Source organism: Podarcis raffonei, chromosome 17 (assembly GCF_027172205.1).
Source record: "Podarcis raffonei isolate rPodRaf1 chromosome 17, rPodRaf1.pri, whole genome shotgun sequence".
Taxonomy (NCBI): Eukaryota; Metazoa; Chordata; class Lepidosauria; order Squamata; family Lacertidae; genus Podarcis; species Podarcis raffonei.
In genome coordinates this window covers 36358442-36595908 of record NC_070618.1, presented here as the reverse complement: position 1 = coordinate 36595908, position 237467 = coordinate 36358442, and the positions used below count along the sequence as shown (strand labels likewise).

At 47.0% G+C, this 237467-nt stretch overlaps 7 protein-coding genes and 1 long non-coding RNA gene across 13 annotated transcripts; 3 read left to right on the top strand and 5 right to left on the bottom strand.

The window, feature by feature from the left end:
- The first annotated feature begins 7921 nt into the window (after positions 1–7921).
- On the top strand, positions 7922–13852 carry LOC128404830 (chemokine-like protein TAFA-1). 3 transcript variants are annotated; one of them, XM_053370796.1, is made up of 6 exons: positions 7928–8337; positions 10677–10874; positions 11481–11659; positions 12525–12665; positions 13264–13388; positions 13562–13852. In XM_053370796.1, the coding sequence occupies exons 3-6, from the start codon at positions 11512–11514 to the stop codon at positions 13577–13579; spliced, it is 432 nt and encodes a 143-aa protein (XP_053226771.1). In that variant the 5' UTR covers positions 7928–8337; positions 10677–10874; positions 11481–11511; the 3' UTR covers positions 13580–13852. The 3 variants fall into 3 exon arrangements, with proteins under 3 accessions (XP_053226770.1, XP_053226769.1, XP_053226771.1); XM_053370794.1 differs by lacking the exon at positions 13264–13388 and having other exon boundaries at positions 7924–8337; XM_053370795.1 differs by lacking the exons at positions 10677–10874; positions 13264–13388 and having other exon boundaries at positions 7922–8337.
- A 1057-nt stretch (positions 13853–14909) lies between these two features.
- On the bottom strand, positions 14910–25211 carry TIMM17B (translocase of inner mitochondrial membrane 17B). The gene is made up of 6 exons (XM_053370793.1): positions 25106–25211; positions 23875–23974; positions 17831–17894; positions 16452–16580; positions 16231–16341; positions 14910–15370 (listed from the first exon to the last, which is right to left on the bottom strand). Exons 1-6 carry the CDS (start codon positions 25129–25131, stop codon positions 15282–15284), a joined length of 519 nt encoding a protein of 172 aa, XP_053226768.1. The 5' UTR covers positions 25132–25211; the 3' UTR covers positions 14910–15281.
- Positions 25212–27789: 2578 nt separating this feature from the next.
- Positions 27790–33886, top strand: PQBP1 (polyglutamine binding protein 1). Of its 2 annotated transcripts, none has more exons than XM_053370574.1 (7): positions 27790–27914; positions 29200–29330; positions 29737–29848; positions 31249–31358; positions 32191–32304; positions 32465–32525; positions 33675–33886. In XM_053370574.1, the coding sequence occupies exons 2-7, from the start codon at positions 29264–29266 to the stop codon at positions 33829–33831; spliced, it is 621 nt and encodes a 206-aa protein (XP_053226549.1). In that variant the 5' UTR covers positions 27790–27914; positions 29200–29263; the 3' UTR covers positions 33832–33886. The 2 variants fall into 2 exon arrangements, with proteins under 2 accessions (XP_053226549.1, XP_053226550.1); XM_053370575.1 differs by lacking the exon at positions 27790–27914 and adding an exon at positions 28040–28061.
- Positions 33887–42909: 9023 nt separating this feature from the next.
- SLC35A2 (solute carrier family 35 member A2) lies at positions 42910–51319 on the bottom strand. The gene is made up of 4 exons (XM_053370572.1): positions 51188–51319; positions 48379–48561; positions 46912–47063; positions 42910–45563 (listed from the first exon to the last, which is right to left on the bottom strand). The coding sequence occupies exons 1-4, from the start codon at positions 51243–51245 to the stop codon at positions 44823–44825; spliced, it is 1134 nt and encodes a 377-aa protein (XP_053226547.1). The 5' UTR covers positions 51246–51319; the 3' UTR covers positions 42910–44822.
- An 8453-nt stretch (positions 51320–59772) lies between these two features.
- PIM2 (Pim-2 proto-oncogene, serine/threonine kinase) lies at positions 59773–67696 on the bottom strand. Its single transcript, XM_053371273.1, has 6 exons — positions 67481–67696; positions 63281–63387; positions 62649–62699; positions 62165–62537; positions 61261–61437; positions 59773–60400 (listed from the first exon to the last, which is right to left on the bottom strand). The coding sequence occupies exons 1-6, from the start codon at positions 67518–67520 to the stop codon at positions 60234–60236; spliced, it is 915 nt and encodes a 304-aa protein (XP_053227248.1). The 5' UTR covers positions 67521–67696; the 3' UTR covers positions 59773–60233.
- Positions 67697–78842: 11146 nt separating this feature from the next.
- OTUD5 (OTU deubiquitinase 5) lies at positions 78843–123893 on the bottom strand. 2 transcript variants are annotated; one of them, XM_053370266.1, is made up of 9 exons: positions 123769–123893; positions 112849–112939; positions 88985–89049; positions 87985–88141; positions 87700–87848; positions 84725–84910; positions 84327–84537; positions 82192–82305; positions 78843–80971 (listed from the first exon to the last, which is right to left on the bottom strand). In XM_053370266.1, exons 1-9 carry the CDS (start codon positions 123790–123792, stop codon positions 80850–80852), a joined length of 1119 nt encoding a protein of 372 aa, XP_053226241.1. In that variant the 5' UTR covers positions 123793–123893; the 3' UTR covers positions 78843–80849. The 2 variants fall into 2 exon arrangements, with proteins under 2 accessions (XP_053226241.1, XP_053226242.1); XM_053370267.1 differs by lacking the exon at positions 112849–112939 and having other exon boundaries at positions 123769–123875.
- A 620-nt stretch (positions 123894–124513) lies between these two features.
- LOC128404583 (uncharacterized) lies at positions 124514–133054 on the top strand. Its single transcript, XR_008328141.1, has 2 exons — positions 124514–125009; positions 131547–133054. It is a non-coding gene; the product is annotated as an uncharacterized LOC128404583 (long non-coding RNA).
- Positions 133055–133074: 20 nt separating this feature from the next.
- KCND1 (potassium voltage-gated channel subfamily D member 1) lies at positions 133075–206567 on the bottom strand. 2 transcript variants are annotated; one of them, XM_053370265.1, is made up of 7 exons: positions 206476–206567; positions 202725–204489; positions 149387–149549; positions 149178–149261; positions 147583–147678; positions 146056–146303; positions 133075–133670 (listed from the first exon to the last, which is right to left on the bottom strand). In XM_053370265.1, exons 2-7 carry the CDS (start codon positions 203837–203839, stop codon positions 133454–133456), a joined length of 1923 nt encoding a protein of 640 aa, XP_053226240.1. In that variant the 5' UTR covers positions 203840–204489; positions 206476–206567; the 3' UTR covers positions 133075–133453. The 2 variants fall into 2 exon arrangements, with proteins under 2 accessions (XP_053226240.1, XP_053226238.1); XM_053370263.1 differs by lacking the exon at positions 206476–206567 and adding an exon at positions 205565–205802.
- Between the last annotated feature and the right edge of the window lie 30900 nt (positions 206568–237467).

The window sequence follows — 237467 nt, the reverse complement described above, 5'->3', positions numbered from 1 at the left end:
GGCAAGGTGATGTCTCTACTTTTTAACTGCAACCCATAGAGATCTCCTATACGGGCTCTAGATACCCCATAAGCGTATTAGACCTATTTTTCTTACAAAATTGGAAGCCTCCCATGCCTTTCAGAAACAGCTCGGCGGGTAGTCATTCGCCAGGTGCAACATTATGGAGACCCTTCCAGCCAAGCGGTCTCTTATTTAAAGGCCTGCATTGCCTTCTCGCCGCCGGCTTCCGCCACTCTCGCCTCTCGCGCCGGGGTGGCTAATCGGGAACCGGAAATGATAGCTGCGCGAGGAACCATTCCACCTCTTTGGCCTGGATTCGGGAGGCGGCCGCGTTGCCTAGCAACCCATCCCCGACGCTTTGCTTTTAACCCTGTCATCACCCGGACAGAGCCAGCCCCTTAAAGCAGGGGTAGCTGGCTGGGTGCTGGGGTAGCGCGTGTCATTTTAGGGGGTGGCACTTAATTTTTTTGCAAATTTCCTCGGGGGGACGGGTCTTGAAAATACGTTTTTGGGTGTAAGAAATTAAAATCCGCTATTATTTTTGTGATTGGACAACATTTTGCTTGGCAAGCCTACGATTTGGGCACATAAACTGCATGGGGAAAACCAAATAATTTTACCTTCTGAAAATGTCCAGTAATGCTAAACAACAACAACAATAACAATAAATAATATAACTGAAATTACTTGGCAATCAGTTTTAATGATTTCTATGCAATTTTACACATCTTTTACTTACCAAGAGTTACCAGGAAAATGCCCATTACATAACCCTCCCCTTTTCTCTTCTCTATACATCTGTTGTGTGCCATATGTCCCCAGAATATACATGAAAATAAGTATATACTTATCCCAGTGTATAGTTTCACTTTAGCCTGTTAAAACAAGGAAGACCTGAGTTTCCCCATGGAACAATGCATTCTTGCCTCTTTGCATTGTGGGAAATCCTCCGTTATTCCCCTACCCCAGGCATAGACAAACTCCGGCCTTCCAGATGTTTGGGACTACAATTCCCACCATCCATAGCTAGCAGGACCAGTGGTCAGGGATGATGGGAATTGTAGTCCCAAACATCTGGAGGGCCGGAGTTTGTCTATGCCTGCCCTAGCCTGAGATCACTTGGGCAGCTAACCTATGGAGAAGTAACTGAATCTTTGTTTGCTCAGATGTTCTGCATAGAGCATGGGTAGGCAAACTAAGGCCCGGGGGCCAGATCCGGCCCAATCGCATTCTAAATGCGGCCCGCAGACGGTCTGGGAATCAGCATGCTTTTTCATGAGTAGAATGTGTCTTTTTATTTAAAACGCATCTCTGGGTTATTTGTGGGGCACAGGAATTCATTCATTCCCCCCCTCCACAAAATAGTCCGTCCCCCCAGAAGGTCTGAGGGACAGTGGACCGGCCCCCTGCTGAAAAAGTTTGCTGACTCCTGGCATAGAGGTTGCCTGATTGGCTTTCTGGTTGTCTTTATCAAATGCAAATGCTTTGTGTAAAACTGTGTCCGGAACCATGTGAAACTTGCTACATCTTTAGCAATGTCACACCTTGACTTGCCTGAGCCACTGTAACCCTGCCTTATGTGTGCTGTATTTCTGACGTTTGCAAAAGGCGATGTCCTTCTTCATGCCGAAAGGCAAACATTTAAAGAGAGTGTTTTTTCTTGTTTCTGGGTCCTTTGCCTCCTGACAAAAGGGGGGCGGCGAGGACTCTGTTGCAACAGATAATAAAAGATCAACTTTGCTTCCACTGGATTTCTGCCTCAGGCAGGTGGAAGAATACCTTGCCTGATTGTTACGGAAATTACGGGCGGGTGGGCACATCTTTAAAGTTACATATTACAAATATTATGCCTGAATGTATCCTTCCAACTTGACAGCTCAGGGAAGTTACCTAGCTTTAAAATAATATAAAATCATCTCCTTTCCCAGTTTCCTCCATTCCAAAGCTATTTTCCCCTTGAAAAAGGACTCCAGGAAGTTCCCAGAGGTGAAAATTGCTGGGCTCATTGTTAGCCAAAGGAAGCCAGATCTCATCACCTGACTCGCCTCAGGCTCCAGACATGCAAAGGAACTTCTATTGTACTTTTGGGTGGTGGGTACTTAAGACATATTTGTCTATGCTAATCTTATACCTGAGTCTTGCCCTGCCATGTCTGCTTATGCTAATCTTGTACCAAGGACTTGTCTGGACATGTTTGCCAAGGTTAACCCCTCCCCTTCGAACTGTATTCTGGGATGTGGTGGGAAAGTTTTAAAAGTCTTTGTCACCCCATCCTCGGGGTTCAAAATTTGCTCTTTGAACCTATTGCGCAATAAACTTTGGTCTACAGCTATTTGCTCCGGTTGGCTGGACTCCTTCCTTTATTCCGCAGGGACCCGCGGGCTCTGCCCGATGAGCTGGGTGACTGAGCAGCCTCGCACCTAGATTTTTCCTTAACACTGATGAAGTCTCTCCCCTCACCAGTGAGGGTCTGTGCAAGCAACAGTGCCCAAATGCTGGGCCAATGAACTCAGGTCAGCAGAGAACATCCGTAGCCTACCTTTCTGCAAAACCATGTCACACAAAACGACACCACAAAGCCTCCCACTTCACCAACCCTAATGGAACAGCCAGCAACAATTCTGGTTCTCTCCAGACGGGCATTCTGCTGCCACGACTGGCCAAACACCCAAGAGCTCTCTTTGCCTAGCAGAATCACAGCCGGGATGCCTGGAACAGAACAAGCTGTCTCTGTGCTCACAGCATTTCATTGCAAGCCAAAAGGGAGGAAATATACCCACAGGTCCTGCAGCCTGCCCCTCACAGCCTCGCATGGGTGTGGGGCTAAAGATTGAGTACTCAATGAGCACCCAGGTGACACCACTCCTTTCTCACCTGCTTACATACACCTGCTGTGCACCCCAGTCAGAGGACTACGTGCTCCTGCTGCTATCGCTCATCATTCTCCCTGCCTATCTCCTTTTGCTACTCACAGGCTGTTATCCCACAGGTAGAGACCCATCCTGCAGACTGTCTTAGGCTGATCACGAGTGAGGTCCACCCCACGGTGAGCAGCGTGACCAGGATGCTTCCAGCTGTTCTTCCAGCGTATCCGAATGCTGGCAAGCTTAAGTGGTCACATGGATCAGAAGTTGTTTGTTAATATTTTATTAGAAGAATTTCAGGTACAAAAGTAAAGTAATAAAAGAGGGGGAAAGGAGAGAGAAAGGGGGGGAGTGTGAAAAATTCTATACCTATGGAAGTTGACAACTGGACAACAAAAAGGGATTTGCTATGTGCCCTGTGGCCAAAAGATTGATATTCATTAATTGGAACAATAAAGATAGGATCCCCATTAATCAATGGATTGATGACATGACAGCACTTGCAACATATGAATAGATTAGTTATATAGACATAGACTTTTCTTTGGATATACTGATATTTGGAACGAGTTTATATAAAACACAGTAGGTTACTAATAATCATATATGTATTAGGACAATAATAATATCTATATATTTATGTAATAATGTCTAGCAATGTAACTGTGCATACTTACTCTATTTTTCACATAGATCAGAAGTTAAGGCTGGGAGAAAAATGCAGGACATTCCTGAAAATTACTTCTGAAAGCTTATAAACACCTCTTGTGTGGACACACACTAGAACAGACAAGTGTTGTACCCCTGGGAGACTGAGGAAGGGGCCGTAGCTTAGGGGTAGAGTGCATGGCCTGCCTAGACAAGACCCCAGCATGACCAGGCAGGGCTGGAATTGTCCCCTGTCTGCAACCCTGAAGAGCTGCTCCCAGCCAGCAGATGATACTGACTGAGCTGGACCAATGTTCTGTCTTGGTTTGAGGTAGCTTCCTATCTTCATATGAGCTGCATTAGCGAGGAATTAATCTGAGCATAATTTTCTCAGAGACGACAGCTGTTTTTGAAATCAGGAAGTGATCCTGCTGTACCTGTGAACATGTGCAACCAGAGATTCCTGTAACAACAGCTAGTAGGCAGTACAACTCCAACAGTTTGAGGTGGAAGTTTTGCTAAAAAACCTAAAAAACCCAGGTGTGTGACTGTTGTTATCCAGTGGAATGCAGTCTGTACATGCTCAGAGGTACGATGGCCATTATTCTTTCCTCACATGCTCAAAAACAGGGTCTGGAACAGGCATAGGCAAACTCCGGCCCTCCAGATGTTTGAGACTACAATTCCCATCATCCCTGACCACTGGTCCTGTTAACTAGGGGTGGTGGGAATTGTAGTCCGAAATATCTGGAGGGCCGGAGTTTGCCTATGCGTGTCTGGAAGAACCTAGCTCAAATGAAATCTTGGCTCAGACAAATCTGTTCCAGGGGGCCTTTTTAAAAGCCACAACACTTCTCTATTTCCGGCTCCTGCAACGGCAAGAGTGTGTGGTTCACAGCTGGTTTTCTTCGTGAGCCACACTTCACAAGGTCTCATTAAGCAAACAAACTGTGATTCCTTTTCATACCTGGCCTAATTAATAAACTGTGTGTTCCACTCCCAACCTGCTTTCTGCCACTGTTCTCACTTCAGAAATGAGGGGTCAGGAGCAAACTTGGATTTGAGTCCTTAAGAGGACTCGGCCCCACTCAGTCCCTCACGCCCTATTTTTGAATTGACGTCAGAGCCACAGCTGACAGTTATTATTTATATTGTACATGGCGTTTTTCAGCAGAAGAAAAGGAAAAGGGGGGGAAGAACGGCAAGGTCCTTGCCCTCAAAAGGTAATAATCTATGCAGGAAGAAGTCAGAGAAGAGGAGACGGGAAGAAATAACAGGATGGATATGAACAGGGCAGTTATGTGGAGGGACAGAGGTGGACTGGACCTGGGGAGGTGTCTGAATCTGTGGCCCTCCGGATATTGCTGCCCCATCTGGCTAGACTTTTGGCCATGTTGACTGGGGCTGATGGGAGTTGGAGTTCAACAACCTATGAAGGGCCACAGGTTTTGTACCCCTGGATTAAAGCAGAATAATAATAATAATAATAATAATAATAATAATAATAATAATAATAATTTATTTATACCCCACCCTTCCCGGTTCACAAACAGGACTCAGGGCGGCTAACAACAAATTTAAAACACTTTAAAACACTTAATTATAAAAGCAGCATAAAATACAGTATAAAAACATGAATAACAATAAAATTCAAAAATCAATTAGATAATCCCCAGGGCTAGCTGGCTGAATTGGTCCTACTTGGGCCAACGAGGAGGCCAGGGGAGAATTAACTGTGGGGTCTCAGAATGGGTAATCTTCATAAAAGGGGAGGGGGAGGGAAGAGAAGGGAAATAAAAGATCAGGCTGAATTCAAATTAAAGGCCAAGAAATGGGATCAAGGGGCAACCAATTAAGTTTCTCAAGTCTTTTGTAGCTGAAGGTGTCTTGACACCATAAAAATTGAATGCAAATAAGAAGCAATATGCATATTTTGCTGAGCCAACTTGACATTTAAAAAAATGATCTGTCTTACAGGCCCGACAGAAGGAGGTTAAATCCTGAAGGGCCCTAGTCTCATGGGACAGAGCATTCCACCAGGTCGGAGCCATCACTGAAAAGGCCCTGGCCCGAGTGGAGAACCTGTGGCTCTTCAGCTTTGTTGGACTCCCATCAGCCTCAGCCAGCATGACCAATGGTCAGGGATGATTAACAACAGCTACTACTTTATCCCCTGTTATTTACCAGCAAGTCTCAGGGTTGGCTGCAACAATTCAGAATTAAAAACAGTGGAAACAGTCACAGGAATAGGGCACGTCCTGAAAACACACATCTCGGGAGTCAAAGGCAAACGTGTGTGTCTTCAGAGAGCCAATGTGGTGTGGTGGTTAAGAGCAGTGGACTCGTAATCTGGTGAACCGGGTTCGCTTCCCTGCTCCTCCACACGCAGCTGCTGGGTGACCTTGGGCCAGTCACACTTCTTTGAAGTCTCTCAGCCCCACTCACCTCACAGAGTGTTTGTTGTGGGGGAGGAAGGGAAAGGAGAATGTGAGCCACTTTGAGACTCCTTCGGGTGGTGATAAAGCGGGATATCAAATCCAAACTACTCCTCCTCCTCCTCCTCCTCCTCCTCCTCCTCCTCCTCCTTCTTCAGTATCTGCTGAAAGCTGTGAAGGTACCAGACGCACCTCTGTGGGGAGGAAATTCCTCGACTTAGGAGCTGCCACAAAGAAAGCCCTCTCCCAGGCCACCACCCCAAACTTCTGAGGGTGGTGGGGACCCCTCTGCTGATCTTAACATCTGGGAGGGTCTGTAGAGAAGGAGGCGTTCTTTCATATATTTGGGGCCTAAGTCATTTAGAGCTTTAAGCACAAGCGTGAACACCTGGAATTAGGCCCAGAAACACATTGACAACCAACTCAGCTGTTTTAGAACAGGGGTTATATGTGGTCTAAAGGCAACTCCAGGCAGTAATCCAGCTGCTGCATTTTGGACCAGTTGATGTTCCCAAGTCATCTTCAAGGGCAGCCCCACATAGTGCAATAATCCAGGCTGGAAGTTTCCGGAGTGTGGAATACCATGGCCAGGTCACCTCTGCCCAAAAGGGGCTGTCGCTCATGTACCAGCTGCAGTTAGAAATAGGCACCCCTGGGTCTCAAGTGACAATGTTTAATCCAGGAGTACACTTCCCCCCCCCCGTCTTTGAACTTTCTCCTTCCAGGGGCGTACAATCCTGTCCAGAACGAGGCTGTCTTCCCACCTCCTGGACTTGAGAACTTGGAAAACCATTGTCTCTTCAAGATTTAGCTTGAACCCATCACTACCTCCAAGTACCTGTCTAGCGCCTCAGCCACCTCTCCTGATTTAGATGGAAAAGATAAGAGCTGGGTGTCATCTCTATATCGGTGGTACTTCACTCCAAAACGCCTGATGACAGCCCCCAGTGGCTTCATCTACATCAGCCTTCCTCAACCTGTGGGTCCCCAGATGTTGTTGAACTATAACTCCCATCACCCCTAGCTAGTAAGGCCAGAGCTCAGGGATGATGGGAGTTGTAGTCCAACAACATCTGGGGACCCACAGATTGAGAACCGCTGATCTAAATATTAAAACAGCATGGTGGAATCCTGCAGGACACCACTGGCAAGCTTTCAGCGTAACACACATTGGTCTCCTTTGGTGTTGCGCCTTTGGGGTCAACCCACCGCTTGACAACAGCAGACCTATCAATAATTTCTGCAACCTCCACCTCACCTAGTTGTCATTGGCCAGAAATTGCTTTTTGGGGAAAGGGATACTGATGAAAGTATGTGTGTGGAGGGGAAAGTATCAGGGATCAGATGAAACACCACTGCGGTGGCAGGGACTGGTTATGAAGTCTCAGGATGAGAGAGCAAAAGGATGTGGGGAATGGTGTATCATACATTTCACCAACATCCTGTACCTTAATGTCAAACCACATACAGCAGTCCCTGCAATCATATAGAACACATTCTTTTAACATATCAAGGGCATGCCGGATTATGTTTTAAAATAAAGGTTGGGCTTCAAGTGCTCATCATTGCAGACTACAAAAAACAAATCTAAACTTGAAAATGTGCACCACTGACTGACCCTGCAGCAGTGACATTGCTACAAGCACAGATCAGATGCCGTTCTGGTCAGTATTCAGACATGTTCCTTTACTGGCAGGGCCCTGAAAGAGCGTATGCCCTCGGATATTGAAGACCTGCAGAGCGATAGAAATCTGCAGTTGCATCCCTACAAAATATCCTCTTTTGTGACTCCAACGTTTAACAGTTCACTCCTAAAGTGAGAAGCAGTGAAGGCAAGAAAAAAAAAAGCTGGCAAAGTTCTATGCTGGGCTCATCGCCCAGTGAGAGTGGGGCTGGGTTGCCAAATCTGTAGGAGGCGGCCCTGTGTGGGTGTCTTAGGAAGGCTGTTTGGACAGAGAGTATAAGGGAGTGACAGTCTGGATCTCTCTTTCTATCACACATGCAAATCCGCGTACACAGATATCAGTCAAGCTCGGAAGCTGAAGAATAGTCAGATTCAGAAACTGAGACAGATACTGAGACATCTGCTGGGTTACAGAAGGAGTGCTGGGAGCCAGGACGTTTGGTTCTGTCCCCAGATCTGGATGGGAGAGCAGCTCAGTTGCTAGATCATAAGGGGGTTGTGATCAGGACAGATCAAAGCTGCAAGAACAGTTACTTTGGTTCCAGGACTTTGTGCTCAATGCCCACCTCCCACCACTCCACAGCAAACTGAGTACGGGAATAGATAGTCAGAACAAAGAGGAAGATGTGTCAGGGTTCAAGGTATCCCTCCATGGCTGGGAAAGAGAGGTGAGAAAACTTCAGAACCTAGGACAGAGTCACAGGTAAGGTTTGATTTGTGCTATATGAGAAATAGGGGTGTTATAAGTTGTGTGACTGGCTCGGAAAAATTGGATCAAGGGGCAACCAATTAGTTTCTCAAGTCTTTTGTAGCTGGAGGTGTCTTGGCACCATAAAAATTGAAGGCAAATAAGAAGCAATGTGCATATTTTGCTGAGCCAACTTGACATTTTAAAAAATGATCCAGAATTTCAAATGGAATTAAAATGCAACATTCTTTTACTATAATGCTGTTACAGTTGGTCTGAACCCAGATAAGCTCTTGAAAGTTTGTGTTTTAATAAGATAGCGTTTCATCTATCCCATGTGTCTCAGATCTTTTGCACTTGCTTCCTTCTTCACTAGACTGTGTCCATATTATGGGTATTGAGGTGGGTGAAAGGGTTAAACCCCAAGAAGACACACAGCTTCCTGCTTAGGGTTAAGGTTACTATTTCTCAGCCTAAACCTACTTCTCAGGGTTGTTGTACATGAATTGAGAGGACAAAACTATATTTAAGCACACTCTGAACCACTGGGATGAAGCAAGAAATAAATTGTTTATTTCACAATTCACATTGATGTCCCTGGTGCCTTACTGACCCAATGTTGTGCAGTGATTAGAATGCTGGACTGGGATTGGGGACCTGCAGGTTCAATCCTCACTCAGCCATGAAGTTCCCTGGGTGGTGATCTTGGGCCAGTCACTCTCTCTCTTAGCCAGCCTAGCTCTCAGGGGGTGTCTGTTCTGAAGTTAAAATGGAAAGGGAGAACGTTGCATGCCCCCTTGAGCTTTTCAGAGAAAAGGTGGGATATAGATGTCATTAAGTAAGAAGGCGCCTGGAATTAACTTACAGAGAAATATATTTCCTTTTAAAGATCCCTGTTCCATGGAGCTTACGATGAGCACTTCTACACGGGGTGAACTAAGAGTGGGAGAAGCGGAGGAGAAAAATGGGGGGAGCAAGAGCAACAGGGCATACATTTTCTCTCTTCAGAGCAGTTGCATATTACTTTAATGGCAACTAATTAGTCCCTGGTTAATTCTCATGCTGCAATTGCACCATGTCTACTTCCTGCAAGGAACTGCCATCCCACGATTCCTTGCCAACAGTAATGGAACATGGGAGGGTATCAGACTCTGTACAATAATTACTCTAATTGCCAGGACTGTTGCAGTTTATGGTAGGGACAATCCGACCGTCAGTCTTGCATGGCCTTTCTTTCTTTTATTCACATACCAATTGTTCATCAGTATGTTTTGGATTTACAAAGCCAGTGTGAAAGTTCCATCTCTCTCACGATTAAGTTCTGTAAATCTCGATCAAATTATCCTTAATATGCACAGTTGCTCAGATACTGTATTCATAAACAGAAAGGGGGAAAATAGTTTCAGTTAAAGTCGCAATCGGTGGTCATAGGTGCATAGCTACCTAAGTTTTACAGGGCAGTCTTGTGCATGTCTACTCAGAGTAAGCAATCCATGGGAGCTTACATCAAGGTAACTGTTTCTAAGATTGCATCTGCAGGTAGAAACCTGCCTTCTTGCTTAGGAAGGGTCTTAAGAACCTGAGAAGTGTTGAGATTACTGTATCAGGGACTGTATCAATCATTAATAGTGACAAGTGGAAATATACTGGCGCTCACTTCTTTGAGCAGGAAAGGCAGGTGTAGTGTTGTCTAGCCTCAACTATACAGTGGACAGCTCAAGAGTCAGAGCAAAGGAAGTTTGGCAACAATCCCTTTTGGTAAAATTGGTTTGCATTTGGCAGCATTCCAATAGTTGAAAGGGTGAAGTGCCATGATCTGCTGCAAAAACCTGGCCAGTGAGAGAGACTTTACCATGCCCAACAGCTGAATTCAGAGGAAGTGGAGCTAAACTGCCAAAGCACCAGTGCAAGGATTTGCTGGAAGACTTATGGAACAGCCACCACTAGGTTTGAAGTGAAAAAATTATGGCAGAGAATGGAATGCATTCTGACTCTCCCTAAAATCTAGTATTTTTGTGATTCTTCATGAGTATGCAGATAAGCCTCACCTTATCTGTCTCCATTATGCTGAAGGAATTCAAACATCACCATCCCTTTGGAAGACTCTAAGCATGGGAGATTTGCAGAGTGCAGCCTAGGAGTGTCCCAGGCTGCACTGAATTCACCTCTCGTGTATTTCTGCAACAAGACTGGAGCCTGTTGGAAGGAGAGCAATGATCTGGGGTTGTTGTTGTTTAATTATTGTTGGTCAGAAAATCATGAACCCACAATCTTGTATGATAAATGAGCATTATTTCCTACTGCATGGATACACTGTGTGCATGTGATCTATGTGTAATGTTTTCCTTACACAGGCGTGATATCTGTATAGGAATTAATGTGTGAGGAAAAAGCCCACAAAGATATCAGCCAGGGCAGTCTTCCTGAAGAGGCATTTGTGATTGCCTGGAGAAGGAGCAGCCAATCTTCCTTAGCCCACACAAAACAACATATATATATATATGTATATTGCACAAGTTGCAAACCACCGTGGGAATAATTCATTTTGAACGGTAGGTAATAAACTTCTTAAATGCAACATACAAAAAATGTGTGCATGGACAGGATAAGGCCCTCAATAGCTACAAGTTGTGATGGCTCTATACTCCCTCCGAGTCCCAGTCACTGGGGAATAATTGCAAAGAGGGCTATTGTACCCATCTCCTGCTTGTGCTACCCTCTGCCAAAAAAGGCCTCTGATTGGCCACAGGGTGCTGGACTAGCCACAGGGTGCTGGACTAGACTAGCACAGCTCATCTTTTGTCCTGCAACATAAGAAAAGCACAGAGCTATAGAAATATATTTGTTTTCCTTGGGGACAGGGGTCTCTCATGCCTATGTGACCATGGACTTCCCAAGAGCCCAAGACATTAATGACTTGTCTGCCAAACTTTCTGGAGAGCCAAATCAAACTTTTGGGAAAAAGCACATACTATATAGTCCACAAGGGGCAGCGCCACTTCAGAATGCAAGTGGGTGGAATTGTATGTTTGGATGTTCCCTGCACATTAAAAAAATTCTCTCCAACCCACAGAAAACTGGCTTAAGACAGAACCAGATGGGCCAAGGAAGAAACACTACTAACTGAACTGTTAAGAGGATCTCCTCTCTCCCCCCAGCCCCACTGCCCTCCTCTCCAGACCTACCACAATGTGCCCTTCTGCTCCAGTTATCGTCATGGCTTTTACCATCCTCCTGTGTCAAGGAACTTGTGCTCAGGAGTTCCCTATTCACACTCAACAGCATCATCACGACCAGTACTGGTACCAAACCACAGGAGATCAAGTCCCAGTGATCAGTGAGTCAATTCTCTTTTGGAGAAGGGGTTTTGGACATGCAAGAAGCAAAATGTACCCACTCCCTGTCTTGTGATTAGGAAGCTAGATTTGCGTCTTTGGCCTGTTTTCGGTTCCATCACATCTACTTGGAAAAGAGAGCCAAGCTATACATTAGAAGAAGAAGAGTTTGGATTTGATATCCCGCCTTTCACTCCCTTTAAGGAGTCTCAAAGCGGCTAACATTCTCCTTTCCCTTCCTCCCCCACAACAAACACTCTGTGAGGTGAGTGGGGCTGAGAGACTTCAGAGAAGTGTGACTAGACCAAGGTCACCCAGCAGCTGAATGTGGAGGAGCGGAGACACGAACCCGGTTCACCAGATTCTGAGTCTACCGCTCTTAACCACTATACCACACTGGCTCATTTTACCCATTTTACACCAATGTATTTTACTTGCTGAAGTCCCAATTATTTCATGCACGCACCATTACAACACCTGCATTTTCCCTGTACATTCTCAACTTTCAAAGTGTGGTTGAGCAAGACCTTCAGTTAGGAAGGCAAACCGTTGCTGGGGTCTTTGTGAGTCCCCCAGGCCAGAACAGTGCATGCTGAAACTCCGCACAAGGGCAGCACCACACAAAATATGGTATTGGAAGATTTCAGGCAGCCAACACTCATGATGTGATAGGGGCAGGCATTATAATATATATGTGACAGTCTAATGCCAATAAGGGAAACAACAAAACATGGGGGTTAGGAGCTGGGACTCTCACAGACCAAAGCTATAGCCAATGAGAAAGGAGTGTGCAGGACTTTGCTGTGGTTTCTCAAAGGGAGCTCTTGATGGCTCCCACCTCAGGTCTTTGTTTCCTCCCTGCTCCAGGTGGCGGCACCTGCAAGGTGATTGCTATCCGCCGCTGCTGTAACCGCAACCACATCGAGGAGAGGTCCCAAACCATCCAGTGCTCCTGTCTCCCGGGGAAAGTGGCTGGGACAACCCGTGGCAAACCTTCTTGTGTGGATAGTAAGTGCTTGGAGCCAAGGCTTCTTCCCACTTTCAGAAGGAGGGAACTCCAGGGGGACCAAGGCACATGCAAGGAACCCTGGGGCCTTGGAGAAGGGAGCGAATAGGAAAGTGACTGGAGGCAGGATGGGGAAGGACCATTGTCTTTTAACTGGAAAGAGGCCAGAATGTTGGAGGGAATGATGGTGAAGCGAGATGAAAGATGAAAGGGGAAGATGAAAGGGGTTGATCATTGCAGTCCCCTTTCTGAGAGGTGAAAGTAAGGGGAAATAAGAAACATTAGCTGTGTAGAGGATGCCTTGGGCAAAGTGCAAGGGAATGGATTGGTGAAAGTGGTAACCCAGCCCTTCAAGCCTATGGGATTTACTGCACTTTTTATAATGCAATCTGCCTTGAATCTTTGGGGCAGAGCAAGATGCAAACCTTAGAACAGCCAGGCAAGTCAATCTTTTTGGTCTGTGGCTCAGGAGGACGTTGGGAGGCTCACAGCTGCTCCTGACCTATAGCTTGCCTGTCCTAAAGCGTTTGCATGGATAGGAGAGGCTGCCCACTCTGGAACAAGCGGTGGCAGAGACAGATCCTTATTTCTACTCTGCAGCTTCCATTGTAACTGGAAAGTGGTGGTGTGACATGGAGCCCTGCCAGATTGAAGAGGAGTGCAAAGCGCTGCCTGACAATTCCGGCTGGATGTGCTCACTAGGAAACCGTGTCAAAACCACCAAGGTACTAGTCCCTTAACATTCCCCACAGGAGGTGAAGCCTACAAAGGGCAAATGTGTACCAAGCCTCCTTTTCCACTTCCCAGCTGCTACCCTGTCTTGCTTTCCATTTTGTTTTTTAAGCAGGTCCTGTGGATAAGGCCTCCATCTGACAAGTTGTCTTGTTTTCCCTTTCAGATCCACCCCAGGTATTGAGATCTGCAACGCCGAAGGATCCACCTCCCAAGCAAATACGACAGATACCTGGCAATGGCCAAAGGACTTTGCTACAAATGCTAGTAGGAAATACGATTCCTTGCACAGCCACAGGGCCAAATATCACAAAGGAAGCTGCACTGCTCAATTAGCTGTGATGGGGAAGAGCAAAAGGCCGGGGAGAGCAGGTCTGGTACCCAGATTGGGCTTTGGTGCCTTTTCCAACGGTTGCTGCCGTCCTTGGCTAGGAATGGAATCAAAGACCTTTTCGCCTTTATCTGTTTCCCTGGATTAATAGCAATGCAGCATGTCAGCTCAGACTCCTTCTGTACCTCCTCAATGCAACCTGCACAGTTAAATCCTCCCATCCTTTGCTCCCTTTTGGCAGATGTCTAATTAAACTCTCCGGGACAGAAGCCATTGAGCCAGTTTGTATTTACACCTGTAACAGATAATACATACCATCTTTCTTTGAAAAGATTTTAAAACACAAGGAAGCCAAAGAGAAGGAGATTTGCAGTCCGAAAAGTGTACTATAAAGAGGTCTGGTTTTATATGTAAAGATGCACTCACTTTTAATGAGCGTCATAGCAAATCACTGATATATATATATAAAATAGGGTTTTTTTCCCAACATGTTAGTAGGTTTTTGTATAAAAATGGAAGTGAATGGACCCAGCATTAAAAACGTCTAAAACGGCAATCACCATTCATTTTCAAGGATCAGAAATGTTTGGCTCAGATGTGGAGGGTTATGTCAACCTGGATCCCAGCAGAGCCTCAGATCCTTCTGCATCCCACAATTAAAAGGATAGTTTCTTTATGCTGGGTGGAAACTGCAGGCAGATCAAAAGCTCTGCAACCCTCTTTGGCCCTCCAACCTGTCTTCGTTCAGAACGTTAAAGATGCTGGAGACCAGTGCATCACATTATTGGGGCTAAAACTCGGCTCCAGGGCAGGCCAGCGCAACTGATCCACTAAGCTGAATGCGGTCCACCAACCATGTTACTCCTGCAGCCTTCTATGTCTTTTGACAACCCCACTGTTTCTGCAGCCTCAAGCAGGCAGCAAAAACAGAGGGATTAACTGAGCCCCTGATGTAGAAGAGGGAGTCTTATTTCGGGAGCCGTGGCTCTTGATACATTGGCACAGCTTTTCCTTGCTACCATCGCGCCCTGTTAACTGCACACAATACCTGGTAGAACAAGGCCCACACTGCTCTGCCGACAGTTTTCTTGCAAGCTAACCTTGGACGTGCTCTCCGACTACGGAGAAAGCAGGAAAAGCCCCACCACTCAAAAGCCAGGGAGAGACAGCCTTTCTAAAGTCCTTCGTCATGACCATTTAATTGTTTATAGACACATCCAGAAGCTACAGAGCTAAGAAACGTTGTCTCAGGATTCGTGTTCGCCGATCCCCCAGCACAGGCTCTGGCTCCCCCAGCACACATGGAAGGATTCCTGGGGCTCATCGTGCCCTCAACGCAAAAGCCCACCAGAGAGGTAGATATTACATGGTTCAAATATCGCTTAAGCCCCTGACCCCTTTCCCTCACTCCCTCCTTCCCAAAGAAAACTCTTGGAATGGCATTCCTTGAATGCTGGGGTTTGAGTGCTGCCGTGTGAATGTCTTGAGTAGCTTCAATGGGGAAATTCCTGCTCCAGTCCTACAAAAATAGACATCTCCTTGGACCCAAACAGTTTCATTGATAATGTCCATAGCCTGGATACCCTGGAGGTGGCGAGCCATCCTTAGGAGGGAGCTGGCTGGGATCTTCACCAAAGGGGTTGGCTGAGAAGACAAGAAAGGACAGTTAGAGATGTGTGTGCAATGATTCATGTTTTGCGCAGCCAAGGGCCACTATCTTTGGGGAGAGAAATCAATGGAGGCGGCTGAGGTGCAATCAGGAGGAGAGACGTGGGCAAGGGTGACTCATTAACAAAAAAGTGAAAAGTAAAACCCAACTCCTGCGGCAAGAATATGCAGAACAGGTTAGAATTTACACCTGTAAAAGGGACAAGGGAGGGTGTCAGACACCGTGGGAAAGGAGTGCAACTTCTGCAAGCATTTATAGAAGGAGCAGCAAAATGCCAATCGCAGCAAGTGGAGTGGCAGAAGGCTCTGTATTTTGCCAAGGGGGCGGTGGGACGACAAGCACTCGGGTGTATTGTAACACCACCCTGGTGTCAGGGGAGACCAAGCCAGGCACTGTCAGGGCTGGAGGCAAACTCTGCCCCCACAGCAACACTGCCTGTCACTTCCCTCCCCACACACCCACGTCTGCATGAGAGAGTGGCAGCCGCTCATCCAGGGGGGAGAATGTGCTCTGCATGCTCTCTCTCCCACACAGATGACACCAGGCTTTTGCCTTCTCTGGAATGGGTTCCAGAATTCACCTGGTTTACTGCGTCCCGCAGAACAGAGCTGCAAGTGGCTGAGAACTTAGCCTGCCCCAAACTATATAATCCCACTCCAGGAAGCCTGGTTGGGGAGCTGTTTTCTCTTAGAGTGCAGGTGTGATTGTTCAGTGGAACCCTGGGTAGGCTATGGGGCCGAAACCAAAGCGCAGAGAGGTCCTTTGGTTCCTAGTCCAAATCCATCCTTCTGGGGAAATCCAGAGTTCTGTTTCTTGCCGCCATGTTGGAACTTACGGTTCTGGAACTGCTGGGCCGTGTACCTCGTCAGCAAAATCCCGACACCTTCTATCAGGGCAAGCAAAATGCCTCCCATCATAGCCGAGCCGACCATGGCCAAGGGCCCACCTAAGGGGAAAGAACTCTCAGTCCCAACGCCCTGGCTCAGCCTTCAGCCACAGGAGGTTAAGGGGAAAGGTGGAGGCGCTGCAGTTTTAGGATCACTGGCCACCACTTACTGCGTGATGCTAACACAGCTCCCGTGAGCGCCCCGCTCGTGATGGAGTTCCAGGGATCCTCCTTGCCTCGCATCTTCACTAGGCCGCAGTCAATGGTGGAGAAGAGCCCGCCCCACACGGCAAAGCTGCCTGCGAGGAGGAACACAAGGAGAGCATGTGGAGGCACCAGCTGGACTCAGGGATGTTCATTTGTAACTGGCACCAAAAGGCATTAGAATTCTGTGCCAAGCAAAGCCAAATGCTTGGCTTACAAAATGTGCCCTGCGCACGTGATGAATTGGGCTGAGACAGGGTAGAACTCTGACAACACGCTGGCAAAGAACCAGGCGGCCTTACGGGGTCGGTGGGAGCACCAGGGATCGATGGGGAGAGTGACAGGCTTGGAGCTCCTGAAGAAGGGCCAAGAGCCACTCCAGGACACACAAGTTATATTCTCCCCACGAACAGATTGTTAAACTTATCTCCAAGGACTGTGAAAGGCAGAAACAATTTTTTGTTTTGATTGTGTAAAACACTGACTCATGGCTCGTTTGCCAGGCACTTGGAGAATCACACAGGTGGTAAGACACTTCCCATCTCCAAGATCACTGATGGTACCATCTCTGTGTCACGTTCAGAGAGGAAGGGTGTGAAGAGAGGCATTCTTAGTGGACGCCTCCCTTCTCTCAAGAAAAGTATGGCTCCACCTCCTGCTGAAGGACTTGCCCAAGTTGAACCTTGAGGCCACTTCAGAACCACCTCAATAACTACTGGCCCCCCCCTGCCTTTTCCAGCTCTAAGCTGAGCCAGAAAAGGGGGGGATTTAAGTTAAGGTTTATAATGGTGAAATGTCATTCTGTTTCACTAGGATTCATTTATTGAGTCACTTTAAGGCTACAATCCCAAACACACTTACCTAAAAGTAAGCCTCTCTGAATACATATGGTCTTGCTTTTGACCAAACCAATATGAGATTTAACTGTCAGCTTTGGGACTGGGCTATACAACTAACTCAATATGACAAAACAGCCTCCAAGCCAGCACTTCATACTCTACACATTCTTCTCTTTAATTCCTGCCTCCCTTGGCCAGCAGTTATAATATTTGATTTATATCACACTTTTCCTGAAACTTCCCCCTGGGGTGCCCCACTCCACACATTTTACGGTCATAGCGACCTTGTGAGGTGGTCCAAGGTCACATCCAGTGAACTTCAAGGCTGACTGGGGATTTGAACCGTGGTCTGACACTTTTACCCACAATACAGCACTGCTGGTTCTCCTTTAAAATAAACCAAATCCTGATCCACCTCACCCCACAATCTGTCTGATCCATCCTTTTATTTACAACACTGCCCACATCCCCACCAGCCAACCCAAGGATCAGGTCCCTTCCCTTACCTCCAATCTGTGGTGCTCTGACTCTGATAGCGTTAATGCTGCCTTTGAACCGATGCCTGACACCCTGGGAAAAAGGAGGAGAAACTACCTTAGTCAAAACTCACAATGGACTGCGGGAGAAAACCACACCCTGGAAAAAATGTTCAAGCGCAGGGTACAAGAGGCTGTAAGGGGAGCCAAGGCAGGACAATCTCCACATCTCAAGGAACACAGGCACATACAATTCTCAAACTCCAATGATACTGTGGAGCCAGAAGCCACAGGTCTCGATCCACGGAAGGCAGGTGGACTCAGGGTGTCTCTGCAACTGCCAGAAAAACAGGTTGTCTACCTGACCTCAGTTATCCAGTGGGATAATCTCAAGCATTAAACTCTAATCTATGAGAGCCAGACCATGGTGTGACACAATGTGGGGTGAGAATGGAAACGTCATACAAAACTATACCAAGGTCTGACACACAGAACTGCAAGGCAAACTTTGCAGGACAAAAATAGGAAGAGGAGGTACTCTTGTTTTGGAGACATCGAAGAGCAACAACATTTAAAATGCATGTAGTTTCTTTCAAGTGTTGAGATGGCATGTGCATTATGGCACTAATCATTTCAACAATGCTGTAAGGCCGGTCACTCCATTAACTCCATACTACAGATGTGACAGCTGAGTCTTACCTAAGATAGAACTGGGCAGACTTAAGGTTGGCATAATCTACTGTTCTGCTTAAAACAACAGCAACTGAGAATCCAAGGGGAAGGGGCTGGGGGCAAGAACAGATTTTGCCTGGCCAGTCAAAATGAAAATAACCCTGTTTAATCCCTCCTGTTAACAGAAAGCAATTACCAAACTTAGTCATTGAAACTCTTTCCAAGCACTTAGAGCAGGGGTCAGCAAACTTTTTCAGCAGGGGGGCGGTCCACTGTCTCAGACCTTGTGGGGGGCCAGACTATATTTTTTTTGGGGGGGGGAAATGAATGAATTCCTATGTCCCACAAATAACCAGAAATGCATTTTAAATAAAAGCACACATTCTATTCATGTAAAAACACGCTGATTCCCGGACCATCTGCGGGCCGGATTGAGAAGGCGATTGGGCCGGATCTGGCCCCCGGGCCTTAATTTGCCTACCCATGACTTAGAGTTAGGGCATAAATGCTCGAACCTGCATGTGAACAGGACAAAAAGGAGAATAACAGGCTCACAGATGCAAACCCCTTGATTGTAGCTCACATCAGAAGGAGCGAAGCACAAAACAGTAGCTCAGAAGGGCAGCATCAGTCACAATTACCTATAGATGACCAGAAGTCTCTAACCCCCATAAAATGCATGGAGATTCCTGCACAAATAACTGGTCAAAGGTAACTAATTAACAGCCACATTTGACACATAAGGAACATGGAGCCTGGCAGCAAAGTAAATAGCCTCAGTTTTAATCCCAGGTTGCCATTCTAAACACTTTTACCTGTAAGTCCCATTAAAATCAATGGGTAACCTGAGTAAGCAATCATAAGATCAGACTGTAAACACCCGGGCACATAACTCAATGTAGACTGTTTCTGTAATTAGCCCTTCATCCAGTTTGTCCCCAAAGTATCAATCTGGGAGATAAAACATGGTCCAAGAAGGAGCAGGCTTGGGGGCAAACTAGATGAGATCGTAGAAGACGGGGGACTGGACCTCCTGGTGTTCCCACAAAAAAAAAGTTAGAAACAAAACACAGGGCATCTCAGTGAAATCAGGGCTGCACCGGGAGAGTTTTTGAAAGATACCTTCCCTAATCTAGATCATCCACCAACAATGAAAGATGTTATTTGCCATGCAGAAGGAAACGTCCAGGTATCCTATTTGAAGTACAGTACAAAAGGACCAGCATTCCCAGCCCAGCTTGGAGCCGGGAAGGAACACAGGGGGCTTGTGCCAGTGTTGTGCTGAACTTTGGAAATGCTCAAGAGTGCTTCTGATGGTCTTCCAGGTGCCCCAAGCAAGACCCGGCCTCAAGGCCTCCATCTCCCACAACAGACAAAAACAGTCTCAAAACTGGACCGCTGAGTTTTCCTCTGAGCACTTACAGCCCGAAGACGGAGAGTGAATGCTCAAAACTGAGGAGACAGGCTTGACATACAAGCAGCAGGAGCACAAACTCTACACGCTTGACTCCCAGGCGACAGGGAGGAGGAAGTGGAGCGACACTTATTGAGATGGTGCCAAAAGTGGCAACGCCACCTGCTCAGAATAGAAATATGTTCTCCCTTGCTGCTGCCTACACAGCCATGAGCAATTTTCTGCCCAGAGATCAGTTCTGGAGCACAAGCCAGTTATAGACCTATAAGCCCAGCGGCCACTTTTGTGGAATCCTACACCTCAAGTTCTGCCCATGCATTTTCCTCAGCTGAGGGGAAAGGAGTATGGGGATTCAGGGATGCAGCAATCCTTGTTGGTGTGCCTCAGACCTGCCAACTGTGATGTGATACAGGCAACAACTGTTTTGAATGGGGGTTATGTACCTGACCCCCACCCGCCCAGCCCCCTTTTCTGACTACGGTGGTATCTTAGTTCTCAAACGCCTTGGTACTCAAACGCCTTGGTTCTCAAATGCTGAAAACCTGGAAGTAAGTGTTCCAGTTTTCGAACATTTTTCAGAAGCCGAACATCCGATGCGGCTGTCGGCTATTGTTTCCGGGGCGCCTGCACCAAGCAGAAGCTGCGCCTTGGTTATCGAACATTTCAGAAGTCAAACGGACTTCCGGAATGGATTAAGTTTGGCCCTTTTGTTTTTGCTATTTATTTTGCGTTTTTGTTTCTGAGGCTTTTTCAGTTAATTTGTTTTTACGACTGTGTGGAACCCAGTTCAGCTACTGATTGACTGTGCGGAAATGGATAAAAGCCCCCCATCAAAACAATGACTATCATCAGTGCAGGTAAGAAATTTTTTTTAAAAAATTTTTTATCATCTACAAGACTGTCTTATTTATGTTATAGTGCAGTACATTGATTATTGCTTTCATTTTATAGATCAGTGGTCTCATTAGATAGTATAATTCATGTTAAATTGCTGTTTTAGGGGTTGTTTTTAAAAGTCTGGAACAGATTCATCCGTTTTGCGTTGCTTTCTATGGGAAAGTGTGCCTTGGTTCTGGAACGCTTTGGTTTTGGAACGGACTTCCGGGACGGATTAAGTTTGAGAACCAAGGTACCACTGTACTTCTGGGTGTTGTGTGTGTTCACAGTCACACACATATTGAACGCACATAAAATGGTTGTTGCCTGTAAACCATTCCATCCCCACCCACTGTCTGCTCGATGAGCTCATGGCTCCATGAGTTTATTAAACTGAGTCTGAATCCTGGCAAGATGGAGGCTCTGGGCCCAAACAAACAGGTACATAACCTGGGGTGCCTCCTCTTGCTCTCAGTCACTGGGGGCAATGCTGTCCTCAGTGGCTAGCAGAGCTTTGTACCAGCTTCACCTGGTAAGACAGCTACGGTTTTCCTGGATCAGGATAGCTCAACCACAGTTGTCCATACACTGGTTGCCTCAAGGTTGGATTACCACAATGCACTTTATCTGGGCTCCAGATCTGGGAACTGCAGCTAGCATAGAACACATTGGCTAGGCTCCTTGTAGGGGCAACTCCAGCATCTAACTCCTTTTCAGTAGCATCTGTACTGGCTGCCAATCTGCTACCAGGCCACGTTCAAGGTCTGAGTAGTAACATCTAAGGTCCTATGTATACAATTCCCTCCGATTTCATATCAGACAGGTGCCCTCTCCACTGTCTTTTTGGTGCCTGCTCTTTCAACAAGCCTTTTAAGTGGAGAGCTTCATCCCAGGCTGCATCCGTACTGGAAATATTTCTAACTGTTAATATAGGTAGGATTTGTTTTTAAATGTTTGTATTGGTCTTATATATGGAGTTGTTTTTAATTCCTTGCACTTGTTTAATGGTGATATCCGTTGTCTTTGTTTTACAATTGTATATTTTGTTGTTGTAACCCACCCTAGGACCCTTGTGGTAAAAGGCAGGTAAGAAATCTAAATAAATAAATAAATAAATAAATAAATTGCAGAGCTTGGGACCAGGTCATATAAGAAACCATAGCTAGTAGGCCCTGCATTTTGCAGGAGCCCCTAAATTACCAAAGGCAGACATAGTAGGGTACATTTCTTACACCAGCTTAAGACCAGCTCAGGCAGGGGAGGCAGAGATATATATATATATGCTAACCTCTTCCAGCAGTCACTCCTGTGTTTAGGATTGTTGAATTAGACCTCACAGATTTAGCACACAGCTTGGAAGCTGGCTGTATGCTTGTTGTATGAGCAGTTTTAATATGTTGGATGCAATCACGCAAAGACTCTTGATACGGAAAATAAGGATACTAAGTTTATTATAGGAAATACATACTGCACAGTAAATAGTAAATAGTTCTAGCTAACGAAGTTAGAGATGCAAAGAACCATTCCTAGTCTTTGATATCTGCAGGAGAGAGAGAGAGAGAGATAGGAAAGGAAGATGTCTCCTCTCTCTCTGCTTCAGAGAGGAGAGAAAATTAGATCAGCAACCCCAAGTACCAGTCTAGCAATTTAGGGGAGGTCAGCACAGGTTAGGTTACCTGGTACCTCGGGTTAAGTACTTAATTCGTTCCGGAGGTCCGTTCTTAACCTGAAACTGTTCTTAACCTGAAGCACCACTTTAGCTAATGGGGCCTCCTGCTGCTGCCGCACCACCAGAGCACGATTTCTGTTCTCATCCTGAAGCAAAGTTCTTACCCTGAAGCACTATTTCTGGGTTAGCGGAGTCTGTAACCTGAAGTGTCTGTAACCTGAAGCGTCTGTAACCCGAGGTACCACTGTACAGGAAGGTTGAAGTTTCCTCTCTCAATCTAATTTCTCCAATACAAAACCCCATCAGCCTTAATATATGCTGAGTTGCATCCCAATACTTTCAGTAAGGATTGAACCATGAACCACTATTCTGTATTGGCTCTTTAGGGATACCCATTCTTGGCAGACAGTACACAGCAATCACCAACTCCCACTAAAGAAGCACACTTCTGAGGACAGCCAATCCACATTAACTTGTGCTCAGCAGAACCAGCTTGCGATTATTGGCATGCTGGAAGAGCCAGCCAGCAGCACAGCAAAATGATCACTAGCCATAAAATTTCTGGTTCTCATTGGCAACCAAAAATATTAGATCACTTATCATCTCAGGCAAGTGCATTATAGGATCACTGGCCTTCAAAGCCCCATACGTGTGCTAGGGGGAGTGGTGCAGGAAAAACAACTTACTCCTTAACTTAAAGAAAACAAAAAAGATTACTGTGGACTTTAGGAAATGTAAATTAAATATTCAGCCACTTATTATTGAGGGGAAGTGTGTGGAACAGGTCTCGGTGTTTCGATTTCTGGGAATGGAGTTGAGAGATGACCTAACCTGGGGAGAAAACAGCAAAGACCTGATGAAGAGAGCACAGGTGCCATAAGAAAGCTGCAGAGATAGTGCAGGATAGTGCGCACCCTGGAAATGATCTCTTTCAGCTTCTGCCTTCTGGAAGAAGGTACAGGGTTATAAAGACTAGGACTAGCCGCCTGAGAAACAGTTACTATCCAAATGCGATTTTGGTTTTAAATGCAGTGTAAGGTAGTCTCTATGGGAGTATATTGTATTTAATTATGGGGTATCAGAGTTTTTAGGGGGTTAACCAGGCTGGGATAGCTGGGATAGCAGGCTTGTTGGTTTTTGAATGTCTGGTGTAGATTTTTTCAATTTCGTTATTCTGTATGGGACAATGACAATAAAGATTATTGTATTGTAATATTTCGAAACCAGTTTGAAAACAAAAGCTGGGCTACTCACAAGCATACAATCTAATATACAAAGAAAGAGAGTGGAGGGGAAGGGAAAGGATAGGTAGGGAAATGTTTTAGGATTTGCAGGAGCCAATCTGGGCCAGGGTTCTTCATGAATCTATGTCTTCTGACCCCATCCATGTCCCTCACTTGCAGCTTGAAAGAAAGGGAAGGAGAAAAGAAGGTTGGGACTCACCACTGGAGCATTGCGGAAGCCTTTGACAGCCTGGAAGACACCTCCCCCAATCATCCCCATGGTGAAGGCGCCACCACAGTCATCTACAATTCGCCAGGGGCTGCCAAATGGAAAGAGAAGTGGAGTTAGTGGAGGCCCTGAAAGCCGCCCAAAAGTGAGAAAGAGATGACTTAGAAATGGTGCTAAGCAGCTGGGGGGACGGGCAATCTTAAGAGACCTTAAAGGTAAAGGTAAAGGGACCCCTGACCATTAGGTCCGGTCGTGGCCGACTCTGGGGTCGCGGCACTCATCTCGCTTTATTGACTGAGGAAGCCAGCGTGCAGCTTCCAGGTCATGTGGCCAGCATGACTGAGCCGCTTCTGGTGAACCAGAGCAGCGCACGGAAACACGGTTTACTTTCTCGCCGGAGTGGTACCTATTTATCTACTTGCACTTTGTAATTTATCTACTTTTTTTGTAAATGAGGTATGACTGCATAGGGGCTTGCACACCATTGTTCGGGGTTCTCCTCCCTCCTGCGTCTGCGTGTGGTGAGTTGGGACCCTGTTGCAACAGTTCATTTCCTTTAATAAAAATCAGGAAACAGTTTATTTCCTTTAATAATTAATAATCAGGCTGACTAGCCACTTTGCTTTCAATCTACTCTGCTTGGCCTCTGCTTCTTAGAGATATCTATACAGGTTCTAGATATCCCAGAGGTCAGCAAACTTTTTCAGCAGGGGGCCGATCCACTGTCCCTAAGACCTTGTGGGGGCCGGACTATATTTTGAAAAAAAATAATGAACTGATTCCTATGCCCCACAAACAACCCAGAGATGCATTTTAAATAAAAAGACACATTCTACTCATGTAAAAACACGCTGATTCCCAGACCGTCCGCGGGCCGGATTAAGAAGGCGATTGGGCCAGATCCGGCCCCCGGGCCTTAGGTTGCCTACCCATGAGATATCCCATAAGGGAATTGTAAGGAAAATACGTCTAACTCTTGTTGGGCTGCCCATAGCTGGGGCCGCGGAGCCCCCGGTGGAAGCCCTTCCTCAGCCACCGGGAGCCGCCGGCTTCCCTGCTCACCCGCCCCGACCTCGCAGGGCTGTTGTGCCGGTGCAGGAGGAGAGGGGCCGGAGGGAAAGGGGCGCGGGACGGACGTGCCCCCCACCCGCCACCGCCCCTCCCGGCTCAAGCTGGCCTCCCTGCCTCCGCTGAGCCCCCGCCAGCCCCAGCTCCCAGTTACCAGGGCTCCCGGGCATATTCCTCCATGGCTCGCGGCCGCAGGCTCCGCGGATCACGTGACAGGGGAGGAAGAAAACACGGGGACCGAGTCACCTGACAACCAACTATTGGCCAGCTTCAGTCACGTGAAGGGGGCTCTTCTGCTCTAGAGATAGGAAGGTTTAGAGAAAGCCTGCGTTCAGTACCGGCGAAAGAAGAGTGACAGAGGAAGGTGATGGACTTTGCGGAACTGGCGAAGCTGGCGGGAAAAATCCGAATCCAGCATGATCAAGTATTCCAAAAGGACTGGGGTGAAAGATTATTGTAAGCAATTAACATCCCTAGCAGGGTTGTCTGAAGACATGTAATGAGAAAATTTCTACCTTTCTATATTTATTTAAATTTTTAAGCCGTTCTGAAATGAGTGTAATTAGAAATGGAAAACGTATAAATTGCAATGCTATAAAGGTTAATTTCGAAAGTCATGAGGGGGGAGGGAAGGAAGTTGATAGGCTCTAAAGAGCCAGGTGGTGGATAATGATGATGTGAATGTATAATGTTAAATGGAAAATAAATTATATATATGAGAAAGCCTGCATTCCATTTAAAAAAAAATGATTTAGGTGCAACGTAACATCTCTTTATATATTGGAAGCTCTGTAGTATGTGTATATGTACCACTTATAAACACCATTTCCAACTCCTCTACCAACGGTGTCTCCAGAAAATTTTACACATCACTTGGGGAGTCAAGCGAACTAATGCCAGTGCACTGGAAGAAGCAAAGATCACCAGTGTCGAAGCAATGATTCTTCAACATCAAGTTCTTTGGACTGGTCATGTTGTGCGGATGCCCAATTATCATCTTCCAAAGCAGCCACTCTGTTCCAAACTTTAAAATGGAAAGCGTAATGCTGCTGCTCAACAAAAAAGGTTTAAAGACTCTCTCAAGGCAAATCTTTTAAAATGTAGTATAAACACTGACAATTGGGAAACACTGGCCTGCAAACGCTCCAGTTGGGGGACAGCCTTCACCAAGGACTTTGAAGATGCTCGAACTCAGGACGAGATGAACTAAGAGGAGGGCATGCTTGGCAAAACCTCATCATGATCAACTCCTATCCGGAAACCTATGTCCCCACTGTGGAAGGATGTATGGATTCTTACAGACTCACTGTTCCTTGTTCATGGAAGACAATCTTATTCGCCTACAAGTGATCGTCAAAGATGTATATGCACATGCATGAGTATATTTGTTGGCATCCTTGTCTCGCGAGGCAGTGGAGTGTGTCTTCGAAGGTAAAGTCAAACTGTTGGAGAGTTAGTGTCTGCTGTGGCCAGCACCATATTAAGGTTTGATGAGGCTCTAAGCTACTGAAGGCAATGGGGCCCTTTATATGTCCAGCTGTCCTTTGTCAACAACAAATTGTCGCTGTTTTTTGTGTTGACTATATGCTATATGGTAATTTATGGACCTAAGGGACGCAGGTGGCGCTGTGGGTAAAAGCCTCAGCGCCTAGGGCTTGCCGGTCGAAAGGTTGGCGGTTCGAATCCCTGCGGCGGGGTGCGCTCCCGCTGTTCGGTCCCAGCGCCTGCCAACCTAGCAGTTCGAAAGCATCCCTGGGTGCAAGTAGATAAATAGGGACCGCTTACTAGCGGGAAGGTAAACGGCGTTTCCGTGTGCGGCTCTGGCTCGCCAGAGCAGCGATGTCACGCTGGCCACGTGACCCGGAAGTGTCTCCGGACAGCGCTGGCCCCCGGCCTCTTAAGTGAGATGGGCGCACAACCCCAGAGTCTGTCAAGACTGGCCCGTACGGGCAGGGGTACCTTTACCTTTATATGCTATATGGTAATTTATGGACCTAATAGGTTTCCAAATCCATTTGCACATGTTGCCATGCAACCAGTCCATGCAGAATGTAGACATCCTATATATAGAAATGAGCAAGCCAGTGATATTTTAGGGAGCAGGCTAGCAGGCGGGGCCCATTACTTACATCATAGGAGCTTACACAACACAAAACACTGTTGCTGTATGTAGGTTTTATTTTATTTGTTTTTTATCTTATATTTTGGAAACGTACATTCAGTTTTTTCCCTTTACATTTTTTGGGGGCCCCCAAGAGAGTGGGGCCCTAAGCTATACAGTAGTTTGTTTAGCTTATATGTAAATCCAGCACTGGCTGTAGCTGTTAGAGACTGATATGGAGAGACATGTTTTCTTGCAAATGAAGGCCTCTGGTTGTTCTGCTGCAGGTGCAGGTGGGCCCAATTCAGATGCGTTTCTTCTCTATGCGCTCCTCCCAGCAGACATTCCTCCTCTAGTCCCTGCTCTGGGTGCACAACCTGACTGTCGGTCTGCAGGGGAGACGCGGCTCCACGTCACTTCAGAAGTGCCAAGAAACGCGATGGATGGCGGTGAACGACTCTTCATTACTGCCTCTATGGTCCTTCGCTACAATACCCGCGGCCAATCAAAGAGAAGGCGGGCTCTCTGGGGATTCACTCCCCCGCTCATTGGAGAAGCAAACCAAATCTCTGATTGATTGGCTAAAAGTAAGTCGAAAGTGGGTGGGCCCAGTTGGGATTCCTTTCTTGGGATTGGCCGGGGTGGGCTTTCCCCCTCCCCCCATCCCTGTTATTGCTCAAATCCTTTCAAGACGGGAAGGGACCCAGGCGGGCTATGCTTTCGTTATACGATGATTGGTCGAGGCGCGTCACGTGCTGGGGGCGGGAGATGAAAGAGAGTCTCGCTCGACCCGAAGGAAGACTGAGCCTCCCCGGCTTGCGTTGAGGCAGGTAGTGCCGAGAGGCGGGTTGGCTGCGCCGCGGTAGGTGGGAGATATATTGGGGGGGCCCCTGAGGGGAGGCCCTTTGCCGCGAGGGGGTCGCGGGGGGGGGCTGAGGGTCGAGCTGTCTCTCCCTGAGGCGGCGAATGGCGCCTCGCCTGCCATACCTTGCACGTAGAAAGCTAGCATGTAAGGCAACCAAGCTCGAACCCCCGTCCCTAATGTTTTCTAGGACGGTTAGTCGTGTTGCATCAGAAGCAGTGTGTGTGTGGTTATAGTGTGGTATATAAATTCAATTAATAAGAATAAGAATATATGGCGCCTTGAAGGTTGACACATTACAGACCACTGAGTATTTTACTGAACCCATGAAATATAGGTTTCTATATACTTGACAGGACACTTGTTGTTTGTCCTTGCCAGGATGCTAGATTTCTGCATGCAGGGAGCCTTCTCCCTGCCCACCACTTCCCTTGGCAGCGCCCATGCATTGTCTACAGTGGCACAGCTCAGATGTGAGTTTACCAGTTCGGTGAGCGCTAGGCCTCAGAAGTTACTGAGCTGCAGGCTTGATGCACTAATGAAACTTCAGCAAGAACTAGCCCCATGTATGATCATCTAACCTGGACCTTGCCAGCGTTTGTTATCCAAGGCCGCCCTCTGAGGAAAGTGTGGAGGGTGGTGATATGAGAACAGGCCTTCTCAGCAGTGGCTGCCTGCCTATGGGATGTACTCCCCAGGGAGGCAAGCCTGGCGCCATCACTATCTGTGTTTAGGCGTTGAGCAAAAGCGTTCTCGTTCAGCTAGGCTTAAGGGAATCAAGTGGTAATGGAAGTGATTAGGGTGCCTTTGGAGCTAAAGGGCAGGTTTAAATGCTTCAGATAAATCCCGGGATATCGCTGCTAAACTGGAGAGTGCAATGAGCTGAAGTTGTGTGCAGAAGGGTAAGAACCTATAGACAAAGGCAGACAGATAAGCATTGAATCTATTCAGTCAAACAACTTTCCCCAGGCCTCTGCTGCAGACTGCATCACGCCCTTTCCCTTTGCTCATACACACAAGTTCATGTTAGTTCCTAAACTGTCCATGAAGGTGTCACACTCATTGTGTGGTGCAGCAGTTGTCACCAAACTCCCAGGAATGGGAGTTGGCAATGCCATGAAAGCTTTTGTGTAGCTCTGTGTTGTCAGGAAAAGAATGTGGGAAGAAATGGAGTAGAAACTCTGGCAGGGAAGCTTACAGGTTATTCCTGGAATGTAGGAAGCAAGGAGGAGATACTCAAATGTCACAAAATGTAATGTGTTATTTTTTTCCCTTCTCTGCTTAGGAACAGGGAACTAGAGGAAAGGCTTGTCCACCTGCCTCAGCTTGAATAGTTCCTAAAGTTCCTAATGCCACTGCCAGTGGCTCTGCAGTCCCGCCTGGCAAGGCGAGGGCTCTTGAAGCATGTAGAGCCTGGTAAGTATAGAGGTATCCTTGGTTAGCTAGAGCAGGGGTCAGCAATATTTTTCAGCCGTGGGCCGCTCCACCATCCCTCAGACCATGTGGTGGACCGGACTATATTTTGGGGAGGGAAATGAATGAATTCCTATGCCCCACAAATAACCCAGAGATGCATTTTAAATAAAAGGACACATTCTACTCATGTAAAAACACGCTGATTCCCAGACCATCCGTGGGCCAGATTGAGAAGGCGATTGGGTTGCCTACCCCTGAGCTAGAGGATGCTTGTCTAGGCTTTGCATAAAGGAACAGAACAGAACAGTTCATCTCAAATAATCTGCCTCATGAGGCTTTACTACATCTTGACCACATATTTTTTCCAAGCCTAATCCCGTTTCCTTCGGCCCCTCTCTTCTGTCAGAGCCAGAGGAAGAAATTATCGCAGAAGATTATGATGACGACCACATCGATTATGAAGCTACCAGGATTGAGAACCTGCCACCAAACTGGTACAAAGTCATCGACCCTGCCTGGTAAGAGGTGTGGTGGGGAATCTCAGGTTCAGAGCTTGAATATGGCTCTCCGAGTCATGCCTCTGCCTCCCCAAGCTACACTCCTCCCCAGCCCTTCTTGCACTTATGCCTGTAATGTTGCCTCCTCCTTGCCTCTAGCCTGCCCACTACTGCTTACTACCCCAGGAAGGTTGTCAGTGAAAAATGTTCCCCACCTCTCGATAAGAGGATAGCATGTCTTCAGCAGCATTAGAAACAGATACGACAGCTAGGAGGCAAACAGTTCCTTAAGCCAAGGTTATGGGTGCAGCAACGGAATGTCCAGGCATGCTTTTTTATAACAAGAATACAAAGCTGAAAATGAATGAGCTGCAGCTAAAATATTATGTTCATTTTTCACATGGTCTAGTCCTTTCCCTGCCCGCCCCCCCCATACATTCTTAAGAGGGTGTCTTCTCCAGTCTTCAGAGAGTAGCTGGAAGTGGGGAGGCAGAAAAAGGTCCTCCTTTCCTTCCACTTTGCAGCTTTAATCTGAAATCTTAGGCACTCTTAAGTTCAGTACTGCGCCCAGAGCTCAGAAACTGCTTGCGCTAATGTGCCTAGAACAATGGGAGTTTCGAACTCCCAGCACTAGTCAAGCTGTTATATCCTACTAGACTTGTAATGGGGGTGTGAGGTTATAGTTAATAGTTCTCAATTATGGTTTCAGCTTTCAAGTGTGTGGTGGGAAAAATGTATCTGTTAATCTCATACTCATGATGACTTATTATTCATAAAATTTATATACTGCCCTTCACCAGTAGATCCCAGGGAGGTTCACAACATAAAAATACAAAATACATAATGAAGAAAAGAACAAAAAACAAACACAAACCTCCTCCCAAATAATAAATCAACAAATAAGTTACAAGCGAACAAACAGAAAGCACAACAGTGTCTGGGAGTCCCATTTACTGCAGAGTTATTGAAGCTACCGTATTTTTCGCCCTATAGGATGCACTTTTCCCCCTCCAAAAATGAAGGGGAAATGTGTGTGCGTCCTATGGGGTGAATGCAGGCTTTCGCTGAAGCCTGGAGAGCGAGAGGGGTCAGTGCATACCGACCCCTCTCGCTCTCCAGGCTTCAGGAAGCTCTGCGCAGCCCTCCGGAGCCCGGTGCGAAGTCTGAAGTGAGTGCCAGTGGCCTATGAAATCCTCAAGACAGGCATGAGGAGGCTGTTGGGATTGCAATTCTGATTAGCCCTCACGGCAAAGGTGGCTGGGGCTGATGGGAGTTGAAGCCTAGTAACATCTGGAGGGCAATAGGTTCCTCATCCCTATGAGGACAAAAACAAAGAGTAGGGTGGCTTACTCATGGTTTGGTAATGCAGGCATTGGCTATGAATGACAATGGATGAAACCATCTCCCGTCTTCTTTCATAGCGGCCTCCCTTACTATTGGAACGTAAAGACGGATCTGGTTTCGTGGCTGTCGCCCAATGATCCTAGCTCAGTGGTGACCAAAGCAGCTAAGAAACTGAAGAGCAATTTAGGTGAGGCTGCCTGCATTTGCTGTTGGATTACATGTGCTGATTTTGAATGATGTGGAAGTGCAGCTAAGGGGGGAAGGTTTGGGTCTAGCCTTGTGGAAGAGGAAGAAAAACTCTGGTCCTATGCAATCTGATGTTTGGTTGCTGGGGTTAATGCATGTCTGATATTGTCAAGCATATTTTACATTTCTTATCTGCGTTGAGCCATAGGGATATGGTGGACTGTAGTTGTGTTCTGTGTTGTAAGTCAAGCACTGCTAAGTGGTTTCTTTTTGTTTTCCAATGTATTTCTTATCAATTAAAAAATTGGTGTGACGGGAGCAAATTTTTATTCTGAAAGTGTGGCCCAGAGAAAAAAGTTTGAGAACCACCAAGTTAATCTCTGGACCAGCGGATAACACTTTATCTCTAAGTCGTGAAAAACTTCATCTGCTGATCTCTACACATTAAGTTGCAGTTAAAGACACAGGAGCAAGCCACACTGACTTTTGTGATCAGTTGGCAACTCCATAAATCTAGTGTCTAAGAGAGTGGGGGGAGAGGGGATTTCTGCTTTGATAGCAATGTGTTTTTGGAAGGCAGCTGATGAGGACTCTTAAGTGGATTTTGGAGCTCTGGACTGGTTTTGGGTAGCCTAGCTCAGCACATCCTGACTTAATCCACCTTCCAGAGATTTCTTAGATGTGGCAAATGACAATTTTCATACTTGCTGGAGAATTCTTGAAGCCCAGCAACAAATGCAGTTGTGACTTTACCATGTAAAAAATGTCCAGGTCTGAGCTGAGGGGAGGCTATATTTGAGTACTGTAATTCAAGCTTCATGCACCTCCCCCAGATGCCGAGGAGAAAATGGAGCACTCGTTGCACGAGAAGGTGGAGCGGGAAGAGCTGAAGGAGCGCCGCTTCCACAGACGGGAGGAGCTGGCCCCCTACCCCAAGAGCAAGAAGCGTAAGAGCCACTCCCCCCCCCCGTGGGACCCTGCCATCAGAAGGATTTCCCAAGGGCTTGAGGGAGGGCTTCTGGGATCCATTTGCCACTGGGGAAGGGGGAGCATGGGAAGTGTGGGCAGTGGCCAAACTCCTGCATTCCTCTTGTCTGTCCTCCACAGCAAGCCGGAAGGATGAAGAACTTGACCCCATGGACCCCAGCGCTTACTCAGATGCTCCCCGGTGAGTGTGCTGAGAATAGGAGGGTGGGGAGCTCGGCAATGCAGCTGCAGGAGATGCCCCTTAAGCTGGGCACAACAGCTGAACCCCTCCTTTCCCCCCCAAAGGTAGACTGGGGCACCACAGGCATGGACAGAGGTCTCTGGTTCACTGGCAGAGCTTGTGCTTTGCAAGCTGGAGGTCTTGGATTCAGCCTTCAGCACTAGGGCGTGTTGAAATGTTCAGCTATCAGATTCCAAAAGCGAAGGGTGCTAAAAAGCTGTAACATGACTTGGGAAGTCAAGCGGTATTTTGGCTAAATGAGTACCATTTAGTTTTCCTTGGTAAGTAAAATTGCAGCGAAATCATTAAAAAGAGCTTTCAGTGTTCACAAGCCTGTCCCCTCTGCACTGCCTGCTGCCTGTTGCACTCCTCTTAACCAGTGAGGAACCCTCCACCCCAGCCCAATGCTGTCTAAGAGCAATTGGACCACCACGGCAGACAAATCTTGGAGCATGAGAAACGGATGCTTTAAAGCACTAGTCCTAGAATAAGTACTTAAAATGTTGCCCTCAGAGGCAGAGTTGTGAAGCTTCCATCAGTTAATCACATTTGCAGAGTTTAACTTGGTTTTTGCATAATCTCACAATGAAGTTGTTCTAGCCGTGGGAAGGAACAAAAAAAGAGAACTTTACAGAGCAGTAAAAAACCCAATCCTGGAAAACCCTTTCCAGCCACTTCTTTGCCGTCTAAGGTTGTAGCAGCCATTGCCCATAAACCGAGAAGCATATTTTTTACTCATCAGGAGCTAGAAACTTACTTTTTAAAAGCTGTTTCTGGGAAGCCTAATTCTGTATCCAAAATTACTGATCTCCTGTAACATTGGGCAGTACACACATAAACCTGAATGTTGCTTCTGTACATTGTTCATAGAATTTTGAAAATGTGATGGTATTTTTAAGGTGTCTTCACTCATTTAGAGAGATTCAACTCCTTATCTTAAAGTGAAGTCTAGGAAATGAGAAGCAGGGGCACAGGTGTATTGCCATCCGAGCAGGGAAATTGAGGCAAAACAGGGGCTATGTGTCAGGGAAGCTATAACGGAGAACAAGCCGATTGTGAGGTGTGAGTGGCTGACATTGCTTCTGACATCCCTGCTCTTTCCCATTCTAGGGGAACCTGGTCCACTGGGCTGCCCAAACGAAACGAAGCCAAGACTGGCGCAGATACCACAGCAGCTGGCCCACTCTTCCAGCAGCGCCCCTACCCAAGCCCTGGCGCAGTTTTGCGCGCTAATGCGGAAGCTTCGCGGGCCAAGCAGCAGGACTGAGATGCTCATTCTTCCCTTCCCTAATGTATTTGATAATAAAGCTAGAGGAAAACAAGTGCCGCGAGTGGCTTTGCTGTGTATCGTAATAACGGAACTCGCTGTGCACCGGAGAGGCTCCATCCAGGGAGCTGGGGGAACATGCAGCCCTCCAAGCATTGGGAGTCCAGCTCTTGCCAGTGTGGTGTAGTGGTTAAAAGTGGTAGACTTGTAATCTGGTGAACCGGGTTCGCTTCCCCGCTCCTCCACATGCAGCTGCTGGGTGACCTTGGGCAAGTCACACTTCTCTGAAGTCTCTCAGCCCCACTCACCTCACAGAGTGTTTGTTGTGGGGGAGGAAGGGAAAGGAGATTGTTAGCCGCTTTGAGACTCCTTAGGGTAGTGATAAAGCGGGATATCAAATCCAAACTCTTTTTCGGTCAGCATGGCCAAATGCTGTCTGGGATGATGGGAGCTGTGGCCCAGCAATCTCTAGAAGGCTACAAGTTCCCAATCCCAGCTCTATGGCAATATCTGTCTCTCCTGTGTTGGGCCAGCAGGAGCAGTACTGCATTGCAAGTGAACACAGAAAGGATACTCTCCTGTTCTGCTGCACTCCTTCGCTGCTTTCTTGAGGCATTGGGTCCCCTGTGTCTGACTCAATTTCCTCTTGTAATGTTGGAAGTCTACAAAAAGCAGCTGTGATGTCATCAGGCCACAGGAGTGGCTTTCTATACCTGTAGGGAGCTATAGGTCTAGAAAGGTCTAGTTTACCTGTCCATAAGCCTTCTAAAGTTGCTGGTGTCTCTGCCATGCTTTTCTCACTGCTGTATATGAGCATCATGGGAACATTGTCCCATAAGGAAAAGAACTTCTGCCCTCTCCTCAAGCTGATCCTATCCTTTATGTTGGTCAGTAAGGGTTGGAGAACTCAAGGCAGCAGAGCCCAGCACCGAAATGTCTTCAGCCACACCATGTATCGCCTTGATGTGTTCCAGGTAGAAAATGTACATCACAAAAGCCATATCCATTTGCCCAGAGCCAGCAGCCATGGCATGGAGCAATTTGTAAATGACAACTCCACATCTAGCTTGTTTGCTTACAAATATGTATTAGTTTCTACAATATTAAAGAAGTGTTGGAAAAGCATTGTCAGTACTAAAAATATAATGTGTTTGCTCCAAGCGCAGATCTCTTTAAGCAATGATTTTCTCATAATACTGAGTTACACATGATGCTACAGTGCCACTCTGATGGAGGGGATGAACGAGGAATGTAGGTTCTACTTGGGCACCATCCCACCTGGTTTAGCAACAGCAAAAAATGAGGCACACATGAGGTGGCAACCTAAGCGAAATGGGTGGATAGGTGCCCTGCCCTCACATCAGCTTCTACTCTGTTCCCAGCCATGTAAACAGCCCAAGCATCTTTGCCCCTTTCCAACTCTCATGCCTCTGACCCACCAAGGCTGAATTTAACTCTGGCCAAACAATGTGCAGGCCATACTTTTAAATAATTGCTAAGCTGCAAAGAGCAGCCAAAATACGAGGACTGGAATTTGGACTTAGTGGGACTGTTTTGGCTTTTACTTTCCTGCAATGGGGTGAACAAAACAAAATAGGTTTGGGCACAAATTATAATCTGGCACTGTTCTTCAAAGAAAATGAATCCCCCAAGTGCAGCTGAATGCAACAAGTATTGGCATGTATGTGTAGGGCCGCCCCCCCAACAAACAGGATTCTGACCCAAAGCGTTCAGGTGCTCAGCTATTTAGTCGCAGGCCCTGGCTGCACTATAAATTTAACTCAGTATTATACCACTTTAAACAGACATTTCTTCCACAAGAGATTCCCAGGAAGTGTGGTTTGTTGAGGGTGCTAAGAGGTGTTAGGAGACCCCTCCCTCAATTCCCCTTGAAGCTACAATTCCCAGAGTTCCCTGGGAATAAGGATTGTCACACCACTGGGAATTGTAGTTCAGTGAGGGGGAACAGGCACCCTTAACAAGCTACAGTTCCCAGGATTCTTTGGGGAAGCCATGAGGACTTAAAGTGGTATGGTACATATTTAAATCTACAAAACAGAAGGGGCCACAAAGTGCATAGTAATGACATCTAATACATGCTTGCATGAACCTGTCCTTCACTGACTGTCAACTACTGATCTGGTGAACTGAGATCTGTGATAGCCATGACAATGGAAGACAGCTGTGCTGGTCCCTTGGCTGTGGTGAAGAATCCCCAATCACAGCGTGGTAGCAACATTATCAGGACCAATCAAAACATCACAAAGTTGTGAGCAAGCTTTTGAGTTCTCCAGAAAAAACTGCTGGGCTGGATGTTGAACAAACATCGGGGTAAGGCAGGGGATGCAAATGAGAGAGACCTGCTCTGGTTGCCCCAAACTGCAGTTTGTAAGATTCTTCATGCTGGAAAAGTTCTGTAAACACAACTGGCTCAGCCTCTCTAGGTAAAAGTTGGACTGGAAGATTCCCCCAGGGCTACTAAGATGTAGATGCAATAATGGCTGCTCCCCTCTTTTTCAAAGATTCATTTCATGAAGCAGCTACTCTGTGCAACTGTGATGGTTCAGTTACACATGGCAAATTGCTGCCTGATGTCACAAGCATCAAGCGTGAGCCGGGCCTAAAAGCAGCCTGTAGCCCTGCCAGCTGTTGGACTCCGACTCCCAACAGCCACAGCCAGCAACCGTCAGGAATGATGGGAGTTGTAGTCCCAAACCTCTGGAGGTCTTACAGGTTGGCAATAGGTGCCTGAAAGAAAAGCCACTGTCAATGGAAAGCACATAACATCACACATCCATGCTGATCTGATGCCAGGAAGAGCAGTCACCAAAGAGCTGCCATCGCCAGGGTGGTCCGACCATCCTTGTAAACACAACGAGGCTGTGAACTCGCCAGCTCCTTGGAAGCGTCAGGACGAAATCTAAAACCTGGACCTCTTCAGCCTGGGGAGATGCAGAGCTACTGAGGTCTTGCAAGTTGTTCCCTCTGGTGCATTAAGATCCTTTTTCTTTAGCCAAGATCCTGGAAGAAAGCATGAAAATATCATGGTTGAGCTAAAAGGATAATGGACACACACACCCTTGAGAGAAAATGGAAGTGTGCGCCACTCGTTCTTTGTTATACGCTCTTGAACAAACCGAAACAGACTCTGAGCTACACGTTGTTCTATAATCGTAAAGGCTGACACAGACCTTCCAAGTGTCCTTATTTCTGGACCGTTCCAGATTTACAGAAGCTATCCGGGTTTCTTATTTATCATGGAATAATCATAATCATAATTATAATAATTTATACCCTGCCCATCTGGCTGGGTTTCCCCAACCACTCTGGGCAGCTCATAATCAAGTGTTAAAAACAATACAGCATTAAATGTTAAAAACTTCCCTAAACAGGGCTGCCTTCAGATGTCTTTTAAAGATAGGATAGCTGCTTATTTCCTGCTTTTCCTTAGGACGTCCCTATTTTCATTGGAGAAATGTGGGAGGGTATGGAGCTATGCGGCCCTTGAGCGAAGGAGATAAGTAACCTTTAGAAGACATCTGAAGCCAGCCCTGTATAGGGAAGTCTGGTGTTTTTTTGTTATGTTTAATGCTTTATTATGTTTTTATGTATGTTGGAAGCTGCCTGGAGCGGCTGGGGCAACCCAGTCGGATAGGTGGGGTATTAATAATGATGATGATGATGATAATTGAATAGGACATTGTTGGAGGGTATGTTGACACTGAGTGCAGAATTCAGCACTCTCAGCATTGCAGCTTTCATTTAAAAAGTGTAGGGCTGACAATATGTGGGGACATTGTTGGTGACATTAAAATGCATCTGATCAAAGCACTGAGTGGGCCTACCAGTAGCCAGGGCCGGTGTTTTAACCCTTGGTTAATCTTATTCTATGGCATCAAGGGGGGGAAAGCAAAAAAAATAAAAATATTTCTGGGGTGTGTGTTTGTGTGTGTGACAGGGGCTTTGGGGGGTATGTGAAAGGACTTGTGTGCTTGGTATTGTGCTCACCGAATTCCCAGGCTTTGCATGTGCTCAGAAGTACCCTGTTCCTTCACTCAGATGTATGTCTGCCTGCCCATGAGCCACAATATTGCACTCGGCTCTGCTTGATAAGACCTCAAGGTTCTAGTAATAAAAACCAAAGTACTGAATATATCACCAGCCTGAAACCTGTCCAGCTCTGATCTGTGCCACAACTGCAACTTCCTCCGAAATTCTTTCACCTCCAGTTTAGCAGAGAAAGATGCTGAGCCACAGATTATGCAATCCAGGAAAGAAAACAACAGGGAAGGCAGGAAGGGTTGATAAGGGAAGTGGGCGGTTCTGAATACTCTCTACTGAAACAAACAAACAAACCCATTGCAACCTGTATACATTATGCGATTTAAGTTTAAATTAAGTTGTTAAAGGCACCTAGTGTGTTTTTAAAGCAGAGACAGATTAGATATACTAAACTAAAATGCCAGTTGAACGAAATGCGCAATTTTTGCATAATGCATTCCCTTCCGCTTCTAATTTCACATACCCATGTTCTCTTAATCTTTGGAGGTTCCAAAAACTAAAACCTTCCTTTCAAAAGGAGACAGCTGCAGTTCTTAGGACACTGGATTCTGCATCCGACCATTTCTGCACTTGCACACTGCAATTACAGAAACTGACAGAACGGACACGGCAGTGAGCGCTGGGAAACATTGGTAGCTATTTTGTACTGCAGCAAACCATTTCTAGGACTTGGGAGGGAGCTGCGTATACTCTGCTATAAATAAATAAATAAATAAATAAATAAATAAATAAATAAATAAATCATACACACCCACACCCAAACTAGGATATTTCAAATTCTGCACTCATAGGAATGTAGGAAATTGCCTTATACCAAGTCAGATAATTAATCCAACTCACTCACTCCTGTTTACACTGCATTTAAAGTTTAGTATCAAATGTGAACTGAGATCCATAGAGCAAATCACACAAAGGCTTAGGCCACACAAACAGCAGACAAGGCAGTAGCCGTAATTTCTAAGAACAGCATCTCCAAGGATCAGGCCAAAAGATTATCTGGTCCACCATCTCCCTTCCCTCAGCAGCCAATAAGATGCCTCTGGAAAGTCCATGAAGAGGAGATGGGCTTCCAGCACCTCTTCAGCTGCAACTGTTCTCCTGCAAGTGAAAGTCAGAGCCATGGTGGTATATAGACACCTACCTCTGGTTTGTAGCCAATTTATTGTTTTTAGATGGTAGTTCATTTTCCTTTGAGATTGTGAGGTGCCCCTGAGCTAAATATCTTTAATATGCGCCAGGTAGAATAAATATTCCCAGACTATGTTACTAAGAGAGAGAGATTGACTCATTGCAATCAATTATTTCTTTTTTAAAAAGTCCCTTCACATGCAAAACTTGGAACAGTAGGAGCTGCTTTCTACCAAGTCAGGCCATCCAAGTCTTGTCTGCTGTGGCTGGAACTGGCTCTCGCCCCCATCCACCCACCAGGTTCTCAGACAGGAATCTCTCAGCCTTACTTAGAACAGAAACACAGAATTGAAAGGGACCCCAAGGGTCAACTTTGCCAACCCCCCAATGCAGGAATCTCAACATGCAGTCTCCCATCCCATTTGAAACCACGTTGGACCCTGCTTAGCTTTCCAAATGTACTAGCAGCTTTATTGCTGTGTCTCTAGAATACAGGGACTGATAGCAGGCTCTTATGAGTGCATGCGCTCTTCTGCTAAGCTGGGGGAAGACTAGGCTACCAACTCGCTCTGACATTTTGTTTTCTGCGTGCAGGGAGGAACGTTCAGCCACACGACTCCCCAACTTGCAGTCTGAAATGGCACATGATGGGTGAAATTGCATGAGGAGTCCTGGGTGCCTTTTGCATTCAGCCCTGAGGGTTTGTGCCCTCTGGTGAAGGGACCAGAGCCTTCCGACCCGCTGCCCTGTGATCTCTGGGTTGGGTTCTCTCTAATAACATCCTGGCCAGCCTTTTCCAGGGACATTCCTTATAGCTACAACTAATCCAGAATGCGGCAGCTAGACTGGTGACTGGGAGCGGCCGCCGAGACCACATAACACTGGTCTTGAAAGACCTACATTGGCTCCCAGTACATTTCCAAGCACAATTCAAAGTGTTGGTGCTGACCTTTAAAGCCCTAAATGGCCTCGGTCCAGTATATCTGAAGGAGCGTCTCCACCCCCATCGTTCTAGCCAGACACTGAGGTCCAGCGCAGAGGGCCTTCTGGCAGTTCCCTCTCTGTAAGAAGCCAAGTTACAGGGAACCAGGCAGAGGGACTTCTCGGTGGTGGCACCCGCCCTGTGGAACGCCCTCCCACCAGATGTCAAAGAGAAGAACAACTACCAAACTTTTAGAAGACATCTGAAGGCAGCCCTGTTTAGGGAAGCTTTTAATGTTTGATGTATTACTGTATTTTAAAACTTGGTTGGAAACCGCCCAGAGTGGCTGGGGAAGCCCAGCCAGATGGGCGGGGTATAAATAATAAATTATTATTATTATATTATTATAGCTCAGCGATGTTCTGACATCCAGAAACCTCGCCTTCTCTACCTCACCAAACTCCACCCCACTTAAACATTGCTCAAGGTCCTTCTCCACCTGGTGGGGTCCTTTTACGTACCATGCCCTATCCTGCAACTGCTTACTCCATGGGGTGTGTTAGTAGGCTGACCATATCCACTTTGTTAGCTGAGAAGCAAGCGGGGCTTAGCAAAGTGTAGGAATGATCGCTGGGTGTGGAGCACACTCCCCCCCCCCCAGAGCTGTCTGAACATCTTGCCTTTTGCTCTCTTAGTAGTCTGACGTGCCCTGTCTGTGACCTTTGTCTCCTTCGTCATACATTGTGCAAGGGGAAAATGACACAATGGAAACAGGTGCCAAAATAACTTTGTACCACCCCTGGATCTCAGGATTGGAAGATGTGTAAAGGTCACAGTCCAAAATGTATCTGCCTGGTTTTGCATATTGTGCCAATAAAAGGAGCCTCAACAGAGCTAGCTGGCAGCTTGCTTGTGCACAGCTCACCTGCATTACCAACTCCTGCCTCATGTCCTTCACTTCAGCAGAGCACTCATTCCAGCTTCAGTGCACAGGGCTGGCACTACCGCTGGGCAGAGTTAGGCCGCTGGTTTCAGGTGTCATGAAAGCAGGGGAGAAACTAGGCATGATCTCACCCAGGTCAAAGACACAGTTTGGCACCCCCAGGCACAGGCTGAGAACCTTAATGGAGCAGCCTTTCTCAACCTTGGGTCCCCAGATGCTTTTGGCCTACAACTCCCATCATCCCTGACCACTGGTCCTGTGAGCTAGGGATCATGGGAGTTGTAGGCCAAAAACATCTGGGGACCCAAGGTTGAGAACCACTGCTCTGGAGGCTTCACCCAGGACAAAAAAACCCCCAACAGTTACCCAGCAGCTACAGCACTGCATGTTGTGATTGTATATTAAACTGCTACAGAGGGCAGTTTTCTGTCTCAGGTGTCAAAATAACTTGCCCCTTAATTGGGGGGGGTGTGTTCCTGTGGGGCTGTCCACTTGTCAAACACCTGATGATCACCTGGCACCTGTACAGCTTGAGATCAAACCAGAAATGATGCAGATCCCTTGATTTTGGCAGGAACTGCCAACCCAACTTCTGGCAGGGCGCCATGTCCTTTGCCACCAGGAGTCAAGCAGGTGGGAGAAGCTTTAGAGAAACATGTGGGTTCTCCATTCCTGATTTACTATCTGAGGAGGTTACAGAGCAAATAGAAGCAGCACCACAGCACCAAAGTCCTGCTTCCCATGGGCTTCTGGTTGGCCACCACCAAAACAGAAGGTTGGACTAGATTGGCCTTTGGCCTGATCCTGCAAAGCTCTTAGGCTCTTGTTCTACTAGGAACATAGAAAACTGCCTCATACCAAGTTAGGTCAACATGGCTTCTTGCTCAGTGAGGCAAGGGTCTTGCCCAGTCCTGCCTGGGAATGGCATTGGCGCTGGGACTGTCTGCATGCCAGCCATGTGCTATGGCCCTTTCGGCAATGAGATGTGTGTTGTAGGAGCATCAAGATGCATCCCAGAGAGTGAATTTCTAGAGAAGTGGGGAGGACTGAAATCTGAAGACTAGCATTTCATATTTATATACATATTTTTAAAAGACATCCCTAAATCTCTCTCCGGAAAACAATCCTTTATCAAGGACAGGTACCAGAAACCAGGGCCTCTCCCAGATAAAAAGGGGTGACTGGAGGCTACGCAAGTAGTTGGTGTGCAGACTATTTCTGGGACTGGGCACAGCTCTGCTATTTGCGCAAACTAAGCCAAACTCTGACACAGAGATATGGCACTACCTTATGGCTGTAATTTATCATGTTGTGTCCCTAGATTTTACTAAATAAAATGTCAGACCCCGAGCACTGAAATATTTAGCCAATTAGAAACATTTGTTTAAAGGGGTGTTCCAAATTTATCAGGCAGGTCTTTTAATTTAGAAAACCTAACTATTTAATAGAAGTAGTTCGAAAAACCAGGGCCCGATTAGAAGGTCCCAGATTAGAAGAGACATCTCCCCTTATTTTTCTTACACACAGGAGGAAAGGTCTCTTCTAAGATGAGGTCTACTGAGATATGTGCATGCATCATCTTAAATGAAAACGATGTCCTCTTCCAGAGCTATTTATTAAGAATGCAACCATATTTAGCTTTACTTGAGCAACCATGAATCCATTTAATCAGCAGGCAGACCCCTATTTCTTCCTAAACCCAGCTGTGGCTTTTGGTTGTGGCTACTTTATGTTGTCAGGGGAAAGCATCACGAACCCAAACAGCTTTTATTACTTTCCGTGTTCCAAGGCTAAATCCCTGCACTGAAAAAGGGTTGTTCTCCACATCCTGGCTCAAAATCAAGCCTTGACCCCTTGTCTACCTTAAGGCTGACCCAGAGCCCCAATCCAATGAAGATCCTCCCCCCCCCCGCACCCCAAATACCACCCCAAGCGCCTTCCAGTGTTAATAGGGTTAGACATGCAGTGAGTGAGGCAAAGGTCTGCCCTTTCCGAGGCTTCCTCAATCATTAAGCAATACGGCTAAATAAATACACTCTCTTTATTCATCTGTGGTTCATGTACATTGGCAAACGGTACAGGCTTTTTTTCTGTAAAAAAAGCAGGATTCATAGAAAATGATCAGCAATCTAAAAACCTTATATATATATATACACATACCATGTTACTTTTGATTATCTTCCCACCCCAACACAAAACCTGACTGATACGCCTGACGCCAAAAACCCCTTTCTAGGTTTAGTGACCCCCACAAAACATCGCTCCAGCCAGAACAGAATGCGTAAGGATTCTTATAAAGGCAGCTGCTCTCCCACCAACCCTCCATGAGCAGAGCTGGGGAAAGTGAGGCACCAAAATGGACACAGCTGCCACCACCCGAGTCCCCCAGTGCCCCCCGCTCCTCCATGGCTTAACCCTTCAGGCTCCAGTTTGCATAACTCTGTGATCCACCAAGCTGAGCACAGCCCACCAAACACGTATGACAGCTCATGAGGGGATCTACGACCTGCTTTGGCTGCTTGCCTGGAACCGTAAAACTAGCAGCCCTCAAATGCATGGCTGCACTACAGTCAGTGGGCCTTACACTGTGCAGGCTGCCGAGCTAGCGAGGAATCCTGGTTGCAATTTAGACCCACCCAATGTTCTACGCTGAAGGGTATGAAAGAATCTGAATGGTGCCGATTTTCAGCTTTCTGCCCCACCCCTAGTGGCAGCCATTGGATTCCAGAGTATCTGGCGTTCAAGTCTTGGGTTCCCAGGTACCTCCATTGAGCCACAGCATAAGGCAAGTGTTGATGAAGATTTCCCACCTCCCATCTGTGCAAGTCAGTCCTCTGTGCACTGTCAACAAGGGACATCCCTGTCCCATCACCCCCCACAACTGCTGCTACTTCAAGCATTAAATGAGACAAGCAGATTGCAGTTTGGTTCTGCAGTGTCTTCCACAGGAAAATCTTCATTAGTAAGTAGTGATTCATGCTCCCCCTCCATTTACCCAGTGATCCTCAAAGACTATAGACACTAAATACATGCTGAGGGCAGGAAATAATTAAGGTTGCCTAGAACCCAGCTCCAGTCCTGTAGTTCCAACTATCCACCCAGAGCTACAGAAAGAAGAGAACCAGGGCTCCTAGCAGCCCCCTCCCTCACTACTAACTTCCCATCCGGTTCCCCTCTCCTCTCAATTTTTCTCACTTCACAAACATACAAGTTCTGCCACTCTCACTCTCCCACAAGCACACACACTCAGAACGCTTCTCATTTAATTTTCATCTACTACAGTAGATTAACTTAACAGATTCCCAGTGGCCAGTGGTAAGCAAGCAAAATCCTACCACTTCAAAGGTGGCGTTTTTAAAAACGACACTAAAAAACCCAAAATAACCCAGAACATTTGTATGCTCCACAATGGCAGATGAGGTCTCCTTCCACCCTTCTCTGCTTATGCACAGCACGTGATCTCCACAGCAACATACACATCCCCTTCAGTGGCTGTCTGGGATCCTTCGTTCAGAGTGTTCATACAAAAATACACCTCTTTGTGAATTTGCTCCCTGCTGACCAAACAAGAGGGAGTTTTGTGGGTCTCAAGGCAAAGGACCCAGGTGATTCCAAAGCAGCTTTTGCCCTTCAGCTGCTTCTGTTGGTGGGGCAGGGATTGTCCCCAGACAGGCATAGTGGAGAAACAGACAGAACATTTAAGAGTCAGGGAGAAGCTGGAGAAGTTGAGTTGGCAATGGAAGAAGTGGGATGGGGGCGGCGTGGAAGAGAGTGGGTGAGTGGTCAGCACAAAGTTAGGGGGGGGCAGAAGAAGAGATGAGCACGAGGCAGGAGAGAATCAGAGGCGGGACAGGTTTAAATTGAAGGGGGAGGACAAGTGTTGTGGAAACTTCACAAGAAACCAAAAACAGGTATGGAGGATGTGCTCTTTTCTTCTCAATTGACCAACACTGACTTGGACAGGAAGCCATCTGTAGTCACAGAAGGAAGTTCCTTGCTCTGTGCTGCGTGGCCCTGATGCTCTGTAGCTGTCCCCGCTAAGGAGCGGCTGGCCAAAGGTCCCTTGGGCAAGCTGTATAGATAGACAGCCCCTATGACCAGCCCTGCTCCTAGAGCAAAGAGCAGGTTGAGGTGGAAGTCAAAGAGGTAGATGGAAGCCACAGTGGACACTACGATGGAGAAGGAGGTGGCAAAGCCCTTGAGGATGTTGTCAGCATATTTCACCACCACAGCCACCAGCAGGCCGCCAAAAGCTTGGTTCAGGATCACTCCCCACACAAGCGGGGTGTAGCCAAAGAAGAATCCACGCTCAGCCACGGCTGCCCCCTCTGTGGACCACAGCCCCAACAGCCCCAGCAAGGTTCCGAAGATGCCTAGTTGGACGTTACGTAGCCAGACGGAGGCTGCGCTGCCCTTGAGGATCTTTTCAAAATAGACTCCGGCAAAGCCAGATGAGAGGCATGATACCACCACGGCCACAAGCCCCACCATGTAGTTCTGTTGCATTCCCTGGCCTCCAGGGGGTGATCTGCCCCCTGCCTGCTGCTGCTCCACTTGGACAATGGCCACACCGACAAAAAGGAGCACAAGGGACAGCCACTGGAGACGGGACAGGCTCTTGCGGAGCATCAGCACAGAGAAGACAGCTGTGGTGAGGATCTTCAGTTGGTAGGTGACCTGAGAAAGGCAGTGCAGTTTAGTAGGCATCCCAACATGCCGTGCGATAGGAGAACGTCCAGCCAGGGAGGGACCAACAGCAAAGGCCCAACCCCTATTCTCTAGATAGGTTCACATTGTTACTAAAACAGAAAACGGCCTCCAATGCAGTACTGCAGTTTAGTGCCCCGATTCCGTTTCAGATCATACCCTGTTCTCCACATAACAAATTCAGCCAAGGTCTCAAACGGTGTGGCACTGGTTTAACCAGTTCACAATGAACTCACTTTAACCCCTGAAAGCCAATGAAGTGGTAGAGGCTCAGAATCACATACCCAGGAGTGTGCATACCGCAATTCCATGGAAGTAGAGACAGAGCGCATAAATACAAGCCTTTACGACTGTGGGAACAATGAGAAGAAGTGGGCGATACCTGCTAAGTTCTAAGAACCCAGAAGGACAGTTTGCTCTTTCCCCTAACAGAACCAGAATTATACAAAATAGTTTTGTTTGGTTTTGTTTTTTAATGAAGAATTTCCCACATTTATAAAAATGCTGAATTGGTTAATTGGCATAATTTAACCAGATGAAATAGGGATGCGGGTGGCGCTGTGGGTAAAACCTCAGCGCCTAGGACTTGCCGATCGTCAGGTCGGCGGTTCGAATCCCCGCGGCGGGGTGCGCTCCCATTGCTCGGTCCCAGCGCCTGCCAACCTAGCAGTTCGAAAGCACCTCCGGGTGCAAGTAGATAAATAGGGACCGCTTACTAGCGGGAAGGTAAACGGCGTTTCCGTGTGCTGCGCTGGCTCGCCAGATGCAGCTTGTCACGCTGGCCACGTGACCCGGAAGTGTCTGCGGACAGCGCTGGCCCCCGGCCTCTTAAGTGAGATGGGCACACAACCCTAGAGTCGGACACGACTGGCCCGTACGGGCAAGGGTACCTTTACCTTTAACCAGATGAAATAATCCTGCTTTTCTGCGCACAGAATATGCAGGGTTCCTCTGTCCACCAGAGAATAGAATAACTGCCAATGAACAGCTGTCTATGGCTCTCACCTAGTCTATGGATAGGGGTGTACTATTAACCAAGCCTTGGAAAATAAAACTATAGGTGTGGTCCCACACAGCAGCGGACATTTCTGGATGCCTCCACATGACTTCACTAAGACCTGCTGCAGGAGCTCTAAGGAATTATTGTAACACATCTCAGGATAGCCACCCCTCATGGCTTCATTCAACATTGTGGGGGTGGGAGGAACAGGATGTGCATATCTATATAAAGCGGGTGAATGAAAGTGAGTAGAGCACCCTCTTCAGAATAACCTGCAAGGGAGGACCTAAGACTTGGGTCCCAGAGCTGGTGTCTCACCTGGAAGGTGGCTGCAGGCAGGTTGGAGATGGCCACATATTGGAGGTTGTTTTGGAGGGTGTAAATGAGAGAAGGCACTGCGAGTTTGAGTGTGTCCATATACTGCACCACAATCGAGTCATACAAGGAAGCAGCAAACTGTTTCAGGTTACCTGGGAAAGGAGAGACAGACAAAGAGACCACTGTCTTGGTTGGAAATAAATGTTGTTGTTTTTAACAAGGTTCATTATTTGTAACTGACAAGGGATGGAAGAGACTGTAATGATGGCTCAGCAGAGCGCCCACCAAGCTCTCTCTTATGTGAGTCAACATACAAAAGGAATCCTTTACTTTCTAGTCTGAACAGCAACAGAGGCGTTGGCATTCCATGCACCTGCCTCATGGTGAGCACACAGTTATGAGAGCCAGTGTGGTGTAGTGGTTCAGAGCGGTGGACTCGTAATCTGGGGAACCGGGTTCACGTCTCCAGTCCTCCACATGCAGCTGCTGGGTGACCTTGGGCCAGTCACACTTCTTTGAAGTCTCTCAGCCCCACTCACCTCACAGAGTGTTTGTTGTGGGGGAGGAAGGGAAAGGAGATTGTTAGCCGCTTTGAGACTCCTGAAGGGGAGTGAAAGGCAGGATATCAAATCCAAACTCTTCTTCTTCTATGAGCCTAGTGCTACTATTCACCTGGCGGGGGGAAGAGTACAAAGTACTACTTTCCCAAGGCCTTGGCTGAGGTAGAAGCATCTGCTGAAGTTTATAATGGGCTGGATGGTAGAAATCCCTAGAAGTGAATGGGCCTGTGCAAGTTTGGCAGGTAGCAGCCTGGGCACCAATCCCTAGACTACAATGTGCAAAACGGAGTAGGCATTAGAGCATAAGAATTTACACAGCTGGTCATCCCATCTGATCTCAACATTTTGTCTACCAATAGAGGCTTCAGGGAAGTTCACAAGCGGACCCTGAAAGCAATAGCTAACACCCTATTGACAATCCCCTCAGGCAGCGTGAGATAATAGCCAGAGATCTTCCAACTAATCTCTTTATAAAGGAATTGATGCTAGTGGCTACCCCCGCATCTTAGAGCTATCAGTTCTGTAGGTTAATTATACAATGTGTGACTAATGACTTCCTTTTACTTCAAATCTAAGGCCTATTAATTTAAGTGGATGGTTGAATTTTTGTTTTTTGATAGAGGGGGAAAATAAGTGAGAGAGAGTGTGTGTGTAAATACTATCATGCATTTATATTTACAGCAATAGCATTATGGTCACAGAGCGCCAAGTCCAGAGGCAAGACAGAGCAAGGACAATTAAATTAAATAAATCACTGACAACAGGAGAGATTCAAGTTTTCCAAACTAGCCACTAGCCTTCACCAAAGCAAAAGCTCAATGATCCACCCAGCAAGAACACAGGCTAATGCGCTGGGAATGGAGGATTTCTGCAAGGTTTCCGTCTTCTGAGGCACAGTAGTTCCCACCTTTTTTCTGAATGAAGATGAGCAGCAGGCAGGTGACTCCCTTAAGGATTTCAGCCATAACCACAGCGGAAGTGGCAAAGAAGCGGTCCCCAGGCAGCGTGCGCACATAGCGGATACTGAGGATGAGGGAGGCATTCTGAACCACCAAGACAGCTAAGCTGATGTACTTCAACCGTCTGTTACCTGGGGGGGAAAAAGTAGGGATCAGCTCAGTATTACACCCTGCAGCGGAAAGCTGTGATAAGCAACTACCAAACCAAGGCTTGAACAACGGAGACACATGTTTGGGGAACCACACCTATTCCTATAACAAAGCTGGGGATGTCCAAGGAAGAACACAGAAAACCCCACACAATGAGAGCAACCTGAGTTCTCCAGGGCCGAGTCCATCAGTGACCACAGAGGCAGGCATGAGTAACTGGAAGCCCAAGGGTTACATCCAGACTGCCCAAGTTTTAGCAGACTCCCCACTGCAGTTGTCCACCCTGTGGCGACAACCCACTTTGGGAGATGGGGGAAAGGGAAGCCCTAGCCCACCAGCCTCCATCTCCTCAGAAAGTGATCCTCTCATACAACTAGTTGCTGACAAGAGCACTAAAGTCTTGGCACACTAAGCCCTTGTTTGAAACAAGCCGGGTACTGGCAAACATGAACTTAGTGTGGGTGCTTTCTATGTGGTAGGGGTGCAGGGGGGACTCCTTTATCAAACATTTAAACAAAACAGAGGGATGTATAAGGACGCCCCAGACTCGTGGAAATCCATGGAATAATGTCCTAAGGCAGCAATGTCCAACAGGTCATTCGCGATCGACAGGTTGATCACAGAATGATCACGGTTGATTGTGGGCTCCCTTTGGATTGGTGGATGTAAAAAGAATTGTGTTGGACCCCCCCACCATTATTGTTTTGTCCGTAAAATGGGTGGTCGTTACTGATAATAAACTAGTCGATTTTTTTTTAGCAGTTTATGTCTTTCCTCCCAAAAAAGCAGCTCAGCAAGTTTATCCTTCTCTTTAAAAAGCTTACCCAAAAACTCAACAACTTTGGTATCCATGCCCCCCACCCCCGTAAAAAAAGCTCAACAACTTTGCTTCCCGCCCCCCTCCAATGACAATGGGTAGATCACTGCCAGTTGTTTTATGCTGGAAGAAGATTGCAGCCTCTAGGGAGTTGGACGTGCCTCTCCTAAGACATCTAAGGTGGTAGAGAATGCGATGCATTAGGGGATGACTAACAAAAATGGTAAAGTAACACAGTGGTCTCAAGTTTTATAGTTGATGTTTTAACTTTTACTGTTGGTACTGAAGTTGATGTACTTTGTAAAGTTGGAAATAAATAAATAAATAAATAAATAGTGAAAAAAGGTAAATGTGAATTAAAATAAAGGGCCTGGAGATTTTTAGGATGAAGGCAAGTCCTGCATTTATGAGAGTTAATCGTTTCCTGCACCAACTGCTGCTGGAGGCTCACCTGATCACCTTGGCTGCTGGCATCAAAGGAGAATGGAATTACTACCATTGAGTATTAGATAAACTTCCTGGCTGAGCAAAATCCCACCCCTCTTGCAATACTTCACATCTACTAATCCAGGTCTCAGAGCTCCAGTGGCATGTGAAAGGTCAGGGTTTTCCACCCCCCTGTTCTGACGCACAAACCGGATCCTAGAGATCCGCCTGCCCTCTGCTTGGCTCAGCAAACAATATCTTGCACCTGCCATGGGAGACACGCGCAGACCTAGCAGGAAGTGAGGACAGGAAAATGGCACAGCCACAGCTTGCTGAACTACATTCCTATGAACAGCAAAGTGTAGCCACCTGATTCCTGAAAGAGAAAATCAAACAGCAAGAAGCCTAATACAAGCAATGGAAATAGTTACAATAAACAGCTGTGCAGGCATTCCCCATCTCAGTTCCTGGAGTCACCTATGACGTCCTAATAGGACTGCAGAACTAACTGTTAAGAATAACAGCCGTAAAGGAGTATAATGCAGGCTGGCTTTGTTCAGCAACCCACCTCCCACAGGGGATAGGCATGGCAATGATGACGACTTCCTACCGTTTATCCCCAAAATCTGGTAGTCAGAGGTATAATTCCTTTGAAAACGAAGGCGGAACTTTTACACATCATCAGTTACCACTTGGTAAGCCAGCCTTCCAGACCTTCTTTTTGCTAGTAGCTATTACCATTTCTATCCATTCTGATCACAAATCCTCCATCACACTAGAAACTGTTATCAAAATTGTGATGAAATACACTCTCCTGGCCCCCTAAGCTTCCCTTTAATATTTCTTTGAGCTCTCCCTCTCTCTTTTAAAGGGGGGATTTGTAGCGTAACATGGGGACAGACTTTCCTACAGGGATTCACACTTCCAGGATCTCCAACCGAAATGGCTAAAATACTCCTCCTCTGTGCACTAAAATTCACCCTCGACCAGTTGCAGAGAAGGACAGCATAGCATTCTTTCCTTGTTGCTCACCAGCAGCCGTGTGTGTTTGTGTGTATTATATATACATATATATGTATATATGTATATTAGGGCTAGCTCTCCCTCTCTCTCTGGCTAGCCCAGTATATGTCTCTCTCTCTCTCTCTCCTTATAGAAATACCAATGTCTCTCTCATATATACATACATATTCGTATTATCGGGAGAGGCATCTATATATCGAACTGTCTGTATGATACACGTAGAGAGAGACTACGTGTCTCAAAGGGACTCCTGCCCCCCCTTATCCGCCTGCCCTCCCGCAGCCCAGCCCCACGGCAGCTTGCGGGGCGTTGAGGCGAGGGGGATGCGGCGCAACTCTCACCTCCTGCGGCCACCGGGCTCCCGCCGCCGCTGCTCCCCGACCCCCCAGCCGCTGCCATGGTGGCAACCGCCGGGCAACCGAGTTCCCCCGCCGCAGCCGGCACTTCCGCATCCCAGCGTCCCGACGCACTTCCGCTTCCGAGGAGCGGGGCGGGTAGTGCAGAAAGGCCATAGAGAGGGGCTGCGAGGGAGCGGGCAGAGCGGCCCTTCTCCTTCCGGAGGACTCCGCGGCTGGAGGAAGGAGGCGGGACCGCCCGCTGAGAACCATAGAGTCATAAAACCATAGAGTTGGAAGGGACACCCGGGGGTCATCGAGTCTGACCTCCCGCACAGCTGGAATCTCAGCGAAAGCATCCCTGACCCAACATCTGATCAAAAACCTCCAAAGAAGGAGAGCCCACAGCCTCCCGAGTTCCAGATGTTTGATTCATAGCTGTCAACTTTTCCCTTTTCTTGCGAGGAATCCTATTCGGAATAAGGGAATTTCCTTTAAAAAAGGGAAACGTTGACAGCTATGGGTCAGAATCTCCTTTCTTGTAACTTGAAGCCATTGGTTCGGGTCCTGCCTTCCAGAGCGGGAGAAAACCAAAAAAAATATGGCATATAAACCTTGTGAAATAAAAGAATTGGGGGGGCCCTCCAGCTGTTTTCCCTTCCACTCCCCCAGTCCTGTTACCGCTTTCAACTTCGCAGTCCCCTTCCCATCACACACAAGACTGCATTTCCTTAAAAGCAAACAGAAAAATACAAGAAGGTCATCTATTCATTTATTTCACTGCATTTATTTCACCCCACCTTCCCCCACACCCAGAGCTCAAGGGCGCATGCGTGGTTCTCCCCCTTCTCATTTAACCCCCACAACAACCCTGCGAGGTAATTAGTCTGAGAGGCAGGGACTGGTCCACAGGGTCACACCCAGTAAGCTTCATGGACTGTTGTTGTTGTTTAGTCGTGTCCGACTCTTCATGACCGCCTGGACCAGAGCACAACAGGCACTCCTGTCTTCCACTGCCTCCCGCAGTTTGGTCAAACTCATGCTGGTAGCTTCAAGAACACCATCCAACCATCTCATCCTCTGTCGTCCCCTTCTCCTTGTGCCCTCCATCTTTCCCAATGTGATAGGAATTTTATGGTCTTAGATATATGGCAACATTCATAACCACACGTACATAGATCAGCACAGGAAAGCCAACCTGGAACCATTTTGATTCCTAGACTGAGCAAATGTTTCTCTGCATGGTCAAAATGGAAAAGCCTCCCCATTGTCTCTTCCTTCACAAATCCTGTCTTAATCTGTGTTTGAATAAGGGTGTGAGCCTTATCATTACAAAAGACTGCCCAGGCTCCCCAAGAAATCCAATCAAGTAACCTGCCAGACAGGAAATAAACAAAGCGACAGGAGAAAACAACATGCAAATGTTCTGTTTTAGACCGCCTTTTCTGAGGGGTGGTCTTAGGTTACACCCCTTCTGTGATGAATGCATAATGTTTCTAGGGGTGGTCTGGATCTAGAGGATGGGAATTTCAAAAGTCTTTACAAGCCCTTGCACAGCATTTTTTGGGGGTCCTCCTCCTTTCCTGCGAGTGAGGGGAGCACCATGTTGCAACAGATCAATAAAGATCAAGCTTACTAGCTGCTTTGCTTCTCAATATTCTCTGGTTGGCCTCTGTTATTTTCTCCTACCAATAGGGAACCTATGTAAGGACTCTATATGGGCTCTTGGATACCCCATAAGGGAAAAGGGCATATTTTTATTTACAACACCAACATCAGGGTCTTTTCCAGGGAGTCTTCTCTTATCATGAGGTGGCCAAAGTCTTGGAGCCTCAGCTTCAGGATCTGTCCTTCCAGTGAGCACTCAGGGCTGATTTCCTTCAGAATGGAGAGGTTTGATCTTCTTGCAGTCCATGGGACTCTCAAGAGTCTCCTCCAGCACCAGAATTCAAAAGCATCCATTCTTCGGCGATCAGCCTTCTTTATGGTCCAGCTCTCACTTCCATACATCACTACTGGGAAAATCATGGCTTTAATTATACAGACCTTTGTTGGCAAGGTGATGTCTCCTTTTTAAGATCCTGTCTAGGTTTGTCATTGCTTTTCTCCCAAGAAGCAGGCGTCTTTTAATTTCGTGTCACCATCTGCAGTGATCATGGAGCCCAAGAAAGTAAAATCTCTCACTGCCTCCATTTCTTCCCCTTCTATTTGCCAGGAGATGATGGGGGATTTAAACCCTGGCTCTCCCAAATCTTTTTTTAATATTGATATCTGTAGAAAAAACCTGCTCCTTTCCCTTATGGGGTACCCAAGAGCCCATATAGAGTCCTTTTGTAGGTTCTCTATTGGTAGGAGAGAATAACAGAGGCCAACCAGAGAATATTGACAAGCAAAGCAGCTAGTAAGCCTGATCTTTATTAACTGTTGCAACAGGGTGCTCACCCCACAAGCAGGAGAGAGGAAGAGGACCCTGAGCCATACTCGCAAGCCCTTATATGTATAGACATTTTAAATTGCCCGCCCTGGAGTTCAAGACCACCCCCCAGAAACATCATACATACATCACAGAAATCTGAGTGCTTTGTTTATCTCTTGTCTGGCAAGTTACCTGATTGCATTATCTGGGTTTTGGCCACTCTTTTGTTATTATAACTACTTAATTCCTGAATCTAGGTCACAGGTCACAGGCTCACACCCTCTTCATATCTTGAATGTGCCCTTAAGACAGGATTTGTGAGGACAGGATTTGTGAGGAAAGAGACAATGGGGAGGTTTCCCACTTTGACCTTGCAGAGAAGTATTTGAGGTCAATTTGTTCAGGACCTTTTCTGTGGGGTTTCAGACATGTGGTTTATGTATACAGTTATGAACATTTATTTATTATTATATATGACCTTAAAATTATTATAACAATATATAATATTTTTTATTAAATTTTCTGAATTACAATTTCAAATAAACATTTTACAAACTTTAAAGTATTCAATGACTTCCCTTCTTCTCTTTCCACGGTTCATTTTTCATATCCTATATCCCTGCATATTTTACTATAACCATTCAAATCAATTTTCCACTTTTACATCCATCAAGCATTACCAGTATTTACTCTGTTTAATTTATCCTCATGCTGCCAGTGTTTTCAGCTGTACACAGTTATTTTCCATATATTCAATAAATGTTTTCCAATCTTCTTCAGACCTATGTTCTTCTTGCTCTCTTATTCTATATGCTAAATCTGCAAATTGTGCATATTCTGTCAACTTAAGTTGCCAATCCTCTTTAGTTGGGTCCTTGCTCACTTTCCATTTTGGGGCTAAGAAAATTGGGTACGGTACATAAATAACCTTTTCTGACACCTGGGGATTTCAGTCTGGGTTATCCCCAGCAAAAAGAACTATGGTTTTTTTGGGAAAGTAATTTTAAACATTTTTTTCAGTTCATTATAGATCATTTCCCAATACTCTTTTAGCAAAGGCAAAAGTGCCAAATGCTTTGAATCTGCTCCAAAACACAATTCTTAGAAGCTAAGCTGGTGTGTACACTGCAGTTGAGGAATGGTAGCACGAGGTCAGAAGGATGTTGCTGTGGTTTAAGCAGCAGAGGGAAAACAGCTCTTAGAGGCAAGAATGCTTTCTTCAAAATATGGAAGTCTGGTCTAAATAAGCTTATACCAAGAACAAACTTACTTGGTTTGTAAGGTACTACTGGACAATTTTTTAATTTTTTTATATATTTCGACTGTGTCAGACCAACATGGCTACCTGCCTGAATCTGGTCTAAATAAGTAGAACAGAAAGGAATACAAACTTTGGAAAGAAATAAAAAAGATTCTGAGGAATACATTGCTAAAAACAATGGAACAGTGTACATCACATGGAGGATAAAGCAAGCTTGTTTTCTCCTGCTCCAGAGGGTAGGATGCAAACCAAGGTACAAGAAAGGGGATTCCAACTAAACATCAAGAATAACTTTCTGACAGTAAAAACAAAATTTTTTTTTCCTTCCAGTAGCACCTTAAAGACCAACTAAGTTAGTTCTTGGTATGAGCTTTCGTGTGCATGCACACTTCTTCAGATACACTTGAAACAGAAGTTGCCAGATCCCTCTATATAGTGAGAAGGTGGGGAGGGGTATTACTCAGAAGGGTGGTGGGAATGGGTGATTGGCAGATAGCTGTGATGAGCCTGTTGACAACTCTTAACGACTGCAATAGGTCTTACAGGAAAAAGCAAGGGGTGAGAAGGTGAAAAATGGCTTTGTCATGTATAATGAGATAAGAATCCAATGTCTTTGTTCAGACCAGGTCTCTCCATGGTTTTAAGTTTGGTAATGAGTTGCAATTCAGCAGCTTCTCTTTCCAGTCTATTTCTGAAATTCCTTTGTAGTAAAACAGCTACTTTGAGATCTTGTATAGAATGTCCTGGGAGATTGAAGTGTTCTCCTACTGGTTTCTCTGTCTTGTGATTCTTGATGTCCGATTTATGTCCGTTTATTCTTTGGCGTAAGGTTTGGCCTGTTTGTCCAATATAGAGAGCTGAAGGACACTGTTGGCATTTGATGGCATATACAATGTTAGACGATGAGCAATTAAATAGTCCCGAGATGGTATGTGTGATGTTGTTGGGGCCAGTAATGGTGTTGTCCGGGTGTATGTGGCAGCAAAGTTGGCATCTGGGTTTATTGCAGGCTCTGGTGCCAGTGTCCGTGTTACGTCTGGTTGTAGTATTATTGTGGGTTAGGAGTTGTTTAAGATTGGGTGGCTGTCTGTAGGCAATGAAAGGTCTTCCTCCCAGAGCTTGAGAAAGAGAACTATCATTGTCCAGGAGAGGTTGTAAATACCCCTCTACCCACCTTCTCCCCACCTTCTCACTATATAGAAGGATCTGGCAACTTCTGTTTCAGTGTATGTATCTGAAGAAGTGTGCATGCACACGAAAGCTCATACCAAGAACTAACTTAGTTGGTCTTTAAGGTGCTACTGGAAGGGGAAAAAAATTTTGTTTTGACTATGGCAGACCAACACGGCTACCTATCTGTTTCTGACAGTAAGAGCTGTTGGAAGGTGGAACAAGACTCCCTCTGGAGGCTGTGGACTCCCTCTCCTTCCTTGGAGGTTCTTAAGCATAGGTTGGGTGGCATGCTTTAGAATCACGACTCTATGATTCTAAGAAGTTATTTAAATACATTAATAGGGGACCAGCAAAGGAGGTGGGTGAACTCTTGGATGCCAATAACAACTACAGAATCTTATGATACCATACTTATAGCATATTCCTATGCATGACGTTGGGGAATGCATTGCAAATTTATGCAAGCTTCATTAAGTACAAACCCCCAAATCTGGGATCCCCTTGAATCTGGTGCCAAAGTTTTTGCAGCATAAAACCTATGTTTTGCAGCGCCCCAAAAATGGAGTAATTGATACATCAAACAGGGATTCATAGTTACCATCCAAAAACCAAACATCATCCAATTCACTCCAAACCGGTGCCAACGTTTGGCAACGTTGCAACGAAAACCCTGCATTTTGCAGCCACTCACAAATGAAGCAATAGACCATGGGTCGGCAAACTAAGGTCTGGGGGCCGGATGCGGCCCAATCGCTTTCTAAATCTGGCCTGCGGACAGTCCGGGAATCAGTGTGTTTTTACACGGGTGGCGCTGTGGGTAAAAGCCTCAGCGCCTAGGGCTTGCCGATCGAAAGGTCGGCGGTTCGAATCCCCGCGGCGGGGTGCGCTCCCGTTGCTCGGTCCCAGCGCCTGCCAACCTAGCAGTTCGAAAGCACCTCCGGGTGCAAGTAGATAAATAGGGACCACTTTCTAGCGGGAAGGTAAATGGCGTTTCCGTGTGCGGCTCTGGCTCGCCAGAGCAGCGATGTCATGCTGGCCACGTGACCCGGAAGTGTCTTCGGACAGCGCTGGCCCCTGGCCTCTTAAGTGAGATGGGCGCACAACCCCAGAGTCTGTCAAGACTGGCCCGTACGGGCAGGGGTACCTTTATCTTTACCTTTATGTGTGCTTTTATTTAAAATGCATCTCTGGGTTATTTGTGGGGCATAGGAATTCGTTCATTTCCTCCCCCAAAATATAGTCCAGCTCCCCAAAGGTCTTAGGGACAGTGGACTGGCCCCCTGGTGAAAAAGTTTGCTGACCCCTGCAATAGACCCTCAAACCAGGGAGTCCCAGGGTCACCCAAAACCCCAAAGTTTTCCGATTCACTCCAAACCAGTGCCAAAGTTTGGCAAAGGTTTGGCAGCGTTCTGCAGCAAAAACCCTGGGTTTTCCAGTGCACCAAAAACAGAGCAATGTTGGGTTTATGGGTGACCCTGTTTGACAGTCTATTGCTCCATTTGTGGGGTGCTGCAAAATGTGGGGGTTTTGCAGTAAAACTTTTGCCAAGGTTTGCCGCCAGTTTGGGGTCGATTGGACAATGTTGGGTTTTTGGGTGTTAACTACGACCCCCGGTTTGATGTATCAATTACTCCATTTGTGGAGTGATGCAAAACACAGGGATTTTGCTGCAAAACAACTGCAAAACTTTGGCACCGGTTTTAATGAGATACCAGATTTTTGGGTTCGTAGTTAAGACCCGGTGAACTCAATGGGGCTTACTTCAGAGTAGGCTTGTATAGGATTGTACTGCAATGTATATACTTCGGCATAAGCTTTCATGGACTAGAATCCACTTAAACAGGTTTAGGCTGACATTTGCTGAAATTTACACAGTGACTTTACTGTGCTGTGATGAGACATCAGTTTTTCCCCCAGTTAGTCCTCTCTGAACCTTCCTTAAACCTTGGGGTTTCTGCCGCCCAGTTCCCTTGTCCTGCTGCTCATTCCTAAGGGTTAGAACTTCCTACACAGGATGTTGCAACCGGAAAGGCGAGGGCAGGTACACAAAACAAGCACACAGGTGACAAGCGAATGGCGCAGGTCTTGTCAGGGTGTGGCCGGCAAATGTGTGCTTGGGCGGGCAAGCAAACAGTCAAGTGACGCTAGTATCAGTTGTGCGTCACATCCCAAACTTACATCCCTGAGGGCGGGATTTACAGGAACTTGCCTTGCTAATTTCATAAACAGGGTATTTTTTCCTGGCATTGGAATGTTCCTTTTCTAGCAAAAGGAGTGGCACTTCAGGAGAAGGCAGCAGCTGTTATGCATTCAGAAGGTGCCAGGTTCATTCCCCAATAGCAACCCCAGGTAGGGCTGCCTGAAAACCTCAACAGTGGCTGCCAGTCCGTGTAGACAATAATGAGCTAGATTGACAAATGGCCAATAATGTACAAAGGCAGCTTCCTATATCCCACTCATGTCAGCCCTGGGTCGAGTAGTGCAAGATTGTAATTTTTCTTAAACCCCAAAAGTATGAAGGGAAAGACAGGAGGAAATTGCTACCATACAAATGTTGGGAAGAGGTATGGAAGGGAATCTCTGAAATAATAATAGGTATCTGTTATTACACTTAATATGTGAATCACTTATAATTCTTCTACTGGCAGCTGCTTTTCTGACCATTTCATTTGCTCAAGAAAATGCAAATGTGAGTGCTCACTGGAAGGACAGATCCTGAAGCTGAGGCTCTAAGACTTTGGCCACCTCATGAGAAGAGAAGACTCCCTGGAAAAGACCCTGATGTTGGGAAAGATGGAGGGCACAAGGAGAAGGGGACGACAGACATGGTTGGACAGTGTTCTCAAAGCTACCAGCATGAGTTTGACCAAATTGCGGGAGGCAGTGGAAGACAGGAGTGCCTGGTGTGCTCTGGTCCAGGGGGTCACGAAGAGTCGGACACGACTAAATGACTAAACAACAACAAACATAGCAGATGTGCACCATAAACTCGCCATATGCTGGAGACATCGCATGACATCACGTCATGTCCATCGGTCAAATTTGGCCTGCAAGACCTTATAAAACTCTGGCCTGTATAGACCAAAATCTTCCCCCATCATCTCCACTTCATGCCAGCTTTGAGAGTTTGGATCAATAGGCTTCATTTTAATTAGGGTTGCCATATTTCAGGAAGTAAAATTCCGGACATAAAAGTTGTTGAGCTTTATTCACCTCCCCAAAAAGGCACTTCCTGCTTCTGTTGGTAAAATTCCAAACATTTTGCCAATTTCCCGAAATTCCCCCCAGGCGCTATTTTCGCCGCTTTAATCCCAGACATGTCTGGGAAATTCCAGATATATGGCAACCCTACATATTATTAATATATAGAAGTTTCAGGTGCTGTAATAGTGGAATATGGTTTTGGCTTATCAACCACCTTCTCAGTCTCCATTGTGAGGTCAGTTATAGAACAAGAAGACAAAGGAGTTTTGTCTCCAGAACAATTACGATACCTCAAAGTGACTAATGCAGTTATGGGGACAGTGCGCCGTTTGGGGGTTATGGTCCAACCCTGTTGGAATTGGGACAGGCACATTCAAGCCTTTGTTTTGCATTTGTGACATCTGAGTGTTAAATGTAGGATAGACTTTAGGGAGAGAAATCTAATATATGGTTTGACTTCCACATTACAGACGTTGCAAGCCTCCCATATGTAAATGCAGTCAGACAAAACAGCCCTTCACCTGAAATGAGCAAGGATTGACTTTTACAAAATAATTTTTATTAAATAGATTTCCATTCAGATTTCATTGAGTGAAATTTATCTGCAAACATTTCCTTTTTAAAAATTAGCACACACACACACACGATAGGGCAGCAAAAACCTACCCCAGAATCCTTTTCTTCCGAAAGGCTGAAAAATTGCAATACACAAGTATTTACATGTACAATTACGTCTGATTGCTGGGCAGGCCCAGAATTCAAACATCCTTTGGGCAGCTGAGAGGACTTTGAACTCCGAAATCTGAATTCTCTACCCAGTTGTGGCTCTAGACAAGAGGGAAACTCTTTAACACGCACACATACACACACCTGTAGAACCAGGTTAACTCTTTCTCAGCCAGTGACCAAGCCTGGCTGCCTGAGGTTCAGCGGTAGCAAATTAGCACCACCTCCCCATCGCAGAAGGGGAGGAGAGAAGAGAAGAGGTATTAAGTCTCTCAGCCGCTGCTGTTGCAAACTGTGGCCCGAGGGCTTGCTAGGCTCTGCAGTTCTTCAGGCTGAAGAAGAGGGTCAAGCTTTAGCCAGGAGTGCGACAGCACTTGTTCCAGCGTTGGCCGTTCAGAAGGTTCCAGAGATAAGCACCATCGGATTAGATCTTGGCAGTCTGGGAAAGTAGAAGAACCAACATTACAAGGATATACAGGAGCCTTGGCTTGCAAAGGCATTCCGCCACCCTGCGCCAGTTAGGCCTTTGTACACTGTAATCTGAATTTGAGATTGCAGGGATTCAATCCTAAGTGAAGGATTTACCAATTTGAGAAACTGAGGATGAAATTCCTTGTTTTAAAAGGTACACACCCACCCATCTCCCAAAGTCACTAGTCCTTAAGGCTGTGGATAGGTAGAAATGGGGTATAAACTTTTAAAAGGTAAAGGGACCCCTGGCCATTAGGTCCAGTCATGGCCGACTCTGGGGTTGTGGCGCTCATCTCGCTCTATAGGTTGAGGGAGCCGGCGTACAGCTTCCGGGTCATGTGGCCAGCATGACTAAGCCGCTTTTGGCAAACCAGAGCAGCACACGGAAACGCCGTTTACCTTCCCACCAGAGTGGTACCTATTTATCTACTTGCACTTTGACGTGCTTTTGAACTGCTAGGTTGGCAGGAGCTGGGACCGAGCAATGGGAGCTCACTCCATTGTGGGGATTCGAACCACCAACCTTCTGATTGGCAAGCCCTAGGCTCTGTGGTTTAACCCACAGTGCCACCCGTGTCCATATGAACTTTTAGGCACAAGGTAAAAATGAAGGAGATGGGGAATCTTGAACCGTTTAGGATTTTTTTTTCTTCCTACGTGGCTTACAAGAAAATCATATCAAGAGCCACCCAGGTCCTTCTCAAAGGGTAAATGGCCCTGTGGTTGAGAGGCCGGATCAGCACGAGTAGGGTAAATGTAAGAACCATTTCAAATTCAACTCCTTGTTGGGTTTATAACTATATCTCCTCAGTTTGCAGACACACTCACCAGCAGAGACAGGGGTGCGGAACTCCACAGTTGCAGCCAGAATCTCCTCGTCCCGTTCAAAAGGGATATCGCCACACACCATGTCATAAAGCAGGATCCCCAATGACCAGACCGTGGCTGGCAGGGCATGGTACTGCTGGGATTCCACCCACTCTGGTGGGCTGTACACACGGGTACCTGAGATGGTGAGAGAAGCCAACAGGTTACCAATCGTTCCAAGCCTAAGATACATTCATTTTTTAAAAAAACACCCCCTCTAAATATTGCATTTAAAACAACTTAAAAGACCACTTCTATAGAAATTAAAGCAGAAAAAAATAGAAAGAGTGTGTTTAAAAATAAAATAAACCCAGCAACGCCGATAGAACAACAAGGGATCAAGTAACAAATAAACAGAACCAGATTCTGAAAGACAATCTTGGCAATAATTTTGCCTAGTGAGCTTTGGCTGAACAAGACAGCCTTTGTCGGTTTCCTGAAACTCACCAGATTTAGTAAGACTGGCATTTCTAAGCCATAAAAACAGTGCCATGACTGAGAAGTCCCTGCTTTAGAGAAAGTGGGCTGTAAGGTGGACCCTTGCAGAAGGCCTACTGAGCAGATCTTCATGCAGGAGCTGGCTTTGTGGGTTTCTTAAACCTCCAATTACTGGGACTTCAAATAACTCATAACGAACAAGTAAACACCTCAAAGCAAGCTCAGAAGTTAGACACCCTGTGTTCTAGACCAGGATCCTAACCATCTCCAAGGGGATGAAAGTACCCTGGGAAGTAGAACTGAGAAGTAAATTCCCCTGTTTTGATATGGCCTCTCAGCAGTTGCAGCTCCCAGCTTTCCACTGCCAGAGCCCTTAGGTCTCACTTCCCTCCAAGGTGGAAAAACGTTCCAATGCCTTGACACTCACCATCAAACTCTGTGTAGGCAGAATCCCTCAGAAAAGCACCAGAACCAAAGTCAATCAGTTTGAGGTTGCCGGTGCGCAAATCCACCAGGATGTTCTCGTCCTTGATGTCCCGATGTACCACCCCCTTTTCGTGGCAGTGGCGAGCGGCTTCCACCACCTGGCGGAAGAACTGGCGGCAGAGTTTCTCAGGGAGGGGGCCCTGCTCAGTCACATAGTCAAAGAGATCCTGGCAGTTCTCAGGCCTCTCCAGGACGAGGAAAAAGCCTTCGGGGCCTTCATACCAGTCCAGGAGGCGAATCACGCCCCGGTGGCCAGATCCTGAGCACACGAGCTTCATCAGCGCCACTTCCAGAGGCACCATTGCCCCGTTAGGCTGCAAAAGGAAGACAAAGAATAAACTAAGTACAAGGAGTTCTGGAATAACTAAGGAGTCAACAGAATGTTGCTTCAGTACGGAAGGTGAACGCTTTTCGAACAAACTCACCAGCTCTGCCCAGTGTGAAACTTTATTCCTGGCAACATGCTTGATTGCAACCTATGGGAGAAAACACAAGAGAGATGAGAGCCTAAATCACACCACTTTTAAACCCCCTCCACCCACAGAGACTGAAGCAGGACTTTCACTATATCAGGACTGCAGACTTTCTCTTTTAGCAACATTCCTCGAACCTCTGGGTGGAATTCAACGTAACACTAAGGAGATTGTCTTAGCACAGGCATTTCTGCTGACCCAACAGAATGATATTCCCTTTCCTCCTCCCCACTCCGTGTTCTGGGGATCCCCCATTCACCAGGGCTCAGCAAGGTTTACCTTGCCTGGCCCGGTTCACTCCAGTGGAAATCACTCTGTGGGCCTGAGAATGAGCACCCGCGATTTCTGGCATCTGCGCAGATGCGATTTCTGGCACCATGGAAGCGAGTCCCCGTTCCGTGCTGGTTTAGCTGGGCAAGTGGGCAGTTCGGTTTGGGGGCCGGTTAAATGACCCCCATGGGCTGCTTGTGGCCCATGGGCCTTAGGTTGCTGACCCCTGCCATGCGCTGTTGCAAGCTCACACTTGCTGCTGCATCACGTGCGAAGTGCTCCTTCCAGCAGCCATTCCCATCACAAAGTCTCACCTGCAGTCCATCAGCAATCCTGTGTCCAGCGTAGACCATCCCAAAGCCGCCTTTGCCCAGCAAGCTGCCTTGCTTATATAGAGCTTCAAAGGATTCTTTGTCTTTACCTAGAGAGAAAAGAGTAGACGACAAAGTTACTGGGGCTGGATTCACACTGGGACGTTGCTGTAGCTGTTTCACCATGACAGCACTATGCTAGGCTTCTGTTCATTCTTGCTCCAACCAGTGCTCCAGATCCAGCAACAGTTCTGATGGCTCCTACAGTGGCACTGCCAGGGCAGGACTCTGGGGCAGACAGCAGGGCCCCGACTAAGCAGAAGGACCCTCAAATAAAACAGGGTCTGCTTACCACACCACTAAATTGGAGGGAGGAAAGTGAGGCCCACATGAGCATCTAGAGAAAGACTCCCTCCTGTCAATCCATTGAGGCCAGGGGCTAAAACGAATGCACTGCATCACTGCCTCCAAGAAGAATTTGAGTTCAAGAACACTGCAAATGGCTCCCAAATTCAGAGCGACTCCTCCAAACTTCTCAAGCAGAGGAGAAAGATAGACCCCCACCAGGGATGGGGCACCTGTGGCCCTGCAGGTGTTGCTGGACTCCAACTCCCATCATCCTCAGCCATTCGCTATACAGGTTGGGGTTGATGAGAGCTGTAGTCCAGCAACACCTGCAGGGCCACAGGTGCCCCCGTCTTGCAAGAAGTGAAGCTTTCCTAATTTCTGCATCTCCGGGCCTGAGAAAGGCTTGCCTGTCTATCTCCTGCCCGCTGTACAGCTGCTATGAAGAAAACGTAAGAGAAGATTGCTGGATCAGGTCCATGGCCTTCAAGTCCAACATGCTGCTCTCACAGTGCCCAAACAAATGCCTCTGGGAAACCTAAACACAAGAGCACTCTCCCCACTTGCAGTTTCCAGAAATTAAAGAAGAGCTCTGCCATTTATTTAACTGCATGAAAGGATTTTGGCATCCCTAACGTCAGACCGTTTGGTCCTAAAGGCACTGGAGTGAAGGGGTTAGGGAGGAAGTGAAGAAGATGGGCAGGCAGTAGCCAAATTTTCTGAGGCTTTAGATCAGGCATCCCCAACCTTTGGCCCTCCAGATGTTTTGGCCTACAACTCCCATGATCCCTAGCTAACAGGACCAGTGGTCAGGGATGATGGGAATTGTAGTCCAAAACATCTGGAGGGCCGAAAGTTGGGGGTGCCTGCTTTAGATCCTCACTTCTCATGCTTTAAACACAGGACAACTCAGTAAATGACAAAGCCGCCCAGAGCCTTGCATGTGACTCACAGGAAGGACAGCTGCTCTCCTGCCCATCAGAGACCGGCTTCCCCAGCCTGGCAGCTGGTGCAACTGGACTTCCTGGTTGACTGCCTCTTAGCCCAGCTTTAATACAAACAAGAAGTGGGAGGAAAGAGAGAGCGAGAGCTGCAGGCTAAGATCCTTGGGTGTGTTGTGGCCAACTCTTTTTTTATGAATGGAGGTTCCTTGCCTTGAAGTCAATGGGCAAAGTTTTTTTTCCAGGAAGGAGGTGCATGCAGCAATGGAGGAAGGCTGTCCCTGACCACATTTTGCTTGCTGCAAAACTATTACAGGAACAGTTTGCCAGAAGAGCCTGATGGATGAGGCCAATGGCAAATTAACTCCAGCATCTTGCTGTCAAGGTGGCCCGCCAGATGCTTGCCAGAAGCATGCAAGCAGGAGGAGCTGAGCACAACAGCGCTCCGCCTGCATTTTGCGCGCTTGGAATGCAAGAGGAGATGGAGGAGGCTTCCCATTACAAAGGGCTTAAAAGGCACAAGAGTCCCTTCAGGAAGCAAAGAATTAGCAACTCCAACTAGGTCACATTCAGCTGCGCTTCTTTCGCTTGAGGCAAAAGCCCATCCCGCAGATAGCATGAGAAAGGAGTTCGTTTGTTAGGCAGATGGGGCGAGGTGAGAATCCAGGATGTTTGCCTGATGATTCACCAATGGGAGGTAAAGGTTAGGAGGTTGTTTCTGGGAAATCCTCTGTTTTTGAATGAGTTATCAGGGGAGGAGATATCCCTCCAGGGGATGGAGGGGGGGGAGGCGTGTCTGAACCAGGGGAAAAGAAAGAGCAGTAGGCAATTTGGAAAAAGAGAGTTTCCATCTAGCTGGAGGTAATGCAACCTCTTTGCTGAACTCATGCTCTGCTCGCATGTGTTTGTAAATAAAGCAAGCATGACAAAGATGCCGCACATCTCATCTAACAGGAATCCAAACCAGCCACGGCTGCATACCGCGGAGTTTCTCACTGGCGTGGGAGAGCAGGGATGCTTAACGAGTTTGTGAACTGACTCGCCCTTTCTCGCGCGCACTTTATTCGGTGGGGGGCAGCAGAGAGTCGCCCTCGCCGCTTCCAGGCATTTCGCCACCCAGGCTGCTTCTCCGACCTTCCCTCTGCGTCGCCTGCCCGCTTTCCTTGTGCTGTGTGCACCAGGTTAGGGGGCACGCGAGGTAACCAGACGCCGCGGGAATAGCGGGTCCCTCTGCCTAAAACCATCGTGCAAAAGAAGGATCCTTGGGTTTTTCCAAGGAGAAAGGGAGGCAGAAAAGGGGCGCATCTGTGGAACATCACTTCATTTCTCCCCTCCCATAACTCCCATTTATTATAGAGATCATTATGTTGTAAATTGGAAGGGGCGTCGCGGGGTCATCTAGTCCAAGTGCAGGAATATTTTGCCCAACACGGGGCTCGAACTCACAACATTAAGAGTCTCATGCTCTCCCAACCGAGCTATTCCAGGCTTTAAGGCATTGCACACCCCTGTTTCCCCAGTGCCCAAACCCCAGAGTTGCCTTAGGCGCACCCCTAACCCCAAGGTCAGGTGGACAGCAACTGGGGGAAAGGGCTTTCCGAGGTGGCGCCCACCTTTCCAAGGAACCGGCAGCCCTGTCGGAAAAGGGCGTCGAGAGGAATGAAGAAAGGAGGGGCGACTGGCGAGGAAGTGAGAGGGAGACGGACGAAGAACCAGGGCGATCTGCAGCAGAGAAAGAAAGCAGGTCTCCGCTACTACCGAAGCTTTCTGCCAAGGAACCCAACAGGGCAAAGAGACAGAAGAGAAAAATGCATAGAGATGCGCCCTATCCTGCAGCCACGAGCGAGAAGGCGCATCTTGCAGAGTTTCCCCTTTTCCTCCGCCTTACACCCACTGCGGGCGACCAAGTTTAGGATGGGAATGGAGTGGTCAAGGAGATTATTATTAATTAACACCAACCACTTCACTGGCTCTGCTCCTGCGCCTTTGGAAGCGTCCCAGCACCCAAAACTTTAGCAGGGGGAGGGTGCAAGAAAGAAAAGTTGGATAGGATCCCGTGCGTTGAAAAAGCGCATGAACTCTTCACGCATTAAGTTTTGGGGAGCACACGGACAGGGAGATGAGAGACAATGTGGTGTGGCGGTTAGAGTGCTGCACTAAGCCCTGGGAGACCGGGGTTCAAACCCCCAGACTCGGTCACTAAACTCGCTGGGTGACCTTGGGTCACTGCCTCAGCGTAACGGACGTACTTCGCAGAGTTGTTGCGGGGATAGCAAGCAGGAGTGCCAACTTGGCCCCGCGACCGTGGCGCCGAAATTTGTGAGTGCCCAGCTCCTTAATGGGGAATTTTGGGGATGCTCGGGCACCCAGGGAGTTGACACTTATGGTAGCAAGTATGGGGAGAAGTTATGTACCTCGCTTTGAGCAGCTTCCAGGAAAGGCGGGATATCAATGTAATGAATGAATGAATGAATAAATAAACACACACACACATATACAACTAGTGCACCCACGCGAGGCACATGCTTGCCGCGTTCAGATACATTTACATTTCAACAGCCAAGGACTGAAATAAAAGTTCCTGGTACTTTATTTATCGCAACTGCTTTGCAGAGGTACTGGGTACTCCATTTACAATAGGTTTGGCAACGTTATATATGTGTGTGTGTACACACAGCATGTGTGGGGAAACCCAGCCAGTTGGGCGGGGTATAAATAATAAAATATTATTATAGTATGTCTCTGAACACGACAAGCCGGTGCCTCGTATGTGCGCCCTAGGTAAGCCGGGTCTGGGGGGCAAGCAGCTAGTCCTCATCGAGCAAATCCGCGCCTCCAAACCCGACCCCACTCGAAGAGGCGCGCGAGCCTTGGAGGAAACCTCCACCAGCTGGGGAGACGGGCGCGCACGCCTTACCTGCGGAACTCCAAGCGACTTCGCTCCGCTCCGGGACCATCGTCCCCAGCAGGGCTGCCTCGTCCGCGATCTCGAGCCCGGACCGATGCCCGCAGAGGCGCAGGCGGCTCAAGCGCGGCTCAGGCGGGCGCCCCGACGCTGCATAGTTGCTCCAAGTGCTGAGCGCGCTTCTCCAGTTCCGTTCCGAAGCCGACTAGCCGACAACTCCTCTCTGCGCTTTTACGCACCCGGCCTTTCAGGCGGCTCGGCTTATTTGCATCTCTCGCCGCGGCGGCCAATGAAAGGTCTCCCTTTGGCCCTCTATGCAAATGAGCCGACGCAACTGGAGGGGCGGGAAGTGGAGTGCGGAGCCGGGCTGGGCTTTTCCTTTCCACGCGCGACCGGGAAAGATCAACTTGAGCCGCATGGACGTGGCGAGGATCCAAGGAGGCGCGTGTGCCTGGCAGCCTTGACCCTCCTCTTGGCCTTGAAGTGGGTTGGCTCCCACCCAAAGCCCCTGTGCGCTCACGGAATGGGAGCCCGGGAGGGCTTCAGGCTTTTTCAGTTATTTCATAAAATTTATATCCTGCTTGATTGCTTAACCCCCCCCCGAAAAACCCTCAAAGCAGTTTGCATTGTGCTGCCTTGGGGGAAAATCTGCTTTGCTTTCTTCTTCTAGGAACTCCAAGATTTCCACCCAGAGCAGATGCCGAAGGCACACAGTTGGGATTAAAAAGCAAAGTGCCTCTGAGCATATGCTGAGCCTGGGAACTGGGTTTCCAGTTCCCAGAACTGATCTGTCCTTTCCTTTCGCGGACCAAAAGGGCCACAACAGGTTGGCTCATTTTGGGGAGGGGAGGAAGATATTTTGTTCTTCCTAATGTTAAACAACTGGGAGTCAGAAATCCTTCCCGATCCACTGTTGGTCACCCAGAGGTCGACAAGTAGATCCGTCTCCTTTCATTTCCTGCTCTGCAGATACAACGCTTTGTTAGAGCGTGGTGCTGACAACACCAAAGTTGCAGGTTCGATCCCCATAAGGGACAGCTGCATATTCCTGCATTGCAGGGGGTTGGACTAGATGACCCTCAGGGTCCCTTCCTGTGATTCTATGTGAAATGCGCTAAAAATTTATTTGGAAGTAAGGTAAAGGTAAAGGACCCCTGGACAGTTAAGTCCAGTCAAAGGCGGCTATGGGGTGCGATGCTCATCTTGCTTTCAGGCCGAGGGAGCTGGCGTTTGTCCACAGACAGCTTTCTGGGTCATGTGGCTAGCATGACTAAACTGCTTCTGGAGCAACGGAACACCATGACAGAAACCAGAGTGCACAGAAACACCATTTACCTTCCCACCGCAGCGGTACCTATTTATCTACTTACACTGGTGTGCTTTCGAACTGCTAGATTGGCAGAAGCTGGGACAGAGCAACAGGAGCTCACCCCATAGTGCAGATTTGAACTGCCGACCTTCTGATCAGCAAGCCCAAGAGGGCTGGTGGTTCAGACCACAGCGCCACCCGCTCCTACTTGGAAGTAAACCCTACTGGGACTTAATTCAAAAGAAATATACCTAAGAGTTGACTGCAGATTTAAATACACTGAACCCCACATTGAACATAGCGGAGTTTGCTTCTAAGTAAACTTGCATAGAATCATGCTGCACTGATGATTTGGGAACAATTTCCGCATAGCTGACTTGTCAATTAGACCTTGTTGATCACAAGGTCTGAGCTTTAATGGGTCTGAGCTCAATGGCTGCAAAGGACTATATATTACCAAGCTAGAGTAGATCTACTGAAATTAATGAATCTATAAAGGTAAAGGGACCCCTGACCGTTAGGTCCAGTTGCAGACGACTCTGGGGTTGCGGCTCTCATCTTAGTTTACTGGCCAAGGGAGCCGGCATACAGCTTCTGAGTCATGTGGCCAGCATGACTAAGCCGCTTCTGGCGAAACAGAGCAGCGCACGGAAATGCCGTTTACCTTCCCCCCAGAGCGGTACCTATTTATCTACTTGCAATTTGATGTGCTTTCAAACTGCTAGGTTGGCAGGAGCAGGGACCGAGCAATGGGAGCTCACCCCATTGCGGGGATTCGAACTGCCGACCTTCTGATCTGTAAGCCCTAGGCTCTGTGGTTTAGACCACACCACCACCCGCGTCCCACATGTACACCTATAATGAATCTATAGGTGTACTCTAAATAGGACTAACCCTGGATACAACCCTAAACCATTTTAAACAAATAATCTTTTTCTCCCCTCTCCTTAAAAAAGTATGAATGAATTAGGGGGCAATGGTTGCCAGTGTGGTGCCCCCAAATGTTGCTAGACTACAACTCCCATCATCCCTCACCATTGGTCAAGCTGGCTGGGGCTGATCAGAGTTGGAGTCCAGCAACATCTGGGGTGCACCATATTTGCTACCCCTGAATTAGGATACATAAATACTCCACGCTGCCCCTGTCTCTTTTGTCATTTTAAAACTGTGCATGTTGCACTACAGCTTGATGCATGTTTACCTGGGTTTGAGTTCCATGGACATCAGCGGAACTTCTTCCCTATGGGAGAGGACCGTTGTCCTCATATGCTGCTTGTGGGCTTCTTGGGGCATTTGACTGGGCACACTGGGAAAGAGGATTAGATAGGATTTTGGTCTGTTCCCAACGAGCTCTTAAAAAGCAAAGGCAGATTGCAGGTGTTTTGCACCACATCAACTACAACAGAAGACAAAATCCATCACAGTCCAGTAGAAGATGAGAATTTTGTCTGCAAAAGTTTGGTGTCTGCTGATTTCCTGAGAAAGGTGTGCTGAAAAAATGGAAAACAGTTTCTCTGTTAAAACTCCAGCATTTAATAGTGTATTTAATTTCAAGTTAGATCTGATTGTTAATTATTATTATTATTATTATTATTATTATTATTATTATTATTATTACTATTACTATTACTATTACTATTGAAGACTTTCAGCTTGACGCATCCAGAAATATGTAATACTCGGACAAAAAGAACAGGATGGGACAGAAGCAGCAGAGTGATGTTTGGTGTTTAGAGGACAAATGAATAACCAAGTTCACAGCTGCCTTGGGTTGTCAAGATGACTCAGGAGCAAAAAGGCTGTTGATGCTTTTGGTTAAAAATATAACAAAACCAAAATGGTTCTAGTAAAGGAGAATCTGTTGCCTGTCTGAAGTCCCATCATCACTGGTTCCAGGTTAAGCTGGCCTGGGTGGATGGGGTTTGAATTTGAAGGTTCCCGCTAGCTGTCCTACAGTAGACCAGATTTAACAGTTCAAAATGTGCAATGCAAGCCTACACGTTTACCCAAACCAGTCTCACTGTGTTAAAGGGGGTTTCTAAAGGGTATGTAAGTGCATAAAAGTGCAATCCCAATCCTATCTACTCAGAAGTAAGTCCCATTGAATTCACTGGGCTGTACTACCAGGTAAACTGAGTCAGGATTACAGCCTTACTATCTAAAGAAAAGCGTGTGGGAGACTTAGGGCTGTATCTAATGCCAGTCCTATTCAGAGTACTCTCATCGAAATCCAAGCAAACAATAAGGGATGCTAGAAGAGAATTTGAGGAGCTCATCTCCCTCTTCTGATCATTCCATCAGTGCAAACATTTGAATTCTCCCAATGTCCCCATTGACCAAGGACACTGCCTGTCTTTCTGTCAGTTTTCTCCTTGTTTGGACTTTTGAAGGAAATTTGAGGAGCGTCTTTTAATCATGTTGTTCATATTCATACTTCTGCTACAGATACAATTCTTTAAGGTTTCAGGATTGTAAAAAAGGTAAAGGGACCCCTAACCATTAGGTCCAGTCATGGCCGACTCTGGGGTTGTGGCGCTCATCTCGCTTCACTGGCCGAGAGAGCTGGTGTACAGCTTCCAGGTCATGTGGCCAGCATGACTAAGCTGCTTCTCACGGAAACGCCATTTACCTTCCCGCCGGAGCGGTACCTATTGATCTACTTGCACTTTGACGTGCTTTCGAACTGCTAGGTTGGCAGGGTTGTACCCAATGCTAATTCCACTTAGAGTAGACCCATTGAGATCAATGAACCCAAGTCATGTTCATTAAAAACATAAGAAGAGGCCTGTAGGATCAGACCAGAAGCCCACCTAGTTCAGCATCCTGTTTTCAGTTTTCGCTATGCACTGTGTGAAGAAGGACTTTGTTTTCTCTGTCCTGAATCTTCCAACATTTAGCTTCAATTGATGTCCATGAGTTCTAGGGCAATGAGGGAGAAAAACTTTATCCACTTTTTGTATGCTATAAATAATTTTACACACTTCTAGCATGTCCCCTCCTACTCACCTTTTCTTTAAACTAACAAGTCCCAAATGCTGCAACATTTCCTCATAGAAATGTCACACAAACCCCTTTTGGTTGCCGTTTTCTGGACCTTTTCCAACTCCACAATATCCTGTTTGATGTGAGGCAACCAGAACTGTACACTTAGTTCCAAATGAAGAGTTGTATAACAGCATTGTGACATCAGCAGCTTTCTTTTCAATTCACTTCCTAATTATTCCTAGCATAGATTTGTCTTTTTCAGAGCTGCTGCACACAGGGTTGACATCTTCATCGAGCTCAAGGTCTCGTTTCTGGTCAGTCACCAAGTTCAAATCCCATGAGCGTGTACATGAAATTAATAATTTTTGCCCCAACACCCACCCACTACTTTGCACTGAATTGCATTTGCCATTTTATGGCTTGTTCACTCAGTTTGGAAAGGTCCTTTTGCAGCTTGTCACAATCTCTTTTTGTTTAATTGACCCCGGTTTCATATCAGCAGCAAACTTGGCCACCACGCCGCTCACCCCTAAACCCTAAACCTAGTTCGTTTATGAACATATTGAAAAGCACAGGTCCCCATATACTGACCCTTGTGGGGCTCCACTTTCTGCAGTCCTCCTCCAGGAGAGCCAGTGTGATGTAGTGGTTAAGAGCAGTGGACTCGTAATCTGGTGAACCGGGTTCGCTTCCCCGCTCCTCCACATGCAGCTGCTGGGTTACCTTGGGCTAGTCACACTTCTCTGAAGTCTCTCAGCCCCACTCACCGCTTTGAGACTCCTTCAGGTAGTGATAAAGCGGGATATCAAATCCAAACTCCTCCTCCTCCTCTTCTTTATTTCTACTCTGCTTCCTGTTACTTAACCATTTTCTGACCCACAAGAGGATCTCGCCACAAGAGAATTCCTTGACAGCTGAGTTTACTCTGAAGTTTTGGGTGAGGTACTTCTTTGAAAGCTTCTTGAAAGTCCAGATACACTGTGTTAACTGGATTACCTCTGACACTCTCAAATAACTAATAGGTTAGTGAGACAGAACTTATCCTTGCAGAAGCCATGCTGGTTGTTTAGCAAGGCTTCTACTTCTATATGCTCATTTTATCTGTAAAAAACATTTTCCACCAGTTTTCCCAGGACAGATGTTAAGCTAACCAGCCTGTAATTTTCCAGACAATCGTATACCCAGTTTTCTGGAAGTAAGTCCCATAGATATGCACAGAAGGGTCATGCTGTTAGCTGGGATCCAACCAAGTGCATTGAGAGTAACCAGATGTCCCCGGTTTCCAGGGACAGTCCCCAGATTTGCAAATCTGCCCCCAAATTTGCAAATCTGTCCCCGGGAACGTGGCAGCGGCAGCCTCAGCAGCCTGGTAGCGCAGTTGGCTCTGGCCGGCTTCAGGAGCTGCTCACTGCCATGGTGCCCACCATATTTCCTCTCCGGAAGTCCCCAAATGATGTGTCTTGTGCGCAACCCATCACATGGGGACTTCCAGAGAGGAAAAATGGGCACCACGGCAGTGAGCAGCTCCTGAAGCTGGCCAGAGCCAACTGCGCTACCAGGCTGGCTTGGGGCTGCTGACTGCTGCTGCTGTCGCCACTGCTGAAAGGGAACCGGGGACATCCGGTGGTACAGATCTCCTGCCCCCCTTGTTTTGACTGATCGGGGGAGGCTCAGGAGTTGTGGGCGGGTGTTGCCCAGTTTTTTAAAAACTGCACATTTTTGTTTCACAGGGTGGGAAAGAAGGGCTTTGCACCTTGCCTGGCAGAGAAACCGCGTGCCTTGCGCCCCTTCTAGGCAACAGCCACCCACCCGTGACTCCCGAGCACCCCACAATCTGTCAAAACAAAGGGGGAAGGGGGCAGGAGATCGGGGAAGGCTCAGGAGTCATGGGAGGGTGGTGGGCTGTTGCCCAGTTTTTAAAAACTCTGCGCATTTATGTTTCACAGGGTGCAAAAGAAGGGCTTTGCACGTTTATACAATACAGTGGTACTTTGGGTTACATACGCTTCAAGTTACATACACTTCAGGTTACACACTCCACTAAGCCAGAAATAGTGCTTCAGGTTAAGAACTTTGCTTCAGGATGAGAACAGAAATCATGCTCCGGAGGCGCAGCAGCAGCTGGAGGCCCCATTAGCTAAAGTGGTGCTTCAGGTTAAGAACAGTTTCAGGTTAAGTATGGACCTCTGGAACGAATTAAGTACTTAACCCGAGGTACCACTGTATGCATGTTCATTTGGGCCCAGGGTATTTTGCCTCATCATCCCCACTACTGACTCCCTGCTGCTACTCAGCTTCAAAAATAAAAAATTGTCCCTGGATTCATTGAAAAAATCTGGTAAACATAGAGTAACTTTTGGTAGGAACCTATTCTCATGGGACCCTGCCTTACACCAAGTCCATCTAGCTCACTATTGTCTCCACTGGCTGGCTGTCACTCTCCAGGGTTTCAGGCACAGGGCCTTCCCATGGCTACCTGGAGATGTCAGGGGTTGAACTGGGACCTTCTACATGCAAAGCAGCTACCCTATCACTGCATTACAGCCCTTCCTCAGGCAACTGTTTTAGTGCACGGTGACAATTTCAGGGATCTTGGATGTGAAAATGAGGGCCTTGTGGACAAAAAGGAGTGTCCCCGTTCTCACCTGTGTGGTGTTGGAGGACAAAGCTTAAAATGATATTGAGGCACCAGCTGTATTACAGCATAAGATCTCATGAACTATATATCTGGAAGAGCCCATTCATAATGGGAGCAAGAGCGATAGTTGAAGGGGCGGTTGCTATATAGAGGAGATACAGTGGTACCTTGGGTTAAATACTTAATTCGTTCCGGAGGTCCGTACTTAACCTGAAACTGTTCTTAACCTGAAGCACCACTTTAGCTAATGGGGCCTCCTGCTGCTGCTGCGCTGCTGGAGCACGATTTCTGTTCTCATCCTGAAGCAAAGTTCTTAACCTGAAGCACTATTTCTGGGTTAGCCGAGTCTGTAACCTGAAGCGTATGTAACCTGAGGTACCACTGTACTGGGATTCAGTTAGGACTTGTGAGGAATTTGATGCATGAGACATTAGTCACCGGAGGAGCTAATCTGCTAATCTGAGCAAGGCATGTTTCAAAAGCAAATGCTAAAGTGTGCTCAGTGCGTGTGTTCACTAAGGGCTGGAAACTTGTGCATCTGGTTTGACCACTTGCATGCCCCGGCTGCACAGGAATGTCATCCCATTCCAAAGGATCCAGTCAGACTGGCTTTGAATCGGGACAGGACCAACGCAAAGTGCTGGTGGATTCCTTTCCATGCCTTTTCCTCATGCCTTCTGTCTCCACCCCAAGAAGCTGAGGTCAATGTTAACCTTTGGGACTCAATGCCATGGGAACCGTTTGTCCAGCAAATGTCAAAGAGCAGGAGGCTAGAATGGCAAATCTCTCCCCTTCTGCTTCTGTTGAAAGGAAATGTAGGCAACGTATACCTCTGAGCTGAGATTTCACAGGCCTGACCCAGACTCCTGTTCCTGTGGTTTCACAATGAGGGATTTCCTCCTATTTCTTCCTAACACTTTCAATCTTCACCATGAGCCTGTAGGCAATGCTCCAGCTTCCCTTCCAACCATTTTATCGATTATTCTTTTTGCCTGTTCATATAGTAGAGCAAGTCTTTAGTCTTCCGCCCAGTTTATCAACATAACCTGAATCTAGATGTTATCCCAAAGCTACCATGTTTTCATGAATAAGGAACGGAATTGGCCTATGGCCGCAGTTTTTGTGCAGACAGTGGGAAGACACAGCTCACACATTAGAGCAAGGGCACATAACCCTTTTCAGCCCAGGGGTCAAACTCCCTTCTGGGGTCTGCATGCAGAGCAAGAAATGTACCGGTAACTTTATCTTTGCAAGGTCTGCTGAATTCTATTCACACTCATGAGCCCCTCTGTCCTCCATTCCAACAAGCGAAAGGCATGATCAGACACACTTGTAAGACACGTTTCAGCCAGGTGAGGAAGGTGCGAAGGTGAGCTGCTGAGGCATGTGGCCCAAGCCAGAAAGAGAGGGAGGCTTGAAGGTGCACATTTGGCCATGGGCTTGCAGTTCCCCAGCTCTGCATTACCGATATGGACCCTAGGCTTTGGTTCAACATTCCCAGGCTGTCAGGTATTGATTCAATGAACTAGTCCCATCTGTGGAAACCTGTGCTAAGGCTACCACTAGTACAGTAGGGCTTCCCCCTTTACCACCTCCATTGGCTCTGGAGGGGGTTCAGCAGAACCCCCATGACAGCATCCAGGGGAAGGTGGGCAGATCATTCCACCAAGCAAGCGGAAACGCTTGCGCTGATGGAATAATCTGCTTAGCACTATGTTGATTTCCTTTGCTTTTTTAAGAACTAAAAATATGAAATTCCACATCAAGGTAATTCTAATTCTGCATACACCAAAAGATGGATTCTGCAGTCTGTATATATTATAGAAATTATTAATGGCAAAGGGATAAGGAGCTGTAAAGAGGAGGGCATCAACCCTACATCATTATCTGGGACAGAGCAACTGCATTAGGTTGCATTAAACCAGGGGTGGGAAACTTGTGGCCCTCAGGAAGTGGTTGGACTACAACACCCAGCAGCTCCAAGCAGCAGTCAGTGGTGAAGAATTCTGGGAACTGTAGTTCAACAATATATTGGGGGGTTTTTCAAATTTCCCACCCCTGCATTGAGCAGAGCAGCAGCCCAAGGGAGGAAGCCTGCCTGAGGGAGCAGATTAATGGTGTATTCAAGGGCAACAAATTTAAAGTTAAAATAAATGTGCTCAGCACCATTTGGCTGTGAGTCCTGGAATCTTAAGAGTTGGAAGAGACCACAAGGGTCATCTAGTCCAACCCCCTGAAATGCAGGAATCTCCAGCGTGGGAATTGAACCTACAAGCCTAAGAGTCTCATGCTCTACAGATGGAGCTATCCGATCTCCAAAGACCTGCTTCTTGCCTTGCAACCTGGTCTGCGGCCCTGACTCTCCAGCTACAAAAGCTGAGGTTTTTTTTGTTGCTGTTATTTATGTTATTTTATATTAGTTTTATGATGATTTACGTGGAAATTGCTCGATTTGGTTGTGTGCTTTTTTGTTTTAATTATTCTCTTTGACTACTTTTGTATTTCATGTTCTAAGCCACCTTGAGCATGGTTTTAACTATGGCTGATTTGCAGCTGATTGACCAAGACCCTGCCAGCTGATAATCCTTCTTTATCATAGCTGTACCATTGTGGAAGCCTGATCTACACATGCAGCAGAATGAAGTGGTAAAATCTTAATAGACTGTACCACCAAGGGGAGGGGGTTGCCATTTTTGATTGCTTCCTGCAAGTAAAGCAACTAAGACACTGGGAGAAAGGTTCTATCCCAGCATAAAGGTAAAGGTAAAGGGACCCCTGACCATTAGGTCCAGTCGTGAGATTCTGGGGTTGCGGCGCTCATCTCGCTTTATTGGCCGAGGGAGCCGGCGTACAGCTTCCGGGTCATGTGGCCAGCATGACTAAGCCGCTTCTGGCGAACCAGAGCAGCACACGGAAACACAGTTTACCTTCCCGCTGGAGCGGTACCTATTTATCTACTTGCACTTTGACGTGCTTTCTTTCGAACTGCTAGGTTGGCAGGAGCAGGGACCGAGTAACGGGAGCTCACCGCATCACAGGGATTCGAACCGCCGACCTTCTGATCGGCAAGTCCTAGGCTCTGTGGTTTAACCCACAGTGCCACCCGCGTCCCTATCTATCCCAGCATACTTCCCACTATACTAGTTTACAAAGCTCCCCCCTCCTTTAAATCACAGGAAAGCATTCCAATAATTGACAACTGATGGTCACGTCACCTTATTCTACTCCATGTGTGGACCAGGTCTAGTACATATCCTCAGCTTGTTCCAGCTCATATCTTACGGCAGGGAAAAACATTTGTAGCTGCTTTCTGCCTGCTCACTTACCTAAAACAGGATAAGCCTTGACTCTTCTCCTGACCAAACTTGGGTCTGCTCCCTTAGGCTTAGCCAATAGCACTTCCCCTATTCTGATGGCTGCACAAAGCACTTGCAAAAGCTCATTTAGCCATGGTTTGAGTAGCTATTTCAATTCAGGGAAGCAGGCTGCAATTGCTTACCAACTATTTCCCTCTGCCCAAATGGCAGCAAATATGAGGGCTGGTTATCAGCGGGTTGGTGACTGCTCCTTCAGGGCTGATGTTCCATGGTGCCAACGTAGCAACAATAGATAAGCTGGCACTGGCAATTACTTAAGGCATGGTGCCTGGCTACTCTTCCGCTTTCTAGAAAGCTGGTCTGTGATATGTAAGATATGAAAGCTGGTCTGTGATGTGTAAGCAATGAAACAATTAGTATAAAATAAAGGTTTTTCTCTGAATAGTCCCTGCTACCTGTTAGCCAGCCACAGTTGTACAGAGAAACATATACATCTCTTTGGATTGGAAATGCGATCAAATGCCCATTCCTGGCTGCCACGTGGCGCTTAAAAACCTGTTCTTCCCTACTGGTTGTAGGGCACCAACTGTAATGATGGGTCACTGACCCTTTCGGAGTCTTTCCAGGAGAAGAGCAGTAGATGGTGCATCAGGGATGAGAGGGCAAGTGAGGAATGAAGTCCAGCTCAAAAGAACAGATCAACCAGAGATATTGTGCTTATTTGTTCAACTGGTCTTTCCCCCCGTCTAATACAAAAGCTCAACTCTAACATACGAGACATAGCTTCACTGGATGACTGTTGTCTAAAACAGCCTTCAGTCATGGAACCCACCAGGCTCCTGAGAATCTCAGATTCCTTTTTTAAAATTAAGTTGCCAAAATGGAGATCCTGAAAGGTAAAAAGGGTGAATATAACATGGGGGCGGGGAGATAAAGGAACTCCTCCTTCAATCTTCTTCACAGCGCTCTACGTTTTCTAGTAAGTCTGACTATTACAGGCCTTGCCATCCCTTATGAGGCCTGGCTAAAGGAATGGTTACCAGTTAAGTAGCTTGTGTGTGTGTATCCTCCGCGCATTGCAGTGTATTGCAAATCTATTTGATTACTTTACTCGATCAAACAAGGCAATATTTACATGATTTATTCTGCTTATAACGATCTTGCAGAATTTGGCATTTCTGGTCAAGTAATTTTAATATCTAATTGGCAGTAAACCAGCACATGGAGTGGGACCAAGGGCACATCCAAGTGTGGCCCCTGTGCACCGTTCAGTTCGAAGAAGCTGATAACCAGTGGCTCCATCTACAAACTCTTGTGGGGGAATCATGGGAGCTGAGCATAAAGGGATCCCTGGAGAAGCAAGGAAAGGCGACCCATGAAAGGGTTTTGTAGGAACAAGAAAGCACATCAGAGGAAGAGGCTTGGATATTTTGCTTTGTTTTCATACTTCAAGTACATCCTCACCTGTTCCTGCTTCATTTTCTCATTCTGCACAGGGAAGTTAATCACCTCTCTCACAGGTGAAACACAAAGGGGTTTTTTTTGGGGGGGGAAGAGAGAAGTAGAGCATAGATCAATACTTTATTTCAGGCACCAAATACCACTTTGAAACCTGTCTTCCTAAAGCAGTAGACTACCTACCCACTTCCCTCCCACCCCTTTTCAAAGCTGCCACTCTGCAGCCTCAGAAAGCAATGCCAAGGGGGAAGGACCTTTAGCAAATCCCAGCCCTTCATGAATTTTGGACACAACACGAAGCTGCAGGAGTAGTTGAGTGCACTGGTGCTGTGCCCCTTGCATGAATGGGGAAGGCAGAAACGTTTGTTCACACCCAGGATTCGAGAATAAAAAATAAATGGCCACATTAGGTGGATTGTATAACCACAGCAGTAATTAGGAAGACACCACACTCAGAAGAGGCAAGATCTTTCTTTTCTAGGAGTTAATTGACCTTCAGGCCAGCCTGCCAACAGTCTAGGGTCCTCGTGGGACAGGTTCCCCTGCCATTTGCATGGGTCCCAACTGTGGGGTTCAAGGTCTACTTTCATCACAGGACAACCTGGGACCTTCCCAACATTGTAGAGTTGTCGCCTACAGCTTCTGAGCTTGTGCCAGAGTCCATTTTGTTACCAACACCTCCTTTCCACGATGCAGCTAAAGGCCTGGCCCATTCCTAGGAAGTGCTGACATGGAATGACAAGTGGTGTGTTCTCCAACCCCCCGTCCCTCCTCCCCCGCTGCTAGGCACAGGGAGAATAGAAGAGTCAGCAGCGGGAGAGGCCAAGAAAGCCAACAAGCAGAGCGTCAGGGAGACCACATGGCTGGGCAAAAAGTCGGGAACCTGTGGTGCACTCCCAGATGTCAGGGGCCACACGTGAACAAACAGGGACTGACACCCAAGTGGGAAAGAGAAGAGGGGCTGCCACGTGGAGCAAGAAAAAGCAGCCACGGAGGTGGTCCTCCTGTAGATGACCACAGCTGTTCCTCAGAGATGAAGGCGGAGTGATTTCAAATGGTTGCAGGTTTAGGGACCCACTCTACTGAAGACCCTTCCGTTAGAAGCCAGGATACTAGTGTTAAAAGGGGGCAGGTGAAAGAACCGTTAACACACTGCTTAGCCCCCCAACCCCCTTCATGCTTGAACATTATTATATCCCCAGCTCCCAAGGGTGAGGGAACCTGGTGGGCCCTGCAGTCACACTCTGCTTCCACAGAAGCAGCTGAGCTTCTCTCCGCTCTCCAAAACCCAACCGGAAGAGTCCACCTTCCCACCACCCTATAAGCAAACTGCAACCCTCCCATTCAAAAGTGGGGAGGTCTCACTTAGGATTGGATCATATATATAGATATATTCAATAATGAAGGAACGGCTGATGAAGGGGGAAGCCCAGCATGCCCCAGTTTGTGCGTGTTCCAGCTCCTTGCAGAGGAGGTCCAGTCCTTCTCTCGCTTCTCCCCCAAGCACATTGGAGGTTGGATGCAAAGAGCCAAAAATGACGGGGCAAAAGGGCAGCCGAAGGAGCTTTGATCAGCAGCAGCAGAGGAGGGGAGGGGTCCCAGGTATTATCATCCTTCCTGCCAAAACATGCACCTAAGGGGTGTCAGGCGAACACAGGAGATGCAAACGAGTTATCAACTTTTGTCTGAACCACTGTCTCTGTGCAGGGCACTCTTCTTCATGCTTTCCAAGTACTCCTGTTGTGACACCGCCAGCACCGAAGCCAAGATCTCGTCGTCATCCCAGTCGCTCAAGCCTGGCAGAAGACAAAGGGGTTGAAGCGGTCACAGGTGGAGTCATGGATCACTCGATTCCCGCCACTAACCCTTCTCCCACCACCTCTCTCACACAGCCGACCACTATGGCGCAGTTGACTGCGTCATAGTTCCATGTCCACCCCATCCTTTGCCACCACAGCCGCTGATGCTCCAGACCGGATGCTTTCACCTTAATGACCACAATAAGACTCCACAAGGAGTGGTGAAAAAATACTTCATTTCAATGCTCCAAGCATTCCTGTTTCAGAGTTAGCAGTTTTCAGTTTCTGGCACTCAACCTAGTTCATCTGAAAGCTCTCACCCCTTTTCATTTTTGTAAATCAAAATCTGAATTTTACACAATTTTGGAATTGCAAAATTTTTTTTTGCTGTTCTCACAGGGCTCTACTATCCATAATTCTTTTTATAGCACTTATTTTCCTCCTCCCCACCCACCCTACTGCCCACCATTTCCATAGCATGAAGTCAGGGAAGAATTAGGTGGGAAGACCACAAACGGAGGTACGTGATCTCAGTGGCGTAGCGTGGGGGGTGCAGGGGGGCTGGCCGCACTGGGCGCAACATCTGGGGGGGGGGCGCGCTCGCACTCACAGCTCTCTGCCCCAACCTGGCTCACTCAGGGTTAGGGGGCACAAATTACTTGCCTTGCCCCGGGTACTGACAACCCACGCTACGCCACTGCGTGATCGCCTCCTCCCCAAGAAACCAGCTGACTCCCAAGAGATTGTGCAAGGGCCAGGGAAAATGTGAGAGCTAGTTGCAGTATCTCATGAAAATCTTGGTAGCTTTGCCCTGAATCTTAGGCAATTTTCAGGGTTTTACTTTTTGAAATATGGCAACCCTGCTGAAAACTTCAAAATGAAAACAGATCTGAGGTGTGTTTCCAGCAGCCCAGAAACCCTCACTTAAAATAACTGCTCAAGCTGACTCCTCTTCTGTCATCTTCCCACAAGGCCTGGAATTTTTAGATTTGCTCAAGCTTAGAACAATGAATTTTGACCTATCTCCTCTCCATATAGACACTAAGCAGTTATATATATTGTGAAAAGCAGCCACTGAATGCAGGGTTCTGTACTGGAAAACTGAAGGAGTCTTCAGCTACGGCATCAGAATGCCTGAGAAGAAAATAAGGTTCTGAATGGCTAAAGAGCCACCTCTCCTTAACGCCTGAATGCTTGGCTCACGGGAGGGCACTTACCAAATGCTGTTGGTGACATCTGCTGCATTATTGCCCGACACTCCAGGGCTGGATACAACGATACTAAGGGAGGGGTTGCTCGGCCACCGCCTGCAGAAAGCTGGCTGCTTGTACCTGCAGATTGATGGTAGAATTATTTGCATGTAAAGGGGATGTTCATCTCCTAAGGGTCAATTATCAACACACTCTCCAACAATGCCCTGCCCCCTGGTATTCCTTTACAGGCAATTTAAACTGAACAAGTTTGCAGGTGTTTTCCTGTGATGGATAAAGGATTCTGAACCCTGACATGTATATTAGTCTGACCATATTCTGGCATAATTTACCTATTCTCAGGTTGCCCCTTGATAGAAACCAGAATACAGTGGTACCTCGGGTTAAGTACTTAATTCGTTCTGGAGGTCCGTTCTTAACCTGAAACTGTTCTTAACCTGAAGCACCACTTTAGCTAATGGGGCCACCTGCTGTTGCCACGCCGCCAGAGCCCGATTTCTGTTCATAACCTGAAGCACTATTTCTGGGTTAGTGGAGTGTGCAACCTGAAGCGTATGTAACCTGAAGCATATGTAACCCAGGGTACCACTGTATACATTGTGGGATGGCCAAAATATCAGTGTTTTTTATTTTATTTATTTTGTGTGTGTGGTTTTTTTTTATATATAAAAAATTATCTCTCTATCAAACTTTTTTGTATATAGCTGTATAGTAAAAATATCTGTGACTTACTGATGAATATTAGACAGAGATATGCACACACAGAGCCAAAAGATGAAGAAATCCACAGGCAGAACCTCTTGCATTATTTATTGGTAACTATCCTGTCCCCTTTTTAGGGCTGTGTGGATTCTGTTTGGCATACTAGACATCAATTCAACATCCTGCAACTCTCTGCAACAAAATGATCCAGGGAGTCACCCGAGGCAGAGGTCATTACCCTGCACTAGTGAGTCCTCTAAGTGACTGTGCCAGCCACTCTTTGGCCTCCTTTAGGCCTGAGAATAGAGGGGCCTCTGTGAGAACTCAAATCCCTCTCTGCTGTGAGAGAAATAGTAATCCAGAATTGCTAGTCATCATGATGGAGGGCTATTAACCCCTTGCTCTGCTGGCCTCACCACTTTTCTGTTCTAATAAACCACCTCCCCATACCTTAAGATCTTCCAAATCCAAAACTGACAGGAGGTGAAATCTGTGGGTGCATGAATGGGGAATCCCTCCCATTCTCCTGTGGCACCTCAGCAGTAAAACAGCCTTTCCAGGTAGGCCTATCTGACTTTCCAAGCTCACTACTAAGTGAAACCTTCCCTCTGCCTCTGGGATATTTAATTCTGTTGTGTTTAGCTTGCTTTAAGGATTTTCACTTCCAACCCTGCAGGATCACTGATGGCTTCCACCCCATTTACAGCTAGATCTTAATTGGTTGGAGAAACACTTTATGCCTGGCTTCTGCTGGATACGACTGTTATGTATTTTTATTTTACTTACTTCATTTATTTTAAGGGTTGTTTTTAAACACAGTCAGTGTGAACTTCCTCAAGCAATGCAACTGGAAAGGTGCTCCATTCCCCCCCCCAAAAAAAATTAAGGTAAGAAAAGCTTGTCCTTTCCTTGTCTTATCTTGTCCTTTCCCTCATTCCCCTCTTTGGCTTCTGGATAGCTAATCTCCCCTCTCCCCTATCCCTTCAAAATGGCAGTGAGGAAGCAGCTGTGGAGAAATATACCACAGTAGTGCATTATGGCAACTGCACCACAGCCCTTCTGCTCCCCCTTCTAGACTTACAAAGGAGATGCAGCTTCTACAGGACCACAGTGATTTGAAGCAGAACCGCACTATGAAGACTGGATCAAAACAGAACAGCACTATGGTGTCTACAGGTGTGGTGGAAGTGGCAAACTGCATGACAACCAGGAGGAGCTCAGAGAGACCTATGCGGCTTGCAGGTGTTACGTGTGCAAGAAGAATGTGCCTGACGCCTGGGGGAAAACTCGTTTGATCTGCACATGTCCCAAGTCACAACCAAGCTTGTCTCCCTGTGATGTAGTGGCCACCTCACCCAGCCCCTGCCATAGCTTAAGCCCTCTTGCTCCCCACCCGGAGGAGTCATTCCGCGCCCTGCTCTGACCCATGGGGCACTTACCAGGAGCACACGGCGAGGGGGGCTTTGTAAGTGCTAGAGCTGCAGTGCTCCCAGGGGAAGGTGGCTTGGCAGCATTCAGCTCATTGTGCAAGTCGGGGTGCTCTGGGGAAGACGCCGAACTGCGCTGGCGTGGAGAGCGGCCGCTCCATTCTTCCAAACCGCTGGCTGCAGCCGCCGTGGCGGAGCTGCAGGTAGCGCTGGCTTTGCAGGGCTGTGGAGAAGGGAAAAGGCAGAGATGCTATTCAGGGCCAACAATCTTGTTGCTCAGTTTCCCTGAGCCAGGCCAGCATTACAGCCAGTCTCAACAGAAGGGAAGACTCACTTCCCCACCTCTAGTGATCCCCAAGATGCCCCCAAACCCTCATTTCCCCTTCACACGTGGAGGAAATAAACCAAACCTGTCTGGCCTGCTTTTCCTGGTCACGCAGCCACTGCAAATAAGACTCCCTGGCAACCTGCTCCTCAATGGCCTCGTTGGTTGCTTCCCAGTCAGTTGCTCGCTTCTTATCTTCTAGCATTTGCTGCTCGATCCATGACTCCTCGGATGTCTTGATTGCATTCTTCATCAAGGACTGCTCCGCATACTACAGAGAGTGGAGGGAGTTCAGCAAGCCCACTGGAGTCCCAGGCTCAAACCCGCTGCCCAAGTTTGGTTGCATGTTTTAAACAGCAAAAGGAGATAAGCCCTCTCCGTCATGAAAACAACCACAGGGGCAACTGTACTTTAGCACAGTGCTAAGCAAGCCTCCTGAGGGACACGGGTGGCACTGTGGGTTAAACCACTGAGCCTAGGACTTGCCGATCAGAAGGTTGGCGGTTCAAATCCCCGTGACGGGGTGAGCTCCCGTTGCTTGGTCTCAGCTCCTGCCAACCTAGCAGTTCGAAAGCACATCAAAGTGCAAGTAGATAAATAGGTACCGCTCCGGTGGGAAGGTAAACGACGTTTCCGTGTGCTGCTCTGGTTCGCCAAAAGCGGCTTAGTCATGCTGGCCACATGACCCGGAAGCTGTACGCCGGCTCCCTCGGCCAATAAATCGAGATGAGCGCCGCAACCCCAGAGTCGGTCACGACTGGACCTAATGGTCAGGGGTTCCTTTACCTTTACGCAAGCCTCCTGCCAGCGCAAGGATTTCCGCTTGCACAGCAGGACTCCCTCCGCCCTTCCCCATTTGTTTTAGGAGGCACCCCCAAGCCTGCCAAGCAGATATGGGAAAGGTGTGGGAGAAATCCTTGGGCTGACAGGATGTGCTATGTGGATTCTGCCCACAATTGAAATAAAGAAATCTGGGTGAGAGTGGGAGGAACTTGCCCAAAGGTTGTCTTGGAAGAGCACATATCTATTCAATTTTCCCCTAGTAGATAAAGGAAAGGATGAGATTAATTCATCTTAAATGCGGCTGGACAAGCTGGGGGAGGAAACAGGTGATAGTCTCCTAGCAGCCATCAGATAGCCTTCTCCAGCCTCTTTGAGGTTGGCTTGGAAGTGGCTGGGGAAGGCATCCTACAGCTACTACCTCTTTACATGCTTCTTCACCCTGCTCTGCCAGAATCGCCACACGGCCACATCAGAAATGCGATGGTGATTGACAGGCCCAGCACTCTGGATGAAATGCCCCATCCTTCAGACGGGTGGGTTCATTCAGCCCCACCTCATTCACCAGATCAAGCTGAGCAATATCTGAGGCCTGGGGGAGAGGACCTCTAGCGCCTTCATCTGCCCCATTTGCCAACAGAAAGAGCCACATGGAGAGGAGAGCAGGAGGAGAAGCTGTGAGACAAGCGAGTGGTTGGTTGGGGGGCTGTACCTCCTGCTGCCTCCCTGCCAGCAGTGGCGCTACCACTCCCTCCCTGCACCATCATGCCTCCCCGCCCCACAGGTGAAGCCAGCACCCCTGCTGCCATCTCCTGCCCCTTGTGGCTAGTACCCAGCACTAGCCATGACTTGGGCACTCACTGCTGGTGGAGGCTTGCCACTTCCTGCTCCTTCACCCTGGCAGCTGCAGCGGCACACTCCAGGGGTGAGTAGAGGGGTGTGCTACCCTCAGGGGTTGAGGAGCAGGAGGCAGCAAGCAGCTGGTAATGGTGGACACCCAGCTGTGCTGAGTGCTGAGAACTAGGTGCCGGTGAGGGGCAGGAGGTGTGTGTGGGGGCTGCACTGGGGATTTTGTCTCTAGCAGCACAATGTCCCGGGCCACTCCTGGCACCATGGAATTTTCTTTTTTTTTAAATATATTTTTATTGATTTTTACATGAAATTTCCAAAAAAAACCATACAACATATTTTCTCATCTTATTCAGTGTTTTGGACTTCCATCAACCATATCTGAAGATTTTTCGATCTTTATCAATCTGCATTTCATTAATTTCACTATTACTTTTAATAGTCCTTCACTAATAGTTCTCTTCAAACTTTTCTCTGCAATATTTCACATAGTCCTCCTTACAAAACATCTTGCAATCCCACTAGCGTAATCTGTTGATTACAATTGCTTTTCAAATAGTTCACATATTTACTCCAGTCCTCTGAGAATCTCTGATCCTGCAGGTTTCGAATCCTTCCTGTCATCTTGTCTAATTCTGCATAGTCCAGGCACCATGGAATTTTCAAAGGGTAGCAGCTGAAACAGTCACTGTAGCAGCAGCAGCAGCAACAACTGGGAACTTCTCACTCACTTGCCTGGTTTGGCATGCAAGGCCATTTTTAAAGCCATGCCCTACCTGCTCTACACCTGGCACCAAACATAACACCAGGGGTGTGGCAGGTAAAAGAGGGCTTGCAGGCAGCACCAACCAGCCAGTTGCCAGTACCTGAGAACAGCCCTGTGCAAAGCCCCATGCCCAACACATAATATTATTCTATTATGTATTATTTTTTGCTTGTTCTCAGTAGCGTTGGAGCCCAGTTATTAGGCAGAAAATAAATACATGCTGGTCCCGCTTTCTGAACACAATGCATTCCCAGGAAATCATTTGTTAGGCAAGCATTTAAATTATTTCCTATGGGAATATTTCAAATTCATGATTTGTCCAATCTCCCTACATGGTTTCTTCCTGAAACAGCTGCAACCAATTAACAAAAGCAAGCAAATTTGGAAAGCAAGATTTTCTATTTATTTCAAATTCATGCAACACCACCAAGCTGAGTAGCTGACCTTTTATAAAAATAAAAATACACAGATCATACTGCAAGGTTACACGATCAGGCACACATCTTAGTCAATTGGATTTCTCCCTGTCCTCTCTTTATCCATCAAGCCTTACCTTGCCACATCCCAACCTTTCAACCCCCAGAGGACACCCTGGTAGTGAGGGATACTGAACTCCTCAGCTAAAGAGACCTCCCTTCCCCAGAACCCACCCAGGAAAGACTCACCCCTGGCTTGAAGGAGGGCAGCCCCAGTCCCACACCAATGGTAGCCTTGTTGGGGTTCACCACAGAGTTGTAATGTATGTTGCGGTGATAGCTCACTCGGATGGGCTCATCCTCGTTCTGATGGATGCCATGGAAAGTGTTGATGGGCTCTGGAAGGGAAAGATGGCAGCTCAGTGAGAGGTGTAGCATAATCCCTGCCCTTTGCTCTCAGTGAGAGGCTGGCATCCCCAGCCCATGGCTGGCATGGGCAAGAGTTAGGGGACAGGAAGTAGGAGCCATGCATACCTGTGCCATACTGGTAAACCTCCACAGGTCGATTGTACATCTCTGCCATAGCCTGCATCTCAATATGGTTGCCGTGACAGTTGTTTTTCCGCTTCCGGTTGATGTAAGTGGTGAAATCTTCTGTTACGTAATTGGAAAAGTAATCGGCATTCTTCATCTGCAATGTGAAAGGGCCTCAAGGTTAGAAGGACGGAGAAAGGCTCCCATTTGGGGCAAGAAACAGCATGGGGAGGTGGGAGAGCCTTTCCAGGAAAGGATTCTTGGCACAAACCCACTAGGAGAGCTGAACCTGCAGAGAACAAGGGGTCCCCATGCTGCATTAGAACTGTTTTGCTCAAGGCGGGTTCCACATATATGGGGCAGTGGTTGAACAACTTAATCATGTTGGGCCATTGGGCATAATGTGTAAAGTGGCTCCAACCATGGAACTGGGTCATTTAACACTATTACCCCAGTCACATGGAAGCTGTAAACACACGACACACACACACACACACACACACACACACACACACACACACACATGCAGCAGCAGCAGCTGCTTCAGTATAGTTGGGGTAATGCTTAAGAGTCCCCTCAGTGCCAACAGGATTCCACAAGGGAAGGGCCTGCCAAACACCATTCAAGCAATTTATGGATGGCTCCCTGAACTGCAAATTTGAGAGACACTGTGGAGATATACATATACATATGCGTGTGTATTTATCTGTATAATTTAGAGGTGGCTGGGAGAGGAGGAGAAAGAACAGTGGCTGTAGCATCAGTTGTACCATTTCAAAGGAGGGAAGGTATAATATTTTCATAGGAAGAATGTCCTTAGTGCCCAGAAGTAACAGCTGGAGAAGAAGCTAAAACCAGGGATTTAGACTGGCAAGACTCTGTTCTTTATTGGCTGCCTGTGTTCACAGAATATAGAATGCCTGCTACACACAGTCCTGAAGGTCAGGCTTAGAGGTGGAGAGAGAAGCCCACCCTCCTCTAGATTCCTGCCGCCACTCACCAAGTAGTCCATACAGTGCTTCCTGACCACTTCATGCATGTCTTGGTCACCATATACCTGGTCAGCTGCAAAAAGAAATGAGAGATCATCACTGACCCAACCCAACAATCGCTTACCTCATAAGCAGAAAAGAGAAGCAGGTTTGGAAGCACCTAGTTTTCCTTGCATGTAGCACAGCTTCATAACTGAAGTTGCTGATTTGCACCAAGTGAACCCAGATCAGTTTCTTATTCCTCCAGTACTCAGAAACTCTGGGATGGTCCCACTGAGTGCTGTCTTCAGCATTCCAAGGGAGGCGTGTGTGGCTTTCCTCTCGTCTGCAAGCTGTGCATCATGGTTCTCTTCCCCCACAGTACAACAAACCGAGCAGATGCAAGTGCTGAAGGTGGCCTTTCCCCCGACCCCCCAGCTCCAAACCCAAAGATAGCAATCAACATTTGGCTCCCAAGCTGCAGACACTTCTTGGGCACCCTTAAATCTTCTAGCTGGGGTTAGCTTCTTTAGTATTTCTCATTGCCTATTCTGATTTCTAGCCACCAAATGTGCCAGATGTAGAGTTGGCGAGAGCACCCTTTAATCCTCTTGCTTTGAAAGGCTTTCTTTTGGTCCTCCTTTTTTGTAGCCTTATACCATTTTGCTTGCTGTTGATTTATGGTAGTTTATTGCACTCTACTGAATATTTTGTTCTTTTCATACTGCTGTTTACTGCTGTTTTGGGCCTTTTGGCTAAAAAGCACAATATAATTAATTATAATTTGGAAGCATGTAACCCTGATATCATGTGCCACCCAGAGGGACCTGACTGATCACATATTTAGGGTCAGGAAAGAAAAACCTCCCCACAGGACAGATTTTGGTTAGTAGCTGAGGGTAAGGCTTGTGGCTGCAACACACCTACTCAGCCTGCAAGTACACTGTTACCTGAACTATGAGGACCTGCCCTCTTGACACAGAGAGGTCAGATGAGTTCTCAAGCAGAAGCCAAAACAAGGACTTCTGCTGGGTCAACAGGGCTATTCACACCCTTGCCTGCTCTTGCATCCATACCCACTCCCCTGGGGGGCTTAGGAGAACCATCAGAACAGCAGGGGGGGAGGGAGGTGTATGGGGATTGTTCCATGTGGGAAGCTGAAATGCTTTTGTTGATGGAACATTTAACATAGTGCTACCTTAAATTCCTCCCAGAGTCATTTATTCCATTAGAAAAGCATTTTAATGCTAGTTTATCTAGTTTACAGCTGGAAAAGTAGTGGGCCTATTATTTCTACTGTTTCTCTCTCCCCTGATTTTTTGTTTGGTGCTATTTCTGCAACACACACACACAGCTCGTTTCTGCACAGGCTGGGTCACCAAAAGCTTTAGTTGAGTAATCTAACAATTAAAACCGATTGAAACTGGGAGCCCCAGTTTCATTATTTGTCAGCTAATCCACAACAAGGCAGCTAATGAAACTGATCAGAGCCAGTACTGAAACTGACAGATGCGCTGAAAAGTAAGATCTTACAGATTTTTCAACATCACAAAAACTCGTTTGCAGATGTGCAACCATTTCCAGGGGCAAGTATAGAAAAACAACCAGCTGCCAGCTCTGGGAGCATCAGAGAAGCAAATGTTGCAGCAAAGTGGATTACCTTGGAAGGCAAAGTAGCTGAGGGGTGGTCGCAGATATCTGCAACCAATTACTGTAAAGTGCCAAAATCCCTTGCTATTTTGAGTTGCCTATATGGTCTCTACTTCAAAATACTGCTGTTAACTGAAAAGACGTTAGGATTCAATATGCAGAAACCACAGGGATCCCGAAGCAATACCATATTCAGACTCTACGAGATTCAAGGCTCAATTCTCATTAAGGCATAACAAACGGAAATCAGTAAGTTGGCTTCGCATGGTTCAAACTTATCCATGGCTCTGGGGCAGTCAGATCAAAAGAAAATAACGTAAGGGGCAGGAAGAAGAGGAGAAAACAGCCTCCTGAGTTTGGAAAGGACTGGGATGGGCCACGGTTCAGGAAGCAGCTGGGAGAGGGGTCAAGAAACGAGAAAACTTAGTGAAAAAGCAGTTTCAACAGCATTTGTGGCATGTATAGAGAATTCCAGTCATAATCAGGGGACTTGGTTTATAAAGCTCAGCAACAAAGAAATCCAGATGACTCTCCTGAGCTACATGCCATGTCCTGAATCTCCCACCCAGCCCAATCAACTTACACTGAGGGAGGCAGAGAGAAGAAGCTATCCTGGGATGCTTGTTAGCAGCCCTTACCTGGGAACAGTATTTTGGGGAGGCACATTCCCGATGTGGAGCCAGTGGTGGCAGAGACAGGAGAATGAGGCTCAGATCATCACCACACTCAAAGATGAGAGTAGAAGAGAAATGCCAGGAAGAAAAGAGACCTGTGACAACCACACAGGACCACAAGGTCAAGAGATAGCATATGGAAAAAAGTTTCTAAGCCCAAGAGTAGCAAGTGCTTTGAACATAGCGAAGCGTCTTGGGATGATGCCTCTGCTGCTTCTCCAAACACAGCAACTTTCTCCTGCTTCTCTTCTCTTCCACTTTCCTGCAATCATTCCCCCTCCCTCTTCCCCTTGCTTCCCCTTCCCATGCCTGCTTTTTTCCTACTTCTCCTCTCATATTCTGCCCTCTGAACCTTCCCTCCTGCCTCCACAGCTTGTTCGCAACCACTGCTACCACCTATGCTTCAGGAATTGGAAAGACGTTCTTGCACCCTCGGTGCATCAAACACTAGGGCTGCTCTTTTCTGGGCCAAACAGGAGCCACAAAGACTCCACAGGCCACCCATAAAACAAACAGCAACAATACCTCCAAGCCAAATAGGGTCCGTAAGAACTGTAGCCATAAGAGCTCCAGTGTGGGGAGTAAAATGGTGGCTGTTTTTGTATCACCATATCTTGGTGCCAGAGGTGACAAACTCCAGCAGCACCCTCCAAAACTATAATAAGACAACAGCACAAGCCCCATTCAAATCCTCTTGTGCCACTCCTATTCCTTCTGTGGATTGTGCACAAAGTACATTGTGCTCCAACAGTCAAATCCATTTGACTTGTGCCCAGCTGCCTTTAATGGCATCCCAATGCACCCGCTTCACCTTGCCTTGCGAGACATCCATATGATGGAACGGCAGTGGCCCTTAACCTTCTTAACCTTCCCAGTTAAGCAGTAGATTTGTAATGCTGAAAGCCTCTACTGCATGAAGAGAAGACCCATGCCTGCCTCAAGGCACCATGGAATTAGCAGGTCAGAAGAAGGTGGCTTGCCTTGTATGGCAGCCCTTGTATGTGCCCATGAACAGCAGGATGTTGAAAATGGCACATGGGACAGTGTAAAGGTGGGGACCCCAGCATCACTAAACAGTGTGCTAGTAATTTCATGGCATTTCCTACAACAGTGCAAGGGCTGAAGAGGTAGTTCCCTATCTGTACATGACAGCAATAGGACACTACCTTCCGAGGCTAATTTTCTAGGCCCCTCAAGGTAGCAGAAGGAAAGCAAGACAGATAGATGAGGACGGGGCAACAGCTTTTTGGCGGGCTGTGCAATGCATCAAGGGAGTATGTGACTCATCTCTAACCTCTATGTAAACAAGGATGTGGTTTCTGGTGTGGGGAAGTAGAGCTGGCAGTTCCAGCAAGTCACATGGGCATCGGCTTTTCTACGAAACTTCTGTTGTGGTCACCACCCCAAGCCCCATTTTTGTTGATGATCTGTGCACGTGCACAGAGGCCCACTCAGTAAAGACACAAACAGAAACAAAAGCCCTAGTCCACGCTCCAAAACATACCCCAGGAAGAATTAGGGCCACGGTAAAACTTTGGCAGGAAATGGGAGGCTACAGTTGCATACAGTTTTTTCCTCCGTTAAGGAAGCTTTGTGTTGCATGCTTATTGTGTTTGTTTTGTTTTAACTATTGCATTTTCAGTTTTTAGTACTATAAAGTGGAACCTCCCGTTACGTACTGCCCTCCTTACAAATACTTCGTGTTACGAGCTCCACTAACCCGGCAGTAGATGCCTCTTGTTGTGAACTTGGCCCTGGGATGCGAGCGGAAGTCGCACGCTGGCAGAGCGGGAGGCGCCATTAGAAAAAGTGTGCCTCACGTTAAGAACAGTTTTGGGTTACAAACGGACCTCCGGAACAAATTAAGTTCGTAACCGGAGGTACCAGTGGTACCTCGTGTTAAGTACTTAATTCATTCTGGAGGTCCGTTCTTAACCTGAAACTGTTCTTAACCTGAAGCACCACTTTAGCTAATGGGGCCTCCTGCTGCCACCGCACCGCCGGAGCCCAATTTCTGTTCTTAACCTGAAGTTCTTAACCTGAAGCACTATTTCTGGGTTAGCAGAGTGTGTAACCCGAAGCATATGTAACCTGAAGTGTATGTAACCCGAGGTACTACTGTACTCTGTTTTGTTTTTTGTGAGACACCTTGAGAACACCTGACTCCCAGTCTGTATTTCAGGCTGATCAATTGTTATTCTTAGAAAAAAGCTATAAAACATACGATGGCTTTCCACAGCCTCCTTCCTCAAGATCTGGAGGGAGAGTAAGGGTGACAGGAAACTTTTTTTCTTTTTAGTCTAACATTTCAGGGCCTGATGGTTACATCTTAAAAAGTAGGTAATAGCAAAATTGCTAAAGAGCAGAAACACAGAGACAAAAGCAGCCACATTTCATTTCATTGTTCAGCTTTTACATGACTTCTAAGAACACCTACTGAAATTATTCAAAAGCTGACATAAGACTGGGTGTTTGAGGGCAAACTTTCTGAGTTCACATACTATGTGAGGCACAAGTGGAACACAACACCAAGCACAACCACAAAGACAGGCAAACAAGGCTCGCTGTATGTATCTAAAATGTCTCTCTGACCCAGGGACTTGCCAGTAAAGCAAGACATGAGCATTGCTGAAACTCCTGGGTGATTATGCCTCATACAGTTTCAATCTCAAAGCAGTTCAAATTCACAGAATTTCCAAGGTATCGCTGCTGGTTAATAACTCACATAAAAGTGTCAACAATAACCTCAAAGCGTTTCTGTGACAAGTTCCAAACATGGTGCTTCTTTTCTGCTGCTTTTTTATAGGATGGGAAGTGGTTCTGCTGCAAAAGACCCTCTTCACTGGCAAGCCTGTAAGCCAGTGAATCTTGAACAGCTTATTCAGGACACCTGGCACCAGCAGTAAGCTTTGCATGGTGGGTCTTTGCTCTCATGCAAAATCAGCTGTCTCAGAGGTAAGCCCTCTGCCATTGGCCTGAGTAACCTGATGTCACAGCCAGTGATAATGAGCAACTGCAAGTCTGGGCAATTTTGCTTCAACCATTGGCCCAAGTTAAATATATTTATGCCAAATGATTTTGAAAGCTGGCTCACATCAGCGGAATGGTCTCTAAAAACAGTCAGCTTCCGTTTTAGAGGCATTACTACAATCACTTCCTCTGTATCTGCTGTTCAGAGGTGTGTTTCAGTGCTCCTGTAGCCAAAAAAGCACCACCGAGGCACAAGGCGCAGGTATCAGCCGGTCTGGGGAAACCCCAAAGGCAAAACAGAAAGATTTTACTGCAGGACTTGAACCACATTTGAAGATGGAAAGAGGCTGTAATATTTCCCCAGAATATTTCCCCACATAATTTTAAAATATTTCCAGTATTTTAAGTGTGATAGTGCATCTTTTAAATGTACGTAGGTGGGGTAAATCCCATCTAAGGTCCCGTGAATTGGGGGGGGGGTTAAATCTCATTATCTGAAGAGAAAGCTAAGAAAGAAAGAAAGAAAGAAAGAAAGAAAGAAAGAAAGAAAGAAAGAGGTGAGTGGGAGCATTTTGAAGAATACTTTAAAAAAGAGTGGTATTAAGGTTAGCTGGCAAGTGGGATAAGTCTATGAGCGGCAGTAGACAAGACAAAGGAATGGAAAAGGGAAATAATAGAGGGGAAAGGAAACATTAGAAAACTAAGAATATGAAATAGGATGCCAGTAGAAGATAAGCCGGGAAGTCTATATAAAACTAAGCTAAGATATGAATGGATGTAATATGTAAAAATAAGAAGATACCACCCCCACAAGTCCAACCCATGCCTTTTCATAACATATCCTCTGGTGTGGTGGTTGTCAATGCAGTGCCAGTGTGCCCTGCCCATCAGTAGGACACCTGCAAAAGGACTCAGTAAATGCACCCTCAAAAATTCACAATGAACAAGTGACTGTTTGCCCTCCTGCTCGATTTCTGTTTGGACTGGTTCAGCTTCTGAACAAATCCCCTTTAAGATGACCACATTTCGCTGGAGGCCAGGACTGGATACCTGCCCTGCATTCTGTTCTGAACAAGAAGAGAAGGGCAAAGAGCTTCTTTATGTGAGCAAGGAGGCCCAAAAAGGTTGCCAATGGCAACCCCTGCGGCAGTCTGCATCCATGGCTGGGGGAAGCAGCCACCATCTCCATCTGTATTAACCTCAAAACAGCAACAACGCTTTTTAATAGGTCTCCCTAAGGTAGTATATTGTAAGGGGCTGGACTAGACAAGCCTCACAGTCTCTTCCATTTCTGCAATTCTATGTAGGCACTCCCTTTTTCTTTAGCTCTGAGCTTCTGCGATTTGATATAGCAATGTTACGATAGAATGAGAACAGCTAGTGGCAGAATTTATAGCAAATTTATAGAAAATATGCTGACCATTTCCGTGAAAGTCTATAGAAAGGCAACTTAAGCGTTAACCACATTTTGTATCTTTTTCACACAGCAGAATTTCGCAATTGCCTTTCCTCCTCCCACAACCTTTACAGACCTATCCCCCCCCGTTTTTTTTTGTCTGATTTCAAGGTTACAAATTTTGCAACACCCAGCTAAGAATGACGTCGAATCCAGCAGATTTCTGCCAGTTTGCCTAGCGCAATGGTTTTCAAAACTTGTTCCAAGGAACCCTGGATTCCTTGGAAGCATATAAGCAGTTCCTCAGTGAGAAGATCAGTAAGGGTGGACATGCTCTACAAAGCAGCTTGATCACCATTTCAAATCCAATCACACCTCTTTCAAAGTTTTAGCACCAAAACACGGAGCTTCTTGGATCCTGGATGCTACTCCAAGCTAAGCAGACTTCAGACTTGCAGGTTCTACCTTGTTTTTTTTACTAGGTCCCCCAGATGGAGCCTGGTACAAAATATATGCCCTTAAAACTTAACAATTATGAGCCCATGACCCACAGGAATCTTCCTTCTCCTAACCCTTTGCATTATACATGGCCTAAGACTCAAAGACCTTGGTAATGCCCAATGGGATTTTTTGTTACACATTTTTCTTCGGTCAGCTAGCTCCCCTGCTATATACCACAATCTGCTTCTCCGAGACCCAACACATTTCAAAAGTGGTTTGCCTTATTGGAGAGGGGGCGGTTTTGCTTTGTTTCGAAAAACACAAATTTAAACTGCCTTGGACACATAGAACTCACTGCACACTTTTTTGCATCCTGGCTCTTGAATTCTGTGCTAAAAACCCACCAAGTTGGACAAATGCAGAAGTCTGAGAGTTCCACACGTTATCTTACCCTGAAAACCTGAGTTTGCAAGGAGTTTGTCACAAGTTAATACTCAGCAGTAAGGATTTCCTGTTTTTGTCAAAAAGTCATTGATTAAAAAAAAAATCCATCATGCTTTCCACTTGCACCCTGCTCCACCCACCAGTTCTGGCAGCTCCTGTTGCATGTTTTCCTTTGTTCGTGTGTATTCTTAAACACAGCCATGTTTCTGTTCCTCCTACAGCTGAGGAGAAAGGCTCATTCCAGAGAGAGTAAACGAAACCAAATCATGACAAGGAAACTGAAGAGCGGCCTTTGAAAAAAGAAATCAAAGGAAAATCATAGATTGTGCCCATGATCTCTTCTGCTACTGTAATGGCTTCAGGCCCATTTCCAGGACAAGAGGCCAGAGGTCATATGTGTGTGAGAGAAAAGTAGTTCCATGCTCTGGAAGACTCCAATCCATCACAGAAGATGGGGTGGGAAATGGGGTGGGCATGTTGAGTTATAGCTAATAGTTTTACTCAGAGTAAACCTACTGAACTCCTGCCAACCTAGCAGTTCAAAAGCACGTCAAAGTGCAAGTAGATAAATAGGTACCACTCCGGTGGGAAGGTAAACGGCATTTCTGTGCGCTGCTCTGGATCGCTAGAAGCGGCTTAGTTATGCTGGCCACATGACCTGGAAGCTGTACACCGGCTCCCTTGGCCAATACAGCGAGATGAGCGCTGCAACCTCAGAGTCGGTCACGACTGGACCTAATGGTCAGGGGTCCCTTTACCTTTTTAAACCTACTGAAATTAATGGACCTAACTCAGCCATGTTTATTAATTTATTCGGTCTACTCTGAGTAAAAATGTAGTTGACTACCAGCCCCAGAGAGCAAGTTTTAAAGTGACCAGGGCTCTGTTGAGATCTTCAGTAGAGCAGTGTCATGCATGAGTTGGGCTGAGCAGCTGCAGGTATCCACCTTCCCCCTCATTTCCCTACCAGCTTTCACCTTACAACTGGTTTCCCCCAGCATTTAGAAACTAACACCTTCTTGAGACTCTCTCTCCTTTTGAAAAACAAAGTGAGTCACCCAATCGAGTATGGAGGTCCTCAGACCCAGTCATGAAACGTTAGAATGGCGCCACACTGAAGAACAGCAGGGGGAAATCTGCACATATTTTGATAGAAACTGAAACTGTAGGTAACTTTTTAAAAAACCCAGTTCTTTGAAAGTGGAATTCCCAGTGGCATTTTCCACGCTCAAGTGCAAAGTGGCATTAGCCTCTTATAAAGGGCATTTATAAAAGCATTTATAAACCCCTTAATATTAAAAAAAAAACTATCTCTAAGCAATTCTACCTGTTTAACTGAACCTGCTGTTAGTCACCCTGAGCAACTCTGGAAGGGTGGGGCAGAACATTCTGGCAGGCAATGGGCTAAGTTGCAACTTAGACTTGGGGGCAATCACACTCCCCAATGGGCACAGCGTAATGTGAACAGGTGGTCTTTCGCCCCACTACAAGAATTTGGGTAAAGATACAGGTGGGCTTTTACTAACAGTGAGGTATTGGTGCTACTTTGACTATCATTATTTACAGCTAGTGCTGTGCAGCTTGAACCTCTGAGCTCAACAGTGTAAGTCACTTTAGGTTGGACAAGATAAGCAAATAGCAAATGTAATAAGTAACAACAACAACAAATAGCCAACTCCAAAGCACACATACAAGTTGATTTCCTGCTCTGGAATCAACCTTTTAAAGTTGTGCAGACCGCTGAATTGACTAAGCAGCTGAGTTATGGTTTTGGGTACATTGGCAACGCTGGCTTGCATTTTTGTTTGGAAAAAAACAACCCATGAGGAATATGTAACTAATACATACCTCATTTGTTTTACAGCATAAATTTGGCCAAGCCCAAGTAGTAACCTTACAGCTCGTCTGTTCCTTGCATAAACCCCACAAACACAAGGAAGATGGGTCAGGATACATGCTAGGCAGCATATAATGGAGAAACAGACAAAGGCAGTAACAGGACAAGGAAAGCCTGCTAGCAGAGCCTGGCATCACCCACTCATGGCAACCAAGTATGAGAGATTGTGCAGATTCACTGAAAGAGAGCCTATAGAGTTTAGCATTCCATTTTTCACAGTGGTCTGCCAGATGCCTCTGGGAAGTCTGCAAGCAGGACAGGAGGGCAAATAGTCCTCCTCTCCTGCTGTTGTTCCCCAGTCTGAACCTGGAGGCAGAATATGGCCATCATGACTAGTAGCCACTGATAGTCTTATCCTGAAACAGCTCCTTGGCTTTAAACATTTTCTTAAAGTCCAGAGTAAGTTTTCTGCCCTTGGTGTACCCCAACACCCAACTAAACTTGTTCCATGTATTAAATATGATGGCTCTTCATACTTTACCTCGGTAAACCCCATAGCAGTCCTGTGAGATAAAGACACTTACTGCCCCCATATTTCACAGACTGGAGGTGGGGTGAGGGAAGGTGTGACTAAGGAACTGCCGCAATTTTGTTACCTTGACATAAACACAAAGGGTTGCAGTCAATGCTCTGCCAGTGGAACTCTATTCGTGCGACAGGACTTCTCCTCCCCCTCCTGTGCACCCACAAAAAACTGAATGGTCCCCCAACCCTCTAGGGCTGACTGAGGCATACAGTGGAGGGGGAGAGGAGGGGAAAGTTTCATTCTGCAAGCAGAAGTCTCTTGTGCAAGTGGAACAGACACAGGAGCATTACATGATCTCCCTCAACAGTGTCAACCATCTGAAGGACCACCTTGCCATTAGGAGAGTAGAAGAGAAACAGCTTGGTGGGCTGCTACCCTTCAGCTGTCAGTGGTGGTCCCTCCTTCTGGGAGGGCCATCCTGCTTTGAGGGGAGTACAGTGGTACCTCGGGTTACACACGCTTCAGGTTACAGACTCTGCTAACCCAGAAATAGTACCTCAGGTTAAGAACTTTGCTTCAGGATGAGAACAGAAATTGTGCTGTGGTGGCGCGGCGGCAGCAGGAGGCCCCATTAGCTAAAGTGGTGCTTCTGGTTAAGAACAGTTTCAGACCTCCGGAATGAATTAAGTACTTAACCCAAGGTACCACTGTACTTAATTCATTCCAAAGGTCCATTCTTAACCTGAAACTTAACCTGCTGTTCATCTCCCAGTGGGACTCACCTCCCTCCTATCTCACCCCAGGGCTTCTATAGAACCATCTTATGATTACAGCTTTGTCTAAAGAAACATTACGTTTCCCCCCATTTTATTGCAACTTAAAATAACCAAAAAAACCAATGAGTTGTAGTCAGCCAAGTCCTACTGAAATCAATGAAATTGTGTCCATTAACTTCAGTGAATAGGGCGAGCATGGCATACCACCCAAAGCTTACTGGCGTAATCTTATGAAAACTGCTTTGGGGAGGGTCTGCTTGAAAAGTGGCATATAAATACCCTAAATAAATGGCCATAGTGAATCCACAATGGGGGTGAGGCTTCAGAGATCACTCTCTTAAATCACACTAGAACCTACAACTCCCCAGCTCTTGGTTCTGTGCCAGCACATCAACTTCCTCTTTTCATTTAATCTCATTTCCAAAGAAAGGACAAGAGAAACCACAGAGCCTGTTGTGAAGACTTTGCCTCTGGTTGGATGTTCCTTTTCGACAGGAAAAAAAGACGAGCGCAAGAGAAGGGTGGAAGTGATGGCAAAACTGTCAATGGAAACAGTCAAGTTAAATGAGAACACTTTGTACCGCAGCAATGGATGGATGCAAGAATATGACGGCATGTCCCATCCTGTTACTTGTTTCCAGCTGGAGCATCAAGAATACCTCTAGCATAACATTGGTGGTGCTGGCTTTCCAATTGTCCATCCTAAGGGAGACCTGAATGCCAAATGTGGAAGCCTCTCTTGTTATATTGTGAGATGCTCTGAGGACTCTTTAAGCAGGATATTATTTGCTTAATAAAATAAATAAGATTGAGAAGAGATTGTAGGAAGTATGGGGCTCAGGGATCCATCTTGGGACCATTCCACACATTGCATGGAGCCAAAACTAAATTATTTTTTTTAAAGAACATTTATAAACCACTCAGTATTTTGTGTGTGCGTGCATTTTTTTCTGGGGGAACTCAGGGGTACTCACTATTGGCACCTTTTGACCCACAAATATTAAAAATGTGGCACTTACTGTAACAACTCTATGCATGGTGAGTACTGGCACCTTATTTTCCTTAAAAAGCACTATATATATGTGTGTGTGCAATAAATACACAAGGACAATGAACTGCAGCCCATCATGACTCCCCAATGATAGTGCTGGTATGATAAATTGTTTTCAGCCATGCCACTGTGATCGTCATACTCTAAAGAGTACACTTAAAACAACTTAGGGCGCAATCCTCTGCACTCTTACATGAGAAGAGTCTCATTGTGCTCAAGTAGACATGTACAGATTTGCATTTCATCTATCCTTATATTTTGATTCTGCTTCTAAATCAGAAGTTTCACAAGACATACAGATATACACCTCAAAAAAATGTGATGTGCAAAATGGTTATAGGAGCACAGAAGTCCCCAGTTCTGAAGCAGTGTCAAAAACCCATTTGGGTTTTCAAGCAGACACTGGTAAGTACATATTCCAAGATTTTGCTGAATGCCTAAAGACGAAGCATGCCAGAAAATAAAAACCAAGGCCCGATCTAGACAGATCAAAGAAGCAACTCAGTTAAATGTGTTGTCAACTTCATATAGGGAAATCCCATTGGTGATAAATGGGACTCCACAGTGCCATCTGGTGTCAGTGTTATAATGCATATCAAGCGCTTTATCTTTACGAATGTAGCTGAGTCCCAAGATTCTCAGAAAGCCAACTACTGCGTCAGAATCCAGAATCTTTGTTAGTGTATGCTGATGATACGTTGAACATGAACAGTACAGAGCACATGAGGAGTAAACAGGCTCTGCCCAGATGAGCAGAGTGGACAGATAAGAAAGGGGAGAAGTAGCAAACACACTGACCTAAGCTATCCACCAGCGTTTTCTCAGAACAAAGTCCTAAACTCCACATCCAGGTTAATTCCTAACACATCCAAAGCAGAATTACATGGGACACAATGGGGAGGGCCAAGAGTGAGGGAAAAGCAAAGTTTAGGGGAACCAGAACTGAGAGTATGGGCACTGGCAAGAGTACAGACTCCAAGATATAGTGGCTAGCAACACAAAACAGATAACACTTATCTGGTGGGGGCAGAAAACACAATGGACTCAGAGGCTTCCGAGAATTCTGAACCCTCCTGTCCTTAGCACTGTGAAGATCCAACCACACACCATACTAAGGTGGGACAGGGGCCATGAAAGGCTGTTGTTTTACAGTACTAATTATGTGGAGACCAATACAATACAGTGGTACCTCGGGTTAAGAACTTAATTCGTTCTGGAGGTCCGTTCTTAACCTGAGGTACCACGTTAGCTAATGGGGCCTCCCGCTGCTGCCGCCGCCGCGCAATTTCTGTTCTCATCCTGAAGTAAAGATCTTAACCCAAGAACTATTTCTGGGTTAGCAGAGTCTGTAACCTGAAGCATCTATAACATGAAGCATCTGTAACCCGAAGTACCACTGTACTATTTTTTTGTGGAGTTTACAATACTAATTTTGTGGGCTGAGGTACTACACAAGACACAAAAAACTTCCTTACAAATAAATAAATGAAAATTGCAGGTTCTTTGCAGGCTGAAGTCTCATCCAATATATTACATTTCATCCTTGCATGATCCATTGACAGAACTGCAGGACCAAGAATATAGCTATCCCCATACAGTTACAGGGTACAGGGTGCCATCTTTGTGCAAACTGTATTGGCGCAATACAGTCAAGCCCAAGTCAGCATGGATTTTCATCCCCAAGGTGAAACTTGTACAGTGAGGAATAGCTGCCTAGTGCTAAGCTTAATGTGAACGAGTGACTATGTGAATGTACTGGTACACAGTGAGAAAATCACAACCACCTGGCTCTTCCTCTGCTGCTACTGAGTTACCAGGAGCCAAGCCACAGTCCAAAAATGGGTGTATGGCTTATCTTTCCCAAACAAACCACTAGGACAGTAAGACAAGAACAAACCTGGGCTTCAGCTCATGGGGCATGTTTGGAGAGAATGAGGTCCACTTGCACAATTTCCCTCCTATCCTCCTCCATGCCCCCTAAACCTGTTCTAGTGGGTCTACCGAACACACTGAATAGTTTTAGGGGGGTACAGTCATATCTCGTTTTGAAGTAGCTTTGGGATGAGTATTTTCAGGTTGCGCACTGTGGTGACCTGGAAGTAACAGAGCACATTACTTCTGGGTTTCGCCGCTTGCGCATGCGCAGTCAAAATGACGTCACACGCATGAGCAGAAGCGGCGAATCGCGACCCGCGCGGGTTGTGTTCACTTCAGGATGAGAACGGGGCTCTGGAATGGATCCCGTTTGCATCCAGAGGTACCACTGTATGGGGGAGAAGTCCCATTGCTCAGGCAAATCTTGTTCTGTGCATGCAACAACTTAGAGGAATCCCATAGCTTGTTTGGAATGAGGCAACGCATGAGCTCAGGTTCAGAGGCAATACTAAATTGAAGCCACGGCTTAGTTCACAGTAGCACAGAAGTAGCAGTGGAGAAGTGAAGTGGCAATGCTTTTCTCACTGTGCACCATCATATTTGCTCATCCACACTAAGTCATAATTTAAGCTCAGAATTACATGCAAAGCAGACCATTCTTTATTCAGTATTTCGTAGTAACCTTCAGAAACAAGAAGAGGGAAACAAGGAAGCATTACTGATGCAAATACAGATTTGGAAATTATGTAGAATGAACAGGATGACCTCAAGCACTACAAATAAGGAAACAAAGTTCAGTAGGACCAAGTGCAAGGCGGCAGAGTCAAGGGACTAAGGGCAAGTATTTTGTCTGGGGACAAAAAAAGGAGGAAGACAGATATTACAGGACATTTGTAATTCATAAGACAAGGAAGAGCTGCAGCAGTGGAATAGCTGCATATAGCAGCAAACACAATTCTCAGGTACACTAGGCAAAGTTTCCCTGGTAAATATAAGGTAATATTTAATTATAGTTTATGCAACACACTGGATTTTGCAATAGCATCCAGTATTGCTCACTTTGACTCACAAATTCATTCATTCATTCAAATCAAACCAAGTAGAAGGAAGGACAGCAAGAATGGCTGAAGAAAGAGAGAACTACACGCACATAACCAGGTGGGAGAAAGCCTGATCTTTTCAGTAAGAAAAGTAGATGGCAGGTCCCTCACATACCCCGCCCCCCATCCTAAATTGGTTTAGGGTCAGAGTGCAACAACTCTCCCGATTTATCATTATTATGCTGTGACTATCCAGGAGAAAAATTGGGTCATTGTGGAAAACTTTCTTAACTTTAGCACTGTATGCAAGATCAATGAAAAAGGAAGATCACTCACTATTGAGAATTATTACAAAAAAGATGGGGAGGACAAACAACAAGTGCCAAGGTGTTATAAAAAATTAATCCTATTATATGCCCTCATTTGGCACACTGCAATCCTCTGGTTACACCACTTACAAGAAGACATCACTAGGCCACAGAGGTTACAGAAGATGACAACTAAAATCATTGAGTGAAAGGTGGTGGCAAAACTTTCCTTTTGAAGAAAGGCTTAAGAGTTATTTAAGTTTACAGTACAAAAGTCAATGAATGACAAAGGCTTTGTAAAATTATGGATTGTGTGAAGAAGGAAGAAAAATAAATTACTTTCTTGATATATCAACATTCCTATATCCTTAATGGGAAGGCACTTGAAGGTTGCTGAACAGCACAAGCCAAAAGGGTCTTATTGTGCTCATGTCTGGTTTGTGGATTTCCCAGTGGCATTTTGTCGGTCACTGTGATAACAGCATGCTGGATTAGACGGGTCTTCAGTATGATGTACCAAGGTTTTTATGATGTTCTATGTTCTGGCATGGGCTCTGCTTCATCCAGATGTGATGGAGTTGTAATAATCACCATCATATTTATTACCTGTCCTTTACCAGAAGGCCCCAGGGCAGGTTAGAAAAATCTAAAATACAGCATTAAAAACAATTTAAAGCATGTGGCAGATGGGATGGGAAGCAATATGCAGCAGTATTGGCACACATGGATTAATCTGCTTTGGTGAAAATATCGGACTTGATTACTTTCAGATCTATTCCAGCACTGTGATTCTATGGATATTGCTAAATCAACGGCAGCAAAACCCCACTGGCTTCACTGCAAACTTAGTGCGATGAATCATGGCAAACACCAAGCTCATTTACACCTTTAAAGTGGATGCTAAATGGGATTTATGGGTGTGTACACATTCCTTTTGTCATTATACCACATTATTTTGCACAGTTCTCCCACCACCAACACTCACTCCTTGCACACATACAATACTGTCAAAAGTCAGTGGACTTCAAGCCAGCTCCAGGCCATTTATCACACAGCTCTACTTCTCTTTAAAATTCTGTGTCACAGGACAATTTGCAGAGTCATGTTTTCTCCAAGAGCTCTGGCCTGCTGAGTCAGTAAAGCAGGGTGTGTTAACACAAGGTTTCTGTGCCAAAGAAATGGGGTGTCTTATCTCTATCGGCAGCTGGAGGTGGAAGGTAAACCGCAAAACTTATGCTGACCCCTGCAGGGCATAGCTGAGCATAACTACCTACTTAGAAAGCAAATCATGCAAGAAAATTAGAAAAAAGCCTGAAGTAGAAACAAACTAGCCAGGAGTTTGAAAGTTAAGAGCTCCTTAGGTTCACACAAAATAGTCTGTGCTATTCCTGACAATTCCCTAATCTCTCATGTTCCATTCACAAGCTTCTTTTAAAACTCCTGCCTTTTTCAAAAGCTACTTGCCATGAAAGCACAAGTGTGGTGGGGTATGGAAGAGATGTGCTGTCCAAACCGTCATCCCCCCTAAAGGCTATACAGGCAGCACAGGAGATACCAGAACAATACAAGCATATTCAGCAACAATACCCACAATAGCATGATTTACTTCAGTGACCAAATGCGGATGGTTTTCTGGATTCCTAAACTTTTGGTCCAAAGATAATAATTTGCTGCAAGTTTAGCGGTTGCTGGAGGAAAAGATGCTGCATATTTCCACCAAGTGAAAAAGCGGGTGGCACTGTGGTCTAAACCACAGAGCCTAGGGCTTGCTGATCAGAAGGTTGGCGGTTCGAATCCCCGCGACGGGGTGAGCTCCCGTTGCTCGGTCCCAGCTCCTGCCTACCTAGCAGTTCGAAAACACGTCAAAGTGCAAGTAGATAAATAGGTACCGCTCCGGCGGGAAGGTAAATGGTGTTTCAGTGCGCTGCTCTGGTTCGCCAGAAGCGGCTTAGTTATGCTGGCCACATGACCCGGAAGCTCCCTCGGCCAATAAAGCGAGATGACCACCGCAACCCCAGAGTCGGTCACGACTGGACCTAATGGTCAGGGGTCCCTTTACCTTATGGTGTAGGACAAATCCAGAACAGCTGTGCTGAGACACCACATCCCACTTAAGGTGCAGGAAGACATTGTGAGAGGAAGAACTGCAAACATCCGTAAGTTTTAATTTACAAAACAGCGGCGGCAGCAGCAACTGAAAACCTGAATGCAGAAATGTAAACTATTTCATCTGTAACAGGAAGATTTGTATTGGAAGAATTCAAAGTAGTGCTAAGGAGACTGCTCTGTCAGTACAAGCATTTATGCTTGCCTGATGGAAGGTGGAGACCTTCATGCGCTTCTGGGGGTTCTCTCAAAGTTCAATCCAGCCCCAAATCAGCAAGCTCCCTAGGAATACTTTTTGGATGCAAATCTTTCCCATGTGGGCTCCCCACTTCATTGTGAGATGACCTTTTTTGTTTCTTGAAATGTCTTTGCTTCCACCTTCACAAAAGTTAAGAATGCTTCGGTTTCAATTTGAAAATCAACAGAATACATTTTTTTTTAAAAGTATCAGTTTCAAGATGACTCCCTTTAGACCTCATGTGAGTAGCAGAGGAGGTTTCACAAGTTCATTTGCAGTGCTGTAATCAATGTGGGAGGGGTCCATTACACAGGACCTTAATGTTCCCACTGTGTTCTCCAATGCCGGCTGGGTGATGAATATGTGGTCATGACCTGCTCAAACGGTCCTGGATTTTTTTGTTTGGGTCTAGAATTGTAGGGAAGATGGAGGTTCGTACAGTGCACCCTCTTCCCATCATTCCTAACCGCTGGCCTTGTCAGTTGGTGACAATGGGAGTTGGGAGTCCCACAAGATCTGTGTGGGAATGTTCTGGAGGGCCATAGGCTTTTCATTCCTGTTTTACAATTTACGTTAGCATAGTGCGTAAAAAGGGAAAGGACCCCTGGATGGTTAAGTCCAGTCAAATTCAAATACTGGGTGTGGCGCTCATCTCCACTTTCTGGCCGAGGGAGTCGGCGTTTGTCCGCAGACGGCTTTCCCGGGTCATGTGGCCAGCATGACTAAACCACTTCTGGAGCACCGCGACAAGAGCCAGAGTGCACAGAAACACTGTTTACCTTCCCAACGCAGCAGTACCTACTTATCTACTCGCACTGGCATGCTTTCAAACTGCTAGGTTAGCAGGTGCTGGAATAGAGCAACAGGAGCTCACCCCGCTGCACAGATTTTAGCTGCCAACCTTACAATCAGCAAGCCCAAGAGCTCAGTGGTTTAGACCACAGTGTCACCCACATCCCCTAGCACAGTAGACAAACTTATGGGGAATGAAGTAGTGCTCTAGTATCCACAGCGCACCCAGTAAATGGGTATTATTAATGTTTGAAGAATTACTACCCTTAAGACCAAGTAGGAATTAGCTCCCCCTCCCTGTCACACTGGTAATAGCTGGGGTGGTGGTGCTGACCCTTCTTTTGCAATACCCAACTTGGCTCACTTGCACAAATCACCTGGAGTTGTTTGAGTTTTTTATTTTTCACCCTGTCTCCTTTGGGGGATAATCCATAGCTCTAGGGCAGAGTGCATGCTCTGAATGGAAAAGTTCCAGGTTCAACCTGGGGCATCTCCAATTATAAAGGAAGTCAGGTAGCAGGAAGACCTCAGCTTGAGACTCTGGGAGCTGATTGACAGAGTAGATAACAGTGGCCAATGCAAACCAAACCAATAGCTTGATAGTAGAGAGTAGGTGGGTGAATGGGTGCCTTGGTCCTGTTTTGCGGCACAGCACTGAATTAATGGCCAGCTGACTCCTTCCAACACTACGGCTATAATATACAAACGTATGTCAACTGCCTGAAGGGTGCAACTGGTGTGGAACATGACAACTGACAAGTGCTCCTGAGCACCTGTTGCAGCAGCATCTGTTAAATCTGAATTTTCTAGCCTGGGGGTGGCTAACCTGCAGCCCTCCAGATGTTTTTGGACTACAACTCCCACAATCACTGCCCACAGGCTATGCTGGCTGTGCTGGAGAGCCCCTTCATACAAAATACAATTAGGAGGGTGGCATGGAGTGAAATATTCTTGCTAGTTGTTCCCCAGCTTTGGGATTACTCTCCCTATAAAGCAGTCTTCTTCCCCAACATGATGCCCTCCAGAGGTTATGAACATATTATTACTATTATTATGTTCCATAAACCATAAATACACTAATGATGCCATATATTTTTTGAAAAAATGTAAGGAGCAGGGCTCCAATTACTTGACATATTTCTCCTTGCTATTCATGGCGACAGGCACAATGTCTTCTAGGTACAGATGAGGTTTTACTGAGAAAACTCAGATCCATGAGCTGCAAAGTGGTCAGAGCCCTCACCACTGCTATCTAGCAGGAAATGTCTTCTGGAGTCTACTTCTTGTAAGAGAGGCTGGGTCAGTGTCATTTCTCGAAAGTGCATGTCAGCTGCGGGGAAGACACTGAAGTGTTTCCCCTCCACCAAAGAGGAGTCCCCAGAATAGAAATTTCTAATTTCCACAAGAGCTGTGCTATGAATTCCAAGAGGGTTGCTTCAGAAACCATTTCAGATTAAAAGGCGAAAGATTTATACGATCTGAAGAGAAACTAGAGAAAAATGGCTTCCAGGTGGAAAAGTCAAAGTTAGAAACAGAATTGTTAGAACCCAATACTAAGAATCTGTCAAGAATGTACAACTTGCTGTTGAAATGGAATACACAGGATGAAACAGTTAAATCAGCTATGATTAAATGGGCACAGGACATTGGCCATGACATTATGTTTGCTGACTGGGAACAGTTATGGACCACCGGTATAAAATTTACGGCATGTAATGCCTTAAGAGAGAATATTATGAAAATGATTTATAGGTGGTACATGACCCCAGTCAAGCTCGCAAAAATTTACCATTTGCCCAATAATAAATGTTGGAAATGTAATGAAACCGAAGGAACTTTCTATCACCTTTGGTGGACGTGCCCAAGGATTAAGGCCTTCTGGGAAATGATATACAATGAAATTAAGAAGGTGCTTAAGTGTACCTTTCATAAAAAACCAGAGGCTTTTCTCCTGGGCATAGTGGGCCAATTGGTGTCAAAGAAAGACAGGACGTTCTTTATGTATGCGACAACAGCAGCAAGAGTGTTACTAGCAAAGTACTGGAAGACACAAGAACTACCCACACTGGAAGAGTGGCAGACGAAGGTGATTGACTACATGGGATTAGCAGAGATGACGAGCAGAATCCGTGACCAAGGGAAAGAGACGGCGGAGGAAGATTGGAAGAAATTTAAACTTTATCTTAAAAATTCTTGTAAAATCATTGAGTGTTAAAATGTTTTGGGTAAGGCATAGCAGATTTGCAGCGATAAAGGATTGGATATGAGGAAAGAAAAGGGTTAAAGAAAGGAACTAACAAGTAACTAAGACCAGGGGTTGCTGGAAAAATTTAAAATAAGAATGCAGAAAAGGGAGGCATGGGGAAGTCGTTGAAATTGGGTTTATGAAAAAATTTTATGAAATTATACATGTTTATGTGTTTGTATGTCAGTGTTTGTTGTTTGTATTGTCTTTTATTATATGTTAAAAAACTAATAAAAATTTTATTAAAAAAAAAAAGAAACCATTTCAGATTAGTCTTAAGAATAGGAGATTCAATAATCCCCTTTTTGTAAACAGCACACTATCTGGGTATATGACCATTTATAGAGTAACACAGAACATGCGACACACTGCTGCCTGGATGAGCTTATTGCTTACATTTCAAGCGGAGGGATGGAGAAACCAAAAAGAAAGATGACAAGAACAAAGCTGTTAGCAGAAGAATGTACCGTATTTTTCCGTGTATAAGACAATGTTTATGCTATTTTTTTTTTAGTCAAAAATTGGGGCTCGTCTTATACAGGGATGATTAATGCACAGGGGTTAGGGCAGCCTGGGTTCAGGTTGTGACATGGGTGGCTCGGGATGGGTTCTGGCGCGAGTGGCCCAGACGGCCTGGGCTTAGTGGTGGCTGATCGGGGGGGGGGAGCTTGTGATCACCGAAAAAAACCTCAACAACTTTGCCCAACTTCCAGGACTGCCGCTGATGTTTAAATATACAGTACAGTGGTACCTTGGGTTACAGACGCTTCAGGTTACGCGATTTCGGGTTGCACGCTGCACCGAATCTGGAAGTACCGGAATGGGTTACTTCTGGGTTTCAGCGCTCGCACAGAAGCACTAAATCACGCAGAAGCACTAAGACGCAGCACTGCGGGTTGCGAATGTTGCGGGTTGCAAACGTGCCTCCCGCACATATCACATTCGCAACCTGAGGTTCCACTGTACTTTAAATGCTTACGAAAATACCAAAGTTGTTCTGTTTGACATTGAAAATATTGATTTCTTAATTTTGGGTTCAAAAAAATAGGGGTCGTCTTATGTACGGGGGCATCTTATACATGGAAAAATATGGCCTATAATGCAGTTGCATGTACTTAGGGTTAGTTTCTGAAGGGGGTGAGGATTAAGGGTAGAATTCAATGCTCTCTTCCAAACATTCCATCTGTGTAAGGATTGCAGCTTGCCAGATGGAACGTTTCCCCTCTCCTCTGAACTCACACTGTTCTGGGGGTACTCCTGACACCCCCACAAGCCAATTTCAGGGGGTGAGGAGGGAGAAGAGGGAGGAAAGCACCATTGCAAAAACAGAAGTCCTTGTTCAGGGCTCTTGCTGATGGGGCTCGTTAGGTGAATACCACTCTAAAGGTTTTAATGAATTGCTTTACAGAAAAGGTGGACTTTCAGGAGAGACCTGCAAGAGGAAGGTATTTTGTGATGGTGTTCCAGACACAAGGACCAACAAAAGGGAAAAGAGTAGCTTTGCTGAAAGGAGCAGGAGGCCTTCAGGCAATTGTGGGAGACAAGAGGTTGCGGAAAAGAGCATATTGTCCAACAAGGGTGGTGAATTATTTTGGCAGCAGAAATCTGGACAGAGGCAAGAGGAATAAGCTAAGACACAGGAAGGCCAGAGAGAGTTGCAAGCGCCAATAAGGAAGATGACCGGAGAATGAACTAGAGCTTTAGTCAAGAGGATGGAGATTGAGAAGTATAATTTTCACAATGCCGCCCCGGCAAAACTGATAAGGTTGGATGACAGATTGAATATGGGGTAGCAAATGTATATGGAGTAAGCCAATGCTTCTTGCCAAATCAACAGGATCAAGGGATAAAGAACAATCAATGAGAGGATAGCCTGGGAAGAAAGCTGAGAAGCTTAGTTTTGAACATACTGAGTTTGAGAGAGAGGTAGGACAATCAGATAGGCAGGATCAGAAGGAACAGGAAAGCTCTCAAGCGGAGACGTAGACCGAGGGGTCATGTTTTAAATGAGCCTTCCCCAGCCAGGTTCCTTCTAGAAGCTGTGGCGGTCGAGTAGGGCTGGGTTATATATCGATATATCATCCAAAACCAGTTTGAAGTCTCTATCATGATATCGGTTTCATAATTTTTGACCTGGTAATATATCACAAATCAGGGTGTGTGTGTGTGTGTGCGTGTGTGCGTGCAAAAATCACAATGTGGGAAAAACAATGAAGCCAGCCAATCCCTCTACATAGCTCCATCCTTAATTCAAACATTGTGATATATTGATATATTACAGTTTTTAGCAGGTGATATATCACAATGTTGAAAACCAGGTATCACCCAGCCCTACTCCCAAGGATGGTGGGAGGCGCAATCCAAACATCTGGAGGGCACCAACTTGGGAAAGGTTGCTTTAATTGGTGAATTTTTGATACTATATTTCAGCTTACTTGCTTCCAAAATTATTATTATTATTTTGCTGATGAAGAGCGAGCTTCAACTCAAAAGGCACTGGGACTACTGCTTCTGTAATATATTCAGTTTCGTACCTTATGACCATTACAACAGGTTGCATCCAACTAAGTCATACTCAAGAGTAGACCCACTGAAATCAGTGGATGTAAAATTAATCAAGACCATAAATTTTAATGGAGTGAATCAAATGCTGTTGATGCACAAGCAGAACTACTAGTGCTAAGAGACTCCAGCAAACTGCCCCTGCCCCGGGTCCTACGCTCACCCACAAAATCAGCTCTAAGGGGTTGGGACAGATTCTGCAGGTACACCAGGGAAAATGCCCCCCTGTGCAAGTGGAGGTTTGCTTGCGTAATGGTGGATTCCCCAATGGGTCAACTCTGACTGTAACTTAGCTTGCTACAACCCTACTTTTTATTTTCACTAATGGGCAACACCCTTTGATGTGTTATGCATGCAGTGATAAGAGAGCTCCTTTCTCCTCTTTGCCCAGTATTCATGAGACAGCACAAAAAGGAACATGCAAGGAAAAAATACTATAATGACACCAGTAACTCTGCCCTCACTGGTGCGTTCTTGGGTCCCAGTTCCACTTCCTGCCTCTGGCTAGTAGACTACCTCCTGCTCAGTCTGAAAATACTGTAAACTGAGATGGGGGAAAAATGAAGCAGGGAAAAGGAGTGTAAAGGGAGCAGCAACCAGGTCAAACAAATGGTAGCATCCTTGGGAGGCGGAGCAGTCTGCTTCCTGCCATCTTCAGCCATGAAGGTGCCAGTGGGTCCCCATGCCTGATCATCTTATGTCTACTGGACACTGGGATTTGTCCTCCCACTGCAGGCAACCCAATATTAGTCAACAAGTACTAAATATTACAACAAAGTCAATTATCAAATCTAAATACTGGTATCTGGTGTCAGATGTAAAATACTATACCCAATATTCTGCAAATATGCAATCTTAACATTTGCAGGAGGAGAACTTTTGAGGACGGGGATTTGTTTCAGCTCTAGTGCCGCCTGCTGTCCAATCTCTAAAAGGAAGACCCGTCAGCAGGCAGGACTTACCCACAGCCCGGAACAAGCAGGCCCCATCTTCCTTCATCTGTTTTATGATGAACCCTTTCTTCTCTCTCAGCGCCTTCTCGAACCTGTGTTCCTGCTGGTGACAGGAGGGGCAGATGTCAGCAAGTTAGACGGCAACCCCATCCCCCAAACCAGAAAGGGTGACATATCCTACTCTTTCTCCAGTTCCCCATATGGCAACCCAAACACGGGGCACCAGCTTTAAAATCCACAACTGGAACAGAAAGGGTTACCCCCATGCATGGCTCCACTGTGCCCCCTAGAGGCTGACCCATGCAAAGAGTTGGCCATTATTATAGCCCCTGGGCTTATCAATGGAGACACCATGGGATCCCAACAGTGATCCAACCATGGCAGTTTTAATGCAGGATGATACTGAACTTCCATGCCCACAACACGGTCATAGGAGAAGTCTCAGCAACTTCTGCAAGCTCATTTGGCACAAGGCTCTCATCCTGAGAAATATACATTTGGCAATATGTCCATAATATGTGCAAATGCTGTGTGTTTTAAGAGGAGCATTACAATATCATGTTTGAACAAAAATTTTTTTTCCTTCCAGTAGCACCTTAAAGACCAACTAAGTTAGTTCTTGGTATGAGCTTTCGTGTGCATGCACACGAAAGCTCATATCAAGAACTAACTTAGTTGGTCTTTAAGGTGCTACTGGAAGGAAAAAATTTTTTTGTTTTGACTATGGCAGACCAACACGGCTACCTTTCTGTAAATATCATGTTTGGTTACACAAATGCCCCTTCCACATTTCCATACTCAAGATGCCCCACACACCTATAATCCAATCTCAGCGCTCTTCACCAAAAATGCATTGACTACAAGAGTAAGGAAAATACATTATTTTAATATCTCACCCCAGTTTTGTTACTGTTTGCTTTGAAAATTAATAAAAATCCATTTAAAATCCTAAGGAGGGTCTTCCTCACAGTGCCAGACAGGAAGCAGTATTTGTGCAAACTGCTTCATTACTGAATCAAGATTAAAGATATTTAATTCCTTACTACAAAGCTTTACAGACTTGGCCTTACAGTACAAAAGTTGCAACTTTTACGATTACTCCTGAAGGAAGAATCTATGTCCCAAGATGGATTGAGCTGTAATAAATATTAAAAGCACTCTTTTCAGAACTAGTTTCTCTCTTTTTTGGCATTCTAGTAGGTCAGCTCTGACTGTATGTATGTATGTATGTATGTATGTATGTATGTATGTAAACAGAAGGCAAGCAGCTGCATTTAGCCAGGAGGGTAAATCTACAATTCTGCATTACGACCAATACTCCAAGAATGCTGGGCGAGAACTACTTATTTCAATGGGCTGGCTCAGGAGAAGACATCCCTTTGGACCACTGAATCTTAGAAGGCTTAATACTAATCTCCTTCAACAACTTACACTAGAATAGTTCAGAACTTGTCAGAACTTCCAAAGAAAAGTACACTTGTGTTTTCTGGCTCAAATGATTGTGCTGCCACCTTCTGGCAACAAGTGGACATGCATGCCCACAGGCTGCCAAGCTGTTCTTCCAGAGCTCCCCTTCTTAGCAAAGCTCAGCCTTCCTTGTCCCTGTTATCACATTTCTATACATAAATTGAATAACTGGTGTGAGGAGAACCATTAGATCTGTGGTATTTGGGGTTCTGGAAAAAGACAAGGAACATGTGCTGTGTGATGCTCTTTCCAAACATTTTGTACAGGGCAGACAATATACTTGGATCTGGATCAACTTGACAGGATCCAGAAAATCATAGAATCATAGAGTTGGAAGAGACCACAAGGGCCATCGAGTCCAACCCCCTGCCAAGCAGGAAACACCATCAGAGCACTCCTGACATATGGTTGTCAAGCCTCTGCTTAAAGACCTCCAAAGAAGGAGACTCCACCACACTCCTTGGCAGCAAATTGCACTGTCGAACAGCTCTTACTGTCAGGAAGTTCTTCCTAATGTTTAGGTGGAATCTTCTTTCCTGCAGTTTGGATCCATTGCTCCTTGTCCGCTTCTCTGGAGCAGCAGAAAACAACCTTTCTCCCTCCTCTATGTGACATCCTTTTATATATTTGAACATGGCTATCATATCACCCCTTAACCTCCTCTTCTCCAGGCTAAACATGCCCAGCTCCCTTAGCCGTTCCTCATAAGGCATCGTTTCCAGGCCTTTGACCATTTTGGTTGCCCTCCTCTGGACACGTTCCAGTTTGTCAGTGTCCTTCTTGAACTGTGGTGCCCAGAACTGGACACACTACTCCAGGTGAGGTCTGACCAGAGCAGAATACTGTGGCACTATTACTTCCCTTGATCTAGATGCTATACTCCTATTGATGCAGCCCAGAGCAAGGGAACAAAAAGGGCATCAAACACAACAAACTCCCCATGAATTTCACAGACAGGTAATGTAAAGCAGACAAGCATTTTCACCTCCTTATTACAATGGAGGCTGGAGAGAGTGTTTTGACTGAGACTGCTTGTGACGCTGTGGATGAGACTAATTTTGAGCTAAAATGTCCAAGCTCATAGCCTATTCTATTAACTGCTGCACTAGCAGTCCGGGTCTAACCCCCTCTCCCAACTCCACACACACACACCCCAACAACCTATACAATGCAAATCACAGTGAGCAGATTTATTAAACGATTCAAAAATATCTTTCAGGGCAACATTGTCTTGCATAAATAGAAAGCTGTTTAGATTGTTCCAGTACCCACAATGTATATCTTTTGGGGGTGGGGGCTACAAGAGCTTTAGCTCATTTTTCGTACCAACCACCACGCTGGAAATTTTCACAATGGCACTTTTATAACCAAGTGTTCAAAATTCGCCAGGCGCCAGGTGCATTTTGTACCTTGCTATCAGTCACTTGCGACCAAGTGAGGAAGTCTGGGCACTAGGATGGCGGCTGACGTCTCCATCTGGAGACACATCTCTGGGGATCCTTGGATCTTGCCTGTTTTCACACCCTAACAGCACATCCTTAAGAATTCTATGCATGATATTTTATTCTGCACAAGCAGAACAAATTTCAGGAACCAAAAAGTTGCATTGAAAAATACAACTTTCAAGCCATCTGGCCCCCAAATGGCAACTAGACGTTCCGTTCTGGCGACTGTAACCCCGGTTTAAGGAACCATTTGGTGCCTAGATTATATATCTAAGTTTCTAACACTGTTTACAACCTATGTTACTGCCTAGAAAACTGGGTTGAGACATAAGCAGAACATTTTAATGTTATTTTAATTGGTTTTAAAAATACACAGATGCAAACTATCCTGAGATCATTTATGAGGGCTTAAAAATTGAATAAATACATAAACCACCTCAGAGTTAAACGTATAGGCTATTTCACAACAGCTGCACAGAGAAATGTTGCTACTTTCAGACAGGATAATGAAAGATGCAGCTCAACAGGTTGCACACAGCACGCTCATTATGTGAGCATGAAAATCGCTGAAAATTTTCAAATTTAATTATCTCAATTACAGGAACTAAGGCATACTTAAAAACAACAACAAAGAAAAGAAAAATAAACTTCATTTAACAGAAACTAAATCTCTGTCTCTTCACAACTATGAGGGCTGAATGAGTTTTCTTTTTCTTCCAGTGAAAGTTCAGATTCTTAGGATTGTAGAAGATATTCTGGCCTTGGAAATCCAGACCACAACCTCTTCCCCAGTCTAGGACAACAATGACCTTCACAAAACTTTTGCAGACAACTGCTAGTGTACAAAGACAACTGAATGATGAACTTCTTGCAACTTGGAAATATTTAGACAAGTAAATATCTTAGAGACCCGAAAAGCATTCTACCACCAAAATCTAGCAACACAGTAATAATAAATATGTTGAACTATGCAGAAAGAGAGACACAACCCCAAATTTTCCAATACAGGGACTATTTTAGACTTCTCCATTCTGAAATTCACAACAGCACCTGCTCATTCACACCACACAGTGCATGTGTACTCCTCCCGCCCCCACGATCTATGTAAGGCACAGCATATTTACAGAATCAGGCAACAGCTGCTCCCTATTTCTTACTAAGCAGGTGGAACACACTTCTTTCATTGACTAACAGAAATAATATGAACATCATATGCGGCCCCAAAAGCTCTTCCATAAAAGCTTTTCTGAACAAAACAAACTCTCATTTTCTGTCCTTCCTTCCAGTGGTTGTTTTTCACTCTGGCTAAATTATGTTTACTATTCTTTTAAAAAGCTCTCCTCACCCCACCTTTTCCTTTGCATGAGTTCACAGTTAAAATGGGTAGAGTATTTGATTTTCTGCTGGGACTATTTAGGAATGAATGCCTAGAGTATTTCAGATTCCTGAGCTCTCAGCCCTTACCTGTGGATGAGTCACTTCAGCTACCTGCTGTGTTTTGGAAGTGTGTCACCCACTTCCTCTGATGAACAACAGTCCCACATCGCTTCAACACACTAATAAACCTGACCAACAAGTCCTCAACTTCAGAGTCTTTGCATATACAATTATAGTTCCCAGGCATGTGCCTACTCCATGTTTTAAGGATATACAACTGCCTTTCACAATTATGTGGAATACTGGCAAAACTCAGCAACCACAGTTTGAGAATGAATTCTCAGAACAAAGCTAACACCTTGCCAGTCTCCCATTCATTTCAATTGTTGCCATTTCTGTCCAGATACTGCCCAAGCAAGTTCAAATTTCCTATGTGCTCTCTTCTATACAGCACTTTAAAGTGCATCCTATTACATTAATGGCCTAAGGGCAATGTTTTGCCATGTTGTTTGACCTATATATTTCTTTTTTAAAAACATAGCTGGCCGAGGGGGCCAACCCAGATGAGGAATGGCATAGGGAAGGGGAGGCTTTAAGTTTTTCTGTCTGCCACAGTTCCAGTCAGAAGAACTGGGCTATACCTTTCTGCTATTTGTCAAAAAAAGAAGCAAACTTCTACACCAGTTATTTGTAAAAAAACGAAACAAAAGACACCCAAGGCAAAATCATGAACCTTATGTCTACTTTGGCCCTGAATTCAGAACACTGGAGCAATGAGAGGAATTCAGTGATTACCATGGAACTTTATTTGTCTTGGAGACGTGACAGAATCTGACCATCTTCATGTCACATATTCCCCACACAAAGTATTTTCATGTAGGAAGAAACAATTATAAAACCCACTAACATATATTGCATGGTGATGGTAAACACATAACACACACACACACACACACACACACACACACACACACAATGGCTACATTCACACATTGTGCCAAATCATGGTTTTGTGAGGCATGAATGAGCCTAACCTCCTCCCAAGCTCATACTCCCTTCCCTTTCCTTCTGTGTAGCCAGGAGGAGGTGTTGTCAAGCTGAACTCTTTCTCCTACATGCGGAAGAAAAGGGGATTGGGAGAGGCAAAGTGCAAATCTGGGAGGAGCTAGGTTCATTCACATCTCATAGCTAAATAAATGCACATGCTACAATGCACCAATTAGCTCATAAAACAGACACGTTCAGCTACCACACTTAATTATCTGCTATACTCAAGGACTTTATATCTAGAAGACAAGTGATCTGTGGATTGAACCTGGAACCTTCTGCATGCAAAGAAGATGCTCTACCAATCTTGCAAACTTCTCACATGGGCTTGCATTTGGAGGCTGGGATTCACCAAGCAGGGAATTATTTTCAAGTGACTATGACACACGGGCCAAACCCCACTCTTTCACAATTTTTCGCACCCTCCTCCTCAACAACATAGCATTCAAATAACTCTTTATCCACAGCTATTGTGCGCTCACCACACGACTGTCATGTACTATGACAGCTTGGTGTGTTAGTGCACATGCACAAGCTGACCTTCAGAACCCTGCACACAGCCACACCGTAGAGAAAAAGAAACTCCCTGAACCTGTAGGTGTGAACATCTCTGCTGGACATGCAAGATAGTTGGGACAACTAGGTGAAGGCAAACACTTCTTTCTACAAAGTGGTGCACCGTGTTAAGATGGAATCTGACTGAATACTGCAGCAATTACGTGTCCTGAGACGTTTAAGGCTCTATAGGTCAAAACCAGGCATAGGCAAGCTCCGGCCCTCCAGATGTTTTGGAACTGCAATTCCCATGGTCCCTAGCTAACAGGACTAGTGGTCAGGGATGATGGGAATTGTAGTCTCAAAACATCTGGAGGGCCGGAGTTTGCCTATGCCTGGTCAAAATCAACACTGAATTGGGCCCAGAAACTAACTGGCAGTCAATTACTCAAGCCAGGATCAGACCTTGCCCTGGTGAGCCATTTGGCTGCAGCCACACATATAACACATTGCAGTAGTCTAACCTAGAGGTTACCAGAGCATAGACAACAGAAGTTAGGCTACTCCTGTCCAGAAAGGGGCACAGCTGGGCCATTGGCGAAAGCTGATAGAAGACACTACACACCACTGAGGCCACCTGAGACTCAAGCAACAGCAATGGATTCTGACGTATGCCTTCAAGGTTGCCTTCAGTGCTACTAGGTAGGCTCAATGGTGAGCCCTCAACAGTGTTGGACTGCATTCATTTCCTCCATTCGTATTTGAGCAGTCTCCGAGCTTGTTTCCTTGCCCTAAGCTAGAGTATACCAGGGAGCCAAACAGGCTCCATGAAGCAGAAGAAGGCACTCAGAGGCGATCGTGTCAATGGCCTAACCATTTGACTGTTCCAGAGGTCAGCCAGGACCTCAACAGGACCACCAGTCATATCAGCTGAAAAATCTCCCAGAGCTGTTTGGAAACCCATTATATCCATCAGTCTCTAAGAGCAAACCATCCTAGTAAGTACCACACCTCTGTAGAGCAGAAAAGATGCTCAAAGCCTAAATCTCAACAGGAAGTGATTTGACCATGACAAGGGACTGATGTCACTATCTCCTACTTCCTTCTTCCTTCCTAGTTGAGAAAACAAGGTCCAGAGTGTGGCCTGCCACATGCGTTGGGCCGATGGCATTTTTAGACAGCCCCATGGTTCTCATGGCAGCCATGAAGTCCTAAGCCTCCCCAGAGTTGCCTTGGCATGGATGTTGATGTCCCCCAGAACCAACAGTCTGGGAGTTCTCAACACTGCCACTGCCACTAGCTCTGTCAGGGAGACTGGAGGGCAGCAAGGGAGGCAGTAAACTAGCAGAATCCCTCATCTGTCACAATTGCTCAATGCCAGGAACACACACTCTAGATCCCTCCCCCAACTGGACAGAAACAGAGAGAATGAATTTCTACAGCAACTCACTGACCCTTAAGTCTGCCCTGATACTGCACAGAGTATCCAGGTGGGCACAGCTGGGTGAGACCAACACACCCACACAGGTCTCAGTGATACAGAGCAGATCGGCCTCCTCATCCATAAGCAGATCATGAGAGGTCTTATTCAGAGCCAACTTGGTATTCAGCAACAGCAGCCACAGGCTTGAGGGGTAGCTGATAGGACAATTGCAATTCCCAAGGTTGGAGGAGGGACTGGAAGATGCTGTCTGCTGAGCTTGGGCAGGTTGCAAAAACAGTGTATCAAGGAACTAATTGCAGTATAAGGCCTCAAGAACTATGTGTGATGCAGGCCTCCCTCTGAGATTATCTCCTCTCATGTGTCCCATCACAACTGCTGGCCCACCCACTGGGGGAAATGTTAGGAGCAATACCTAATCAATACAGCAAAAGCACTGCCAAAAGCACTCACAGCGGCTGTTCTGTAACATAGAACTCCCTTCCCTGGAGAATTAGAATGAAAGTGTTTTCCAGAGCAAGGGTGAATTACTCACATATGCCCATTTATCATTTGATGTGTGGGTCTACCACCACAGATCAATTGTCACAAAACTTAGCTTTCTAACCCACTGAGGTAGCCTCAGACACAACACTTCAAATGAGGCAGTGCACACCGTGAGGTCATCAAGAGACACCCTCCCCCCATGTGATTCCACCTCAGACTTGCCATTTGATAGGTCTGTCCTGAAACCATTTTGCCCCTCCCCCACCCAACACTGCACATTTCTACACTACTCACAGTTGTTGCTGACATCCCAGTCATGGGCATGCATCATAAGGAAATATGATAACTAGGTTGGGGTTGTCAACATAAAGCAGCTGGTGTGAGGTGCCAAGCTGGCCCTTGTCATTATTTAACTGAATCATATACATAGATTTTCTGTAAATATTTGTAATAGCTTTCGATTTGACATTTTTCACATAATTTACTTGCTCTGAGCATTTGGGTATGGCAACATAAACATTTACCAATAAAACAGAAAACATAATCTGGCTTCTTTTTCAGAACACAAAAATGCTGTAGCTTTCCGAAGCATTTTGCTTAGCTGCCCTATTCTTAAATATAAGATTTTCCCCACTGCCCAGTATTCAGGCCAAATCCATCATGCTGCAATTTAAAACAGCTGCATTCCTTTTTCCTCTATAGCAGTGGGAAATGGCTTCTCACTCACTTTATTGCTGCATCTGGCAGAATCTTAAGCTAAATTCCAAACCATCAAGAATTCTGTTTCAACCATTTGACATCTGGATTTTACATCAACCCCCCCACCTCAAAACCAGGATGGTGGTGCTAGCTATTCCAAGTCTGCCTACGATCAGTTGCCACGTTAATTGCAGACTCAATGTCCGCTTCTAGACTGGACTGCCAGGTCAAAATGTTTAGAAGACACTGAAAAGGTAATCTACAGTATGTCCCAGAATCTTCTGCAGCACACAGGGTTTTTGTGGCCAATATAAAGATGTAGAAAGTGTTTTCTGAAGATAAGAAAGCTTGAACAGGTTTGCTAAAGAATGGGGGGGGGGCGCTGTGGCCCTCCTGATGTTGGATTCCAAATCCCATCAGCGAGGCCAGAGGTCAGGAAAGACGGGAGCTGTAGCTCAGCAGCATCTGGAAGGATCACAGGTTAGCCACCCCAGTAGTAACTATCTCAAGCTAGCTTGAGCATTTTTCTGCAGGAGGCCTGAGAGATAATTCCCTTGTTTTCAGGGAAAGTCATCTGAAATATTTTCCTTCTTCCCTCCCTCCCTGCAAGCTTGGGATCATGACCTTGTGGGATACAGCAATAGCTTAATATAAAGGACAATCTGCTTCTGAGTGGACCAAGAGGTTCCCTTTCCTATAATAGTTTACCAACAGGATCAGAACACCCAATATTAGCCATCAACAAATGACAGTTTGCTGCAGACAACAATGACCTAAGCCATACTTAACAGTGAGACCAAACTAGGAGTGATCTAGGAACCTACCTGCATGGAATAGCCACAGACCTACATGGGGGTGGGGTGGGGGCTCAAACCTCAGTGATCATGCACCAAATCCAGCCTCCAACTTTCCAAATAAAGGTTCTCTGGTAGGAAGTCCAGAAGTCAGTCCTGTGCTCAAGACCCTAGAGAACCACTGCCAGTCCAAGGAAACCATACTGGGCTGGATGGGCTGACTTAAAACAAGTCAGTTTCATGTATCTGCATGCCACTCTTGCAGAAAACCTTATTTCTTCCAGCACACATATTTCCTCAGTCTGCCAGTTCTCAAAACAGACTCTTCTCCCCATAGTTATTCATCTCCCAAATGTCTTTACAAACAACTTAACTGTAATCAAGCATAGAGACCCACCAACTCCCCATGCCACTACTTTTGTTGTCTTCTAAATTGGACCCTCTCCACACCTACTCTATCACTTTCGAGCTAAGCAAATCCAATTTCTTTACAGAAACAAGTTTCTCTCGAGCAAAGATCCCACCCCTTTCTGAATGTAATACTTCCATTTTTAGTATCAGAAGGTTGTCTGGAGTCACAGGATGGAAGATGCCATTTCTATATACACAAAGGCCCCATCAATCCTTCCTTCTCAAAGATGACCTCAGGTGTCACAACTACAAGCTAAAAGGCAATGTAACCCAACAGAGAATAATTCTTTGGTTCCCTTTTGCATTCCATACCATATCCAGACCCAGTATTCATTCCAGTGTTTCTACCTACAACTATAAAACAAGGGTTCCTGTTTTAACTCACAGCATTGAACTGAAAGATTTCCTGTAACCTTTCCTCAAAGAGAGATCCCCATCTCTCTCTCGTCCCCTAAGGTAACTTCATATTCTATGCGGGGCAGATGTGCTATGTTATTTTCTTTTCAAATGATGTTGAAACCCTTCTGCATCAATTGGCACAGATAAGCAAAATAGTTCCCCTCACACCCATTCCCTTTATTTGTCTCACCTGGCTCCATGACATTGTCCCACCCTTCAGTAATAGTTAAAAACCTCACAATTGCCAGAGCAAGCCTCCCCCTCTTTCAACCAAAGGGCGATCTTTTTTCTATTAAACAGCTAGGCAGCAATAACGCCACATAAAAGGGATCCTGCTTTCTTCTAAGGGAGGCCTCACAATTTAATATGCCATGTAAGTCACATTCCTGCCAACACAGTGAATCTGCACACTTCTTTTTTTTACAAAGGATACCAGAACCAAACATTACTGGAGAGACAGCTCCCCTCTTTTCAATGGGAGCCTTTCAGATTCTGCTTTACCTGCTCCTAGGGATAACTTCAAACAAATCCAGCCCAAGTGATCCTGCAGGAACCCTCAACTGCGAACAAACCCTGGGAGCAGCATGGCTAGTTGACATACTACGCTTTGATGTGTACCCATTATATAGCTAGGACGTATTTCAGTGGGAGGGCGCAAAAAGCGTGCATCACGCGAGGTAAATCAAACAATTAAACCATGCACTCCTGATGGCCGGACACCTCCGGCTGTAGGGCAATAGGGAAGCGTGCAGCCCAGCATGAAACGAAGGTGCCAAGCAGCAAGCACCCCCCCCAAAAGCGCGTGGGCTCCATAGGCCTCCGACAGGGTTAAAGACCCCGCCGTCCGCTCCCCACCCCCACGAAGTACCTGCTCCACGGTGGCCGGGTCCATGCTCTCGATGCGGGCCGCCGCTGTCTCGTACTCGTCCTCGCTGTTGTAGCCGGCGCCGGCCTCATCCTGCTCGGGGCTGTTGCCTCCGGCTCCCCCGGGCCCCGCGGCTCCCAGCCCGCCGCCGGACCCTCCGCGCCGCCGCCTCTTGCTGTGCCCGGGGCCGGAGCAGCAGCCGCCCCCGACCCCGCCCCGCGCCTCGGCCACTCCGGGGTCCAGCAGCCCGAGGCCGGGCCCGTCGCCGCCGGCTCCCACTCCGGGGTTGGGCGGCGGGGGGGAGCCGGCGGGGGGCAGCCCCCAGCGGGGCGGCGGAGGCGGCGGCGAGGCCCGGGGGCGGGCGCCGCCGCGCCCCGAGTGCGGGTCGCCGGGGCCCACGCCTCCCCCGACGCCTCCGCCGGGGCCTCGCGGGTGCGAGTCGGAGCCCGAGCAGCCTCGCGGGTCCGGACCGCCCACGCCGCCGGGGCCCCCGGGACCCCCCGGGCCGCCCCCTCGGGAGCCAGGCTGGTCCCTATCGCCGTCCCCCGCTGCCGGGCAGGCCTTCTTCTTGGGCAGGATAGTCATGGCGAGGGCGGGAAGGGCCCGGAGACCGGCGGGGAGGAAGGTTCAAGGGGGCGAGGGGTGACAGTTGCCCCGACGACGAGGGGGCGGGGGGCTCGGACAGGGCGAAGGTGGGTCAAGGGTCGGGGCGGGGGGGAGAAAGCGGCGCCCGGGAGAGAGGAGGCGGAGGGCCGCGCACCGGGGACGGCGAGGGCCAAGGGGGCCCCGCAGGTTACCCGGATGAGGAGGGCGAAGAAACAGGGTTACCCGGATGAAGAGGGCTCCGCGGGGGAGGTGGAGGGAGGGCAGCCGGGAGCGGGAAGCGGGGGGCTCTCTCTGAGGGAAGCGGGGAAGGCGGCGGCAAATGCCCGGATGGCCGGATCAACCGCGGCGCATCGCTTCCCCCGCCGCCGCCGCCGCTCAGTAGGGAGCGCGCCCGTCAATTCCCCGCCAGGCGCCGGAGCTTCTCCCGAGCAGCCCACACCAGCCGGGTCGGCCTCGTCCCCAATTTCTCCTCAGAGGCTTTCGGGCCTTTCGCGGTCTCCGGAAAGAGGCGCCGGCGGCGGCGGCGGCTACTACTACTACTACGGCCCGTCTGCGGGCCCGGCCTAGTGTCAACATCAACACAGCCGGCCTCTGACCCCGGCGAGCTCGACTTCCGTTTCCACGCCCCCTGGCAACAGGTGAGGCGGGCCCTGGGCAGGCCGTAGCAACCGCGGCTAGCCGCGCGCTCGTTGGCCGGGGGTGACGGATGCCCGTCACTGAGTGGCTGGCGCCACTGCCGGTCGGGTTGATGTCCCGCCTCTTTCCACTTTCCCTCCTCCCCGTCCCTTTTTGCGAGAGCGAAGGAGGGAGGCGGGAGTATTGTTCCCCTTGTCAGCATAGCTTGTTCCGATAGGCTAGAGAAAGTAGTTTCCGTTTCTTCATTCGCCGGCGGACACAGACCTGAACCGTGATTGGCTGAAAGTGGCCGGTTACCTCCTATTGGCTTGGAGCATTCCCAGGGTCGGAAATTGATAGATTGGACGCGAGTTCCTACAGCTGGTTGGCATATAGAATCTTATAAAGCTGATTGGTTGATTGGTTCCTAATGTGCCTTATCCCATACAGTTAGGCAGGAATCTGCGTGTTCCAGAAAAGACTTATTTATTATAGCGATTAGATTTTTCTATATAAATTATTAAATTACTGCAATACAATTGTTAATATATCTGGCCTCTTTGGGCTCCAAAAAGCCTTACTTATTGAGGCTGCGACCCCTTTGGGATCAGGAATTAATATACCTGTGGGCTTAGGAGGAATCTTCTGCAACATTTTCTGAGCTCATGCATAGGACTAGAAAACCCAATAAACAAGCATATTATAGCCCAGGTAGCACCATTTGTGATGTTGATTGTGGCCGGCAGCATTAAAGGGAGATTGACAAATTCGTGGAGAAAAGGGCTACAGCTCATGACAGCAAAATGGAACACCCACATTTAAGAAGCAGTGTCTCTGTACAACAGTTGCAGGGGGGACAATGGTAGGGGAGAGCGACAGTATTTGCTTTGTGCCCTTCTGGAAGGCATCTGGCCAGACGTTTTTTGCAATAGTAGTTGGATCTTTGACCTGATCTAGCAAGGCGCTGTGTGTGTGTGTATCTGTCACACTCTCTCTCACACACACTCTTTCATTGATTAACTAAAGGGCTGGGAGACTTTTATTGGACAACTGGATGCAAACCTATGGACGTTTTGTGTCGTTTATTGAAAACAGTTATAACTTTTCCATACTTTTATTTTAGCCCTCCATTCTAGCTCCGGATACCCCTGTTGCAAATTCCTTGGCGTGATGTGGCAGGCAGCCTTGACATACTTATTTAATTGGGTTTAATTTAATTAGATTTCTAGGATTCCACGTCAACCAGGTTTACAGAAAACAACAGACTAATTTGTGATAGGACTCAGAGCTCACTTCTTGAACACTGAGATATTGATACTTGGAATTCATAACCATCATTCTTCTTCATGTGCAGATTGCTTGTCAGAGAGAGTGCTCCTTTTCAGCATATTTAAATATCTGTTACACTGTGTGTGTGTATAATTTTTACTTTTTAAAATTCCTGGTTTTTTTCTTTTAAAAAAATCAAAATCAAATGCTAATGTTCCCAAATTCTACACTCATTAATATCAGTCTACAAATTTTACACAGATACTTTTCTTCATATCAGTGTAATCCCCAACACAGATGATTTATTAATTATCTTGGGCCCCATCTAAGCCATGCCTTCATAGTTTTAATAAATAGGAATTATAGTCCACTAGTTTCCCCCTCCAACTTGGTTAGAAAAATATTCATGTAATATTTCTTACAATAACATGAAAATGATTTTTAACAAACATGGAACTGGTAGGCCCAGGCCCCCAAAATTGTTACATCCATCTCCAAATCCTCATCCATCTCCAAATCCTCATACGCCTCCAAATCTTAGAATAAGAATAGAGCACATGACTTTTGTTTGAGCTCTCATCCAATTTTCTTTATTGGCACAAAACTACAGTAGCATCCACCTTCTTCAAGCATCTCTTGTCTCCAGCACCTTCTCCCTCATTGCACCTCAGTGATGACCCCTCCAAGACCCCCAAACACCCCAGACTTTCTCCTCCTGCATTCACACATTTTAAAGATAAATCTCTCTTCAGGTCAGTTTTATTCTCCCCATTTGTACACAAACAGGAACCTGAGTTGAAGTGACTTGACCAAGGTCACACACAGCACATTTACAGATAACATGGGAACTAGAAGTCTTCATTTCCAGCCCTGACAACTCTGTCCATGGTAAGGGATCAAGTTCAGCCTAATTTCTACCACTAACAGAACTGAGTGGTAAAGCCTTTCTTGGACTGCAGCACTTTACATTGCAGATGACTTTGTTTGGTTTGCATATTTGAATGCTTCCTTATAAGAACAAAATCTGGCTTCATGCAGAAAATTAGCATGTCAGGGTCAAAGAATGGTAGAGTTGGAAGGACACCTGAGGGTCACCGAAACCCCTACAATGCAGGAATCTCAACTAAAGCATCTATGAGAGATGGCCACCCACCCTCTAGTGGAAAACCTCCAGTGAAGGAGAGGTCACTGCCTTCCAAGGGAATCCGTTCCACTGTCAAACAGCGTGTACCATCAGAAAGTTCTTCCTGATGTTTAGTTGGAATCTCCTTTCTTTTAACTTGAAGACAATGGCCTGGTTCTACCCTCTGGAGCAGAGGAAAACATAATTGCTCCATCTTCCATGCGACCGTCCTTTAGATATTTGAAAATGGCTATCGCATCTCCTTTCAGTGTCCTCTTTTCCAGGCTAAACATACCAACTCCCTCATAAGGCTTGGTTTCCAGACGCTGGATCATCTTGCTTGCCCTCCTCTGCACATGTTCCAGCTTGTCCACATCCTTCTTAAATTGTGGTGCCCAGAACTGGACACAGAGGTACTCCAGGTGTGGGTCTGACCAAGGCAGAATAGAATGGTACTATTACTTCCCTTGATCCAGACACTATACTTCTGTTGATGCAGCCTAGAATAGCATGAGCTTTTTCTGATGCTGCATCAAAGGGTTCTGTCTAGTCTTCTCCCTTCCTAGACATTTTACTTCTTTAGATATAGGGAGGCCTTTTTTTTTAATGGAGGAGCCTTCAGACACCACCCACTGTGCAGCATGAAGTTATACAGCTGGGATAAAGCTTTACCACTTGATTCTGCTGCAGTATTACCAGGCATGCTAGAATTCTCCTACAGACACAACACTCGAGGGCCTCCACTGGAGGGGCTATATTTTTTGCTCTCTTGTACATGACCAGATGGAGTTGCTCAGTGCAGCACCAGCTGAAGGAAAGCAGTTCCTAGTATGGCCATCAAATCTAGAACAACTGTCAGTGATGGGTTCTAATCAGCTCCTTCCATTTCTCTCAAGCAGCACCCTTAAGATCAGAGCGGAGGGAAACGGCATCCTTCCCATTTTGTTTAAGTGGCTCGCAGGAGCTGCCTTTTTGATGGAAAAATCTGGCTCCCTCCCACTCCTTTCTGCAAAAAGGTAGAGGAGGTGAAGGATTGCTCTTATGTTTAAGTCTCTAACTGCAGGAGGGGTAAAAGTGGAGTCTATGCTTGGAGTTTCTCCATCACCCTCTCCCCTTCACGAGAGGGTTTTCTTTAAAAAACCCCAAAACAAAACAAAAAGTTGAGATTTTGAAATGAAGAAACAGTATTTTGCTGGGCCTGTGTTAGTGAACAAGTTGACATGTCGAGAAAGTCTACAGAGTGTGCAGAGGCAATAGTGATGCAACTGTTGCAACTGTAAATAATTTGTTTATTTAGCCTTATGCCCAGCTCATAAGTCATGTCATGTTTCCTTTGCCACAGCATAACTGTTGAAAGAAGGCAGTGGACTCAGTGGGGAATCAGCTTTGGTCAAGTCCACAAATATTAGTTATGGTTAACTGTTGGCAAAACATGGACCCAAAAGGGGGGCTCTCCTGCCTGGTCACTTGGGAGAAGGTTCTGGCTTGCCACAGGTGAGTAGGGGCTTACAACCCAAAAAACAGGGGAAGTGTACTTTGTGTACATGTCTTTGAGCCATTCACAAAAGTGGTTCACCCCTTAATGAACTCTTGAGTGGTTCCACTGGCCCGGCAAACTTTGGCAATCTGCCTGTGTGAATTGGCTTCTTGAGTCTGGAAAGGAACAAACGGCATTTCCCCAAGTGTAAATAAGTGACTACAACAGAATTACCGGTATGTATCTCTGTTTGTGGGAGAGAGGTAAAGAGAGGGTAGAGTTGGGGACCCATCGGTCTACAGTAGCAGATCTGGTCTCAAATTTCAGTAGCACCTTGTGTGATGCCAAAATTCAGCAAACCCCCTGCCTCTTGTGCTCCTCTCCCAGATTATAGTTGCAGCATCCCCAGCGGCACCCGCAAGGCTCCATGCACAGTGTGACCAAACTGGTTGCTCTCCTTTAAATCCACCTCTGCTGTCTACACTGGCTGTCAGCAGCCTTCCAGGGCTGCAGGCCAGGGTCTCTCCCAGTCCTGGCTGCAGATGCCATGGGGATTGAATCGGACCTTCTGCACCCAAAGCAAATACTCTACCACTGGCTCCCCATTGGCTTGTGCCCACAGGGGTTAGTCCTACAGCTACTCTGTGAACAGGACACACACACACACACACACACACACACACACACACCCACACACCCACACACACCCTTGTTTCTCAGGGAATATGTGGAAGATTGCAGTTACTTCTGTAACAAGCAGTCCTCTCAGAAGACCTGTTTATTGAGCAAGCATCCAGATTAGACAGCTGTTTAATGAGCATCCATCCTGATTTGTCTGCTGGGAGGTTAGATGCCATTGCATCCAAGCAAATGTTAACCTGCACTTTTCGGGGCACTTTTCTGCCACTTTCTTTATCACAAAATGTAGTGTCTTTTGGGGAAGTGGGTTTGCTGTGCAGGATCTCCCATTCAACTCTCATTGTGCAGCCCGAATTTGCCAGCGTATGTTTGAATCCTACTGGAAGTGGGCAGAGTGGACAATGCACCTTGTGATTATGCTCCTAATCACCAAAGTAGCCACAGCAGTGTTCCACATGTGGCCCGCTTCAGACGTTAGCAGTGCTCACGTAAGTATGACAGTGGCATGGAGTTAGCCAGCTGCAATAAAGCCTGCATTGCCTCTAAATGGCACTCAGAATACCTTGGGCAGCTTGCCTTGTGGCAGAACTCCCTTTCCCAACAACATCTCACACGTCCAGATGTGTCCCATCAGCCCCTGACTACAACTCCCACTGGCTGGGGCTGATGGGAGTCATAGTCCAAAACATCTGGAAGGCACCAGATTGGCAATGGTTGGGATGGCACAGTGCTGCCCATCCTACACTGGGAAACTTGGAAGCAAGAGAAGGCAAATGGACCTTCTTTTGGTGGGGGCATTGAATCTAGCAATGATTCAAGCCTCCATAAGAAGGCCTACACTTAGAGGAGCTTAGCCATGGGCATGGACACCCCCCCCAAATTTAGGGTTGCCACTTGCCCCCTGAAAGATGGTCTGAACCCTGAACAGGTTTTTTGGGGGGTGGGGTGAGGGAGGAAACACCAGGTGAAAGTTTCCCCCACATAAATATGTGGTGCAGCTGAAATGTCACCTATTAGATTTCTGCCTGTGAAAACTACAGAGTATTTGTCAAGGATGCAACAACTCTACCTGTGCTAGAACCCAGAAAGTCTGGGGACCTGATCTATTCCACTGAGTAATTTAGGCGTGTGACTGGGATGGAAGAACAACAGCTCCAAAGAAACACACACACAAACACACACTCACCCCGCTCTTGACTTGGGTTATCCTAAATGGAAGACGGCTGTTTGCCCTTTGCATATGTCAAACCCTGGGAATATTGCTATCTGTTTCAAGAGGTTGGAGTATTCTTGTTTGGTATTGAGGAAGTTTGGGAATTTGGGACATTGTCCTCTGTGCTATACCTAGCAGGGAAAATGGAGCAGCATTTATGTTCAAGAGAAATGAAATAGTTATGCTCTGCTCCAAATCTGTCCATGTTGTCTCTCTCAAGCACCCCAGCCTGAGCAGGGAGGACGGGAACTGTAAACTACGGATTGATCATCCAATAATTATCTCATCTCACACTGTGGGGGGTCAAGAGTGACCCCTGCGGTGTTTTGGGACACATTCAATGTGGTTCCAGATGTAAAAGAGTGGCGAACAGCCAGAACAAATGCATCCTCGTGTCTTTGCTTAAAAGGAAAGTGGAGTAGAGATTTCATTCACAGTTACGTAACTGGAAGCCAGCCTGATTCTATGCAAATTTGCTTGGAAAAAAGTTCCACTTTGTTCAGTGTATCTTGACCCCAGCTAAGTGTGCATAGTAGTAATTTAACCTCTGTTAGGGTATAAGGATCCCCCCCCCACTTTTTTTCAGTAGAGAAATAGACACTGGAATGTTTGATTCAGCTCAAGGAACCTTGTTCTGATTCTTCTCACTTCCTCTCTACACTTCTGTGCCTTTGCGGCAGCCCTTAAATCCACTTATGAGACATTTCCACCTCTTCTCGTGTCATTCATTCATCGCTCCCGCTAGCAGACACTATGATTCTGTTCAAAAGTGCATTTGAGTTAATTGATCCGCATTAAAGTGCCCAGAAGTAACTGTTATTTCTTTAACCATCCAACAGGGGGAGATGTTGATTTACAGGTACTTAATAATTGCTGCAAGGAAAACTCTGGTTAGAAAATGAATGTGGGGTCCGGGGCAAGAGACAGCCCAAGTAAGCTCTATGTTTCACGTGGTCCTATCGAAGGATGCTAACTTCAACACATCCACTTGGATCCCCCTACTTTGCTAGAGCTGGAGACTGACCAGAGGAATTTTGTTCCCCAGGCATCCTCACGCTCCATTCTTCCTCATTCATTTGCTGCTGCTTCTCCAGACAAGGCCTCTGTCATAAGCCACCAGACCTTACTCCTCTCTGAGCTTAACTCACGGGTGACTCCTGGCTACCCAAGGCCATGCTGACTCCCCACCGGTAGCCAGGAGAGAGAAAGCCAAGACGCTGAGCAAAATAAAGAGTGGCCAGCAGATCGAAACAAAAATGGCTGATCCTGTTGAGAGAGCAACCTTTGCTGGACGCTGAGAGCCAGCCAGCTTGATGCATGCAACGGGACTTGTGGCTCACTTGATACCTAGAACGGTATCCGCCATCCCACCCAAGTTCCTTTTCTGCCAGGTTCGGTTCCTTCTCCGGTGAGCACACGGAACGGTGCGAGGTTTTCAGGATCAAGAGCCAAGTCTCTCTTTCTCTCTCTTGATCATAACCTTAAAAATGTCCGGAGGAGGAGGAGGAGGATCACAGACCACAGCCCTGCTCTGCAGGTTTGGTTCAGTTCTTCACAGCGTATCTTCCGTCAGGGTAGGCGGGTGGGGTGGGAATGGGGGACACGGCTGCACATGCCACGTGGTGCTCTGTAGCCGTGGGCTTTGGATCCCACTCTTCGGAGGTATAATACACATGCACAGTCTCGATGCTACGCAGTGGGGTGCAGGGCTGTGGGGGGGTGTCGGGAGAATGATACATGAGATTCCCATGAGGTGTCGTGTTTTGGTGCAATAGACTTTTTTTCTTTTTTTAAAGTGCAGTTTCCAAGTTACAGAACAGGTATCGGGAGGAGGGCAGAGAGAAAAAAAGGCAGAGAGATAGACAGGGAGACAGGGGCTTCTAAGGCTCCGTCCGTCCCAGAAATGGCTCAGCCAGGAGAGGCAGAAGATTGGGGGTGGGAACTGGTAGGAAGCTTAGCCGGTTCTATTTCCATCCCTTTCCCCCAAAGGCTTCCTCATCTTTAGCTGGAACAAACTCCAGAATCCCTTGCTCTAACCACTAGGCAATACACCCCCCCCAACTCTGATCATGCTTAGGACCAGAATCAAAGAGCCTCGATCCTCAGAGCTCGCCTTTCCATCTGCAGATGGGCATCCATGACACCCCCCCACTCTTGACCTCCCTCACCCAACAATCTTGCAGTCCCACTATTAAGACCCCTGCCCTCCACAGCCAAAGGTAGGATCCAGCAGCCCCTGCTCCCTCTCCCTGCTGCTGCAATGCCCCCAAACCCCTCTCAGAGTCAAACCAGGGATTTTGACTCCGCCTGATCCCAACCTAAGGAGTAATAGGTTTGGTATAGTGTGGGGAAAAGTCTTCCGGATATGTTCCCTATTACCACTGAGGTCCACCTATCGGAACCCAGTCCCCCCCGCATCGCTCCACCCCTTTGCGGTTGCATAGCATCGGGGACCCACCTCCCCTCCTATATGGCTTTGATTGTAGAGGGGGAGCTGGGCGGGCATCGGAACTCCCCCTCGTGCGCCAGCTCCCCCTGTTGGTGGCCAACGATATCGCCTCTGAGGAAAGGACTGCGCGACACACGCCCCCTGCTGCCCTCCTCCAGCTTGCAGTTCGACGGGCGGGGTGGGAGGCACGGGCAGAGGACCCCGTCCCCGGCTCGTAAGCAGGACCCAGGCAGCCAGCAGCCACTCTGGGCAGAGGAGGGAGTCGGGACAAGTACCCCGCCCCGCCCCAGTCTCCCCTTACAAGGAGGAGATCTTGACCGTCTCGTGCAGTATGTAGGGGGTGGACAGGCTGGAGTTGCGCAGGGGTCCGCCAGGGCCTCCGGGAGACGGGGGCTGGCTCTCATCCGGCGTGTTGGCAGGAGGGGTGGGGATGCAGATGATGGCTGCTGTGAAGTCTGTGGTGTCACAGTTCAGCTTCAAGTTGTCGTGGGTCTTGGCGTTCAGGTTGGAGCGGCTGGAAGAAGGGGAGACACCGGGAGAAAGAAAGGTTAGGAAGGGGCTTTGGAGGGGGGGTCTGTAGTCACCTGCACCTTCCCCAGGCTCCGTTCTGGCACATAGTCTGGAAAAAAAACAGGAGGTGGTTAACTTAAGAGTGCTTTTGATGATTTGCAGCAGCAGGAGTGGGCAATGTTGCTGGTCTGCATCGCCCATCAGCCCTGACCTTTGACCTTACCAGCCAGGGCTGATAGGAAATGCAGTCCAACAGCATCAGGAGGGAACATGCAATTTTGCTGGGAGGTCTGAAGCCCAGCACTGCTTTTATTTTAAAAGGGATTGTCCCATCCATTTCCTATGACCATTTCCACTGGGGCAGTTTCATCCATTTCCACTAAATACATTTAGCAGTGCATTCAGCACATATTTGCTGATCTGCGTCTACATATTTTGCACGTGTACTACAAAAGTCAAGCTGTTCTTGGGCCAGCGTCTTTCACAACCCATCATTGTTCTTGGAAACGATGCCTTGGAGAACAGGGTTTAGAGTAGGGGCTGGCAACTGCAGTCCCCAGCCAAGTTCAGCCCTAAACGTAAAGGGCCCCTTAGGTCCAGTCGTGACTGACTCTGGGGTTGCGGCCCTCATCTCGCTTTATTGGCCGAGGGAGCCGGCATACAGCTTCCGGGTCATGTGGCCAGCAGGACTAAGCCGCTTCTGGCAAACCAGAGCAGCGCACGGAAATGCCGTTTACCTTCCCACTGGAGTGGTACCTATTTATCTACTTGCACTTTGACGTGCTTTCAAACTGCTAGGTTGGCAGGAGCAGGGACCGAGCAACGGGAGCTCACCCCGTCGCGGGGATTCGAACCGCTGACCTTCTGATTGGCAAGTCCTAGGCTCTGTGGTTTAACCCACAGTGCCACCCACGTCCCACCAAGTTCAGCCCTAGAGCCTAGAGTGTGGTTATAACCATTACTACTACTACGACTACTATTATGACGACTAATACTAATTAAATGTATATACCACTCTTTATCTGAAGATCACAGGGCAGTGTACAGTAAAATATTTAAATAAACATAAGCAAACAAACAATTGAAGTTGCAAACAACAGAGCCAGAGGGGAATGAAATGCAAAGAAATAACAAAATAAAAATATTCCTTCCAGTAGCACCTTAGAGACCAACTAAGTCTGTTGTTGGTATGAGCTTTCGTGTGCACGCACACTTCTTCAGATACACGAAAGCTCATACCAATAACAAACTTAGTTGGTCTCTAAGGTGCTACTGGAAGGAATTTTTTTCTATTTTTTTTTACTACAGCAGACCAACACGGCTACCTACCTGTAAAGAAATAACAGATAGCAACAATTTGGTTCTAGCTGGAAAGTATGCAAGGGATTACAACAGCAGCGAAGGGTGATTAAAAAGCAATCAGTTTGGCAATGCTGAGTTAGCAGATAGCTGTGCTGAAAAAAAAGAAACCCTTTGTCTCTATTCACCCAAATGAGCATGTGCAGAGTGCTGGTCCATCATCAGTGATCACCCCGCTATAGCCAGATGCCACACATCTGAGGTTAGGGGGAACAGTTTCAAAGATCAAAGAATGCAGCTCGCAGGTGGGTTTGAGCCCAAGCAGGGAGGGTGGGGGACACTAGTTGCTCCTTCACATGACCAGTGTCTGGCTGGAGTATAGGAGGCAGCAACCAAAGTTGATTCCCTCCACTTTGCCACTCATGAAGCCAGGCACTGACCACTGTTTGTGTGGCACTGCAGCTCTTCTGCCAGCAGGTGGCAGCAGATTCCACACTTCGGGAAAAGGCCCTCTATAATATGCCACAGAAAAAGCAATACAGTTCGGCTCAGCAGTACAGTACTAGAGACTTGTAGCTAAAAAGCTGCTTAATCCCCCCTTTTCAACACTGGAACAGACTCCCTTGGAAGGTAGTGGATGCTCCTTCCTTGCAGTTTTTTTCAGCTTTAGTTAAGATTCCTGCATTGCAGGGGGTTGGACTAGATGATCGCTAGGGCCCCTTTCCAACTCTACAGTCCCATTGCTTCCTGGGTCTCAAACTCATTACCTTTGCCTGCCTGCATCTCTTGCACAGCTACTAGATACTAAGTGTTTTCCCCCACTCTCATCCTTTCCCTCTTTTCCTTGACTATCTCGTCTAACCATCTTTCTTCCAGTTTGCCAGTCCCCCTTCACCCAGCCATCCTGTCCTCTGTGCAGCCTTGCTCTGGTTCCTACCCCTCTCTCCTTGGCCTCCTCTTTCAGCTGATGCACAGAGTCCTTCCACAGATTCCACACGGTCCAGACACTGACCGCTCACTTCCTTTCCAGCAGCAAGCAGCTCAGCTGGTTACTCAGAGGGAGCAGAGGAGGTTTTTAACAGTCAATGGTCGTCCAGTGCAAATCACAAAGCTCCTCAGACTTAATCTACCCCAGTTCTGCAGCTTGCTCTGTCACCCATAGGTTCTTGCAATCAGGAAACATTTTCAGAGATCCAAGCCACGCCTGCCTTTGCTGCAACCAGTCCTTATCCTTTCCCGACGGGGCGCTGATAAGCAGTCAGTCATTCTCCCTCTTCATGACATCTCTCTTAGATATTTGAAGCCACTTTCACGAGTTTCCCCTTAATCTTCTTTTCCCTGAGCTATTCATGTCCAGCTCCTTTGGCAGTTCCTCATTCATCATTCATTCGAAACCCTACGCCGTCTCACTTCTTCTCTGAATCATTCTTGAAATGTGGGCACAAATTTAAACTTGCACGATAGCGGTGCCAGTGGCCCCTGCCCTGTATCACCACATTCCTGCTTTTGTCAAACCAAAATCCAAAAAAGAAAAAAGCCTTTGCCTTCTCTCCACTCCAATGCAATAGCACCACATTGCTGACTCATTTAGATTGCAATCCGCTATAACCTTAGATCTGTGGCCCTTGAAATAAGAGGTGGGACTCCCCAAGGAGGTGAAAGGAGTGTTGTGATGAGGTCCTGCCCACCTTATCAGCAGACCGTATGTATGGAGTGGCACTCAGGCAGTGAACTCAGCGCATCCAGACTGCTGCTGTTTTCGAGTGGGGTTCAATCACATAATCAGCAAATTCAGGTTGCACCATTACACTTGATAGGGACTCTTACACCACAAGCCTGCTTTCCCAGAAGATCAGACGCTTTGTGATAAGGAAGAAGAAAGGAGAGAATGCACTGGAAAGTGTAGGACATGGGTAGGCAACCTAAGGCCCAGGGGCTGGATCCGGCCCAATTGCCTTCTCAATCTGGCCCACGGATGGTCCAGGAATCAGCATGTTTTTACATGAGTAGAGTGTGTCCTTTTATTTAAAATGCATCTCTGGGTTATTTGTGGGTCCTGCCTGGTGTTTTTACATGAACAGAATGTGTGCTTTTATTTGAAATGCATCTCTGGGTTATTTGTGGGGCATAGGAATTCGTTCATTATTTTTGTTCAAAATATAGTCCGGCCCCCCACAAGGTCTGAGGGATAGTGGACCGGCCCTCTGCTGAAAAAGTTTGCTGACCCCTGGTGTAGGATAATACAGTGGTACCTCTGGTTAAGATAGATAGATAGATTCTTTATTGTCATTACACACGTGCAACATTGCACAAGTGCAACGAAATTGGATGCCATCCCTTAAAAACAACAAAAGCAAAACAACAACAACAACCAACAAACCACATTCCAGCCACACCCACACCCATCAATCTCCCAGGTCACACTATCGAGTTACAGCATTCAAAAGGGCCACAGCTCTCGGGTAAAAACTGTTTTTCAGTCTGTTTGTCCTTGACTTGATGTTTCTATATCTCCTGCCAGAAGGCAGTAGTGCAAACAGACTGTATCCCGGGTGAGATGAATCCTGCAGGATGTTGTTTGCTTTCCTAAGACAACGGGAACCGTACAATTCTTCCAAAGATGGGAGAGGTTGACCAATAATCCTTTGTGCTGTGGTTATGACCTTCTGGAGCACCTTCCTCTCCCTAGCTGTACAACTGGAGAACCAAGCACAAATACAGTATGTAAGAATGCTCTCTATGGAGCCTCGGTAGAAGGACACCAGCAGTCTCTCACTCAGATTGTTCTTCTTTAAAAGTCTGAGGAAATAAATTCTCTGCTGGGCCTTCTTCACCAGAGCAGTGGTATTTGCGCTCCAAGTCATGCCCTGATCGATAGTTACTCCCAAAAACCTGAATTCCGCCACCCTCTCCACCCGTTCCCCATTGATATGCAAGGGCTGAATGTCCGCCTTTTTTTTCCTGTAATCCACCACTAATTCCTTGGTCTTAGCCGTATTAAGAGCCAGATTGTTCTCTCCACACCAAACACAGAGCCGCTCCACCTCGTCCCGATAGGCGGACTCATCCCCTCCTGAAATGAGCCCTACCACCGTAGTGTCATCAGCAAACTTGATGATTTTGTTGCTGGAATAGGTGGCTGTACAGTCATACGTATAGAGAGCGTAGAGCAGGGGACTCAACACACAACCCTGTGGTGAGCCGGTGTTAAGGCTAAGGGCTGTGGACATATGTGACCCTACTCTAACCCTCTGAGAACGTTCTGACAAAAAATCCAAAACCCAGAGACAGGTGGAGTTGGAGAGTCCAATCGCCTCTAGCTTGGACACCAGTCTATGGGGGAGGATAGTGTTAAAAGCTGAGCTAAAGTCCACAAACAGCAGCCTCACATAACTCCCCGGCTGCTCCAGATGGGACAGAGCAGCATGGAGAGTGGTGGTGATAGCGTCCTCTGTGGATCTATTTGCCCTGTACGCAAACTGGTAGTTGTCAAAAGTTGATGGAAGACAGGAAATAATATGACGGCGCATCAGTTTCTCAAAACACTTCATGATGATTGGAGTCAGTGCAACTGGTCTGTAGTCGTTCAAACTACTGATTGTAGATTTTTTAGGCAGAGGGACAATAGTTGACGACTTCAGGCAGGGTGGGACAATAGACTGGTGTAGGGACTTGTTGAAGATCTTAGTAAAGACCCTCGCCAGCTGATCCGCACAGCCCTTCAACACCTTTCCAGTGATGCCATCAGGTCCAGCCGCCTTCCTCGGATTCACCATCCTCAATACCTTTCTCACCTCATGCTCCTCTACCGTGAATGAGGGGCCCCTATGGGCTGGTGGCTGTAATACCGGCGTCTCAGGTGGCTCCTTCTCGAAGCGAGCAAAGAAGAGGTTAAGCTCCTCCGCCAGCAATGGGTCACCGTCGACAGCACCAAGGTTAGGTTTGTAGTTGGTAATGTGCTGAATCCCCTGCCACATCTGTCTTGTGTTGTTGCTCCTTAAATTGTCCTCAATCCTCAGCCTATAATCCCGTTTTGCCTGTCGAATACCCCTCTTCAAGTTTGCTCTTGCCACACTGTAAAGCTGCACCTCGCCTGACCTGAAAGCCCTGTTCCTTTCCCGCAACAGGCCCTGGACCTCTCTATTCATCCAGGGTTTCTGATTGGGATAAAACCGGATGGATTTGTTTACTGTGACAGTGTCTGTGCAGTGATTGATATAGCACAGAACTGCCGCCGTGTGCTCCTCCAGGTCTGAACGATCGAAAATATCCCAATTAGTTCTCTCAAAACAGTCCTGCAGCTGGTGAATAGCACCTTCAGGCCAGATTTTAACAGATTTTAATATTGTGGGAGCCCGTTTCCTGAGTGGGATATATGCTGGTACCAGGAACAAAGACATATGGTCGGACTGGCCCAAGTGTGGCAGCTGTAAAGCCCTATAGCCGTGATTTACATTCGAATAAACTTTATCTAGTGTCTTGTCCCCTCTTGTGGGACATTTCACATGCTGATAGAGCGTTGGGAGCACTGTTTTAAGTTCTACATGGTTGAAGTCTCCCGCAATGATGTGCACAGCTTCAGGATACTTGTCTTGCTGGCTGCTGATAAGGCTCTGCAGGCATCCCAAAGCCAAGTTGGCATTGGCATCTGGTGGCACGTACACACCAGTTAACATAACAGCTGTAAACTCCCTAGGGAGATAGGCTGGTCTACATTTAACAGCCACATATTCCAAATCCGGTGAACAGTGACTGCCCACAGTCTTAGAATTATTGGACCAGCATTTGTTCACATATACGCACAGCCCCCCTCCTCTGGTTTTTCCGAAGTCCATGCCTCGGTCATGACGATGTACCACCCAGCCTTCCAACTGAATAGCTGTGTCCGGTATGGACGGTTGAAGCCATGTCTCAATGACAAATAAAACGCAGCAATCTTTTACAAGGCTGTTCTTTGCTGCCTGCAACCTCAATTCATCCATCTTGTTGGCAAGAGATCTCACATTGGCAAGAAATATGCTGGGGAGTGGTGATGCTGGGAGAACTTAATACGTTGCAGAGGTCTGTTCTTAACCTGAAACTGTTCTTAACCAGAGGTACCACTTTAGCTAATGGGGCCTCCTGCTGCCGCCACACAATTTCTGTTCTCATCCTGAAGTAAAGTTCTTAACCCAGGGTACTACTTTCAAGTTAGCGGAGTCTGTAACCTGAAGCGTTTGTAACCCGAGGTACCACTGTACTTGCTTTGATGCACTCAAATAAACAGGTCATCTGGAAGCGCCCTATACATGATGCTAGCAGTGTGATCCTATACATCTACTCCGTATTTTTTGCTCTATAAGACTCACTTTTTCCCTCCTAAAAAGTAAGGGGAAATGTGTGTGTGTCTTATGGAATGAGTGCAGACTGCGCAGCTATCCCAGAAGCCAGAACAGCAAAAGGGATTGCTGCTTTCACTGCACAGCGATCCCTCTTGCTGTTCTGGCTTCTGAGATTCAGAATATTTTTCTTCCTCCAAAAACTAGGTGCGTCTTGTGGTCTGGTGCATCTTATAGAGTGAAAAATACGGTAAGTTCCCTTGTTAAATGGTTTCAGTCCTGGATACCCAGTGGGGCTTACTTCCCAGTAAACATGCCCAGAATTGGGCTGTTCAGCTGCAAGCACCCAAACTATATATAAGGGTTCATAGAATCATAGAACTGTAAGGTTGTAAGGAATCTAAAGGCTCATCCAGTTGAACTCCCTGAAATTCAGGAATCACAGCTCAAGACTCCCTGACAGGTCTCTGCGGGGAAACTTCCAGAGAAGGAGAGTCTGCCACCTTTGGGAGTCTGTTCCATTGCTGAGCACCTCTTGCTGTCAAAAAGTTCTTCCTGATATTTGGTCAATCTCCTTTCTTGTAACTTGAATCCATTGGTCCGGATCCTAGCCTCCAGAGCAAAAAAACCCCAAACACAAGCATGTTCCCTCTTCCATGTGACAGTCTTGCAGATATTTGAAGATGCCTATCTCCTCTCAGGGAGAAAAGCAATGACAAACCTAGACAGCATCTTAAAAAGCAGAGACATCACCTTGCCAACCAAGGCCCGTATAGTAAAAGCTATGGTTTTCCCAGTAGTGATGTATGGAAGTGAGAGCTGGACCATAAAGAAGGCTGATCGCCGAAGAATGGATGCTTTTGAATTATGGTGCTGGAGGAGACTCTTGAGAGTCCCATGGACTGCAAGATCAAACGTATCCATTCTTAAGGAAATCAGCCCTGAGTGCTCACTGGACGGACAGATCCTGAAGCTGAGGCTCCAATACTTTGGCCACCTCATGAGAAGAGAAGACGCCCTGGAAAAGACCCTGATGTTGGGAAAGATGGAGGGCACAAGGAGAAGGGGACGACAGAGGACGAGATGGTTGGATGGTGTTCTCGAAGCTACAAACATGAGTTTGACCAAACTGCGGGAGGCAGTGGAGGACAGTTGTGCCTGGCGTTCTCTGGTCCATGGGGTCACGAAGAGTCGGACACGACTAAACGACTAAACAACAACATCTCCTCTCAGGGACACGGGTGGTGCTGTGGTCTAAACCACTGAGCCTGGGGCTTGCCGATCAGAAGATTGGCGGATCAAATCCCTGCGACGGGGTGAGCTCCCGTTGCTCGGTCCCTGCTCCTGCCCACCTAGCAGTTCAAAAGCACATCAAAGTGCAAGTAGATAAATAGGTACCACTCTGGCGGGAAGGTGAACGGTGTTTCCATGCGCTGCTCTGGTTCGCCAGAAGCGGCTTAGTCATGCTGGCCACATGACCCGGAAAAACTGTCTGCAGACAAACGTCAGCTCCCTCGGCCTATAGAGCGAGATGAGCACCACAACCCCAGAGTCGTCCACAACTGGACCTAACAATCAGGGGTACCTTTACCTTTACTTCCTCTCAGTCTCCTCTTTTTCTATCTAAACATACCCAACTCCCTCAACTGTTCCTCATAAGGCTTGTTCCAAAACCCTTTATCATCTTGGTCACCCTCCTCTTTACATGCTTCTGTTTCTGGACTTCCTTCATCCCTAATCACTGATGGGAGTCCAATAACATCTGGAGGCTGAAGGCTCCCACATCCCTGCTGAAGGGGGGGGGGAACAACCTAGTTTACTAGGGAATCTGTCGAGATAGTCCTTCCAGGACTTCTCCATTTAGCGGAGAAAACCCACAAGTAGAGGATATGGTTCTCCAATGGTTCTCCAGCAACAGTAGGAAAAGATTGCACAAGGAAGTCATATTTACCAACATTTCAGAGATGAAAGATGAGACACTTCTTATGTAACATAACATCTCTCTGCTCGCACACCTGAGCTTGCAGCACTACTATTACGTATTGCTGATGACTTTTCCTGGGCCACCGTATGTTATTTTCATTTACTCTGAAATCACCAGTCCTGCTGCTGCAGAGCTGCTGCAGGTTTTGTTAGTAAATTGGCCATAAAATTTCCGTCAGAAGAAGAAGAAGAAGAAAGCCTAGGAATACTCTCACCGCACAGTTGAGCTGGTTATAATTTCAGTGCGGTCGCCCTGTAAGTGCCACTAGTTCAGTTCTGCAGTTAAACAAATGCTGCAAGATCTTATTAGCTAGATAAGCAATTACGGAACTGCTTGCATATATTGTTTTCAAGCAATTTGTGGAGGGAGTGTGACAAAAGAAACATCCCCTCCAGAAACACAGCAGATATTTCATAAGAGGCTACATGTACCTTATGTTAGATGAAATGGCCCAGGATATGTTTCTACTCCACCCCTTTTTAAACTTTAAAAAGAAGCCTTGCTGCTGCACAGGGCAATAACAAAGCTCTAGAACAAAGGAGGGACGCGGGTGGTGCTGTGGGTTAAAGCACAGAGCCTAGGACTTGCCGATCAGAAGGTCGCTGGTTCGAATCCCCGTGACTGGGTGAGCTCCCGTTGCTCGGTCCCTGCTCCTGCCAACCTAGCAGTTTGAAAGCATGTCAAAGTGCAAGTAGATGAATAGGTACTGCTCTGGCGGGAAGGTAAACGGTGTTTCTGTGCACTGCTCTGGTTCGCCAGAAGCGGCTTAGTCATGCTGGCCACATGACCCGGAAGCTGTATGCCGGCTCCCTCGGCCAATAAAGCGAGATGAGAGCCGCAACCCCAGAGTCGGTCACGACTGGACCTAATGGTCAGGGGTCCCTTTACCCTTTACAGAACAAAGGAACATCCCATGTTGTCTTCAACTGAGCCACACCATTGGTCCATCTAGCCCAGTATTGTCTACAACTGACTGGCAGCAGGTCTCTGGGGTTGAGGCAGGAGTCATTTCCAGCCCTGCCTGGAAATATCAGGGATTAAACCTTGGACCTTTGGAATGCAAAATGCATGTTCTTATCCTGAGCTATGGCCCTTTGCCTCTGCAGCCTCGGCCTCATGCACATTCGCAGCCGCATTCCCAGGGACAATTTGCCTAAGGAAATGCAGTCAGTAGGCTGTGGAGGGCCTTGCCACTGCTAGGGCTGGCAATCAGCCTTTTTTAAAAAAACTTATAAAACAGGGGGAAACAAACCTTTGAGCATCTTGTCTAAGGAAAGCCAACTGCCCTCCCCCCCAATGTAAAAGAAAGTTGAACCTCCCTTACTATCGCTTTCTCAGGGGCACAAAATCTTGCAAAAACGGGAAGGGTGGAGGAAAAAGAATTTCAGCCTAGTGTTAGTTAGGACTTGCTACTGGGCTCCATCACACAGATGACGGGGTTTTAAAGAAGAAATTAAGAGGGGCCCCAAACGCTGAGGCAACGAAGGCTCAGGAATCTGTTGGAAGCTGCAAAGGCATGGCTTTTAGGGGGCAGGGAATGCCAGAGCAGAGCAGGCCCAGCGCTCTCTCTCTCTCTCTCTCTCTCTCTCTCTCTCTCTCTCTGGTGGGGAATTATGAGGCAGGCTTCCCACAAAAGGAAATAAGAGTTATAAGGTTGAGATCTTTGCCCTGAAAGCCACAAAAGCCAGTCAGTGAGTCGTGGGCATGAGGACCACCTGAAGTCGCAGGACAGGTAACAAACACAAAATTTTTGTATTGCCACTTGGTCTGCTAGGTGTTTTCAGCTGCTGCCTCATATTCTTGTTAATATTATTGGTTCATTGTATATTTCAGTGTTTTATGTTGTTCACCGCCCTGGCGCCTACTGGATTCCTCCTGGGGCTGGCTACTGGGTGCTGTGGGTGGCAGGAGGATGGGAGGGGGCAGGCAGGACAGTTGCCTTGCTTCCTTCACAGGTAATGGACCAACAGACATTATATCGACAGCTCCCTGGTCTCTGCCAGCCCTACCAGCAGCCTGGACCTGGACGCAGCCAGTGCGGATGCTGTGGGAAATCCCCTCCATGGGGAAGAGTTGTGGTGGACCGCATGGCCACCCCTCCCCTCCAGGGGCACGGGACTTAGTCCCCCATTGCCCGGGGGATCCAGGCCACTTCAGAGCCCGGCCAGCCAATCTGCTGGCCAGGGGTGTGTGGCCTGGACCATTTAAACAGAAGCGCAAGCCGGAGGGCTTCCTCTTTGGCTCACTTCCTCAATCACCCTCCCTCCCTAATTTGCAGGTTTTAGGCACTAGCTTTGCTATGGACCTCGGTTGGTCGCCGTTGAGAGGCCTGGTAGGAATTTTCCCACTTGGCAAATTGGCACTGGCCATTTGGTTTTCGCCTACCTCATAGCAATTGTCACAACTTTGTTAGGGTTGTGGTTAGGCATTGATTGACCTTGCGATGAGGGAGGGGAGGTGTGGCCATCACCTGCCACTCCAAGCTTAAGGGTATTCTGTTAAAGGAATCCAGGGGTGTTGATCTTGTCCGAAGCCCAGGTTGGGGGCTAGGGCCATGACACGACCCCGACGGGAACACCAGGGGGAGCTTGAGTTGGTTTGCATCAACAGGGCTCCCCTTTCCGGTGGTTTACCCTTACCGGACTTCCTGCACTGCGGGCAGGAGTCAGATATAGTCGGGTCCATTCAATGCCTAAGCCAATACCGCTCACATTCTGTAATCAATAAAGCTGTGGCCAAAATTTGCCCAATAACATTAACCTAATATCCGTGTCCTTGTGTGTGTTATTTCCCAACGAGGGGTTGGCTTTGGGGTCTCGACACGCAACTGGTGGCTTCAAACTATGCAGGCTCATCACGACGGCACCCTCTGTTGGTGCCAGTGAGAGCTCATGGCATGCTGTGTGGGGAAATAGGAATTGCATCTTCATCTCTTCCTCTTCCAGACTCCCTGGGTATGCTGACCTATCAGGCAGGGTGACCCACTAAAAATTAGCCAGCATTTGACAGATGGACCAGAGTCAGAGTTTTGCCCCCTCCACCCACCTCTGAACCAGTGGTCTCTCCTTTTCTGTTTTCATGCATTAACATTCTCCTGTTCCCAGTCCTCAAGCCCAGGAGGACTCTTCACTTGAACTGATGCAGCTCCCTCCTCTGAGGTCAGTGGCCTGTTTGATATAGGAAGTGAGGAATTGGTTCCTGACCAGCAAAACTTAAAAGTTTGTGTACTACCATGACATTTGATGGGGCAGGGGAAACTCTTCTGGACCCATATGCAAAAAGAAAAATAAGTGTCTTAAATTTATCCAACTGGCAATGTTCCTTGATCCAGCAATATTTCTAGGATATCTTAACTTACCTTTGCTAAAGACCAGATTGTAGTAGATGCACAGCCTCCTTTTATGGGACTCCTTAATCTCCTATAAAATATCCCCCTGCAGTTAAGCTACAGGGCCAAAGTTCATTTTCGCACATGGGAAAGGAACTGCTCAAATGTAACATAGAGCTTATTCACACTTATTATTGTCCTGCTGCTTCCCCCACAAACCCCGGGAAAACTGCTCTTTAGTGCTCAATCGGAACAAATGGCAATTTGGGTTTTCTCCAGAGAGACATTTGCTCCAATTTAGCACTAAAGAGTGGGTTTGCCCTGGGAAATGAGAGGTGCAAGGGGGAAACCACCCAAACCCATCATATCTAGGCACAGCACAAGCAGAAGTGTGGACGAGCTCAGAGCTGATCTCTCATTCCCACGGCGAGGTGTGACGGCATGCAAACATTACGCTTACCTCTGGGGGGCAGCACTTTTCTGGCTGTTTAGCGTATCGAGCTCCTGAGCGCTGGTGCGGCTCACTGACATGGTGGAGTTGGTTAGGCGGGTGGTGCGGCGCTTGGTCCGGCGGGGGCAGCACGAGGTGCTTAGGCCCCCTTTGCCGCCTTGCTGGGAGGAGAGGGAGGTGCTGCGGCTGGTGCGGTAGCCCAGGGGTTCCGTCAGGCAAAACTCGCTGTAGGAGTGCTCATCCGTAAACTCGTGACTCTGGGGAGGGGGGGAGAAAAAAAACAATGTCAGGGGGTTGGTGTGCGGGCATTCACTCTTACAGCTGGGCCCCACATCATGTACGTTCCTGCTTGCGTCACTACATAGATAAGGGCGCCATCACGACTGTGCCTATTTTGTGGGTCTGCTACGCGGTATTATGCAAACTAGGAACTTCAAGTCAGAGGCAGAATTCATTGTTCCAAGAGCATCAGCCGATTTTCTCAGCCTTATGGCCTCAGAGATGCACTTGAAGCCATGTAGGGAAATCCACTGTCTGAAGGGTGTTCAGTGAACAAGCATCAGGACGTGATCCTTGTTCCGAGGAGAAAAGATGATGCAGAACAGCCATTCGTATAACTTATTTGGATTGCAGAATCTGGTTTTTGAATCGGTACAGAATTCATGTGTAGAATGTTGGAGTTGTAAAGGATACTCAATAGGATGATCATCATTTTTAAAAAAACAACAACCCCCAAAAAACCTTGACAGAGATGGAGAACTTGTGGCCTTCCAGACATGATTCAACCACAACTCCTGTCATCCATAACCCATCCATAACCCAGAATGCAGCAGCTAGACTGGTGACTGGGAGCAGCCGCTGAGACCATATAACACTGGTCTTGAAAGACCTACACTGGCTCCCAGTATGTTTCCGAGCACAATTCAAAGTGTTGGTGCTGACCTCTAAAGCCCTAAACGACCCAGTATACCTGAAGGAGCGTCTCCACCCCCATCGTTCTGCCTGGACACTGAGGTCCAGCGCCGAGGGCCTTCTGGCGGTTACCTCACTGCAAGAAGCCAAGTTACAGGGAACCAGGGAGAGGGCCTTCTCGGTAGTGGCAGCCGCCCTGTGGAACGCCCTCCCACCAGATGTCAAAGAGAAAAATAACTACCAAACTTTTAGAAGACATCTGAAGGCAGCCCTGTTTAGGGAAGCTTTTAATGTTTAATAGGTTATTGTATTTTAGTGTTTTGTTGGAAGCCGTCCAGAGTGGCTGGGGAATCCCAGCCAGATGGGCGGGGTATAAATAATAAATTATTATTATTATTATTACTAAGGCATGCTGGACTGCGGGGGACGGGGAGGTTGAGGGGGGTTGGAGTCCAACAACATTTGGAGGGTCACTGGTTCCTTTGCGTCAGATCTAGGCAATCCTGGATCGAAATCAGATTCCACTGGCTGTCCAAAAAGCTCCTCACAGTGACTAAGTCTAGCTCCTCCCACTTGTGTTGTCCGAACCCCTTTCCTTCATTTGCCCCCTCTCCTGCTACTCACAGTAGTTTTCTCCAGGCAGTGCAACAAATGATGGTGTTGCATTTCAAAGGCTGATCGGTTACGCACAGCCAAGACGTGAGCATCAGGGTCTCTGTCCTGTAGAGGAAAAGAGAGGAGCATCAATGAATTGAAGCAGACCGTCTGAAGGCGCACGAGGCCACAGCCACCTTGCTGAAGTGAAGCAGGTCTGGCTCAACGCCTGGATGGGTGTTTGCCCAGGAACATAAAGGCAGGAATATATATGTATGCAAATTAAGAGGATAAATACCTACGCACACATTTGATTTCCACAATTGGCAGCACTGGGTGCTATCCAACAAAGTAAAACACTGAGTAAAACATAGCGCATAGTTAAACTATGGTATTTGCTCCCGCAAGAGGCAGGGAGGTTCCAACAGCCTTGCTGACTTCAAAAGAATTAGACAAATTCATGAAGGAGAGGGCTATCAGTGGCTACTAGCCGTGTTGACTATGTTCCGTTTCCAATGTCAGAGGAAGGATGCTTCCGAATACGACATCCTGGGTATCGTAAATGAGGAGAGTGCTGGTGCACTCAGGTCCTGCTGGTGTGCTTTCGACTGGCATCTGATTCCCCACTGTGATGCCTGGACTAGGTGGACCTTGGGCATGATCCAGGAGCGCTCTGCTTAGAGCAGACCTATTGAAATCAGAGTCATGTCCATACATTTCAATGGATCTGTTCTGAGGAAAGCTATGGCTTGAATACCAACATACAGGTGGTGGTGGAGGAGGAGTTTGGATTTGATATCCCGCTTTATCACTACCCTAAGGAGTCTCAAGTGGGACGCGGGTGGCGCTGTGGGTTAAACCACAGAGCCTAGGACTTGCCAATCAGAAGGTTGGCGATTCGAATCCCTGCGACGGGGTGAGCTCCAGTTGCTTGGTCCCTGCTCCTGCCAACCTAGCAGTTAGAAAGCATGTAAAAGTGCAAGTAGATAAATAGGTACCACTCCGGCGGGAAGGTAAACGGCGTTTCCGTGCGCTGCTCTGGTTCGCCAGAAGCAGCTTAGTCATGCTGACCACATGACCCGGAAGTTGTACGCTGGCTCCCTCGGCCAATAAAGCGAGGTAAGTGCCGCAACCCCAGAGTCGTCCACGACTGGACCTAACGGTCAGGGGTCCCTTTACCTTTAAGGAGTCTCAAAGCAGCTAACAATCTCCTTTCCCTTCCTCCCCCACAACAAACACTCTGTGAGGTGAGTGGGGCTGAGAGACTTCAGAGAAGTGTGACTGGCCCAAGGTCACCCAGCAGCTGCATGTGGAGGAGTGGGGAAGCGAACCCAGTTCCCCAGATTATGAGTCCACTGTTCTTAACCACTACACCACACTGGCTCTCATAGTTGACAAGTGCCTATGCATCGGGGAACACTTTGGGTATAGGCGCATGTGCATACATGCCCACATTAGAGCCAATCAGCACATTCAGAAAAATCACTTGGGATGCAAGGACTTCCGGTTGATGGGCCAATGCCTAATGGAGCCACCTCTATTTGTACGTCCCGCTTTTCCTATCCAAGAAAAGCCCAAAGCAGCTGAGAAAACCAGTGTTGAGCGTGCAACTGCGTGTTCCATACCTCGAGGCCCCCGTTCTGCTTGTACTGAAGGAAAGCGTTGGTGGTGCCGCTCTTGGCGAGGCGGATCCGGGCCAGGCGAACTTTCTGCAAGGGGGAGAGATGGAGGACTGTGTATGGAATGAGAGGCAGGTGTGGCCCTCCCCTCCCTCCCTCCCTCCCTCCTCCCATCGCCCTTCTGCCTTTTCTCTTCCGCCTGGCCGCACAGCTACCTGTTGAGCTCGCCGCTTATCTGCCCGCTGGTTCTGGTGGTAGATGCGGCTGAAGTTGGAGACGATGACAGGTACAGGGAGGGCGATGACCAGCACCCCGCTCAGAGAGCAGATGGAACCGAAGATCTTCCCTGCAATGGTGCTCGGGACCATATCACCATAGCTGGAAGGGAGACAGTAGTTAGTGAAGTTCTTGGGGTCTTTCCTGACCTTGCCCCATTGCACATGCGCTAACCCCCTTTCCTCCTGCAGCGCATGGAGCAGCACACCTTCCTAGGACGATACTGCGTGTGGGCTGTGGAGGGATTGGCTGGCAACTCAAGAGGGGAAAGGAAGGAGGTGAGGATTAGCTTTTCCTGTTTCCTGGCTGTTGATTATCTTGGGGCATATTCTTGATGCTGCTTTTAGCAAGTTATACAATGATTAGGCTGTGATAATGGAGAGTGGCAATGTTTGTGTGTGTGTGTAATTCTGGTAGGGATGCCAAGTTTCTCACACACCCCCAACACACACACACTGAGCTGCCTCCTATATGTTTAGCAGCAGTTTGACACAAAGAAATCCAGCAAAGCAGAGCTGATTTGCAAACAGAAATGCATCACTCCTTCAGAGTTCGCACATCACTGAATTTTGCAATGCAGTTCTTCAACTACATAACGTGAATACTGTATATTAGGGAGAAGAGCACATAAAATATACATGCACTGGTGCAAATAACATTAAAAATGCATTACATCCGGAGAAATTTCTCACCAAAATATGTCTATAAGACAAAAATGCATGCAAAAATGTGAATATTGGAGAAAAGGCACACAAAAATGCTGGTGGGTTTTCATGAGGATTCTTCTTCTTTTATTTTACATAAAACAAAATTCACAAAGATGAAGAAATTTGTAGAACTGAGCTTAAAGCCTGGGAAACTGAGAAACTGAAACTGAAACTGACACATTTGTCCCTCCATTGTGGCACCCCTCCCACATGGTCCTTATTTTACGTCTTGCATAAAGGTTGCATAAGCATGGAATTTTACTGAGCATAGCCCTGAGCTCCTTCTTCCTCAAACGAGCTTGAAACCATGTGAGCGCTGCCTGGTTAAATCGTAGAAACTGGAAGAGGACCAAGCAGTGTTTCCCGTACTTGGGAGAGCGCTGCATTGCTCCGCATCTCTCTCGAAGGCGAGTGAGAACAGCATAAATTATGCAAAGCATGCATTTGCAAATTGCATTTGTAGAATTTATTCAGGTCACAGAATCTGGTATTTCAGGTCACAAAATTGGTATTGCTTTAGCACCGAATTTTAAATTTGTTATAAACCGCAAAGAGTACACAGCCAGCCACAGACCTTGCATTAGGGTACAAGGTCTGAACAAGATGACCTACAAGCCTTTTCTAGGCTTTCCCGCCAGCCACTCTACCTGAACTTTAAACAGAAGCTTGCTGTGCAAACATTAATAGGTGACAATGTGGTCATGCTCATCTCTGTGCTGTGAAACTTTCTCATTTCTGTACATTGCACTGTGTTACAAGGCCCAAGAGCAGACCAGGAGAAGATTCTTGTCAGTTGGCAACAATAGTTTGCTGAAGGGCATATGAATTGAGAAAGCTTATCTCAGCATCTCCATCTATGCAGGAAAGGAAAGTGAGTTTCTTACCCACCCACCCACCTTTGGGTAACTCCAATCTCAAATAAGAATAGGGTCTCAACCTATAAAGCATGCCTGCCTGAATCAGTCAGCAGTCTAATTCAATGCCTAAGAGAAATTTGGAGGAAAAGTTCCCTGAAGAAGATCAAAATCAGATAACTGCATAGGCTCATAAGAACAAAATTCACACAGGCAGTAAAATGATTAGGACCAGGCTTCATTCAAAATGCAAGTTTGTGAGGTTTCAAGTTAAATTTTATCGACTTTCCAGCCTGAGAAGGAACTCTATGCAACTCAAAAGGTCACATACTGCATTGTGAACATTGCTTGGTCCTGATAAAGATATTATTTTTACTAATTCTATGAGTTCCCTAGCCCAACTCCCCCTGCAAAACAAAGGAAGAGTCAAAGCCTGAGCCTAGCGCTTGAAAATAGCAATTAATTTTTATTTGAAGATTGCCCAACTCATTTTGAAAATGTTCATTCTCAAGGGCAAAGGGCCTTCATTTGTCCTAGTCTGGTACATCAGCCCAAAGAGAGTTTACTCCCTGCTGTGCTGGGATAAGACTCTTGGTCCCCGGGAAAGATAAGTTTTGAAACATGTCAAACAAATTTCAAAGCATAAGAATAATAATTGCTGTTTTGCAAGCACCAGGCAAAGGTTTTGCCTCTCCCTGTGCCCCTACCTCCCCCAGCCTGTGAATGACCCCAAACAGGAGTATGCAATGGGTGACCAAATACTGTTGGACTCCAACTCCCATCAGCCCCTGCCAGTATGGCCCATGGTCAGTGATCATGGGAACTGTAGTCCATCAACATGTGGGCGGCCAAAGGCTCCCCACCCCTTGTTCTAAAAATACCCATCACCTACCTGAACATTGCAAAGGTAAAGGTAAAGGGACCCCTGACCATTAGATCCAGTCGTGGCCGACTCCGGGGTTGTGCGCTCATCTCACTTTATTGGCTGAGGGAGCCGGCGTACAGCTTCCGGGTCATGTGGCCAGCATGACTAAGCCGCTTCTGGTGAAACCAGAGCAGTGCATGGAAACGCCGTTTACCTTCCCGCCGGAGTGGTACCTATTTATCTACTTGCACTTTGACGTGCTTTTGAACTGCTAGGTTGGCAGGAGCAGGGACCGAGCAACAGGAGCTCACCCTGTCGTGGGGATTCGAACCGCCAACCTTCTGATCGGCAAGTCCTAGACTCTGTGGTTTAACCCACAGCGCCACCTGCGTCCTGAACATTGCAGAGAGAGACCTCTAAATGTTCTTCCCTTGGAAGATTGAAAGCTCTCCTTCCTTGGAGGTTTCTAAGGTAGGTGGGATGGCCACCTGTCATGGATGCTTTAATTGGGATTCCTGCATTACTGGGGGTTGGACTAGATGGCCTTTGGGGTCCCTTCCAACGCTACAATTCTATGATTCTTTGGGTGCATGGCTTCACAAGAGGGAGGGCTACAGCCACAGATTCCCTGGGCATAGTAAGCTTGTGCCCACAGTGGCTGATCCTCTTTCCCTTGGACAAATTCCAGAAGATTGTCACCCCTCCAGTATACGGCTTGGAGCAACGCTCCACGAACCAAGTAGTTGAGTTATGGGCCAGGGATCTACAGCTCTGTCAGAAAACAGCAGGTTCTGAGAATTACAGCCTTAATAAGTCCTCGGTTCTCTCTGATGGACGGGCCCTTGGGAGATCATTAATGGGAGCAATACTAGGCAAGGGAGTAGGGGAAGCAGGTAATTGAATATTAAGACGCAGCAGGGACTGGGATGAATGAATGAATGAATGCTAGAGAGCTCATCCAATCCAGTCTTGTTCTCCAAGTTATTTCAAGAGTTTGTACAAATGTACACACACATTCCTTCTGGCGGGGAGGAGGCGGGGTATGTGTTGTTTTCCCCCCTGAATTTCTTTTTTACAGCCTGGATTTAATTGCCTTTTCTTACAAGTCGCTCTGTACTTAAGTACAGACAATGTACAAAATATACAGACATTACGCGGAGCATGATGTGTCTCCATAATAAATACTGACTTGCTAGATCTGATCAATGGTGCATCAATCTTGACCAGCATTCTGTTTGCAGCCGGCCATGTGCCTCTTTGTTCTGAGCACTGGTACTTCACAGATAGACTACCCCTGAATACGGAGGTTCCATTTTGCTATGTATCACAGCTAATGTCCACTGAAAGGTGTACACAACCGTATCTAGACCTTTTCAAAAACTCTTCTATTCGTGCCTTGCTGCATCAAAGTGCTCCCAACTGGTGACCCAGTCTTTTTCTGACTCCTATTAGGGAGTATTTTCTCCCCCCCCCCCAATATTCTTTATTGGTTTTCATTTGCATACTCCACATGCACATATTGTACATCAGATGACCTGTTTATTTGAGTATATCAAAGCAAGTACAGTGGTACCTAAGGTTACATATGCTTCAGGTTACACACTCCACTAACCCAGAAATAGTGCTTCAGGTTAAGAACTTTGCTTCAGGATGAGGACAGAAATCGTGCTGCGGCGGCGCGGCGGCAGCTGGAGGCCCCATTAGCTAAAGTGGTGCTTCAGGTTAAGAACAGTTTCAGGTTAAGCACGGACCTCTGGAACAAATTAAGTACTTAACCTGAGGTACCACTGTATTACATTTCACATTTACACCTGCTCCCCAGATCCGACTTCCCTCCTTCCCTCTTCTGGCCTTTTATATCACATCTAACTTTTTCGCATTGTCTTCATCCGTTTTGTATATTATTGTTCTCCTTTCGTATTTGTCCACAGAGTGTCTATAGTCAAATACATCCTCCTGTATATACAGTTCTTGTTGTCTGTCTATAGTCATTTACGACTACCATTGGTTACATTGATCACATTGTACATTTTACTTTTTGTTATTTTCTTTATCCAGAAATTTTCTTTGTATTTCACATTATGAGGTTTATTTCAGTTCTACTGGTTTCACTCTTTTACCTTATCCTTCCTATGTATGACATAAATTTTCCCCATTCTTTTTGAAATGTTTCATCGCCCTGTTGTCGAATTTCCCCCATTAATCTAGCTATTTCGTCATATTCCATTACCATTAGGGAGTATTTTCAAAGAGAAAGCGCCACCTGAGACACAAAAGCGCCCTTCAGGCTTGCTGCGGTGCTTGTATCTGGTATACTCTAGTGCCAGTGTATGAGTGCAAAATAAGTTTAAGCAGCATTTAATTGACAGTCCCTGGCCACAGCAAGTCTCAGCTGACTCTCAGCGTGGTTCCTTATCATATTGTCCTTGAACAAACAGGCACCGTATTATCATAGGGAAGGGCAGTTTCTAGGGCCCCATTTGCACAACACATTTAAAGCACTATCACAACACTTTAACAGTCATGGCTCCCCCCTCAAAGAATCCTGGGAACTGTAGTTTGTGAAGGGTGCTGAGAGTTGCAGGAGGCCTCACAGAGTAGCAGCTCCCAGAGTTTCCTGGGAAGAGGGATTGATCATTAAAGCACTCTGGAAGTTGAAGAAGAAGAAGAAGAGTTTGGATTTGATATCCCACTTTATCACTACCCAAAGGAGTCTCAAAGCGGCTCACATTCTCCTTTCCCTTCCTCCCCCACAACAAACACTCTGTGAGATGAGTGGGGCTGAGAGACTTCAAAGAAGTGTGATTAGCCCAAGGTCACCCAGCAGCTGCATGTGGAGGAGCAGGGAATCGAACCCGGTTCACCAGATTACGAGTCCACTGCTCTTAACCACTACACCACACTGGGTCTCCAGTTGTAGCCCAGGGATGGGCAACCTAAGGCCCGGGGGCCAGATCTGACCCAATTGCCTTCTCAATCCTGCCTGCGGACGGTCCGGAAATCAGCATGTTTTTATATGAGTAGAATGTGTCCTTTTATTTAAAATGCATCTCTGGGTTACTTGTGGGGCATAGGAATTCGTTCTTTCCCCCCCTTCAAAATATAGTCCGGCCCCCCACATGGTCTGAGGGACAGTGGACCGGCCCCCGGCTGAAAAAGGTTGCTGACCCCTGTTGTAGCCCCTGAATAGGGGTCTCTTAACAAGTATCACTACCCTTAAGAAGCAACAATACCCAAGATTCTTTGACGGGGGAGCCATGACTATTAAAGTGGAACAATAGGGTGGTATTCAGCTAAATATTTGCAAAACTACTGAAAGAATTAGCACAAGGCCAACAGGATTTCCCCCTTCTCCTCTGCCAGGCATGTGCCCTATGCATAGCTGTCAACATTTCCCTTTTTTAAAGGGAAATTCCCTTATTCTGAATAGGATTCCTCGCAAGAAAAGGGAAAAGTTGACAGCTATGGCCCTATGCTATCCCCAAATCTGCTCTGGAAGGATGGGGGGGGGGAGGCACAGATCAGACTTAGGGGGTGCTTTGGGGAAAGAGAGGGGGATAATGCTTCATTGTAGAAAGAGAAAATACTTCACCAAGGGAATGTTCTCCACATTGAGTACAACCCACAGGACTTTAAATGTATGGTGCAGAAATGGCCAGGAACGGAGGTCAGTGGCAGCCACGATAGTATCCAATCATTTCATTGCGCAATGTTGCCCCCAAGACCTGCATTCTCCCTTCATCTTGATAGGAAGGAAAAGATATGCTGCACACGGTCAGAATCACTGTTGACTCTGTTTATAAAATATTTATCCCACCCTTCTTCCCAAAGGAGCCCAGGATCAAACATCAAAGCAATAAAACAATACAATTAAAAATAAATCAGATCATGTATTTAAAACACTTTAAAGCAATTAAGAACATCTGATTATTATTTTTTAAAAACCCCCGTTAAGAATATCTGAAACCATTTCGAAACAACCACACACCCTCACAAACAATAATTCCAAGGTTACCACAAACAGTATCTTTCATCCATCCAACACCCAGGTGAACAGGAATGTTTAAAAATTCTTCATGCACGTTAATAACGAGGGAGACAGACGCACCTCACCAGGGAAAGTATTTCACAAACAAGGGGCTGCAACCAAGAAGGCCCTGTCGCGAACTGATGCCAACCGGGCAGCTCTTGGCAGCAGCAGCAGCACCAACAGGGCCTCACCTGCCAATTGCAGGGCCCAAAATGGTTGATATGATTCCTTGGCATGCTTTAGGTCAGGGGTCAGCAAACTTACCACGCCTCGGGCCAGTGTCTCCAGCGCCGATCGTGTGGTGGGCCGGAGGGCAGGGGAGTGCCCATATGTGTGCACACATGCTATTTCCAGTGCACTTCCGGGCTGGAGGAGCACCGGAAATAGCTTGTGTGCATGTGCACGGGCCTCCTCCGACCCAGATGTGCACCGGAAATAATGCTTGCGCATGCGCACAACGCTTGCACATGCACATAAGCTATTTCCGGTGCTCCTCCGACTCGGAAGTGGGCAGCCGTGCACCACAGCGCCAGTAAGAGCGGGTGGCGGGGGTTGCTGCGGGCCGGATAAACGAGTCCTGCGGGCTGGGGGACCCCTGCTCTAGGTTTAAGCCTTGAAAACAAATTCAAGGGTAACACCCCTGAAAGTTCTGGCTCACAATAAGCCCTGCGCTGATCAGAGAACACCAAACCTGGCACCCTTTTGTGGTTTTTATACTCTCTCCCCACTACCCCACAAGAGAGTGCAGCCCCTGGCAGCTGCCCCTGGTCATCTATGACGCAGACCTAAATCTTGCCTCTTTATGCCTTTTTGTGCACTGGAAAACAATTAGAGGCTTTTCTGTTCTTTGCCTCATTGCTAAACAAGGACTGTTTCTTTCATCCTTCTCCCACGAGTGCTGCTTTCTAAATCCTTTAACATCTCTGTGGCTTTCCTCTGATCTTTGGTTCATTTACATCTTTCTTTCAATTGGGCTCACACCACGGCACAAGCTGCTAACCTGAAATCTAGCATGTGCTCAGCTGATACAGACCTGGTTCTCCCCAGCGTATACAGATGGGGAAACATTGTGAAGATGCGTTGAGGTAAAGAGCTGTGCAGCTGCTCCAACCACGACCACCACCTCCTCTGACCGCGCAGCTCCTATCCTTGCCGCTTTGACTGGGAGCTTTAGGCAAAGAATATTCAGAAAAAGGTGGGTCTTAAGGAAGGAATCTAAAGCTGAGATAGGGGCACTTGTGGAAATGGTTGTGTTCTTCAGGTGCTGGTATAAGCCTATTGCGTGGCGAGTTCCCGACCCCCACAGGTAGAAATAATGACACATGAGACAATTATTAAGGTCAATGGGCTAAAAAAGGCCACAACTTTATTGGTTACAGGTGATGAGCGGTATTGGCTTAGGCATTGGACCTAACCGACTATATCTGACACCAGCTCGTCTGCTGGAAGTCCGGGAAGGGTTAACCACCAGTAGGGGGAGTCCTGCTAGGAGCTCCCCGGGGTCACCGATAGGGGGCGTGCCTTAGGCCCTAACCTCCCTAGGCTTCGGAAAGGGCCACACACCCCGGAATCCTTTAACGAACTACCCTTCGATATGTGGGGCAGGTGATGGCGCTACCTCCCCTCTTTCCATCTATAGAACTATTCCAATGCCTAACCACCAATATCCAGAAAGTTGTGACGATTTGCTACGGGGTAGGCGAAAACCAAGTGGCTGGAGCCAAGTGGAAAAATTCCTACCAGGCCCCTGAACGGCGACCAACCAAAGTCCATAGCAAGGTCAAAGAAAGAAAACCTTAAAGGGCGGGAGGGTGGGAAAACCGGAGCAGCTGGCAGGTGTCCAAAGAGGGAGATCCCCGGCTGCGTCCTGCCTTTATGGGGCAGGCCACACCCCTGTACCAACCTGATTGGCTGGCTAGGGGTGTGACGCAGCCAGGAATCACCCAGTCACACAGGGCTGGCCTCCACCCCCCCTGCAAACGTGGGAAGTCATGAAGCCCGCAACCCCACCTCCTCCTCAAGGCAGAAGTGGCTTTTCTTGAGGGTGACATGGACTCAGGCCCACAAATAAAAGTGGTGCTACTTGGTTCAGGCGGCTTCTTAAGTCTCTCTTTCTCCATTATGTGGAGATAGGATTAGTAGGATATTCCTGTGAATACTTTGACAACAGAATAGTTGTTGGGCTCCAACTCCCATCAGCTCAAGCCAGCTTGGCCAATGGACAAGGATGATGGGAGTTGTAGTCCATCAATATCTGGAGGGCCACAGGTTCCCCACTCTGCCACAGTGGTTCCAGTATAGAAGAGTGTGAGCCTTTGGGACAAGGACCTATGGCCTCAGTGCAGCTATGTCTCAGAGTTGATATGTCTGAGGTCTAGTTCTGACACATGATGGAAAACCACTTCAGACTGTAACTGGTGGCAGCTACCCCTAAGGTTCTTCCTCTGTTTCTTCTTCAGTTCTAAGGGCTGACATAACTGGACATTTCACTGTTCAAAGGCAAGGGGAACCTTCACATGGAAAACTGGTATGTCACGGAGAAGACTGTCAGGCGGCAGAGGAAACAACCCCAACAGCAGGTTGCCAGGAACGGATAAGACAAAGAAAAGTCCTTACCATCTGCTTTTTATTCAATATTTACAGAGAGAGGCTTGGAACGCAGCCTCTTCAAATAATGGTGTTGTCCCGAATGACTCTCCACTGCCTTTTTTCTCCCACTTCCTCATTCATCATCATCTCTACGGGTGGTGCTGAGGGCCCTTTGCTTCTGAGCCCTTTGCTGTACTACTTTCAAGGCACGCTGGGCTCAGGGTGGTGGTGGTCTGGAATGCTTTCTAAAAACACTGTGTCCATCAGCTGTTGCCCTCCTGGTGGTTCCTTTTCCTCCTCTCCCATGATTTCCCAGCTTTCCCCCTCATCTGCCTCTGAGCTGTGACTTGCCTGAAACCCCTGTTGTAAATCTTAACTGTCTTCTTCATCTCTGGAAGGGTCAGGCCGGGGAGGTGGTCTCCACCATTCCTCCAGTGTGGTGTAGTGGTTAAGAGCGGTAGACTCGTAATCCGGTGAACCGGGTTTGCTTCCCCGCTCTTCCACATGCAGCTGCTGGGTGACCTTGGGCCAGTCCCACTTCTCTGAAGTCTCTCAGCCCCACTCACCTCACAGAGCGTTTGTTGTGCGGGAGGAAGGGAAAGGAGAAGGTTAGCTGCTTTGAGACTCCTTCAGGTAGTGATAAAGCAGGATATCAAATCCAAACTCCCCTTCTTCTTCTTCTTCTTCTTCTTCTTCTCTGCCCAGTCCCTTACAAAGACTTAGCTACTTAGCTAGAAACTTTCTCCCTGACTTCAAGTTTTCTGGTACTGGCATAGCAGCATTTGACTACATGAGAGCAGGGGCATAACGCCGTCTGCCAGCGCCTGGGGCGGGTGCGTACAGACACACATGGAGGGGCAGAGCGTACTTGCTCAGCCCTCACCCCCGACAAGCAGGTGTTTGTGCGCTAGGTGGGGGTGAACAGGGTGAAAAGCACCCTCCATGCTCTCCAGTTGCCGTCGCCAGGGCAACGGCCCCCTGCCACCTCCAGGCTACGCCACTGCATCAAAGGCAGCCTTTGGTCTGAAGCATCACAGACCAGACACAGGTTGCCTACCTCATCTGCTGTTTACAAGACCTCAAACCTATGTCCTACTGAAGCCAGTCAGACAAGTCAGCCATCAGTTGCTCCTGTTGCTATCAATTAGTTATGATTATGGTTACGTGGGTTGTGGCCCACCTATGTCGTTTATAATTATGTCACACTGCTGTTTATTTGTTTAGGAATTTTTAAGCCACCCTTACAATGCACATAGATGATACAAAGCAGCTTACAGTAATTAATACTTGTTCCGAACCTCTCGTGCTAGGGCAGATTACCAATAAAAATACTTAATTACATTTAATTACATCAGATGCATGCTTATATCTCTTTTGAATCCATGAGGTCCTACAACCAAGTCATTTGCTCCCTAATTTAGCTAATACAGTGGTACCTCTGGTTAAGTACTTAATTTGTTCCGGAGGTCAGTTCTTAACCTGAAACTGTTCTTAACCTGAAGCACCACTTTAGCTAATGGTGCCTCCTGCAGCCGCCGCGCCGCCGGAGCCCGATTTCTGTTCTCATCCTGAAGCAAAGTTCTTAACCTGAGGTACTATTTCTGGGTTAGTGGAGTCTGTAACCTGAAGCGTCTGTAACCTGAAGTGTATGTAACCCAAGGTACCACTTTATTTATTTATTTATTTATTTATTTATTTATTTATTTATTTCATTTATTCATCACTTTTCACATACAGAAGTATGTCCCAAAGCAACTTTCAGGACAGAAGACACTAAAACTCAGTGTAAAACAATAATAAAAAACAGAAACTACCCCCCCCCCCAGACAAGCAATAATATTTCTACAATGACAGATCCTACCCACCCCACTAACAGATGAGCAGTAGAAAGGCACAACTCATGGCACTTTTAATTAACAATTCAAGGCCTAGGTAAACAGAGTTTTTTGGCCTGGTGTCTAATAGCAAACAATGATGGCCCCAGGCGTACATTTCTGGGGTCAGCATTCCACAAAAGTGGGGCCACCACTGAGGAGGCCCGTTCCATGTTTTGCCACCCTCTGCAGTTTTCTAGCAGGATGCACATGGAGAAGGGCTTTGATGAGCAACACAGTGTCTGGCTAGGTTCTTATGGAAAGCTGCAGCTCTTAAGGTACTGCAGCCCTGAGCTGCATGAGCAAATATTGGTCAAAACCAAAAGCACTTCAAATTGAACCTGGAAACTAACTGGTAGCTGGTGCAGTTGCGCCAGAATTGGTGTTATATGTTCAGATCGCCTTGCCCCAGTCAGCAATCCGGCCTCCAAATTCTGCACCACCTGCAGTTCCCACACAGTCTTCAAAGGCAGCCCCACAAATGTCTTGCTGCAGCAATCTAACCTAGAGGTTAACAAAGCATAGACCACAATACCAGCAGGGGAAAAATCCCTGGGTCAGTCATTGTTTCTCAGACGCACCTACCTCACAGGGTTCCTGTGAGGATAAAATGTGTGTCAGAATTGTGTGCTGCCCTTGGAGGAAAGGCAGGACGTAAATGACATAAATAAATACATAAATAAAATAACAATGGAGAAATATGCCTGTTAACACCTGCAGAATACATTTCCCTCACCACACAATGTTCTCATACTTAGTAACATTTGCGGTTTTTATCAATTCATTCATCCTAAGAACATAAGAAGAGCCCTGCTGGTTCAGACCAAAAACCTACCTAGCACAGCATCTTGTACCCAAAAGGGAAGCGGGTGGCGCTGTGGTCTAAACCACTGAGCTCCTTACGTTTGCTGATCGGAAGGCTGGCGATTTGAATCCCCGTGACGGGGTGAGCTCCCATTTCTCTGTCCCAGCTTCTGACAATCTAGCAGTTCAAAAGCATGCTAGTGCAAGTAGATAAATAGGTACCACTGTGGTGGGAAGGTAAAGGCGTTTCCGTGCGCTCTGGCTTCTATCATGGTGTCCCGTTGTACCGGAAGCGGTTTAGTCATGCTGGCCACATGACCCAGAAAGCTGTCTGTGGATAAATGCTGGCTCCCTCAGCCTGAAAGCAAGATGAGCACCGCACCCCATAGAGGGGTCCAGGGGTCCTTTATCTTTACCTTACCCTGTTCCCACAGTGGCCAACCAGATGTCTGTGGGAAACATATTATTATTATTACAGTGGTACCTCGGGTTACAGACGCTTCAGGTTACAGACTCTGCTAACCCAGAAATATTACCTTGGGTTAAGAAATTTGCTTCAGGATGAGAACAGAAATCGTGCTCCGGCGGCACGGCAGCAGCGGGAGGCCCCATTAGCTAAAGTGGTACCTCAGGTTAAGAACAGTTTCAGGTTAAGAACGGACCTCCGGAACAAATTAAGTACTTAACCTGAGGTACCACTGTATTATTATTATTATTATTATTATTATTATTATTATTATTATTATTATTATTAAAGTACAGCATGGGAGCAGCAGCATTCTAACCACTTGTGACTCCCAGCAACTGTCATTCAGACATATGCAACCTCCGACAGTGGAGATAGAATATAACCATCACAGCTATTAGTGCCTGATAGCTGGCAACTTTAAAAGAGGATTAGGAATAAGGCTATCACACCACACAATCATATTCATAGCTCGCCCTTCTGCCAAGCGGCTAGCATGCATAGTTCTTCCTCTCAATTTTATCCTCACAATAACACTGTCAAGGAGGTTGGGCTGACAGATAATGACAGAACTCAAGTCTCTCAGTGAAACTGATGTCTGAAGAGGAATTTGCACCCAGGTCTCTTTGTCGCAGTCTGTCGTTTAACCACAACACCACAGTGGCTGTCTGGGTTTGAGAGTTCGGGCTTCTACCAAGCAGTGCAGATCCCTCATTCCCACTGTCAATTCTGTTTTCAACACGTCTCGTTCTTTTTCAGCACGTCTTTTGGCTTTGCTTTCCACACAGCACTTTATATTAATCTCGCCCTGAATTTCATCTTCTTGATGACAAGGCTGACTCGTCAATCCACCCAAACTCATTCTGGATTCTAATCCTGACCTCCAAAATGTAATGCAGTGCAATCAGTGCCAGCTTTGCTACGGCTGGGCGTTTGATAAGGCTCTTCTGTGCTCCTTCCTCCGAGTCCTGCATGAAAGTACTGAACCGTTCCACACCACAATGAACCTCTGCGCAGGAGCTGGCAACCTCATTTGGTTACTGCCCTACTAATACTTTCCAGTATGCTAAAGGTTCCCACCTCCAATTCGCAGGGAGTTGTTGTTGTTGTTTAAATGATAAATAATAATAATAATTTATTATTTATACCCTGCCCATCTGGCTGGGTTTCCCCAGCCACTCTGGGGGGCTTCCAACCGAATATTAAAAACAATACAGCATCAGACATTCAAAACTTCCCTAAACAGGGCCGCCTTCAGTTGTCTTTTAATAGTAACATAGTTGTTTATTGCCTTGACATCTGCTGGGAGGGCGTTCCACAGGGCAGGCGCCACTACCGAGAAGGCCCTCTGCCTGGTTCCCTGTAACCTCACTTCTTGCAACGAGGGAACTTTTACACAAAAGAACATTAAAAATAAAATAAATCTTCTGCCCACAGTCTGAAGTGGCACAATCCCTTTGTCATGGCCCCTGACTGCAGGGGTTGCAATATCTTGAGGAACACTCAAAGGAAGAGGGCGCACAGGTTGCTCCACCTGAGGAGGAACCTTTGGTATCTGCCCTCTCTGCTGAAGAATGTGGCCGGACCATCGTTCCTCAAACTCAGAAGATGAATTGTCAACAGCACCTTCACCTTCCCTGACTTTGCAGAAGGTAACATATACAAAATGAGGCAAGGGACCTCTGAAAAAACACAGCCAGATCCTCCAGGGGAACAGGCCCAGGCCACCTATAGTAGATGCCTTGTCCTATGGCTCCAGCTCACGATGGAGATGATGTCCCTCTGTAACTGCAGCAAAAGGGGAGAGGTCAGAGCTGCAAGGACTGCTGGGAGCTGTCCTTCTTCTTCTTCTTCTTCTTCTTTGGCGATCACTCATTGCCGAGTAAGATTGTCTTCCATAAACACGGTTTTAACAGTGAGTCCATAAGTGACTGTGGAGGCCAATTCTGGACCCACACGTCCTTCCACAGTGGGGACATTGGTTTCCAGGCGGGAACTAATCATGGTGTGGATTTGCCAAGCGTGCCTTCTTCTTAGCACGTTTCTCCCTTGCGTCCTGAGTTCGAGTGTCTTCAAAGCCCATGACACCTTTGGTAAAGGCTGTACTCCAACTGGAGTGTTTACAGGCCAGTTGTCAGTGTGTGTACTACATTTTTAAGATTTGCCTTGAGACAGTCTTTAAACCTCTTTTGTTGACCACCAGCAATACGCTGTCCATGGTTCTGATGTCTGCTTAAACAGACTTGACCTGACTCTGTCTGACTACATAACTTTTAGAAGATATCTGAAGGCAGTCCTGTATGGTGAAGTTTTTAATGTTTGATGTTTTATTATTATTTTTTTATATGCTGCAAGCAGCCCAGAGTGGCTGGGGAAACCCAGCCAGATGCATGGGACATATTACTACTACTACTAGACCCACCCTAGTAGTACCATAAAGAACCATAAAGTACCATAAAGTACCCTAGCCATACCATAAAGAAGGCTGATCGTTGAAGAATTGATGCTTTTGAATTATGGTGCTGGAGGAGACTCTTGAGAGTCCCATGGACTGCAAGAAGATCAAACCTCTCCATTCTGAAGGAAATCAGCCCTGAGTGCTCACTGGAAGGACAGATCCTGAAGCTGAGGCTCCAAGACTTTGGCCACCTCATGAGAAGAGAAGACTCCCTGGAAAAGTCCCTGATGTTGGGAAAGATGGAGGGCACAAGGAGAAGGGGACGACAGAGGACAAGATGGTTGGACAGTGTTCTCGAAGCTACCAGCATGAGTTTGACCAGGCTGCGGGAGCCAGTGGAAGACAGGAGTGTCTGGCGTGCTCTGGTCCAGGGGGTCATGAAGAGTTGGACATGACTAAACGACTAAACAACAACTAGGCCCACCCAGAAGAGACTCAGCTTAACCACATCCACTTCCACCACGAGTCTCAAGCCCCAACAGAACAGGGTAGTTTCCCCCCACCATGACATGCTGCCAGGTGATTCCCACCTTATCCCTGCTGCATGTGTAGTTCCTGGTCTCTGGCACACATTGCAGGGCGGCAGGGAGGAGTTCACACTTAGCTCAGCAACTCATCCCCAACCCTACCATTAGGGTAGATGGAGGTGGCTTCTGTAGAATAAATTGAGAGGGGAGTGCCAAGTTGTCCTCTGCCTCAGGCAGCAACACGTCTTGGGCCAGCACCATGTTCAGCAAGCCAGCTTCATGTTTTAGAGAAAAACAGAGCCCTGGATATTTGGGGCGTGGAGGAGACTGGCTTGACATGAAATGAAGCCATGACACTTAGGAATAACAGATATCTGAATATAAAAGGATGTCTGGCAGCTTTAAAGATAAGACAGCTTGTTGTTATCATTCAGTGATGTTGAATGCTTGTGGGACAGGCTTGTATTAGACCTCAACTATGATTTCAAGAATTGGTGTCTGAATTTGCTTGCTCTCCTTTTCCCTTCCCTCTCCATTCAAATTTCTTTCTACATCATGTTAGGAACTGTCTCTGTAGATCACTAAGACAATTTTAGGTGCTTCATCAGTAACAATAAGCAGAGACAACAACTGGATTCTGCACACAGAGGCCTAGGGTTGCTAATGCTTATTCTGGTTGGTTTTCACCCAAATTAGTTCTCATTTCACACATATACCAGAATGCCAGGGCAGAGCACAAGGCCATTCATGGTGCGCTGGTGAGCTTCTGGAGAATTTCTGTCTATTTATGGCCTACTGGTTGTGCGGGATTCTCATAAAAAATAGTGGACAAGGGGAACCTCAGTCTGATCCAGCAAGGTACTTCTTATGCTCTTAAGTAAGAAGGGAAGGCCATTTTCAACCCACTTAATATAGATTCAATTAAGTCTTAATTGTTAAAATATCCTGCAAATGCATTCATGCTTAGTAAATTCAAGAGTGCACTGATGGATCACTGGGATCCCACAGCTTCCCTATCTTCTAATATGTGATCTGCTTTTTAAAAGTGCTCTGTGATTGCTTTTTGCAGTTTGTTTCATTTGTTTTGTTCTTAAGTTGCAATTTTATCTCATTTAAGGCTGTATATTTCTCTTATTTTGCACTGTGTTGATTTTATGCACCTTTTGTAGAAAGGTGGGGTATAAAAGTGGCAGTAAACTAAAGTCAAAGAATGAAATGATGAAGTCAACACATCCCTGCAGCTTCATTTGTATGAAACTGCTCTTTATCCATTTTTTTGGCAGCATTCAAAACAACAACACATGTGGAGGCAGCTTTCATGGGCAAATTATTTTCCCCTGTCCCATCAGCCCTGAGTGTTTTGTGTTGTGGTGGTAAAACACTGACTGGAGGCCTTGCCCCATGGAAATCACCACCACACATTGGACCACAGAGGTGACAATATCAGCATCTTGGTTAATCTCAAATTGCCTTGTTTTCCTTACTTTTTTGTTCCTGTTTTCACTGCAAATGCCTGCACATAAATGAGCAATGCAAATTATGCAAGTCATTACAGCAGCAGCAAAAGACATTATCTAACTAATGTGCTTTGCATTTCAGAGATACGTTATGGATTCATATAACTGCAGTCATATTTCATGTCCAAAATGTTTCTCAATTAAAGCATTTGTATTCCATTCTTTTAATTAATCATAGATTGTATTTAGCTGCTGAGAAGGCTCTGATTCCAGGTTCCACCTAGTTCCTTCCCAGCCCCATTCCACAAGACACCCTGCAATGGTCTTCCCAAAGGATGGAAGATCAAATGGAGAGCCCTGCTGGATCTGACCTAAGGCTTATCTAGTCCAGCATCCTGTATCCTACAGAAGTTAACCAGATACCCTTGGCAAGCCCACAACGGGACATGAGAGCAAAGATCCTGCTGCCTCTGATCCTGGAAGAAGCATAGACCTATCATGACTCAATTAAAACATCCATGACAGATGGCCATCCAATCTCTGCTTAAAATCCTTCCCAAAAAAGAAAGTATACAATCTCCAGAGGGAGACTGTCCCATTGCTGAACAGCTCTTATAGTCTGAAAGTTTTTCCTGATGTTTACTCAGAATCTCATTTCTTGTACGTTGAAGCCATTGGTGTGATGGCCTGGGATTCGGATTCGGATGCTTAACCTGAGGAATCCCAGCCTGCACAGGATTCCCCGCCTCCAGAACCAGCTGAGCCAGGGCTGGGGCTTGAGCCTGAAGGGTCCACTTGTGCTGGATCCTCAGGTGCAGGCACCAGCTGAGTCTGCTCTGGCTCCTGAAGTGATGGAGGACGCATTGCCTGCAGGTGCTCCACTCTCAGCCCTGTCAGAAGAAGCTGAGGTTGCCTCTGGGTCCAGTTACCCTCCAGCCTCTCCTGAGCTGCAGAGGCTCAGGGCAAAGAGGCGGAGGGAACTAAGTTCCCGCAGGAGGAGTGCTCGCCTCCAGGCCAGGAGAGGCGAGTCACCTGTGGGCCGGGGCCGCCCTATGCCTCGGGGCAGATAAAAGCCAGCCAGCCCCAGTCCCAAGTTGTGGGAGCAACATTGTTGGTAGCCAGTTCCTGCCTGAACCCTTTCCTGCCGGAGCTTCTGACCTCACCCGACTCCCTGCCCTGCACCCAGCTTCAGCTTTGATGGACTGCCTCCATATTGAACCTTTGACCTCGGACTGGACTCGGACCTCGCCTCTCGGTAAACTCACGGGACCAGCACAATTGGTTTGGATCCCAGCCTCCAGAACAGGAAATAGCAAGCTTGCTCCATCCTCTGTGTCAGCCCTTAAGATATTTGAAGATGGTTATCTTATCTCCTCTCAATCTCCTCTTTTTCAGGCTACCACAACACAACCAATTCCCTCAACTATTCCTCATAAGTCTTGGTTTCCAGACCGTTTATCATCTTGGTCACCTTCCTCTGCACATGTTCCAGCTTGTCAATATCCTTTAATTGTGGTGCCCAGAACTGGACACAGTATTCCAGCTAGGATCTGAACAAGGCAGAACAGAGCGGGACTATTATTTCTCTTGATCCGGACATTATTTTGTTGGACTTCAACTCCCATCATGCCTGAGAACCAACCATGCTGGCTGAGGCTGGTGAGAATTGGAATCCAACAACATTTGGAGGGTCACAGGCTCCCAACCCTTGAAATAAGAGAAATCTGGGACTCAAAGAGGAATGTGGGAATGCGGGAGCCTGCCTTATACCAAATCAGACTATCGGTATTGCCTACTCTGATGTTTATTGCGAACTAAGCCCCACTTTATTAAGATAGGTTTACCTCCAAGTAAGTGCACAGAGAACTGCAATTAATAATAATAATAATGATGATAATAATAATAATTTTTTATTTATACCCCACCCTTCCCAGTTCAGAAAACTGGGCTCAGGGCGGCTAACAACAAATTAAAAACACTTAATTGATGCAACAAAAAACAGCATAAAATACAGTATAAAATGTGAATAACAATAAATTCAGAATTCAAAAATCAATTTAGGGGGGAAATCTATCCAATAAACATTAGATGATTACCAGGGCTAGCTGAGTAAATTAGTCCTATTTGGGCCAGCGAGGAGGCCAGGGGAGAATTAGCTGTGGGATCCCAGAGTGTGTAATCTTCATAAAAAGGGGGATGGGCGAAGGAAGGGGAATAAAAGATCAGGCTAAGTTCAAATTGAAATCCAGGCAGGATAGATCCAGACCTGTGGAAGGAAGTTAAATCCTGCAGGGCCCTGGTCTCCTGGGACAGAGCATTCCACCTGGTTGGAGGCGTCACTGAAAAGGCCCTGGCCAAGGATAATCTGACTTCCTTAGGGCCCGGGACCTCTAAACTATGGTTATTCATGGACCTTAAGGTCCTCTGCGGAGCAGACCAGAAGAGGCAATTTAAACATATATATGTAGATTTGCTTACTTTGCAAAACAGAAATCACAGAATCTGGTTTTAGTTGACAAAGGAGCTGGCTTTATCACAATCAGTATATTCCATTTATTATTCTTCTACACAGCCCTGCCTGTAGCTCACCCAGATGGCAGAATCGGAAGCCGGGTACGCTGAGCCATCCAGACAGTCATGTTTGATGATCGAAGCAGTCCCTTGAAATCTATTAATCGCTAATGCTCAGAGCACTTTTACAGCCATGAGTCAGGCACTATATCAATTCTGAACACTAGTGCCGATATTATTTTAGGTCAAAAAGGATTAGACAGGGGAGAACCATGGATGGCCTTTGGCCAGGAATTGTCACAGAATCTAACCGTCAGGATATTGGGGAGGGGAGGGGGGCTTGCACAGGCAGGGGAAGAGCACAGCCCTGGAAATCTGTCAATTCATCTGCAGTCCTGGGACCAAGAAAATAGGATTGCCAGAAGGCAAGCAAGTATTCCTGACTAACAGGAGAAGGAGGAATCTATAAAACTAAGGAGGGCACAAGGGGGTCTCAAACCCACCTATGCCTATATTTCAAACCATGTCATGGTGATTATTCCTTGGCGACTTTGGGTTTAAATTCAATTATTGGTTCTGCATAATATGTTATTTTTCTTGCAAACAGTTAAGCGGTCCTATGTACCAAAGGTATGCAAGCCTTTTCCTTCAGAAAAGGGTGACTTTGGTTGACCAAACTGCTACGGTTCTTCAGTTCATCATTTCAATGTGACCACAATAAATGCTGTTTAAAAATACACAAGTCCCCCCCCCCTTTTTTCATCTCCTCATCTTTTTAGAATAACTGAGAGAGGGCTTTTAAACCCTGGTGAGAATGTTGACCCCTATACCCCCATCAACTCCCTGTGACTGGTTTCCAATCAGAAGGGTAGGCAATGAGAAGAATTACTGACGAAAGAAGAATGGCGGACGAAATTAATGGACTATGCAGAGTTAGATAAATTAACAGGAAGGATTCAAAACCTGCGGGACCAGAGGTTCTTGGAAGACTGGAGTAAATATATGAACTATTTGAAAAGCAAGTGTAATGAACAGATTATGCTAGTAGGACTGCGTAACCCTTATTGAGTAATCCTTATTGCAAGAAAGACTATGAGGAGAATTATTAGTTAATAATAATTAAGAGTAATAGAGAAATTAAGAAATGCAGAATAAGTGATAAAAAATGGAAAATCATCAGAGGTTGTTGGCGGAAGTCTAAAATGTTGTATAAGATAAGAAGTCATGTTAAATGACTGTTGGAAATGATATGTTAAAAAATCAATGAAAATGTATATAAAAAACAACAGCAGAAGGTTAGGCAATGGCCCATGCAAGGGGGAGATTCATTAATCCCAGGGCTCCAGGAAGAAAGGAAGGCAAGATCAGCACCCTGGAGAGAGGCGAAAGGGTCGGATTCAGAACCACGGTTGGTGATTCTGCAGCTGAGGCAAAACATACAAGTTGCCTCATAGTGTCCTGGAGCAACCGGCAGATCTTTATAGCCTGGGCTAGGTATTCATTGACTAGAAGCCCCACACCCTGAATACTGCATCTGACCAGTTAAAAAACTGGTGCCTTCTCCTGCACCAGTTGGCTTCTTCTATGCCCTGGTGATGTATGGAAGTGAGAGCTGGACCATAAAGAAGGCTGATCGCCAAAGCATTGATGCTTATGGTGCTGGAGGAGACTCTTGAGAGTCCCATGGACTGCAAGAAGATCAAACCTCTCCATTCTTAAGGGAATCAGCCCTGAGTGCTCACTGGATGGACAGATCCTGAAGCTGAGGCTCCAAGACTTTGGCCACCTCATGAGAAGAGAAGACTCCCTGGAAAAGACCCTGATGTTGGGAAAGATGGAGGGCACAAGGAGAAGGGGACGATGGAGGACGAGATGGTTGGACAGTGTTCTTGAAGCTACCAGCATGAGTTTGACCAAACTGCGGAAGACAGTGGAGGACAGGAGTGCCTGGCGTGCTCTGGTCCAGGGGGTCACGAAGAGTCGGACACGACTAAACGACTAAAGAACAACAACAACATTGTCCTGGGGTATCAAGCTGCAGGGATACCACCTTGGCAGAGTCCTGAAAGACCTGCTCCCTGCCTTGCAGGCCCTTTCCCACCTGGAAAGGTGGCATGCAAATAAAATGGTGGACTGATCCTCTGAGGAGTCTGGTGGCAGGAGTGTTTCCTTGGGGTTGGGGGTGTGGGGAGAAGCCATCCCCACTGCATTGGACAGACCAGGGAGTGGCTCTAACTCCTCCTTAGGGCTGCCATTGCTGGAGGACTTTGCCTCCAAGGTTTCCTGGTCTGGGGCCATCACACCCTGCTGCCAAATCTGAAATGGCCCCCTTGGCAGATGTACAATAGGGAACGAGATCATCAACAGAGCAGTGGAGCAGAAGCATTATAAACAAAAAGGCAAGACAGTTTTGGCTAAGTACAAGGACTTACTACAGGCTGACCTGGCTCAGGAGGAGACTAACCTGAGGCTGTCTAGCAAATCAGAACTTCTAGTATTTTTCTCACTGTCCCTCCTTATAAAAGGCTTGTCCATGCACTGACGGGCACAGCCACCCCCTTGATGGCTTTCCCACCTGCTCTGCTAACAGAACTGTCTGACTGCAGAAGCAAAAATGCACCAGCAATATTGCTAGGGATTGTAAGGGATGACAGGGGCTCCCTGGTGTAGCATCCAATCTGGGAGAGCCAAGCCAGGATCCCAAACTGTCCAGCACCTGCATTGTAGCCTCCGCAGCAGTATTGCCAATGAATGCAGCTTCTGGGAGCGACAAAATGTCTCGGGATCAGGGACAGCTCTCCCATTAGCCAGAGTGAGGCAGCTGCCTCAGGCAACAGATTTTGAGTCACGAAAAGGCAGCAAATTGCTCAGTTTTTAATTTGTAGCTGCCAGGGAAAGACGCTTGTGAGATTTTCTGCCTCGGGCGCCCAGATAACTTGACTGGCCTTGGGGTCCTTCTATATCTGCAGCTCAGGTGCTCAGAAGAGACACAGTATAAGTGGGGCCTGAAATGGAGCCCCTTTATCTTTTCCTCAGATGTTTCAGTTCTTATTGTTAAAATAAACCCTGTGGCTTTCCCAGCTTTGACCACCTGCTTGCATTCTGCTGTCCCATGCTGGCTCCAGTCCTGACAGTCTGCCTCTCCACCCACCCACGGTTCCCATTCATATTCATTTCTATATTCTGCTGCTGAACTCTGTTGACTGCGATCTTATCTATCCATCCCAGCTGAACTTTCACAAACAAACCTACAGGTTGATGCTGAATATCTCCACCACCCTTAAGATCAGTGGTGTCCTTATTTTTTCACTCGCTTCTTTTCAATAGCACATATTCCCCCTCTTTCTTCAATTCCCTGTATATATTTTTGCCTACCCCTCCCCAAGGCCTCTGCTTTTGTCCCTTCAGCTATCCTGCACCTGGTATCCCTACCTGCTTCCGACCTTAGCCTCCCTGAAGGCCTTTGCCTCAGTTTCCTGTCCTGATAAGAGCATAGGGCAACGCCGTTCCACAGGCTCTCCCCCCATAAAAAGATCTTTATTGAAACTTAACATATATACATAATAACCAAAATTCCCAATGACTCCCTCACATAAAATATAATATCTAAATTACAACAGCTGCATACACTTAATTATAAAACCCACCACCCAGCCTCTACTTCCCTCCACAGCAATTCAACTTCTTTATATTTCTTTCTACCTTCCCCCCTTGCATTCTATAATAAATTATTTTTGTTAAATTCTGATTTTTCCTTCTTTCTTTATGGGTTTTGTTATTGCTTACACTTTTTATTCTAAGCCTATTAGCATGTCATTTTTAGAACAATATTTTGACACAGAATCTTCGAAATACTTCCACTCCATTCTTAACTTTTGATTTGATTGATATCTTATAATTCAAGTTAATTTTGCCAATTCTATATACTCACTCAATTTACAAATCCACTCCTCCTTTGGTGGTGTGTCCTGAGATGTCCATTTAGTGGCAATCGCTACCCTGACAGCTGTTCTTGCATATATCCATTCCACAGGCTCTTTGTGAGTTTTCCCCACCCCTTTTACCTGCCAGCTCCATAGATATCTGTGTGTGTGTGTGTGTGTGTGTGTGTGTACACACACCTGTACTGCCTACTCTCTCTCTCTCTCTCTCTCTCTCTCTCTCTCTCTCTCTCACACACACACACACACACACACACACGTACTGCCAACATTCTGTTATCCCTTTCTCAGTTTTCCTCCTCATGGACCCCATAACTCTGCATCTAGACGTTCCACCTTTCCTGTTCAGCTGCCTGCATGCTCACATCTCCGCTGAGGGGTGCTGGGGCAGCAACTGCCAGGCTATCTCTACTGTGCCATGCTCTTAGGATTCCTTTGGCTTATGGCTTGGGGAGTGGGGCCAGCAGACAGGATTCGAAGTAAGGCTTGAACTGGGTATGGGAGAACACAGAAACTGGGAACAACATGACAGGTAGGCAAAGACAGCTGTAACGTTGGCACTGCCAGTACCCCACAACTGCTTTTATCTTGTTAGCAGGAATTCCTTGGCTTCCCCTTCGACATGCTTTTTGATTACATGCCCGTAATTCCATAGTGGGCGCCCACAGCAGGACCCCGTTCCTGCCAGGTTGTGAGCAAATCCTGGAGGGAACTAACAGGGAATGGGAGCCAGGCAGCTGTTGCAGAAGCAGGCACAAGACTAACAGATATCCACAGGCAGGCTCTGCAGGATATGTAGGAGGGCTCCTTGCATCTCCTGTTGGTGGGGGTGGCCAGCTCCCATCAGCCCCCCACTGGCAAGGGCAATGGTCAAGGTTGATGGGAATTGTAGTCTAGCACTCCTGGGCTAGAACAACCAGGACATTTCAGAGCTGTGCTCTGCTGCCAGCCATGCAAGGCTACATATCAAAGAACTCCCAGGGTGACACTGCCCACCCAGGGACTCCATGTGCCTCTCCTATCCTGGAAGGACAATGAAATATTTCCCTAGGCTCTAGGCAGTCAGATTGCTCTTATTCCCTTGCCTCGGGGACTTGCGTTACACAGGAAGCTGCCTTTTACTAGGGACTCATCTACACAGCTGCAAATAAATCATTTTAAATGTAAAGTGCAGTATACAAATGTGACACTAGATGGCGAGAGCAAGCTATGTGAAATTCAATGTATTTTTTCAAAACTTTTACATTATTATTTTAAAAAAGCATTTTCACGACGTTTTTTATATGTGTGTAGATTCCACTTAGGTCAAACCATGGATCCCTCTAGCACTGGGGTGGCCAACATGGCATCAGCCAGATGTTCCTGGCCAACAGCTCCCATTATTCCAGATCATAGGTAGCGGATGGCATCTGGAAAAAGCCACATTTGCTATCTCGCCTAGCTCAATATTGTCCACACTGACCACAGCAAATCTCCAGAGACTCAGGCAAAAGGCTCTCTCATCCTCTATTCTCTGACCCTCTTACTTGGGGATAATAATAATAATAATAAATTTTATTTATATCTGGCCCTTCGAAGCCGGGCTCAGAGCGGCTAACAACAGTAAAATGGTAAAACATTCTAAAATCATTTCATTATAAAATTAATTCCAATCAAATTAATAGCAACCATTTGGGCTAGAAGTTCTGTGAGGATTGCCAAAGGAGGGAGTCAGGCTGTGCCCTGGCCAAAGGCCTGGTGGAACAGCTCTGTCTTGCAGGCCCTGTGGAAAGATGTCAAGTCCCGCAGGGCCCTAGTCTCTTGTGACAGAGCGTTCCACCAGATCCACCAGATACCAGGGACTGATCCTGAGACCTTCATCAGGCAGAGCACGTGCTCTGCCACTGAGCTATGGCTCACTCCCAGTGCTTTCTTCTCCCCGTCCTGCAAGTTCCCCCTGAGGCTGCATTGCAAGACAGTTAAGGGTCCCTGCATCAAGAGTGTTCAGAGCTCAACATGGAGCAATGAAACAGCCATGCTGGCCTGCTAGTTCCCAGCTCCTGGCCCTTGGCTAAGAAGAGAAAATTTTAACAGCTCAGCCCTAGATTGGAGTCATGACCTCTTGCCCTGGGCACTTTTCTCTGCTGAGGAGCCTCCTGCTCTGCCTCACTAGCTCTCGATAACTTCCACCAAAGGAGGTTCCACAAACATCAGGGTCTTTTGATGAACCACTCTTATGGTTAATCCTAATATTGTTTCCTCTTAGGCCTACCTTTTTGTAATTAAGACCCCATCCACACTTTACACTTAAAGCAGTATCATTCCACTTTGCTCAAAGAATCCTGGGAACTTTAAGGGTGCTGAGAGTTGTTTGAGACCCCCTATGGCACTGTGGGTTAAACCACAGAGCCTAGGACTTGCCGATCAGAAGGTTGGCGGTTTGAATCCCCGCGATGGGGTGAGCTCCCGTTGCTCGGTCCCTGCTCCTGCCAACCTAGCAGTTCGAAAGCATGTCAAAGTGCAAGTAGATAAATAGGTACCGCTCCAGCAGGAAGGTAAACGGCGTTTCTGTGCGCTGCTCTGGTTCGCCAGAAGCGGCTTAGTCATGCTGGTCACATGACCCGGAAGCTGTACACCGGCTCCCTTGGCCAATAAAGCGAGATGAGCACCACAATCCCAGAGTCGGCCACGACTGGACCTAACAGTCAGGGGTACCTTTACCCTTTACCTATTCCATTCACAGAGCTGCAATTCTCAGTGTTCCCTCCTGGAAAAGGGGATTGACTGTTGAATTAAACTTGGAATTCAAGTGGTATGATAGTGCTTTAAATGTACGGTGCAGATTTGACCTCACTGCTTCTTCGCCCGCTTTATTTATATCCCATCTTGCCTTTCAGGAGCTCAAGGTTGGCAAAACTAAACAAGACTTCAAACACAAGCTGCTACCAACAGAGGCTGGGGTGGGGACTGATCTGTGCTCCTCAGGACAGGCCGAAGACATCTCACTGCCTCAGGCAAATAACAAGATGGCGCTCCCTCCTTCCATTTACAGAAGATGACTAATCTAATTTCAACACCGGCAAGAAGATAGTGTCCACTACCACACCTGAGGGCAGCATGACAGCTGAGAGGGCAATCTAAGACTCCATTGCCACTCACCCTGCCTAATGGTGGAGTTGCCCCCCCCCCTCAGCCTGTTGAGACTCCTGCTGTGTACGGATTCGAAACCTGCAGGATCAGAGATTCTCAGAGGACTGGAGTAAATATGTGAACTATCTGAAAAGCAATTGTAATCAACAGATTACACTAGCAGTATTGCAAGAAGTTTTGTAAGGAGGACTATGTGAAATATCGCAGAGAAAAGTATGAAGAGAACTATTAGTGAAGGACTATTAAAAAAGTTGTAGTGAAATTAATGAAATGCAGATTATGTGATAAAGATTGAAAAATCTTCAGTTGTGGTTGATGGAAGTCCAAAACACTGAATAAGATGAGAAAATATGTTGTATGGGTTGTTGTTTTTTGGAAATTTCATGTAAAAATTAATAAATATATATATATTTTTAAAAGAGACTCCTGCTGTGTACACATTTAAAGCACAAGAATCTCAAAGAATCATGGGGACCGTCTGGGATCTGCAGCTCTGTGAGAGCGAAACTACAGTTCCCAGGATTCTTTGGGGGAAAGCTATGTGCGTTTGTTGTATGGTCTGCATGCAGTCTCTTCCTCCGCTGACAAGACTGTTTTTCTCTCTGCTGAACATATTCTCAGGCTTCAAGTCTGGCTAGGAGAAAAGAAGGTGGGAGAGGAGGGCTTTTGAAGCAGTGGGTTGGGGGGAAAGCCCACCACCCCCACGACTCTACTGTGTAACAGCTTGGCACAGTCCATGCTTGAAAGGCCAGGTCTGCTTCTGGCACGTCAAGTTCTGTCCTCCGTAACAGGACACTGACCTGAGAGAAGGTTGGCAGTCCTTTTTGTTCTCTGATGAGCCGGCACCTTCTCTTGGGACGGGGACTGGTGCTAGAAGATTGCAGAAAGCTAAATAGCTTATATAGCAACATCATTAATCTAACTAAAGTGATCTGCTATTATGTAATAAAATACGCTCAGAAATGACATTACTAATTTAATGGGAGCGGGGATAAATCAAATGGCTCGTAAGGAGAAAAAGAGACCCAGCAAAGCCATGACGGCAAAAGAGGAACCCTGCAAGGATAAGCCTGGCTTTCATTAAAAATACCCAAGGCCAATTCAAGACGCAGGCATTTCTCTGGAGGAGCCAGGCAGCAGGAGAGAGCTAGGAGGGAAGGGGCTGGTTTGCCCCTGGAAGCAGGAGGGCTGCCATCCTTACAAGCACACGATCTCCACACTACAAAAGAAAACCTCTTCACCTGCTTATTTCTGCACATTTAAACTGTTGTGAAAAGCACAAGAGTATTCTGGGCTGCTCCCCCTCCCCTTCCAGGCAGTTGGCAAACCTATACTCAATCACTTTCGGATGGAACAGTTGGGAAATAGATGCCATGGAACATAATATTGATTCTGTTACTTGGCATTCATATTGTGCTTTAGGTGTATGGCGTACCTCATCTAGGTAATCTGCACAACAGTTCTGAAAGGTAGGCCAGTATTATTATTATTATTATTATTATTATTATTATTATTATTATTATTATTAATTTTCGGCATATCATTTTCAACAGTAATTAAACATATTTTAACATCTTATGCAATTTTTTGATTTCCATCAATCTCGTCTGAGAATTTTCCTATCTAATCTCTAAATACACATTTCCTCCTTCTTCAATTACATTTAATTCATAACTAATATCCCTATTCTTTCTCTAATTTGCAACTTTTCATACTTTTTTCCTTACATAGCTTCTTGTAGTCCTACTAGCGTAATTTGTTGGTTACAGTTGCTCCTCAAATGATTTGTATATTTCTTCCAATCTTCTGTGAATCTCTGGTCCCGCAGGTTTCGAATCCTTCCTGTCATTTTGTCCAATTCTGCATAGTCCATTAAGGCCAGTAATGTTATTAATGCTCACATTTCAGATGGCAGGCTATGTTGAGAGAGGGTAGCTAACCTTAAGACCACCTAGCAAGTTCATGGCTGATGTGAGAGATGAACTGGGAGCTTCCCAGTCTGCCCTCTTAGCTACTATGCGACACTGTCTTTCTTAAACATCCCATGTCTAAAAATTCTGTGCTAAGATTCTAGAAGAGCTCCCAGAATGGATGCACGAAACCTTAAAATCAATGATACAGATCAATAATATATGCACAGCGTGTACATTTTAATATAATTCTAGGATGGTCTAGGCTGGGATTTGTTTGCAAACTCTGCCTTTGCCACAAATTCATTCCCTGAGCAGTTAAAAACATAGGGAGGGTCGTGCTGGATCAAACCAAAGGTGTCTGAAATTCTGTTCCCAAAGTGGTCAAACAGACGTCTATGGGAAGCCCCCAGTTAGGACTGGGGGACTCTCCTGCTAGCGATTTTAAATAGTTGAATTTTAAATTGCTGTGACTTGCCTTGAGACTTTAATAATAATAATAATACTTAATAATAATAATTTTTTATTATACCCCACCCTCCCCGGCCAGAGCCAGGCTCAGGGTGGCTAACACCAGTAAAATTACAATAAAAACATAATGGGGGGGGGGACAATTTAAAATACAGGTTAAAAATACAATTTAAAATGCAGCCTCATTTTAATAATAGCCCACAGATCAAGGGAGAAGGGAGAAGGGAGAGGAATAAATCGAATTAAACCACAATAACGATGATCCCTATCAGCTGGTATTCAGGGGCACACTCTGTTTGATACTGAGGGTGATATACAGCCATCATATTCTTTTCCATGAATTTCTAGCCCCCACTTAAAGCCAGGTAGAGGAGGATGAGAGGGCAGAGGGTGAAGAAAGAGCTGTGAGTGGAGGGGGCCCTTTCCCCATCTTTTGGACCCCCTGGGAAACTCGACAAACCTACTGTACCTGGAACTGGGGGTGGAGAGTGCAGCTGAATGGACTCGGCTGTGGGAAGGCTGAGCAAGTTCCACCCGCCTTGGCGCCTGCCCATAAAAAACAAGACTAGAGCGAGAGACTAGGGTGAGGTCTGAAAATGATTTGATATTGATTTATAGGCATTAGTAAATTTAATGTAACATTGCATTAATGTAACAGGTGGCACTGTGGTCTAAACCACAGAGCCTAGGGCTTGCTGATCAGAAGGTCGGCGGTTCGAATCCCCATGACAGGGTGAGCTCCCGTTGCTCTGTCCCTGCTCCTGCCAACCCAGCAGTTCGAAAGCACATCAAAGTGCAAGTAGATAAATAGGTACCGCTCCAGTGGGAAGGTAAACGGCGTTTCCGTGCGCTGCTCTGTTTCGCCAGAAGCGGCTTAGTCATGCTGGCCACATGACCCAGAAGCTCTACACTGGCTCCCTCGGCCAATAAAGCGAGATGAGCGCTGCAACCCCAGAGTTGTCCGCAACTGGACCTAATGGTCAGGGGTCCCTTTACCTTTTATCCTCTCCTGCCACCCTGAACATTCCCACAAAAGACAAGAGAGTGCCTTCTCCTTGTGGGATGTGAAACACAAGAGCAGTCAAGCTGTCTGCGGACAAACGCTGGCTCCCTCGGCCTATAGAGTGAGATGAGCGCGCAACCCCAGAGTCATCCGTGACTGGACCTAACGGTCAGGGGTACCTTTACCTTTTTAACATTCTTATATGTAATTGTGTACTCTTGCCATACTTGTTTTAAGTTGTCTGTCACTGCCTCAGTTTTCTGTATACCACTTAGAGATATTTTTAATATATTAAGTGGTATAGAAATTAAATGATCAATAATCAATTCAAGTTGATAGCAGTCACTATATCTTGTGGCAGCAAGTTCCATCGTTTTAAACTATGTGCCATATGAAGAAGTAAGCCCTTTGTTTTGTTTGTCCTGAATTCAGGTTCATTGGATGAGAGAGGCCTACTTTCTCCACATCCTAATTTCACATCCTTCACTTCCAACTCAAACCAGATATGTTGTAACCCTCCCTAAAGGGGAGTTATTCTAGCACCTTGGTTGTTTTGGTTATCTTTTTCTGCATTCTACACACATACACACACCCCTCAGTTATTAAATCACCTGTTTTCTGTGAAGCCTTTGGCTTAATCACTTAATGCTACACCCAAAGCAAAACACGGGCTAAGTACATGTAACTACCGTATTTTTCATCCTATAGGGCGCACCGGCCCATAGGACGCACCTCGTTTTTTTTGGGGGGGAAATGAATTTAAAAAAATTATTCCCCCCCCAGCCGCGGCTGCCGCTCCAAGCCTTGCAAACACTCGCCCGAAGCAGGGGGAGCCCTCCGGAGGGCTCCCCATGCTTTGGGCGACAGGCTGCCGCCCCAAGCCTCACGCGCTTGGCGGGACCTCCCGCCGGGCGCACAAGGCTTGCGGACACTCGCCCGAAGCAGGGGGAGCCCTCCGGAGGGCTCCCCGTGCTTCGGGCGACAGGCTGCCGCCCCAAGCCTCACGCGCTCGGCGGGACCTCCCGCCGGGCGCGCAAGGCTTGCGGACACTCGCGGGGGCTGCAGGGTGCTGCCCGCAAGCCTTGTGAGCCCGCGGGAACTCCTGCCGGGCTTACAAGGCTTGCGGATAGCTTCCTGAAGCCTGGAGAGCGAGAGGGGTCAGTGCGCACCGATGCCTCTCGCTCTCCAGGCTTCAGCGAAAGCCTGCATTCGCCCCATAGGACGCACACACATTTCCCCTTCATTTTTGGAGGGGGAAAAGTGCGTCCTATGGGGCGAAAAATACGGTACATTTCCTCACATTCATCCCTTGTTAACCCTTGGCACTGCCTTTTCTTTTGTTCCCCTTTGCGGTCTCCCTTAACTGGTGAAATTTGTACTGTAGTCTCCTCAGGGCAGAGACCTAGCCTCTGTTTGTTTGTTTGTTTGTTTGTTTGTTTGTACTGCGAAGGAAACAGCAGAAAGGAGCAAAAGAAAGTGGGGAAAGATTAACAAGGAAGGACTGTGAAACCATGAGTGACGGCTAGGCACATATGAAGTTACTATGCAAATGAATAAAACAGAGTCATTATTTAACAACTGCAGAATCCAAAAGATGGAGTCCAGTCCTCATCCCAACAGCCTGCCATTCCACATATGGGCCTAAACCAGATGTGAGGAACCTTTGGTCCTCCAGATGTTGCTAAGCTACAACTCCCATCACCTATGGCAAGCACTGTGAATAGTTAGGCATGGTGGGTGTTAGTGGTAAGGTTAGATACTTTCCAGTGCATCTCCCTGTCACTTTCCTCATTGCAAAAAGCCCAGTCCTTTGGAGAAGGGAGCTTGTGTTGCAAGACCTCCCAATCAACTATAATTCTGCAAATGGAATTTACCGATATGTAGTTGAATCCCAGTCAGAAAAAACAATGGTCAACTCTAGAATACCCCTTTGCCCTTTCCCTAAGGCTCCATCTGCATGCCACATTTAAAGCAGTACTATATCACATTAAGGGATGCGGGTGGCGCTGTGGGTTAAACCACAGAGCCTAGGATTTGCTGATCAGAAGGTCGGCGGTTCAAATCCCCGCGACGGGGTGAGCTCCCGTTGCTCGGTCCCTGCTGCTGCCAACCTAGCAGTTCGAAAGCATGTCAAAGTGCAAGTAGATAAATAGGTACCGCTCTGGCAGGAAGGTAAACGGCGTTTCCATGCGCTGCTCTGGTTCGCCAGAAGTGGCTTAGCCATGCTGGCCACATGACCCGGAAGCTGTACGCCGGCTCCCTCGGCCAGTCAAAAAAGATGAGCGCCGCAACCCCAGAGTCTGTCACGGCTGGACCTAATGGTCAGGGGTCCCTTTACCTTTATCACATTAAACAGTCATTACACCCCCAAAGAATCCTGGGAATTGTAGTTTGTTAAGGTTACTGAGTGTTGTAAGCAGACTCCCCCCTTCCTATCAAGAGAAGTACAGTGGTTTAACCGTTAGTCCATCTTCCCAGGGAACTGTACATGTGTGAGGGGAACAGAGGTCTCCTAACAACTCCCTTACGAAACTACAGTTCCCTTGATTCTTTGCAGGGAAACCACGGCTGTTTAAAGTGATATCATTCTGCTTCACGTGTATAGTGAAGATGGGCCCTAGGTGACAGCCCTTCAAATATTTGAAGAGTGCTAACGTACCCTGTTATTTCAATCTTTCCTCACAGGATTTGTTTCCTAACCCCTGGCCATCTCTGGCGCTCTCCTCTGAATACATTCTAATTTGTCTATAGCCTTCTGAAAGTGCTGTGTGCTGCTCAGGGCACCGGAATCCAGATGAGGAGTGACTTGTGCATAATAAAGTGGAACTATTACTTCCCACGATTTGGAAACTGTGGTTCTATTAATGTAACTTACAACCTCATTAGACTTTAATGTCCAAGAAGGAGAAGACAGGATGGGGTGGGGGGGTGCGGAAGAGACAGAGACCTATTTCCTGAACTTAAAGGTTGACCCACCACCCTAAACATCACAATATATCCTTTCCTAAACATATTCATATCTCTTGAAGCTGCGAGATTCTTTGTTCTAGGCAGACCAATCTCTCCAACAATTAAAAACAACAACAACCTTTCTATTGCATTAAAAGCTAAATCTGCAAGGGCTCAATATATGCGGTGAGCATCCTCGCTCTGTTCGCTAATTTGTTTACACAATTATGAGAGGCTTTTCACAGAAGGCGCAGCGAGTCGAGAGAGTGAAGAAAAGAGTCTTGAGAAATGAAGGGCCCTGGAATCACTTTCATCGGGAATAATGAGTAATGTGGCCTTAAATGGCATTTTTCCAGCCGGAACTCACTGGAACCGAGTCCCAGCACCTCTCAGTTGGGCGCCATTGCCATTACAGTGGTACCTCAGGTTAAGTACTTAATTTGTTCTGGAGGTTCGTTCTTAACCTGAAACTGTTCTTAACCTGAAGCACCACTTTAGCTAATGGGGCCTCCTGCTGCTGCTGCGCTGCCGGAGCCCGATTTCTGTTCTCATCCTGGAGCAAAGTTCTTAACCTGAGGTACTATTTCTGGGTTAGCGGAGTCTGTAACCTGAAGTGTCTGTAACCTGAAGTGTATGTAACCCAAGATACCACTGTATAAGAGAACAAAAGAGTCCCAGCACCTCTTTTTCTAGGAAAATAGCACTGTGGCCTTTGATGCTGTGGCACCACGGACAGAGCAGAGGCCTTGCTTAGGCCTAGCAGAGCCTTAGAGCTCACCCACACTCCCGCTTGTCCATCTAGTCCATGGGTAGGCAAACTAAGGCCCAGGGGCCAGATGCGGCCCAATCGCCATCTAAATCTGGCCCACAGATGGTCTGGGAATCAGTGTGTTTTTACATGAGTAGAATGTGTGCTTTTATTTAAAATGCATCTTTGGGTTATTTGTGGGGCATAGGAATTTGTTCATTGTTTTTCCAAAATATAGTCTTGTTTTTCCAAAATATAGTCAGACCCAACAAGGTCTGAGGGCCAGTGGACCAGCCCACGGCTGAAAAAGGTTGCTGACCCCTGATCTAGTCCAGCGTCCAATTCTCACAGGAGCCAGCCAGATGCAACAACAGGCAGGGAATCACAGGGTAATTGTCCTCTCAGGCTTCTGGACTCATACCCTGTGTGTTTGCCATCTACCCCAACTGCACTTATGTCTCCCACTCCATGACTTTGGGACTGGGCAGTAAAAGGTCTTGGGTCAACCTTAAGCCCTTATTACCAAGCAGTGTCCAGACCCAACCTCCAGAGTGACAGGCTTCTTCTTTCCCCACTGTTCAGTTTTTCGCTTCTGCCCACCCAGATGGGGAAAAAAAATCAAAGCAAAGGCAAATTGGCAATTAGAGACTAATTACCTAACTTGCTCTATTTCACCTCTACAGGCGCCAAGGCGAAGAGAGTTTGCAAAGGGTAGGAAATGGGAGTGACAATAGGGCTGTAAAATAAACACCAAGGATCCCTCCTCTCCGCATTGGAGAAGGATATATTTTGCTGGCACAGATTATAAATACGGATGGCATGAAATATTCATATAATCCCCAGGTACCAGCTCACAGCATTTCCGCTCCAGTGGAAAGAGGATGCAGTAACCTTGTGTTGCAGATTGCCACAGCACAGAGGGGTGAGAAGCAGCGGGCAGGGGCTGCCGATCCTGCACGGATGGGATCCGCTGGCTCGGTGCAGGGAGGGGATTTCAAAGCATGCAAGCTGGTAGGCCCTGGGTTAAGTCAGAGAGCCAGGAAAGTCAGCAGCCGCCACAACCCACCCATTGCATTTGTAGTGGCGGCATCTGCCACTAGGAGCCAAGATTTGGGGTGTGGGATGCTGTGTGTGTGTTTGTGTGTGTGGAGATGATTTGGTTTGTCACGGAGTGTTTCCCTTGTGGTGGATGCACCAGTTCACATGTTTCGGAAAGAGACAGCTTCCCTGCATCTTTGCTGAAGGAGAAGGATGAGTCAGAAACATGCAGGCTGCCCAGGACGCAGCGGTGGTGTGTGGCAAGCACTCTTCTGACATCCTGCCTTGGCAAGTAGGGAGGGCTGCAAACCTTTAAACCCACAGATCAATCCACTAAGATCCTGAGTTGATTAACCAGCTAAAGCCAGTTTGAACACTGCGCAGTGCCGAGAGCTGTTTTGGCGCCGTTGTGTTAGTGTAATATAGGAAGTGTACAGGGCGCAGTTCGACAAGGGTGACTGGAGAGTGCAAAATGTGGTAGCAGGGGCAGAACACAGCTTCCTGAGAGCTGCCGCTCTGACTTAACCGTGGGGGGGGGGCAGGGGGAAAACAAGTTTGAATGGTCCAGCAGGGGCAGCTGAAATATCAAAAGCCAGAGGGGGGGCCGAGGAAGTGTTCCAGTGCGTTGTGGGTAGGATGACTTGCAAAGCTCCCTATTCCTCCCCATGACTAGCAAATCTGGAGTCAGTTATACAAAATAATAGAAATTATGCAGATAGGCTCAATGTGTACAGGCTTAATGTGCTCATCTCAAAGGTACTACTAGACTCTTCGTTGGTTTTGCTGCAACAGACTAACACAGCTGTCCGCCCCCGACTCCTGTCTCCTTTTCCACACCCTTAAGGGCACAGTTGTTCTTCATCACAAGCCCTCTGACATTTCTTCAGGTCCCTTCTCCTCTGCCCATTTTCCCAGGCTTTCTTCTCCATCATCTATGCTCCCCTCAAGTTCTTCTTTCTCTGGTCTCTTCAGACCCCTGCCTTGCTCCTCAACTACCTGCTCCCTACCCCATAATGAACATGCCATGCCATCACACCAGTTCGGCCAATCAGCTTTGGAAACTTCACCCCATGCACCATGCAATATTGAAATGATATGGGGTGGGGTGCTATCAGGGGCTCCCAATAATTTTATTTATTGATTGATTGATACATTTGTATCACACCTTTCCTTGAAGGAGCTCAAGATGGTGTATACACATCTTTTTCCCACTCCCATTTTATCACACAGGAAACCTGGGAGTTAGATTAGGCTGTGGATGATTCTGTTCCTTATTCCAGCACATCCCTTAGAATGGAAGAGGATGAGGAGAGAAAGAGTAAGGGGACAGGAAAAAGTTGCAGCCCTATCCACACTTAATCTGGGCATGTCTACTCAGAGAAGTCCCATTGAATGGAATGGAGTTTACTCATTATGTCATTTCCAATAGCAGGCTACCTTACTGCCTGCTTGGCTCTTTCATGGCATTTGGCTAGATCTTGATGTCCTTCAGGGGTGCAACTTGAACAAATTATTGTGGGGGCCCAGGTAAGCCCCACCCCACACAATCAATCACATGATGCGGTGCACACACACCATTTGAATGGCAATGCCCATCAACCGTGGGGGGCAAAGCCCCCTTGGCCCCAAAGAGTTGGCTCCTTTGATGTCCTTGGTTGATAAGGTCTAAGAATTCTTTCCTCACTGACTCTTAAACAACAACATGAATCCCTTTTGTGAACCTCCAGTTCATGGTCCAGAAGAACCTTCTAGTCATCTCTGAAGTCCTGTTAAGAGATTCAGGCCACCCTACTCTGATAAGAGTGTAGGCATGGCTTCTTGAAGGTCTTGATCTCCTTGAGTAGCATTTGGGTTGTGACTGGGTTTATTTTCAGATGCTAGTAGAGAACCATGCACAGCCCAGACATACTGTAAATCTTTACATCTTCTAATTCCTATCTGCATCGTCATGGCAAGGTATTTGCCATGGCCAACTTTTTTTCTAGGAGCATGCCAAGTCACTGGGTTGAATTTCATAATTCTTCTTCTTATTATTATTTATTGAATTTATATACCGCCCTATACCCAGGGGCCTCAGGGCGGTTCACAGATGTTGGCATTGCCATGATGCTTGATTGAAATCTTTTCCTTTTATCAAGGTCACCAAAGATGTCAGGAGTCTGAGGGACACTCCAGGGTCCTGTGTTATTGCGCATGCATGATTATTTGTGTTCATGAGGGTATCGGGGGTGGTTATCTGCAAACCAACATTCAGTACTGTTTGCACCTACGAAAGGTCTGGGGTGAACATGCTGTTTCATTTCCAGTCACAGCGTGTCCTGTAGTTTCCTGCTGAAATCCTGCAACTGAAATTCTGTAATCCCTAAAAGAAGGTAGGCTAAATAGGTATCTGTAAAAGATTTCACATGCTCTAACGCTAGCAAGGCACTGTTTGTTAAATATTTGTGAAGAGCATTTTTCTGCTTTGGTAAAAGTTCTGGATCAGAATGCAAGTGGCGTCTGTTCTAAAATGTGGAATTACTCCACCGACTCCCTAGCTGCTTGCATCAGTGCTGAACATGGTAGGCTTCCTGGCATCATAAAACTGTAAGATTGGAACATTAGCTCTTATATTCTTTATATTTGAAAGGCTGATCATTACCCCCAAACCAGGATGTTGTGGATTTCAGTAGTACATTCTGTAGTAGGTTTCAGTAGTGTCTCTGTTGAGATGCCTAACAAATAGCGGCATTGATAATGGCTCACCCTTCTCAGAAGGCATCTCAGTTCTGTAATGTTAATTGGTGCTTTCAGTTCTCTGATGAACATAGCTTTGTTCCGTGTAATGCAATTATCTTTCCCAAGAATTTGGTTTCACTTTGATGCAAAATACACTTGTTTGTTTGTTTGTTTGTTTGTTTAGGTGAAGCCCAGATTAAAAAATCAAATTGAAGGTAATGCGTGCATTTGTCATGGCCTTCCACTGACGTGCCATGCATTAAGGCTAAGTTGGGTTAGAATTAAAATTGTGAAATGCTTCTAATTGTTGTAGGAAAATTATGTACATAGGTTTAATCCAATGTAAATACTATATTTTTTGCTCTATAAGACTCTCTTTTTCCTTCCTAAAAAGTAAGGGGAAATGTGTGTGCATCTTATGGAGCGAATGCAGGCTGCGCAGCTATCCCAGAAGCCAGAACAGCAAGAGGAATTGCTGCTTTCACTGCGCAGAGATCCCTCTTGCTGTTCTGGCTTCTGAGATTCAGAATATTTTTTTTTCTTGTTTTCCTCCTCCAAAAACTAGGTGCGTCTTGTGGTCTGGTGCGTCTTATAGAGCGAAAAATACGGTATATAAAAATGTAGTCAAAAGAGATAAAACCGCAAAGCTGATACAATAACAAATTGACTTCTCTTTTCAGGTCAAAACCTGGTAAAAGTCCTCATGGAGCCAATAAATAACAATGACATTTGTCAAAGACCGGTAGTCAACATGGATAAAATTGCAAGATGATATAGTAACAACTTGACTTGTCTATTTAGGTCAAAGCCTGATCAAAATCCTTATATGTCCAAAGACGGCAACAAGATTTGTCAAAGTCCATATGTATTTCAACCCAATTGATCTTCTTCAGCAGTCAGAATAAAATTATTATCTGCAACTGGGTCACAGAGTTGATCCACTAGGTTAGTCTGTCTAAACACTGTTGTGAGATGGCCAGCAATATAACTCACAACCCTAAGATTATTATGCGTAAGTGGTATTAGCTAACACAAGAAGTTTTATTGTTTTGGTAACTGTTCCCAGCCTTTTGGGCATCTCCCAAAACTTAATCATCCGACTGTCAGATCCCTACAACTGGAATCCTGTCATCATCCTTTGAAAAATCTCTGGAGCCCTTGTACTGGTGTGAATTTTCCCATTTTTCTTGATAGCCAGGATTTCCCTAATTGTTCCTTCATCCTTTCCAGAGCCACGTTGCGGAGAGTAAGACACTGTATGGTTCAACTGTATGGTTCAATGTCGGATCTTAAAATAATGTCCACAGCATCATCTTTTGGTAGACCAATGTCTTCAAACACTCCCATTCCTCCCAGCATTTTCAGTAGCCCAATTCAGGCAGCTTCTCCACAATTCAGGTGATGATCCAGGTTATGAACTTATATGTATCACATATGCAGTGAACAGAAACTGCTCCCTCTTTTAGCTTGTTTATATGAGAAAGTGTCTAAGACCATGCAGGATACTCCCTGGGAACCAGTTTATGCCTTTCTTCTTCTTTCTTCTTTCTTCTTTCTTCTTTCTTCTTTCTTCTTTCTTCTTTCTTCTTTCTTTGGCGATCACTCTTAGCCGAGTAGGATTGTCTTCCATAAACACAGTTTTAACAATGAGTCCATAAGTGACTGTGGAGGCCAATTCTGGATCCACATGTCCTTCCACAGTGGGGACATTGGTTTCCAGGCAGGAGTTGATCACGGTGAGGGTTTGCCAAGCGTGCCTTCCTCTTAGCACGTTTCTCCCTTGCATCCTGAGTTCGAGTGTCTTCAAAGCCCATGACACCATTGGTAAAGGCTGTTCTCCAACTGGAGCGCTCGCAGGCCAGTGTTTCCCAGTTGTCAGTGTGTATACTACATTTTTTTTAGATTTGCCTTGAGACAGTCTGTAAACCTCTTGTTGACCACCAGCATTACGCTGTCCATGGTTCTGATGTCTGCTTAAAAAGACTTGACCTGACTCTCTGACTACATAACCTTTAGAAGACATCTGAAGACAGCCCTGTACTGGGAACTATACGTCACCTCTGAAATAACTGCGACATCAGCTGCTGAACGTGTTTTGAAATTAATGGCTGTCCCACAAATAGGCTTGTTCCCCAGCTATGGAGGCTGTGAAACTTGGCTGTGATCACTTCTTGCACCATCTGGGGAGTGGGCTACTTTTTCTAGGCTTCCTTTTGTCCTGCTTTTGCAGAGATCTGAGGAGGAAGTGACTTTTTACCCTTTCCAAAATGGCTTCTTTAAGTGCTTGCCTCCTCCAAGTCACTCTCAAGTTGTCTTTGCTCCCTGATCAGGATTTCAATGAACTCAGATTGCCTTGCCCATCTCAATGGCTTTGTGAAAGGTTAAGACCTCTATTAGCTTGCAATTCTTTGCCTAGAATTCCAAGCACCGATTTATCTCTCAGGCACTCGCCATGTTTATCTGCAAACCCACGGGTCTCAGCTTGTTCACACAAGGCAAATGGCTCGGTTTCTCAAGGCTTCCAAGCCCTTTGATAGAAGCAGGCCCTCTCAGACAACAAAATTTCTCTTGGGGATGAAATGGGCATCACGTTGGACCAGAACACTCGGATTGTTGTACTTTTGTGGCCCTCTTTCGTAAAGATTAGTGCTGCTCGCTTCTTTCCCTTGTAGCATGAAGGGGCAAACTTATTTGCAACACTTCTCCCTCCTTGTAGAACTTTGTGGCTAGCCAAAATCAGCAAATCTTTTTTCTAGCTAAGCCACACTGCAGGATTATTCAAGCTGGTAGCTTCTGATGCAATGCCATTTTCTTCACTGACAGCACACCATGGAAGGTAAAGACCAGGAACTGGAGCTGGCCCACCCTTCTGCAAGCGGCAGCAGCAGCAGCAGAGGATAAGGACATCATATAAAACCATCTCTGCTAGATCAGGCCAAAAGTCCATCTAGTCATAGAATCATAGAATTGTAGAGTTGGAAGGGACACAAGGGTCATCTAGCTTAGCTAAAGCATCTATGAGAGATGGCCAACCAACCTCTGCTTAAAATCCTCCAAGGAAGGAGAGTCCATAACCTCCCGAGGGAGACCCTTCCACTGTCAAACAGCTCTTACAGTCAGGAAGTTCTTCCTGATGCTTAGATGGAATCTAGTCCAACCCCTGCAATGCAGGAATCTCAACTAGATCATACATGACAGGTGGCCATCCAACCTCTGCTTAAAAGAAGAGTCCAGCACCTCCCAAGGGAGTCTATTCCACTGTTCAACAGCTCTTACTGCCCAAAAGTTCTTCCTGGTGCTTAGTAGGAATCTACATTCTTGTAACTTGAATCTATTGGTTCCACCCTCCAGAGCAGGAGCAAACATCACCTCCTGGCAAATAGAAGGGGAAGAAATGGAGGCAGTGAGAGATTTTACTTTCTTGGGCTCAATGATCACTGCAGATGGTGACAGCAGCCATGAAATTAAAAGACGCCTGCTTCTGAGGAGAAAAGCAATGACAAACCTAGACAGCATCTTAAAAAGCACAGACATCACCTTGCCAACAAAGGTCCGTATAGTTAAAGTTATGGTTTTCCCACTAGTGATGTATGGAAGTGAGAGCTGGACCATAACAAAGGCTGATTGCCGAAGAATTGATGCTTGTGAATTATGGTGCTGGAGGAGACTCTTGAGAGTCCCATGGACTGCAAGAAGATCAAAAATATCCATTCTTAAGTAATTCAGCCCTAAGTGCTCACTGGAAGGACAGATCGTGAAGCTGAGGCTCCAATACTTTGGCCACCTCATGAGAAGAGAAGACTCCCTGGAAAAGACCCTGATGTTGGGAAAGATGGAGGGCACAAGGAGAAGGGGACGACAGAGGATGAGATGGTTGGACAGTGTTCTTGAAGCTACCAGCATGAGTTTGACCAAACTGCAGGAGGCAGTGGAAGACAGGAGTGCCTGGCGTGCTCTGGTCCATGGGGTCACGAAGGGTTGGACACGACTAAACAACTAAACAACAACAACTTTCTTGTAACTTGAATACATTGGTTCCACCCTCCAGAGCAGGAGAAAACAAACTTGCTCCATCTATGTGGCAGCCCTTGAGATATTGGAAGGTGGCTATCATATCTCCTCTCAATCTCTTTTCCAGGTTAAACATACCCAGGTCCTGCAATCTTTGCTCATAAGGCTTGGTTTCCAGACCCTTGATTATCTTGGTTGGCCTCCTCTGCACACCTTCCAGCTTGTCATTACCCTTTTTATATTGTGGTACAGTGGTGCCCCGCAAGACGAATGCCTCGCAAGACGAAAAATGCGCAAGACGAAAGGGTTTTTCGGTTTTTGCGTCGCTTCGCAAGACGATTTTCCCTATGGGCTTGCTTCGCAAGACGAAAACGTCTTGCGAGTTTGTTCACTTTTTTCCTAAAGCGCTTGAAGAGGCGCAGTTGCGACGGACCGTGCTTCGCAAGACGAAAAACATCGCAAGACGAAAAGACTCGCGGAACGAATTAATTTCGTCTTGCGAGGCACCACTGTACCCAGAACTGGACACAGTATTCCAGGTGAGGTCTGACCAAGGCAGAATACAGTGCGACTATTACTTCCCTTGATCTGGTCACTATACTTCGGTTGATGCAGCCTAGAACAGCATTAGCTTTTTTTGCTGTTGTATCACACTGTTGACTCATGTTAAGGTTGTGGTCCAAGACCCTTAGATTCGTTTCACATGTACTGCTAAAAAGCCAGGTGTCCCCCAAATTACATTTGTGCATCTGGTTCTTCCTGCCCAAGTGCAGAATCTTACATTTGTCCCCATTGAAATTCATTTTGTTAGCTTGGGCCCAGTTCTCCAATCTCTTAAGGTCATTTTGAATCCTGATTCTGTTTTCTGCGGCATTAGCTACCCCTCCCAGTTTGGTGTCATCTGCAAATTTGATGAACATCACCTCAATTCCTTAATCCAAGTCATTTATAAAGACATTGAACAACAAGGTGCCCAGGACCTTGTGGCACCCCACTTGTCACTTTTCCCCAGGATGATGAGTAAGCATCAATGAATACTCTTTGGGTTCAGGAAGTCAACCAGCTACAAATCCACCTAACAGTTACCTCGTTCAACCCACAATTCACCAGCTCCCTTGCAAGAGTATCATGGGGCTCTCTGTCAAAAGCCTTCCTGAAATCAAGATACAGCATCCTGATCTCACGGTGGCCAACCAGATCCCTACGGGAAGCCTGCAAGCACAACTTGAGTGCAACAGCACTTTCCTCATTTGCAGTCCTCAGCAGCCATTACTCAGAGGTATACTGTCTCCAACTATGGAGACAGAACATAGACATCATGGTTCTTAGCCATCGATAGCCCTCTCCTCCTTGAATTTCTCCAGTCTTCTCTTAAAGCCAGTCAAGTTGGTGACCAACACTATTTCTTGCAGGAGTGAATTCTGTAGTTTTGCTGTGCACCATGCAAAGAAGGACTTTATTTTGCCCATCTGGAATCTCTTGACATCCAGAATACTTTTGTTCGGCAAAGTGGTAGCAGAGAGATGGGGATCCACCCATCGTTGGAATTCTTATGTTCCCAGACACCATTCGCTACACTGAGTCCATATAGACTAGCCTTTCTCAATCTGTGGGTCCCCAAATGATGTTGAACTACAACTCCCATCAGCCCTAGCTAGCAAGGCCAGAGCTCAGGGATGATGGGAGTTGTAGTCCAACAACATCTGGGGACCCACAGATTAAGAACGGCTGATAAAGACAATGGGTAGGCAAACTAAGGCCCAGGGGCCAGATCGGGCCCAATCGCCTTCTAAATCCGGCCCACAGACTGTCCGGGAATCCGTGTGTTTTTACATGAGTGGAATGTGCGTTTTTATTTAAAATGCATCTCTGGGTTATTTGTGGGGCATAGGAATTCGTTCATTCCCCCCCCCCCCAAATACAGTATAGTCTGGCCCCCCACAAGGTCTGAGGGACAGTGGACCAGCCCCCTGCTGAAAAAGTTTGCTGATCCCTGATATAGACTCTGCTTAACCCAAGCCCCTGCCCATAGTGCAGTGATAAAATACATGTATGACAGCATGTCAAGGGGCACCAGAAAAGTCCCAGTATTTGCAGTCCCGGTGTCAACGCCAAGAAATATTTCTGCCCGAGGAGCCCCAAGAGAGCTGGGTTGAGAGTAATGGATCATGATGAACTACCGGTTTGGCTCACTGTAAGGCGGCAACTTATGCAAAACTGGAGAGTCCTGCCTTGATCCTTGGTGCCTCCACAACCTGGCAGCTAGCACAGCATTCACAAGATGACAGGGTTAATGATTCAGCAAATCCCATCAGGCCTCAGGGTAGCCAAAGGGCAGGGTAAAGGGAACTGAACTCTTTCTACTAGGTCTGCTGCTGCTACCTTCCCCTCACTCCCAAACCACAAACCCCATTGATTTCTGCTCGGAGAGTAAGAATTCCCTCCTTCATACGTGCCCATGCCTCTTCACAATTAGACAACAGCACTCTCTTGACCTTAATATGTGTCTTCATACATCAAAAAGCACATATTCCCAATAGCAGCGCATCACTTAGCAATGCTATTAAATTCACTGCTATCCACACGCCTCCAAAGATGGTGTACGAAACATAACAAAAACAGCTGAAAATGTACGAAACAGTTAAATAATAAAAAAATAGCAGAAGTCAAGCTTATAATACAATACGAAATGGACCCCATGGCAGAGATCCATTATGAAATCCTATTGGATTAATTTCTAAACAGGGCTCAGATCTGCCCCAGAGTCAGAGCTGTATGTGCCATGATTCTGCTTGAATTCAGAAAAGCCACAAAATGTGGCTCTAGGCACACAGTTCAGCTTCCTGAATCTCAGAAGCCAAACAGGTGCCTGGATAAAATGCTTTAGTGCTTCACATTGCTCCAAGTTTCCCATGACCAGCTGGAGCAGAATACGCAAACGAAGAATATATTTTTTTTGCAAATGTACTTAGTGTGAATAATTTTAATGTTTGTTTTGAATAAATTTTATTAGGGTTTACAGATAAAAAGACAAAACTTAATATCAAATAAATTTTCTTTTTTTGTCGAAACTAAAACTTTGATCTAAATACAATAAACACATAAATAGAAGGGGTGGGGAGAAAGGAATAAAGAAAGAGAAAGAGAGAAATGAAGAAAAAGAAAAGAGGTTAAAAGAGAGAGAGAAATAAAATTCAGAAGGTAAGGGACTTCCAGTTCTTCATTTGTCGCTATTATATATATAATTATATATGTCGCGCGCATATATATATATATATATATATATATATATATATATATAATTTGTATGTGTATACACACACACACACACACACACACACACACAAATTCACTTCGCTTACTCCAATATAACACCCATAAAGCCACTTTCTATAAACAAACATTATCTTCAATCTTCAAATCCAAATGTCATTATTTCTTTTTCCACGCAAAAAGTCTATTTTCAATCTTTAACCAATGTTAATCATGACTTTCCTCTGATTAAACATGTCAGTTTTGCCATCTCAGCTAAGTCTTCTGTTGTTGGCAATAATGGGTCCTCCCATCTTTGTGCATATCAAAGTCTCGCAGCCGTAATCATGTATTGTAACAAAGTTCCATAGTCCTTTTCTAACTGTATATCCATAAGTCCCAGCAGGAAGAGTAGCCTGAATAATTTTACACAGAACACAGATTCCTGCTTTCTCTGGTGCACAATTTGGATGATCCTGCTACAGAATATTTATTTCTTTAGTGTGGCTTACACACAGCCTGGAAAACAGTAAGATCTTCAAATCTGGAAGCCTTCCACAATAGATAAGATTGGCTGTAGTATGGGGTACTGAAGGGAATGTACCCTGCACCTCGGCCAAAATGTTCCCTGCCTCATTTTTCGTTTGTGTCCTAGCAGTGGAAAGAGATACTGGGGTTGATGAACCCCATTTCAAACTGCATTCTGTTCTTACAAGAGATTTCACCAAAGCCAAACTTGGACATTTTGAAGAATGGATTTGGTGTTTAGAAGCAAGACTTATCCTGATAGTCAGCTTTGTCTCAGGCCCCCTGACTTATTTTCTTTCTTCTTTCTTTCTTTCTTTCTTTCTTTCTTTCTTTCTTTCTTTCTTTCCACATGGGCTTTTGTGGCATTTTGGTATGTGTTGCATTTTATAGTTTTAATGCATTCTCAGGCCTACGTTCCACTCAAATTCTGGGAAACGCACTTCTGCCGGCAGGTAGTTGCCAACTTTTGATTTGAAAATTGCTGCCTCCCTAACCAGAGCCAGTGCAGGCTAAGGCCTGGCAGAATGGAGCTGTGGAAGAATCTGCAGGGCTGAGGTGGAACCCAAGACAAAACCCAGGACTTCTGGCCACAGTAGCGAAGTTCTGCCTTCACTTGCCAGAGGCAGTATGCCTTTGAATGCCAGTCACTGTTGCACTCGGGTCCTGTCCGCCGGCTTCTGGTGGGCCACTGTGAGAGCAAGATGCTGTATGGGCCTTTTGTGGGCTGTGAAACACAAGAGCAGTCAAGTACAACATTCCTAGAGTGAACATGTTTACACATGGGGAGGAATGTTTGTCCAGCCAGCAGGTAAACTTCCTGTTTCCTTCTGGGCTGGGACAGACTTCCTCTGCATGTGACTAGAGGTGGGTGTGGCCTCACCTGTGCAGGTAACAACAAAAGCACAGGGCAGGGCAGCCATCTCTCTCTCTCTCCTTTGACTACATGCATCGAAGAACCAACATCTGCTTAGCCAAAGAAGCTTCCAGCCAAGAGAGGACAAAGGGACTGTCTCCTTATGAGATAGTTTCTAGGTGTATGTTACTTTTCTAAGCTAAGTCTGCCTTCTGGGATCCTATTGTGAACAGAATGATGTGTGAGTAAACCTTTTAATACTTTTATAGAAGACTGTGTCATGTCTTATCTTTTATGAGGGAATAAGGGGAAAATACCAGAACAGTTATTATAGAGGATTTAGCGAGCCTGAGCAAACGCATCCGCTGCAAGTTTAAAAGGGGGAATGTTACTCTGCTAAATTGTGAACTTGCTAACACAAGTTGGAAAGGCTATTATCAGACAATATATCCCCTCCTGCATCCCTGAACATTCCCACACCTTTGACCAGATCCAGCAGGCCTATTATTACGTTCTTATTTTCTTAAAAACTAGGCTTGTTATGGGCGGGAAAAGTCTCCTAGCTTCTAAAGGCCACTACTACCCCCTCCCCAAACCTGGTTACCTGTCTGAACACAGATTCGATTAATAGAGTTATTCCTGGACTCTGTCTCTGCCCCCACCACCTGCCCCATCCCATAGCATCCCTGGCTCCAGCCTTTTCCACCCCACTTCGGTCTTCTCCTTGCCCCCCATGCTCTCGCAGCCGACACCCTGATCTCTGGCAGAGTCCTTTTTTTTTTATTACATTGCAAGTGTTTGATCAGAATTCCAGTTTCAGCGGCAGCCAGTTCTCTCCTCTCTCCCCTGCTGACCATAAATAATTCAATTCCTATGGACGCTCCTTCACTGCCTGGAAATTTATTTATTTCATTCTCCTCCCTTTGGTTACACATTAAGTGACTTAGCCCATAAGAAGAAATTACTCAGCAACAACAATAAAAGCTTGAAATTGCTGACCTGGCTGCATCGGGTTTGGGGGAAGCCCAGGGCTGGAATCACCCCCAGCACAAGAGGCCAAGCGGGCAGTTCTCCTTGAAATCCTCCAGTGAAAATGAAGAATCAAAGGGGTAGGGTTCCCCCCCCCCCAGAGTACAGCAGTTGGGGCTGAGGTGCAGCTGTATCTGGAGTGGTGTGGAGGTGCAGGAAGAGACACTTGCATGTTCCTGAATGCCTTTCCTAGAGCTTATGCTCAGGGTGCCTGTTTGCACAGGACTGCTGCACCAGAGCTGCATTTAATTCATTCTGCCATGCATGGAGAGGTTTTGCTAAGTCCTTGGAACCAGTTAGCTGGGCGGGTGTGAGGACAAGAAAACTGAGTGAATGCTGGTCTACTAGGTGGTAGAGAAGCCTAAAGCAGGGGGAGGGAAGCTTTGGTCCTCCAGTTGCTGAACTACATCTCCCATCAGCTACTGGGGCTAATAGTTTAGGCTGATGGGAGTTGTAGTCCACCAACATCTGGAGGGCGAAAGGCTCCCTGAGAAGCAACATAGCAAGGGGGGCAAAGGACACAGTGAAGGGGAAGTGGAGGAGGCGGGAAATTGAGAATGCGCCAATGAAATGAGGGTGCCTTTAAAGCAGGATGAGGAACCAGTTGCCATTGGTCTGCAACTCCCATCATCCCTGACTATTGGCCATGCTGGCTGGGGCTGATGGGAGCTGGAGTCCGACAATATGTGGGTGGGCCACAGGTTCCAAAACTCTAGGACTTATCATCTCAGGGACAAGAGAGGCTCTTGGCAGGATGGTGCAGAGGCAGCAGAGATGCTGTATGGTTAAGGAATGCGGTCCAGGAGTCAGTAAAGTGAAGGCAGGGTACTGAAAAGCAGAGATCTGTCTGTAGAAGCTACATGTAGTGGAGGCAGAAGGCATGGAGAAAGTAAAGACTCGGGCAGGTCTGGGGAACGCTGGACCCTCCAGATGTTGCTGAACTACAATTCCCACAATTCCTGCCTATTGGCTATGCTTGCTAGGGCTGATGGGGGTTGTAGATCAGTAACATCTGGAGGTTCCCTACACGAAGGGCCTAGGGATTTAAAAAATAAAAAGGCTCTCTGCTAATGGTGTGAAGGAATTGGACAGCCTGTGGCTGTTGTGAACTTAGGAGACAAAGAGTTGCCTCTTTAGATCCTGAGAGGAGTTCTGTCCATTTAAGAGGCAAGTAGAAAGCAAGAATTCTGCTCTGTGTGGCTTCTCCCTACAACAGCACTGTCACCTGATAACTAGTTAGACAGCGAGGCCGAGAGATAGCAGGTAAGTTTTACGTACTGATTTGAATGAACCAGCCAACTGCAGCCAACATACGTGCTTTGTTTTTTCTGTTACATTTATACCCCACTTTTCCTTCAAGGAGCTCGAGGTGGCATGCATGGTTCTCCCCATCTCCCCATCTCCAACAACCCTGTGAGGTAGGTTAGGCTGAGAAATGGTGATTGGCCCAAGGTCACCTAGTAAACTTCACAGCTGAGTCAAGATTTGAATCTCGTCTCCCAGGTACCAGTCCACACACACATACACACAATTTGTATTAAAACGTGAGGTAATTCACTGTTACAGATGGAGGGAGTTCAGCTGTATTACAGATGAAGGCAATGAAATGGGACTTGCCCAAGACTTTTCTACCAGTCATGGCCCCCTCCAAAGCATCCTGCAAGCTGCCATTTGTTCAGGGTGCTGAACTCAAAGACCCATAACAAATAACAGTTCCCGGGATTCTCCATGACTGTTAAGGTGATACCAGAGTGCTTTGAACGTACAACTCCATGGCTGCGTTGACTTTTGACTCCAGATCTTCGGGTTTTTGTGAGGTGCAACAACCAGCGCCCTAGGCCGTGCCAGGCCTACTGCAAGGCACTCCGCAGGAGGCAGAACTGAGATGGGGCTGGTTGCCGTGAGGGGCTTCAGGGTACAGAAAGGGAAGGGCAGGTGGTGGCCTCATGGATGAGGAATCGGGAATTGCCACTGTTAGGCCAAAGGAGCTGCTGCCCTCGGTGGTTGTCGTGATGATAGTGAGCCAATGTTAATATTCTGACCGCTTAAGGTAAAGGTAAAGGTAAAGGGACCCCTGACCATTAGGTCCAGTCGTGACCAACTCTGGGGTTGCGGCACTCATCTTGCTTTATTGGCCAAGGGAGCCAGTGTACAGCTTCCGGGTCATGTGGCCAGCATGACTAAGTCACTTCTGGCGAACCAGAGCAGCGCACGGAAACGCCGTTTACCTTCCCGCCGGAGCGGTACCTATTTATCTACTTGCACTTCATGCTTTCGAACTGCTAGGTTGGCAGGAGCAGGGACCGAGCAACGGGAGCTCACCCCGTCACAGGGATTCGAACCACCCACCTTCTGGATCGGCAAGTCCTAGGCTCTGTGGTTTAACCACAGCGCCAAGGTATCAGACTGCTAAAGGCCAGTCTGCACTCACCCAGCATAAAGGGGAAGCGATGCAGGAGGGCAAGATGGAGAAGAGCCAGCAAAGATTGCAGTGAGACACAAAAGAGACTTTATTCAGAGCGGAGGGGGGTGGGTTGTGGAAGAGGATGCCCAGGACATCTGCCTTTGTGGCTCAGTTCCAGTGCGGGGTGTTAGGGGGGATTGAAAGTGGCTGGGGCACCTTTAGGCCCCTCTTTTTTGTGGAAAAGGGACATCAGCAGAAGCCGAAGCCGCCGTTCGTTAATGCGCTTCAGGGTGTATTGCACAGGCAGCTCATCAATGCTGGGAACTGGGGTGGTGGTTTGCAGACAGCGGGTGCCTCTCTGGCACACGCACAGGCGAGTTATTAAAACTTAATTGAGCGGATGGGAACAAGGCAGCTAATTAAAGCTTCCCAATAATGGGAACTGCTGGGTTTCAGGAGAGGAGAGAAGGGGCAGGAACCAGGGCTCCCAAGGTTCGATATACCTCAGCTCTGAGGGCTGGGAGAGGATGAGGAAGGGCTCGGGAATTGTGGCCTGGATTTATTGAGGACTGTAGTTCTCAGCAGAGGCCTAGTGGGGGCTGGGGAAGGGGGGAGCCAAGAGTTCTTGCTAGCTCAGCTGCTGACACTGGGGAAATGTTATAGCAACCAGTGGATTCTCATTAAGTTTGGACAGGGCAATGTGTAAAAGAAAGATGATTCCTTTTTCCATCCTAACCGGTTGCCACCTGTTTATCGCCGGCTTCTCTGCCGTGAGCTCCCATCAATCCTGACCCAGAGACCAGGCCTTTCATCTGGATTTCCAAACCAAGCCTCGGTTTGTCCCAGCTCTGCAGGAACTGGTTTCCCTTCACTGGCTTGAAATGTGCAGAAAATGCCACTGCAGAGGAATGCTGGTTCACTGGGGAGGGGAGCATACTCCAGAGTGTCTCTGAACAAGCCTGCTCCTTCTGCCCTATAGCCCTATAGCCTTATTACTGGCTGTCCTATTACCTCACTGAACCGCAGCCTCCCCTTTGGGGTGCAGAAGATCGGAAGTCACCTCCAATGGCTTCCTCAGCTCATCCATCATCCAGACTCTCTCAGCCTCAAGCAGAGCAGCAGTTCCAATTGGTAGGATAATAAATAGCCCCCTCCCACCCGTCCGGCGGTCTGGGAAATTGCTCATTCATTCATTTATTCATTCATTCCCTGATCGGAAGCAGGCCAGAAAACATTCACAGAGGCCAGCTGGTACCCCGCAAATTCCTTATCTTGTCGCTTCCCTCCCTGCAACGATGAATTCTATGCCATAACCTAGCCTGGTCCTTGCATCTGTTTGGAACAGCAGAGCTTATCCTTGGCACATGCGAAAAGTATCTCTGAGCATGTGCAAAGTGCCTGGAAAAGCAGGGGTTACATCTAGATATGGGGGGGGGCAGCAAGGCCGGAGGAGGCTGTGGCTTGCACCTAGTGGGATGGGTGGCAGGATCTGCCCGTGTGTGGCATGTCTGGTATGGCAGTTGATGGACAGGGAAGTGGGATCTAGCCGCCAGCAAGAGCTCAGGCCAGGCAGTACCATCTGCTGCATTATAACTTTATAGCACTTTTGGTAAAGCAGTGGCACCCCACTTTATTTTTTCATATGGGATGGGCACTGAGAGAAATTGCATTTTACTCCTTTGCCTGGAAACTCTGAGAAAGTGGTCAAAACCCATGACACAACATCCGGAGAACCAGGAACCCTAGATGGGCAAGCATTATGTCTCAGCTGCCAGCACCTGTCTATCTGTTCAGATCCCATTCCTCTCTGATTTGTAGACAGGACACTGCTCCCCTCCAAATGTGGGGGGCTTCAGCTCCCACCACCCCCAGTTGGCACGTCCAGTGGTCAGGGATAGTTCAGCATCACCTGGAGGTTCCCCAGTTCTTCCTTACGGATTCCTTTCTCTCACAGTCAAGATCCACCTCTACACCTTCCTTCAAGCAGCACTGAGATGCTCTCAAGGCAGTAGTGCATAGTGGTTAGAGTGTCGCCATCAAGCTCACTCTGGGCCAGGGGCACTTCCCTCAGCAAAAACCTACCTCACAGAGTTGTTGTAAAGATAAAATGGGGGAGCGGGTAACCCCCGTGCTCCCCTCTCTTGGAGTTTCTCAAAGGAAGGGTGAGAAGGGAAACAAATTGCCAGGCCTCCTACAGTCTCAGTGCACTGTTATAATCTCTCCCAGATGGAAGCTGATGGCTTTTAAATCTCACCAACTTTGATTCAACACTGAACCCCTGACACCTCCCAATAACAATAAAACATCCTCGTTCAGTTGGGAATCCACTTGCAGGCCATGCAGAAATAGACGGCGCCAGTGATGGATGCTTCATTAATATATGGGGTACAAGAAAGCCCTTTGTTAATCATCCTTGGTTGCAGAGCCTCCAAAAACACTGTCTGCAAATCTAGCACACAAAACATTCCCCCCACAGAAACACACATTGCATTCATCCCTTGCTGCTTCCTCCTGTCCTTCTGCTGCCCCTTCGGGCTCTCTAAATTGGTACTGTAAACTCTTTGGGGCAGGGACTTGTCTTTTACTGAAGGTACACTGATGGCACAATATTAATAGTCCTCATACTATCTTATGGTAGCCTCGGGGAGGAGGGTAATGCAGCCCCAGCAGAGCCCTGAAATAAACTGGAAAGTGAAACATTATGTAGAAATCTGATGAGACACCAGATTTTCTACTCTTGTTCTGATGTCATGGAAGATATCCAGCAGAGTCCAGACAAAAAGTGAGGCAGTCAATTGGCCCAGGAAAGCAAATCCCTGGAGGCGGCCAACATTCTGAAATGCCAGAATTCCAATACTGTACCAGTTTCTGAGGATCAGACATGCACCACACACACAACTACAAACACCCAAATCAGTATTTGATTTTTCCGCAGGAAGGGAACCATGCTAAAATGAATATATCCAAATTCAGGATTCCAGTGTGAAATCTGAACAGGGAATACCAGTGCTACAAAACAGCACAGCAACTGCTTGCAGTCCAAGCATGCCAGAAAACCATAGGGGAAAGGGAGGGTCTGAGCATTGCACTGAAGGAAATGCTATTTTGGGAGGGGCATGATAAAGTTCTCACCCATAGTAGACACAAAAGTGCTTCTCTTTCCCTGCGTTCCCAGCCCTTTCCCGCAATCTGACTCTTCTTCCCACCCCCACTCATATTTCTCTCCGCTGCTCCTGCTTCCTTGGCACCAGCAGACCACCCCACCCCTTGCTGGTTCCCTTCTGGGCCCCTCCCCATCTTGCACAACACTTTTTGAAGGGCTCCTTGCAAGGCAGTGCCACACAGCTACCTGGACCATTCAGGTGTGAGGGGCCATGTTCTTTTCCCCACTTGGGGACTGTGAGAAATCTGGACCGGTTTTCTGGTGTTTTGGCTGGGAGAAAGCTAGGCAGACCCAGTTCACAGAATGCTTGACTTTAATGTCTAAACATTAAAGGAAAGAGAGGTGGCCCACTCCCAGCTGAACAGAACCCTGCTTTCCCAGCATAGGCTTGTGTATGGTCTCCATGCAGTAGCGTAGCGTGGGTTGTCAGCACCCGGGGCAAGGCAAGTAATTTGCGCCCCCTAACCCGTGGATTTGCGCCCCCTAACCCCCAGATGTTGCGCCCGGTGCGGCCGGGCCCCCCTGCACCCCCCACGCTACGCCACTGTCTCCATGCTTATCCACCTCCTAAGCACTTGGAACTTGTTTCCAACTTGGAACAAGGGAGAGGCCGTCTATGCTGGTGCCACCAGAGCAGGACTTCAAGGCAGAGGTCCAGGGCTCCACTCAGCAGAATGAGCAGGAGGGCCTCTGAATGCAGCAAGGCTGGTTTACCACACGTCGAGGTAAGGTAAGTAATGCACATCGCCATCTCAAGAGGGGCTTTTCCATAAGGCCAAGAGTCTAAAGTGACTTCAGTGCACCAATGGATTCACTTGTCTCATTGAGCTAACATACCTCTACGGGAAAGCCCTCAAATCCCAATGTCTGGGACCAGTCTGGGTCAGAGGTGCTTTTGGGCAAAGCAAGGGTGCTAGTGGGTGGCACAGCCATCAAGAGGTCTGTGTGGGGATTCTGGAAATGAGGTTCTTCCAGGGGAAGAACGTAGTGTTGGTGGGGAACCAAGGCCAGGCCTCTGGGGATTATGTCAAGGATGTGCGCAACTCACCCAAGTGTGGTCATGGTGACGATGGTGTACCAGAAGGCAGCTGGGATGCTGGTGAAGTTGGTGGACGCAGTGCCCTTCTCAGCATAGAACATAACAGTGGCAAAGATTATGATGGCCATGGTGAGCGAAAAGAGCAGGAAGCCCAGCTCAGAGGCACAGCTCTTGAGGGTGTATCCCAGGATCCGCAGCCCTTGCGAGTGGCGCGAGAACTTGAAGATACGGAAGACGCGGAACACCCTCAGCGTCACGAAGGCCCCGCTGACATTCTCGTTTTCTGGCATCACCAGCCCAATGTAATAGGGCATGATGGCAACCACGTCAATGATGCTCATCACGCTCTTCATGAACTTGAATCGGCTTGGGGCGGCAAAGAGGCGCATGAGATACTCAAAGGTGAAGATGAGGACGCAAGCTGTGTCCATGCAGAAGAAAGCCTTGGGGAACCGATCTCCACAGGGCAAGTTCTTCTTCCTCCCGGGAGAGGGCCGGCATGGGATGGTCTCCACCACATTGGCAATGACTGACACGGCAATGAAGAACCCAGTCACATAATAGAAGACCAAAGCCATGGTGCTGGTGTGGGGGTTCTCGAACGCTCTCCAGAGCCGCTGGCGGAAGGTGCTGTCCGGAGGCAGGCCCGTGTCATTGGTCATCTCTGCTTCTTCATCCTCAGCGAGGCGCTCGGCATTCTCCTTCTTGCGGTCACGATATTCCTCCAGGCAGCAGTCGCCGATGAGCTCTGGGATGATACCGTAGAATGACAACTCTTCATCGAAGGCCTGTATGCACTCCTGGCGGGGGTAATGGAGTCTGCCAGTGCGGTAGAAGTTGAGGATATGGCGGAACATCTCTGGGTCGCGGTCAAAGAAGTACTCCTTGCTGTCTTCATCAAAGAAGAATTCCTTCTCTGAGCTGCCCAGCAGGGTATCTGGATAACGGTCCAAGGTGTTCTTCCAAGTCTGGAAGCGTTTCCCGCTGACGTTGACCACCAAGATCTCATCGTTGCGGCGTTTCTTGTCAGCAGGAGGCTTCGGCATGGGCTTCTTGGCCAGTGGGAGCCAGCCCACAGCTGCTGCCCGGGCAAAGGGCAGCCATGTTGCCACCCCTGCGGCCATGTTGTACACAGTTAGATAACAGAACCTTTGCTAAAATGTCTCACCATCCAAACTCAACTGTGCTCTAAGTATTGTCCCAGGAAAAGCTTTTGATAAAGCGGCTTTCTCTGAAAGCCTTCTTGAAAACGTTTCTTTGCTCAATTATCGCCAAAAATCAATGGAGCAGAGGGCCCCATCATCCAGTCTAGTTCTTGTCTCAGACATCAAAATCCAGGTCTGCCCAAGAACGAAGGATGTTGTTCTCCTCAGCCAAGGTCTTTTCAATGGATGTTAGCAAGCCCCATGGACCTAGATGCCTCCCAGTCAGACAGCACCCAGGGTTTTTCCAGGCAAGATGCCTCCTTACTGTCAGTGCTGATAACTTTAGGAGTTGTGGGCAGAGGTCAAAGGAAGGCAATGCAGGTAAGTGTGATCATGCTGTCCATGGTCTCTCTGATGTTCAGCCCATGTGGCTCTGTGCATTGTGAACAACAGTGGAAACTCCCCTCTGAAAATCTGCAATGTACGAGTGCTGTATTCCGCTGCTCCACTAATTCTTTCTTCCTGGCAGGAGAGAGAATGTATAGGAAGAGAGAAAGTATTCCTGGTGTGGGAGCAGAGTCAGAGAAGGGGTCTCAGTTGATATGGTCACAGGGGTAGATTACACAATGCTGTGATAATGGAAAAAAGAGAGACAGGGAAGAGAGAGAGAGAAGTAAAACTATGCGAGAGAAATAATAGTGTGCAAGGCTGCAATTTTTGGACTGAATGCGGCAGTTCTGAAGTTATAAACTAGCCAAGTTTCACAAGCTGAAAACAAGAAAGGTTTTATATAAAATATCCATCACAGTAGCTATTAGGGGATGAGCAGCTTGAGACCCAGAACCCCTCCTCTGTTTGGGGGCAAGAAATGGGGATCCACAGACTGGGCAGGATGATGGGATCCAGGATTCCTGTGAATGGGATCTAAGGGCAGGGTGGTTATTTGAGATCAGCTACTTCTAAGTAATCTCCCTCCAGTTCTAAGCTGATTTGAGTTGGAGGTTGGGTGGCTGGAGGAGCCAGGGCTAGTTTCATATTGGGAAAGGAGTTTGAAGGGACATTTAAGGAAGAGAGTATGAGAGCAGTTAATAACACTGTGTCAAAGAAGAGAGCAAAGGTTTTGTCAAGAAGGAGTTTGGCAGAGCAGGAATTTGGCAACACAACAAGGAGTTTGGCAAAGCAAGCTGCAAGGGTGCCTGGAGCTGAGCAGGGGCTCTCCCTGCGAGCAAGCAGGCAGCCCCAGAGAAAGAGGGTGGAGAGGAAGGGGTTCAGGGCCCGAACAAACTTTCCCATTAACCCTTTGTCTCCTGAAATCTCCGACCCTCAAACCCTTTTCTCTTCAGTTTGGTTTGGCGAGGGCGGTAGTGAATCTACATCGCTTTGTAGACAGGAGTAAACAACGTGAAATTTTAAAAAAAGAACAACCCCCCCTTCCCCAAGATTTGGGGAGCGTGGGATGGAAATTAAGAAAGGGGCAGGCAAATCTCTAGCACAGGGCGTGGAGGGAGGTGGGAGGTGGGGAGAAATGGGGAGAAGGAGGCAATCAAGGGATGGGGAAGGGCAAATCTGTGGCGGGAAAGGGCCACATTCGGGGGAAAGAGGTGTCCCCGTGGGGAGGTGGGTGGCGAACCCACGGGGCAAGGAGGGCAGAGGGGCACATCCGTGGGGCGACGTGCCGCGGGTAGCTGATCTCCATCCTCTTACCCCCTGGGTGCTGGCTCTGTCCCGGTAGCAGGTAGCGGCGGAGCGTCCGCAAACCCCGGTGCGGGGCCAGGGGTGTCCGGCTGTGGGGTGCCGGGCTGCCCCCCGTGCGTGGGCGAGAGGGCTCCCGTTGCCCCCGACGGCGCCGATCCTCATCTCTCCCCTTGGCTCGCCCGTCTGACTGTGCCGCGCTGCCTCCCTCCCTCCCTCCCGGCGCCGCGTGTGTGTGTGTGTGTGCGTGTGAGTGAGGGTGTGCGCGTGTGTGTGTGCGAGCTGCATTCGGCAGGGAGGGGGCACGAGCGAGCGGTTGGCAGCGGCGAGTGGCTGCATCGCAGGCGGCGGAGGCGCGCACCCCAGGCAGCGAGCGCACCGACCGACTGGGGACCAGCAGCAGACGGAGGCGAAGGAGGGGACGGGAGACGCAGCCTGGGAAGGGGGCTGGGGGGCGGCGGCGCGGGGAGGATGGCTGGGCAGGAGGAGAGGATATGGGTGGACCGGCGGGCAGGCAGGTCGAAGTAGGCAGACAGGCAGAAGTTCAACTGGAGAACGCAGAGGAAGGTGAGGAAAGGGGTGTGGGCGGGAGAGAATCGCAACGGGCCGGAGGATGCAGAAAGGATGGAGATGGAGAGAGAGAGGATCACGGAGACATTCAAGGCTGCAGCCTGGTAGTCGCTGGGGGCCAGGGAACAGCTCGGAGAAACGGAATGGCCGGAGAAGCGGAGAGGACGCGAGAAACCCCCGGCCAGGAGGATCGAGAGAGCCTTGGGTGGGCGAATCGGAGCAAGGAAAAGCAGATCCACAACCAGAGCTGGAAACGTGCAGGAAGGGGAGATGGAGATGCGGAAGACGAATGGAGAAAAGGGGGCGCAGGGAAAAGAAGGAGAGCGCAAAGAAAGAACCGCAGGAGAACTAACTTGGGGTCTTGGAGACTCGAGGCGCGAAGGAGAGGAGACGGCCTCTCCAAGGCGCGAGGCAGCGACGGAGGGACCCAGGCGGCGCCCTCCTCTTCCTCCTCTTCCTCCAGCCCTGGCTGCCTCTGCGCCCCTCGCCTCGCCAGGCAACGTCCAGCTCTCCGCTCGGCGCGCCCGGGCAGCCGGGATTTCCCCGTGCGCAGCCCAGGCGACTTTGGATCGCGCTCCCGCCGCGCGTCGCCTTTGGGAGCCTCGGCAGGAATTTCAAATTTGGTGCCACTCAGGATTGGGGCGGGGGGGGGGAGGAGGAAGGAGAGGGGGTGTCATCCGCACGCCATGGGGAGGGGGTCAGCTCCTCGTCAGGAGCACCCCCCACCCAGCCCCACCTGCCGGCCCCTCCTGCGTCCTTTTCTGCACGGCTTCTCGCTTTAGGAGCAGCCTCCCGGGATCGTCCCGAGAGCGCCTCCTGTGGAAGCCGTGGGTACCGCTGCCCTGCGGTACAGAGCCCAGCTCCCTTCTCCTGCAGAGCGGCGGGGTCCCGTCCTAATAGAAAAGGCCGCCCGTGGAACGGATCTATTATTATTATTATTATTATTATTATTATTATTATTATTATTATTATTATTTGTACCCCGCCCTCCCCAGCCAAGACCGGGCTCAGGGCAGCTAACATCCGATATAAAACAACTGATGGAAATACAACTTAAAAAACAAGATTAAAATACAACATTAAAACATTTAAAATGCAGCCTCCTTTCAGTGGAAACTCAAATCAAAAACTTTTCGGGGGAAAAAAGGTCAAGTCTTCACCAAGGCTGGTCCTACATGGGCCAGAAAAAAGCCAGGGAAGTCCCCAAATAGGAGTTCCATCACAGAAGGAGAAAGGAAAAAAGAAAGAGAGGGAGGGAGGGAATCAAATTGATTCCAAGCGGAAGGCCAGGCAGAACAACTCTGTCTTACAGGCCCTGTGGAAAGAGATCAGATCCTGCAGGGCCCTGGTCTCATGAGGCAGAGCGTTCCACCAGGCCAGAGCCAGTGTTGAGAAGACCCTGGCTCTGCCGCCCCTGCCCTTTGCCTGAGAGCCGTGGGCTCACCCTGAGCCTGGAGGAAGCTAGAGGAGCCTTAATCTGCGGAACTCACTACCACAAGATGTACGGGCGGCTTTAAAGGGGGATGAGAAAAATATATGGAGGAGGAGGAGCAAGAGTTATTTTTCTCTGGGCCTTTGTTCTTTAATCATCTGTGGCTTCTTTCAGTGGGTGGGGTGTTTTAATCCTGCTTTTTATATATAAATAAATGCTATTTTCAGCTTGGCCACTCACTGTTTTACTTTTAGATGGCTTCAGTGTCTGTTGGTTTGTTTGTTTATATGTAAATCTCATTGAGTTAATTTTCATTTAAAAAGTAACTGATAAAGTCAAATAAGTAATATCCATGGTTCTATAGACCACCACCCCCCACTCAAAAAAACCACAAAAAAACTTGTTCAGGGGTAGCAGACCCCTGGGTGCCAGTTCTTGGGGAGGGGGCCACAGTGAAGGCAGGCTGCCAGAGGCCCCTGTGGGTGGGAAGGATCCAGCGGGACTCTTTGCCTGAGAGTGATGCCTGTCTGCCCTTGGCAGGATCAGGCCCCATCCCAGGTGGTCACAGCTAAACTTTGCATTGACTAGCTTTCATGCATAACGCAGGAAAGCAAGTCAGTGAGAGAAGGGCAATCTGCATATGCTCAGAGGCACTCTCGTTCTTAAAATTATGTCCCAGGCCCATCACCACCTCCCACAATAAAAAGCAAAGGAGGGGTGCTTCAGTTCAGAAGAGGCAGTATCAGGAAAATATTACTCTTGGTGTCCCTTCTCCATCCCCATCGTTCAGCCGGACACGGAGGTCCAGCTCCGAGGGCCTTCTGGCGGTTCCCTCATTGCAAGAAGCAAAGCTACAGGGAACCAGGCAGAGGGCCTTCTCGGTGGTGGCACACGTCCTGTGGAACACCCTCCCACCAGATGTCAAAGAGAACAACAACTACCTGACATTCAGTAGACATCTGGGGAAGTTTTTAATGTGTGACATTTTAATGTATTTTTTGTCTTTGTTGGAAGCTGCCCAGAGTGGCTGAGGAAACCCAGCCAAATGGGCGGGGTTCAAATAATAAATTATTATTATTTAAAAAAAGAGAGAGAGAGAAGACCCTGGCTCTGGTTGAGGCTAATCTGACTTCCTTAGGGCCTGGGACCTCTGCAGTGGTTGTAATGCCTGCCCCACAACTCTAGGGAGTAGGCGGCGAGCAGGCAGTGCCACCCTCTGGATCAGGCCTCCCTGGGTGCCTCCCCAGGACAGTAACTCTTCTTGAGATGGGCGGTGGGGGTTCCATATTCCTTATCACCGCCCCAAAATCCCCTCCCTGCTCATCGAAAAATAATGTGCTAGGGAGAAAGGCTAGCCAGGGGTCATCAAACTTTTCCAGCAGGGGGCCGGTCCACTGTCCCTCAGACCTTGTGGGGGGGCGGACTATATTTTTTTGGGGGGGGATGAATGAATTCCTTTGCCCCACAAATAACCCAGAGATGCATTTTAAATACAGTGGTACCTCGGGTTAAGAACTTAATTCATTCCGGAGGTCCAATCTTAACCTGAAACTGTTCTTAACCTGAGGTACCACTTTACCTATTGGGGCCTCCCACTGCCACTGTGAGATTTCTGTTCTCATCCTGAAGCAAAGTTCTTAACCTGAGGTACTATTTCTGGGTTAGCGGAGTCTGTAACCTGAAGCATCTGTAACCTAAAGTATCTGTAACCTGAGGTACCACTGTAAAAGGACACATTCTACTCATGTAAAAAGACGCTGATTCCCGGACCGTCTGTGGGCCAGATTGAGAAGGCGATTGGGCCGGATTCGGCCCCTGGGCCTTAGGTTGCCTACAAATGGGACTCTAGGTTTCGTTTTTGTTTTCTATGTGCAGTGAGTTTTTATTGCCATGTGAGAGCACCCAGAACATGCAACTTACTCTCTGCCATCTGAACTGGTACAATCGCGGGGAGAGCCTGGAAGTGTTGTCCTTTGCTTCTGCTTAGCGGCCTGAGGTCATGCCCTTTCTCAACTGGAATTAATAAACAACCTGAATTAACAATAACTAATGCCGAGAGGAATGATGTTCTCTTGTTTATTTGCCCACTGGTTTGGTGGCTATTGTGGTGTGGGGGTGATTTTTAAGTTTTGCTATATTATTGGCTTTATGTTTTTAATTGATGTGTGTTTCTCTGACTGAGTGCCTTCTGGCAGAAACAGCTACTCACAAAAAACAATCAATCGATAATATATCACCATTTATGTACACCAACATCAAGGTGGAGTGGGGAATGAGAAAAGTCCCTTCCCTGAGAAGGTTACAGATGAACTAATTAGTGCCCCCCCCCCCGCTCTCTGGGCTCTCAATCACTAGCAAGAATTCCCACAGCAGCCTTACACCCACAACCCACCCCTGGTAGTGGGGCTACCATATTTTTCCTGGTAAGGTGCTTGTTCCTTTGATGGGGGCAAAGCAGGCAATACATACTTTCAGAACATAATAAGAGCCCTACTGAATCAAGCCAAAGGTCCACATTAACTGGCATCCTTTTTTTCAAAGTGGTTGACCAAATGCTTCTGGTAAGCTCACAAGCAGGACATAAGTGGAAGAACACGCTCCCCATCTGTGAGTCCCACTAACTGGTTTTCAGAAGCATGAAGCAGAGGAAGAACAAAGCCATAATGGGTAGTTGCTGTTGACTGGCAAGCCAGTCAGATGGGCGGCCTGCAAATATAATAATAATAATAATAATAATAATAATAATAATAATAATAATAGCAGCCGCCGCCATGAATTTGTCTAATCCTTTTGAAAAATCAGCCATGTTGGTGCCCATCACTACTTATTGTGGGAGGGAGTTCCACAGTTTAACTATGTTCTATGTGAAGTAGTAGGGACACGGGTAGCACTGTAGGTTAAACCACAGAGCCTAGGACTTGCCAATCAGAAGGTCGGCGGTTCGAATCCCTGTTACGGGGTGAGCTCCCGTTGCTCGGTCCCTGCTCCTGTCCACCTAGCAGTTCGAAAGCACGTCAAAGTGCAAGTAGATAAATAGGTACCACTCCGGCGGGAAGGTAAACAGTGTTTCCGTGTGCTGCTCTGGTTCACCAGAAGCGGCTTAGTCATGCTGGCCACATGACCTGGAAGCTGTACGCCGGCTCCCTCGGCCAGTAAAGCGAGATGAGCGTTGCAACCCCAGAGTCGGTCACGACTGGACCTAATGGTCAGGGGTCCCTTTACCTTTATGTGAAGAAGTACAGTGGTACCTCGGGTTACATATGCTTCAGGTTACATACGCTTCAGGTTACAGACTCCGCTAACCCAGAAATAGTACCTCAGGTTAAGAACTTTGCTTCAGGGTGAGAACAGAAATTGTGCTGCAGCGGCGCAGCGGCAGCGAGAGGCCCCATTAGCTAGTGGTACCTCAGGTTAAGAACTGTTTCAGGTTAAGAATGGACCTCCAGAACAAATTAAGTTCTTAACCCGAGGTACCACTGTACTTCCTTTTGCCTGCCCTGAACCTTCCTACGTTCGGCTTCACTGGTTGCCTCCATCACCCCGGTTGTGTCATTGCCAGGGAAAGCTCCCTGGTTCCTGTGGACTGAGTCATTTCACTTCCTTCTTTACCTGAGAGAACCCTTTCTGGACCATGCCAGTGAGGGCATATATATCCAAAGGCAAAGATAATGGCTCATTTGGTTTCCTTCAGCAGAGAGCTAAAATGTGAATTGGCTGGAGGAAGACAAGAAGAAGGTGGGTGCTGGATGATGCTGGACAGATCAGCAGAAATATAGGATGGAGGCAACCTCACTGCCAACCTCAGAAACGAGGTGGAGGTCCGATTTTAAAAGCAAAGGTATTGGGAGAGGGGGTGTGAGAAGAGGGAAGCATTTTCTCAGCAGAATTTGATGCACAGATGGGTATACTTAAGAGACAGCGCTCCATCAATATTTTATTTAGTTATTGCACAAATCACCCCCAAACCAGAGTTCTATGAGCAGCGAACAAGCTAAACAACTTGAAAATAAAAGTCAGATAAATCACCAAATATAGTAACAACATATGAATCATATGTCAAAAGCACGCTAAATGTTATTTTAAGTTTTTTAGGTTAGGTCAGAATTGCGGTAGGATTTGAACCGGGGACTTCAATCATTGTAAGTCATTTCCAGAAGAGTAGCTGTATTAGTCTTTTGTAGGAAAAACAACCAACAGTCTTGTGGCACCTTTAAGACTAACAAATTGATTACAGCAAAATCTTGGGTGAACTACAGTCCACAGTGTCCATGTTCTGCCTCCACAGTTGAAGGCAGGAAGTCTCTGAATACCAGTTAGTGGGAATCACAATTCAAGAGAAGGCACTGGCTTGTAGCCTTCCTGCAGGTGTCTTGTTGGCCACTGTGAGAAGAGTCAGATGGGTCACTAGCCTTAATCAGTAAGTGTTGGTCACTTCACCCCCAAAAAGGGTATTTTAGAGCTGGGAAAAGTTCACAAAAGTTCACAAAAATGCAAGGGCAACCAAAATGATCTAGGGGGCAGAGCAACCCACCTATGAGGAAAGGTCACAACATTTGGGGGGGGAGGGTTAGTTTAGCGAAAAGGCGAATTAGAGGGGGTATGAAAGAGATCTATAAAATTATACCAAGTGTGGAGAAACTGCATAGCGAAAAGCTTTTCTCCATCTCTCATGATATTATCAGACTTTGGGGACGTCCAATGAAAATGGCGTTTCTGTGCGCTGCTCTGGTTCGCCAGAAGCGGCTTAGTCCTGCTGGCCACATGACCCAGAAGCTGTACGCCGGCTCCCTTGGCCAATAAAGCGAGATGAGCGCTGCAACCCCAGAGTCGGTAACGACTGGACCTAATGGTCAGGGGTCCCTTTGCATTTAATGAAGCTGAATGTTGGAAGATTCAGGACAGAGACAAAAAGTACTTATTTCCACAGCACATAGTTAAACTAAGGAACTCGCTACCACAATATATAGTGGATTTAAAAGAGGATCAGGCAAATTCATGAAGGATAAGGTTTTCCACAATGCTTGTGTACTGTCTCTGCTGCTGGAGGCAGTATGTCTCTGGGTACCACTTGGTGGGAACTGCTGTTGCTGTGCTCAGGGTCTGCTTGTGGACTTCCTATGAGCATCAGTTTGACCCCTGTAAAAACAGCGGGCTGGGCTAGCTGGGGTCTAGGCTGGATCCAACAGGGCTCTTCTTATGTTCATCAGATGCATGGAATGCTATCCTGAGTTGAAGGCAAAATATTTTGCTGCCCAAGGTGAAAGATGTGGAATGTAATCCATTGGGAGCAGTCAAGTACAACATTACCTGTTTTGCTAGAGCAGTCATGCTGGGGACGTTGGTCCAGCCAGGCAAACTTCCTGTTCCTCCTGGCCTGGAGCGTCCTTCCTTGCATGTGACTAGTGGGTGGGTGTGACCTTTCCAGACCTGGGAAAAGGCCAAGGAAGGCTGCCAGTCTCTCTCTTTTCCATCTTCTTCTTTTCGTCCTGCGAACTTCCTGGAATGAACTGCTGGCTGGCAGCCAAGCAGACCCCCAGGTCATTTCCCTTATGGGATAAACCTATTAGTATATATAAGTTTGGGACGTGGGTGGCGCTGTGGGTTAAACCACAGAGTCTAGGACTTGCCAATCAGAAAGTCAGTGGTTCGAATCCCCACGACAGGGTGAGCTCCCGTTGCTCGGTCCCTGCTCCTGCCAACCTAGCAGTTCGAAAGCACGTCAAGTGCAAGTAGATAAATAGGCAGCTGCCTCACTCTGCCTCATCATAGGGCCAGCCTATACAGTTGTACCTTGGAAGTCAAACAGAATCCATTCCGAAAGTCCGTTCGACTTCCAAAACGTTCGAAAAGCAAAGCGCGGTTTCTGATTGGAGCTTCCTGCAGCCAACTGGAAGCCGCAGAAGCCCCGTCAGACGTTTGGCTTCCAAAAATAGTTCACAAACTGGAACACTCACTTCTGGGTTTGCTGTGTTCGGGAGCCAAAACATTTGAGAACTAAGCTGTTAGAAAACCAAGGTATGACTATACATCATAGGTGTGTGTGTATGTGTGGGCAAGTGAGATAAGAGAGAAATGAAATGAAGAAAAGTACAGGCAATAACTTGCCTCAGCTGGGCCTAGAAGCTCTGGCTGCACCTACCGCTGGGCTCCTAAGATCTCCAAGGCCCCACCGGTCAGCACTGCATTTGGCCCATGCGAGATATAGCCATAACTATGGCACACACGCCACAATATAATAGGTGGCACATAAGTAATCCATTGGTGATTTTTGCAAACAGAAGCTAAATGAAAAAAGAAGACCCTGTGCATGTGCAGCAGTAGAAAGGTACGATAAAGATTCAAGCTCACTTTTCCTTTGATTCATGTGGGAATGTCTTGGTTTCTTCCAAAAGGCCGGAGGCCAAATGGCCAACAGAATGTATTAAACTCTGGGAGGTTTGTCGCTTATATATACAGTGGTACCTCGGGTTAAGAACTTAATTCATTCTGGAGGTCTGTTCTTAACCTGAAACTGTTCTTAACCTGAAGCACCACTTTAGCTAATGGGGCCTCCGGCTGCCCCCGCGCCACCAGAGCACGATTTTTGTTCTTATCCTGAAGCAAAGTTCTTAACCCGAGGTACTATTTCTGGGTCTGGGACTAGCGGAGTCTGTAACCTGAAGCGCCTGTAACCCAAGGTACCACTGTAGTGTTTTTAGGGAGCATTCCGAAATACAGCGTGTCTCAGATCCCCACTACTCTGAGGGCCAGTTTATTATACCACTGGCGGCATTAAGTAGGAAAACTTTTCTTGGACTGCTGCACCACTTCGTGCGGCTGGTGGGGGAACCGCTTTGCTTTGCACAGAGAGCCCTTTTCCCATGAGCTGCAGGTTTCCTAGAAGCAGACGTGTGTTCAATTGATTTCAAATATATTAGAGAATTTACAAGTGCATATTGTGCTTTTGTTACTAAATCGTGTATATTATGCAATTAGAATTTCAGTGCTATCTAGTATACTGGTCTGCCTGTTGCTTAGTATTGCTTGTTGTTCTAAGTTTGCAACACAGGGGTTTGTTGTTCTGTATTGGTTTCCTAGGAGCAGGCAGGGGACTTCTTCCCCCTCCCATGAGGACGCATGCTCCCCCTCCCCGCCACTACCTCGCTTGACCAGGGCCGGATTTAGATTTGATGAGGCCCTAAGCTACTGCAGGTAATGGGGCCCTTTATATGTCCAGCTGTCCTTTGTCAACAAATTATTGCTGTTTTTTGTGTTGAATATATGCTATACAGTCATATCTCATGTTACGTTTGCTTCATGTTACGTTCTTTCAGGTTACATCCCGTGGTGACCCGCAAGTACTGGAAAGGGTTATTTCTGGGTTTCGCCGCTCACGCATGCGCAGAAGTGCAAAATGACATCATGCGCATGTGCAGAAGCGGCGAATCACAACCCGCATGTGCACAGATGCGCTGCTGCGGGTTGTGCTCTTTTCACGTTGCGAATGGGCCTCCGGAACGGATCCTGTTCGCAACCAGAGGTACCACTGAAGAGTTACATACGAGTTACATACGCTTCAGGTTACACACGCTTCAGGTTACAGACTCCACTAACCCAGAAATAGTGCTTCAGGTTAAGAACTTTGCTTCAGGATAAGAACAGAAATCATGCTCCAGCGGCGCAGCAGCAGCAGGAGGCCCCATTAGCTAAAGTGGTGCTTCAGGTTAAGAACGGACATCTGGAACGAATTAAGTACTTAACCCGAGGTACCACTGTATTGTAATTTATGGACCTAATAGGTATCTAAAGCCATTTGCACATAACAAAATATGTATTTTATCAAAGTAATTGTTGAACTGAAAGACAATTAAGAAGTATATTAATAGTGAAATACAATTAAGAAGTAGTATATTGGGAGGGGGCAAGAGAGTGGGGCCCTAAGCTATAGCTTGTTTAGCTTATAAATAAATCCCGCACTGCGCGTGACGCAGCTTGAAGTGCTATGTGTAGGCCAGAGAAAGCTTTCTTGGTCCGCCCAAGGAACCCGATGCTTCTGCTGAAACGGGGTGATGCCCAAAGTCCACCTGGCCCCCTTCTTCTGACCCTGCAGATGCTCCAGCCATGGGCCTGGGGCTTGGGTACTTTTGCAGATCCCCTCCTCCCGCTCCCCACAGAGGAGGGGGCGATGGGGGTGGCACAGGGCGGGCACCCGTGGGTGCGAGTGAGCGCGCGCGCTGCTGTCCGGGCGGCCTCTCCGGGCGCCGCCTTCCGCCTTCCCTGGCCGGGCTGGCCAGCCACCGAGCCGGAGCCGACGCCGCGTCTCCACCCCACAGCTTTCCCTCCTGGAAACGGGGCGCCGAGGGAGGAGTCCGGGCTGGGGGGACCCCTCGGAGACCCGCTTGGCGCGAGATGGGGTCCCTTCCCACTTGGCCGCCGGGATCCGTTAAGGGGCGCAGCGCGTTGGTAAGGCGGAGTTCCATTGCGCTTTGCATTGAAATGCTGTATTGCTAGCATACACGTGAGCTTTTACTATTCACACCCGGGGCTGCCATGCTTCCGGAATATTCCGGACGCACAGCGGATTCGGGGAAATCACCCGTGTGCTTCGCATCCCATGTCAGAAGTGTAGATTTGGGCGGATTTCCTTAAAAGTAGCTCAACAACTTTGGCAAAAAGAAGAAAAAAGCTCAACAACGTTTGTGTCCAGATTTTCACTTTCTCACATACACACACACACACACACACATATATGAATGAAATGCTCAATTTCAAGATTGCTTTTTAAAATATGTATGATATGCATTTATTACTAGTAGTAGTACAGTGGTACCTCGGGTTACATACGCTTCAGGTTACATACGCTTCAGGTTGCAGACTCCGCTAACCGAGAAATAGTACCTCGGGTTAAGAACCTTGCTTCAGGATGAGAACAGAAATTGTGCGGCAGCAGCGGGAGGCCCCATTAGCTAAAGTGCTGCTTCAGCTTAAGAACAGTTTCATGTTAAGAACAGACCTCCAGAACCAATTAAGTACTTAACCTGAGGTAATACTGTAGTAGTATACTGTACTTATACCCCACCTTCTTCCCTGACAGGGACTCATGGCAGCTGATAAATACCTCAGGTTACAGCCGCTTCAGGTTGTGGTTTTTTGGGTTACGCACCTGCCGAAACCCAGAATGGGTTACTTCCGGGTTTCAGCGGTCGCATATGCGCATAAGTGCTAAATCGCGCTTTGCACATGCGCAGAAGTGCCGAATCACAACCCGCATGTGCACAGACGTGCCGCTGCATGTTGCGAACACTGCGGGTTGTGAACGTGCATCCCGCACGGATCACGTTCACAACCCGAGTGCCCACTGTAAGAATAAGAACAGCTAAAAACATGGGGGGAGCCCTGATTTTAAAAACAATTAAACATTGATAGAATTAAAAGTGTGCGTGTATGTGTATCTATAGGTAAAGGTACCCCTGCCCGTACGGGCCAGTCTTGACAGACTCTAGGGTTGTGCGCCCATCTCACTCAAGAGGCCAGGGACCAGCGCTGTCCGCAGACACTTCCGGGTCACGTGGCCAGCGTGACATCGCTGCTCTGGCGAGCCAGAGCCGCACACGGAAACGCTGTTTACCTTCCCTCTGGTAAGCGGTCCCTATTTATCTACTTGCACCCGGGAGTGCTTTCGAACTGCTAGGTTGGCAGGCGCTGGGACCGAGCAATGGGAGCGCACCCCGCCGCGGGGATTCGAACCGCCGACCTTTCGATCGGCAAGCCCTAGGCGCTGAGGCTTTTACCCACAGCGCCACCCACGTCCCGCATGTGTATCTATATAGATATATAATTAAGATATATAATTAAGATATATAATGTATCTATATAGATATATAATTACAATAAAAATAGCACCGCACCAGCTCTTTCATTAAAAGCTGTCAGTTCCCAAAAGTCTTCAGCTGCTGTCAGATGGACACTAGGAGGTAGCCAGTCCACCTTCTTGAGTTAGGGAGTTCCAAAGTGTGTCTGTGTCCACCTCTCTGCCCCGCCCTGCAAATGGTACGGCCAATATCTGGAATTTGTGTGTCAGGCTTGATTCTCACGTTGGGCCTTGTTTCAATTCCCACGTGCTGGTGGTCGGGGACATGCTCTGCAGTTGCAGAAGGTGCAAGGTTCGATTCCTGCTTTATCTCCAGTTAAAAGGGTTGGGTAGCTGGTGATCGGAAAGACTTCCCAAGTGAGACTCTAGAGAGCTGCTGCCAGTCAGAGTGGACAACACTAAACTAGATGGACAAACCAGTGATCTGACTCAGTAGCAAGCAGCTTCCTCTATGCTGTGTGATGCAGGTAAAGTGTAGCAGCCCCAACCTGCTGCCCTCCATCAGCAGCAGCTTGTGTCCTCGCTGGGGCTGATGGGATCTGTGGTCTGAAATAACTGGAGAGCTGTAGGTTAGAGAAGACTGGTGTATGCCTGGCTCTTGTTGCCTTTAGATAGCTGCACGACAAGCAGAATTCAACAGGTAAAGCTGCTCACTAAGGAAAACATTTCCTGTTGGTTTCTGCCTGTTATGCTGCAGCAAAGTTGCCTTCTCAGCAAAGTCTGAGAACATGCCTCCTTGTAACACAGGCAGAAGGCCAGGGCTGCTTCGTTGAACCAGCCTTCCTTGTAAAGTTGCCTCCTTTTGATCAGCCCACAATTCTCCCCCAAGAAACCTCAAATCATCAGGAACACTGCCACTTTATGCTTTTCAAGACTCTTAGTAGCTACATGGCAGGCGTAAATTCAGCAGGTGAGGCTTCTCCTGGCATGGAGATCAAGGCTTCAGGGATACCGGCTTCGGCTGCATGATTTCATTTCTGCATTTCAGGCTAAGCTGGTAAAAAAAATCTTCCACTTTGTCCCTTCTGGTAATTATTGCTTGCTGTTGCCCTTTCACTTAACCTGGAAAGCTGGATCACTTGAATTCTGTCTACTAAACAAAGACACGGCTGTCTAAATTTCTACCTACAAACCATGAGATTTCCCCTGCACCCCACCCCAGCCACTCTCAAATCCTGCAGCACTGCCATCTTTTGCATCAGATAAATGCTAGAGGGGCTGCCTTTCTTTCTCAGGAGCTGCTGTGCAATTTGACACATGTGGATTGAGCTGGTGAAATTTTCCTGGCTCAGACGTTAACTGATAGTGGAGAAAGTTTCCTGTGCTTAATTTTTGCATGATGGGTTGATGTTAAAGGCACAGATGGCAACTCCCTACCCGTCCCAAAAATGCATAACTGCTGAATCATCCTTGTGCAACTTTAAGATCACAGTGTAGCACTGAACGATCTAGGCAGGTGTGATAAAAAGCTGTTATTGATGCTTTAAGACTACAAAATCCATCATGCAGCAGGACCGTGAGCATTGTAACACAGGCCTAACAATGCAATGGAGGGTGCTAATTGAACAATTGAAAGAGCAGGAAACGAATGGAGATGCATATTGAATTTTGATTTGGTCAATTGATTTGCCATTAAAAAATCATTACCTGAGACGGGGAAACAGAAGTGGCAATATTATCCTCTTCCCCCACCCCCGCTGTAAATTTTGCACAGGGTGGTGCTTTTGGTAGCTCCCCAATCCAGATCATGTCCACACCTATCTGCTCCAGAGGCTTAAGTCTTGATACAAGAGGAGTGGCCAATATCCGGATTGGGACACCTACGTAGCAGTAGAGGCCCCATGCAGCATGTGTGAAATTTGCAAGAGGGAGACCCCTGCAAACCCCTTCCTCTTCAACTCAGCATTCCCTGCTGGAATCAAGTGATTCACCAGCTTCCACTTGAGCTGGGAATCTCCTCACCGGCCAATGTAATGGACATCACTGGGCACTCCAATAATCCCCTCCGATGGAGTTTTCCTTCCCCCACCTCCTCTGAATTGGACGCTCCAGCATGAATCAACCTCTGAATCAGCAATGAGGGAACAACCAGCACTTAGCAGCGATCAATACAGGCTCTGGCTAAGAGCTGTTCATTACATTGGCCAAAAGCCAACCTCTCCCTCCCAGTTTTAAGGCTGGCATGCGGGCAATGGCACCCCTTCCTCCTCCCCATAAAAGCCCCCTGGCTCTCAGATGTGGGCAGAGCCAGGAAAAGTGGCTTCACTAGGACCAGAGAAGAGATAGTTCAGAATGCAGGATAACCACTCCATTCTATATGTATGATTCTATACGTATTACTAAGTTGAGATTCCTGCATTGCAGGGGGTTGGACTAGATGACCCTCAGGCTCCCTTCCAACTCTACCATTCTGATTCTATGAAGACATGTTAAAATACCAAAGCCAACCAGGAACACTAGGCCTGGGGCTCATCCATACTGACATTTAAGGTGGATTGTAAGCTTCCTGTACCTCCTTTAACTCTCTGTTAGCCCCATACTTTTTCCCCTCTCTCAGTTTGGATTTTGGAGTATTTGGGAAGGTGTGGGAATGCCATTCCTTGGGGGGGGGGAGAATGTCATATGGAAAGCTGAGAAGTAATGGAGGTACAGGAAGTCTGCAATCCACATTAAGCAACAGTAATGGATAAGAGGTGCTGGAGGAGACTCTTGAGAGTCCCATGGACTGCAAGAAAATCAAACTGATTCATTCTGAAGGAAATCAGCCCTGAGTGCTCCCTGGAAGGACAGATCATGAAGCTGAGGCTCCAATACTTTGGCCACCTGATGAGAAAATAAGACTCCCTGGAAAAGACCCTGATGTTGGGAAAGATGGAGGGCACAAGGAGAAGGGGACGGCAGAGGACGAGATGGTTGGACAGTGTTCTTGAAGCTACTCTCTGGTCCATGAGGTCACGAAGAGTCGGACATGACTAAACGACTAAACATCAAATGGATAAGAGGCAGGTGTTTGAGAGCAGGGACCCTGTGATTTGGGGCTGAAGAGAGGGAACTTGGCTCCTCCATGCCCAGTGAGCGGGGTTGCTTACAATGGTCACATTCGCTATGACACTGTTTTGAACAGCCACAGCTTCCCCCAAGGCATAACTGAAGTGGTATCAGAGTGCTTTAAGTGTGTGGCCAGTGTGTCCTTAATGTACACAGTTTGCTGCCACAGGAAGTGGTGATGGAGCCTTAAGATGAAATATCAAAAAATCCATCCCCTCCAGCTCCTCAACTCCACCCTACCAAAAACTATCTGCACTGAAGAAATTAGCACAGCAAGAGCTGGCTGCGTCCCTGAAGTGTTTGTAGTGGCACATAAAAAAATAAAATAATCCCAGGAGTTTTAACCGAGGGAAACTAAAAAGCCAAAAAGGTATTTTCTCTGCAGCCTGAAGTCGTACAGTCCACAACTCCACCTCAGACTTTTACCTCACAATTCTACTGCTTGTGTAGACTAGGTCTTAGGCACTTTTAAAAAAAGATTACAGAAAACTCCTGGAGGAGGAGCCTGCTTGTGGTTAGGTTTTAGCCCTGACAATTACAGTGGTACCTCAGGTTAAGAACTTAATTTGTTCTGGAGGTCCATTCTTAACCTGAAACTGTTCTTAACCTGAGGTACCACTTTAGCTAATGGGGCCTCCTGCTGCTGCTGCTGCGCTGCCGGAGCCCGATTTCTGTTCTTACCCTGAAGCAAAGTTCTTAACCCGAGGTACTATTTCTGGGTTAGCGGAGTCTGTAACCTGAAGCGCATGTAACCCGAGGTACCACTGTAAACAGAAAAAAATCTATGTTCAGAATAATGGTGTTGCCACAGCAAGACTTTGAGACAGATGTCCATGGCCCCCCTCCACAGAATGAGCCCTCCAAAGGCCACAGGGCTGGCTTTCCACGTGTTGGAAATTGTAAAGACACATTCCTATCTAACGAGTCCAAGACCGTCATGTCCAGAGTCTAAACTGACCTAACCAGGGCCAGCCCTCCCATGAGGCAAGCTGAGGCAACTCCCTTTGGTGGCAGGATCCATAGGGGCAGCAGATCCAGCCTCCAAGGAACACATCACATGTAGAACGTCCCAGGTTCAGTCCGCAGAGAGCCACAGCCAGCCAGTGTAGACAATACTGAGGTAGATGGACCAACGGTCTGACTTTGTCTAAAGCGGTTTCCTGTTCCACTGGTTCAGAGGCAATCTACCTGTCAAGACCAGATACTGAATTCATGGCCACCTGAGGGGCTTCCCAGAGGCATTTGGTCAGCTACCAGTGGTCCCTGAGATGCCTCTCCTCCTGTTAGGAATGGGAGCCCTCAGTATAGCACTGGGAGAAGTGAACATGGCAGGTGGCTTCAGGCTACCTGGTGTTGATGACCGGGCTGCTGCCCATGACCACTGCCACCACCAGGGAAACCTTCTGATATGGGGGGGGGAACCAGGCAGTGTACTGTAATGGTTAGAGTGTTGGACCTTTGAGGCTGGGGTTCGAATCCATAGCCAGCCATGAAGCTCACTGGGTGGCCTTGCCTCTCCTACTTCACAGGATGGCTGTGAGGATAAAATGGGGAGGGGAAGAACCATGTATGGCACCCTAGGCTCTTGGGATATAGATATTGTAAGTAAATAATAAATAGGAAATAAGCAGGGGCCAACCAGAGGGCACTTGCCAAGTGCCCCCTCAGGCTCAGAGCCATCTCTCTCCAGACCAAATAAACCTTTGCTCTGATCCAGCATAGGCCGTGGTGTGGGGATTCACTTCAGCTCCCCATATTCTTGGATTCAGCCCAGTTGCAGAAAAGCAGAGTCTCGCACCAGTGAAATCCTGGATTGATCATCTTCCTGTTGGTGAGGGGCTCAACAGTGCAACTGCAAAATGCTGTCTGGTCCTGCAGTTACAACTTCCCCATCATGCTTGGGGACAAATTCCTCTAAATCAGTGGTTCCCAATGTCCTAAGTGCTGTGGGCCCCCTGTTTTTCAGAAGCCAAGCCATGGACCCCTTAATATTTTTTTTAATGGTAGTTTTTGCCAGTGCTATTTTTCTAGAAAAGTAGGTGCTGGCACTCACCATGAACACCTCTCTCATTCTCTTATTGGCGATGGCGCCCACCTGAGAGGTGCCGGAACTGATTTTTGGTGAGTTCCGGCTGAAAAAAGCCCGGGTTTTTGCTATGTGAATGGTGCCACAGACCACCACCAATTGGGAACCACTGCTCTAAATACCAATTGCAGACCAATAGCACCAGCAAGGTTCCAAAAGGCAGGTCTGGGGAGAATACATATGTTTCTTTCTTTGCAATTACTTTTATTGATAGAGCCTGGGAAAGGATGTTTATCGTGGGACACGTGGACCACCAAAGGGGAGCAAGGAGCAAGGGAGCAACCAGCAAAGTATTATGGGAAGTGCAGCTTGTCATGCTGTTAAAATTCCCTCTTAAAGGCACAGGAACCCTGTTGCATGTGGTCACCACCACATAATCTCTTTCCATTCCACCAATAAGTCAACCTTGCATTCATGTAGGGTTGCCAACTGATCAGAAAACAAATAGGCTTGGTCTGCTCTTATGCCTTCAGCAGCAGCCCGGTGTGCAAAAAACAAGAAGCAAAGTCTTTCACAGCAGAGTTGAGGAACTTCCAGACTGTCACTATTTTTGGGTGGGATTCAGTCACATACCAGCAAATTCAGGCTGAGCAATTAAAGCTGACTTGGAGCTTTTGTGCAACCAACACGCTTCCGCAAATGATCAGTCTTTTGTGATAAGGACAGGGATGGGGGAACACACCAGAGAATGTGGGATAATGCTGGCTTTGACGCAAGAGCTGTCTAACATCTCCGCAAACAAATCAGAGTGAATGCAGCTCATTAAAGAGTTGTCATCTAATCTCCCGGCATGAGTACTCAACAAACAGGGTGTCTGGGAGCACTCCTAAATCTCTCCCCACGGATGAAGTTGTTTATTTTAAAAAAGGAAACAGTGAGTGTGGCCAGTGGGAAAAGTTGGCAACCCGGCATTTTATGTAGAACTTGGCAGCACCTGCCAGCTTGCTTGAATGGGACAAGCTCTGTTTCAGCGTTTATGCTCCCTAAATCAAGCTGTCTTACAAAATGCAAATATTTACTTTTTAATAAAATGCCTTCCGTAATAAAATGGTATAAAGCACCTGCTTAAGAGTAATCAGACAAGCCTCCCTTGAGAGGCCATTTAATAGCGTTTTGCCACAGCCCCAAAGGCATTTGATCCCTTCATCCTCTCCAACCACACCTTGACAAAGGGATGACAACCAAGCTTGACAACTGAATGCAGATCTCCCGCTAGTTGAGGGGTGGGGCAGTGAGCAATAATGCTTGATATTTATTTTATTTTATTTATTGAGCTTTATACCCCACCCTTCCTCCCGAAGGAGCCCAATGCTGGTCCCAGGTGGCTTAGGGCTTTTAAAAGCCACAGGCAGCACCTTGAATTGAGCCCAGACACAAATTGGTAGCCAGAGTGACCGTCAGTGGTGCAGACCCCATGTGAAAGCCTGGCCACAGCATTCTGAACCAATTGAACTTCCTGGACTTCCTTCAGAGACACCTCAACATAGATTGTATTTCAGTAATCCACCGTGAACGTGGGCATGAGTGACCAAGGCCAGGTCTGACTTTTGTCTAGGAAGTGTAGCTGGAGAACCCGGTGGAGTTAGCAAAGGGTAATTTACTGGTTCCACTGTCACCAGTAAGCAGAAATGGGTTCAAGAGCGCCCCCTACAATCCATGCCTGTTGCTTTAGGGTGAATGAAACTCCATCTAACACATGGGTAGGCAAACTAAGGCCTGGGGGCTGGATCCGGCCCAATTGCCTTCTAAATCCAGCCTGCGGTCCAGGAATCAGCGTGTTTTTACATGAGTAGAATGTGTGCTTTGATTTAAAATGCATCTCTGGGTTGTTTGTGGGGCATAGGAATTCGTTCATTTTTTCCCTTCAAAATATAGTCCAGCCCCCCACAAGGTCTAAGGGACAGTGGACCGGGCCCCTGATGAAAAAGTTTGCTGACCCCTGGATTCTAACATAACCAAAATACCTCTTCCCAGATCTTCAGTACTTCCACAATAGTGCCTCTGTTGTGTCTGGATTACATTTCAGTTTGTTCAGTGCCCTCTCCTCCAAAACTGTGATGAGACACAAGTTTAGAACTTTCATTGCCTCCCCAGAATCAGGCAATGGAAACGAGACACAAAATTGGGTATCGCCAGCATACCCACTTGAATCCCAGCCCACATCTGTGAACGACTTCTCTCAGTGGTTTTGCCTAGATCAGGAGTGAGGGACCTGTGGCCTTCAAGATGTTGCTGGACTACAACTCCTATCATTCCTGACTACTGGCCATGCCAGCTGAGGATGATGATGGGAGTTGTAGTTCAAAACATATGGAGGGCATCAGGTTGAGGAAGGCTGATTGAGATGTTAAGAAGCATGAGGGGGCATGGCAACTGTGGGGAACTTTTGGTCCTCCAGTTATTGCTGACCTGCAACTCCAATCAGTCCCTGCAAGCATGGCCAATAGTTGGGAGTTGTAGCGCAGCAACATCTTGAAGGCCAAAGGTTCCCCATCACTGAGCTACAGGGTGAGGCAGTAGTTCATCATACTAAGAAGGAGCAAAGCCACTGCAAAAGTGTGCCACTCCTGCTGGAAAGCCAATCTAGGCAAGGCAGCCCAGAAAGGTAATGTGGTCAATACTATCAAAAGCTGTGTTGAAGTCCAGGAGAATCAACAGGTTTGCACTCACCCCTGTTCTCCCTCATCTCTCTCAGCACAGGCCATTCATGGAGGGGCAAGTTTCAGTCCCAGAGCTATGCTAAAAACTAGATAGGAAGGGAGCAAAATAATTAGTTTCATATACAAAAACCTGGAACCAACTGGTCACCACACATTCTAGGACTGTCGCCCGTGAAAGGTAGAGTGATTTCTTTGTAGTGGAGAGATTCAGGAACAGGAGGGTTTTTGCTACAGTCTCCTTAGATGAGATCATGGCTCCCTTGACCCGGTCACACACTGTTCTGACATTTATTAAGCGACCATGAGCACAGATCCTAAGCGCACACAGCAGGGGGCCACATCATTCTGCACCCTTGTCTTGCGCAAACCGAAAAGTATCCATCACAAATGGACTGTCACTATATGGATTCTGCATGACTCTTGGAATGGAAACCATCATGACTAATGAATAATAATAGTAATAATAATAATAATTTATTATTTGTACCCCGCCCATCTGGCTGGGTTTCCCCAGCCACTCTAGGCGGCTTCCAACAAAGATTAAAAATACATTAAAATGTCACACGTTAAAAACTTCCCTGAACAGGGATGCCTTCAGATGTCTTCTAAATGTTAGGTAGTTGTTTATCTCTTTGACATCTGGTGGGAGGGCGTTCCACAGGGCGGGTGCCACTACCAAGAAGGCCCTCTGCCTGGTTCCCTGTGGCTTTGCTTCTCGCAATGAGGGAACCGCCAGAAGGCCCTTGGCACTGGACCTCAGCGTCCGGGCAGAACAATGTGGGTGGAGACGCTCCTTCAGGTCTACTGAGCCGTTTAGGGCTTTAAAGGTCAACACCAACACTTTGAATTGTGCTCGGAAACGTACGAACCCTAAGGGGATGCACTCCCCCATTGGTTATGGGTCCCTCAGACTCCGTCTCCCCATCCTATGCACACCACACATCCCAACACCATTCCAAAGTGGGTCTGAGTTGGAGCAAGTGCCCCCCACCAGCGTTCACTGCGCCCCACTCTCTTCTGAAGAGGCAGGATCCTTCCATAGACACGAACACACCTGAGGCCCCTTGTGCCCACGTCAGCTCTCAATTAGCTCGGCGCCTGTGACAGCCACCGCTCTTTAATCTGGAGCCTTCAAAGCCAGCTCAGCGACAGGCGGGTGACGGTGACCCCGATATGTCAGCGCTTGGGAGAGATGCGCCCCAGAAAAACAACCGGTTTCAGAAGAAGGAGGCTCACTCCACCCTCCCCCACTCACTCCACCCTCCCCCAGAACCTCCTCCCCTGTGGAACCATGGATGCAAAAAGAGGGAAGGGCTGTCTTCGCTCCATGATGCATGGAACACACTCTGTTGCTTGTGGAAGGTTTCAGGATGGGTTTTGTGGCACCTTCCCTTAACAGGGTCCCCAACTGCAAGACGGGGAAAGGCTCTAGTGAGGATAACGGCTGCAGTTAGCCACACTCCCGAGGAGACACTGGAGAGCTGCCATATCAGACCACGCAGGGGAGGCGTAGATTTCAGAGGGAGGGCAAGATTCTCAGCAAAGATGAGAAGATATATTCAAGATGACACTGCAAAAAAAAAGCTGCGGTGTCATCACCTTTTTGGTTTTTAATACTGTCACAAAATAACTGTAGCAAGGACTTTTTGTGGCACTTTAAAGACTAAGGGCAGTCTTCCTCAACTCTGTTCTCTCCAGATATTTGTGTTGGCTGCGGATGAAGGAAGTTCTGCTCCCCAACACATCTGGCGGCCACCTGGCTGGATGGGGCTGGCTAAGAAGCACAAACAGGAAGCGTACAAATTTATTGTGGTCGAGGCATTTGTGGGCCACAGTCCGTGTCACGAGCTGCACAAAGCTCCATCCTGAATTGGCAAACATAAGTGTTTTTGTGTATGTAGAGAGAGGAGTGAAGTGGGAGGGAAAATAAATGAAACAAGGACAGAGTGGCAATTACCTAAGGTGAAATTGTTGCAGTGACCGATGATCTGGGCAGGATGGTGACAGGGCTAATCTTCTGGAAACTGCTGCAAAGTTATCAACACACATCAACAACCTCTCTCCCCTCTATATTTTAAAGCAAAGGGAGTTGTGCCCTTTAATATGAATAGTGCATATGCTCATTGACACTGGTTATAATAATCACTAGATGCATAGGCCCAGCATGAACTGGTCCATAATACATGTGCCCTTGAGGTATATAACACATTGTGCTACAACAACCTCCTCTCCTTCAACACAAAGCATTGTGATCACTCTCAAAACTCTTCCTCAAATGGCATCGCAGAATCGTTCTGCATTCCAGCGCTGAGAAGAAGGGTTCCAACTTCCCCCATTTTCAAACTACCCCAATCCATTGCAACCTACTGTTGATTTCTAAAGTGAGCTCAGTGCCATTGTGGAAGCTCTTCCTGCATTCCCAGATATGCATGCTTGGCCGGGGAGGAGGGAATTATAGTCTATACATGCTCAGAGGCATTCTTAATTGTTGGTTCACACTTCCATTGCCAAGTGGCAATGATTCAGAAAAATCAATGTTGAAAGAAAGGCAAGTGACACCTGCTAAAATTCCTGCTCTTCTGCGCAATTACTGAAGGTGCAGGAGTCTGGTCCTCTTTTTTCGCCTGGAGACCCTAGACTCATTTTGCAGCCTCAGTCAAACCTAATTCGAAGGAAACACTAGCTCTAGAAAGCCCCCCTTAAAATGTTAGGGGAAACAGAGCACTTAAATGCTGGGAAGCCAAGTAACATGACCAAAAGTTAGCTTATTTCCCTGCAAGGGATACAGTGGCCAACAGGGTGAGGGGTTCTATTCTGGCCTCTGTTCATAGGAGCCAACTCCTAGGGGCTGAAGTCCCTTTGCCCCCCCCTCAATAAAATATTTGAGGGAGCTAGGACCCCCCAAAGTTGATGGACATTGCTGTGTGTGCACTGCATCTTGTGATCAATTATGTGTATGGGGTGTTACCTGCCCCCCCCAATATTTTATTCAAGTTGGCACCCTTGCCCCCATTTGTGTGCATTGATTAGCAGCTTGATCGCCAAACATGAGTGGTGCAGTGGTACCTTGGTTCTCAAACTTAATAAGTCCCGAAGTCCGTTCCAAAACCAAAGCGTTCCAAAACCAAGGCACGCTTTCCCATAAATGTAATGCAAAAGAGATTAATCCATTCCAGACTTTTAAAAACAACCCCTAAAACAGCAATTTAACATGAACTTTACTACCTAATGAGAGCATTGATCCATAAAATGAAAGCAATAATCAATGTACCATACTATAAAATAAATAAGACAGTATTGTAGATGATAAAAAATTTTCAAAAAAATTCTTACCTGCACTGATGATAGTCATTGTTTGCATGGGAGGCTTTTATCCATTTCCGCAGTCACACCATCAATCATTCAGTAGCTGAACTGGGTTCCACACAGTCACAAAAACAAATTAACCAAAAAAGTCTCAAAAACAAAAATGCAAAATAAATAGCAAAACAAAAGCACCAAACTTAAAAGAGAATTTGGGGAGCTCACAGATAACCATAACAGAAAAACGAACAAGCACCATTTTCAAGTTGCTGATAAAAGGAAAGAAACAGGCCAGAATTTCTCCTCTCTGATCAGCTGGGAAGCAATATTTTTCACGTGAGGCTGGGGAACCTGTGTTCCTCCATTTTTCACTGCACTCCAGCTCCCTTTAGATCCAGCCAGCATTTCCATTGGTCAAGGACAATGGAGTTTGGAGTTTAGCAACATCTGGAGGTTGACAGTTCACTGTTTTGGGACCCTAACTGGAAGGATCTAGGTCTTCCTTGAATCCAGCTTTGAGGCTCTTAGGAATACAATTTTGCAAGGGAGGATGTAACAGACTGCTGTTCCTGCAAATTCAATTTCGTGTCCCACACTGGCTCCTTCCCATCCCTGAATATCCATCTACCTGTCATCCCCACATTGAATCAGACTAACGGCTCCATTTATAGATTTTGAAAGAAAGCTTACAATCTTTATCCTTGTCATCAACAATGATAGTTCCAATTTTACAATTGCAGATTTTTGCTTTTAGGAGCTGCGTAACGACAGAAACTTTACCTGTGGATTTCTGCCTATTTTGCAACTCCTAAAGGCACAGAGACAATTCCACATGGTCACTGTTTTCAGGTGAGTTTCAATCCCATACTGGCTCATTGCAGCTGAGTGAGAGATCTTGCGCAACAAACCCACTTCCCCAAAGGTCAGGTTTTTTGCAGTAAGGAAAGTGATAGGAAAATGCACTGCAAAGTGTGGGATTACAATTGCTTTAACACAACGTTCCGTCTAACCAACGTAATTTCATACTCATTCCATAGCCAGTGTTGTCTCATTTCCCTGCAAACAAATCAAGAAGAAAGCTCAATAAACAGTCCATCTGGAAACACCAAGAGAATCTATCCACAGATATGGTGACAACTTTAGGCATCTAGTGCTGCAGGTTCCATGCTAAGATTGTCAACTGACTGGCAAGGATGGGATAACTGTGGCCTTCCAGAAAGTGTTGGACTCCAATTCCCAGCAAGCTTGGCCAATGGTTGGGAATGATGGGAGTTGGAGTCCAGCCATATTTGGAGGGCATTCCATTGTGAAAACACAGACAAACATTTAGGATGTACAGTGGTACCTCGGGTTAAGTACTTAATTCGTTCCGTAGGTCCGTTCGTAACCTGAAACTGTTCTTAACCTGAAGCACCACTTTAGCTAATGGGGCCTCCTGCTGCCGCCGCGCCACTGGAGCACAATTTCTGTTCTCATCCTGAAGCAAAGTTCTTAACCTGAAGCACTATTTCTGGGTTAGCGGAGTCTGTAACCTGGAGTGTCTGTAACCTGAAGCGTATGTAACCCGAGGTACCACTGTATATAGCACAGAAGAGAAGCCAGCTGATTTCTCATCCAGATCACCCCAGATAAAATCTTCAGTTAATTTGCACCTAACCCCCAGCTCAGCTTCTCTTCAATTCAGGCACTGCCAGTTTATTTCCAACAGATCCTATACCCACACAAGATCAATTCAATTGTCTTTCCACTAACCCCAGGCATTATCTGCCAAATCACCCCTAGATAAAATCAAATTGATTTACCCACATTCATATCCTACTCAGTAACCCAGATCAGGCCTCCCCACCCAGAATCATTACTTACTCAAGAAGAAGAAGAAGAAGAAGAAGAAGAAGAAGAAGAAGAAGAAGAAGAAGAAGAAGAAGAGTAGTAGTAGTAGTAGTAGTAGTAGTAGTTTGGACTTGATATCCTGCCTTTCACTCCCCTTAAGGAGTCTCAAAGCAGCTCACAATCTCCTTTCCCTTCCTCCCTCACAACAAACACTCTGTGAGGTGAGTGAGGCTGAGAGACTTCAGAGAAGTGTGACTAGTCCAAGGTCACCCAGCAGCTGCATGTGGAGGAGCAGGGAAGTGAACCTGGTTCACCAGATTATGAGTCCACTGCTCTTAACCACTACACCACGCTGGCTCTCAAGACACCTAGAAAGGAATTTGGGGACTGTGCTCCTTGGCCCATCCCTATAAGCAACACCTCTCTGCTTGACTTGCTTCTGTGGCTTTAGCAGCAGCTGAAGCTTTCCAGAATAGGGACATAAACTGTAGCTACTGCTAATTGGAAACTGATGCTAAGGCACAACTATGGAGCCTGGCTAAGAAGCTGGCAGCTCTCCCACAGATAGCAAGTATCAATACTTGCCATCATGCCTTTGTCGCTGAGAATCCTTTCTCCAATTATCTATTCCTTTCCACCAAACTAAATTAAGGATTATTAATATTATGGTCATTAAAAATATATATTATGGTCATTGATCTATTCTACCCGAGTGCTTTGAAAACTGATCAATGGCAAGCCCTCTCTACTGACAAGGCAGGAAGGGAGCGGAACAGGCACAGAGGTGCTGCTACTGCTGCCTAATTTAAGTTGCTAGATAGTCCTGCCTTGTATTAGATGGGGACAGCCAAAAAAACCCACCCCAAGCTCTTTTATTTCTCTGAAAATTGGAATTCTTACAATTTTATCAAGAAAAGTTTTTCTCCTGGCCAAGAAAGAAGATTCATTGGGGATGAACTTTGCATACTGCCTGATCCTAGCCGAAAGTGTTTGCCAATCAGGAATCTGGATCCGTTTTTGTATAGAAAATTTAAAATGCAAGTGAAGGACAGAGATGAAGCCATTATGGGGAATCAACAAAAAAATCCTGCAAATTCCCTGCAGGGTACGTGTGTCAGGCTAATCATAAACGGCTCTCCTTAATTTGCTTACACAAACCAAAGCTTACATTATGTCTGGGCAGCTGCATACACATCACACATTTAAAGAACACACCCCTTGGCAAAGAAACATGGGAAATACAGTTTACTTCTCACGATGCTACAATTTCCCAACTACTCTTAAGAAACTACAGTTCCCAGGGTTCTTGGTGTAGTTTTAGTTAGTTTACTGGGCAGTCAGGTTGCAACGGGACAATATTTTCTCCGTGTCCTGCATCAACTGCACCACAATGGCAAGTAGGTATAAGGCCAGGGCTTAATGCAAGCAAGGACTCGGCTCCAGAACCTCTTTTCCTGATAGAATTGGAGACGGATATTTGTAAAATGCTGGAAGGCAAAAAAAGGCTCCCTGGAGAGTTATTAAGGTCTCCCCCCCCCCACTTTTCTTCTTTTCTTTTAACAGCACACCTGCTCCTGTGCTTTTAAAAGCAGCCTGACAACCTCACTTTAAAGAAATTAATCATTGTCCCAAACTCTCCGGATGCTTCAGCAAAGGCTGGCTCAAGATGCTTAGATGCCCTCGGCAGAAAACCTAAATATGCATAATACATACCAAATAACGAAGGATTGCCAACTTTTGAACTGGCCCTTTAACAACCGTGTAATTTGCAGCCATCGGAAAGTAATAACATCTCTTCCCATCTGCACTGCTAGCCTTGGAAACCTTAATATAGGCTGCTAATTCCTGCAAATTGAGTTGCTGTTAGGGGCGCAAGAGCAGGTCTGCAGGCTTTTTCTGGCTAGTTGGCAGTCCTGAACTAGGAGCGCATTCCATCGGAAAGTTCTTATGGAAATGGAGGGGGCTCAGAAGAGTTCTAGCGCATACAGCGCCTTCCCTTCTGGACTTGCGTTCCAGCGGGAGGTGGGCATTATAGAACCCTTGAGTACAGTTGCCAACTGACAGGGAAAATTCACTGGCACAGGGGCCTCTTGCAACAGCAGCTTGATCCACAGATACAAGCCAGGTGATGTTTTTCACAGCATGAGGAGGTGTTAGCACCTGCTAATTCCAGTCAGTGAAGCTGCTGTTCAAAGCTTGGGTACAGAGGCATGTTGAAAAATTGACTCTACTTGACTGTGGTGCAACAGTCAGCAAAGTGTTGAGTTTGGCCAGAAAAATATGGATTCAAATCTCTGCTCAGCTAGGAAGCTCTGTGCATGACCTTGGGCCAGCTGCTATCTCTCAGACTAAGCTACCTTATAGGGCTGTTGAGAGGGTGGAAACTGTTCTTGCATAGCTCATGCTCACTTCAGTGAGGTCTGCACATGATGCACTGGACTCCATAGGCCTGAGCCTTCTTTGAATCAGCAGCTGGAAGCAGCCCTCCTCACCTTTCCTCATGGTCATGGCAGTTCCTGGGCTTGACACTTTCACTGGTCCAGGCCAAAGTCTCCCTCCAATGGCCAGATTTGCTTTTTAAAGTCACTTTCACCCCACCTTTCCTGACAGGTTGATCGACAACCTGGCACAATCGCTACAGAGGCAATCTATGGCTCCAGGAAGGCCAGGAACTGTGACTGTTTCTGCAGATACTCAGCATATTTAAAGGTAAAGGTAAAGGGACCCCTGACCATTAGGTCCAGTTGTGGCTGACTCTGGGGTGTGGCGCTCATCTTGCTTTATTGGCCGAGGGAGCCGGCGTACAGCTTCCGGGTCATGTGGCCAGCATGACTAAGCCGCTTCTGGCAAACCAGAGCAGCGCACGGAAACGCCGTCTACCTTCCCGCCAGAGCGGTACCTATTTATCTACTTGCACTTTGACATGCTTTCAAACTGCTAGGTTGGCAGGAGCAGGGACCGAGCAACGGGAGCTCACCCCATCATGGGGATTCGAACCGCCAACCTTCTGATCAGCAAGCCTTAGGCTCTGCGGTTTAACCCATAGCGCCACCCGTGTCCCTCCACTCAGCATATTTAGGAGCAGGGAAATCACAACAGCAGCATTCACAACCCAACCAACACACACACAGATTGCAGCCTTATTGCTTTGGCTGTTCAATTCTTTTCTGCTGTGCAGTTATGCTTTAGAGTGGCCCTGGAGGACACAGATGTCTCCACTTGCAATGGCTCTGCAAATTGAGTTGGAACGTCTCAGGAAGTCTTGCTCACTGCAGCTCACTGTCCTCTTTTCCTCGGATCTCTTGTTATCCAATTCCCCCCTGAATTCCTGGTTGGTTGGTTGTGATGTAACATACACAGCAATCTCTCTCTCCCCCCTCATCCGGTCCTGCCCATCCCTCTGTCCTAGGGCTTGCCACTTTTAGGAACACCAACCTTGCTCACGCATAAAGGAACAAAAACTTCACTGGCTGAGTTTCAGCATCAAGCAAAAAGATCCTAACAGAAGGAAAAGGTGGCAAGACACTTGAAGTTGGTAGATAGGATTGCCAGCTCCCCTTTTTTAAAGCAAGCCCCTATTCCAGTGTCTTTTACCAGCAGCATGGAAAAGTTTCCCTGCTGCTATCTGCAAACAAAGCCATTGTTAAAGGCAAATGCGCAGGGGAGGTGGTTGCTGTTTTTCCTGGTGAACTAGCAATCCCGTTTGCTAAATGGGAACAGGGGGCTTAGTGCTAAACAGCAGCATCTCTGTATCCTTGCCCCCTCCCCAATTGGTCCATAACTACAACATCCAGGCTTAATGTTGCAAAAGGTTGGCTGTCACATTTCATCTATTTATAAAATAAATATAGTATTTATACAACTATCTATTTATAGTGACATCTTAATCACGCACAAGCTTTTTAATTGCAGGGTCTTTATTGTTGGGCTTAAAACAACAACACCCAAATGTACACAGGGGAGCATTCATATATACAGTTCCCCCCCCCTCAAGTGGCACAGTCTCAGTCTCTGTGTTACTTTACAGCTGTGCTCTATTTCTTCTGCATTACCATTTTTTATTTTTTAGTTAATTGCTTAGAGGTCTCCTACTGAGTGGGCACTGTATACTTTTTGTTAACTAAAATTAATGTGACTCTTTCTGAATGTGTGTGTTAGGTCTTAGTGAGCTGGGTTTGCTGCCTCTTACCAAGAAAACGCCAGGCATAGCTTTGAATCTCCAGGTGTGTCTCTGTTGCCCTCCTCACCTGCATCACCTGTCCCCAACTTAAGAGATGGCAAGGAACTGTGGTGAGTGTCGCATGAGCAAGTGGTAGTTACTCTGGATTCCTTATTGTAGAGCACAAGAACCAGTTGCGCATCTACGCAGTTAACGCCACTCATGTTACAGGCTGCATCTTCACTCACAGGGGCTGTAGTGACAAGAACCCAGATTCTAAAAGTAGCTTTGTGTAGTAAACATGTGCCAAATTATGCAAAAATAATAATCCTGGATGTTTATGTAACACTTTCAGCGTTCAAACCACTTGACAAACGTTATCAGAGTAACATTTTGCATTGTTTAGAGAAAAGAAGAAGAGTTTGGATTTGATATCCCGCTTTATCACTACCCTAAGGAGTCTCAAAGCAGCTAACATTCTCCTTTCCCTTCCTGCCCCACAACAAACACTCTGCGAGGTGAGTGGGGCTGAGAGACTTCAGAGAAGTGTGACTGGCCCAAGGTCACCCAGCAGCTGCATGTGGAGGAGCGGGGAAGCGAACCCGGTTCACCAGATTATGAGTCTACCGTCTTAACCACTACACCACCATTATGGTGTCATGCTTAAAGTGTCAGGCTAGGGCAGGGGTCGGCAGCCTAAGGCCCATGGGCCACAAGCTGCCCACGGGAGTCGTTTAACCGGCCCATGAGCTGCTCCCAAACTGAGCCGTCTGCTCAGTGAGTCCGTGCGCACCATGCTAAACCGGCGCGGTGCAGGGACTCGTTCCGCGGCACTGAAAATCTCGTCTGTGCATGCGCAGATGCCGGAAATTACGTCTGCGCAGATGTAGACACTGGAAATCAATTGCTATTATCATTATCAGAATGTAAGCAGTTCACCTAAGACCAAGAAGCTGTGGAGTGGAAAAACGGGAGTATTTGGAAAATAATTGTAAACAGGTGAAAATGCTAGCAGAATTAAGGTCAATTCAACAGCATAAGAAGTCCTGGTGTAACTGGTCTAAAAGGAAGGTTTTATCTCTAACTGTATCCTGGTTTGCAGCCGATTTCCTTTTCCTAACAGGAGAAAAGAGGGAGCCATTTGGAATGGTTTGTTACTTGGTATAATGGGAATACTGCATTTTTATTATAGTTAGGTGCATGTAAAGCAAAGGTAAAAGGACCCCTGACCATTAGGTCCAGTTGTGACTGACTCTGGGGTTGCGACGCTCATCTCGCTTTATTGGCCAAGGGAGCCGGTGTACAGCTTCTGGGTCATGTGGCCAGCATGACTAAGCCGCTTCTGGAAACCAGAGCAGCGCAAGAAAACGCTGTTTACCTTCCCGCTGGAGTGATACTTATTTATCTACTTGCACTTTGACGTGCTTTCGAACTGCTAGGTTGGCAGGAGCAGGGACTGAGCAACGGGAGCTCACCCCATTGCGGGGATTCAAACCGCCGACCTTCTGATCGGCAAGCCCTAGGCTCTGTGGTTTAACCCACTGCGCCACCCGCATCCCTAGGTGTATCCTACCACAAATATAGGGAAGCAGTATGGGGGGGGATTGATGGAGGGGTAGGAAACTAGTCTGATGTATACAATTTGCATCTCCTCCTTGACTGGCAACACCTGCATGTTGGAATGTTGCTAAGTCCCTGATGCACGGATAAATATTTCATTGTTATTGTTTCCCCAGATCAAAGGCCCAGTTTTATTTAGATTCTCGGAGGCGTCTTAAGCAGTAGAAGAAAGGGAGGGGAGGGGAGGGGGAGGAACAAGAGAAATCCAGGCACTTTGGTTTCAGCAGCTCAAAGCAAGACTTTGCAGGTGAAGAGAGCCTGAAACGGAGCTGCCCTCGAAGGCATCGCTTGAATCCCAGCACCAATCGAGTTGCTGCGCAGCTGGGAAATCCTATTGCTGACACCTGCACAGTGAGAGATGGTCTCTCTTCTCGTCCACTTTCTTCCCCTCACAAGGAAAGCAGGATCCTGGCCCTCGTGGTTGAAGAAACTCTTTGAAGTTTTGTGAGTGAGCTCAAAAGCAGGGATCCAGCATTGCTCCATGTCTTCTTCCCAAGATGGTTACAGTGGTACCTCAGGTTACATATGCTTCAGGTTACATACACTCCAGGTTACATACTCCACTAACCCAGAAATAGTACCTCAGGTTAAGAACTTTGCTTCAGGATGAGAACACAAAATCGTGCTCCGGCGGCGTAGCAGCAGCAGCAGGAGGCCCCATTAGCTAAAGTGGTGCTTCAGGTTAAGAACAGTTTCAGGTTAAGAACGGACCTCCGGAATGAATTAAGTACTTAACCCAAGGTACCACTGTATTTTCTAGAGCCAGACATTCGTTTCTCATTTGACAAGGGAGGGCAGTGCTCAAGGCAACACAGAAACATCACAAACCCAGAAGTCTTTTGAGATGAGGTTATTGAAATAATTTTGCACCTGATGGGAGGCGATCTGGGCTCTGGAAGCAATATTTGACACCTTCTCTGAAAGAAGCTGAGAGACACCTGTTCGCCTTATTTCAGTTACCAGAGCCTCCCTCCATTCTCCTCACAGCATTTTTCAAAGAGGGAGGGGAGGCAGGTTATTTGCACACCTGACTCTTAGAAGCAAAATTAACTATTTTTATGGGACAGAACAGTTGAGCTGCAGAAGCTTCCATCAGGTTGTCTTGCGGGGTGGAAGGTTCAAAGCTTCCCTTTTCTTTTGCCAGGGTCATGCAGGAGTCTGCGTTTTTATGGAGCACACACACAAACTTTGGAGGCAATAAATGTCTGTTGCAATCCCTGGCATCTCAGTGGAAGACCCACATAAAAACATTATTTTGGTTTTGTCTAGGAAAGGCTGAGCTTGCTGATCATTCCCGCTCTGTGATGCAAAAGTCCTTTCCTCAATGGAAGCACTGAGGAGGGAGGCAAGCAGTTGC

Bases quoted from the DNA above. Each gene is read 5' to 3' on its own strand.
- TIMM17B (XM_053370793.1), bottom strand. From the start codon at position 25,131: ATGGAGGAATATGCCCGGGAGCCCTG. The intron at 16,581-17,830 runs GTAAGGGAAGGG...TCCTCCTCGCAG, and splicing joins CAGAGCACCACAGATTGGAG to GCAGCTTTGCCGTGTGGGGC. The intron at 16,342-16,451 runs GTAAGTGGTGGC...CTTTCCCCTTAG, and splicing joins AGCTGTGTTAGCATCACGCA to GTGGGCCCTTGGCCATGGTC.
- PQBP1 (XM_053370574.1), top strand. From the start codon at position 29,264: ATGCCACTGCCAGTGGCTCTGCAGTCCCGCCTGGCAAGGCGAGGGCTC. The intron at 29,331-29,736 runs GTAAGTATAGAG...CTCTTCTGTCAG, and splicing joins CTTGAAGCATGTAGAGCCTG to AGCCAGAGGAAGAAATTATC. The intron at 32,526-33,674 runs GTGAGTGTGCTG...TTCCCATTCTAG, and splicing joins GCTTACTCAGATGCTCCCCG to GGGAACCTGGTCCACTGGGC.
- SLC35A2 (XM_053370572.1), bottom strand. From the start codon at position 51,245: ATGGCAGCGGCTGGGGGGTCGGGGAGCAGCGGCGGCGGGAGCCCGGTG. The intron at 47,064-48,378 runs GTGGGAACTACT...CTCCTTTCCCAG, and splicing joins CATCTTCATTCAGAAAAAAG to GTAACCTGAAACAGTTTGCT. The intron at 45,564-46,911 runs GTGAGACACCAG...TGCCTTTCTCAG, and splicing joins TGCCTGCAGCCACCTTCCAG to GTCACCTACCAACTGAAGAT.
- OTUD5 (XM_053370266.1), bottom strand. From the start codon at position 123,792: ATGGACCCGGCCACCGTGGAGCAG. The intron at 112,940-123,768 runs GTACTTCGTGGG...TGTCACCAGCAG, and splicing joins ACCCGGCCACCGTGGAGCAG to GAACACAGGTTCGAGAAGGC. The intron at 88,142-88,984 runs GTGAGTGGCGGC...TTCACATTGCAG, and splicing joins AGCACTGTATGGACTACTTG to ATGAAGAATGCCGATTACTT.
- KCND1 (XM_053370265.1), bottom strand. From the start codon at position 203,839: ATGGCCGCAGGGGTGGCAACATGGCTGCCCTTTGCCCGGGCAGCAGCT. The intron at 147,679-149,177 runs GTATGGAACACG...TTTCCTCTACAG, and splicing joins AGCAGAACGGGGGCCTCGAG to GACAGAGACCCTGATGCTCA. The intron at 133,671-146,055 runs GTAAGCGTAATG...CCCTTCTTCCAG, and splicing joins AAAAGTGCTGCCCCCCAGAG to CCGCTCCAACCTGAACGCCA.
- LOC128404830 (XM_053370795.1), top strand. From the start codon at position 11,512: ATGTGCCCTTCTGCTCCAGTTATCGTCATGGCTTTTACCATCCTCCTG. The intron at 11,660-12,524 runs GTGAGTCAATTC...TCCCTGCTCCAG, and splicing joins AGATCAAGTCCCAGTGATCA to GTGGCGGCACCTGCAAGGTG. The intron at 12,666-13,561 runs GTAAGTGCTTGG...TTTCCCTTTCAG, and splicing joins CAAACCTTCTTGTGTGGATA to ATCCACCCCAGGTATTGAGA.
- PIM2 (XM_053371273.1), bottom strand. From the start codon at position 67,520: ATGGTCCCGGAGCGGAGCGAAGTCGCTTGGAGTTCCGCAG. The intron at 63,388-67,480 runs GTAAGGCGTGCG...TTTTCTCTCTAG, and splicing joins AGTCGCTTGGAGTTCCGCAG to GTAAAGACAAAGAATCCTTT. The intron at 62,700-63,280 runs GTGAGACTTTGT...TTTCTCCCATAG, and splicing joins GGATTGCTGATGGACTGCAG to GTTGCAATCAAGCATGTTGC.